General features: G+C 41.4%; 2 protein-coding genes across 5 annotated transcripts; both read right to left on the bottom strand.

Annotated features, from left to right (window-relative positions):
• Positions 1-5,000: 5,000 nt before the first annotated feature.
• LOC119661569 (putative gustatory receptor 28b) lies at positions 5,001-31,538 on the bottom strand. Of its 4 annotated transcripts, none has more exons than XM_038070967.1 (5): positions 31,404-31,538; positions 23,905-24,725; positions 5,417-5,485; positions 5,264-5,353; positions 5,001-5,200 (listed from the first exon to the last, which is right to left on the bottom strand). In XM_038070967.1, exons 1-5 carry the CDS (start codon positions 31,408-31,410, stop codon positions 5,087-5,089), a joined length of 1,101 nt encoding a protein of 366 aa, XP_037926895.1. In that variant the 5' UTR covers positions 31,411-31,538; the 3' UTR covers positions 5,001-5,086. The 4 variants fall into 4 exon arrangements, with proteins under 4 accessions (XP_037926895.1, XP_037926893.1, XP_037926896.1 ...); XM_038070965.1 differs by having other exon boundaries at positions 31,261-31,507; XM_038070966.1 differs by having other exon boundaries at positions 5,062-5,200; positions 5,264-5,367; positions 31,261-31,507.
• A 6,183-nt stretch (positions 31,539-37,721) lies between these two features.
• On the bottom strand, positions 37,722-182,826 carry LOC119661715 (TPR-containing protein DDB_G0280363). The gene is made up of 4 exons (XM_038071169.1): positions 181,996-182,826; positions 48,245-48,485; positions 44,780-48,179; positions 37,722-38,487 (listed from the first exon to the last, which is right to left on the bottom strand). The coding sequence occupies exons 1-4, from the start codon at positions 182,032-182,034 to the stop codon at positions 38,172-38,174; spliced, it is 3,996 nt and encodes a 1,331-aa protein (XP_037927097.1). The 5' UTR covers positions 182,035-182,826; the 3' UTR covers positions 37,722-38,171.
• Positions 182,827-230,196: the final 47,370 nt, after the last annotated feature.

Below are 230,196 nucleotides of genomic sequence, written 5' to 3'. Positions count from 1 at the left end.
ACGTGTATGTAGATGAATGTGCAATAAAGCCTGCGTGCTTTTATGCAGGGAGTAAAGTGGAAATGCCTGAAGATGGGTTAGACCAATTTATCAATGCGGTGTTAGACAATGTTTGTTTATTTAGGAAATGTCCTAAATGTATTTATGTCGTTGATATGTATGTACCAATATGTATCTTGGAGTTTGGCAAAATATGTCGGAATATTTTGTATTCTTAGCTATGGACGAATGACAAATCGTGCATAGACAGTTCCTCCATCCGAAAGATCCCCAGCCCAGACCAAAAAGCCGGTAGCAACTTGACGCAAGGGCATATGGAGGCTGCACGATAGTTTAAATGGCTGAGCATAGTTCTTACACTCGAAGATCCAGTGTTCGTTAATTTCTCTAACCATGCAAATGTTACATTTATCCGGATCTATGTTTCCAAACCTTTTGAGAAAAACTTTGTTATATGTGGGGTTGGTTTGAAGGCGACCCAGTAATCTTTCTTCGGAAGTTGTAAGCGTACGCAAAATCTGCGGTTGATTTATTGGAAAAGCAGCGTAAATGTTAGAGGAAAAGGGTTCGACCAAACTTATGGGACTAGAGGCCAGAGGCTTACGAGCCCCTACATGGGCGAGTTCATTTATTGGGTGCCCCGCGTACGTCAGGCACCATGGAACTTTTAAAGACTTAAAAAAAGGGTCAGAAGCAAGGGCATGTATTTGCCAACTAGGTGATGCGATGGCGTAGCTTGTTTGAGTAATTTACAAGTATGGAGAGAGTCTGTAATGATAGAAACCCTGGGAGGGTGCGCGACTAACCTTGAAAAGGGTCTCTGAGCTTCCATCGACCAAAAAGTGCTTTCTCTGGCTTCCAGAAGAAGATCGAAATGGTGTTGGAGATCTGGAACAACTTGGTGTACAGAACAACCTTAACACTTCCACCTGGTTGCTGTTAGGCAGCAAAACAGGAGAGAGAACCGATAGGCCGGGAACTTTTCTCACTATCGGTGTTCCCGAACCTGATGTTAAGAAGGTTCGGGAAAAATCGGGTTGCCACGTTACAAGTGTCGGCTCCTAAAACCATTGAAGGGGACATGCAGTCCCCGGCATCTACACCTGAAACGTAGATGAGGTGCCACATTTCCCAAGTAAATTTGCAGCATTGTAAAGCGGCGACTGCACTTATCTGTCGTCGGATCAATAGCTGCAAGACATTTATATACCTCATACAAGAACCGGGGGTTGTTGGTGGGGCAGTCAGGGGCCTAAACTTCCAACATGTACCTATTGTACGCCAATGGAAGCGATCGACCCCGCACCTGCATGGTAGTCTCCAAACACTTCCAGGCTAATCTGGTTAACGACCTATGTGATGGCGACACCACATCGGCTAAGCTAACCGTAAAAAGTCAACAGGGAGATAAAGAGATACTATGGTGCTCTGCATATTTCCCCTACAACGCAGAAGACGTTCCCAGTGGGACATTCATCAGAGCTATCCAATATACCAAAAGTAGAGGCATGGGGGTAATAGCAGGATGTGATGTCAACGCTCACCACATATGCTGGGGAAGTTCGAACATCAATGCAAGAGGATCGAGACTACTGGAGTATCTAGTAGGAACCGATTTGCAGATCCTAAATGTGGGTAATGAACCCACTTTCTTCAACGTGGTCAGGCGAGAGGTCATCGACATCCTGGTGGCATTTCCTGACATCGCGGCTCTGATCGGAGAGTGGAGAGTATCAAACGATATCACACTCTCGGATCACAGATGCATTGATTTCGTTATGGGCGTGGTTCCACCTCCACCCGCTCCATTTCGGAATCCGAGGAAGACAGATTGGGTAATGTATCAAACAGGATTGAGCGCCCGAATCACGATCCCTGGGAAGCGCATCAAATCCATTACTGGAATTGAGAAGACAACCCAGATGATCACAACTAGCATGAGAGAAGCTTTCGAAGAAAGCTGTCTACTCAAGATGCCAAAGAAGGGTAAAACACCATGGTGGAACTCGGATTTGGCAAAACAGAGGAGAACGAGAAGGATGCTCCTCAATCGTGCTCTGAAGGGTGAATCAAGCACTAGCTGGAATCGCTATAACGAGGCACAGAAGGCTCTAAAGAAGAGCATAAGATCGGCCAAACGATCATCTTGGAGACGCTTTTGCGAAGAGACTAACTCTCTTAAGGCAACCTCAAAGCTGAAGCGGATTCTGGTTAAAGAACGTAGCCAGAAACTGGGTTATTTACGTTTACAGAATGGGAAGTAGACAGAAAACGATGAAGAAATGGCAAATCATTTGCTTGAAGTACACTTCCCAGGCAGCATCCAAAATCTAATCTCGGGGCCAAGAGGTGCATACAGCCCTCAACCGAGAGACTGGAATCTGGCATGCAAAGTAGTATCACTGGAGCGAGTGAAATGGGCATTTAACTCGTTCCATAGATACAAGTCTGCAGGTCCGGATGAGAAGACTAATAGATCGGTTCATAAGGGACACACACATTCCTAAGTGGCCACTTCACCATAGGCAACACGCCTACCAGAAAGGCAAATCCACGGAGACAGCACTCCATGAACTTACGGCAAAAATTGAAAAGGCGATGTCCGAAAAAGAATACGCCTTAGGCGCATTCATGGACATCGAAGGTGCCTTCAATTATGCCTCATTCGCGGCAATTTGTGATGCGGCAAGACAGCATGGAATCGAACCGCTGCTAATCAGTTGGATCCTTCACATGCTAGAGTGGAGAAAAATCCACATATCGGTCGGCCAGAAGTCTATTGAAGCAGGATGCTCAGGGGCTGCCCACAGGGAGGGGTTCTCTCTCTACTGTTATGGCTCTTGGTAATGGATACCCTGCTGTGGCTCCTGGAGGACAAAAAAGTCTTCGCGCAAGCATTTACGGACGACCTAGCCGTAATAATTACCGGCAAGTTTGCGGACACAGTATGTGACTTTGAACTTGCTAACAGCAGGAAGCTGCTAACGCAGATTCAGAGACTTGGTTGCCTAAGTATTACTGGAGCAATGAGTACTACGCCGACTGCGGCACTTGAAGCTATCCTAAATTTACACCCAATTCACTTGGAGGTGAAACGGAAAGCGGCCAACGACGCATATAGGCTCGATACCATTGGGGCGTGGAAAGGCGGCCAATCCAACGGGCATGCGTCTATCTAGAAATTCCTTGAAAAACATCCGGTAGCCCTGATGCCGACCGATCATATGGTTTCCAGATTTGTCTTTGAAAAGACATATACTGTCGTAATCACCGAAAGAGAAGAATGGTCTACAAGTGGCCATGAGTCTTTTCAGATTACAAACCTAATAATCTTCACCGACGGGTCAGTCATGGAGGATGGATCAGGTGCAGGGGTGTTCTCGGAGAATCCGATTATAGAACTGGCCCGACCTCTCGGAAAAATGACGACCATATTCCAGGCGGAGATATATGACATTTCATTGGCAGCAGAAGAATGTCTGCGACAGAAATGGAGGGGTCGCACCATTCGAATCTGTTCCGACAGTCGGGCGGCATTATCAGCGCTAAATGGCAATAACATATCAAGCAAGTTGGTGTGGAGTTGTCATCAGGTGCTGCTGAAACTTGACCGACTGAACGAAACATTCCTGATGTGGGTGCCGGGGCACTCTAACATCGCCGACAATGAGGAGGCTGACAGACTAGCTCGCCGAGGGTCTGGATCCACAATGGTGGGGCCAGAACCAGCTTTTGGAATCCTACCATCTACTGTCAAGTCTACTCTGAAGGGTGAAATTGCAAGGATTTACGCAACCGAGTGGAAACATTTTTGGACTCTTACCGGCAAGCGAAAATCCTTGTGAAGGAGCCTAGAGCCACTAGAGCGGCATTTTTGTTGTCTCTTAAGAAGTCGGACATGAAAACCCTAGTAGGGCTTTTGACGGGTCACTGCTGCCAATGTGAGGAGGAGGAGGAGACGGCCCTGCACTTTTTATGCAGCTGCCCGGCATCCTCAGATCTCAGACGAAGACACCTTGGCAAGGTTTTCTTCAATGAAGAATCTGCACACTCTCTGCCTCTGGAGAATGTTCTCAGATTCGCTAAAGCCTGCGAACACCGTAGGCAACTACGGGGATAGTACAATGGGCCTAATAATGGCCTGAGTGCTCGGGGCTGCGGCTCCCCCCAGTTAACTAAACTAACTAACTAACTAGCAGCCTTCTCACCCATTCTGAAAACTCCCTTGATGGCTTGAAAGAACGCAGCATCAGCCGCCAGGACCAGAAAACCCTTTGATTTTAGGCCCTCCACCGCCCTGAGATACGCAGTCTCCACCTGAGCTCTCCCACAGGTGGCCCACAAATCATCTGATAGGATAACCTGAATCTTATTAGAGGTTGCGGGAATAACATTGGGAATTACAGTATCAACCAAGCTGCGGAACGACTTATAGATCGAGAAAAGGCCATTTTCAGCATCCGGGTTCTGAACCACTAAATGATAGGTTTTTGGATTTCTTTCTTTCAACTTAAGAAGTTCTTTGGCCGCCATGCCTATTCTGAAATGGGGAGGCGGTTCGTTGACCAAAGCAATAATCGGGTGCAATGGGGTGGTTGTGGTCAGCCCCAAGCATCTTCCTAGGGTACAAGCAGATATTGAGTTGAGCTTGTTTTCAAAATATTTTGGCGGATTCATAGTGTACGTAGTGGTATACTCTATAATGGGCCTTATCATAGATCCATAGAAATGGATGGCTTTAAGGGGTGTTAGATCCCAAGAAAAACAAGTTGAAAAATTAACCAATCCACCTACCTTTACGGTTTTAGGAATAATGGAGTTCAAGTGATGTCTGACCGAATTCGTCCTTGTTATCTCCCTGTCTATAGATGATGGATTTGACATCATCTTTAATTTCTAGCTAAAAGGCTACCTTCTACTAAGTCGTTATTAAAAACTCATTGAAAACCTCTAAAACGTTAATAAAAAATTTACTACAGCACAGCATATTGACTTGAAACCATTGCACAATAATGTTTTCACCTTCCAACATATTAAAAAGCTTAAAATCTACAAAATTTTCCAGCTGCCTGGATAGCTGCAGTTCTCAATTCGAAGTTAAGTTGAGCCTGCTTCCGGCCGCGGCCAAGTTCAAACTCTGTTGGTTTGCTAGATGAAATTGTATAATAATAACCAGGTAAGTAGTCACCGCTGCTACAATCTACGATAAATAAAAGATAAAAGATGTAATGTTTTGAATACCTAAGATAAAAAGTTCACATACCGATGTTATAAGTTTGTAGTCCAAGTTGAAGAATCCTGCAGCCGTGAAACTGATATTGCGATGTAGAATTTGTAAGGAGAACATCTGGGCCTGAAAATGAAATCCTGTTCGTAAATGTGAAAATAATCCTTATAAAGTGGAGGAGGTACTCACAGTTTGGAATACCGATCGATTATCGGATAGAGATTGTATGTTATGCAAAAGAGGTCCGGTATTCGCCATCTGTTGAATAAAATTAAGTAATTTATTTCAGAAAGGATATAAGGTTGCAAAGGTAAATGAGCAATGCCTTCATGGTTGAGATTTTAAACGAAAATGTTTTGAGACTCTTTCAACTCTTCTAAGAACGTATTTCTTTTAAGTAGTGAAAAATCTATTGAGTTCGCAGAACAAGTGGTTCCCGAAATATCGGTATTTGCAAGCTTAATAAATATCACTAGCGAATAGAAAAAAGCATTTCAAATAATCTAATCGCAAGAAACACCACGAAATTACACTTAGATAAAAATGGTGGAGTCTCCCATTAAATTGATGTGGACTCAGTACTGATTCAATCCTCAAATAAAAATAGTTATTTATATTTAGGTCAGCTTAAGCCAGCTTAGGAAAGCAGATAGTTGACTTTTTTTTGTTTGGGAATTGAGAGTCCTGATTCCGCCACTCACTTGATGGAGGACCAATTGGGGAAAAACTCTCTCCAATTGTTCTCGTTTAGCACCCAATTCGCAGGTTCGTATAGCGCAGTGGCTATTCATCAGAAGCTGCTTCACTGTGATTCAGAGGCATTTCATATTTATGAACCAAAAAAAGAGGGGGCAAATAACGTCTGGAACCGTCTGGATGGCTCCTGGTTTCAAAGCAAAGCTGAAGGCCAAATTTTGTAAAAGCAAATTATAGATTGCAAAAGGAAAGCAAATAGGTTGCATACGAATTGAATTAAACCAACAAAATCAGACAATACGATACCGAAGTTTCATTGCTTTTCGGTTTCTTAAGGGAGGATCTTCTGTACCACATTGCTATGCCACTCAGAAATGTTATAACTCACGAGTTAACCCAAGTAACCATCAGCATCCAATCCAAAGCGTAGCATCCATGAAGTCAAAGTTTTGTGTTGTGTCTCTTGGGAAATGAATTGGATGCTATACTAAGACCTTCTGTAACCTAGCGAAATTTGAAATAATTAAGACTTCTTTTCACTTTTCGCTAGTTACCTGCGGATACCGATATTCCGGGAACCACTGGCTCCCTTTATCAGTGCTACAAGGAATTGTATTATTCTTGTAGCACTGATGAAGAGAATAAGTGGTTCCCGAAAAATCGGGGCAACAAGGATTGCTCAAATCAAGAGATGTGATTCGAGGTAAATACCGTAACTTGTACGGGTAACTGGAACCTGAAAATTGATTCTGCTTTATGATGCTTCGTTCCCCTTCAAGCAGATGCAGTAGTGACATGAAGGATAATTGATCGCAATATACTCGATCTGATTAGATGTTTGTTATTGGTCAGTTTTAACCCGGTTGAACTCGTAGTAGGTACTGTGCTGAAATAGTGTACTGCCAATAACCAGATGTAAGCTGCAGAAAGTCACAAAAAATTCGTCATTTTTGGTACGGTTACCAAGACCATGACTCTCCATCGCGCGCCTGAGCGTTGTCAGTCCCTACTGTGGCATACAGTTTACTCACCACGGTCATAATGTCACCTTGAGTAAGCCTCTCTTGAACCGCGAGCAGTTACTCATAGAAAGCAGGGTTCTCTTCTATATCGGTCATAAATTTTTCCTGCTTGAATCTCACAGAGAAGATAATCTCAAATACCAGCTGGCAGGTTATGATCACCCGCTTTGCGGAAGCCATAAACAACAGTCCAACACCTGATTCAATGCGCTCCTGAATTCCATTCTATTCCATCTCACTTTGCTTGGGTCCTTAGTATCCTACTTAAATCGCCGGAAGCGAAGTTTGGGAAAGCGAGGGAAGGAGCCCCTGGAGTAAAAATAGACAACGACATAACCGACTCTATACGAAACGTCACAACGATTTAAATTTGGCTCAAATAGGCAAATTCATATATTAAGATGATAATTATGAAGGGTCCAATTGTCACGGATAATATGTAATGACATTATGATATGAGCGATGGCCATCCTGAGTGGCAGGAGACGGCCAAGAAGGGAGAGCCATTACCTTAAACCTAAAAATATGGCGAAATTGACCATAAAGGTCCGTCCGGAAATATTGAAGCTTCATCAAAGTGCTCCGTCGACGCGTGCTTGCATGGCTCTCTGCTATACAGGTTCAGGAAACTGAGGGGGTCCTCTGAGCTATTCGATCCCTCACGTGTCATTATACAAAAAAGTGACGTGTTCATTCCGATGAGTTGGTCTGCACCGGATTCTGAAAAATAAACAAACAAAGGGAGTCGCGTGCACCGATCCAAATACCATCACGCGAACTAAACTGAAAATTCAAAAATAAAAACAAATAACGGCTCGACCGCGCTCGTTGAGTCGAAATGAAGGATCCATTATGGATCACATTCTCTATCAATGTTCCACCCGCCTCAGATGTATGGTGAGACGCGGGCTTAAAGGTTCCCTTCCTGCTTTGACATCCTCAGGCCAAAGAGGAATACGGGAAAAGAAAGTCCTCAAATTATAAATAATTAGTTAGTATTAGCTGTAATATACCTTTTTCTATCTAAAGAAAATTTAAATTTTAGAAGAATTGCAAAAAACAAAATGACCAAATAATAAAAGGATAAAATGTATATATAAATATATAAAATAATCGAAAAAAGAAACAAAAGTGAAACTAAAAGAACATGAAATCAAAATAAATGCATAAAACTCTCTCTTATAAAAAACAGCCGCAATCGAAAATTTTTTCAATTTGATTTTCTCTCTGTCCGGGTTCCCGAAAGATTGTTGTGACAAGTCCACAAGTATTTTAAGAATTCCCCAGCAAATGTCAAAAAAGACTGTTCAAAGATGCCTAGAGAATTTGAGTATCATCGCAAGAAAGCCTGCAGAGAAACCACTTCTGGCAAAGAAAATAAAAATAAAGCATATAAATTGGGTTCCGAGTCAAAGGTCAAAGGGTAAATTAGGTCCCAGAGCGAAACGTGGACGTACTCAAGATGGAGCATAAAACCTGGGAAACGCCTACTCAACCAACACTAGCAGCTCTACTACCAAACCCTATCGTAGCGATCGTGAGCTCTTTCTTAAGGAAAAGCTGCAGACGGAGAAGGATGAAGGCGAGTCTCCCACCCCTAAAAACGCGACAAATAGTATCAACTGGTTCTACAGGTTGGGTGTTGAGTAGGGCTGACAACCCTACATGGGAAACCAATCTTACGAAACCACGGAAGGAGCCTCGGACAGGATGGATTTTACAACGACGAACCCGGCAACGACAACGGAATAACGATTTGCGCATTTGCTCATAGAACGTGCGCTTCCTGTATAGAGATGGAGCTGCCAAGCAACTAGCCGATACCCTATCCCAATATAGGGCGGATGTAATAGCGTTACAGGAAATGCGTTGGAAAAGGACCGGTTTCCTGGAGAAGAGTCACTACACCATATATTATAGTGGCCTTCCAGTAAACCATGTGTTCGGAGTAGATTTCTTAGTCAACCAAAAAATGAAACCTGCTGTTATTGGCTTTGAAAATATAAGCGGAAGATTATGCACCCTGCGTTTGAGAGGCAAATTTAGAAATATAAGCCTCATAAACGTTCACGTCCCTACAGAGGAGACTGCAGAGTCGGAGAATGATACCTTGTATGAGGCAGGGGCGCGGAAGTTTTACCAACAAGTCAACAGGATAAAGCCTTATACACCTCGATGCTCACCCTGCCGAGACAAAGAGGGAAATCTAATTTCCGACAGAATGGGCATATTGGAGCGATGGGTTGAGTATTTTGATGAACTCAACAACCAAAATATCGGCGAGTTGGAAGTTCCGCCAATTGAATACGACGGACAAATACTACCATCACCAAGTATAGAAGAAATAGTCCGTGCAATCAAGGGGCTTAAAAACCATAAATCGTCAGAAGCCGATGGAGTTACAGACGAATAGGTTAAATATGGGGCGACCAACTACACCAAGTGGTTCATCAACTTATGCTCAAGGTGTGGGACAGTGAATCAATGCCTGACGACTGGCAACGAGGCATTATCTGTCCCAAGCATACCGTGCAGCAATTATAGAGGTATCACGTTGCTGAGTACAATCTATAAGATATTCTCCACTATCTTACTAAGTCGGTTAGCCCCATACGTTCAGAACATATTAGACCCGTGCCAAACAAGATCCACACCAAGCAAATCAGCAACAGATCAGATTTTCTCTCTGCGGCACGGGATGGAAAAACTGTTAGAATATGACCATCAGTTGCACCATCTTTTCATCGACTTTAAGACCGCCTATGACAGCATAGCTTGGGTTAAACTGTATACGGCCATGAGAGCTGGCTCTGACCAATGTGCGAGGCCAGATAAAAGCAGCAGGATCACTCTTGAGACCATTCAACATCAACAACGGTCTAAGACAAGGGAATGACCTATTATACGTCCTCTTCAACCTGGCCCTGGAGAAAGTGATTTGCGATGCAGAGGTAAATGTGAGAAATACCATCCTCTTCCAGTCAACGCCACTACTAGTCTACGCTGATAATATTGACATTACGAGAAGTCTACCTTCATCCAAATTGAGCAGGTGGCGCGAGATCTTGGGCTGCACATCAATGAAGACAAGACAAAGTATACGGTGGCAACGTCAGCACCGAAACCAACCAACCAACAACATCAAACCGCGCTGGTCAAATGGGAAGAATAAAGACAGGAGAATATAACTTTGAGACCGTTGAACATTTCTCCTGTCTAGGGTAGGAAATCACAACTGATAAGAGCTACGGCGATGAAATCCGCGTGCGGTTGTTGGCAGCCAACAGAGTCTATTTCAGCTTATAACAATTGCTCCGCGCTTACTATACAAGGCAATGATATTGCCAGTCCTCATGTATTCCCCGGAGACTTTGGGTTCTTAGCAAGAAAAATTGCCGCGTTCGAGAGAAGAATCCTCCGAAGAATTTTTGGCCCCCTACATGATGGACGATTCCGTAGCCTACATAACGACGAAATCTATGAGCGATACCATGATCGTCCGGTTGTGGATAAAATCCGGCTCAATAGGTTACGGTGGGCGGGTCACTTAATCCGTATGGAGGAGGATGATCCCACCCGGAAAGTCTATAAGGGCAATATCTATGGTAGAAAACGAAGACGAGGCAGACCCTGCCAAAGATGGAACGATGGCGTAGGTCAGAATGGCAGACAGCTTTTAGGGATATCGAATTGGTGGACCTCGGGGCAAACCTGGGATGTCTGGAGTTTCTTATTAATTCAGGCCTAGACCGGATACCGGTTGTTGCGCCGTTGATGTTGGTGATGATGATATATTGCACAATTATTTTCCTTTCGCTACTTTTCCGTTTAGCGTCCCATTCTTATAAAGCCAGACAGCCTGGTAGCTTGACTGAGTATATCGAACTTCATATAAAATTCTAGGACAGGTAAATAAGAAAGGAAGACCATTCATCAAAAATGAAAACTGAAATGAGTCGAGAATGGAGCCCTGACGTACCCTCAACGAGGGAAAAGTGGTGACCAGATATGACTATTGAAGGAGACAATGATGTATATATTCTACCATCTAAGGAAGGTCTTAATCAGGAGTGAAAAGATTGGATTTTAGTGAGTAGGAAGGAATTGTCATCAGAAGCTTTGGAGGAGTTTGAATAGATTGCATGAACGCCTTTGCTAATATTCAGAGACTACGGAACGTAATTCGTGAGTTCTAGCCAATTTGTGACATTCATGTGGTCTTGCAGTTTCCTTTATAATGAAGTGGAACTATACAGGAGTAGTATATAGAAATTTATCCCCACTTTATTCCCCAAGCTTTCATTTATGCATCGTGTCATCGGGGTATTTGGGCCTGAGATAGTAGGGGGGCCCAAGCAGATGCCCGTGTGTGTGTTGAAAAAGGACTGACGTATTAAGAAAGGGTGGCAACTTCGTTACATATTATACCCTGCAGAGACTATCCCAGGATGTCAATGAGTGGCCTTAGAATTATAGGGCGTAGGTCGGAAAATCATATGATGAGTTTACAGCACATTGCCTGGAACCAGGGACGATGGAATGCATGTGTGGTTGATATTCTTTGTCATAACAGGGGTTTATGGCAGTCGTACATTTACATACGTTGTTGTTTCCCTGGGGGGTTCGAAAGATGTATTTTTGAAGGTGGACAACGTGAATCTTTAGGTGTTACACACTGTGGAGAGACTGCAGTGACTATCAGACTCAGATATGAGTAGCTAGTTCCAAACTAGAAATAATTAACTAGATTGGGCGATTCTGGTGGTGGAAGGGTTCTCCTCTGTAATTTTTGTCAATTTCGAGGAAAGAGCCATAACTTACATTGGATAGTGATTGCATCGTTGCGAAGGCATTTAAATGAAGCTTTGTAAAAAATCAATTGATACAACATACTGCTATGGTAGCCATTTCGGTAAAGCGAAAGGGGTTGGAGCACATTTTCCTTTCAATGTCGACATCCAGAAGTTCACGTGTTTTATTCGATTGTTACCGAAATTCGAAATTAGTTACCGGAGCTATAGCGTGCGTGTCCTTAGACAATTCGTCGCCTGATATGTATCGACATCCTTCAAACTTACAAATATTTGCTGACGAAAGTAACGCCGCAATTTACGTAAATTTTCATACTTTTCGATAGGTGCGATATTTGTAAATTATGTGGAAATTTTCAATCTACATATTTGGATACTTAATCATTCGTATTCAGTAAATTAACTTAGACCCAAGGTGAAGACAGTTCCTTTCGAGCCTTGGGTTAAAACTCATACAGGATTCGTCAAGCCGCCTCCCCCCTTTTTATTCGTTAGCCTGGTACAATTAGTAACAATTTGTTCCGAAATTAACATATACCTATCTCGATGGTCGATTCGAACAAATTACAACTGCTTTTCCTACCAACAAGCTTGGTTGGAAAAGCATTTGCAATAATTGCATACTCGATGATCGCAAAGTTCCATGGTAGGCGCAGTGTCTAATTTTGGTAGGCAAATTGGGCTGATTTTAAGTAGTAGAACATGAAGTTGAAGAGGTTTGAAGATTTTTGTTGGGGTTAAAACTGAAATAAATAAAGATGAAAGTTTAAGATCAAAATGGAAACTAATCGGAAGACAGACCGGCGAGTGGCAGACAGGCAGCAAATGCATTGGAGGAAGTGTGTCTGTATTCTGCAGAATTTGAGCCGAAGCAAGCTTCGCTGGTATAATGACTCGTTTTACCAAAAATAAAAATACAATGGTAACAAACAATGGGAATTTTACAAGAATATTCATAACAGTTTAAAACAATAACACTTGGGAGAGAACTGGCCTTGAAGGGATAAATTTCTTGATACTCACCGCCTTTGATGCCTTTGAGCAAACGTGAATATTCATTACAATTGCGAAACTTTGCACCAACATCCATGAAAGCGAAGAGAAGATGCGAAATGGGCTCATTTCAATAATTTTCATAATAAGAGAGAAAAGAATGTAGGTTTGTATTGTGAGCACCATAAACGACGTTGATATAATCAAGAGAAGATGTAATCCAAAGATATCCTGAATCTTCCTTCCTGCATCGATTAGATCCGTATAAATTCCAGACAATTTTTTCAGCTCGCACACTGTATCCCTGCAAGTTTGATCGTATTTTGTGACGCTAAATGCCACGCCCTGCGGGAATGCTTTCACTATCGGCGTCGCCATCCGCCTTAGATGCCTGTTAACTTCCTCAAGGTTCTTTTCCACAAAAAGGATGAGGTTGTAATATTGAAATTCCTTTAAGCAAATGATAAGCATTGGGAAGAAACATATGAAGATGTAGCAGAGAACAAATGCGTCGTAGTTGGAATTGATGACTCCGCAGTTCACCATAGAAAACACCAAAGGCATTGACGAGAAAGCCGCCATTGCATATAAGAGATTTCGCCTGGAATTTTTGTAGTTTACGATACTTCCAAGTTCTACTAAGCGTTTGTCGATTGACCTTAAGACTCGGTACACCTCCACTTTTTGATGTCGTTTGATGTTTGCACTGATGATTCCCAGAAACGCGACCGTGTAAAGGGCATATACTTGGCCCCAGGCTGTGAATACTGATATGAAGTTGTGCTCATATTTGGAGTAGGAATGGACTGTCTCCAGTGATATCACGGCCACGATAAACCCAACTAAGGACAAATACTGTTAGTGAAACTGCACTTCATATTATTATACTAAGATAATACAGCGATGTGAAAATCAGAAAATATGGGTTCAATCTTAACGAGTAAGTATGGTCTGGCGTTAAAAGGGAACACTAGTCACTTTCTTCCTTTCACATCACTGTATAATCCTTGCATTACTTGTCATTAAAACCAAAACCATCATAGATTGCAGAACTGCGTTAGTTGTTAACTTGAATACGGCGGTATGATTACTTTGAAATTTCAGCTCCAACGGGCAAACACCACACAACCTACAAATTCTATACAAAGGATACATCGCGTATAGTAAATCGTCCTTAGGGAAATCCGCGAGGAGATTAAACTGTCTCAGAAAATTGGAGCTCATTGTTTCGTTGCTGTTTCAACGTTCGTGTGGAGCAAACGCAACTGACCTAGCAAAAGGACGAAACTGTGCGATATATGCTTCCAAGTAATGAGCTTAAATTAGCACTTCGACGCGATGAAGCTAAAATAATAATTAAATGAATTATTAGGGCTCATTAGTGAACTTCTGCTTGCCTTGTCATAGATACCACGACTTTACGGTAAACAAGAACAAATTAATAAGTAAGAACTGGACGCAACAAATAGTTTACTATTGAGTTATCACGCGAATACAATTGACACGTTCGATAAATTTCATTTAAAGTGTGTTTTTGGGTAGTAACCCCCAAAAGGGATGTGGCATCGAATTGTTCTATTTATTCGGCGAAATGTAGGAGGTCAAACGGTGATCGTACTTATTAGTTTTTATGAATGGATAATTTATTTTGACGCGGAAGATGGTAACAGTTACTATGCTTCTAGTATTGTTGGTTGTGAAATTTCGGAGGTAATCAAGGTGTGGTTGATGTACACGTGGGAATAGCGGGTGTAGAAACCTTATTAAATGTGTATGAGGGATTGATTCGGTTACAATAACATTATTGAGCTTGCTTAGAAGTTCCTGCGATGGTGAAATTATATAGTTCTCTGGCGGATTTCATCAACCTTAATAAAAAATTATCAGCTGAGAAATTCTTTAATATCATTCTCATCTAGATTTCGCCTATTCAGCAATTTCTTAAGATTACGTAATTCCTTGCAAACCAATTACAAAATGGAAATTACAGGGCGGTCAACGGGTAGTATAGGTCCCAGGGCGAAACGTGGATTGGTACCCACTATGGAGCCTAAAACCTGGGAAACGCCTGCTGAACCAACAACTTACCAACCCTATCTCCACCTCCATGTGGTGATCGCTGGAAGATGAAGGCGAGGCTCCCGAGCCTAAAAATGGAACCAAATGTACCAACTGGTCCTCCAGGTTGGGGGTTGGGTAGGGCTGACAACCCTACACGGAAAACCGATGTTACAAGGCCATGGAGGGAGCATCGGACAGGGTAGATTTTCCAACAATGAACAAACGAGCTGCTAGTTGATACCCTGCCCCAATATAAGGCCGATGTAACAGCATTGCTACACCATATATTCTAGTGGCCATCCAGTAAACCAGGTGCTCGGAATAGGTTCCTCAGTCAGCCAAAAAACGGAACCTGTTGTTACCCGCTTTGAAAATATAAGCGAAGCGCTATGCACTCTGCGTTTGCGAGGCAAGTTTAAAAGTATAAGCCTCATAAACGTTCACACCCCTACAGAGGAGACTGCAGAGTTGGAGAAGGGTACCTTCTACTCTCTTATATACCTAGATGCTCATACTGCCGAAACAAAAAGGGAAATCTGATTTCCGACAGAATGGGTATATTGGAGCGATGGATTGAGTTAATGTTCGCGAGTTGGAAGTCCCGACAACTGAAGACGACGGACAAATATTGCCACTACCAAGCATAGAAGAAACAGTCCATGCAATTCATCGGCTTAAACACCATAAGTCGCCAGGAGCCGATGGAATTACAGCCGAATTGGTTAAATATGGATATTCTACGCTATCTTGCTAGGCCAGATAGCGCCATACCCCGGTACGGTAGGATTCGCGGCATCCGATATTTATTTCGGAATGTTGCGAATGCGAGCGGTCGGATGACGCCACCGGCGCTCTTCACTCAGTTTGGAACTCGCCAAAGGAGTGGAGAGCAGAGTGCCATGAGTTGGCGAGAAAATTAATGGACGACGATTTTGATACCATCGGAAGAACAAACCGAGATGGCCAGTCTACCTTCATCCAGATCGAGCAGGCGGCGCGAGATCTTGGGTTGCACATTAATTAAGGCAAGCCGAAGTACATGATGGCAACGTCAACGCCAAAACCAAAAGAATGAACATCAAATCGCACTGGCCAAACGGAAACAATGAAGATAGCAGACTACAACTTTGAGAGCGCTGAAAATTTCTCCTATCTAGGGTCGAAAATCACAACCGATAATAGCTATGACGATGAAATCCACGCACGGTTGTTGGCAGCTAACAGAACCTATTTCAGCTTACAATAACTGTTTCGCTCGAAACGTCTCACCGTAGGGTCAAAACTCTTACTGTACAAGATTATGATCTTGCCAATCCTTATGTATTCCTCGGAGATTTGGGTTCTTGGCAAAGAAAACTACGAACTCTTGGCCCATGTTCGAGAGAAGAATCCTTCGAAGAATTTTTGGCCCCCTATATGAGGATGGACGATTCCGTAGGCTGTATAACGACGAAATCTATGAGCGGTACCACGACCGTCTGGTTGTGGATAAAACCCGGCTGAACAGGTTGCGGTGGGCGGATTACTTTATCCGTATGGATGAGGATGATTCAGCCCGGAAAGTCTATAAGGATAATATCTATGGTAGAAAAAGAGGACGAGGCGGACCCTGCCTTAGATGGCGCGATGGCGTAGACCAGGACGTCAGACAGCTTTTGGGGCATCGAATTGGTAGACCTCGGCGGGAAACCGGGGTATCTGGAGTTGCTTATTTGGGCAGTCGTAGACAGGATACCGGTTACTGCGCCGTTGATGATGATGATAAATTACAGGATTAGAATGTCAATCATATTATTGCAAGTTTGCAACCTGGAGTGGCTATTTCAGATAATAAAAGAATGACAGCCCGTCTCGCTTTTGAGCAGTTAGAACGAGTAACGTAGGCTAGAAGAAGTGGCGTTTCACAACTGGCCTTTTTTGTGATCGACGTATCAACGAACAAACGAAACGAAAATTGCGAAAGAACCATCTTCGATGGCATGAACATGTAATTCGCTCTGATGGAAACTCACTTTGTCAAGATTGGTCTGAACAACGGAGTCGATAAGAAATTCACAAAAAGGTCATCCGTAACAACGTTGGTAGAAGCTGATTGTTATTCAAAAATTAGAAGAGCGGGTTCGTTAGGGAATCATTACCACATTACGATGCAAGTTGTACTATAAGTTGGATTTTGATTTGGAATAATTCAAATCTACCGAGAGGAAAGGCAAAAATTTCCTTTCCTCCTTTACCTCATGACGACTCCAACGAAAAATGAAAAACGTCGAATCCGTTTTTCTAATCGCTTTTTAATGCCAAAGTATTGTGGGCGAAATCAGAAGTCAAGCCGCTTATGGTGGCTCCGGTATAAAGCAGTCACCCAAGACTGTTACATTCGCATAAGGACGGATATCATAGCTGGGGCGACTTGTGAGTACGATAGAGAAGTAGAGACGATGGTTTCGCATTATTTGCTGCCAATAATGATTTAGACGAAGGGTTGATGACTAAGGTTTCTGCGTCATCGCCTTTGCTACTCAGAAAATTCATTCTCTGTCCACTTGGTATTGTTGTAGTCTCGCATGCAACGGCCTATTAACCGAAAGCATCGCTTTCCTAGAAATAAAAGTAGTGGGATCAAATCCGTGTATGTCATATTCAAATAAAATTAAAATCGGCGCAGTCACGTGCGTCGAATGCAGGAACGCTCTGATGACTGGGGCAGGGCCATGGAACTCAACATTTTGGGCACAAGGGTTTACACGCGTTCGGTAGTCCACAACCGCAGCAGAAGACTTTGGGATCTTCCCAGCAGACCAACTCAGAACCACGACCTTGATTCTCAAGCAGAGGATTTCCGGAGATGCGATAGTTTGCAACTAGTTAAGGAGCATGCTTAAGAGAGACTCCTCTAAATTTTCGCTCTGTTGCACCAGCTTGGGCAGCTCGCTAACCATGCTAGCCAGAAAGAAATGAAGCTGCCTCTGAGTGTCGGGTCTCAGCCCACGACGTAGTAACTCTATCATTTAATCTTCCGTTAAGGAATTTTTTAGCCTATAGGCTACCGAAAACACAGCTTTACAGTAACAATCGAAATCCTCGCATGGACCTTCGATACGGTCTTGAATCACTACAAGGATATCCCAATCATCTAAGGAATCTTTAGACTCCTGACGAAGAGCCTCATCAAAAAGAGGTCCACCCAATTCGTCCGACAGACACGTAGCCCCTGTACAAACACAGCAAAGAAATCTTTCGGTTGGGTTGAGTGTGCTAGCGCTTCCACGTGAAAGAGGAACTGGTTGATTAGCAAACATGTTGGTGTGCCATTGAATACCAGTTGCCAGGATGTGCGATAATTGTGTAGACACGATCCGCTGACATAATGTTAAGTGATGCTGTCCGACATCCAAAAGGTGAATCGTCATCACCCGAGTTACATATATAGTCGAGCCCGAATCTGTTGTTATGTCTGTAATAAGATCCAAATGCAGACATGGTGTTAATTCCGAAAAAATTCAAGTTACGTCTGTTGTCATCATTATCATCATCAACGGCTCAACTACCGGTATCCGGACTAGGCCTGCCTTAATAAGGAACTCCAGACATTCCGGTTTTGCGCTGATCTCCACCAATTTGATATCCCTCAAAGCAGTGTGGCGATTTCATCTGTTCTCTGTTGTGATTTCGGCCCTAGACAGGAGAAATAATCAACGGTCTCAAAGTTGTAGTCTCCTATCTTTCTTCTTCGCGTTTGAGCAGTGCGGTTTGATGTTGTTGGTTGGTTGGTTTTTAGTGCTGACGTTGCCACCATATATTTTGTCTTGCCTTCCTTGATGTGCAGCCCAAGATCTCGCGCGCCAGCTCGATCTGAATGAAGGCAGTTTGTACGACCCCGGTTGTTCTTCTCATGATGTCGTTCATCGTTAGCATAGGCCAGTATTTGGGTGGACTTAAAGAGGAAGTTGCTATGCCCATAATGTATATGAATGGAGCATGTCAGACCACTCACTTTATTTGAAATAATAAAAAATTTGTTTTTTCTTATTCGCTGCTGTTGATGTTTTATTTTTGCAAATACCGATATTTCGGGAACCATTTGTTCAGCATTGCGCACGCCTGATAACCTTGTGCTCTAACCACTCAGCTATCCGGACACTATCTTCTTAGTTTGGAACCCAAAAACAAAGTGAGGATGAATCATTGAGGATGTAACAGCACAACATTTAACCGATTGCTTGCGTATTCCATCAAAGAACCATCTCATCCGTCACTTCAACCCAACGAAGAAGAAAGAATATTCAATTGTTCAACTAAAAGAACGCAGAGATTGTCATTTCACATAAAGGTATGGAAAGCTTTGACGACAATACTGTTCAGCATATAAACACAGAGGCCCCTAGATCCAGAGACTCCTAGAAAGCAATCACCTACGGGACACTATATCCCTACGATAAATACAAGAACTCCAATGATGAATAAGATGATAGTGTGATTGAATGTGTCCGCCATGAGCGAAATGAGAATGCACCTAATATTTGGTTCTCTGAAAACGTGGAAATGTTGTCACTTTTACCAACTATTTTCTATTGATTCTGAGATAAAGCTTTGAATTTTGTTTTCTATTAAATAACATCACAAACAGCAACATATTCACTGTGTTATATCAAAAATTAACATTCCCAGAATGAAAATGGTAATTATGTCCCTTCAATAAGTATCACGGTTTCTAAGAAACTGAGTGTGACAGATAGACAGCAGACAAACAGTGGGTTGTCAGACAGAAATTCAGTGAATTATTTTATACAGGTTTTGTTTTTCACAGAACCTCAGAAATGTCCAACTAAAGAAAATAAAAGGTCTATTGATCAGGTGTGTGGTGAAGTACCAGTCAAAGCCGAATATCTGGAAATTGTGGTCGACGAGCGTCGTAATCAGTTGTAATCACCCGGTCGACCTTGAAGCCTGGGCACTTCTCTACATTGATCAACCATGTAATGTCCAATTTGTTCTCTCATCTATAAACCAGACCACAAAATCCCTAATTACCCCGTAAACCCTAAGCCGTACTCAACTCTGTACTTCCGCTTTACCCCTTCCAACTGATTTCTTTTTGCTCGATAACGGTTTGAAGGGTTTTCTCCTGAATCTTAGATTCTATTAATAAAATGCAAGTCCAGACATAAAATTATTAGATAAATATCTTGCTTTTTTATCTTGGATTAAAGTCGTTGGAGCTTCACACTTTTCTTATTTGGCGAAAAGGATATTGGGCGCATGCAATAATTTGTCTTGTTACGTTGTCTGTACGTGTCCTGGCTAAAAGAATGATTTATATCGCCTTTCGCTCGTAAATAAATTAGCACGCAAAACAATAAGAGAGGAGATGAATCATAGCGCGGCTTGAAGCACGATATCAAAAACAGATTGCCACGACATATAGCCCAAATCTTGGAGTGCAATTACTAATTACTTCTATAAATAAAACTATGAATTATGCTAAAAAGAATTTCAATCTAAACTAATGGAAGGAGGCTTTAACTTCGGACACCAACTAAGAATGAAATTTGCAATTTTTTTTGGTCCCTGAATTCACCCCGAGCTGATCGAATGCCAAGGCTAGAAACAGGCATTTTTCTCATAAGAACCCAGCGCTACCTCAAGCTGGCTTAAATGCAAAGGACCGCTCTATGAAAAAAGTCACATTTTCGAGAATGGAGCTTAGTTTTTTTTTTTGTTTAATGAAAGGCAGTTTAACGGATTCGTCTAGGGCAGAGACATCACGTGCTGACTCACCCTTGCCATGGAAACAGCGTCTCCAAAAGCGGTTGTCATGTGCAGGTTGCTTCTTAATACAGATTCATGAAGAGCCCATGGGTGCGTATCATATTAAACACGAGAACGGCCCATTTCAGGTTTAAGCAGGACAGAAGCAAATTTTTTTTGTGTAAGGCTAGGGAGGTCTTGAGTCTGCACCCACTTGATAGCGGACCTCTTATTAACCGGATGAGGACTAGTTCAATGAGCGGGCACCATCATGATTTGTTATATTCCAAGCGCAATGTATCATACATCATAAAACTTTGGACATGTGAAGAGTCGATTGTTGACCGCTCAAATAGGAACCATCCCTGGAACTCTCCAATTATTTTGTCGCCATACACACTCATCCTACTTTCTAATATTTTTGTTTAAATTTTATAACGCATCTTATAACACATACACCGCAGTGATTTACTCCTGTAATCCTCGCACTGCACCTTGCTCTTGCCCCCCAGAACACAGTCCTTGACCACTAGGCAGACTTCGTTGATCCTGCATACCAGATTGTATATGACACTTCTGGTCCACTGATCCTCATATTTAATAAGTTCTTCTGACTTGATAAAAAAAACGAGTTTTCTGAACATCAAACCATTTTGCACGGTGACAGTCCACAAGCAAGGGGTGCTGATTCCAATTACACATGCTCTCTGCGTCGAATCCATCTTATTCTTTTCTGGCTACCCTTATGATTGTGTTGTCTTACGTATCTTCCGAACAACTCCGTTCCGTTCATTGTTTCATATGTGTACTTTGCCCGTGCTTGCTCCTTCCATCTATCTGAAGAATTATTTGGCAGTTTTTCACAACTTCTTACGGTTCCATTCCTTTCTTTTTCTCTTTATTCCTTTAACCCTTCCCTTTCCCAGGATAAACTGACATAATCATGCTATTTAACTCCATTAAAAACTTAAAAACTCCTTAGGCCGCACTTCCGACCTCTTTGCCATCCCAAGCATTATCACTGCATATTTCAATCAACGATTGAAAAAGTTCATAATCGACAATAGATGAACGTCGAGAGCGCTCTAACAGGCCATAAGTTGAAGCCATTTTGGTCCTGCACTAACAATTCAATTTTAATGTCTACTACTAAATACTACTGACAATTACACAAAACAGTTCTATGATTTATTTGGGTTTCACTTCTCTCTCTCTCTCACAGAAATTCTGTAAGAAACCCATGCTCGAATTGGCAATCTGAACGATGCCATGATATCCCAATTACTGTGTTGTGTGTGGTGCCGAAATATTATTTCTCGGGAAACAATAAAATGAACGCACTAAAAGTATTCGCTATCCCTTCACTGGCATATGCATTCGAAACATTGCTGTGAACGGGGACCGGTTTGAGATCAGCTCAACTCTGGCTGCACTGCTATGCATGGTTATGGCGGCTACGCAGTATAAGGCAGGCATACGGCTGTACGTAAGAACCTTCACCCCCTTTACCGCCTATTTCGTCAAAGAAGGTTAACTATGAGTTATTGGCTCGGGAGATCAAAGAGTTTTGGCTTCTCGAGAGGATGGTTGCAGTTCCGGTAATATTATTAACGGCAGGTGTTGCACCTAAATCTCTGTCGCTTTTCCTGGATGTCCTGGAACTCTCACACGGCCAGGCTTAAACCACGGGAAAGTGTGAAATTCTGCAAATGCACTCATTCCAGAGCGCTCTCTACGACATTCCCCTTGACCTACTACCGACCACCGCCACCAAAGCCCCTCTTTTCTGCTAAGTTTCTTAAAATATCTCCGGTTGGGCCCATTACGATTCTAAATCAAATCGTTTGAAGTTACTCAAAACGAAGCTTAGTGGTTCGATAGCGCGGAATGCCGAAGACGACCTTGCTGAAACGGGGGTGGACAGCGAGGTGAAGTGAGTATGTCGGAGGGTAGTATACTGGGGTGTAGATTCTGTGTGACAACCACATCCATATAGAGTCTAGGAACCGCGTCTGTGTTCCTTGTGATCGAACCAAATTTATTTCACTCATCATTTTCTGAGCGAACTTCTCTTAATTCCCATTATTTCTTACACTTAATAACTTTTCTTTTAGAATACTTGCGCGAGTTGTATGATCTGAGATAAACTTCCACGTTGCCAAATATTGGTTCTTCTTTATTCGCTTGCCAAAACTGCACTCCCTCAAACTGTACTGTGTCCGATTTGATTACCAATCCCCATATGAGTTTCTTAAGTTGGAATTTGAACCTTCTGCACTCTATCACCTCAAACACTGTCCTCCTCCACAAGAACAAAGCAATAAGCCCCCCAAACTTCACTCGACGAAGAACAATGAAAAATCTCCAGCGCTTCTTCTTGCGAACTCGCCAACATTCACACACAGTATTTATGAGAAAACAACAATAAAAAAGGTTAATGATAATTTTCGTCAACTTGAAAATGTCTCTATTATAAATGAAAATATTTAAATGAGTTTTATAATTTCGGGCAATCTAAAAAGTGAAAGGGGTTTGTGATTAAAATTTTTAAAAGATAATCAAAGGGATTTGTAAGTTGATATTTTAAAGTATGTTCATATTTTGGGTGTAATATAATGTAGGGATTGGAAGTACTATTTCTAATGGAAAATAATAGATGTGATGAAGAATTCGGAGCCTTCAAGTCGGGGAATTCCTTTCACTAAGGGGACGGGAGAGGAGGAAGGGGGTTTTCAGTTCAGGGAACGCCTTGCCGTCCGATCTCTCCGCCGGTCGAGTTCAATCTTCTTCGCAATAAGAAGAGCCCGGACATAATGCGCAACACGATTCCAACTTCCGGCGCTCTTCAGCATCTGTCTGACAATGTTGTCTGGAGCGAACTCCCCTGTGTTTGTATTAAGCCGCTGACGAAAGCCATCCCACCTCTCGCAAGTGAAAAAGTGTTCAGCGTCGTCCGCCACTCCATTACAGAAAACACAATCAGAAGATCGCGCCTTCCCAATCCTATGCAAGTAAGACTGAAAACCTCCATGCCCGCTTAAAAATTGAGTAAGGAAGGGATTTACATTGTTTCTTCGGTAATTGGCTACCAAAGGTCTCTGTATAAATTCATATCTTTAGTGGAATTTCAAAGTCGTAATTGTAAAAAATTACTCCACCTATTTTCAAAATGCTGCGCAAACTAATCAACGTCACACACACATCACAATATTCACTGTGTTTATTTTAAAGGAGACATTAAGTAATTACTGTTCAGACTTCTCATATTACCTAATATGGTTGCTATAAAGTTTTGTAGCGTGCCTTCTCTCATATTATAAACTAAATTATCATTAAATTTACTCACTTCGTTGGCGACCATACTGCAAACAGCTACATTCAACAGGACTACAGCAAATTGCAAACATATCCATGTCACCGTGGCAAATATTGAAAATATATCCAAGTAGAGGTAATCGATGAGGAAGGCGTAGAAATTGTAAATTTGCACAGTGATGACGCCCAGCGCCGTCGACGTTACCAGAAATAAATGAAGAGAGAACAATTCCAATACAGCTTTCGTCGCGGTTGTTATCTCATCACTAATCCTGGCTATATCCTTCAATTTTGCCCTTAACCGCTCTTCGCTATTTTCTAGTCTTGTCAAACATTCCTTGTCACTTTCAATACTCGTTGCAGACTCAAGCTTGACGAATCGTTTCCTACCGGAGACATCCAGTTCTTTGTTCAATATCGTAAACTTCGATTTGAGCAAAAGCATAAAATTGTAGAATTGAAACTCCTTCAAAGTTATCACCAGGATCGGCGCGAAACAGATGAACCAGAAACAGGCGTTGAGTTTGAAGTTTCGTTCGTTCAAAATTATGCAGTTAACCATGGATAGGCAGAACGGGACGATGGATAATCCCACGACTTGTAAGTATAAAATCCGTAAATGTCGATTATAGGACGTAGTGGTTGCAAGCTTGCTGGTAATTGACTTGTCAATGTGCTGAATCCGCTCGACTAGTTCTACGAGTTTGGGGAGGGTAGCCCATGACCATACGACGTCAAGCGCAGCTATGAAAAACAGGGAGTAGATCTGAGCCCACCCGGAAAAATGGGAGATAATTGTTGGCGCTCTAACTGGTTGTTCGTGGAGCATTTTCGCTCCAGCGATAAATCCAACTGAAAGAGATAAGAAAGGATAATAAGTGAATAGTTGCAATCAAAGACCATGCTTGACTTTGAAGGATATACTGAGTGAATTTAAACGCGAAAAGCAGAATGGGATCATTAGAAATGTTTTTTGAGGGTTATGTGACTCCATTGCCCATGACCCGCTTTTATTAAAAAGTGAAACATAATCATGTTATCATGTCTAGAAAAATGGATTGAATATTTGAACTTGAATCCTTGCATACAAACCTTCTAATTCATATAATGTGATTATTTTTACGAAGGTCCTTGTAAGATACTTGCTTCAAGTATTAATTAATTCTAATAAATCACTACACCCCATAGATACATGAATTTACGCATTTCTTGGCCTTTTTTCTACTATTTCAACAAAGTAAGTCAAATCACGGAAATGCTAATTCCATTTCGTCATAAAACTGCATAATTTGCATGTCAGGGTAAAATATTACTTTGGCTTGTGATATTATAAACTGGGTTGAGTATCATCCGAAGCGATGGGGTAGAAAACATTGCGTCAAGAGAGTATACAATTACTTTCATTGCTCATGCAATACTTCCCTTGAAAGGGGTGTTTTTTATGGCTTTGGGAATACCACAACCCCATTAAAATTGATTCTAAGCCCCGTGTGCCCATCTGTCACAAGCGATTCTATTCGACTCGTCTAAATTTCATCACGAAGTTTGACAGGAATATGAAAAGTAATGGCCAAATTGCCGGACACATAGATACACATGGGAATATGAAAATTATAAATGGTTTTTTAGGTGCGTAAATTCAAATAGAGCTTGAAGTGAAGGGCTCTAGGAAATATGAGCGTATCTACGGTGAACTTCTCCGATAATACCTTTGCAGATTAGCTTGATTCTACCAGTGACCCATGTATATACATACATTTATAGTCATAATGATTTTTGGAATGATTTTAGGAAGGGTTTCTTCCTTAGCATTTATACCTTCTAGTAACATAAACTTATCATGAACTCCGTCGAGCGGAGAAGTGACTTCACAGACGGAAAGAGGAAACTTGGAAGAACCAACAGGTCTGTGAACTCGAAAAATACAGGGAGTAACCGCACCAGGCACGGAAGTTTTACCAACAAGTCAGCAGGATGAAGCCTTACACACCTCGATGCTCATCCTGTCAAGACGAAGAGGGAAATCTGATTTCCAAAAGAATGGGCATATTGGAGCGACGGGTTGAGTACTTTAATGAATTGCTGAGCAACCAGAATATCGGCGAGTTGGAGGTTCCGCCAAGTGACGACGACGGACAAATACTGTCACCACCAAGTATAGAAGAAACAGTCCGTGCAATTCATCGGCTTAAAAACTATAAGTCGCTAGGAGCTGATGAAATTACAGTCGAATTGGTTAAATATGGAGAACCAAGCGACATATCAACTGTAATAAACCTAGGGGAAATAGGAGGATCAGACGATCATTCTGAGTGGCCGAAAACAACCTAGAGGTAGGAGCCAGAAACCTAAAAAGTTGGTGAAATTGACCGTGGAGGTCCGCCCGCAAAGACTGAAGCTACATCAAAGTGTTCGGTTGACATTTTCTTGCGCGCCTCTGTGTTGGCCAGGCTCGGGAATGTGGGGTCCTTTGAGCACTTTGATCCCTCACGTGTCATTAATACAAAATTAACGTGTCTATACCGATCCGTGGGTCCGCACCGGATCTAAAAATAGACAACAAACAAAGGAATTCGCGATGCTATCCCCCATAATAGCATCATTGAACGGAAATACGTCGAGAAAAAGGTGAACTATGAGCCATTGGCTCGGGAAATCAAAGAAATTTGGCGTCTCGAGCGGGTGGTTGTAGTTCCCATAATATTGTCAGCTACAGGTATTGTACCTAAATCCCTCACGGCTTCCCTTGATGTCCTGGGACTTTCGCACAGTCTGGTTCAAACCATGCAGAAGTACACCATTCTGCATACGTGCTCGATGTTGCGGGGAGTACTGGACGGATTCTCCCACTGACCTACCACCGGCCACCACCACCAGTGCCCCTTTAGTTTTTAAGTAGGTAGGATCGTCCGAGCCTAAATGCTTGGCACTTAGTGCTAGTATTAGGTAAAATCCGGCATCCGCCGAGATTGTGATAACTCAGAAAATTAAAGCAGAAAAACTTACAAGATAACATTAGGGTAATTGCACATTATGGAATGCATTATTTGAGCAAATTAATTCAGAAAAAGGCGAAAAAGATTCCGCTCCCGTCGCGAAGCCGTGGTCGCTACAAGCTTATACTCAAAGTGTTGGACAGCGAATCAATGCCTGACGACTGGCAAAGAGTATTATCTGTCCCATACATAAAAAGGAGATATCACGCAGTGCAGCAATGATAGGGATATCACGCAGCTGAGTACCATCTATAAGATATTCTCCTCTATCTTGCTAGATCGGCTAGCCCCATACGCCCAGAACATCATTGGCCCATACCAAAGAGGCTTCACTCTAGAAAAATCAGCAACATATCAGATTTTTTCTCTACGGCAAGCGATGGAAAAACTCTTGTTGGCGCACCATCTTTTCATCAACTTTAACGCCGCCTAAGACAGCATAGCCAGGGTAAAACTGTACACGGCTATGACTGAATAGGCTGACCCTGACCAACGTCCGAGGCCAGACAAAATTAGCAGGATCACTCTCAAGACCATTCGACATCAACAACGGCCTAAGACAAGGGTATGCCCTGTCATGCGTCCTCTTTAACCTGGCCCTCGAGAAAGTGATCCGTGATGATGAGGTAAATGCGAGAAGTATGATCCTCTTTAAGTCCACCCAACTACTGGCCTATGTTGACGATATCGACATCATGGGAAGAACGACCCGAGACGTACAAACTACCATTATCTAGATCGCGGAGGCAGCGCAAGATCTGGGGCTGTATATCAATGAAGGCAAGACAAAATATATGGTCGCAACGTCAGCACCAAAAATCAGCCAACCAACAACATCAAACTGCACTGGTCAAACGGGAAGAATAAAAATAGAAGAATACAACTTTGAGACAGTTTATCATTTCTCCTATCTAGGGTCGAAAATCACAAACGAGAACAGTTATGACGATGAAATCCACGCACTGTTGTTGGTAGCTTCAGACTGTGATCAGTCATTATATATTCCTCGGAGAAAATTGCGAACTCTTAGCCGCGTTCGAGAGAAGAATCCTCCGAAGAATTTTTGGCCCCCTACATGACGATGGACGATTCCGTAGCCTACATAGCGACGAAATCTATGAGCGATACCATGACCACCAGGTTGTGGATAAAATCCGGCTCAATAGGTTACGGTGGGCGGGTCACTTAACCCGTATGGGTGAGGGTAATCCAGCCCGAAAAGTCTTTAAGGGCAACATCTATGGTAGAAAAAGATGATGAGGTAGACCCTGCCTAAGATGGAACGATGGCTTAGGTCAGGATCCGAGATAGCTTTAAGGGATATCGAATTGGTGGACCTCGGCGCTAAACTGGGATGTCCTGAGTTCCTTATTAAGACAGGTCTAGACCGGATACCGGTTATTGCGCCGTAGATGATGAAGGCGATTGCGTTTCGTGCCGTGAATGAGAAATAATAAAAGCGCCAGTTTTGGATGTAATTCTCCATATAAGAAGGGAAGTTTCCATTGAAAAAAAAGTGGGAGCATTTAGCAGCATCATCAGAGGAAGAAGTATTTCTGAAGGCGTTGAAAAATCAGCTGTTTGTGTTTATTCCTAGGGAGACAAATCTCACGGTGAACTATTCTCGTAGAGTTCAGTATGCTCACTCAGCACGTCAGGAAAGTTAGTGGAGGGAGGAATTTATTATCAGCCTGGAAGTGTAGGCGATCTGTAAAAAATAAGTATGGGTTCAGGGTAGTGCTGTCCTCCTTCGATGTAATCAACCCACTCGTGGATCTTCCTGGAAATATCATAGAAGGAGTACTAGGGAATAAGATTGTACGAGTTTAGAGTGGCGTAGTCGAAGGTCGATGCAATCAACATGGTTATGGATCGCCCCAGAAATATCATGGAATGAGCACTAGGTAGTGAGGCTCCCTATAAGGTTTTGCGTATTCGTCACCTTTGTTGTAAAAAGTGCCTTTACTTTGTTAGTCAGGATAACATAATTGGCTCGCAGAATAAGATAAACCTACCTCCCTATTTTTTGGTAAGGAATTATACTTCTCCACAAATTTGAGCACTTCGGAATAGAGCATACCCACTGAACGCGATTGCCATGTGATGATCGCTTACGTTCGGTTGCGTATTGCGTCCGCCACTTCCCGCAGGGTTGAAGAGCTGCGACCCCTTAAGTTCGACATCGAGCCAAACGTCGCTCGGCAGTGGGAGACTTATCTTGCTAATTAAACGGCAGTTATACTCAGTTACTCGTCTGAGAATATCGATGAGCATTGAAAGTGTATTCCGGAGAAACTAAAAGCTATAATCAGAACTACAAAATTTCACCTGTTGCGCCGAGGTAAAATCTCCGAGGATTGTGAGGTGCAAAGTCGATTCCGCCAGGGTTGCATCCTGTCACCGATATTATTGCTTGTCTGACGGTTTCGTTCAGGGCAGAGGCCACTCATCATCACTGCCTCACCCTTACTCTGGGGAAAGCGTGACCAAAAGTAACGATAGTTGGTAATCGCTCCATTTAAATAAAATCGCGAACACGTACGAAAGGGGTACTCCTCTTTTTTGGCTTCCGTGTACTACAAAAGTGGAAGTAAGTTGCTTCTCAAGTAGTACGGTCTGTAATCAAGTGAGTGTAGATCCACGGACTCCATGGACTTAGGACGGATTTCATTTGAATATAATTCATACCCACTACGTGTGTGCGATTATATTTAAATAGAGCGATTACCATCTGTCAGATAGGTCATTGCATTCTCCGTATCCGCATTAATGGGCAGAGCATAGAAAACACTAGATCCGCTTTCGATGCCCTGTCTAAAATCTGGAAATGCAGTTATCTCAACCCTAAGACCAAGTTGTGATTGTGCTGTGCTGGTGTTCTTTCTCTGTTGTTATATGGGGGTAAAATATGGAAAGTGAACTTCACTGTTACCCACAAGCTGCCAGTTTTCGTCAATACCTGGCTGCGTCGTGTCATCGGAGTACACTGGCCAAATACTATCTTAAACAAAGAACTTGGTCGGCGCATAGATCTGGCATTCGTGCGTACTGTGATCGGAAGAGAGAAGCGGTAGTTCACACATTAAGGAGGGGCGGCAATTGCATTCCTAGCTACCCCATGCAGAAGAATCCACTCTCAAAAGATGACTGATGAGTGGATTGCGCCAAGGACACTTGGCAGAGAACGGTAGAGGATGACTGCTAGCATCTCGGTAAGTCGTGGGGTTGTTGAAGGGCATTTACGGTAATGGCAAACGATGGCGCGTAGGTGTGCTTGACGCGTTATACCCCACTAAGGGGTATTCTGCGCTTTCCAGAAAGAATAAGGAAAGTGTACCGCGGGTAGCTACCGAATCTACCTTTATTTTCAAAGGAGGCAAGCTGCTTGGAACTATCGGAGAAGGTGAAGAAAGTCCTTGAAATCTAAACAAATCCATTTACTGGCAGTAAACAACAAAGCAGCAGAGGCTAGCGCCACACTATGGCGCATCAGGAGGATAATGTTGTGCTAAGGCAATAAAGAACGTTACCGCTATCTATAGTGGTTATAGACAGCATCATTTTGGCCAGAAACGGTAAATAGGTCTCTCACAGAAGATTCTTGGCAACGTTTTACTTCCTGCCTGTTGTAGGGGCTGTTCAAATCGCATTGGACTTGACAATAGTTCTTGTGAAACATGAGCAGATCCATGGATACATCCAAACCATATCATGGTACTTCGCTGGAGTTTTATGGCAAAGGGCGAAGAACAGCTCACAGCGTTGATCGGGTATCGAGAGTCTAAATATAAATCCTAGAAATGTCAGATTCAGAAGAAATACGGAATGTAGTAAATAAAACCATTAAATGTATATAAAGTGTACCAAGGGACAGTTTGTAAACTAAACCTCAAAAATAAACACAAATTAGCTTATTGGTGCTGAGGACATCACTGGTTTATACCAATTTGGTTCCGAGACATAGCGCTTTAATGGACTTAATTGTATCATTTTTTTTCAGTTAGCTTTTTAGATTTTCTATTTGTGAATTTGAAACTACTTTCTTGGTTTGATTCGCTCTCCCATGCTAATAAGACTAATCGCATGAAGTTTTATATAACCCACTCATTTATGGAACTGGTTTTTTAAGGCATATCCTTATACTGCCTACCTGAATTAATACACTCATTTTTTTATAAAATCTGAAGTCTCCTTAAGGTTTACTTCTGCAATTACTTTTGGCAAAATAATTATTGTGGGGTCAGATTTTAAGCTGAAATATCCTTGGCTTGTAACCGGTGAACATGGAACAAAATGTATTAACCACATTAACTAGATTATTTAGTTTCACTGTAACCACATAAATATAAATATAACATTTTATTAAAAACATATTTTACACACCAACTCACCAACATAAACAAACAACAGCCCGAGGGAGTAGAAGAACATTTTTATGGATAAATCAAAATGAGTTTTTCCATTTGAATTTCGCACTGATAACGGGCACAAAGCACAAAATTTGCACAATTGATAAAACGGGTAGATTGCATACAAAACATTTTCTTTTTCGAATACCATCGGTGGGTCCTTTCTCCATATAACCAACAGCCTACGCATATAGGACATTCTCAATGCAAAGCGTCACATCCGAACTGTTGCGAGGATTCAACTTGAATGAAGAAACTGGAAAAGTTTAAATTATTTGATATTCTATGTTGCTGTGGGTGGGCTCCAACGCTTATCCAACCTCATGCGCTGTATAGACAATCTATGGGAACTATTTCACCAAGGGGAAAAGGGACACAATTGGAACCTGATTCGTAGTAAAATTGCACACTAATATCATGGATCTTATTAATTTTGAGTTGTTATCAGTTATACTTTAATAAAAATCTGCAGCTATTTCACCTATTCTGGGAAAACTTAATTAAAACCACATGTCAAGTGCTTACTCACTCGAAATATCATACATATGTGGCTACATATGTGAAAACTTTATTAGAATTATGTGCAGGGTAAACAATAGAAAGAGATATCCTTTCCATATTTCCGAGTGGTCTTATTTATGCATTCTGATGAGCGTCAGCTTAGGTTTATTTGGAAACGAGTCCACGGGCAATCATGGCATTTCAAATATACTTTGTCTGGCTACTCAATCTTCTTAATGACTTCTTTGGTATCAAATTATACTTTTAAAATATGAACCCTGATTATAATTGAGGCCATTGAAAGAACACGTGTTGGGGACACCTTTCCTTGCAAACATGGGCCTCTGAGAAAGAATCTAATCGGCCCAAAAAAATAAATTAGGATACTTTAAATAGAGAAACATTTATGACAGAAGAAAATTAGGTCTTGCAAGAGTATGGTATGGTGACACCAGTGATGAATTTAAAATGCCTATTAAAATGTTGACAATAAATTTCACGAGATTAAAAAAAATTATTGGCCTTACTCCTCTTTATAAACAACAGTAGACAGTAGAAATGGGAAATAATTTGAAGGATGTGGTGACAAGTAGGTCAGATTTTAGTTTGCAATTATACGAAGATGATGTGTGTTTACATTTTGGAAATCTTTTGGGGGAAGTCACTTATAGTGGGATTGGATAAATAGCAGTGTGGGCGTCAGGTGTTTTTGGTTAATATGAAATGTATCCCTTTGCATAATGTACGGACAATAAAGTTTTCAATTCCTTTTCAAAAGTCTATAATTATCAACTTAATTAATTTCGGTAAGGCTTTCAAAATCTTAGATTGGTTCTCTTATGACAGCCAATAAGAAATAGCTGGTTGAGTGTCGATTTATAAGATTGTTGGGATACGGATGAATGATATCAATTACTACCCTTAAGAATTGTATGAGCAACCGCTAAATATTATCAGATTACACGAGTCTGAAATGAAATCTTCCTTCAAACAGAAATATTGTGGACGTGTGCTAGTACTTTAATCTATTTATATATCCTGCTGGGACTGACAAAAGGTAAGTGGGTACCAGCGGCCACTGAGATGAGCCTAATTAACTTTGAGGTACGCCGTTTTGATGTCACAAACTCCTGACTCGGGAGAGAAGGAAAGGGGGAAGGGAAAAGAATCTAGCCGGCTCAGATCCTTTACCTCTAGCTAAAGATGGAGAGAGAGAGGAGCGGATGGAGAGAGGAAGTATCTGAGGGTGCCAACTTCGCTTCACAATTAGGAAAATGCGAATTGCCCTACAGGTTAGTGCCCCGTGGAAACCGCCGTAATCCTATATAAGTTGGTACGTCTCTGGCCCAAAAACTCTCGCAATCGGATCTTGTTATAGGGGGGCCAAATATTCCTGCGCATGTAATGAGCCTTCTCTATCTGAAGTCAGCGGATTTTGAATAGTGCGAGTAGAGTAAATCATTCACAGTAGCCAGCGGGACTCTGACTTCGGCCGCCGAAGGACTGTCAATAGCCGACTCCGTTTGCCATTTCGTCTATGTGCTCATTCCACTCTATATTTATATGACTTCCCCAGAGAAGGGTGATTTTACTTGTGCCACAAACACTGTTCACGGCCCTGCCTACTTGGGGAATGTCGCCATTGAATTCAAAGTCTTAAGGGAGGGGGAGTAATGTTTTTAAACTTTTTCTTTGCTTTTTTTGTATTTGACTTTCAGAAAGGAGAACCTCATACATACATGGCACACCGTGGACTCATGATGCGCATACTAAAAAGCTGCAATTGCGAATGCATTGGATTCATTCAAACAAACGTATGGCGTTCTTCTCAAGGATATGTTGGATGCCATCAAGCCTGTCTATCAAGATCTGAACAAGGATGCTGTAAAGACTAATATGAGGTTGCGATGGAATAAAAACCATCCTAAATGGCCGGAGACGACCAAGAGCGGAGAGCTATCCTTAAACTTAAAAAGATGTCGAAATTGACTGTCAAGGTCGCCGCAAATATTGAAGTTCCATCGCTCCGTCGATATATGCATGCAGGTCTCTGTGCTAACCAAGCTCGGAAATACAGAGGGAGGGTCCTTTGAGTACATGGACCCCTCACATATCATTTCACAAAAATTCATGTGTCCTTTCCGATGTGTGGGTCTGCACCGGATCTTGGAAAATTAACAAAAAAAGGACATGCGCGAGCTAATCGAAAGGTAACAGGCTAGTTAAAATTAAAATTTCAAAAATAAAAAAATATCAGCTTGACTGCGTTCGTAAAACTCCGAACGCAGGTGCGCGATCGAAAAGTTGTATCATTAGACGCGGCCTTCGAGGTTTCCTTCCTGGCTTAGTATCCCAAGGCCATTTTATTGGAAGATACCCATTATGTGGCGGTCAAAGTGTAGTATAGGTTCCAGGGCGAAATGTGGATTAGAACCCATGATGGACCATAAATCCTGGGAAACGCGTATTGAACCAACACCAGCAGCTCCACTACTAAACTCTATCTCCACCTCCACGTGGTGACCACTGGGAGTCCTTTCTTAATGAAAAATTGCAGACGGGGAAGGATGAAGGCGAGTCTCCCGCGCCTAAAAACGGGACAAATTGTACCAACTGGTCCTTCAAGTTGGAAATTGGATAGGGATGACAATCCTACACGAGAAACAAGTTTTTAAGAAGCCACAAACGGAGCCTCGGACAGAATGGACTTTAAAACGAATTAAAAACCGAATAACGATTTGCGCATTTTCTCATGGAACGTGCACTCCCTGTACAGACCAAATGTTGTTCAGCAACTAGCCGATACCCTTCCCCAAAATAAGGGTGATGAGATGCGCTGGACAGGGAACGGTCCCCATAGAAGAGCGACTTCACCATATATTATATCAGCCATCCAGTAAATCATGTTCTCGGAGTAGATCCCTTAGTGAGCCAAAAACTAAAAACTGCTCTTACCCGTTTTGAAAATATAAGCGGGCGGCTATGCACTCTGCGTTTACGAGGAAAATTTACAAATATAAGCCCCGTGAACATTCACGCCCCTACAGAGGAGACAGCAGAGTTGGAGAAGGATACCTTCTACGAGGCAGTTGAGCAGACCTTCGAAGCTCAAGTAACACCTATAAGGAGGAAATGGATTCCGCAATAACCGCAGCTAACAGATTACTTACCACTTGAAGAACGTTATCATTGATGCAGCCACAAACTAATAGCCTGTGTAAAACTGTACACGGCCATGAGAGAATCACGACTGACTAGTCTGACCCTGACCAATGTACGAGGCCAGATAAAAGCAAGAGGATCACTATCGAGACCATTTAACATCAACAACGCTATCATGCGTCCTCTGCAACCTGACCCTGGAGAAAGTAATTCGCGATGCTAATGTCAATGCGAGAGGCACCATTCCCATCAAGTTCACCCAACTACTGGCCTACGCTGACGATATTGACATCATGGGAAAAACAAGCGGTAGGCTTTAGGCTACATAGCAACGGAATCTATGAACCATACCACGACCGTCAGGTTGTGGATAAAATCCGGTTCATCAGGTTCCGGTGTGCAGGCGACCTAATCCGTATAGACGAGGATGGTCCATCCCTGAAAGCCTATAAGGGCAATATCTATGGTGGAAAAAGAAGCTTTTACAGATATCGAATTGGTAGACCTCGGCGCAAAACCGGGGTGTCTGAAGTTGCTTAATAAAGCAGGCCTAGAGCAGATACCAGTTGTTGCGTCTTTGACTAAGATGATAATAAATCATTATTTAAAGCAAGAAGTCCTAGTTGGCAGTCAATCCGATCACACTGCGGGGTAATCATTTCTGAAGCATAAGGATTTCAAAAATTGCAGTTTGCTGGCCCATAAGTCCCTACCTGTTTCAGTCGCTTTTTGCCTTTTACCTTTTTTACGCCTGGTTGCCTTTTACCCCTTGATGAAGTATAGCGCGTCAACAATACCCACGTGCCATTATTCGTGGTTACCCGTAATGCGCTTTAGCAGACAGCCTCCTCCGAGATTTTACTTCGATTCGGCACGTGACATTTTCCCCCATCATATGTCACTCTGAAATGGCTATTATTTTTTCTGGAATGCTCCTGCGTAGAGCACTCCAGATACATTCCCTGTTAACGCTTTCGAAAGCTTTATTGAATGCAAGGAAGATGTAAACTCTGAGCCTTGTTCCAAAGTGATCTGCAGAGTACTGATGTGGTCAATGCAGGAAGATCCCGAGCGGAAACCAACCTGGTCTCTGTCGGTCAAGTTTTCAACATGTTCTTCGATCCGTTCCAGGAAGTGTTGAGCCATTATCTTTGCGACAGCAGGCAGCATGAAGATACCCTTGCAATTGTCACACTCAAGACGGCTCCCCTCTCTAGGATCTCGATGATCATCTCCTTTTTTACTCTCTGTGAAAGGTCTGGGATGCTCGAGATTTCCGTGCGAGTGTGAGGCAACCCGACAACCGATTCACATGTGCTACCACTTGGCTTTTCACAATACAAAAGCGCATTACCATTAGTGTGGCGAAAGTGCGAGGAGTACTCTCCAGAGTCCCACCACCCCCAAAAATTTCGTTAGCGTTTGGAATTCTCACTCAATTTGGTGGAAGCGAGCATTCTAAGGATCCTCGCTACCGTTGTCGAGGAGCGTGTGCACATTCCGCAAATCAATCATAGTCCTCTTTCGATAGCCAAAAGTCTTCGGCGTGGGGGAAATCTCTATCCGAGGCATTGTCGACTTTTTAGAAGCAGTAAATTTTCGGAATTTACAGGTTGCTAGTCCATAAGCTCTAAATCGCACCACAAGGGAGTCGTTACGGGAATCAACTTTCCATCGTAATAGTTAATGGAGTTAGTCTAGGTGGAGTTTACCCCATCTACCTTGTCAGAAGTCAAGATGTGACACACCATTCAGGCTAGAGTGAATCTTCCCTTCTTCTCTTTCAAACGGGATTCTGACCTTCTTTAGCGGAGTTGATTCGATATGTTGAATATCATTGCGGGCGCTACCTCCGGGAATAACGTCAGAACCCGGGTAGGTCAATCTGGAGCTACGCAATCACAACAAGCAAAATTTGGCCTCCTTGGCCACAACAGGCTAACCTTCGTTAGTATCGGGAAGCAGCTTACTCTCCTTCGAAAAAGGAATATGAGGACCCTACGACCCTAAAGGGACACCGTTGTTAAATTATCAACTTGAAATCGAAGTATACATTTGTTCAACTTCCTCAGGACTAAGAAAAAGGTGCATTAATATGTTTCTTTTAATAAAGAGTGGGAGTGGTGCAGGGCCGATATGTTTTAGGGAGGCGCACTATTGTAAATTAACTTAACCTAAGGTTTCGGCATTAATCCTTTATTTATAGCGGGACTTTTGTTCAAATGCGGTGGTGGTTAGTTTGCACTTTTCATGAAGAAGAATATTTAATATATTTAATAACAATTTAAAATTATCTATCTAATTATCGTTTCGAAAAGCCAGATTAGGGAAGCAGCCGTTTTCAGCCGTTTACTCATCAATCGATAGATATTAAACTATTTCCAAAATATTTTCCCAACTCCAAGGACAACAATGAACAGTTTTATAAGTCGTCGCACTATATTCCATAATTGATTAGAAGTAGAACTTTCAATTTAGTACGGTAGCAATCTCCGGCAGTAAAGAATTGTTGTAGCTTCATTAATGGAATGAAAATCCCTTGAATCCGTAAATTGAATGAATTTCACCGTCGTTATTGTTTGCAATTCATTCAACAGTGCGACGTGTTCTTAAAGGTGATGGATTGTTTCGTAAGGTCAAGGAAACAGCCCGTTAAAATTAAGCCTGCATTAAACGCTTAAAGTGAGATCGGTTTGTTATTGTAAAATGCCAATTTTTGGGTAGAATGCAAGGAGGTAAGATACACAAATGCTAATACAAAACATTTTCCATAATTTTGTTTGAAAGATACATTTATTTAGAAAATACTTCCATTCATGTTCATTACAACTAACTATACAAAGACATGTCCTTCGGATTACATTCCGACATACTCCAAAGGACACGAGCTTTCAACAATATGTTGAACGCATTTACACGATATCATTATTCACATAAATATATATAATTTAATTTGTGCTGAATTCTCATGCAATTTTGTGTGTTTCCACGAACGCAAGACACTACGCGCGTACAACTGAAAACCATTCAATTATCTACGAATGAATTAAATTTAAAATTTACGTAGGTAAGATTACTATACAAGTTAGCCATTTTCGGGGCTGCATTTATGTTTTTTTACACATTTTTCCATAAGAAGTAGGTTTGACTGCCCCAAATTAAAATTTCAATAAATTCTAGTCATATACAGAACACAAATACTAGTTGGTAGAGGATAATAATGTTTTCCTTTATTTCCTAATGACACTGTAACCGGAGTTAATATACACGGGCTTGTGTTCGTCGTCCCGCCTTGACTGGATCTTGGAGCTGAATTTAACCACTGTTTCCTGCTTCTTTGATGCCTCAGCAACGTAGTCGTCCTTTCGTGCTGGAGTCATCCTTTCAACGATGCCACTGTCAGTGATCGAAGCGTTGTCTATGTCCTGGGAGCTGGCGTTCTCTTCTGCGACATTCACGAATGCAGACGATAGGGCTCCGTTCAGTTTATTGATTTCCTTAGTGCTGATATCATACATGAAGATTTCCTGTTCGTTGTAGTTGTTCCTGGAAATACCACAAATTATTACATGCTTAATTGACATTCATACGGGTATCACTGCCATCGTATTTTATAAATTCAATTATAACATATTGTTAAGGATAATATATCAAACTAAATGAAATTTGAACTAAATTGTTAAAATCTGTAGATAATTCGCCTTTGTTGACTGGGGGTGTCCTGTTTCCGTTTTCATTTATGGCGAATCACACTAATGGAGGTAAAGTGCTTTCTACATGGATGCAAAAGTCGAAATACGGGTTCCTGTTTGAGTTTTAGAGTTGTCATTTAGATATATGAAAAAGTCAACTTCGTGGTTTGAAGAAAATATAAATATATCAAAGTTTAATTGCCCTACCGAAGGGCGGGATACGATTTAACCATTAGAGACGGTAAGGAACTTCTTTGTAAGGTTTTGAGTAGAGCAAAAAGTTTTTCCTGTTTTCGAAATCTTCAAAAGGTATTGGTACATACATATATTCTAGAGTGTGAGTTTTGTACGCAATAAAACCACCCCCTAACAATTGCTTTCTTCCGAGCGGAAACACCGCAAAGTACAACATCGTGGGGGTGTCCATGTCTTTTGTGTCTCTCTCCGCCCATCGACTGCAGTCGCAGTCGCTCCTTTTCCGTCTCCTGCACTGAATCCACCCCACCATGTGGTTAACTGCATTCCAGTTTACGTAAGCATTTCCTCAATTGGATTTGTTGGTCCTCCCCAATGCGTCCTTTGGACTCTTTCTTTACTCTGACAACCTAGCACGATGGAAGAAGACATGATCCAGGTATTCGACAATACTATTGCAGCTGGAAAAGTTGTATGAGCTGGCCAGTTTTAGCCTGTGCAAGCTTTTGCGGTATCTTGGATGTCAAATCATAGTTTATTTCGCTCTTCTTCTTTTTCTTCAGCCTTTGTCCCGTTCACAGGCGTGGTCGGCTCGTTGTGTTCGGTTTCGCCATTTCGCCCTATCGAATGCCTGATCTGGGTGCAATCTCGAGGCTTTCAAATACCTATCTAGTGTATCAAGCCACCCTTATTTAGGTCTGCCTTTTGGTCGTTTATCATCGTGTACGATGTTCAGACCCATCTTGGCAAGTGAATTCTCGTTAGCACATTGCGGTAAATTTTCGATTTGAGACGTTCGTTGATAGGTCGATCACAAAGAACACCCGTTGTGGAACGCCACTTCATCCAGGTTGCGTTAATGCGTGAAGCAACTTCATAACGCAGATCTCCATTGGCTGATAGCGTTGATCCCGACGTATTTAAATCGCTCAGTTCTAGGCAGATCACTGCGCTGACAGTAATTGTGCCTGTTTCATGGGGATCGGTCGTCAAAAATTCAGTTTTGTTTAGATTCAATCTGAAACCGCGTTGCATGAGGCGATCATTCCATTTTTGAACAAGTTGCTCGAGATCATTTTTGCTATCAGATGCTAGGAAAACATCATCTGCATAAAGTAGTGTATAGGGCGCTGGACGCTGATATCCGGTGTGACGGTGTCCATAACAAGAACAAAGAGGAGTGGTGAGAGAGTGCTTCTTTTTTGGTTTTGATACAACCGCCATACTTCGAACTTTACTTTTCGGATCGTGGTAGAGCAATTGAACCCAGCGCACGAGTTCTTCTGGTACTAAGTGTTGTCGTAAAGCATACCAGATGAGTTCGTGTGGAGAAATGCAATGTAAAGAGGGCCATGCTTCTCATGGTGTTTCTTCATGAGTAAACGCGCAGCGTGTATCGCGTCAGTAGTTCCGCAGTTTTTGACAAATCCCGCTTGATTCACGGTTATTTCAACGAGTTCGCGAATACGGTTGTCGAGAATGCATTGAAAAATCTTCATGGTATGGGAAAGTAATCGGATCGGACGGTAATTTAAACATTCTGCTGCACAACCTTTCCTTTTCCATATTGAAACAGTGGTACTTTCTTGCCAGTCAGATGGTGGTGTTCTTCCTTCCTGAATAACCCGATTAAAGAATTCACTGAGCCACATTGTTAGGTGCCAGCTTTTCGCTTTCCAGAGCTCAGATGCGATGTCGTCAGGTCCTGTTGCTTTCCCCGATTTCATTCGTTTTATTGCCTCCTCGACTTCAGTTGCGCTGACAGGTGGAACTGGTCCAAATGTCGGCAATGATTGTGGAAGTGGAGGATGAGGAAATTCTTCAGTTGAAATCTGCTCGAAGTATTCTCGCTACCTATCCGTTGCGGCTCGACGGTTGGTAACCACTATGTCTTCCTTATATCCACAAATTGATGCTAAGAATCAATCTATGGGTAAGTCGCCCTTTTTAGCCCGTTGTCATCGTTGTTGCCACTGGCTCAACGGTCGTTCTCTTTCGGCGTTTTCTACGTACCGATCAGAGGAAGAACCGGCTCTATCAAAGATAAGAAAATGTTGATTGGCATCATTCCCCATAGCCTGCTTCGTTTGAGACAGTTCTAAACCCACTGGACACTGGGCAGTGGTTTTCCTACAAATCGCACCCATTTTAATGGTTTTGTATAAAAGAAAACCTTATTAAAATCGATTCCATGTCTGTTCGTCCGTCTGTTTGTCTGCCTGGCACAACCGATTTATTTCGAAACGGCTAAGAATGTGGTCTGTAAATCCACAAGTAAGTGCGCCATTTTGTGCTGAGTTTAAGAGGGGTTCCATATACATGTGGAAGGGTGGTGTTATTTTTTTCACAGAGTATGGTCATGTCGGGTATCAAATGAAAGGGCTCGGTTAATACTGATCCCTTTTCTGATATTGGGTGAAACATAGGGGCGTGTCGGCTAAAAATGTATGCCCCGAAAAGTGTAACATGTTTCATTTTCTGAATAGATTATCCAACCGAAAAATATAGGCCTCAAAACGCATCCCATTCTAATACCTACTGAAATACAGTCAATATTGTATATTACTACTACTATATTTTATCAATTAACCCGAGAACCACCTTATGTTCATCTTCGAAGTGCGGTTATAAGTAATAACATAATGCGTAATTTTGAAAAAAACTGACAATTGACAATTGACTATTATTAACAAAGCTACGCGGGTCAAAATTGTGTATTTCACGTGAATTTATTGCACTTTAAGGCAGATATGACGTCTTCATTATACAATATGAAGTGAATTCATATGAAGGGCGGGGTTGGAGTTTGTAAACAGATATGTATATCAAGGAATATTTTGGATTGGTAGCGTACACGAATGGGATAAGGTGAACAGGGAATTTATCACACCAGATGAACACAAAACCTTTATAGCCGAAACGTGCAGCTTTCGCAATTCCGACTTGTTTTGAATAAGAAAATAATTCACGATTGTTCTGAAATTTTAATACGATTTTGATAGAAACTTAAAATATAAAACAATATCGTTTTTAACTTTCTCTTGTATTAATCTATGTATGACTTCTATGACCAAAGTAGACTTTTTGAAGAAAAAGATAGCCTCACATAGCCTTCGACAGCAGACGACTTCTCATTCATGGTGATGAACGACTGAAGAGTTGCAAAGAGCACTTCATCACGGTTCTTAACTGTATCACATCCGGTGAATAGGATGAAATGGCTATTCATCGAGATAGAGAGAGATCATTTCCGCCATCAATGCACTTAGACGGAGTAAAACCGCGGGACATGATCATCCCCCGAAGAGTTAACATATTTATCGCTACACCGGCAGTTACTGCAGATCTCTTACCTCCACTCGTAAGAAAACCTTGGGATTCCGAGACTTTTCCCAGGGAGTGCGAATGATCGTCAAGATCCTAAAGAAGAGGACCCGTTTTGAGTGTGACAATTGGAGGGGTATCTGTGTGTTCGCTACCGTTGCAACGATGGTAGCTACAATAATTCTGGAACACATCAAATAACATCTCGAAAGCTTGACCGACAGAGAGTAGGCATGTCACGTGCTGCACCGATGCAAAATGTCAGGGAATTTTAAGGTCGCAAGCGGAGTCCACCATGATTGCATCCTGTCACTGATATTATTTCTTCTGGTTAGCGATGCCGTTTGCTCTTTCACCGGGTCATAGACCTTGGCTTAATGGTGTTGTATTCAGAAAGAGAGGCAAGTAGAATTGGACTGGAGATAAACTGAAACAGAACCAAGATTGTCAGTCTGATGCGTCATCGTAGGAAGAGTGGTTTCTGCCGACGGTGCCGAACTGGATGTTGTCCGATGCTTTAGCCCCTGTTCTGTGCTAATGTCTTTCTGTGTTGCTATATTAGAGTGGGCTGTTACCCAAAAGCTCCAAGCTTTCGTCAATACCTGTCTGTGTCGTGTAATTAAAGTACGCCGATCTGACACTACCTCAAACGAAGAACTTGGTCGGTACACGGGCCTGCCACTCATACGCACTGTGATTGGAAGACGAAAGGCAGTGAATAGGTCACACTTTATGGAGGGGCGACAATTGCATTGCGGTCTATGCGATGCAGTGGAATCCACTCTACCAAGATAGCCGACGAGTGGGTTACCCTAAGGCATTTGGCGCTAAACAGTAGAGGAGGAGTGCGACCGTCTCAAGAAAAGGGAGGAGGGGGAGGCTGAAGCGAATTTCAAGTAACCGCGAGCGATGGGGCGTAGGTGTGTTTGACGCGCTATACCCCTGTATTCATGGCAACCACACGTAAGTCCTGAGAATGCTGGCAGAACACAATTGACGATAGTGTTGACCCTTTAATCCATAAAATTGGTAGTGATGTATCAGTGGAGTCTGGCTCTTAATTGGCCTATCGCGTCATTGCAACTAAGGGAGTAAGTGTGCATCTCGTATAGGGACTATCGCTTTCAGCAAATCCTGTGGGGTGGTAGCGCTGGATAGTCAAATTGTCCTCAATTCCGCCAATGGAAATTAGATTAGCAGAATTTTGGCTAAATTGATTGAATTGCAAAGTAGCCTATGGGCCCGTTATTTGAGGATTACACTTCATAAAGACTCTCATGGCAGAAGATAAATGAATGTCGATTCAAAAGAGGGCGTTGCTACCAGTGATTTTGGGTCATGTATATGGACCATGATGTACAATGGAATGTTTAGGCCGCTTATACTGGAAGAAGCAACAGTTATCAGTTGGGCACCAAACATTGGCCAACAAAATAGTGGTAGTTGTAGTCTCAATATACACTATACCATCAAATTACGTTGTTAGTGGCTATTACAAACTATTGGCAAAACAATATGGATTACTACGAAACCGCCCCGAAATTGAACTTCCTCAGGTTGAGGATCGATGCTGAATTTCAAGGGGCACTTGCCGCAGTGTTACAAATATACCCCTATACTCGTAGCACCATGTTCCTTTGTTGAAGTTCATGAAGGTGAGGAGAATATTAAATGTGATCAGAAGCGCGGTGGACGAGTGTGTTCTAAAAATAATAGTATCTACACGTTTGAAGTTCGACAGTAAGAAGTGAAATTCAAGAACAAAGTAAGAGGTCATAGCAAATTATTAAGTTCCAGGAAAGACAAGCAATAATAGAGGACCCATGTCTAAAATCTCAATTGCGGCTACAAGTTTGTGAAAACTTCAAGTAAAATCCAAACAATCATTTCAGATAATAAAATAGTTCCAAATGGAAAAGGACCCATCATTAGTATAGCGCAGTCCACTTTCAAATGTGCAAATGAGCTGTAGACGACAGGTGCGAGGCAGGGGATGAGGCTAGCGGCACATCCGTTAGATTACGGGAAAATCTCTCCGAAAAAGTGCCATGATTCAGCCTTAACACAATTCGAGGTTTGAAACCCAAAACGTGACTGGCGCTTCCTGCCTAGACTCACAGAGTGCAAGCCGTTACAAACGCGTTTGTCCGTTCTACGGGTTATTCCTCCGCCAACTATTCGCCAAGTTTCCAGTTTCAGACAAAAAGCGTAGACCTGAACCTGTCAGGTCAATTTATAATTTAACAGACCATTCTCCATTTCCCAGCGGTGACCGTATACGAACTGAGGGGACTCGTGCACCATCAAGACACTTTAGAAGGACGCTTGTCATTTTTACACTTCTACTGGAAGTCCTTGACGTCGTTTGAAGAAACTGGACTGAGGTTCACGTTGACGAGAAGCTGTAATGAAGCGGGCCATCGGTTGCAAGATGAGGGGATCACCATCGTTTTTGCTATGGATGTAATACACTTGTCAACCTTGGGTCCCAATACGTACGATGCGGACTGCCAAAAATATCAAAAAGCAAGGACACGGGGGCTCAGAAATCGCAGGTTTGAAAGGCTCCATCGCAAAAATTAGTAATATCATTCACAAACATAATAAAATAAATTCAGTTAACATACTTAGTTACGAGAAGAACAACGCTCTGGAAATCAATATCCGTCCTTGATTCCTTCTCTAACCACCTCTTGAAGTTTTCCCTCGTAGGTTTTTTCAGCAATGTCTTCAGAGTATCGCCAGCGATGAATTTGATACGCTTCGATTCAGCCAGACCTCTTTCCTGCCTGCTTTCAAAACTGTCCGCAGATGGGGTTTCTTCAATGTCCTGCAAAGGATCAACTGGAGCCAAAACAACGACGCTTGAAACTCGCTTGCCTTTAAGTTCCTGAACATCTGGCAATGGGAATTGAGCGCCGTTGACCTTCAGGGGTAAGTATCGATTGTACTTTGGATTGTTGATGTCTACAGCAGGAAGGACAGTGGCGTCAGGTCGGATGTATTTATCTGTTATGCTCTTCTGGTTGGTCGAGTCGAAACGGACAACTTTCAAATCGATGTTTTCACGTTTGGGTAATGGCTGACGATCCTTGTACTTCTGCTTCTCACTGATGCTAACTTTCTCACCGTTAGGTTTCACCACCGAAAGGACTTTGTTGGAACTTGAAATTTGGGATGCTCCGCCTGCTCCGTAGAAGTGGGCCAAATGCTCTGGAGGTAAGTTTTCAATTGCTGTGTCTCCGAGTTTGTCGTAATCTAAAACACTGATGTCTGCATTGTCTAAAATTCCTGAAGTCAGAAGTTGTTGCCTTAAATCGTCTGGGACTTCGTCAGGAAGATTAATGTTTGGTTTCGGTTTTGGTTTCTCCGTGCTTGTGGTAGTTGTTGCTTCGGTTGTAGTAGTCGAAGGAGTTGTTGAGGGTGGCGTAGGTGTTGGCTGGTAACGATGATTTTGGGCAAATGGCGTACTGCCCTGATGAGCCGTAAACTGGTTACGTCCCGAAATTGAGACAATTTGCTGTTGACGTTGGTCAAATTGCTGACCAAATCCCGAGTGTGGTTGCACTCCAGCGTGGGTTTGCTGATTAAATCCATGGTTGGACTGCTGGTTAAATTCATGGCTGGACTGTTGGTTAAATCCGTTGCTTGACGGTTGACTGAACCCATTATTCGAGTCAGAATCGAATAGTTGACTAAATCCACTATTCAGTTGCGAATCGAATTGTTGATTTTGGGAGTAGTAGTTATTCTTCAGTCGCTCTAGTTCCTTCAAAGCTTCCGTGTGAATGGTCGAAACACTTTGTCCTGGTGGAGGCAATTTTTGTGGAAGAGGTTGAGAGTTAGGAATGATCTGTGGCTGCACATTATTCTGATTGAATCCATCGAATGTCTGATGATGATTGTACTGACTGTGATGCGTTGGAGTTGGCGTGACGATTTGCAAATGCTCCTTGTGTTGTTGAGTGTATTGTGGAGCGGATGTCGAGGAAACTGTCGAGAATATTGAGTTCGATGTCGAGCCCCCGAAGCTGTGCTGATGTGTGACAAAATTATTCAAATGCTGACTTGGTGTTGAGCTGAAACCGATACCGGGAGTTGAAGAGTGATATTGCACGTTTGGTGAGGGGGTAGTTGGTCCCAAGTTGGGCGATGGCACAGTTTGAATGACGTTATTCTGGTTGCTTTGTGACGTAAATTCATTGTAGTTTTGCTGCTGATGCTTTTGTTCATTAAAGTTTTGCCCAAACTGGGTCTGACTTCCTCCAACTGTTTCAGTGATATGTTGCTCGAACCTTGGTACTGATGCTACCAATTCGGACTTGACATTTCCTAGGAATGGCACGTTGATATTTTGTAATGGACGCTCCTGATGTTGATTTTGATGTTGGTGATGTTGTTGATGTTGTTGATGTTGTTGATGTTGCTGATGTTGTTGATGTTGCTGATGTTGTTGATATTGTTGCTGGTGTGGTTGTTGACGTTGGTCGAAGCCCCCATTTCCGGCATCACCAACTGGTGCTGGCGGGAAAAATTTATTATGTTGGAATTGTGGCGATAATGAGGCTGTGGGAGATGGAGGTGGAGGAGGAGGGTTATGGGTTATTTGAGGGATGTTGTTCAATTGAGGACTAGAGCTAACAGCCGAATGATGGAATTGCTGTGAAGGTCTTGGTCGGAAGTGAGGTGGTGGCGGTGGTGGTGGTGGATTGTTTTCTGGCTGCGGTTGGATGAAATGTGGTGGCGGAGCCTGAGAAGGAGGGCCGAAAGGTATTTGGCGGTTGAATGATTGCTGTTGGTTTTCCGACTGAATACTATGAAGTGGGATAGGAATAGGTTTATGTGGATTGGATGGTTGTTGACGGTACTTAAGCGGTTGATAGTTAACGTGCGACTTTATATGGGTTTTTGTACTGTCATTAGGAAATTGAATTGATTGTTTCTGGGGTGGCTGCTGTGATGGTCCTGCTGGTGGAGGTGGTGGCGGTGGCCGGTTGAATTGAGGTGCAGGATTTTGATGAGGCAACTGGAAGCGAGGGGTTGTATGTTCGGGAATGAACGGCGGGCTTCTAGGAGTCAAATGAGTGACTTGCTGCTGATTGTGGAAAGAATTTTGCCTAAAATTGTTTTGTCCGTTTTGTTGCGACGAGAAACTGGTGAAACTGCTTTGTTGCGGTTGCTGCTGCTGTTGCTGATGAACGGGCTGTGATGGTTGTTGAAAGTGGTTTGGCAATGGATGGAGATGCGTTGCTTGATTTTGATAGTTTTGGGAACGGAAGTTTGAATGGAAATTTTGTTGCGACCTTGAGTAATCACTACGATAATGATTTTGGAAGCGCTGATTGTATTGGTGATTCTGGGGTATAGGCGGTTGGAAGTTTTGATGACTTTGCTGACTTTGATGCGTTTGATGATTCTGATAATTTTGAGGCCTTTGATGATTCTGTTGATTGGAGTGATTATCTTGGTTTTGGTGGCTCTGATAGTTTGGGCGATGATTAGGAGGAAATTGACCATTCGGTAGAGCTACCACCGACTGAATTTCACTGCCCTCATCATGCTCTTGCAATTGGTGGCCATTCTGATATTTATCTTCAATGTTGAAGGAAACATGAATGCCACTATTGCTATGGAATTTTTCAGACTCTGGATGAATGATCGTTCTGAGAGTGGTTGTTTTCAGCTTAGGGAGTGGTGTTACTGGGTGAATGACTTCTTGCTCCTCCTCTTCTTCTTCGTGATGTTCATTGTTGAAGCCGAGTGGTGTAAGTGCGGGAATTGGATTTTCCAACTGCAACTTATTGTTATGACCTTTTTTGTAGTTGACATAAAAGACTTGAACTTGCTCCTTTTTCTTCTTTTTAATGAAGTGTGGCTGTGGTGGGGGTTCAGGAAGAGTTTCATTACTTTCTTTGATGATGATTTCAATAATTGGCTCTGGTGGTTCCACATAGTGTGGCTGATAATACGGCGCCGGTTGATCTACGAGGTGATTACTGGCGTCAGGCACATAAGAATTTGGAGGACCTAAAAATATATATGTTTTAGTGATTACACTTATCGGAGAATTAGTGCCAAATATTAAAAATTACCACTAAATTGTCCAGAGTACGGATCTTGCTGATAGAAGTCATGATTATAGTTTGATATTCGTCTTTGAGCATGTGGGTTATTACGTGGAAATGGTTCTGGGTTGTAGCCAAAGTTTCCAAAGTTGTAAAGCGTTCTCCTTTCACGATTTTCACCGGGCTTTCCTGTTTTTGAAGCTGGGAATAGTTTTGTGACAGTTTTATTTTTTTCAGCTGCTATACATGCCACGACTGCGGCAAATATCTGAAAGAGGAAAAAAGTTTATAAGAAAAAGGGCTCCACCTGACAAAAATATCGAAATTGAAAATAAAATAAAACCATGAATATTTTGAGGCAATTATATGAAAGAAATTTACTTCAAGTTCATTTTCTTCAATATAATTCAGTCCAGTATGAAACTCAAATTTTAACGGATATTTATCCTAATTCTTTATAATGAATGTATGAGTTAAGGGTAAGAATCCTGTAGTAGGCCTTTTGTCCGATTTCCGAGTGTACCCTTACACCCGTTACCAATTGGCGATGATTGATGCGGTTCATAAAACTGAGTTTGAAGTGGTAATCTGGCCAAGATGGCAGAAAAGTTTCGATACGAAATCGGAAAAGGAAATTTCTGGAACAGAAAGTGTACACGCTGTAGTCAATAGAATTTGATTTCAAGAATTCTCCACGAGTTACATATCGAACCTGAGATTGAAAGAACACAGGCTCAACATGACGGTTTGTTTGAAAACTGGCATTTCGCAGTTTTTGCAATGAAGAGAGAGAAGATAACTTGTTGGTTTCGACATGAGAACGTCAAACTAATGATTTTACAATGATTGTGCAGGGCAGGAAACTGCGTTACGCCTTTCCGCAAGCGACGTTATTAGCATGTTTTCCTGTAGGCTACACGGTTTCCATCGACGCCTTGCAAATATTATATTATTCCGAGTTTCTCCTCTTGAACTAGAGATAACCCGGCGTACTATGGCATACAGGATCAGAAGAGTGCACCTTCGCTGCAAATAGATCTAGTTAGAAGTGATCAGGTGTAGTAATTAGGTCTTCCTTTCAGATGAGAGTAACAGAGTAACATCTAAGTAACAGATTAAATGGAACGGAAATGGGAAGTTCACATATGAGTACGTAAAACGTGTGTCTGCACAGGGAGCTCTCATGGACTTCGGGCTCGAGGTGGGCTTCTTTCAGACGGGGCACGGAAGTTTAAATGAGATTCTCTTCTCGGGCAACCTTGATTCCATTCAGGGTTGTAAATGCTTTTTCTAGTGGTTGCAGCTCTGCCCATATTGCGGGTATATTGACGCTTGGCTTCCGCAGCAGATAGCGATTCAAGTGTCCTCCAATTGCTCGTTAATTATCACCTGAAAGACCGTTGTATATTGCCCCGAGGATAAGCCCATCTCTTATTTTTATCAGACCGGTAGATTCCTATTCCAGATCCCTTCCCCTTTTCAAGCAACCAGTGCAGAAAACCTCAGTATATCCTGCCATGGATTTTCTGGTATGTTCCAGTTTCTCTGCGACTAATTTCAAATCTTCTACCAAACAAATGTATGGGAATTCGAGAATCAGAAGACATTGCAAGAACTGGATTCAGTTTTTCTAATGTTAATTCTTGTGTTCGATGAAAGCCATATTCGTCGCTTGCCCTTAGAACTAAGAGTTGCTTTGAATATATTTATCCAAGGGTGCAAACTATGCGTATACATACATTATCGTAGGAGACCTCAGTCCCCGTGTCAAAATAAACGGGGAACAACTAACAGCCAACAGAGCCTATTTCAGCTTACAAAAACTGTTCCGCTCGAAACGTCTCACCATCAAGTTTTTGAAAAGACGCGCAGTCAAAAGTCCCTTCAATATGTACGAAAACCGCCATCGGGAATACACCTTGTAAAATTGAGTTTTCTTTCTTTCCAACCAATATGCAATAATGCGCAGAATCCCAACAGTTTCCACTCTGGTGAGCATTTTGGTTGGTGATACCAGTTGAAGCGATGGTATCAAGCAGCCTCTCCCCTCTTGGATTGCATTTGCCATTTCCCCGACCAATAAGTTCGCATCATATCAAGAGTTCAGGACCATTTGATTCTCATCTCACTCACCCCAGGATTAGGACCCTTGTGGAGGAGCGGGCACCTTGGTTCTCGAACACACGCAAGTGCGAATCACGATGGCCATGAAATCGAAAAACAATTTTCCCTGTCCAAAAATTGTTTTTCCATGTCATGGTCAACGGGATTCGCACTACAGACGTCTAAATACTCAGACGGTTTCAGACTCATTCATGCAGGCATTCGAACAACGAATTGGTAAATCACCGCAAAGTATTTTGAGCCGTCCATTAACAAGGACATTAAGTCTGGGGCCAGACAATGCATGGAATGTCAGAAATGGAAAATTACAAAACATTGAGAAAAGAGGTACGCTTGTTTCTTCGGTCCACCAAGCGTTTCCACACAGACAACACTTCTTAGTCGCAAGTTTAGCCACTCGTTCTACTTGGCCTCCGGGCAGCTAGTCGCGCAGAATTTGCTGCAAGTCCCACGGAGCTGGTATACGGAGAGCACCTGACACTCCCCAGCAACGCTTTACTCGACATCAGGTCAGAACCCAACACTACCAGTTTGTTGCGTCTGCTGAATCCGCTAGCCGGTGAATACAGTCGGTGTTTCGCTTCCCGCTGTTAGGGGCGGAGTCTACCCGTACTATCTAGCAGCCGCGGGCTTTAGATGGCGAGTCGGGATCGGGAGAGCTCCTGTACCACACGCGTGCAAATGCATTCAAGATTACGGCAGTCTACACGGGACCATACCGCCAGGCTCGGCATACCCTACAATTCGCATTGCCGAAGCTGCAGAGAAGGAAGGCAAACCATCATGCATTTTTTCTGCGATTACCCAGATCTAGATAGAGTCAGGTTACGGACATTGGGTAAATCATTCTTCGGGGATCTCAGAGAGATTTCTAGTTACATAACAGCAGTTACGATCTTAGGAGTTTGTGGCACCAAAACGGCGTACTACACCGCTAATTGGCTCCCCGGACCGGGCACTGATACGTACCTATCCTACCCGCATTGAAAAGTACTATACGAGGTATTTTATTTCAGACTCCACACGACTATATCCACAACATTTTTCCACTGAATTTACCTACAGACTGTGAGTTGGGACTTAAAAATACAGCTGCCTTCCCTACTTGTCATAAGAGCTGACTAAAAAGGATAGAAATTTGCAAATAATCTTGGAACGCATCAAAGAACATCTCCAAAGTGGTGTGCGCCAGGGTTGCAAAACCATTTCTACTTGTTAATGGTGACGATCTTCATGCTGCTGAAGCACGTGGAGGAATTGAATGGACAATTACACCTTTCCTCAAACATCCAAACTACGCTTATGACATCTGTTTGCTCTCTCACCTGATCATGGACCTTAGCTAAATGGCTCAGGATTAGGAAGGAGAGGCTGGTACAATTGGACTGAAGATGAATACTAATAAAACCAAGGTTCTCAGTTTCACGGGTCGTCACATTCTGCCCTTTTGGATTAATATGCGGAGCATCGAATATGTTTGTAGCAAGCGTGATGTCAGTCGACGATGCCAGCAAACTGGATGCTACCCGCAATAACAATGCTAGATGCGCTTGCGTTTCCTTATTCGAAATCTGGAAATGCAGTTATCTCAACGCCAATCAAGTTGAGACTGTTCTGTCGACTGTCAGTCGAAGGCTCTAAACATTTGTCAGCACCTGTCTGTGTCATATTAACCGAGTACATTGGATTGATACGATCATAAACAAAGAACTCGGTCGCCGCAAGGGCTGCCATCCGTGCGCAGTGTGATGTGACTGTAGCTAGATCACACACTAAGGAGGGGCGACAATTGCATTGCCAGCTACTCACTCCCCCAAGATTATCGACGGGTGGGTCGCCTCAATGACACTTGCACAGCGCAGTAGAGAAGTGCAGGCTTCTCAGGAAGCCGAGGGAGGGGGGATTTGAAGCGTATTTCCGATTGCTTTTCTAGTTCCAGAAAACACAAATCATCACTTTTTCGGCAAATGCAAATTTTGATTTTCTTCTTTTTACTTTTTTCTGCCTCAAATTCGAATATTTCTGCGGTTGTAAATATTCTATGTGATCCACCACAGAAGACCAGGTGCTAAGCAGAACGGTAAACATTTTTTTTTGTTGAAAAACACACCTTATTGACTTCGTTTCACGGTCTGTCTGTCAGTCTGTCGCACTCTTTTTTTTCAGAAACGACTATGCTTATTTACAAGAAATATGATTGAAAGATTGGAACTGGATGGAATGACCACACACATACAGTGAATTACGTTGTCCCTCGTTGAACTTAAGGGGGTCCCCATATACCCCATTTCACCCAATATGGCAATGTAGGATATGAAATGAAAGGTTTCAGCTAGTCGTTTTTAATTTTCAAAGCAGATAATTAAGACATTGTTTGCGAAGGGTACGAGTGCGGGGATCCGAAAAAGGTCAATTACTTCGAGTACCCAATCTCAGAAACTATCCAACAAAAATTGTCCCTCCATTTCAACTGAGACAGAAAGGAATATCAAGAAAGGGGCAAACAGTAGTTTATATATATATTCTAGCGGTTTAACTGTCAATAGTTCTAGCCTAGGTTTTGATTGATTTTGGGTTTAAACACCCATCCCAGTCCAACCTCAAATTAATCGAGCATAGAGCACCTGAATTTTTGCAAAAAGACATGTAAGCGATAAAATTGATAAGGACGATAAATAGCCCTTAAAATTGCTAAATTTCTTAATTAATTTGCAAAAGCTGGTTCCTTGATAACCCCCAAACCCAAACCTTTACCTAAGCTATTCTATAATTGTATACAAGTCGGTTTTAGATAAATGCTCGTTATAGGTCAGCCTTCGAGTTCACATATGCGTTTTTGCTAAACTACCGTAGTATCTACTCCATTAAAGATATGTAGTTTTAGGTATTACTTAGGTTTACAGTCCATAGAAAAGGATGCATCTAAACCATTTAAAATTGGAATCCGTCTTAGTAACATATATATCTGGGATGGAAAAAATCATGAAGCTTTTACAGAAGATTGGTGTCAACATTCTTGACCTGTGTGCCTCAGCTCATCTTTTTCGTGCAATTCGGTCAAGTTGATTGGGCAAGTGCAGGGAAACTTCCTCAAATACTTGTTAAAAGATTTCATAAATGTTTCCAGGAAGATTCCATAAAACAAAAGATGTTTTAATGGCTTTCTACGCATTTGTTTGGAAATTTTCGCATACTTGTGGTTTCGTGGGTTCATATCTAAACCGCAACCATCTGCTAGCTTGCGTAACATCATCCCATTCAAAAATTACACTTTAAACAATTTCTTTTCAGTGAATATTCTGAGATAATCGGTACCCACGCTTCTAAAGTCCGCGAGAAAACTATTACTTTTACAATCCGCCTTTTCATTGCAGACGCCATTGTCTCTAATTCACCGGCCGCCGATAAAAGCGGAAGAAACGAAAAAATTAAAATTGAAGTAATGACGGAGCGAGTACTTTGCCGCAGTAGCAAACATGATTCGAGTATTAATTGCGGATGATCGGCTCTTTTGTGAAATCTACACCTCTTTCCGATATTCCGAAGATTATTAGATAATTTTTTTCATCGTGATGACCATTATGATTCAATTGTGCAAGTAGGCATGCTCCGAAAGTGAAAGTAATTATCGAGACAGGCGATACCCGGTGGTGCTAGTACACCTTCTTGACAAAGTTCGAGGTAGGCGTAATTTGTATTCATTATATGCGTAAAAGTGATCCAAAAAAGAAAAGCAACTTATTAATAAATTATTGTGACGTTATCGAGGGCCCAAAACTTATGCAGTCCAATTTGCAGGTAAATAAAAGTAACAATTGATGTCATTCGTTAATGGATACTGTGAGTGTTCCGGATGAAAGTCTTAGTCAACCGCACATGCTCTTGGACGAGAATGGGCAACGCGATCCATGGTTATTAAATTTTTGTCAAGTGTAATCGAAAGTGACCAGCACATTTGTCTGTTTGCTGTGGAGACAGTTGCTTAAGGTGAAAACCGGACACCCACGGTTTTTTGACATCACTTTATGGTGGGATAATTCTATGCCGGTCATGCGTTTCGATCAGTCCCACTCATATGTGAGTATATTCAGAGGCGTAATGTTTGTATACCTATGGTTGTCAGGCGCGAAAACAAGACATCCAGCAGAAAGAAAATAGGAAAGCTATGACTTTGAATTCCATCCATCCATTTTGAATTTCCTCGATCGCATTCCAAATTATATGACCGTAAGGCATTAATTAATGTTGTTTGTTATTAATTAGAGAAAAAATTTGGTTCCCATCAGGTGAGAATACATGCGTCCAACTAGTATATGGCATTCGCATCCATATCTTGAAGGAGCTATTCACCTATTCAATGATTTAGCTGGGAAAAGGACAATTGAAGGATAAACTACGGTAGGGGGTAAAAACCGAATAGGGCTGTGGCAGGGCCGACTAATTGGTGCACAGAGAAGAGAAAAGGTGGAAAAATCAACCAAAAGTCGATTTCAAAATTTGTAAAAAAATCTTAAGTGAACTTTGAGTCAAAGGCAAAGGCCTTTCCTTTGCCCGAAACAGCATTCGGAATTCCAAATGCCTTTTGAAGTTTGTTTAAAGTGGAAATTTGAAACGCTCGAACTTTGTGTGTATTAGAAAATGGAATTTTCATTTTTTGTATTATACTTTATAACGCAACAAGCGAGGTTGTTTTTTTCGGGAATTCTACACTTAAAAATGTCTTTATATATAAGGTAAGCCTGATTAAACTATGATTTTGTGCCTGTCGTAAAAATGTTCCGTTTGTATCCGCCATGTTTCAGTTCAAATTTTGACTACACATTATTGAATGAAGGTTTTAAAAAAAGAAAATTGAGGACAAATTCGTCTTTTTAAAAACCCACCTTAAAAATATTACCAAATGTCCTACAGGCGAAGAAACTTCACTAAAGCATTCCTTAAAGACGTTTGAATTTCAATTTCAGCAAAAATGGGCAGCCGCTAGCTACAAGGAATAACACGCCTCAAACACACGGTAGTACCGAAATCGCAGTTTCCATTAAGACAGGATTCCTCAAGAGAAATACCGACAAACATACTATAATACTCGAAAGAAGCCTCATCAAAGAGAGTATTAAATCAAAGGTCTCAAAATTGGATAGGATCACTCCCTCGGCATATCATACCCATCTAAAATTAACGCATGAGATGTCAGCGCAACGTATTCCAATAGACACTATACTCTTCAAACTTCACCGAGCATACGAATGCGAGCAAGATCTAAAGAAGAAGATACTTTCGCAGAAACTAATGTCCCTGAAAAACGCGACCGGAGACTTTCTGTAAGTCAACAGAATTCATAGCAGACTTTCTAGTTGACAAATCGTCGGAAGTTTTTACGAATGACAAATTGAGTTTATTGAATAAAGGATTGAACTGTGCGACATCAGATTTGAAAATGGACGTGGAAGATACGATGATAGATCTCTAGGGAGCTATTAGGTTTCTGGAAAAGGATGAAGGCACGGACTCTCGCTAAAAATATTATTCACCAATACAGCAAAGGGACAAATAAACAATACAATAAGGAAGAGCGGTTCATTAACTAAAAAACTAAACCAGAAACCATTTTTTTTTATCTAAGAGCAGATTACGGTAACAAACTGGTAATACGAAGACTTGGCACTCCAGAAACTAAATAACGGTAATTTCTTCAAACTAAGAATAAATCCTCTACCAAAGTTTATCAAAAGAGTAGAGAAAACCCCAAAGATTCCTAGAAAAAATTAATCAGCTCCATAAAAATATTATATTCATCATGGAGACTGAACAAACGGGAGAAATACCATTCGTGGACATCAAAATGATTAGAAACGGGAGAGACCTCGAGTTCAATATATTTAGCATCCAACGAGTCATTCCAAACAGCTCTTTCCATTCATACAAGCATAAATTCGCGGTTATCCACAGCATGGTACATATGATGCTACACATCCCCCAAACCAGATCGAGATATATCAAAGAATTGGCTTATATCAAAGACACCGCGAAAAGAAACAGGCGGTCAATAACAGGAAATAATTGACGGCGTTGCCAGGCATCTATGATAAGACAACAGTGAGATTGAGCATTACATACGCCTCGCTGTGGCCTAGGATAAGAAATGCGTTTAAAGGATTTAAAATAGGAGCTGTTCCAGCAAGCAGACATGAACAACTTAAAATGCGACTAAGGAGCGTAAAGAACCCGAAATTCAAGGAGGAAGAGAGCGGGATCTATAAAATCACATGTCCGGAATGCACCTGTATATATAGGTCAGACTAAGTGATTGGTAAAACACGATTCGAGGAACATACCGAAGAAGCGGAACTAGCGGCAAAAAACACCATTTCTGCATGTTAAGTCTGCAGTCACAAAGCGCATAGTAGACAGCGGCCATAACATTTCATGGGAGAATGTGGATATTATACAAAAAATACGTAAAGTCCACAAACTAGATGTCGCAGAAAGTCTGGAAATGTTTAACCAAAGTAATGCCAGGTTGCTGAACACGGATATGGGCAATTGTTCATCCAGCTTATTCCAGGAAATTAATATAATCGTTTGCGCAACAATCCATATTGGATCAGGGCCTTGAAGTGTGTTAGAGCACTTCATTCAAGACCATAACGGTGCACCAAGTAGACTGTAGGAGGCAATGTGGTCAGCATTGCGCTCGCTCCTGGTAATTAGGGTAAGTAATTAAGGGGGTATTATAATTTTAATTTGATTAAAAATTAATTAATTATTAGTTATTACGTTAATTGGTGTAATAGGAAGGGGTATATAACGCTTAGCCTACTTAGATAATAAAAATACCCGACCGACCGTCGAAAATTCACCAACAAAGAGGGGCAACGTAGTAAATAGATATATAAGTTTTGCAGGTCTGATTAGGAATTTTTCCAAATTGGGAGTTTTCCAACCAATTTCAGATTTTCCGAACTGACTTCAGACTTCTCCAAGTAAGTTTCAAAGTTTTCCATTGTAAATTCAGATTTTTCCATTTCAAAATTAGAATTTACCATTTCAAATTCAGAATTTTTTCAATGTTCTGTTTTATACCAACATTTGATTACTAGATACGGATGGAATTTATTTAATGAGGAAAATGTGAGCTGCCCATCCATTCGCAATTGTTTATTTTTGTGATTTGGGAAAAATATAATCTCCTCAATCTTTGCTGTTTTCCAGGACTTCCTGATACAAAATCGTATACTTTTCACTGCTATTTATTACGTCGTTCCGTATAGAACCTCATTAATATACATTGACAAACAGGAGGACCAAGTGTTAAGAAGTTTAAATTGTGAGGTTGCTAATTACTTCCGAATACTTACTCGTAGTAAGTGAGATGTAAGCAACCACCTGAACTGCTAAAGGACGAGATTCTAAGATAGAGGTCTGTACAGCCTCTACTTTTTTCATAATTTTCATTTTTTCGTAAGTAGGTAATCACTTGCATTCACATTTATCTTCTATCTTTTATAATGCATATGTGAAATTAAAATTTTACTTCAATAACTTAATTTATTTCTTTATCTAGTTACAAAAAAAAAAAACTAAAATTATCAACGAAATTATGGGCTGTGCAGACCACTCTCATACAATCTCCATCCTATTCAGTGATAAAATGTTGGTATAAAACCTTATAATGGAACATTGAAAAAAATTCTGAATTTGAAATGAAAAATTCTGATTTTGTAATGAAAAAGTCTGAATTTGAAATGGAAAATTCTGAACCTGACTTGGAAAACTCAGATCACTTGTTTCCCTGCCGTCAATATTGGTGGTCAAAAGAACATGATTCGGCCGAACTCAGTAGCATATATAAGATATTATCGGCCAACACGAATCCGGTTTATCCAAGAAACTGAAGGAACCGGCTATATAGAAGATCAAATAAGCAAATTAAGAAAAACTGAAATACTGAAATTTTCTGGCATATGCTTGAAATAAAGCGCACATTGACATTTACGAAGAATAACGCAAAAGTTTTCGATGATGCAACGAAAACAGGGTCAACGATGGGTGCTATATATACGACCAAACGTCAAAAGATTTCAATAAATTCTTTTTGCTTTTATATGGGGATTATGGATACTATAGACAAGGATCTGATTCTTTGATTCTTTACGTGATTTATCACATAAAATGTCGATAAAGAAATGACAGACGAAGACGGAAGAAGCTAAAAAACTCATTTCAAGAGGACATGGAAGCTGCTGGCAGAGTTTTCCAAGCCTGGCTTGAGGAATTCCAATGACTCCGAAAATGCATGAAATTTTGAGACATGGTACCACAATAATTCACTACGCAATATTCTTTAATTGCAAACTATCGGAAGAGGCTGTTCAGCCGGAATAAAACTATCGTGTTGAAGGCAACATTTTGCAATAAAGTTTTCTTGGGAAAGCTGCAACAGGGACATATTAAACCCACTTTTGCCTAGTTCTGATCCCTTGTTGAGCAGTATAAGAAGGAAAGTCCAAAAAAAGGGAAACCTCTCCCCAACGACACCCTAGATCAATTGCTACTGGAAACATTCGATGTAATTCGAAACAATAGTGAAGATGAGGAAACAACCAGTGAAAGTGAATCTGACTGATTATGACTATACGTTTGTTTTCAATAATTATATTTTGTGTGATCTATTGTCTAAATACAATATAACGAGTCTAAACTATTTTTATTATGTCCTCTGTGCGACGATTGCTGCATTAAACTCATCACTGGAATCTAGAAAGTAATTGAACCTTTCTAGAAGGAACTCAACGTGTTTAAGGATCAATCCAATAAAAAATCAATGAATTATCTAAACGCAGCCTAGAGAAACATGCCACCAAGCAATTTTAAAGAAGCAATATTTTTCAAGAACGTTATGTTAACATAACTCCGCCGTTCATATGAGTTTAGTTTATATGAGTGCCACAAATTCGCGACAAATACACAATTTTGACTTTCTACAACTTTGTTCATAATAGTTGGGTTTTCGTCAAACTTTCCAAAATTATCCATTATGTTATTAATTATAACCTGAATTTCGTTTTTCTAGGATGAACTTAAGGGAAGTGCGGGTAAATTTCTAATATATGCTAATATACTGTAATTAACTTTTTTTTAAGCAGATATCAGAATGGAGTGTATTTCAAGGCCTATATTTCTAATGGATGCACCATTGTGACTTTTGAGATTTTCCGGTGAGACGCATTACAGCTATGACTTATTTGGAATGTCTCCCCTAATTTTGAAAATTTTCAGGGAATTACTAAAAGGCGGGGAAAAGATGCTAGCTACTTCTAGCTATAGTATATAATATAATAAAATAATCGAAGTAATCCATACGAAAATAATAATAATAATAATCGTTGGCGCAACAATCCATGTTGGATCAGGGCCTTGAAGTGTGTTAGAGCACTTCATTCAAGACCGTAACGGTACACTAGGAGGCAATGTGGTCAGCATTGCGCTCGCCCGAGATTATTACCCTGATTTGACTCAGGTACTCATTCACAGCTGAGTCGACTGGTGTCCGACGTCAAATCACGATACAAATTCCACTGCCACCAGTGAGATTTGAACCGCGACCTTCCGTACGACAGCCTCGCGGATGGTAATTACCATGTTCTTCATTTGATAAATTTTCAATGGGTTCCTTGGAAGGTGTTTTTTCTATAATATGTGTAAAAATATGCCTTATTATTTCAAAACGAGTGGAGAACTCGGCGACCCAAGTATGAAAGACTTTGTGTATTTTTATCAAGACTTGCCAGACTATGGTTTTATTTGTACATATCTTGGGATTTGGGAAAATTCACTTCAAGATGATACTGACAAGATTGTTTGTCTTGGGGTGCAGAATTTTCACTCGGAAAAGACAACTTCGACATATTTGATAGGTCTGGGCGAAACACACGAACGGTGGGGGGGGGGAGGGATGAGTTGTATTTAAGTTCCAAAGTATAATAGTATACCATTCTTAACATTATTTGAGCAAATGGAGGGGTGTATGGTAGTTTAAGGCCCAGATATCGAACAAATCCCACTGCCACCAGTGAGGTTTGAACCGTGACCTTCCGTATGACAGCCACACACTAACCACTGTTATCCGGAAAAATATCATTAAGATCGCCTGTAATGACGATATGGTCATCGGCAAGCGCGTTACAGGACTTTGTGCCAAATTGTTGCCAAAGGGTATCTTTCTTGGCATCGGGTTGCTCTTTCTGCGGAGCGTATGCGGCGAAGAAGTTAATCAAGCTATCAGCTGATATAATGGTGAGTTTCATCAACCGGTTATCAAATCGTTGTATATTAATGCGCTTGTTCCGAAGGGCTCTTGCGAGTGCCTCTATTTTTCAAGTAAGGATAACAATATTGAGCCTGTATTACCTAATTTACTTACGTCCTGACGCCGCTCATGCGTCAAGAACGCTTCCTGATTTTCCGACAGAGGCCCGTCCTGAAGTGAAACCCTTAACATTTCTCCTAGGCTTTGTAAACGATGGCGCAATTATTTTGTTTAACAACATCGAACTGCCATCCACGGTCAGATCGGTCTGTCAATTACGATTGAAAAATCTGCATTTGACTGGCGGCTGTAACGTGAATGGAGTGCAGCTGGTCTGTCAGCTTTTACTGTTCAGGTGGCCCGTGATCGAATGACAAATGATTTAGCTAACCGGCCAGACATGTTTATTTAGGCTGTAAGCGAAGTTTTCATGTCTGTTTTGAAGTTGCGAAGGAAAATTTTATGGGCATTTTTTTTCGCTGTGTCTTACAGGTAAGTGGATGGTGCATTCAGTTAAACTGGTGGCTGAGTGCATTACGGACTCTTCTGGTGTAAACGACAGGTGAACTGAACGTGGACGGCGGGCCTTAATAAGCCTGTCGCGGGACGTGTTACCAAAATAAATTAGGTAGGTTTTAGCATGGTGGAGCAACTCCAACTCTTTCCCTGATTTATTATTTGTGGTTTATTAAGGATAATACAAAGTACGTTGTCTCAAACCCACCTTCCATATCTGGGCTTCTGATGAATAGCGTGCTATATAAATAACATGGAGCGTAACAAATCACATATTTTTAATTCGATCAGTTTTTAACAGACTTCAATGTGTCTTATTTACAAAGAAAAGAGACGAGACAGTGCCTCAAGCTAATTGCTATTTGCAGAAATGAAAACTATTGGATCTTTATAGGAAAATACTATAAAAATCCTTTCTCATTTTTTCAGGGTGAAGTGTGAATGGGCGATTTGGGAAAAAGAACTGTCTTTGAGGTAGAGCGTGATATGCGGCTCCCCCTCTTGAATCCCACCATTATTAACACCAAAAGGTCTGTAAAATTCTACGTACTTAGAAAGTTTACACACTCTAGGAGAATTATCCCAAATAACTTTTATGTTACACAGCATCTAAATAGTCCCAGCTTTAAATGAGACTATATGTCAGTTTCATTATGATCATGCTTAATGCTGTGCAGGTGATAATCTTACAGGAGCTGGACAGCACAAATAGACGACAAACACCTATGACACCGGAATTCGAACCCGGGGTAATAATTCCTAAACAAAATTTAAGATCAGGAGATTGGCAATTAATCATCTTTTGCCGCGATATTACTCCGTGGGGCAACATATTCACTCCTTTCCACTGAGAAAGCAACGATGCAATCGCTAGCTGAACTGCGTACATATGTGGAGTCCATGCTGAGAAGCAAAAAGAATGTTATTGAAATTAATCGGTAATCACCCTTCATGAGAACAGAAAAAAATATTGAATGAAGAATGGAGCTACTAAGGGACTCCGCCAGGTAATGTAAATATCATATTGGTCTCAAGCCCAGGTAAAGGAGGAGGGCTCGAAGCACTGTTTTTAGTACAGTCCTCAGTAAAAGGGCCAGCGATCGAGAAAGTAATAAAGGTAGATAGGAGGTAACTAGCTTAGGTGGGATAACTTCACCATCCTGCATCCTACTGGATCACACCTTTTTATCAGGGCGGTCTAATGCAATTAACATGGCCCTCTAGGTTGGAGGTTCGAAGCGAAAAAAATGTCATGTACAGAAATACGATGAACAGCCTCGGACAGAATTAATACCACGAGTGAATGAGTGAATAACTATGCTCTTTTACACTGGAATCTTAGATTACTAAACAAATCTGGTGCTGTCTAGTCTGGTAATCTTACGAGCCAGCAAGTTTAAGGTTTTAGCAGTCCAGGAAATGAATTGGAATGGTTGCGAGACAACCGACATGAGGTCGCACACAATCGTCAAAAGGGGGAAATAATCTGCAGAAATTGAGGTTGGAGTTGCTTTCATCGTGGATAGGATAGTTTAAATATCAACCCACTTCGAAAATTTGAGGTGGGAAACCTAAAAATGATTTTATAGGAGGAGAGTACAAGGCAAGACTAGAAAAGCGATTATGCCTCATTCTTCAGAATCTCACAGAAGTCTGCAGATGACATAACTTAAAACGCGCGATAAAAACAACAGCGGAAAAAGTAGTTGGATCCAAATCCTGGTGCCGGAGAAATGTTTGGTTTGACGATGAGTGCCAGGAAGTGTTTGACAAGAAAAACGAGGCATGCGGGCAACATATACAACTAAACAAAGGCCGAAAAAATTACGAAATCAAGTCAGGAAATCGGATGCTCTGCTTCAGTTATGACAGGTTTTGTTTGTTTCTTATGTAAGTATATTTGTACGTAGCCCTTAAAGTATAAACTACTCACGTTAATGTGATATTGATATAGAATTATGGGTTGCAGTAAATTTACATGGAAAAAACAATTCAGAGCTACTGTAACTTTATCAGTAATAATACGACTTTGATCAAACTGACGATATCATAGTTTAAACTATAGCCTATACTACTGCCAATTTATAACTTATAACAATTTCTCCCAAAATATAATAATACGCTATTATTAATTTAAGTTGTTTATATTTCGGTAGTTTCGTAGTTCATAGTTCCTACCTTCTCACCAAATCTCATGACAATCGGTTTAGCCGTTTCCGAGAAAAGTGCGTGTAACAGACAAACAGACATTGAAGCGATTTAAATAAAGTTTTGTTTAGCCAACAAAACCTTAAAAACGAGGAGTGTGCCGGGCATTCCTTCTGATCTCATCAAATCACGCGGTCTATGGATCATTAAAACAATCCATAATTTGGTTCTCTCCATCTGGTACCACGTGTTCCCAGAAGAGTGGTCAAAAAGTGAGATTTGCCCTATCCAAAAAAAATGTGGCAAGCTGATATGTGACAAGAGGCATCTCGTTATTTTGTACATCTCATAAAATCTTTACAAAAATTATGGAGAAGAGACATTTTGTGAATACCAAGGAAGTTTTCGGAATTGCGCTTAAATAGGTGCTGTAGAGTTAACGTCGATGACCAATAAATGTTCGTGGACTTCAGGAAGGCATAGGAGAGTATTGACAGAAATGTACCGTAGAAACAAATGCTTGGTTTGGGAATTCCAGCAAAACTTGAATGGCAACGGCGCAGGTCAGAGTTAATAATAGTCTAAAGATGTGTTTGAAATAGACGCTGGATTAACACAAGGAGAGGGGGTGGCTCTGTTGTTCAACCTGGTACTGGAGCAGTTTATATGAAAGTTGCAAACTTCCGAAAAGCGGGTTAATACCTTTGAGAAGAGGGTCCTGAGGAGAATAATAGAAAATAAACGAGAGAACCACCATCAAATACATGTCGACCATGGAGGATCCAAATTAATAAAATTTTGAAAGTTGCACTGGGCTAGTCCCGTTCAATGTATGGGCGAGACTCGAATACCTTAAGGGGTATTCAAAGGGAGAATAGAAGGATGAAGACCAGTTAGAAAACTACGAAAGCGTAGGGTAAATTTGGTCAACGATAACAACGCAGAGCTGCTTGGATTTCAAAATTGGAGGACGCGATCGGTTTATCGAGATTGTTGGAGGAAGGACATCCTGAAGGCCAAACAGAATGAAAACGCAACTCAAGAAAAGACTGGGTCGATCAGAAACGGAGCTTATGAGCGTTTATTAAGTAAAAAAGCTTCAATTCTTTTGTACAAACTTTGAAACTTTTGCAGTTCTGCTCTAGGTCAAAATCAAAACACAAAAGAAGCCTGCTGAAAATTGTGTCTTATAGCATACCTAGACCATATGATGTAGCTCACTGCTGGTTAGGGAACGGTATTCATGGGGTGCACTATGTGAGTATTTGCCTAGACTGCAGACTGAATACATCATTTTATTAATTCTCAAAAGCTCATCCAAAAACCGTACAGAAAAGATGAACTTTTGCATTAAGATAAATACGCAAACATGTAATACATTATAGAGGCGAAAGGCGGAAGCCCCCCCTCCGAAATATTTGATGCCTTAGATCAGGAGGTTTTAAGATAAATTCTTCTACCGTTGAAATGGGTGAATGAAATGGAAAGAATAGGCATATCGAGAATACTGAGTAGAGCTTATTAACAGCTCTAGGAGTAAAGAATTGCAACCACGTGACTGCTACACGAAAAAGAGTCGGGACTTGCAAGAACTTGACTTTCTAATTGGCCCAAAAGTATGAAATATGGTATAGGCCTTGATAATAATGGCTTGTAAAATTACAAGTTTGAAGGTCGTATTCACAGGAACGTAGCAATTATACAGTGGAATCCTGACTTGCAAAAATTTTCCATTGTTATGCGAGCTTTATCCAATGCAAGCAAAGTTTACAAGTGTTCTGCAGTAATCTTCTTTGAGTACATCATTTTTAAATTTCTGTAGAATTTTACTGAAGTAGACGAATCGCATATTCTATTAATAGGGGTGGAATTAAACTACTGCTAGAAATTATAGCGATTCAAACTTGATGACTCCAGCAATATTAGAGCCGCTGAACAAGTGGCCAAGTTTCATTCAGTCGTTTTGCAAAATATTTTGACTGTTTTGGATAGTTTGGAAGACGTTTAATCAAAAACTAATGAAAGGAAAGTAAAAGTTATGAGTCAATTAAAAGACGATCCATGACCTATAGTTAATGGAACTACTGGCTTTGGCCGTTTAGGGCTTTAACACAAAAAAACCTCCAGAAATTGCGGTCAACCTTTCGAAAAGGAAAGAATTAGTGATAAACAAGTTTTTAATTAGTTTACTATCACTACATATTACACCTTAGCATTGTTTCAACTCTTTGAGCCTTTCCATTTTTTTTGTTTCCAAATAACTGCCATTCACACACACCTACTGTTACGAATGTATAAATTATAACCTAATGTGATCCGCACCATCCAACTGAGAATTTCTTCTTTCACTTTCGTGAAAAGTAAAAGTTTTCCCTACACTTCCATATACATATCCAGAAGAATTTTCTCGCTATCGGATCATCTTCACTTCCACGATGATCATCGATCACACAAAATGCTGCGGTGTAAAGTTCATGGACCACATTCGCATCACACCTGAGAAAGGTAGTGGCTACCGATGATGCTGGACCGGCGAAAGTAATTGACTTCGCTGAAGAGATTGTCGCATCTAACATGAGATACATATGTATATGCATACAGTCACGATGTCATGGAATACTGAAGACTTTTCTTCATATTGTGATAACCTCGCGGTTTGCATGGACCAATACTTGAAATAAGAAGCAAATAAGCGCTAAAGATCGCTTTCATTTTAATGGTCTTTGTTGGTCGCCTCCGTTATTCCAATTATCACTCATAGTGAATTTCGCGGTCATTATTCGAAGAGGCTATCAATATTGGGCACTTGCTTTGATGGAGTGAATGACATTGTTTCAGGAAAACAAGCGAGTGACATGTTAATCGCTGTTGCAAAGATAATGTAAATTTCACATTATCGATTTGGACCAGTGTGAAGTGAAATTGTGTATTAAAGCAATGGTGTTACCGTTAGGTGTGAACTTTTACTTTTTACAAATAGATACTGCTTTTAACAAATAGATACTGCTTTCTTGGGCTGTGGGGTGACAGGTACACTTGCCCGGGTCTTGGATCGACAACGTAAATAGTAACAAGGGCACAGATCCAGTAACGCATTTTATTCTGTCTTCGAAGGCTGTAGATCATTTATAGAATGCGCAGGCAACGTGCATATTAAGAATTTCGACCAAAAAAAGTCCATCAAGGTTTGAAGCCAGCAGAAGTAGGACTGAGCATCAACGAGTTAACAACTGAAAATATGACCCCAACGTGAAAAACCATGCCCCAAGGCGTAATATCACGATGGTCAAATATGTTTCTGGAAAGGTATTCCAGTTCGCCTACCTAGAGGCGATAGATTAATTTGTCTTTCTAGGGAATTCAGCATTCAATTATAGCGGCTTATCAAGAATTTACGCAATACTCCCCATAATGAAGTCAAGAAAGATTCAAAGAAAAACAAATTAGACGTATAACGAACGTTGATGCAGAGATCCGGGGAGTATCTGTCCATCGAATTATGAACGATGAACTTTGTTGAAAAAATCTACTTTATCATTGGGTTTTTCATTGTGAGGAAAAATCAAAATATGTTGTAAGGTGGGATATTATAATATAATGAAACTAGAACCATTATTTGCTTACCAGTCGCCTTATTCTGTCGAAAGTTGCATTTGAAGACGGTCGATTTTTCAATATTGATGTGCTTTTTTTCGGGAAAATTAAGTTCAGAATGGCTTTTGGTACGCGTGAGTAAAAGCATTGATTTATCCTTGCATATATCCCTCAATTTTTTAATAACGGTAAATTGACAGGAAATGAGTAAAAAAGGGGATATTAAGGTAAAGTAGAAAATGCAAGTTGTACCCTTTTCGAAAGAAGGAAGACCAAAGTATGTAGCGATTGCCGATTGTCGACAATCGATCATGCAGGATGGCTAGGTCTACTGCTTTGGCCCTGTAATTCTCCGGATTTAAACCGGATAGAACACTGTACATAAGGTATATCAGCACAGAACTACTACGCTTAAAATTTTTAAAGAAAACGTTAAGGATATATGATATAATAACATTAACTCAAAACCAATTATTAGAAATTGTATTCGCTGTAAATACAAGCCTCATTAACGTTCACGCCCCTACAGAGGAGACTGCAGAGTCGGAGAAGGATACCTTCTACGAGGCAGTAGAACGAACCCTCGAAGCCTGTCCAAGATATGATACCAAAATCACACTTGAGGATTTTAACAGCCAAGTAGGGAAGGAGCCCGTATTCAGGCGATACGTTGGCTCCCATAGCTTACACGAAAATACAAATGATAACGGATTGCGGATTATTCAATTAGCAGGGTCAATTAGCGGGGTACCTGGTTTGCCCGGAAAGCGGTCCACAAACATACGTGGGTCTCTCCAGACGGGATCACTTTCAATCAAATTGACCACGTGTTGATCGAACGCCGCCACCTCTCAGCCTTGATGAATGTCAGAACATATAGGGGGGCCAATATAGACTCGGATTACTATCTTGTTGGCATGGTGCTCTGAGCTCGAATAACACCACTACCTAGAATCGCCTCTGACAATCAGGTGGGAGTTAACCCTGAAGCCATCCATAACACAGCCCTCCACGACACCTATAAGAGGGAAATGGATGCCGTAATAACCGCAGTCATCAGAGGACCTGGAGATGAAGCATCAACAAATGACCTTCACAACCACCTGAAGAACGTTATCATGGATACGGCCACAAATATACTTGGCCCCAGCCGTAAAAGGAGTCGGAACGGCTGGTTTGACGATGAATGTAATCTAGCAATGGAACGGAAGAATGCCGCATACTGAGTAATTTTGCATTCTCAAAGAACGCGGGCACGCGCAGAGACTCATCATGAACTCCGGCAAACGGAGAAGCGACTTCACAGACGGAAAAAGGAAGCCTGGGAGAACCAACAAGTCTGTGAACTAAAAAACTACAGGGAGCAACCGCACCAGGCGCGGAAGTTTCACCAACAAGTCAGCAGGATAAAGTCTTATACACCTCGATGCTCATCCTGCCGAGACAAAGAAGGAAATCTGATTTCCGAAAGAATGGGCATATTAGAGCGATGGGTTGAGTACTCTGATGAACTACTGAACAACCAGAACATCGGCGAGTTGGAGGTCCCGTCAACTGAACACGACGGACAAATACTGCCACCATAAAGTTTGGAGAAACAGGCCGTGCAATTCATCGGCTAAGAAATCATAAGTTGCCAGGAGCCGATGGAATTACAGCCGAATTGGTTAAATATGGAGGCGACCAGTTACACCAAGTGGGTATGGGACAGCGAATTAATGCCTGATGATTGGCAACAAGACATTATCTGTCTCATTTATAAAAAGGGAGATATCACACAGTGCCGCAATTATAGAGGTATCACGTTGCTGAGTACCATCTATAAGATATTCTCCACTATCTTGCTAGGCCGGATAGCCCCATACGCCCAGAACATAATTGGCCCATACCAAAGAGGCTTCACTCCAGGCAAATCAGCAACAGATCAGATTTTCTCTCTGCGGCAATCGATGGAAAAACTGTTGGAATATGAACAACAGTTGCACCATCTGTTCATCGACTTTAAAGCCACCTATGATAGCATAGCCAGGGTAAAACTGTACACGGCCATGAGCGAATTCGGTATGCCGACGAAATTAATAAGACTGACTAGGCTGACTCTGACCAATGTGCGAGGCCAGATAAAAGCAGCAGAATCACTCTCAAGACCATTCGACATCAACAACGGTCTACGACAAGGGGATGCGCTATTATGCGTCCTCTTTAACCTGGCCCTGCTGAGGTGAATGCAAGAGGTACGATCCTCTTCAAGTCCACCCAACTACTGGCCTATGGTGACGATATCGACATCATGGGAAGAACCACCCGAGACGTACAAACTGCCTTCATCCAGATCGAGCAGGCGGTGATTGGCGCGAGATCTTGGGCTGCACATCAATGAAGGCAAGACAAAATATATGGTGGCAACGTCAGCACCGAAGACGAATCAACCAACAACATCAAACCGCACTGGTCAAACACGAAGAAGAATAAGGATAGGAGAATACAACTTTGAGACCGTTGACAAGCTGCCCTTTTTCTTAAAGTTAAAAATGAGTTTCTGCAATGACTGCATTTTCGGCAATGGATACATCATCAGCGCAGCAAAGTTGAACATCCAATACCACAGGACTATTCATCATACGTGTCAAATCACATGATTTAGCTGCAGAAATCTCAATCCCATTGCGATAAGTTAAGTGGTCACTAAAAAAGCACTGCATTTGTTGCATATTGACAAGAGTAGTGTGGCATTTTGCACTGTCCTTTCAGTCACAGTGCAGACCACACAATCACTTTTTGCGGGTGCAACATTTGTTCTTAATATTCACGTCGATTCTTGGTAAAATGATAACTAGTCTGGGTATGGAAGTCTCGGCATCCAAGTAAAAATATGTAACATGTTGCTTCAAGTCATAAATTAATATTATTCTTTTTTTTGTCTTTGTTAAATGAGGGCCGGCAACTAGTTTATCATGGAGTCCGTCAAGTGCAAATAACTCACCATCCCTCCCCTCTCGTGCATATTTTTGGTACATTGACTACTCTTTTTGGTAAAGGTGTTGAAACTTATCATGGGGTAGGGTTTTGTCTAGAAATAGGGTTTTGTCTTTGAGAGTAGTTGTCTCATTTTTGCCGTATGATTCAAATCCCAATTTTCCCAATTGTATAATAGGGAAAAATCATTGCACATGTTTGACCGTCGAAGGTATATGCGCTAGAAAAATGTTGCGTATTTGGTCTGGTGTTAGTGTGCTGCTACGTAGTTGCGAGTACACCTGATGACATTCCGTGCCCTCTAGTCACTTGATTTGCTGGTCCTGTATTCAGTCTTCTTGTTACAAGCACACGGGTTGCGAATTATAACGAAGGAAGTCACTTGGTACGAAAAATCGCGTGCAGTGTCTAATACTGTAAGTTACCTCTACCCTGGGCAAAATTGTCGTTAACATTTTTTAAAACTAGACCCTTATTGTTGATTATAAATTTTCGATGCTACTCTTCACTCGAAACTTGCTATTTTTACAAACACTTGAGCAACAACAGTTTTGCTTCTGCCCCCAATATAACTCTAAATAATTTTCCTGTTGGGGCAAAAAAAGGAAAAGAATATAAAAAGAGTAATTGTAGTTCGCTTAAATTTCTAACTATTAGTCATTGCAATCCTGCACCCTGTATCGATATTGACGATGATATAGGGTCAATGGATCATCATTATTAATAGTGCGACAAGGTTTCCAGGCTGGGCATTGCAGTTCTTGATGCTGATGCCACCACGGTCAATTTTATTTTGTTTTGATTGATGTGTACTCCTAGATATTGCGCCGCCCATTCGACGTGATCCAGAATTTCCTCTAGGGCTTATTGGTATCTACATTTGTTATCAGTGTTATCGATTTAGAACAGAGATTGGGCTGTTTAAATTAGGATATTATCTCTGGTGTTCATTAGTCAATCTGAGAGAACTTTTTCCAATTGTAACAAGGACACTGGATAGCAGGCCTGTTTTTCTCAGCTCGTTGAAGATATTGAACGGCGTCTGAGTTCGTGCATCATTGAGACAGGAAATTAAAATATTTTTGTGAATAAGCGTCCATAAGGAAATACGAAAATTGTTACAATTTTCAAAAAAGAAAATTATTGAACAGTCTATGCATCTGATATGTACAGCTACAAAAAAAAAAATAATAGCAGTCAGTGTTAGACGGCAATTCAATTGATTGTCAGTACGATTTGGCATTCAACTTTTATTACTTTTTTATTTTCAAGTAACAGAAAAACTATCCAGTAATGGTACTCAGAAGAAAAATGAACACAATTTTTTTTTTGTTTAAAAAAATCGAGCAAAGTGTCTGCAGTACGAAAAACGAGGGCTCAAGAGTAATAGGAGTCGAAATTTTGAAAAAAAAATAAACATTATTATGTTTAAATAAAAAAAAACATAAATTATGCTTAATACGTAGTTTCATGAGCTTCGTTTTTAACAACGGCTTTACACCGATCGGTCATTGAGTCAACAAGTCGTTGACATCGGTCCACGAGGATGGCACACCACGATCCTTGTACGGCGCGTTAAAGCCCGTTATTGTTGTAAGGTTTTACAATACTAACGGCTTTCTTGACATCAGCCCATAAATTCTCAACAGGGTTGAGGTCTGGGGGTCACGTTCACCCTATTGTCCTGGATCACTTCTTTGCTTTTTTACACGTATGTTTCGGGCCATTGTCTCCTGAAAGACCCATTATATCGGCATTATTTCATCAGTGGCGTAATGCAGAATGATGTTTTCCAGTATATCGACATAAACATTTTGCTCCATCGTTGATTTTATCCAATGTATTGGGTCAATACCATATAATGAAAAGCAAGCCCACACCATAATGCTTGAACCGCCGTGCTTAACTGTTTTTACAGTATACTTGGAGTCAAAGGCGGAATGACATGGGCGTCTTACGTAGCTCAGGGACCACAAAACAATCTTGGACTCATTAAACTATAAAATATTTCTCCATTTCTCGGTGTCCCAACTTAAATGGGTTTTGGCGAACTGTAAGCATGCGTAACATGCATTTTACTGATCAGAGGAATTTTTCTTGGACTTCGAACTTTCAAATTGTTCTCTTTTAATCTCCGGCGAACAATTTGAACCGTAGCTGCCACGTCACGTTCGCCTGTTAGCTGGGTTGTCGTCATGAAAGAGTTCCTCTTGCTGCAAAGGACTAACCACCACACTAACCACGGGAACATTGCTCGCTTTCTACCTCCAGTTTCAGGCTTACTTTTGGATTTGAGTACATTTGCAATCAATTTCGCCGAACACTGTAAAGGACATTGGATTTCCTGGTGCTTTTTCCCTTCCTTAATCATGTTTTTTTTATTTCCTTTTTCTGCGGGGCGCAGTGCTTTGATTTAACATTAGTCAAACTAAATATGACATTTTTACTTTTTCAATAAAAATATATCTTGCGGAGGAAATATAAATCTAAACCACAGAAAGCAACCCATTATTTTCCTTGCCCGGAAAATTAAACGTAAGCATTTAAAATGTAATTTCCTAGAAACCGTTTGATTAATTGCTTACACGTTACAGCTATGTATAAAGTGGACATTCAATATACATCCCGTACAATTGGAACCAAAAATAAATACTTAGTAGTAAAAACATTACACTTAAAATTAACGTCAAGCCTGCACTGCTACTTTGTCAAATCCAAATCCTCTGAACACTCGAACCCTAGTGGTCCATTGTACTCGATTTCTCCGTCCAACACAATATCGCGAATTCGTTTATAAATCGCAGGATTGCCGTTAGTAGATGTGCTGATACCTGCTTGTGTCTAATTTAGCCATACGCGGAACGCTCACGTAGAAAATGTTTCCTGGATTCTGCTTCCTCATTACAGGGTGCCCACCTATTATCTTGCAGAATTCCTATTCTGAACATATATTCAGCTAGTGAACTATCGTCAATCAGAATACCTACAATACTTCTGCAAATCTTCCTGCTTTAGACAGGATAAACTTTGAACTTTGTTTGTTTGGTTCTGATAGCAAAAGTTTGGTGTGTCTAGCAGAAATAACACTCAGCCATCTGTTATTATTATGGGAAGAACACTCCATAATAACAGAAAATCTTGGCCCGCGCAAAGGAGAAATGGAATGCTAAGGCATCCGAGATTACATTTGCCTCTACTTCGCAGTGACTAGGTAGTAGTGACCGCGGCTGCGCGACAGGAGCGGAATCTCATTCGGCTCTTTCTTAATTAATTTGCTTAAACAATGCATTTAATAGTGTGCAATTGCCTTAATATTCGCCGCAGATTGCACATTATTGAATGCATTCGAGCGAATTGATCTTGACAAGAGGCGAATGATTTGCCGCATCCGCAGGCGCATGCGCATGTTGCCGCAACATTGCCTAGCGAGTGAGAAAGGCTATGTAGCGGGAATAGAAGCGGTGCACAAAGAGAGAACGAGGAGAGTGTTGCTTGGTGAGGGAAACGGTGCGCGGAAAAATAACTGGGAGTTTTCGATTTGGCGTTGGAGGAGGTGGACAGGTTGAAGGAGCAAGAAGAGGAAAGACTTGGAGAGGTTGGAGAAAAGAAAGAGAGTAGGTGAACAGGTTCAAGGCGCAAGAAGGTGAAAGACGTGGAGAAGTTGGGGAAAAGAAAAAGAGGAAATGGAAAGATTGGAGGAGCAACGGAGGAAGAGCAAGAAGGGAGTCTTTTCTTTTGGAGTGTAGGAGACGAAGCGACAAAGGAAGTGAAGTTTTGTACACGAAAAGTGGAGTGCTTTGTTTCGATAAATAATATAATATATTAAAAATTAATTAAATTATAAACAGAAAATAAGAAAGTGAGTGAAAGAAACCTAGGTTTATGCTTAATTTGAAGTTGCATTAAGGTGGAAGTAGAAAACTAATAGAATTAATATTTAAGTGGATTTTACTCTTTCGTTAGTGCTCTAACGGGAAATATTTGTAATATAAATTAGAATAAATCTAAAATTACACAAGCACATTACACAAGAGTAAAAATTAGGGCGTTAGATATTGATGATGTCCTGTGACATAAATAGCGATCAGATTTTTCTGCATTCAATATTTCGTGTATATTATCACTAGTAACGTCAAAGGACACAGAGCATGCACAACGGCCAAAGCTGCTACTTGCATAACTTGCACTAAGTGTTATTGATATATGCATATAAATAGTTTAATCATATTCCTGATAAAATTTTGGTTTTTTAGACTTTGTACACGAGCCGCCAACCGAGCTCGGCGTGATGACCTGGGTGAGTCATTGTTTTGATTTTCTTTTCTTTATTTTCTTTCTATTTTTATTTATTTTTCATTTTTTTATTATTTTCTTCTTTGAATTTGACCAATTGTTTATTTTTATTTTCATTTTTGTTTGTTATGATTAATGTTATAGAATTTGATAAACAATGAAATGTGAATAGAGTGATGGTGGTTTGAGGACTTCCTCCCCTTAGTTCCTCCTTACTCCCGCAGAATTCCTATTGAAGGGACATCCTCTAAACGAATAACTGGCCGGAGGATGTCGAGAAAGGGCGGGAACCTCAGAGGCCGCGCCTCGTACAAGATCTGAGGCGGAAGAGACGGCAATTGAGACGGTGATCTGTCGTGGATCTTCCCCTCCTTGATCGCGGCACTCGGGTCCGGAGACTTACGGCTCCACGCGCGCGGTCGAGCCGGTTTTTTTTTTCTATTTTCCAATTTAGCTCGCGTTCTGTTTGTCCATCGATAGGCCGTCGCGAAATTGCTTGTAAAATCGAATTTAAAAATCCGGTGCGGATCCACGCATCGGAAAAGGCACGTTGTTTTAAGTAATGAAGCGTGAGGGATCAAAGCGCTCAAAGGACCCCCCCACATTCCCGAGCCTGGCTAGCACAGAGGCGTGCAAGAACGTGTCGACCGAGCACTTTGATAGAGCTTCAATCTTTGTGGGCAGACCTTCACGGTCAATTTTGCCAATTTGTTTAGCTTTTTGGGATAGCTCTGCCCTCTAGGTCGTTATCGGCCACTCAGGATGATCGGCCTGATCTCCTATTGCCACTCGTATCATTACAAGGTACCCAGAGTAGTTCAACGGTGTTGAATCTAGAAATAGAGTTCAGTTAATTCCTATATTGCTGAGCTAGTTGACCAAAAGACAGACAGATCCTCAGTGGATCTGCCCTTTAACCGCTCATCAATTGCCATCATTTGAGGTAGATATGGATTAATTTATGTATAATACTTCATGCATTATTTATTTCTGATGTTTTGGATTTTGGAGTTTATAGTCATAATTTAGTAAATAATTTCCTAACATTTAAGTTGCAACATGACTTTTATACCATATTTTTGTCAGTTCTGTCAGCATCAATATGCTCGCAAGGAATTTAGTTAAAAATTATCATGAATTCAGGTAAATAATCAAGATTAAGATTGATTTTCAAACCAAATGTATTTTGCCTTTAATTCTCTCTTTATGCACTTAACCCAGCCGGCAGCTCTCAGACCCATTCATCTTCAACTCGAAATCCAATCCAAGACCGCAAGATTTTCGAATTATCAGTCACATGCTAATCAACGAACAGGTTATAAACATTGAACGTACAAATCATGCATTTGCATACACACTAACAAAGATACCTCAACCTAGGTAAGTAGCGCACGCGAAGGTATCACTTTTACTTCTGCAAAGTGTTTTTTTTTATTTACCGCACGAAACTCCATCAAGTGCGTGCCCCGAGGAAAATATACGATGGCAGGGGGTCCACTTTGCTGGCCACTGCCTTCTGAAAATTCCTCCTATTTTCTTTTTTAGTTCAGGTGACGGAACTTCTCAGAAAAAGTTTAAAAAGTTTTTATAAAACAGAAACAACAAATTTATTGGTTGGGCGTATAAACAGAATTGTTTACGCTCTTTTACCGCTCGCTGGTTTCGTATTTTTTACCTAATTTTTCCCATAGTGATCATAGTTGTAAAGTTTTTTTTTCCTCGGTAATTCTACCATTTAATGGGCATTGAATCCAATGACTTAGTATTTTATCGGAAGTAGTGATACTTTTATTCATTCATGGAGACTTTGATTTTAGGATTTTATTAGGTTGTTTGAACTCATCAATAATTGGGAGAAAATGAACATTTTTGGGCGGTCATTGATCTGCGGAATTTAAAAAAATGCGAGCTAAGTGACGATTGACTTTATGATGATACAATTCAGTGAAAGTTGATGTAATCTAGCGTAGCCAAAATCGAATGCTTGTTTCTAGACTTTTATGTAACCATCCGTAGCGATCGTCACTTATGTACGTTTCAATTTCGCCAGGACCACCTGGGGGTATCTTCTCCAATAAAACCGAAAACTGAAACGCGTCGTATAATTTTCAATAATTTTGTACTTGTACTTGTACTTTTACAGATTTTTGGCGTTGTCTGTAAATATTTTACTTCTTTCATGATGTAAAATTTAAAAGCCTTTGAAGATCCACTTTAGATAATCAGCGCCCAATGTGGGCTTTATTTTTCTTGCTGAGATGTTTAAAGAAATATTTGTGTTTATAAAAATTAATTTCATTAAGTTTGACTGGGCACACATTTTACGAGGCTTTAAATTCAGGATTAACTTTCTGAATTTATACACAGTGATTTCTAGAACTGTAGTAACTTATTGTTCCAGGCCATACTTGCAGTACGTTTTAATGGAATCAGGATCCATGTTATCCCTCTCCCCGCTCCAATCAGACACACAAGGGAGTGATTTTTTTAAAATTTAACCGAAATACTGCTTTTTAACGCTTTCCTGAAAAAGAATTATCGCCGGTAATACCAGCTCCTGAAGCAAAACACCATTTTTAAGCAACTGGTTATACATAACCAATCCAGGATTGTTCAAAAGCTGGTCGGTATGTACAGTATCTAGCCCTACCTTCTTGGAATCGGAACTTATATAAACCCATTCCCTCAGTTCTGGTCAAAAGAGCCATTTATTATATATTCTCGTAGCGTAGTAAATGTTGTTGGTGGCGCATTATTCGCCAAACAGTCAATTGCGACATTCCCAAATTCATAGAAGGTCCTTTACTATGAAAGCCCATTTTATTCTCAACGATTCACTGGGGGAGTAGAAACTGAATTTTTCAATACATATTTGGATAATCAGAGTATTCACTATAATGTAAGATTAGTACGGCTCTTTAAAAGACTAATTCACACTAAATTCACTGCGCTCCAAAGACGTGAGCAATGAACCCGGTGATTTCGAAGTAAAGATCGAGCTTCACCAAGTAGGACGAATTAAACCAAATTAATCGCGTCCTAATTAAGAAATGAACTGCATCTAGCATCGGCGACCCTACCTCGCCAGAATACGATGTGGATGCCGGGTAGTGAATAAATAATGGATGCAGCATGCTCACCTCGACTACAAAGAGGAATAAATGGCATCGAAATATGTGGAGCGTTTGAATGACAAATACTGTAGAACCGATGGCAGCAAGCCGATAACATTGACATGAAGTAAGGTCAACTAAAAGATATAATCAAGATAATTACAAAGAATACCGTTGGACACAAACCTCGTACAAAGCTGTTCTTCCGTAGATCGCACTCAGGGATTACCTACAGCAACACCCTGACTACGAGCATCCTACAAGTACACCGCGACCTCCCCACGTTGATAAAGGATGATCGTGGTGGATGCTTTTTAGCAAGTACTCGTATGCTCTATGTGCTGCTTAAATATGAGTTTTCCATCAATCATCACTCCCAAGTATTTGATGGCCGGCTTGGAAGTTATGATATGATTCCCAATTTTAATGGAGGTGTAATTTCTCTTGCGGTGCTTAGTGATGAGGATCGTTTTGGTCTTTCCCTCCGCAAGTGCCAGTTCGGCACTCTCTAACCAAGCTTTAACAGCACTGACTGCTTCGCTTGAGTACAACTCAATATTTTCGAGATACTTTGCGACGACAACCAGTTAAGTGTAACCCACCACAGTGGTCTCTCCCGAGATCGAAAGGTTAAGTACATCATTATACATGATGTACTGTAGTCAGTATGCAGCCCTGGGGAACACTCGCTGAGATGACGTACTCCTTGGGTCCATCAGCGGTATTATACCAGGGCGTCTGCTTTCGCAAGTAGCTATGGACAATAGCAGCTAAATAGATGGAAACACCAATCGTCGCCAGAGACTTTCATATAAGGTTCCCATTGGTCGAGCTGAATGCATTCCTCACGTTCAGGGTCACTACCACGCCATATTTGCTGGTACAATCCCTTCCTTGGGTTACAATTTTAGCTGCCACGCTATATTGTATGGCTTGAAGACAGCGCGCCAATATCGTCGCACCAGTTAAATCTGTGATCCACAAACTACTGTAGAGGTTTCTGTACTGTTCACTTCCATCAAGGACTCGTAAGTAGTCTGCGTCAGCAAATCCTGTGCGACCCTGCAATGATTGAAGTCTATTTGTATTAACCTCATTGTAACTAACACCTTCCTAAATTCCGGGCGTTTATCAATTCCGGCAGTATGCCGGTTATTCCCTCCTTTCCTTCGCGCAAATGCATTTGGGGTCCCTACTACACTCCTTGGCAATATGTTCTTTCTCCCACCCCTTCGACGTCAATTGGACTGATCGCTGGTAGGGCATGCCTTCGCATCTGTCAGTCAGTCCGTCACACCCGATTTATTTGGAAACATGTGGGAGCATGTGGACTGTGAATCCTTTTATACACAACGAGTGTCATCATTTTTTACTGGGTTTAAGAGGGGGCTGCTCGTACATGCGAAAGGGGGTTGTATTTTTTTTACATTATATTGTCAAGTAGGGTATCAAATGAAAAGGCTTAAATAATACTTTTCGAAACTGTTTCTTGGTTATGACATTGGATGAAACATGGAGGAGTGAGGACAGGGTCATGTTCTCAGAACCTATCAAAACGAAAAATCTGGAAAAAAAATGCAATTATACACCTATAGAAAATCTAGGTCTCAAAATCATCCTATTTCGATAATTGCCAAAATAGAGTTGAGGCCGCAAAATACCATATTTTAGAAATTTACCTTGAAACCCCTTTTAAATTCATCGTAGAAGTGCAAAGTAGTACCATTATAGTAATAATGTAATTTTGGAACAATATAAAATTTAGATGCCTTAAATTAGAAGAAATCTGTATGTTTTATCTTCTTTGAAAAATCGTTTCTTTACAAATAATTGTCCAAGGAGCGGAACAAGCAAAAATCTTAAGGGACAAGATCAAGGTAATATGGGGGTTTGGCCTACTGCTGCCAACCTAACTCAGCAATCTTTCTCTGAGGGAGTGCAACAGTATGAGAACGCTAAGGATGGACGTTTTTCTTCAATTCTGCGTTCTAGCTGGGTAGAGTATAATTCCGCTCTTAGGATTTGGTTGCGTGCTAATAGTTCCTATAGAATAATCCCTCGAATGTCCCAACAAACACAGTAAGACCTTACGAGGTTGAAATAATGATTAAATAGTAATGAAAACTTCCCGATTCAGTCTATTCAAATATGAGAAGCAACTGTTCAGAAGACAGTCTTCCTTGTTTCTGAGAAATAACCCATGGGGAACACTGGGATGGAATTTCATAACATAACTGTATTTTGGAATTGGAAGATGCTATTCAAATCCTAATATAATCAACTAAGTTGTAATAGGTTGTGCTTCTCATATGAATCCCTGCCCTTTACGACGCCATAAATTGCCATCATTTCAATTAAAGTGGAACAGTATTCTACTCATCGTTTCTTAGATAAGAAAACCGCCAAAATTGACATACCTGAGGTAGGTGCAGTTTCCAATTTTTGGCTTTTTTACTTTTAAAGTAGGCCTATAATTGAGACTAGGTTTTGGTCCTGGCGATTGAATCTAACAATAATTTTGACCTCTGAACTTTCTAATCCGTGCTATTTGGTTCTTGAACGGTGCTGCACAAACAACTGGGCTTCAGGTATGAACGGTCTTGTTGCTTTTTTCTGATAGAATATTTAGGTACTCGATGGTTCTATCTGTAAACAGTTCGCGGTGTAAGTATATAGGTTAAATATACACGACATTCAATTCAATGTGGCACTGGCATTTTATCTCTTAGGGAGTAGTAGATTAACCTAAAAGAAGCAACTTTGGCCTACAATAACTTTGTTAATAATACTAAGATTTCCACCAAACTTTTCGATATGAAGCTACCTATCTAACTTTTAATTAAAGCAAGATTTTGGGATGCACTCTGTAAATTTTTAAAACATAATATTATAATATTATTAACTTTATTTGAGCAGATATCGTAACAGCGAATATTTCGAGTTCTGAATGTGACGGATCACCATAATTTTTTTCAGATTTTTCGGTTGAGTAGTTTCTTAGAATGGGTCTACATTAACTACATAACCACCTTTTATGCATAGTTTTTGTTCTTATATTACGTAATAATTTGATTCTGTAATTAATTTGACAAAATATTAATTGCATTTCGTGAACTTCATTTGGCAAAATGTTAATTTCATTTGGAAAGTCGGGAATAATTTCATCTGAAATGTCGTTAATTTCAGGTGGAAATGTGAATTTGAAGAAGAAGGCGATCTCAGATTTTTCTGCGAGGATCGCAACCTGGAAGCTGTCTAAATGGATGTACAGTAGGTCTTATACAAAAAAATTTAATTATGAGAGCTGGGAACCCCTTGTTTCTTTAACTTAACTTAACGTTAGTGCAGTACGATTAAAATTGAGAGAAGTGCTTTCTGTAAGTCATGTTCCTGAGGAGTTTAGTCTGCAATAAATATCACTTCAACTTGTGGTTGAAAGTAAATATATCGTGCACAGCATCCTAAATTATCACTGAACTGGCTTGAAAATAAAATTTCGTAGGCCTCGCAACTGGAGTTCATTAAGGTTGAAACCAGCAACCATAATGCGTTTATATCATTAAGATCATGAACTGAAACAGAGAAACGTTCACTTCTTGTGTTCTACTGGTTTCCTAGTAACTAATCATCACCGAATATTAAACCAATCAATTTCGGAATAGTTATAATACCTAACAATGGAAATCGATTTTGAAGTTGCTACTTACAAACTTTTGAGACATTTACCGTCTGTCTTCACAGGATCATTGCATATGCAGTAAATGACATCGTTCTACGATAAGCTACGCCCATGTAAAATAGGGATGTAACTTTTTTCCCAAATGTGGCCATATGCGGTATCAAAAAAAAGGCCTTGATTAGTATTACCGGAAGCAGATCTTAATCTGATGTAACATACACATAAAAAAGGGAGTGTGGGGGCTAGAAAGTTGTTTCGTATTTGAAGAACTCATTCCTAGAAACTACTCATCCGAGCAAGTTGAAAAAATATACAGTGGTCATGAAAAGTTTGTCAACACGCCCAATAAAATGAATACGAGGAGAATTGTAGGAAAACAATTCGTTTAGTATGTCAGAATAGTTTCTAACATACAAAAGAAACATTGTTCAATACACGTGAAAAAAAAATGGAGAAAAGTGAATCAAATTAGCACAGCCGTAGGAAAATGGAAGAAAATCCAAATTCACAGTCAAAAAAAGTATGTCAACACTACAAATAATAAGGTTGATCGCCCTCAAAAAACAGGATCAAATCAGTTTTTAATACTTCGTGTATTCACCGTTGACTTTAATTACGGCTAGCAACCACCCCCAGGGTTCGACAATAATGTGTGGAAAGATCATTCCATTCTACAAGGAGTGGCTTTCTGATTTTTGCTTTATTTGTGACGGGTAGGTTTTCAATGGGATTGAGATCTGGTAATTGGGTAGTCGTGTCTAATACTTTAAGACAGAAAGTGTTTCGGATTGTTATCCTGGTAAAGCTGGAACGAGTCTAAAATGCCTAGCTCTTCAGCACTCTGGCGCAGATATTATTTTAAAATTTTGACAGTCATCTTTCCTTCAATAAACTCCAGTGCGTCTACTCCTGACGCCGCGAAACAACCCCAAACCATAACATTTCTGCACCATTGTGGTTGTTGACATTCACATTTTTCTTATTAAATTCAGTGTTTGATTTTCGCTAGACTCCTACCTTTCCAGCATTACAGAATAAATTAAATTTGGACTCCTCACAGAAGATAACCGCTCTCCAAAAAGTTTCGCCCTTCGAGATATGCTTTTCTGCAAACTGGAGGTGCTTTTTCTTATTCACTGAGGAGATGTACGGTTTATTGCGTGCGATTTGGGGATTAAAACCGGTACTTTTCCACTGGTTTCTAGTTGTTTGACCCGAAATTTGTTTACAGCAGGTTGCGGTGAACTCTCAACTAACCTGTTCAGCACTTAGTTTAGGATTACACTGAACTTTTTGAAGGATAACTAGCTTGTTTTTCAGATCGACCAGAGCGCGATTTCTTGTCAACCCTATCCTCGTTTTTATAAGCCTGGAGTATTTTATAAACAGTGCATGGTCTCATATGCAATGATTCCGCAATTTTGTAATTCGATAAACCTTTTTCCAAATTAAAAATCACCCACTGGTGATTTTCAAATGAAGTATCACGAGATTTACGCCGCATCTCTCACCTATTGTTATTTTACGCGGCCACTTGGGTAACTTTAATGAGCTACTGAACAACCAGAACCAGAACCGAGTTGGAGGTCCCGCCAACTGAAGACGACGGACAAATACTGCCACCACCAAGTTTAGGAGAAACAGTCCGTGCAATTCATCGGCTAAAAAATCATAAGTCGCCAGGAGCCGATGGAATTACAGCCGAATTGGTTAAATATGGAGGCGACCAGTTACACCAAGTGGTTCATCAACTTGTGCTCAAGGTATGGGACAGCGAATCAATGCCTGACGATTGGCAACGAGGCATTATCTGTCTCATACATAAAAAGGGAGATATCACACAGTGCAGCATCTATAAGATATTCTCCACTGTCTTGCTAGGCCGGCTAGCCCCATACGTCCAGAACATCATTGGCCCATACCAAAGAGGCTTCACTCCAGGCAAATCAGCAACAGATCAGATTTTCTCTCTGCGGCAAGCGATGGAAAAACTGTTGGAATATGGACAACAGTTGCATCACCTGTTCATCGACTTTAAAGCCGCCTATGATAGCATAGCCACGGTAAAACTGTACACGGCCATGGGAGAATTCGGTATCCCGACGAAATTAATAAGACTGACTAGGCTGACCCTGACCAATGTGCGAGGCCAGATAAAAGCAGCAGGATCACTCTCAAGACCATTCGACATCAACAACGGTCCACGACAAGGGGATGCGCTATCATGCGTCCTCTTTAACCTGGCCCTCGAGAAAGTGATGCGTGATGCTGAGGTGAATGCAAGAGGTACGATCCTCTTCAAGTCCACCCAACTACTGGCCTATGCTGACGATATCGACATCATGGGAAGAACCACCCGAGACGTACAAACTGCCTTCATCCAGATCGAGCAGGCGGCGCGAGATCTTGGGCTGCACATCAATGAAGGCAAGACAAAATATATGGTGGCAACGTCAGCACCGAAGACGAATCAACCAACAACATCAAACCGCACTGGTCAAACACAAACACGAAGAAGAATAAGGATAGGAGAATACAACTTTGAGGCCGTTGACAATTTCTCCTATCTAGGGTCGATAATCACAACCGATAACAACTACGATGATGAAATCCGCGCACGGTTGTTGTCAGCCAACAGAGCCTATTTCAGCTTACAAAGACTGTTCCGCTCGAAACGTCTCACCATAGGGTCAAAGCTCTTCCTGTACAATACTATGATCTTGCCAGTCCTCATGTATTCCTCGGAAACTTGGGTTCTTAGCAAGAAAAATTGCGAACTCTTTGCCGCGTTCGAGAGAAGAATCCTCCGAAGAATTTTTGGCCCCTACATGAGGATGGACGATTCCGTAGCCTACACAATGACGAAATCTATGAGCGATACCATTACCGTCCGGTTGTGGATAAAATCCGGCTCAATAGGTTACGGTGGGCGAGTCACTTAATCCGTATGGATGAGGATGATCCCACCAGGAAAGTCTATAAGGGCAATATCTATGGTAGAAAGAAGACGAGGCAGACCCTGCCTAAGATGGAGCGATGGCGTAGGTCAGGACGCCAGACAGCTTTTGGGGATATCGAATTGGTGGACTTCGTCGCAAAACCGGGATGTCTGGAGTTCCTTATTAAGGCAGGCCTAGACCGGATACCGGTTGTTGCGCCGTTGATGATGATGGTGACTTGGGTAACAATTTCATATTAACTGCATCAATTATCTCACGCAACGTTACTCTGTTTTGTTGTAGCGTTATCGGTATTACCCATCGATTGGAAAACCTCATCAGCAACATAGCGTACTAAAAATTTAGAACTTGTGAATTTAGACTTTGTTTTCATTTTCCTATTGCTGTGTCATTTTGCTTTTGATTTTTTTCTTTTTTCCTGTGCCCGTGTATTCAGTTATGTTTCTTTAGTATATTACCAAAAATGTGCGCATACTCAACCTATTTTTCTCATACTTTTACCCCCTCTTCATTTTTTTCACCGTTGTTAACAAACTTTTTTTGAGCACTGTATACAAATATGTACGCAGGATTATAGACCATAATATGCAGGACAATACTGGAACGTTAGGTGGAAATGCTATAATTGCTGGAAATGACTGCATCCTTGCATACGAGTAAAGTTTTACCTACGATCTAGCAGGTAAAGTGCCCAGTACTGCACGTGTCAGACACAACCGAATCATTTCATAAATTTACTATGAGAGATATTCATACGATCCAGCAGCAGGCGTTCCGGATCCATATAGAATATTTTTCCCCGTATTGGACGGAAATTGAAGCGAAAAAGCGTGGACATGCCTATGTTTTTGTTTCTTGGAATTGTTCCGTCGGAGGCCAATTTATATCAAAATGTATCTCTCAAAAATTCAGGCATAATTTTGGCAAATATAAAGTGGTTCCATGTGTAGAACGTAATACGAACATCTATTTGATCTGTAATTTCACGAAAATAGCAGTTTGGTGCCAAATTCGTTCCTTTTTCAGCTGTAAATCAATCATCAGCTTGGATAAATTAAGCAGTGATTACAGAAAGAATGGTAGTTGGATTTGTCGATACCAATCTTAGATGCATTCATTTTTCATTAGTTTGGATTGATAAAATCATTGATACAAGAACTAAATAATTGCTGTTAAGTCCTACTGGGATGCACGAAACGCACACATTAACTTTCTTCCGTAATAAAATTCAAGGTGGGTGACGAGCGTTTTTGGCTTCTATGATGCCGTGTCTGGCACTCTCCGTGCTGGATCGGGAACGCATGCTGCTGGACCGTATCAATACTTTCGTCTGTGCTGTGCAGTGTTGGACATGGTAGCTATTGTATCGCCACTACTTGAAACGTCATTACTATATTGAAGTAAATAGATATATTTATCACTACAAGTTACTTATAAAAGAAACCATCGTCCACCCAAATATTTGGCTGAAGTATTCAAGCACGCAGTTAGTGAGCGTTTAAAAAGCCCATTTCAGAGAGAGATCATTACCATAGACGACGCAACAACCAGTGTCCGATCTAAGCTCTGCCTTAATAAGGAACGCCAAGCATCCTGATTTAGGCCGAGGTCCACCACTTTGTAGGAAGATAGTTTTATGAAATCTACAGCAAAAATTTACATCAAATGAAAAGCTAACTCCCACAAAAAAACCATTGGATCTACTAAATCAAGCAAGACAAGAGCTTTGGAAAATACTGATTCGCTGAATGCACAGTTCACTGTAGTCGTATTTTGGATTAAATGCAGTCCGCCAGAATTGTAGAAACAACCTCAAGTCGAGCCACCTAACATTTTTTTCGGATACATATCCATCACTGCAACACGCATGATGAATGATGACCAATGTCCAACAATATAACGTTTCACAGAAGAATAGATTGCGAAATATTCGCAAATGCCATTCATAACCTGCGAATCACTCTTTAAACCGCGGAATTTCAATCGCTTTTATTTTCATTTTTCCCTGTGCGCTCAGTTATTCATGCATGGAATTTTTGATAGATTGTTTTAATTCTGGAATTCCGAAAACCGGCTCTCGAGATGACTTTCACTTCTTTCCGGCAATCGTACTGAGCAGGTTCATCATTCGTGAAGACACCAGTTTTCCACAAATACGGCAGATGTCCACCTCTTTTAATCTGATCACTGGCAACCGTCTCCGCATTGCATCATTCGGCACAGGTACAGCTCGAGCATGGTGGTATCTATTAGCTTCCAAACGCGAGAAATGGTACCTGTTTATTACCATCCAAGTAATTGGCTCCATTCCCTTATGCCGCGATCCCCAACATTCGAAGCCGAGAAAAAGGTAAGTAGGCAGTTGCCGGTTTTAGTTTTGATCATCTGCATGCCGGAGTATCTTGAGTTTGAGGAAGCTTAGGTTTATGACCACCTCATCGTTCCATTGTCTCTCCGTTGGACTTCACACATCTCCGTAGGCTTTTCCCGCAAACTTGTTGGCACACATTCGATCCACTTCATCACTTTCATCTTCTTCGAAGGTATTTCCGCGATCAGAGATCATCGGTCCAGCAACGGAAGATGGAGTCAAGTGCAAGGAGAAGGTGCTTATTAACGATGTTATCGTAGTTGCACGGAGAGCTCTTTCGACGCATTATTGGTTTCGTGCGTAAAGAAAAAAGATGATGAAAAGCGAAAGAGTAATTATTTTTACTATTATCGAAGTTGCTTTAATTTAATCGGTTATGTCCGTGGGTATTTACAATCCCGCAGAGTATGTGCTTGATAGGCATTTATCGGGGTTCAATACGTTCGGGATGAGTAATTTATTTCTATTTGGCCACGCATTATTATGGGCTTTTAGCATTATTAGCTTTTGCGTGAACGATCGGCAAATTGTAGATGATGAGATGAATTGGAATTTTCGAAGAGTTTGTGGCGGACCGAGGTAATTCTCCGATACACTTGCAAGCACACTGCGTTTGTTTTATTACACGGTATTATGGTTCAATCTTAGTTGCATCATAATATCTTAAGTAGCGCATTAAGATCTATTAATATCGAAAATGAAAGTAAATGGTTGGACATGGTGTTGTTTTGCAAGAAAGGAGAAAATTGGCCTTACATGTTCGGCTGGCTTGGAAGCACATATCCCACTGTGAACCTTTTTTGTTTTGAAGTAATAACCGGCGCTAGCATGTTATCGTTAACGACACCTCATTGCGGGGGATATATTTTGAAAAACTATGATTATGGTGTCCAGTTTTCGGTTCGTGTTGATCGTAGTACTCACCTGGAAAAGAAAAAAAATGATATTAGAATTGATTGAAGAAAGCGAGGCAATAACAAAGAATTCATTTTTTCCTACAAAGATTCAACACCAATTATCTTTAATTTTCACAATCATTACTTTAGGTGAAGCCCTTTTTGAAGAAATTAGTAAAGTTTCGTTAAGGGTAAAGCCATAAATGCTCTTAAAAGGGCAAAGGAAGTTTAATCGGATAGATAATAGGTCCCAATTAAGACTCGTAATAAAATAACATTATCTTTCAGATCCAGTCTATAAAACCCAGCAATGTGATTGAATCAGCAAGGTTCTTCTCCTTGATAACATTAGCGTGTTCAACATCAGTGCATGAGCTACTTTCTCAATATTCAATATGATTAAAAAGACTAGTCTCTAAGATGAAAGTTATCTGAAAGTTAATAGTCAATCGAAGGTTTGTAGGACTCAGTGACTTGAACATCTGAGTTGACTGTTGTCAGTTGTCTTACTACGATCAATTATTATATGATCATTCATCTGTACTAGTGATAGATAACTCACTAGATAAAATTCTTTTGAACATCTTATTCGATAGGGGCGTAAAAGCCGAGCTGCGACGAGTTGGCGCATTAGAGGAGGACTTCTCCATTCAACCCGGGCCAAACTTATAGCCTTGAGAAGTGGTGAATTCAATTTAGGCAAGTCGACCTCCCTAAAGACTAAAGATTAAACAAGTCGGGAAACCGGAAGCTTGACGCTTCAGGTATAAAAGGTTTTGTGTTTTCCTATGTGAGGAGCATAACGTTCTCCATTGGCTTATAGCATTGACCCGAGATATTAAAATAGCTCAGTTCTGGGCAGGTTACTGCCATTGCCAGAACTGAGCGATTTAAAGATCTCGAGTCAATGCTATCAGCCAATGGAGAACTGAAATTGTTTCACGCATTAATGCAACCTGGATAATGTGGCATTCCCCAACTGGTGTTCTTTGTGATCGACGTATCAGCGCACGTCGCATATCTAAAATTTACTGCAATGTCGTCCGTCTGCCGCTCTCTTTAGTTCTGAGTGTTGGCCGACTATAAAGGACAATGAACGGGACTTGCGGTAATGGGGACGAAGATGTTGCATTGCACTGGTGGCGTGACACGTTTGGATTACGTCTGGAATGAGAATATCCGCGATCGATATAGGTTTGCACCGATCGTGGGAAAACTGCAAGAGACGTATTTTCGATGGGTGGTCACGTAATTCGCACTAACGAGAATTCAACAACCAGTATTGGCCAGAACATCGAAAGCAATGGTAAGCAACCAAAAAGCCGGCCAAAACAATGGTGGCTTGATACGCTCGATGGGGATTTAAAGGTCTCGAGATTACATCCTGATCAGGCATTTGGTAAAATAAAATGATGAAACCGATCACCACGAGCCGACCCCGCTTGTGAACTGAAAGCTGAAGAAAAAGAAACAGATGTGAGGAGCGACGAGTGTACGACAGCTCCGTGTAATATAGCTAAAGATTCCATTGCCCTCTATTTTCTAGAAAGCGATTTAAATAAACCATTTGGGGGAAAGTCCTGTGTTGATAATGGTCAACCTCATACGCTTCACGCCCTCAGGTTAATATTATTAGCAAATGCCAACAATTTAACCAACATCAAATATAAAAAAGGGCTAGGGAGAATTAGATTCTTCTTGAATGGAATTTTAACATTTCACTCGAATTTCAATTATTCTCGTTAATTATGACGTCAGCATCTTATTTGTATCGCTTAGAATGCTGTTAATTAGCACGAAATTGATAAGTTTGAACTGCTATAACTTTCCCACTAATAGTTGGATTTTCATGAAACTTGGCATGTGTATGCACGAGGCTGTCCTCTATGTCGTTGCAAAATTTAGTACACTTAGGATGAACTTAAGGGGAGTTTTTTAGTCAATTTCTAAAAGTTGATAATATACTATTAGTAAATTTTTTTGGGCAGATACCGGAATGGGACATGTCTCGAAGATTAGATTTCACATAAGTGTTTTACACAAAACCTTAAAAAGGGCTGCAGATAAATAGATTCTTCATAAATGTGACTTTAATATTCCACGCGAATGTCAATTATTCCGGGTAATTATGGCGCTAGCATCCGATTTGCATGGCTTTGGAAGCAGTAAACTCGCGCGAAAGTGCTAAGTTTGACCTGCTATAACTTTGGCGTTAATTGCCAGATTTCCACGAAATTTAGCACATATATACGAAATATTGTCCTCTATGCTGGTACAAAATTCGGAAGTCCTAAGATGAATTTAAGGGGGGTTGTTCAGTAAATTTCTAAAAAGTAGTAATATACTATTAGTAAGTTTATTTGAGCAGCTATCGGAATGGGACATATTTTGAGGCCTAGATTTCATCTAGTCCACCAAATTTCGTTCGGATCGGTTTAGCCGTTTTCGAGAAAAATGCGTGTCACAGACAGACAGACAGACAGACAGACAGACAGACAGACATTGAATCGGTTTTAATAAGGTTTTGTTTTACACAAAACCTTAAAAAAGAAGAAGCATTTATAATAAGCTGGGGTTGGGTTACATATTGGATTGAATAGTATCGGTTTGTAGCAACGTAATTATTTTGGTCACCCCTCTTAATGTAGCAATGCGTCCTTTGCAATGTTCGGGCGCATAAGACAATATGGCGACTCGTCATGCCCAAATAGATAGAGTTATACCCGTGTCCGCTCGAAACTTGTGCTAGGTCGAAACCTACTTCGCCGTGATGTTGCTCCACCCATCTCCGAATATCCAATATTATTTCGTACGTCCACGAACTTTCTTTGAGTCATTCCACTTCTCTTGCCACTCGACGGGAGTTTTACTCCGCGCAGATTGGCAGTAACGGGCAGAAGATTCTCCGTTCAGATACGTTCAATCATAAAGTTGTTGCCTTTTTCTCGCCAGAATGTCAATTGGCACATTCCTGCTATCACGCAGGCCGCTTCATAAAATATTCTTCGATAGGCGCAACATTTTCGGTGTGCAGTTAGGCGGAATGTAGCTCCCATTTTCCTTCTGTCCACTGTCTTTCCTTTCCTTTTTGTGTCCGTATAGCTGAGTGGTTAGAGCACAAGGTTGCCATATGGAAGGTGGCGGTTCAAATCTCAGCTGTTAATTATTACCTGAGTCACATCAGGGTAATATTCTCGAGCGAACGCAATGCTGACCACATTGCCTCTTACAGTGTACTGTAGTGTACAGCTATGGTCTTGAATGAAGTGTTCTAACACACTTGAAGGCCCTGATCCACTATAAATTGTTGATCAGACATTATGCCAAAGTACTTGAGCGTAAGCTTTGAATTTATTTTCTGTATTCCATTTATGATTTTTATGGAGGTGCATTTTCTTCGCTTTGGCTTATGTTTTGCGTGCAATAGATCAGCATTCTCCAACCTGGACTTAAGGTCATAGATTACTTCATTCGCATCAAAAGGAGGCGTGCAACAACCATCACCTCAATGTCGCCCGCGAAACCAATGTAGGCCCCACCATTAGGAAGGTCTAGCGTCAGTACGCCATTATACATAATAATCCACAAGAGTGGACCTAGGGTGGATCTTGGTGGGAGTTCGCGTGTCGTTCGATTTGCTGCAGAAAAGCTGATCATTTAATAAGTTGCCAACGGTACCCATCAAGTAATTCGGCCCGCCCAAGTTGATAAGGGACTCAAGTGTCTTGCGCTCCATCTCGCGGAACTTAAGGCATCTCTCATATGCACAGCGTTTATCCTCGTCAAGTGCGGCCTTGGCTGTTTTTGCTACCAGGTTAACTGCATCAGCCGCAGACCTCCCCTTTCAAAAGTCGAGCTGATTTGTAGAGAGACCGCCTTGCTTTTCGGCATTTGGAAGTAATCTGTTAAAGATTATTCGTTCGAATAATTTGCCAGGGTTATTTAGAATGAGCCTGTTGAATGAAGATTTATCCAAAGTTATTAGTTTCTGCTTCTTCCATTGTTTAGGAGATGCTCCTTCTTTAAGACATTTGGTAAATGACCCGACGGTACTTTGACTGTTGCCCTGAAAGCTTTGTTAGGGATATTACCCAGCCGGGCGCTTTATTCCCAACTATTTTTTTAGTTGCTCCTTAGATCTCCTCCTCACTTACCAAATAAACTTAAGTGGTATCTATGTCGTCAGTGGGAGGATTAGCGGTATTCATATTTTCTGGAAAAAGATCGATTAGTATTTCATTAAGGAGGTTAGGGTAAGAAATCTGTGGAGAGCGTTCGCCTTTGACTTTCGGCATTAATTTCTTGTAGGCGTCCGTGTCAACTTCCTCACGCAGCCGCTTAAAGTGTTCACTATATATTTTTCAGTAGCTGCTTGTCTCCAAATCGGTTACTGTTTTGCTGGCTGCGACTTCTGGCCTTAAGGCAGGCCTTGCGGAATTCTCCGATTTCAGAGTTCCAGCAAAATTTCACAACTCGCTTCTGGGATACCATACCCCTTGTTGAGGTCGTGTCACATGTTAGCAGTAACTTTTCGTCGATCTGTAAGGCTTTATCGCCTGCGATTCCTTCGAGCGCTGTGTTCTGCTGTAAAACTTCTGTGAAAATCTCTTCGTCAAACTTATTAGCTGTCCAATTCTTAGCTGCCTTACGGGACCGACTCGTTCTTGTATGCTATATTGTTTCAAAAATGATGGTCTGGCGGTCGCTGTGAATATATTCTTCGCTGACATACTACTGGACATCCGTAGCTGAATTACTAACAAATGTGACACCTGTCACGGACCTAATTTCTCACTTTCGAAAAGTGTTGACCTATCCGGTGCTTGCAAGTACAAGATGCAGACGGGAAAGAGCTTCGCATAGCATACGTCCTCTTGTGTTTGTTTCTCGGCTGCCTCATTCTGCAGCTCACGTGTGGCAATCACAAGCTATTGTCTTAGGGTAATGGTGATTTGCATCCACCACTAGCTTCTCCACCATAAATTGGAAGTGCTCCCTCGCAAGGCTTGGTGTCGCATACGAATTGTAGGTGGATATTCCACCTATTTTTGTTCGCGTGAAGCCACTGTCGAGGATATTCATGGTTCCTTCTATGGTGCGACTTCCGCTTTTCCACTCTTCTACGCCACCTGAATTCCACTATCTAGATCTTTGTCTGTCTATCTATCCGTCGGTCCATCTGTCTGTCTATTTTTCTCAGAAACGGTTATACCATTTGATTTGGTAATGAAACTGAAGTGCAGTTGAAAATCGAGGCTACGTGAAATACACTATTCGAAGGAGCGAATAGGAAAAATTTAATTCTTGTTTATCAAGAGAGTGGACGATCTTTGAGAGCTTCAGAATGGGTTTCATACAGCCCATGATAAGCTCGATATTATAAGGTCAGTGATAGTACAAGACCACGGTAAGGCTGAAGAAGACAATTATGTCATGGGTTTCTCAAGATTAGGGTTTGAAATATTTTCATAAAGTTAATATATAATGGATTGCTCGACCTTCACCTGCTAAAGCAAGTAGGTTTAAGACGACTAGATCGTGTCGAAACCGATAATTAAATGCCTTGGAATGATGATTTTTATCAAGCCAAGTTCAATTTTGCATTTTCAATTATAATAATTTCGCGCTTAATCGAACAAGTTTGCACGATATTTCATGGTCCTTCTCTTCATTAAATTTCGCGGAAAATTTCCGTCTTCTAGAAACTGATTTACCTAATTCTTTGTTTTCATTTGTTTGTTTTCATACTCAGCCAAAGACGGTCCCAAGCAAGTTTAAGTAAGGAGGAGTGGCGGGCCACCATAGTCTGAATGGTAGTGTAACTTGCAGGCATCGCAGGGAATAAGTGGGGATCTCAAAAGTAGCCATTGTTAATTTATTGAGTCTTTACCTGTCAGATGGGGTGTAATAGTTTTTAAGCAAGGACCTCGCAGTTGAGTTTCTACTGCCCAATACCCTACGAGTATCCAGATTGATCACTTTGCGATCAGCAGTAGATTTACCTCGTAATAAGAGAAGCACTGACGTCGGTCTCGAAAGGTAGCTTGCCTTTGTTAGCGTGTTGCCTCCGCTGATTCTCGTGGCGACTGTAACCCCCAAATCAATATCGACCGTTTGTCGCTCGATTGTGCGAAAACTATCTTGTTCGCAGCAGATACCTTGAATAATCTGCCTGGGGATATTTATGAGCCCTGGAAATCAAGTCATCGACCACGTGCCGAAATAATGCCACAAGATCTATCTGATCTATCTGAAGTTTAACATAGTGTGCGCAGTGACAAAAGAGAGTTTCTTATGGTGCAGGTTAGAGAAATGGAAGCTGACACAGATAGTAGTGAGTGCTGAACCGTACACTGCATCATGAAAGAACTTGCATGCGGTCGGAAAGTTTTCGATGTTAATGTAAAGCATGTTAACGTTCGATTATTCATTCACTATAACAAACTGCTTAAGAGATCTGTTACTAATCACCGGGACAGGCGGATACGGCCATCAGTACACTCAAATGAAACCCGTGGGCTTGACCCCATAAGTCTATTCACCGCTGCCTCTGCAACGTAAGTTAGAATCTTACGAAATATAATTAAATGTCGAATTATACTGAATGCGTTGTAAGTTGCTCAACACCGTGGACCAGAAAACTTAACGCCCTCTGAAAACCATTCTTACTACGGCTCATTCAAACAAGGCTATCCTTCCTTCGGTAATTTTTATAATAATAATCGTTGGCGCAACAATCCATGTTGGATCAGGGCCTTGAAGTGTGTTAGAGCACTTCATTCAAGACCGTAACGGTACGCTACAGTACACTGTAGGAGGCAATGTGGTCAGCATTGCGCTCGCCCGAGATTATTACCCTGATTTGACTCAGGTACTCATTCACAGCTGAGTCGACTGGTATCCGACGTCAAATCACGATACAAATTCCACTGCCACCAGTGAGATTTGAACCGCGACCTTCCGTATGACAGCCTAGTGCTCTAACCACTGAGCTATCCGGATAATTTTTACTTTCTACTAAAGAAGAATTTCATTACGACTTCGCAGCCTTTTCCACTATACCGAAGTTCTAAAGTTCTCAAGCATCAAATGCTTCCCATTCGCATCAGCCATTTTAATTGAACTCATTGCATTTTTCAATCAGGTTCATGGTTGCTATTCTTAACTATGTCTTATGATAGCTTTGTCTTTTCGAAGCTTTTGTTAGCCAGTCAGAAATATACGGGGTAATGGACTGAATCAATAAGCCGTATAAAATAAAAAATGAGTGCAATTGAAAACTTCTTCTGCATTTTGTAGGTCACTCAATAGCTACGAAAATTCTTACTTTCCTTGCATGTAAGCTAGAGCAAATGCGCCTTAGCATTCCAGATAGTCCTAAGTTCGCTTTAATTTAATGACGAACCGGACCAATTGCAGACACTATCTCCCATTTTCTGATCCACGGCCCACCGTTTTTGAGCGACGCACCCAACTTTCTTCTAAAATGAGGACTAACAGTTCGATGCAAGACAGAGGCAATTCATTAGATCCTGCCTCACCTCTGCCCTTAGAGCTTCGTGACGAAAACCATACCTAAACGAAATCTGGGAGAGTGGTTGGGTTTGACGGTATATACGCTGAATTTATCAGGAATTTCTATAAATTTGATCAAATTTGAGAGATCAAGAATTATAATCGACTCAAATGGTATCACCTGCTACAAATCTTGAAGCTAATTTATAAGAAGATTCGTGATGTTATAGATTCTAATACCCATTGAGCTAGTCGAGTCATACTTGAAGTACAGTTGCACAGATAAAGTAGATGGGGTAATTTTAAACTTATTGAGTTTTCCAGTATAGAAGGGTTTCCAAATAAACCAAAATCAATAATTGTACTTTCGGATTCACTTTAAATGACAGGTTGGGTAGATACCGAAAACTGAATAATGATCTGCCACCGGAATCAGTATAAGCTCCGCATTTCTTCAATGTATATGCATATTTACCGTATGCCACAAACTTAGTCCATTTCAATATGCCGATGACTTAGTTCTGTTCTCTTTTAAAGCAGTTCTTACATCAGAATACTCTAAGGAATGGAGACTATTGCCTACCATGTTCCAAATAGTGGTAGCATGTCTCCATCTCGGTAAACGATTGACAAATATTTCTCCAAAGAAGAATATTTTATAAAACAGAACCGGACTGCCAAATGTTTGGCAATCATAGCCAGGGTAAAACTGTACATGGCCATCGGAAAATTCGGTATCCCGACGAAATCAATAAGACTGACTAGGCTGACCCTGACCAATGTGCGAGGCCAGATAAAAGCAGCAGGATCACTCTCAAGACCATTCGACATCAACAACGGTCTACGACAAGGGGATGCCCTATCATGTGCCCTCTTTAAACTGGCCCTCGGAAAAGTGATCCGTGATGCTGATGTAAATGCAAGAGGTACGATCCTCGTTAAGTCTACCCAACTAGTGGCCTATGCTAACAATATCGACATCATGGGAAGAACCATCCGAGACGTACAAACTGCCTTCATCCAGATCGAGCAGGCGGTAATGGGCGTGAGATCTTGGGTTGCACTTCAATGAAGGCAAGACAAAATATATGGTGGCAACGTCAGCACCGAAAACCAACCAAGCAACATCATCAAACCGCACAGGTCAAACGGGAAGAATAAGGATAGGAGAATACAACTTTGAGACCGTTGACAATTTCTCCTATCTAGGGTCGAAAATCACAACCGATAACAGCTACGATGATGAAATCCGCGCACGGTTGCTGGCATGTTGGCAGCCAACAGAGCCTATTTCAGCTTACAAAAACTGTTCAGCTCGAAACGTCTCACCATAGGGTCAAAGCTCTTACTGTACAAGACTATGATCTTGCCAGTCTTCATGTATTCCTCGGAAACTTGGGTTCTTAGCAAGAAAAATTGCGGACTCTTGGCCCCCTACATGAAGATGGACGATTCCGTAGACTATGCAATGACGGAATCTATGAGCGATACCATGACCGTTCGGTTGTGGATAAAATCCGGCTCAATAGGCTACGGTGGACGGGTCACTTAATCCGTATGGATGAGGATGATCCCACCCGGAAAGTCTATAAGGGCAATATGTATGGTAGAAAAAGAAAACGAGGCAGACCCTGCCTAAGATGGAGCGATGGCGTAGGCCAGAACACCAGACAGCTTTTAGGGATATTGAATTGGTGGACCTCCGCGCAAAACCGGGATGTCTGGAGTTCCTTACTAAGGCAGGCCTAGACTGGATACAGGTTGTTGCGCCGTTGATGATGATGATTAATCATATTGGACTGTATTGTCACATTTAAACGAAAAATAATCTACTTTGCAAATTTTGGTTCATGTTCTTAGGAATTCTACCCTAGCACACATAAGTTGTTCGCAAGCACCGGCCCAACCCGGAGCGCGCTCATATAATTTTCCGTTAAAAAACTCCGCTGCAGAGATCCAAATTGTTCAGTTCAATGTTAAGAACAAATAAAAGTCATTTTGGGGTAGTTAAAGACCAAAAAGAACTTAACGACAATCGATCCTACAATTTTTGTTGCTGGATTTCCTATATGACGTCTTCGTTATCAAAGCTATCGATTCCGAAGGAGCCGCGGACGCTTTCGAAATTCTCTTCTCCCACAGAAAGGAACTTTATGAATTGCGCCTCAGGTTCAACAAACATCTGTCTCCATTACAATTGCTACTGGCGTTCGAAGGAAGTAGGAGCTAATATTCACAAATTAACTCCATAGGCTTTAAACCATTTACATTATTTAGATATTACATGGTATCTTTTGCTATATCTAAATTTAAACTGTTATTTGTATAAATTTTTATTATTATTAATAATTCGTACAATAAATAAACAAAAGGAAGTGACAGGATATTTGGTTTTCCCCCGACTGAGATTCGTTACTAGCAATGAGCCCTATCAATTACAATGCCATAGTTGTTAAGGGGGCTTTACACGCAACGATAACTCGTAACAATTCATTGAACGATTTATCGCTCCAACAAATCGAAAGAGTAGAGCACTGTTTACACGTTACGCTAAATTGTAACGATTTCTTGTCAAATGTCACCCTACATCGACCCCCCAGTCTTTATAAAAGCTTTAACCATGGAGGAAGTAGTGTTGCTGTCGCTGTACATCGGTTGTTTGGTGAGAAAGGTGAAGAATCGTTACGATTCCCAGAAATTGATGTCGGCCGGCATCAACCATCCACTCCAACTCCAATCCCAATAAATCGCTACAATCTCCCGTTTACACACAACGATAAATTGTAACAATCTGATCGTTACGATAAATTGCTACAACGTATCGTTGCGTGTAAAGCCCCCTTTAGGATGAAGCAACTGGGTTTTTCGTTGAAATTTGACTAAACAAGAAAATTTCAAGAAGTTATACACAATGGTATACGACAAGTATAATTGAACTATTCATTTATTGCTCCATCGTGTGGCGTAAATTTGCATTGGCAACTTTGGAATCACTCTAATCTAAGATCCGCTTTTTTAAGTACACTTGAACTACTACAAGTTTGGTTTTTCCCAGCTAGGCATGATCTGCGCTTCACTACTTAAGCTGTGTAATTTAGACATTGCTACATTAATGACACACATATAACATTAATTTTCACTAGATTTCATAATTTTTCGTCAGCTCTACACTGATGATCAGGCATGAGTAAAGCCAATAGACAGCTTATTCATATTTAAGCCACTCTCTCAAAATTCAGGTCCTTTAGTCAATCAATTACTTCACATACTAAGCCTCTCGGTCCATAGTTTGTAGAATAGTAGTCTTGTTGCACGGGTTACCTGTTCGTGTTGTCCTGATTGAATTGAAGTACAAATAGTTTCAAAAATAGTATCGGAACCCTACATGCTGTCTGATGATTTAGAAACCTTATTTGCGTGATATTGTTCTCAACAAGCCAAAAAGTCAATAATGTTAAAAACTGTCATCATGAGTGGTCTCATATAGTCCTTAATCTATCTAGGCTTTTTGGTCTTTGTTTTGACTATTTTTAGTATCATTTCACTTCAAATTTAATTAAGTTTAAGTGGTAATTTCTTATCATTATGACGACATTTGTTGCTTCTAAAACACCTCAATTTAAAATCTCTTTTTGGTAGGTATTGACTTAATAGTTACTTAACTCAAATACAGTTCACCATGCATAATAAGCACAATTAAACTATCCCCTCTGAATAAACACATCCACAATCTGATCCCTCATCATTTCCTACTGCTTTCAACGTCGTTTTCCAGAAGAGCAAAAGTGAAAGTGATGATTCCTCTAAACTCGTCGCAAACATTGTCATGATTAGATCTCCTGTAATAAAACCCCATCGAGACAATTCACGTGCGGATGGAGTGTCAATAAAGTCAGACCACTTTCAGATGCGATCACACTATTCAAAATGTTGATCAAATATTGGTCTCATTGTATTTCCTTAAAAGCCAAACCAAGTACCGTCGGTACATCTTGAAGATGGCAGGATGATGCCCATGCTTGGATTTTTGGATGAGGGTCTCGGAAGAAAGTCCACAATGCAATTATATTAACACGCGATTGAAGCAGGTTTTCGATGTTGATGTCGGTTTCGAGTCTTTAACGAAATTGATCGTTTTAACAACTTTCTTCTGTACATAGATGCAGCACATACAATGAATAAGGAACTTGAAGAATGGTCTTTTCGGCACAAGTTGTTACGGCGTACTCGAATACTTGAAAGGGAGCAATCTTACTTCATGAAGACATCGTTTAACTTACGGGCGTGCGGTATGCATAGCATCTAAATAAACGATTAATGCAATGCCGCTTCGGAATCTTCCTGATTGTTAGTAGATAGCAATCTTCCTGTATTTGATTTATGTCTTTAGATTGAAAAAAAGCTTTTATAATGTCATAGAAAAAATGCATTGTCACCCAACTCTTTTGAATTGTAGCTGAAATTGGATGATATATTTTGGATTTGACGAAAACACAAAACCTTATCCAAATCATTTCAGTGCCTATTTGTCTGTCCGTTTGCTTATCTGGCTGTCTATCTTATAACGTTAAATTTGTCTTAATTTTTTGTCACGGGATTTTTTATAGGAAGCAAGATTGAGCTACAAGTATGCTGCATCGGTAGCACCGCTCGTCTAGAAAATGGCCACTCTATCTTTTATAACTTTGTTAATATAATAATAGTGCGATTTCTACTAAATGCTAAGATCATTCTAAGGGGAGTTTTGCAGCCAATTACTGAAAATTATAGTAATATACTATTTTTAACTTATTTCGGAGCCCAGGCACAATATAGTGGCAGCTTCCCGATTTTTCGGTTGGGTAGTTTCTGAGAATGAATCCGTTAAACACTTCCCGCACTCCCCACCTTTCCAACAAATTTCAAAACTTCAGCTTCGGAAACTACTAATTGAGACCTTTCATTTGATACTCCATATGACTACATTTGGTAAAAAAAATTTTCCTGCCCTTAAATTGGACGTAAAAGGATGTAACCCACTGTACGTGTGAGCGTTCATAGTTCCCACCCTTTCCATCAAATTTGGTGTCAATCGCTGCAACAATCTCCGAGAAAAATGCGTGTGACCGACAGACAGAGAGGCGGACAGATAGACGGATTGACAGACAGTAAACCAATTTTAACAAGGTTTTATTTTACACAAGACCTTAAAAATTAGATTCGCGATGGTCAGAAAATCATCCTGAGGGGCCAGAGACGACTAAGAGGGGAGAGCTATCCAATAAAAGGTGATGAAATTGACCATGAAGGTCCGCTCCCGAATATTGAAGCTCCAGGGAAGTGCACCGTCGACACGTGCTTGCACACCTCTGTGCTAGCCAGTCTCGCTGGGGAGGGGGGGGGGGGTTCCTTTTAGCGCTTCGGTCCCCCACGTGTCATTCTATCAAAATTTACGTATCCTTCCGATGGGTATTCACCGTATAGGTCTTCATGCTGAAAAATTGACTTAAATAAATAATAAATAAAATGGAAAAGTTTGATTGGTCCCATTCTAAGACCACGCTTTAACTCATTTAATATACATAACTTTTCGTTGGGTTTCATGAATATAGGGCACTTTAGGTGGATTCTATGGCACATACTCCTCTGGTCAAGTAAATTGTAATGAAAGTTTTTGGGGTTTTAGTAAAACTGGTCGACAACGAACTGTCAAAGTACCAAAGCGGAATGCTTTACCAGGAAAGCTCACCGTGTACAAATGCGTTCAATAGCACATGCGTCTATGGTACAATATTGTCATTCAGCACAGGGCGAAACGGACTCGGATGGAAAGGGTAAAGCTGGAGGATGGCAACGATTCTTGTTATTTCCGAACCAAGTCGACTCATACTTCCCAGTTGGTAGCTACGGATAGTTATCCATGGCTACCAACTGGGAAGTGTCAACTAGTCAACTTGGTAATGAACTAACGTGATTTATGATTTGGAAAACGGGTTGAAATAGGCTACACATGAATTATTGCAGCTGCCTCCGTTCCGATAATAACCATGGCTGTACGTTCAAAGCTACAACACCATTAACTCGCAGGCTCGGTGGAAATGGGTTCCTGACCAGCGTCTGATCCTGGCTCTGAACACAAACTCCCGTGAGGATTTATGTCAACTCCCGCGTCTTCTCGCTCGCAAAGACAATCATATGGATCATTTCAGGCGACTGACATTTCTAGGAGAGATAGTGGCTTGCAGCTGGAATTTAAACTTAAATAACAACACTAACAACATGACCACACAACCACCAGAACGGAAGCAATAATACACCACGCTCGACGCTTCTGGCAGCTAAAATGGGAGATTCTACGTTAAATCTCTTTGGAAGAAACATGAAGTTACGACGATCATCCGCTGAAAAAGTAGTAGTACGGTCCCAACGGCGAAGGAAGTGGAAAAAGGAGTGACATCGTAGAGGCTAAGAGCCCTGGAGGCTAAAAAGCAGAGACTCCATCGAATGCGCTTTTGGAAAAGGTACCACGAGAAAAGACGGTAAACCAGAGTTGCGCGAGTCTTCTTTTTCGAGAAAAGGGGGGTGACGAGCTACCCAAACAGGTGGACGGACGGGTGGATTATTTACAGAATAAAAGTTCCAATTCACTGTTTTAGGTGCTGGCCATACGAGCATATAGCAGGTGTTTGCAAAGGGGAGCACAGAAGTATTTTATGCTGCAATTGTGGCGAAACCCAGGCACAAAACGAGGACTTGTTGTTTGGGTTCGTTACGAGGAAGCGACATTTTTCGGCATGTGTCCACGCACGCACGATTAAGCCGTCTCAGCGTACACTGGGAATGGCGATGCGACGAGTAAGCAGATGGACGAACATAGATTCTCCCTAGCGCTGGAAAAAGTGATTGTGTTGACCAAGGAGAGGGTTCAAGCAGCTCTCTCTGCTAAGCTTGCAAAAACCATTGTCTTGTCAAAGCCGGCGGTGAAACACCTCGGCCTCCTGATAAACATTGAATCTGAAGCCACTGCGTTACCTATAACATCTGATAAGGTTCTACCTTGTGCGGATACGATCGTCAATGAGCGCAGGTTATTCAAGGCTCCTGTACTTGACAGTCGCTTTGTAAAATTATTTCTTAGGGTCCTGCACTCTTTATAGAGCTGCTTTTTCATTCACCGGCAAAACTTGGGAATCGGACATTTTTCCAAATGAATGGAAGTAGGGAATTATCACTACGATTCTGGAAAAGGGCAGTGGCTTCGAGTGGTGAAAGGGTACTTGAGTATTACATGCCGTCGCGAAGGCAATACCTAAAATTATCCTGGAATGCAGCCATTGAACACTTGCAAAGTTTGAACGCCAGAGAATAGGCTGATTTCCAGATCCTCGTGCACTCACTATATCACGCCTTATGGATCATTATGAAGTTATGTGTGGCGTTCGCATCATGAATTTCAAGGATGCTTTCAATAGCGTCTAAAGACAGTTCTTTTAAAGCACTTTACGCAAAGGTGGCGAACCGGGTCGTGTTCAAAATAAAGTTCCGAGTCTGAACGGATTTTGAGAACTTCCTATTTGTATTAATGGACAAGGCTGCAATGGGGTTGAATAATCTGTCTGCTTTAGAAGTGCTGTCTCTGGTGACAGTGGGATAGAACTGAATGTGACTCCTACGCTGGTTTCTCTAAAATTTAGAAATATAAAGATCTCAACACCAAAACCAAGTTCAGGTTGTTCTGCGCCAATGGTCTTTTTCTACTGTTATATGGAAGCATTCCATGAAAATTGACAGCCCTTGTGACTCGAAAGTTGCATGCCTTCGTTTATAATTATCTCCGCGATGTCATTGGTGCACTCTGACCTATCACTATCTTGAAAGAACTACGTATGCGTAAAGGCCAGGTATCGGCAGACGTCTTGGTTAAAAATCAGACTTTAAGTATGGGCCAAATTCCATTGATGGCTATGCCCTGCACTATCCCAGAGTGGCCGTTAAGTGGGTCGTCAGGAGTATCGGCTTCTCATAAAGACCGAACCGCGATTGAAAGGCGCCTCAAGCGAATAACAATTTGTGAGCATGCAAACTACAGATTTTGAATTGATTCTGCAATTTATCTGCCTATCACGTCTTAGATAAGGAATGCCTTAACAGCCATGTGCTTCGACAATTGCTTCTAGGTGGGAACTCGAGATCCCCAGAATACTCGCTTTCTCCCATAACCAGAATTTCGGTTATATCCGCTGGTCACTCTTGGCACAAAGAATTCCCAAAAGTAATATTCTCATCGGAATGGGCGATGTGAATAGATGATGGAAAAGCATGGTGTTGGTTACTACAATAACAGAGATGCCTTATCAGCATCTACATATTCCCTGAATTCGCAAACTGCCATAAGACCAGTTGAGCTTCCACTATCAGGCAAAGGACATCTAATCAATCAATTCATAAGTTATTTTCTGAATATTAAATCGGTCTGGAAAGGACCATCATCTGTTGATTGCTAACGTTCATTTGGTTGCTGACGATGCGTTGATTGAGGGGTTAGAGCGTCAGCGTCCCAAGCTTGCTGCTCTGTATTCGAATCCCAGTCGTCATGGGTGTTTGTGTTCATCTTATCTTTGTCTCGCTGGTGTGAGCTGATTTCCTGTACAGCGTTAAGTGTGATCATAATAAAACTGAAACACAATCTGTGTGGATGCACTATGCTCCACCAAGGAGTGAACAGGAATAACCATTTGCGTGTTACTGTTGCTCGCAGCGAAATATAGCGTCCTATATTCCTATGTTGATGAGCAGTGGGGAAACTTTCTTATTGTACTGACGACCACTGGACTTCTATTAGAAGTGTTTTTATATTTGGGTAAAGTGGAGTTGTCAACGACTACCCAGAAGTGCATTACAAGAAATGTCTCATTGCGGAAATGTGGCGATAGATCGATAAATATAAGAAACGGATAGTTTCGTTGATCGCTGTGGGAGAGGGTGAACAGGCGCGCTAGAGCTCTATTACTGTGGGGAATACGAAAAGTGGTGATTTTTCATAGATAGGGAGGAGTGAGGATGATCATTAAAATGTTGCAGAAAGCGATTCGTCTTCAGTGCGAAAACATTAACTTAAATAATCCTAGAACACTTCAAATAATGCTTCTTAACCTTCATAGAGGGAAATTCAAATAGTTTCCGTTCTGAATCTTTGCTCACTGCAGGTGATTGTGAAACGTATGTTGACCTTGTTCTTCACTGATTTTGGGAAGACTTTCGATAGCGTCGAAGAGAGCGCATTTGAAATGTTTAAACAATGGGGCCGTACCGAAAAAAACAATAACTATTATAAGAGTGGCCTACAATGGATTCAAGTATCCCATGTCCAAAGCGGAGCCCTCCAGGATCGCATTCTACCACCGATACATTTTTTCTTGCCACAGGCAATATCGTTCATACTGCCTTGTCTGGAGGGCGAATCCTCAAATGCCTAGACTATGCTAACGCTGGACAGTGACCAACCTTGATATTCGGGCTTTCGTCAGCCCATGTTTGTGCTTAGGGTAGTGAGAAAATATCAAATGAAGAACTACGTCGACGTACATGTCAGATGGCCTTGGATATATTGAGTAGAAAGTGGAAGTGCAGTGGATAGATCTGACATTTAGATAAAGTGTTTGGGTCTCTAGATCCTACATAGAATTTTACAGCTTGCTGTTCAGATAGATAATGAGATAACCAAAAATATTTGGCTGAAGGTTGCCAACCAAGTTATCTTCACATCCGTTTTGCCTTTTCATTTAAATATTAGTAATATTTAATGTCCGGATAGCTATGTGGTTAGAGCACAAGGTTATCGTGTGGAAGGTCGCGGTTCAAATCTCACTGGTGGCAGTGCAATTTGCATCATGGTTTGACGTCAGATACCAGTCGACTCAGCTGTGAATGAGTTCCTGAGTCAAATCAGGGTAATAATCTCGGGCCAGCGCAATGCTGACCACATTGCCTCCTATAGGGTACTGTAATCCCGTACTGTACCGTTACGGTCTTGAATTATTGTGCTCTAACACACTTCAAGGCCCTGATTCAATATGGATTGTTGGGCCAACGATTATTATTAATATTTAGTGTCATAAGCTGAGGAGGAAGTGTGGAACTTCATTTTATTCTGAGCTTAGCACAGAAAATCAATCACTCTAACCGCAGTAAGGATTGTTCTCTTCTAAACATCAACTAATCACCCCGCAAGAGGCGCTGACATTCATGGGGTGATTCTAGCAAAGATTAGTCAGTCAAACTCATGACCATGATCTATAGTGGCCTAAAAAGTCTGCGCCTAATATGGGACGCTACAACGAAACGCCATGAGAACGTTCGTCGAAGTCCCAGACTTACGTCTACTTGCCTGTAGCCATAAGTGTATATGGTTGAAGAATTTGCCACCGCTAGTTGATGCGGAATCAGTTTCTGATTCGCGACACCGCCTGTGTCGAATGTAATGTAATGGCGCGTACACAAGGATTGTGAAACAGCGTGGAGTTACGTTCTGGGTAGTCACCGCGGGAGTTCCAAACGAGTACAATGCAGTGGTGAGCGTGCATGGGCTAACACATTTCTTGGCTTTGTCGGCAAAGATACGGTGCTAATTGCACTCTGTGTTTACTGTTCGACGCCCAATGCTTTTGAGGCGAACCCCTCATCGGCCATCTAAAGAAGTGGGTTCCACTGCGAGGCGCAGCCAGTAGCCAGTTAATGTGTGATCTGTCTCCTGCCACTTCCGCCTTCTGATCACTTTCCATATGTTACTTCCATATAACAACATAGAAAGAACACTAGCACAGAACAGTTTCAAAATGATTTTAGTGTTAAGATAACTGCATTTGCAGATTTTATGCAAGGCAATGAAGGTGAATCTAGCGTTATTAATGCCTCGAGGACTATCCAGTCCAGTATCAAGTGACCGATGCCTACGATGCTTTGCCCATTAATGTAGATAGAGATAGACTAATAACCCGTCACACAGAGAACCTTGGTTTTCTTGATGTTTATCTACAGGCCGACTCTTTCCCTTCTTTTGAATCTCGCGGATCCGTCTTCCACTTTCTGAGAAGGTCGGGTGTCGGGTTCCCAAGATTTCCTTATGAAAGGAAGTATCAGATTGCAGAGCGCAATAACAGCTTCCTGGGACTTCCTTCGATATCTAAGTTCGTACGCGTCACGTCGGCCATCATTCGTTCATCAATCTGCTTCCATGATTCTACAGTCAACCAGATTTTGTGACGCTCCTTCGGGAGGTGGCCGACCACCTGCATAGCTTCCAAGAAAAGAGCATTTTAGCGGGTTACTCAGCGTATTTGTCGTCCGATCAGCAGAATAGCTCTTCCACTGTTGAGCGACAGCATTGTACAATTATGATGCTCGCTATCCTATCCCGGAATCTAGGTGTCAAAATCTCTAGTGAAAAAGGAGTCGCCTCTTCCACTAATTTTTTTTTACGGGAGAGTATTACTCTTCAGAGTCCCACCCTCTTACTCCGCTCATCGCTTATATCGTTGGAATTCTCGCTCGAGTCGAAGAAAGTGAGCATGCTGAGGACCTTCGCTACCTTTGTCGAGGCATTTCAGAAACCAATTATAGTTCATTTTCGATAGGTCGATATTTAGGTAGCAGTTATTTCGAAATTTACAGATTGCTAGTCAACAAATTTCTATCCCTTTTAGTTGCCTCTTACAACAAGCAGCAATTTAGCCTAGCTAACAATAAAAGTGGCGCTATATCCTGATGTATGAGCAAGTCATTGTCACTTCCACCGCCAATGCCTGCATATGCATCCGACCCGTAAGTGTAGGTACTAAAGTCGAGATTGCCAGGGTCTCCGAGGATGCAACCAATCTACATAAAGCACAACTGATACACTTGGTTGGTTTCTGCGTCCCCATATAATGCATAGCTGAAAAACAAATTGTAAATCTGCAGTTGATCGCAATTTTATCGCTCTGATGGAGTGAGATACTGTCAGTTCCTTTAAGTCCACTGACTTCATTGCATACTGTGTGCTGTGCTGCCAATGATAAGCCATTAAAAGTTGTGGAAATCGATGATCCGACATCCTTCCAGGTTGGCGCATTAGATAACAGCAGTACAATACCACCGGAGAGAGGTGCCCAGAATCCAGATGCCTCTAATCTTGAAGCGGCATGACTAACTCCGCCTATATGTTCAATGAATTTTAGTAATTTTTTCCTTAGCTAGTTTGGGGCTGGTTGATTGAGATTTCTATTAAAATTCAACTAGTTATTGCTAGTTTTTTTCCAGAACACAGCAAAGATTTAGTTAAAATGGGAATTGGTCATATGTTTGTTTTTATGGTCACTTTTGCCTTAGTTTCTATAATAGTGCGATATATCTGTCAAGTCAAGCCTGGTCACGACACATAAATTTTTACATATTATTGAGAAAATATGTACGCGGTTCCCAAGTACACAATTATTCATACTCAAGCTGCATTGTAGCATCGGAAGGCGATTTAGATGAAAACATTACTAAATGCAACCCACTGATGTCGATTGAATATACTGAAACCAGTTTTTCCACTCGTTCTCTTCTCGGTACGTACCCATGATGTACTCTGTAAATATAGGAATATTGACAACAACACCGCAATTAGGGTTTACATAAAAACTTTCTCGTGGCACAACTTTGCATCTAAACACTAACCGCCTCCACTATCTTCCCAGCAAATAAAGCGTTGCCTAGCAAATCCCACAGCAACAATAGATACCACAAATCGTAATTTGAATTACACAACCTGCACTGTTCCGTCAATATTTACGAGATATTAGCGAATATGTCGACTATCAATATGAGAAACTGCAAAGGTTTGTTACCCCCTGGCCCAACGGTGCCACAATCGAATTAATCAACGTAAAAGGGATACGAATAATTGTAAAGCCTAGAGACGCATTTGACACATTTTATATCAAATTAATTCCACTTAAGGTAATTTGGTTTGCTTGTAGCGGTATTAATTTCAAATATTGCCTGGGAGTGTAAAGTCTGAGACAACCTATTTGTGTGATTACATCCACAATTGTGAGAGTTCCTTGAACTCGATGATGAGGTTTGTCCTATAGGAAAGGTGAAAAAATTAAATTATTTTTGTGAACTGGGTCAACGAATATTTATTCTGATATTTGCGAACTATTCGGAGGAGTAAATACATTGATCCCTCGAGGTAGGTGAAGTATTTACAATGAAAAGTGGGTTGGGCGTATTAAGTATAGCATAGCGGGGGGAATTCTTCAAATTGGTAGTGATACACTGAGTGAGGTTACTCTCCATGCTACCTGCCCCTCGTCACGTAGTTTTAGGCGATTATAGAAGTCCAAATGGCTGAAAATATCCTCGTATCTCAAGAAATTGGAGGAAGACCGCTGAATTGTTTAAAAAGGCAATTAAAGTTGGAGGAATTAAATCTTAAGATTTCTTCCAAGGCCACGTCTTCTGGGAAAGGCCCGAGAGGGTATTGACAGGAAAGGCTATATTCCCAGCTAAGCTTCAAAAATTTAAATAATTAGCTGACAAACATAGAAGGCAACCTTCACCATAGAAAAAAAATATATGTATATGGTTGCCATTTATCCCTTGGTGGTTAGGAGTTACCTGGCATGCGCTCCAACTTCCCCACGACTACCTGAAACACCCGCATGCAGACTCTTCTGTTCGGCACCAAGTACTCTTGGGATCGACTCACTCCACTGTATATCGTAGTCAGTAATGCAATTGCCACGCATCCTTAATATTGGACCTACCACCACTTCCGTCTTCTCATCATATTGCGTATCGGTACCCGGCCTGTATGCCGACCAAGCTCTTCGTTTGTATAGTATCAGGCCAGCGTACTCTGATGATACGACGCAGACAGACGTTGACGAAGGCTTGAAACGTTCCATTGACAATGCAGATCACTTTCTATGTGCTACTACCATATAACAACACAGAAAGAATACTAGCATGGAACAGTCTCAAATTGATTTTAGTGTTGAAATAACTGTTTCAAGATTTTAGACAATGCAGTGAAAGCAGATCTAGCGCCGTTAATGCTTCGGACAACATCCATGCTTCGGCAGAAATCAGGCTTCCTAGATGGTCCCTGGGTGAGAGAGCAAACAGGAGAATAAAGGAAGGAAAATAAAGATGCCATGGTCCATTTAACTCCCCTAGGTTTTCCGGACAAGCAGCAGCCGATAACAAAAACAAATAACATCTGTGACAAAATGCAACCCTGGTGGCCTCCGCTTTAGACCTCTAGATACTCTAAGATTTTACTTCGATGCAGGACGTGGCATTGTACCATAATATATCGCTCTGATTATAGCTGTTAATTTCTCCGGAATGTCCCTCCTGTAGAGCAAGTCAGATATACTCCTTGTTCACACTATCGACACTTTTCTCAAAGCTGATGTAGAACAGGTGAAGTGAACATTTAAACTTCACGCAGGACAACAGGTGCAAACGGGAATGTGCAAGACTACTTAGTGGCAACCGTATATTTCCAGTATGGCCTACAGGTCGCACATTGGAGGACTAGCTCGATTACTATGAGGCACACAACCTCTATGTAATTATTGACGCAAACCCAAAGATATGCCATGAAGCTGGGGGACGACACCAAAAACAAGGCACTGAACCGATCTTTATATCAAAAGAAGTTCATGCTACCTTCTCCTTTAAAATCACTAATGCTGAAAATACACATCCAGATAACACAAATTGTCAGCGCTACAAGTGAAATCTGCTAGTTGATATGAGGGACACAAAGAGGATGGTGAAAGCCAAATCTAACAACGAAGTCACTATAGATAAACTAAACAGGGCGTCACCACCTCTTACAGCAGTAGGCTGACAAAGCAACGCTTGCACAGAAACTGTAGTTGATGAAATCAAAATCTAGCAGACGGAAGACGCTTCGTCTATTTAATAAGGCAAAAGTGCGATGAATTTACATGATTGTACCCACCTCCTTATCCAGTGTTTTAAGGTGATCTACAGAACTGGCGGAGACTCATGCAGGGGATTCTGCGAATAGAAATCTAACTAAAGATCCGGCTAATCCCATTGTTACAATGAAAAGATTCGACGTAGGACACACAAAAACTGGAAAAAATCCTAGAAGTTAGTCTAGAAACGTATTCTCAATTTAACGAAATAAGAACGATTATCAAAATCCAATTGGACGAAACAGTTGTTAACAACAGGGTCAGTAGACGCAACTGGAAACTCGCGAACTCTTTCGTGACAGTGACTAAGGCCAAATGGTTGATGAATTGAAGAGAATTGAACCGTTTAATTCACTTGGACTGGCATCTTTCCCTTGCATCGAAACCAGAATGCTTATCAATCGAGAAAACCTTATGAAAAAGGACTACATCAGCCGGTACTGAAGAATGAGGCTGCAACGAGAGACAAACCGACGGCGATTGTAATTTTGATCGGAGATCCAGAGGAAGGAGCAACATGTAGACGTCTCGTTCGACTGAACGCAGACTGGCTTAAGTACATCTAAATGAGAAACTCTACCCATCGTCACATCCTGGAGTGAGTCCTACTGTAGACGAATAGCTAGTCTTACTAATTGGAGCGGGATATCATTCATGCCATGTGGAAAAGTCCAGCTCTAAGTTTAGCAAAAGGGTCGTGAAAACAGGGGATGAAGGCATAAACTCAAACTCCCATCAGTTTCAACTATCAAATTAGGCAAAATATCTCGGATTGACTTTAAATACGAAGCTAAATTGTAAAGTAGAAACGTTTTGCCACGAAAAAGGCTGTAGGTAAAGCATCGGGATTGAAACCAAACACGGTGTACTGGTTATATCAAGTGGTGGTGAAGCCGGTGCTTACATATCGAGTAGAGGTAAACTATTAAAAAATTGTTGTAGTTCTAAAAACTAAACTGCCTTACTCTGGCTATACTACCGCAATTGCACCCTTGGATCTTATGGTAGCATCACATGGGCATAGTAGAATCACGAATCACTATGGAATCACAACCCCCAACAAAGGAGAAGGATAATGGTTCGATTATTGGGTTACTGGTTCGATAGAAAATACGAGACCACAATGATTAAGAAGAACTGGAATGTCGACCGCCAATCTGGTCAAGAAAGGAGGAGGGATGAGTCAAAATCTGAACTTTGCAGGGAGTAGGCGAGGCTTTATTAGAATAATAATAAATATAATATTTAATATATATTATGTCAGTGAGATGGTTGATCCCGTATTTGCTGCTTGTCGAAAGCGTTTAAAAAGGGATAGAAATTTGTGAGCTAGCAACCTGGAAGCTTTAAAGCTTTGTTTTGTAGCTGAACCTGATCCACGGAATCACTAAAATGGCAACCATTTAAGGAACCGGTATAAATAAAAAAATTCTTCAGTTGATCTATTTCTAAAAACGGAATATACTTTTTATTCGTATTTAGGTATTTCGGGCACCAGTTGTACAGTTCAGTACCCTTTTGGGATAAAAGCATACTGAAAAAAGTGAAAACGTGCCTAGAATCGACAAAATTGAAATTTATGTATACTGTGGTATATAAACCAATCTAAAAGACGGCGAGGCTGGGACTGTGATACCTGAAGTAAATCTGACATATGTCACAAAATGGGTGCTGATAACCATTGTAAATTAACAATCATCCGACGAAACTCTGGAAATAAAAACAACTGGAAACGAGGACTCTGGTAGGCCTAATAACTGGTCACTGTTCTCTCAGAAAACATATGCACATGATGGGGATCTGTAACAACGACTCAATCCGATCCGATCATTTTTGTAGCATGTACTTAAAGATCCAAACCATTCGGAAGTCGTGTCTTGATTCACAACATAATATTGTCAATCATACTGGCGCCAGACTGATGAAATATTGATTGTCTAAGGTTAGTCATAGGGTTCGGTCAATGAAAATTCTCTTTAAGTTAGATTGAATCTGGGACAGTGTTACAGGTGATGCTCCATTTTTGAAGAAGTTGTGCGAGATCAGCTTTGCTATGAGAGGCTGGGCAAACAACATCTGCATAAAGTAGTGTATATGGCGCGGGACATTTGATATCTCGTGTGACAGTGCCTTTAATAAGAACAAAGAGAAGTGGTGAGAGGGTGTTTTTATGATGAACACCGACGGAGACACGAAACGCATTTGATAAACCCGCCACACTTCGAACTTTATTTTTGGGGTCATGGTAGAGTAGTTGAACCCATTGTACGAGCTCTTCTGGGACTAGGTGTTGCCGTAGAGCATACCAGACGAGTTCATGTGGCACATGGTTAAACGCCATTATAACCCTTTAATAAGGTACATCCTACTTTATGAATGAGGATCATTGAGAAAAACGTCTGGAAAGCACGGTGATCCGTTCATGCAATATATGTACATTGCGGAAAATATCTAGGTCCTTGAAAAGGAGATGCGCGATTTCTTAATGAGCAGCTAGAATCAACTTATTACTCAAAAGAGTATTTGTTTATCAAAATTATATAGACCGCCTACCCAGGAAATCATTGAAACAATGGAAGGCGAATATTGAAGTATATAACCATCCGGCCATCCTCTGGTTGAACTGCATGATCGAGTTTCGAAATGAGGACTAGTGGCGGTTGAGATGCCAAATGGGGTAAAAACTTAAAGACCGCATCTCGTTCTCAGCTGAGTCAAGATGCAGTCCGCCGTGGTTTTCTCTAATCCTGAGTTCGTACTTTAAACCAATTAATTTTTCTTCCTTTTCGTGTTTCTCTCTTTAAGAAGTACTTTGGTGAAGCTACACTTTGGTTGCGGGAAACCTGAACAGCCACTAGTTTTGAAAATGGGATGAAATTTTGCTATCGTCGTTGGTGGTCCATCTCACAATGGATGGATTGGATTACTCTCAAGTATAAGACTGCAGAAGGAGGAGTGAAAACCCGCAAGGGACCGACGCTATCGAAGAGCGGCCCTAAACCAAAACTACCCTTTTGATGTTCCGGAATCTTATATAGTTTAATTGATGTAGATTAGTATATTATTTCTTCTAATTTATAATAATATAAGCCATTTTTCAGAAATCCTTCCTCGGCTCTCCTTGCGTGACTGTCAGTTTCGTTGCGGCATGAACTCACATAATTCGACCGGAAATCGACCAGCTTCACCTTGTCAAATTGATAGTTTTTTTACTTACGCGACCGCCTGGCTAATAAAAAGAAAATCTCCAACTCACCTGAAAGAAATCAAAGAGAAAAACATTAATTATAATTTAATAGGCAAAAAAAGTAATAATAAATTCATACAAGGTAATAAAATGGCAAAATCGCCTCCTTTTGGTGCCTTCCACTCTCGTGACTAGGAACGTTTTACCGTCACGTGTTAGAGAAAAGGTAATAATCCATTTTGACTTCAAAAATGAACATCGATGAAGGTACTGGAACATTCTATGTTGACCTTGACCATTAATAACTCACACAAAGCAGATCACTACATGAATTAAACATTAAACATTTAAATTAGAAAGCATCTTGTAGTGACTGCAAAAGTTTGGTGGCATCTGGGCAGCTATCTACCCCGGAAACTTGAGGCCCAGAGAATGCAAAGTACTCAATCGTCATGACTTTTGAGAATAATTGTGTCGTCAATATATTTTGGAACAACATTGGCGACTCTTTTCAGCTTATCAGAATACATCCTCCAAAATCCTCCAGTGAAACCTCAGACTTGGTAAGAATAAACTCTGGTAAAGCATAATCGATGCTCGAGTAAATCGAATTTTCACGAGTCTCAGGTTGTCATGAGTACTTATTCTGAACTTTAAGTCTAGAATGAGCTAGAAATGAAAAGGCAACTCTGCTGAGAAAGCTATGTCCTTACATAATCAGTTCACATGAAGATTTCAATCGGAACAAAGTCAGTACGAAGAAAATAGTGCAATCAATTAAAGGCGCCTTTTTCATAAGACCAATTTGGTCTACATTTGATAAGCAAAGCAACAAATTCCGTTGAAAGTAGTCGTTGACAAAAGACGATACGTTAAAGGAAGATAAATCTGAGGGTTCTCTTAACATAATTTTCAACTTTAAAGAAAAGGTGCTACCCTTTGCGTTTATTACCCTCATTACAAAGAAACCAGCAATAATGAAAAGCTCCTTTATATATCCGTCTCTGGTCTCTAGTTTCTGATAGGAGCATGACAATGTACTGTCACTGCAGCATATTAACTGCTGTCAATCTAACAACTCCACAGAAAGCAATACGCATTACAGCCATTGTAGTCAATATATTTGCGTCTAAGGAAAGTAAGATAGAAAGACCATTCACTGATGCATAATTGTACCCCTTTGAACTATTGGCAAGTAAGCTTCAGTATTTTGAATACAGTATTATAACACCTTTTTATCACTTAGGAGTTTGTTTCAGATTGTTGTCTAGTGGCCAATTAATTCAAGAGTGAGGGTCTACAATGAACCTGAATATACGTGGGAGAGGCTAGATAACAGCTGTTAATTACGTCTGGAATTATGCGAACAGCGGTTGTGCAAGTTCACCTGCATGAGGGTAGAGGTCCGCAGAAACGTTTATCGAAACAAGCTATTTCGAGAATGCAAGCAAAGTGCTTGACACTTTTGCTCGCGAAAGTTGTTACATTGGTTTCAAACAAGATTTGTATTTGTTTACATAAAGATCCGGAGGCTTTAACGTCGGTTCCTGTCGTGTAGACATAATCATACGGTCCTCTTCGGATAATACGGATTAATTTGTAGACCGCAATCAGAGCGCCGCCATGACTGGCATCGCAGTACTGGTTTATACTGAGTTCAGGCTCATTATTGATACCAGTAGCTGTAAAGTTTATCTAACTCCTCTGCCGCAACTAAGGGGTATGCCCGAGTTGTACAGCGCAATTCCAAGCTTGACCCCACATAGAGTTCTGCTCGTGAAATGAGCACAACCACTAGGAAGCTCCCACAAACGGGCCAATCGAAAATGACTGGGTCGAAAGTGCAACTCCCAGGAATGCTCTTGGAGGATATGCTCTTAGAGGCCCATCCCAGTTTCCATAGTAATAGATAACCTTCACGATTCCGTGCCAAAAGCCATTTCAGATGATGCCATTGTAGCCTCGAGTCGTGTTGCACTACAGATATACTTTCTCTGTATGACCCATGTGATGCAGAATCTGGAGTGTTTTGGATCAGACGGCAATGATCTGTATTGCCACTGTTTTGATCGCAATTAAGGCATCGAGGCTGCCAACGCAGGTAATGGTAGTGGGATTGTTGAGAAACTTTCACCAGACCATATGTTTGTATGCAGATGTAGTTGGGATAACGACATTGGTAATATATAAAAGTGGAAAAATATCAATTATCTTTGTGATATATTAGTTTTCCAGGGACCCTAAAACTTACTCTAGTCGAGGAGGCACAGGTGGTACCTCTGGCACTGCACAGGCAGGTGACTCCTGCATACATGGAGACACGGCTTTAAACCACGAACTTATACAATACAATGCAGGGCCATCTTCTTATAAAAAGACTACATGAGCTAATCTCATCTGATTTCGTCAGGACTCGTAGAGACTGATTTCCACATAAGAACAACTTCTTCATCAGAATGATTTTTCAGACACATTGTGATTTAAATATAGCCTAATGCAATTGTAATGAACGTTAAGTTTAACATCGGAAAAGGCGGTGCAAAATGATTTTTCCCGATTGTAGCCATGTCGGGTATCAAATGAAACATTTCAATTAATATTTTAAGATGCAAAGTTGTAAAGCAGGTAATAAAAGAGGGTGAAGCTGTGAGGGATTGGAAAATTGAGGTGTGAGGGATTAGAAAATTGAAATTGACAATACATTTGTATACATATACGTTCAAATAAAATTAATGGGTGTTAAGCGCCTGTATGCGACCGCTTCTATTCTTGTTCGGTGCGCGGTAAACCTGGGGCAATCAAATATGACATGCTCTCTCCTGAACTGCGAGTAATTGCTTCTAGGAAGCATTTTTCTCCATTAAATCGGAGGTCTGCACAATTGTGTTCTTTAATCTGGAACGGGAATCGGTTTCCAAGTCAAGAGAGCGCCCTTTGCGGTTGCTGTCAGAGACAATCCGACACTAGACTAACTTTTGCTACTACTCAGCTTTCTAGAGTGCAAAAGTACATTGGCCACAGGGTGCAAAAAGGAGAGGAGTACTCTCCAGTACTCGCCTGTTTGCAAATGATGCTATGGCGCTTGTTGTTGTACGTACTGTCGAACAGGCGCAAAGCAGAGTCGGCATATTGAGTCATCCTGACTAAAAGGAGAATTCAGACTCTGCGTCCCATATCGTTCGGCGAGTCGATAATCGAGTCAAAACCAGCGGTAAACTACCTAGAACTGACTCTTGACTCAAAGATGAGCTTTTTTGAGCAAATCAAAGCGGCAGCGAACAAGGCTGTAGTTGAAGTTTCGGCGTTAAGTACGGTAATGCAAATATTGGGGGTCCTACGTCTAGTAGTTCAACGCAGTCAGTCCTGCTCTACGGTGCGGAGGAATGGGTGACGCTCTTCGCAAGGAGGTATATTGTAAGCGTCCCACGCAAGGACAGAGACCGAACTGACCGTGATGGTGGTGGTGGTGAAAAAAGACAAGATGGTGGTTACTTGTGAACAACGGCACTCTAGACGAGTGGCAACTCTTGGCTGAATGAACCTAGACGCAGATGGGCTGCGCGGCTCATCGGCAACTTAGATGCGTGGCTGAATCAGAAGCATTGTGGAACTGGCTGTTTTCTCACCCAGTTCTTAAGTGGACATGGAGGTTTTCGTGCACTCGATTGGAAAGGTACGATCTCCAGATCGTGTGTTTTGCAATAGAGTTGTGGACGACGTCCATCACACTTTTTTTCTTATGGAAGGTGGTATGGATTCGTCAGCAACTCTATTTAAACACAAGGGATCCCTCTCCAGACATCATTGTTGAGGAGATGCTGAGCAGTACCGACAGGTGGAGCCGTGTTGCCCATTACGTTAGGGTCGTTCTCGTGCTCGACCAGTAGAAGAACTAGATGGCAGGGGGTTCCTTGAACTGACAGTTTGCTTCCCCCTCTCCCCTCCCATTGATGAAAGGAATTTCTTGATTTAAAGGCTCTGCAAGGTGGGAGAGTTTGGGAACTAGCCGGCAGTAATGTGACACCATTTTATTTCACTCGGGCGGAGAATATGTCTCTTATAACGCTGGAATTCTTGGTCGAGTTGGTAATAGCCAGCATTCTGAGAACTCTCGCTACCGTAGTCGAGGATCATGCGCACATTCTGGAAACCATTCATTGAAATTAAACATCGTAGTAGTGAGGCCGGTCCTATCCAAAGCGCTGTTGACATTTCAGGAGCAGTAAAGTTTCGAAATTTACAGGTTGCTAGCCCACAAATTTCTATCTCTTTTAGTTAGTTTACAACAAGCAGAGAAGACGTTAAGTGTATTGTTAAGCCCTAACTAACAGGACATTTTGAACAATGTGAAGCTAAGTCACTAATTTTTCACTTTGAAAAACTATAAAAATCCTTTTAGAGCAAGACCCCAAGAATTGATGAATAGGATATTTGTTAGGTAAGAAAGTAGTTGTGATTACCGTAAAATTTCGAGAGTCTCCAAATGATCACGATTAAGATACATGAATATGAAACAGGAATCAAAAGGTGATCAAAAAGAAAATGAACTAAGGAGTTTATCATCGCCTCGAAGTGCACTATAAAGACATCTAAAAAGGTATGAAAGTCCTGGGGGTTTAACGTGAGTACCTGCCGTGTAGGCATAATCCCACGGTCCTCTTCGGACACGGATTAAATTTGTGACCACAATCAGAGCCCCACCATGCAAGCACAGCGGTCCTGGTTTATACTGAGTGCAGGCTCAGCATTCATACCAGTGGATGTGAGGCCTATCTAACACTTCTACCGCAACTAAGAGGTACGGCACCCGAGTTGTACAGCGGGACTCCACGCTTGAGCTCCGAGGAGCTCTGCCCGTGATGTAGGCATAACCACAACCACCATGAAACTCCCACTAGGGGGCCAACCGCAAATAACCGGGCCGAGAATACATCCTCCAGGAATTCTCCTGGAGCAAATGCTCTCAGAGGGCCGTCCCGGTTCCCATGGTACCAGATAACCTCCGGTGAGGCTTCGTGGCCGAAGCCACTTCAGATGAGTTCCTTGCAGACTCGGGTCTGGTCGCCCTCCTCGAGTACGTGGGGACGGAACTATCTAAAAAGGTATTGAAAATATTGTGTTACACAAATCATGCAGCCGAAAAGGGCTCAGCTCACAATAACGATGCTCCATAATTAAGATTAAATAACTCGCCAGCTTATTGTTGAGCTGAAACCGGTGAAGGAAATTTAATCACCCAAGACTCGAAGGGTTTGTCAAACAACAATAAACGAATAATTTCTGAATGGAGAATCCATTAATGATTATTACAACTTTTATGCATTTAGTAGCAGAATCTCATAATATTTTCTCTATTCTAACGAGTTCAGAAGGGGTACAAAGACATTGTTGAATAAATTTACATTCAAGATTCAATCATAAAACTTTAATATTGTGAGTACTTTCCTTCTGGACAAGACAATTAATCGTAAGGAGTTTAATAATAATCAAACTTCTCTTACATAACTTAAACGATATCTATCAAAATATGCTGTACACGTTTACTAAATTTAGAAGCAATGATTTTCCCAGCTCAATCATTTTGATACCCTTCAAAAAAATCAATGTCGGGATTTTTTTGCCAACATTCCCATTTTAAGTACATCATGGATACCATCATAGGTATGTATGTGCCCACATGTTAAAAGCACTGCATCATGTTTCAATTATCTCCTTGAAAAGCGTCAATAATAATCACAGTTTAAATTGCAGCCACTACAATCGGAGAAAGAAGACGATCATGACCAGCTCAAGATACCAAATGTGATATGCTCTTCACATGTGGACCTTCCCAGGTGCTATCAAAGTCCATAAATCAAGATAAAGTCTAATCGGTGTTCAGTAATGATACACGAAAAGTCAAGTCATCGGAAGACCACTCAACGTCTCCTCGTTCGAAAACCTTTCAATGCACTCTAAAATAATTATTAAAATCTATTCACATTTCACTTAACGATTGAGGCGATCCATGCTATCTCATAGACACTAAACTGTATTAAACCCATTTGCTGGGTTCGCACAAGATGCCATCGTGAGCCATGTGCAAGGGGCCAGCTCAAGCAGAGATTAATCACAGGCTTAATGGTCAGTTGAATTGAGGATCATCTTTAAAGATGATTATTTGATATTTGTATTCTTTTTGGTCACTGTTATATCATTTCGGGTATTGTCTGGTGCGGCTAGAAGTCAAGCCGGTTGGATATGGCCGCACAATAACTCATACAGCGATTGGATAGTGCATTTCACTTTCATTCGATTAATGGATTGATTATCCGAATGAGAGTTTTGGAGAAGTCACTGAAAGAAATTAACCCTTTCCCATCGAGGTTTGTTGATATCTTTCCATGCCTGTGTAACCAAGTCTGGATTGATTTATTGCTTCAATATTACACATAACGAGCCTTTTATTGGTCGAATTAACAAAAGGGCAATCAGCAATTAAACGATTAGGACCAGCTTTTGCATAATGTTGATGGTTGAGTTGATTGTTGTTGAGCTCATTGTGGAAAGTACAAAACAGATCAGTAATGCAGCCTTTGATACCCTCACAATAAGGTCTCTGCTAACGCAATATGCATATATATAATTGTCCAAAGGGTTAACAATCGGCAATCAAATTTGTAATAAAAGCCCAAGTAAAAGCAGCTTCACTTACTTCATCTCGTTGACCCAATCACTTAAGACGGCTTATTTGAGTCAAATAATTGCACATGAGTGAAAGGAATCTATGAGCGATAGTGCAAAAGTTGCGAATGGATCTACGTATCTAAAGATTTATTGATCTTACATATGCCACGGATGCTTTGAACGACCTCGGATTGTGTTGCGCAATCATTTCGCATATTCTGAGCCGTTTTGGCTGCAAGGCGCAGTTGAATCGCCGCAAATAAGGTAAAGCACTTCACTTTTTCTTCGTGATTGTAACACAACCGTTTACCCGATGTGTCGCAATGCCTTTCACTAGCCAAAGGAGGAAGCAATAATAAATTTCTGGTATGGTATCGTGTAAAAAGTTTCTGAGTAGTTTCCATACTCGTCCCGGGTAAATACTCGTTGTGCAATTGATAGTACGTGCTGTAGTTGTCTATGGAGTCTGATAGAGCTTACCCCCTTGAGCATTTGATTAGAAGCAATGTCTTGACATCTGCCTAATCTTACAAAACCGAAACTTTGATGAAGTGATTGGAAAACTGTTGCGCGCAAGATTTGCTATAGTAGTTGCATCACTTGGTTCAATTACTGTTATGCATTTCTTCGTAAATGTTTCATATCTCTAGATATTCTAACTTCATAGCTGCAACCACAAGCTACAACTACTAGTGTTCAGATTTTTAGAAATATTTCCAATGGGTAGGAAAGATACACTTTTACGAACCTTAGTGCTATTACAAGAAATTATCTTTTTCACATTTGATACGTGACATTTTTATTAAATATTGTCAGTACCTTTCAGTTCCGAAATGCCTAACTAAGCCCGGGCCAATTTAATAACAATTTACCTCAAGTAGATTTAGATAGACTAATCGAGAGAAAGTTTCCTTGAAACCTATTTTTATGTAGCCAGTTTTCCCTAAATGGGGCAAAGCGCGGTGCCTAGCCCCATGCGCCATCCTTCCCGGTTTGCCCAAATTTACTTCAACTTTCTTTAGATCTTTCAGAAAGCATACAGTTTTAAATCGGTTATTAAAATCGGTTTAATGTCTGTCTGTCCGTATGTCTGGCTGTCTGTCTGTCTATCTGTCACAGGCACTTTTCTCAGAAGCGGCTATACCGATTGACACGAAATTTGGTGAGAAGGTGGGAACTGTGGACCCCCAGTTATGCAGTGAGTAATATCCTCCTACGTTGAGATTTAGGGGGGGGGGGGGGGTCCCCATAAATGTAAAAGGGGGGGTGTACAATTTTTTTTCACCAAATATAGTCATGTTTGGTATCAGATGAAAGGTCCCGATTAGTACTTTTCGAAGCCGGTCTTAGTTTTGAGATTTGTTAAAAAAGCGGGGAGTGGGAGGGGTGCAAAGTGATGATTTCTTTAACGGAGCCATTCTCAGAAACTATTCAACCGAAAAATCTGAAAAAAATCATGAAGCTGGCTCTATACGGTACCCAGGCCTCAAAATACTCTCCATATCGATATCTGTTCAAATTAAGTTAATAATAGTATATTACCGTATTTTTGGGAAAATTGAGTAAAACCCCCCTTAAGTTTATGTCAGAGTTATAAAAGGTATAGGAGTTATAGTGGTAGTAGTATAAAATATAATATGAGGCATATTATCTCCAAGTTTGATTAAAATCATACTATTAGTAACAAAGTTGCAGTAGCACAAAGTTGCAGTAGCACAAAGTTGCAGTAGCACAAAGTTGCCTTACCGTGTAAATTTACAACCCGAAGTACTGAATCTGATATGCTAAATGCATATTCTTAACGGGCTACGTAGAAATGGGATAGTTCTACACTCAAATATATTCACAAAAGAAACAAACAAAACCTTTCATACCTGAAGCGCCCAGCTTTCGGTTTCCCGACTTGTTCTGTACTGTTTTGCGCCATGTTTTCTAAGGGCATAGCGGATTTCATTGCGTGTCATAGAACGCAATGGACATGTCGCCTTTTCTTAAAATGTTAACTATCCGCCCTTATTAACATCTTCTCATCTCAACGCCAACGTTGCAATGTTTAGCCAACGTTACTGATAAGATATTGTCACTGCCCAGAGGACCCCAAAGGCATAAAAAGACACGAATTAATGAAAGCTTACAGCTATCGAGTAACAGTGCAGCAACACAGAAAGAATGTTGGCACGGAGCAACCTCTGCGTGATGTTGACGTTTCTGCATTTCTAGATTTCAGACAAAACAGCGGGGCGGAACACCAAGTTCGATGCCGAACGAACTGATCAACGCCATCATTGTACTCGTTAATACAGATGAGTGCGAAGGCAAGTCAAATTGAAAATCTTAGCTTTGTTGGCTTTTATTTTCGAGCCAACTTTGATCGCTTATCGATATTCAAACCCATTTTGTCAAGGTTAATTGCAGGGTGAGAATGAAAGCAAATATTTTAAGATGTCGTGGTCCATTAAGGACTTCCACATTCTCCGGAGAAGCCGTCATGGAGCACCGATTACGAGAAGAAATAATAATTTTGAAAAAATGCATCTCCACCGGACTTCGTTTTTAACTTCAAATTCCTCAGAGATTTTAGCGCCCTCATATGTCACCCTGGTAATAGTCTTCGGAATGCCCCTCATGCGTATAGATTCTAGATACACTCCCTTTTCGGGTTATAGAAAGCGTTCTCGGAATAGATGGAGGTGGAGCAGTGATCTAAACTCCATCCAGAAGGTGTTAATGAGGTCGCTGCAGGAGGATCCATAGCTAAAACCAGATTGCTGTTTACCTATAGAAGTGTTGACTTCCATGATGCTGAGTCAAAATTATTGACAAATTGCCAATTTTTCGATCTACGTATTGCATGCTTAGTCCCTCAGATGCAGATTCTGAGCATCTATAGATGTCTTAATCACTAAAGTTAGGTAGTTGAAAGAGGCTCCTTGATGGATATTGCTCCATCCATAAAATGTTTGGCAACTGAAGTACTCAAATTACGACTTTTCACTCACTGCGAAATACGGAGTGCTTTTGAAGCATACAAATATTCTGCCTACTTCACTACAAATTTACCTATCTGACGTGGAACTTCTAAGGCGATCGATTGATTGTTAGACACCTCACCCAGCGAAATTTGAAAAAGCGCATACTTTGATTCCAACCTTTCAAAAAATTAGTCTTGGAGGAATTTTTAAAAATTCCAATCATCGATGCGAAGAGTGTTGTCAGAAACGGAAAATTTTTCATCATCATCAACGGGGAGACGAGGTCCACCAATTCTATATCCATAAAACCTGTCTGGCGTCCTGACCTACGCCATCGCTCCATTTCAGGCAGGGTCTGTTTGATTTTTTTTTTCTACCATTGAAATTGCCCTTATAAACTTTTCGAGCTGGATCATCCTCATCAATACGGATTAAGTAACCCGTCGACCGCAACTAACTGAGCCGCATTTTATCCACAACTAGCCGGTCGTGGTACCGCTCACAGATTTCGTCATTATGTAGGCTACGGAATCGTAGGGTTGCCAATTCTTCGAAAGATTCTTCTCTCGAACGCAATTTTTCTTGCTAAGAACCCAGGTCGCCGAGGAATACATGAGAACTGGTATGATCATTGTCTTGGAAAGTAGGTGCTTTAACCCTATGGTAAGACGTTTGAAGCGGAACAGGTTTTGTAAGCTAAAATGCTCTGTTGGCTGACAAAAACCGTGCGCGGATTTCATCATCGTAGCTGTCATCGGTTGTGATTTTCGACCCTAGATAGGAGAAATTATCAACGATCTCAAAGTTGTAGTTTCCTATCTTTATTCTTCCCGTTTGACCAGTGTTGTTTGATGTTGTTGGTTGGTTGGTTTTCGGTGCTGACGTTGCCACCATATATGTTGTCTTGCCTTCATTGATGTGCAGCCCAAGATCTCGCGTTGCCTGGATGGAGGTAGACTGTATATATCGGGTTGTTCTTCCAGCAATGTCAATATCGTCAGCATAGGCAGTAGTTTAGTAGACTCTCCTATCGCCTCTCGTATGTAATTCAGCATCACGGATAACTTTTTCCAGGGCCTGGTTAGAGAGGACGCATGATAGGGCATCCCTTTGTCTTTGACTGTTGTTTATGTCGAATAGTCTTGAGGGTGAGTGAGTGAGTGCTTTTATCTGGTCTCGCACATTGGTCAGGGTCAGCCTAGTCAGTCTTATGAATTTCGTCGGAATGCCGAATTCTCTCATGGCCGAGTACACTTTTACCCTGGCTATGTTCTCATAGCCGGCTTTAAAGTCGATGAAAAGATGGTGCAACTGATGTCCATATTTCAACAGTTTTTCCATCGCTTGGCGCAGAGGCAAAATCTGATTTATTGCTGATTTGACTGGAGTGAAGCCTCTTTGATATGGGCCAATGATGTTCTGGGCGTATGGGGCTATCCGACATAGGAAGGTAGCGGAGAATATCTTATAGATGGTACTCAGCGTGATACCTGTATAATTGCTATACTGGGTGATATTTCCCTTTTCATGTATGGAACAGGTAGTGCCTCGTTGCTAGTCGTCAGGTATTGATTCGCTGTCCCACACCTTGAACATAAGTTGATGAACCGCTTGGTATAATTGGTCGTCTCCATATTTAACCAATTCGGCTAAGCCGATAAATTGCACGGACTATTTCTTCTATACTTAGTGGTGGCATTATTTGGCCATCATCTTCAGGTGGCGGCACCTATAACTGGCCGATATATTGGTTGTTAAGCAGTTCATCAAAGTACTCAACCCATCGCTCCAATATGCCCATTCTTTTGGAAATCAGATTTCTCTTTTTGTTTCAGCAGGATAAGCGTCGAGGTGTGTAAAGCTTCATTCTGCAGGTTTGTTCGTAAAACTTGCGCGCCTGGTGCGGTTGTTCTCTTTAGTTTTCATGTTCACAGGCCTATTTGTTGCTGTTGTATTTTTGTCATGCCTATAGATATCACGTAATGTGACAATATTGTAGGTACACTGTGAAATCTAAACACATATCAGACGATACAATGTAAAAACCAAAACAACAACGCTAAAGTTGGCAACGAACTGTTCCATAGCAGAGCCTGCATAATAAACAACATTGGCCAAGGGCTTATCGTCTTCGGTAGCAGTAAAAATTTAGTCGGAACTTCCACTTGCTTCCACCATAAGGACATACAGCAAATGACGTGGGCATTCCGGACATTCAATCAAATCTACCACGTCCTCATCGAAAACAGAGCTGCTTCAAACATATTGAGCTTGTAGGCGCTACGACGTACTAACTGTGACTTGGACCATTTCCTAGCCTGACCGCAATACCGCTACCGAATTGCTAAAAACAGTCAAAGGAGCTGGTCTCCTAATATCAATCTGGAAATGTTGAAAGACGACACGGTCAAAATTGCTTACATGTCCACAATCAAATCACATTTCGAGACATTAGGTCATGCTAGTTCTGAGGAAAGTAGTGAAGAAATGTGGAGGAAAATGCGGGATGGTATCCAGAGTGCAGCTAATAACACCCTTGGGCATGTAGAACGGATCAGCCATAACGAATTGTTCAACGATGCCTGGTTGGAAGCGATTAAGAAGAAAAAGGAACTTACTGAATACTAATGGAAAGAAGAGCCCCAGCTAGAGAAGATAAGTATTACGATCTAATGCGATACGTTAAGAAGATTTGCAGACGAGAACAATGAAAGTACAATAAAAACAACATTTTAACACTTGACGACAGCTTGGATGAGTATAGGTTTTAACCGGAAATTATCCGCTGTAGGGATCAGAATGGCAATATCATAATCAACGCGACTTAAATAAAGGATGACCCAAACGGAGGACAAGTGTCCACACTCCTGACTTTGGAAGAAGTAGAGGCAGCTTTGTTTAAATTAAAATCACATAAGGCTCCTGAAGTCGATGGCATCCCAGCTGAGCTCATAATGTCGACTGCGTTGTGAAAACTGCAGGGGGATCTCATTGCTATACTGCAAGGTGCTGATGAATCTAGCAGAACGACAACTGAGGGAGTATATAGACAACATCATCGGGGAATACCAAGGTGGTTTCAGATCCGGACAATCGACAACGGACCAGATATTTGCAGTTAAGCAGTTGCTAGGAATATGATATCGATATGCACTAACTGTTCGTTAAATTCTGTCAGGCGTACGATAGTATAAACTGTAATGCTCTGTACAGAATGATGATCGGGCTAAAAGCTAGCGAAGCTAGTCTATTTAGTTAGAGCCATAATGATGAACAAAGGGGGAAAGGTAATATTCCAACATGAACCGGCAGAAAGCTTTCCGATTGTGTCAGGACATAAGCAAGGGAATGGTCTGGTTCCCACCCTCCAACACATCGTGAGGAAAATAGCCTCAGTTGATATTAGAGATATGTTACTGCTAAAATTCGCGCAACTGGTGGCGTACGCAGAAAACGTTTATATTGTACGCCGATTTTCATGCAAAGAAAGTGTTGGAGCAGTTCGAGCCAGCAGCGAGTGAAGTGGAGTTCAGGGTCAAGGAATCTAAAATGAAATACATGGCCCAAACTCGAAAGGCGGCTACTAGTATGCAGATCCTTGCAATGAGCGAGCGTAATGTTGAACAGATGGAGCCAGACTCTCGAAGGACAGAAAAGATAAATACGAAATCCAAAGGCAGATTACTACTGCTCATAAATATTTTATGCGGTCCTCTCCGTAATGAGATCGGAAAAAGTACACAGACCCAATAAACTACGCATCTACAAGATATTAATTCGTCCCGAGCTGCTATATGGATGCGAAACGTGGACTTTGATGTAAATGTCGGCAAAGCAGGTCGATATCTTTGAAAGAAGAATTCTCCGAAAGATTTTCGGATCCGTAAGGGAAGGACATGCCCAGCGAATCAGATACAATTATGAATTTTATGAATTGCTTAATGAGCCAGCAGCATCGCCACTAGTTAAAATCTGAAAATTGCAATTGACTAACCACAACGAACGAATGTAAGAGGGAAGGATTCCAAAATGACCACTGAAAGGCACAGTCGATGGTAGCCGACCAAAAGGAAAGCGAAGGAAACGTTCCAAGGGCTCAGTGGTCGCAGATTGCAGATCAATTCTAAGATTTTGTAACTGAGAAAATAACTTAAATACCTTAAAAAACCATATTCATCGTTAGTTTAAAAGGCTGCACTTTGTGATGGTCCGCCGGAGTTCGTAGTCAAAATTCAACTCCGTGGTCATGACAGGGTAATGAAACTTTCTTTCCATCATGTATATATTTTGTCAAACAGGCCATTACCACTGTTCTATGGAATGAGGATTTGTGGGAGTTCATATCAGCGAAACCAATTTTTCTCTCTGATCTCAATACATACATATTTGGCAAGGAGTTGGTATCCGATTTCACCTTCACTACATTTCTGACTACGTCGGAATGAAGGCACAGAATTACATGTATATGGGGAGAAATGAACCTAATATCTTCGACAAATTTGAATTTGGCGGTACAGGGGGAACAGTTCTGCCTTTTCCTAAGGCGGAATCGTTCCAACTATCAGGAAAAGAGATCGGTCCAGATGATGAAGCCGATCTGATCTGATTGTTGTTCGACTAGGTTGATTGTAGCGGAGAAAGAGATAAAATCATTTGAAGATGCTATTTACAGGGTTTCTTTCCTTGTTGATGGGAGGAATGTTGGATAAATTTGACTTTATTTGATTCCAAAGTCGCACAGCAATGCGCCCTCATAGCTATATGGAATTGAAAGCTATGATTTACGAGAAAACACCGCACCTGGGTAAAGGTTGCGGAACTTCTTTTCAGGATAATTACCGAGACCGGCAGACTTTATTTTTACCTAACTTAAGGGAGAAAGTCCCGGTAGGTACATAAAAAAATTGTGTTGCTTTTTATTATTTAATCCAGGTATATCAACTTAGAATATTGTCTCAAAGTTTCGAAAGCTAATTCTCAAAATTGAGGAGCATATGCTGCCTGGAAGCAGCTCGCGCCTTGCAGGCTACGCGTGAGTAACCTCTGCTGCATGGGGGGTATGGTGGATTATGTCGCTTTCTGCGAATTTAGAATAATAAGTACGACTCTGTCAAAAAGGGTTCGTGAATGTGTTGGTCATGTACAAAAGACAATGGGCACGCGACTGCGAAACATAAACAAGTCGGGAAACCGGAAACTGCACGCTTCAGGTATGAAAGGTTTTGTGTATTTCTTTTATAAAGCGATTTGAGTGTGCATTTGTTGCATTAGAATCTAGCTCATAATATATGCATATATTATGTGAGGATATCCACTTTCGTTATAACTTTGTTAGTAAGAGTGCGATTACCACCAAACTCCTAACTATAGCCTACAATGCTGTATTTCGTGATTCAAGGATGAACTTGAGGAGGGTTTTCCTGCCAATTACTAAAGATTATAGTAATATACTATAATTAACTTTATTTGGACAGGTATATAGTTGGGTTGTTTCTGATAATGGGTCCATTAAAGAAATGATCACTTTCGACCTCCGTACTCCCACCTTTACAACAAATGTCAAAACTGTGACCGACTTGGAAAGTACTAATCAAGACCTTTCATTTGGTACCCCACGTGACTATATTTGATGAAAAAAACATTTACATTCCCCTTTTGCATGTATGGGGACCCCCGTTTAAATGCGACGTAGAAGGAAGTAAATTACTGTATGCGCTAGCGTTCACAGTTTCCACCTTTCCACCGAATTTGGTGTTAATCGCTATTGACAGACAGACAAACATACAGACAGTAACCGGATTTTAATAAGGTTTTATTTTACACAAAACCTTAAAAAGGGAGAAAAACTCGGTGGCAAGGGCCTATTATCAAGGAATTGACGATTTATTAAGGTTTGCCGATAAGGAGAAATTTGAGTTCGGTGAAGGACATGAGAAGCGCTATAATATTAACATTGGGCCATTATTGTTCCCCAGATAAGCCAAGACACGAAAATTGCCGTGCTGGTGCCGACTCTTGGGGCGAGTGCCATAAGGCCGAGGCCACTAATACCTCAAAATCTTTTAACCATCCACCATGTCTCATTCCATTCGATATCGAGTCTCCATCTACAAAGATTTTCCTACAGACAATCTCCTGACAAAGTGTTTCGGTGGAAATACCCAAAACGCCAATGTATCCTTTAACGCCATGATGTTGCGCATGGCCCAAAACACTGGACCTACACTGCTGTCGGGCTATGCAATGAAGGCTACGGACACTGATGGGATTGCTGAACTTAACCATTGGACATCAATGCAAGGGATTAGCCGACCACATGGACGGCCTCCGATTAGAGCGCGAGTTATGTATAATCGGACATATGCACCAATTAATTCCCTTGACATCGAAATCCTTTCCTATCAGGTTAATATCCACATGTCGGTAATGCAATCCGAGCATAATTGTAAGGTTAGAGAGTTAATAGAGAGTACGGCCGTTTTGGGTTTGATGATGTTAATTTCTTGGGTAGAACCAGTGATCTGGTTATAAGAAGAAACTGGTGGAAAATTGTAGCTTACAGCAACCTTACTGTCGGTTTGTACGAAAGTAATTGATGCATTGGTAAACGAAATTTGGTTACAGATTCAACTATTATCATAAACGCACTTTCGTACGGCCTAAAATTTGCTGATTCCACATTGGGCACTGTTTGTAATAAAATTGGCTAATGGATGCTTCGATGGTCAATACTGGCGATTATTGGTATCGACGATTGAATAACGATGATCTTAACTAAAGAAATGAAAATTGCAGCTGAAATGGAGGGGGAAATGTTTAAGGGCTGCATTGTACCGAATCCTACGAAAAAGTGTAAGTGAAGTGCAATACAGATGATTCGGAAAGAAGGCATCTGTCCAAGCTGTTTGGAAGAAAAAAGGAGAAAAGATTTCCGTATCATGCAAATGTTGATGCAAAACGAACTTTCTTGATAACTCCAAATTAAGTGGAATGCCGGTGCTCAATTTGAGAACTGGCTCCAAACGCAGCGTCGAAAGCTTAATGTTCTGCATATGATAATATCAGTTTGATGTGACTGATATTATGAAGAACTGTAGTCTAATTCGAAGTTCTACTCCATTTCTTCCTCAAGACACTCATATCAGGTAATGATTCGCAAGCTGCGCCAACATGAGCTATATGACCAGATAGCCAAATACGTGAGAAAGTTGTGTCCTAAGATGTTTATATAATAGAAACTCAAAACTTTGTCGAAAGGAATTAAATAAGTAGAATACTTTTAACAACCAATACGGGCACGAACTAGTCCCCTGAAACCAAATAATCCAACAAAAGTTCTATGGCCACCAAGCAATAATCGTTTTTGCCTGAAACCATAAACACCTTTCACCTGAACTCAAAACATCAATTGTTGTCCAAAATATTACTCAATAATTATTTCATAGTCGCAAGATGATTGGCAACAATTTCGCTGAGTACAAGTTCTTCATTTCCAGCGTATCCTGCTTTTTGCTTTTCTTTCATGTTCGAGCCACTCTATTCAGAATTTCCTGCTCTTGAGCGCATGAAAGTGAAAGCAACTGCAGTCAGAATGGCCGCCAGCCGTTTCCATTTCTTTGCTTTGAAGTAGTTAAAAGACGATTATGAAATGATAGAAATGCACAAAAACCGTTCAGTGTTCGTTTCGTGAAGTATTTGGTTGCGGATAGAAACTTTAAGAATGAAATATTATTTTTTTGTCATTTTTGGGAAAGCCTTTCTTACAACGAACTTTGAAAACTATACAATCTGAATACATGGAAGTGCACAAACCATGTCAGATTCGTCCTAAATTGAATATATGTATATTGCACCTAATCTGTGATTTCCATTTGATGTGCTAATCAACATCAAGAACAGTAATTACTTCACGTGCTATAAACTTGACAACTATAAAATTGTAACCACCTCCTTTTGCCGTGTGGGCCCATTGTATATGAATGCAACCTCAAGCAATCTCCATTGTTCGCACATCTTTCGAGCCAAGATTGTACATATTAACCTATTTGCCTCATTAGATAATTAAATTTTATTAACTTTGGGCTTCCGTTGTGGCAAGGATGCTATAAATGCATTATTTTTCCAAATCATCATCATTGAATCTATGCAAGTACGAATATGTAACTAGGGAAATGCTCAATTGCGGTTTCCATATGTGCCTTTACTTCATGTTGAAAGCAACTAATTAGCCCCACTAAGCCACTTAAATTATTGATGACTTTTCTACCCACAAACTTAGGATAATGGAGGACTGTACAGATATTTTTCGGTTGTAAAGTGCATTGTGAGTCTCATAAATTTTCCAGTTATATCTTACCGCATTACATACATTTGTCGGTTATAGCTTTTTTCTTTGGTGCATGCAATATCAACCTAACACCTTGGAATATTGCACCTAACTAAGTGATTGTTTCGAAACTAAGTTTGAACTTTTCGGAGTAAATATTATGAACTTTGCGCCCAATTAAGACCAAAATTAAGTAGTATTAACCATATTCCAATTCTGTAAGTAGTAATTAAGGAAAAAGCAGTGAATGTTGGCTTCTTAACCTCATATCGTATAACACCTTTCGAAGGAGAGAAAAAGGGGTCAGTGATAGATGTTATATTTAGTAGAGACTCTTTAAAAAAGGATCTCCAGTAAAGACTACAATAAAGACTACACATCTCATCGGGCCATAATATTTGTAACAGACAATGTACAAAGACAGCTGTTGGGTTATCAGCAAGTTCAACGAGGAGGCTATCAAAGAGGTTGAGAAATGAAGAGGAATGCAAAGAACAAGATCGGCAAGCATGTGACGCGCCTATGCTAGAGTGCACTGTCTTTAAGGAGCGTCTACTGTATTTTGCATGGAACTTTATAATCGAGAGATGCCGCAAGGCCTGCCTTAATGCCGGAAGACGCAATCAAAGAAACAAAAGCCAGTTTGGATTCAAGCAGCTATAAGAGTATTGCAAGGAGGGGCGTAAAAAATTGCATGCGGCTTTCATAAAAAATATAATAGAAGCCAACACTTTAAGTGGCTGTATAGCAAAGTTAGCTTTTGCCCACCAAATATGATTACTGCTAACCTTCCCACTGCTGAGGCAACACTTAGATTCTAGTGGTCCATTGTACTCGATTCCCCTGTCTAACGGAATCTCCCGCATATATCGCAGGATTTCCGTTAGTAGATGCTGGAGCACATTTGCACCAAAAACTTCATGGCTCATTCGTCCACAGGAACTCCCAAAGAAAAGGTTCCCTGGATTCCACTTCCTAATTAGGGGATGGTCACGTATCATTTTGAAGAATTGCTATTCTAAACATTTGCTCAGAATGCCCAAAATACATCCGCTTTTCAACACGATAAGCTTTCCAGTTTGTTTGTTTGTTTCTGACAGGAAAAGTTTTATGCCCCTGACACCCCAATTGCTGGTTCGGATGGGAATTGAACCCTTTCTTGTTAAAGCATCCGTGATTTCATTTTCCTCTACACCACAATGACCGAGTACCCAGAGTAGTTTCAACGTATCGAATCTAGGAAGTGTGTTTAATCGATTTTGACATTCCTGAACGATTTTTGAAGTGATCAAAGGATTGCGCAACGCCCTCAATGTAGCTTGACTAGCGCTACAGATTGCGATGCGCCTGCCCTCCAACCGTAAATGAAAGGCATTGCGAAAACTGTTTCAGTGCTCTGCGTCCTACGTTCATTGTTTTGTTGCAGCTTGGCTAGTTCACAACGAAAAGTCTTTTGTTTCACTTTAACCCACCGCAATACGGATGCATAAGCGAACTTCGACCTAATGGCAGCTACATTTATACACATTTCTACCTGAGGGTTAAGTCCCCATGTCGAGACTCGTTTCATTTGTACCTCTAAATGTTGGTTTCAAAGAAGCTCTTTGTCTAGAATAACTCTCAGATATTTCACTTCTTTGAAGAGTTGAAGGGTTGTACCCCTCATCTCTGGAAGACAAAGACTATCAACTTTTCTTCCTTTTGTAAATAATGCCATTGTAGATGTCTTCGGATTTACTGAAAGTCGGTGCGTGAGGAACCAACCGTCAATCAAATAAACCGCACGTTGTGTTTTTCTGCACACCGTTCCAAGATCCCGAACAACAGCGAGCACAGCCACGTCATCAGCATAAGCCTGAGTAGTATTGGCAATTTTTGCAGTTTGCATAGTAGTGAGTCGATCGGGATACTCCACAGAAGTGACAATAGCACACCATTTTGGGCGCCGCCTTTGGTTGCTTCTGCTGTTAGGTAGCGATCGACACCCAGTTCAGCACACAGTAATTTCTGCATTAGCATAGCATAGATCCACTTAGTTAAAGTATCATCGACACCGAGTTTTTGAAAAAAACGTACAGTCAACCGCCCCTTCATTGTCCACGAACACTCCCATCGCGTACTCGCCTTTCAGAGTTGCGCCCTCTATCTTTGAAACCAGAAAAAGGACAGCAGACTCACAGGACTTTCGACGATGGTAAACATGTTTGTTTTCATTTAGTGGGTGCAACCTTAGCGCGTTCTCACGAATGTCACGCTCAACCAGTTTCTCTAGACATTTCAGTGAAAATGAAGTGAAGCTGGTTTGCCTTAAGTTCTTTGGATTTGAATAGTCATCTTTCCCAGGCTTAAGTATGAAGATTAGCTTAACCTTCTGCGCAGACCAAGACATCCTAGAAGAATATCTCCTAAAAGTTGTTCTGAGTGCTCTATACCCTCCATTGTCATCGCTGGATAGACGCCATCCATGCCAGGTGCTTTGAAGTCCTCAAAGGATGGTATAGCAACTCTCACTTTTACATGGGTAGCAACCATTCTCGCAGTGTCCCAATTTCCCTGGCAACACCTTCGTGTTGAAAGGTTTACAGAAATCGCTAATTCTTTCGCTCCCACTTCCGAGACTTATTCCCCCCGGTGGCGTACTTCCAAGAGAGTCTGTATAGACTCAACTCAGGAGTTCGTGAAAATTCCATCTGGTTTCCTAACAGAGTTCAACTTGATGGACTCATCCTCATCCCTTTCACCATCCATTTCCTCACAGTATGCTCTAAAAGAGTGTCGTTTCGAACGTTTCACAAGCCTCTTATATTCATGCAGTGAGTTCCGGAAGTTTAGCCAGTCTTCATTCTTATTGCTTTTGCAAGCAGAATTTAGAAGTCGTCTAGTTGATTTCCTCAGTCTTTGTAGTTCTCGGTTCCACCATGGAACCGTTCTACCGCGTTGACCTCCGAAAATAGGATAAGCCTTTTCAAAGCACTCTAAAAATGTGCGATACAGAGTTTCCAATTGATCTTCTATCGCCAAAGGAATCATCAGTCACCTAGGGAACTCCCCTTTGTTGCCAAGAAGTATATTAAACTTTTGTTCAATCCGTTTTCCTGGTACTCCGTCTTTGTATTACAGACTGTTCGCCAGCAACAATCAGACTAAATTCTGAGTAACGCTCATCTAACAGTGAAACTTCATCTAGCACTCACCAGTCTCTATTCATTTCTAACAACTTGGAAGTGCAGTTTGGTAGGTCCATTAGTTCAATTCTTCTTGGCCCCACGAACGTAGGCCCCACCCTACGCTCACACTCATCAGGCGAGATGAAGTAATAAAATTAAAGACCTTTTCTTCTCAAAGATTGCATTTGCTATTGCCCCAACAAACATGCTGAGCGTTCGTATCGCAACATATTAAGCATTCAAGACCATTTAGTTCTTGCGTCTACAGAGGACTCAGAGAATCACAGGGTAAGTAAGCACAGGAAACTATGACGTTCCTTCTCTTGCCATTAACCTGGTATTATAAGCTGACCGCAACTAGGTCCTGGGAATAGAATTGTCTCAGTTTGGTTGCCTCTAACAAATTTAACATCAGGACGCAGGCACTTAATTTCGAAGATATTTCAGAAAAGGAGGTCCTAGTCTTCTTTACTGATCCATTGAATAACCTTTATGTTTGTAGACAAAAGTATGGTCTAATATGAAAACCGTCGTTGATAAATCTGCCGCGTCCAGCGTGGGCCTCACCATGGTAATCTGCTTATCTTTCCTCCGAAAGTGCCGCTTTCTTGCGTCCAATTTCCATGGATGTTGCCACACCTGCAGAAATGCTCATGCCCTCACTTTCAAGAAATTTCGTCTTCTTTCGCAATGCCTTTCCTTGTCGTCGGCTCGGATCTCTCTCTCTCTCTCTCAGGTGTCCTGGCTGGGTTGGTCGGTTTTTATATACAGGAATTAGATTAGTTGTGTCCACATCTCCAGCTCCCCTTTCTTCCACTTTTCCTGGTAAAAGCGGAGGGTAAGGTTCTGACAAGCAACCCTTGTAGTCCTTTCTCCCTTGTTGCTGAAGTTTCCTCCTGTCAAGCCTTTCTCTCCCTCTGCCAAGGCCCTGCTACCAATAAAGTTCCTGACTCGGATAGCATCCTCAAGATCGAAGAGCCTGGTGCACACAATTACCGACTTTTTAATCGGTTTCTGTATTGCGATTTTGATGAAGGACCGAAAGCATTCACATCAACAACACGCGGCGTCCCAAACAGTTCCTTCTGGGTCTATTTTTGTGGATAATTATGTATGCGAAGTATTGAAACTAGATCTCCCTATCTCGTGGTCACCGTTGGTTTCGCTGACGGTATTGGGCTGATAGTTGATGCACGCCTTCTTGAAGAGGTCGATTTGTGCGAACAAAGGAGTTTACGACATTAAGTCCTGATTGAGGAAAGACGGTCTATCGCTGATAGAACCTAAGTGGGAAGTAGTTCCTATAACTGAGTAGCGCTCAAGCGCTGATCTTCTGCTGCAATGATTGCTGAATGGCATGACGATTCGCCATATTGGTCAAAAACCGCTAACATGGCCGAGGATGCAGAACACATTAGAAGCTACAACGGGAAAGTATTTGCCATCCGAAAATATCATGGAGCATAGATTGTATTTGGATGGAATATGGACTGAAGTCGAAAAAGCGTGATAACAACCATCCATAGGCAGGAAGTAGTCAAGCGAAACAAAGGGCAAGAAAGAAATACGAATGTGAACAAGAGCAATAGATATTCTAATCCACCCGGAATGTAATACCATGTAGCAGTCCCGCGGCCAGACTAGAAGGGAAAGGAGGTGGTTTTATTGAGTAAAAGTCCCACAAAACGGTCTGGCATACACCAGCGGTAGGTTTCGAAGGTCTCCACCTTCCAATTACAAAAGGACAAGCAGACGTCTCTGCTGGTGTCCCTAAGTCCGTATACGTTATATAAACTGATGTACTTATTCTTCGGGTTTCGAATGAGGCCACGCTAATGAATTACGGTTTGATTTGTGGTCGCCAAGCTTGCTTTTCATGTGAAATGATCGGTGCTGTTAAGGGTTGGTTTAAGACTGCCAGACTGACATTTGTGATGTCAAAACAGAAAGAGACAGCTCTTATGTTTTTTCACTGTTTGAGATTCATGGAAAACCATGTACGTAGAATGCTATCGTAATAGGAGAATTGGAATCCGATCAATTTTGGGATAAATTGTGAAAAGCGAAATAGATCAGAAAAGCCCGGTAATGTTCGCGGCTTAAAGAAGAAAAACGACGATGGGGCAGGGGGATGCCGAGATGGTTTTAGCAGGTAAAAATACCATAACCCGGGGCCAGGGTAGTGTTTTTTGAAGACTTCTACCTCACTAACAAACAAAAACCAACAGACAGGCAGGCATTGAGTCAACTTTAATAAGATGTTGTTGCACACAAAAAATCATATTATTAATATACAAGTCTTTTTTGTCACTAACAAAGTTATTATGTGCCCATATCAGACAATTGGTGCACTGACCTAAATTACAAATCCGATGTCTTGGAAAAAGAGGCCTTGAAAAAATATACATTCGACATCGTGATTACTTTGTCGGATTCTATAAAGCATTATAAATTCAGAGTCATTAGCATTACCTAAGATTGGGTAAATTACTTCATTTTCTTAATTTGAACCAATAATTTTAGCCTAATGCGGCCACTGTGGTTTACTGCAATGGATGCTGCCAATTTTCTTTCTGTGAGCTATCTTCCTCTTAAGATCTGTAGGTTTCTCAGTATGAAGAAGAGTTCTCCAAAGAAGGGACAATTTCATTTTTCCTTAGAAAATTGGTCATAATCACGATATTTTAATGCCTTTTGACCATAATTGCTTAGATGGCAATAAGGTGATTGCCACTGAAGTGGACGGCATTGTTGCAACTAATATGCATGCCTTGTTCGCCTACATTTCTGATCCTTTCATTCTCTTTGCACTGAGGACACAACGTTTGAAAAGACATGGGTCCCAGCCTAATCTTCACATCGCCATCCATATTTAACGCAGTTTCTTTTGCTTCTTCAAGCGGCCTCTTGGCTATGTGTTTCCTCACAGTCGCTACTACCGGATTTTCCTCTACGGTTAACTTAATTGCAATTTCATTGCTCTATCAATAGTAGTTGAATTGTGCATTGAAAATCAACCGCTTTCTGGGCTTAATGACATCGCATGCTTCCGACATCCACTGCGTATCCGACATCCAATGGTAATCTTTGCTATTTTTTTTCCTTTCGCTATATCGTTCAGGGATGTATTGGTCTAGAACACCGTGAAAAACGCGTTTTCCTCAAAAGCCAACATGGCATTTCGAAAGACCTCTCTTTATTCTTCACGTTAATTGCGTGGTTGTCACTGCGGGTGGAGCCATCATTAACATATCAAACTAATTTTCTGGTTAATCTGGTACCCACACTCCTAAGGTCCAATGTAGACCCCAGGTCTCCTCCTCGGCATGTTAATAATTTAGTAATATTTGTAAGTTATGCAACAAATGCTTCGGGCAAAACAGATCCTGTCTTTTGGAAGATTTTCGAATTTTTACCGTTTATTTATGAAGTCTGACGAGGTGAAATTGCTTTTCTAAAGACTCGCACATCTCCTCCTTCACGGTGATTTTGATGTCTTTACAGTCTATAATGGTCTGCTGCCTGTTAGCCTCTATGTTTCCCTCCTATCCTAATGACCATTTAATTTGATTCAAAAATTTGTCAGCTTATATCCTTTCTACTTACATTTAATATTAATTACTCAAAATATATTGAATTTTTTATTATACTAACAGCTCCTTACTTTATCTAAAGACGGGAGCGGGCCCCAATTCCCATATCCAACGTAGGCTTTCATGTATGCCTGATTGATTGTTCTGTCCATGTTAAGAATCTACAAGTTCAATTCTATGGGTATCCCTCCTCTATTATGCTATTTTGTAGCCTTTCTATTAACTTTGTTGGTTGTCTTCCTTCCTTTAAATGTTCTGTGAGACATGACTAACCCCTTTATTTGTCCGATATACTTATATTTTTGAAAACTCCAGGCAAGACACTTTGCAGTTTCTTTTTCGTATGCTGGAGTGGTTTTCAGCTGGAACGGTCTGCTAAATCCTATGGAAAGTATATTAAACTTTCCAAATATCCTCGGCCATTTATAAGTCGGGTTGGAATGGGTTATGCCAATGCCCTTAGGTAAATCTAGTGTTACTTCCTGGTTCCTTTTTATTTTACGTGTTTTCTCTAAGCAAAATTTGATCATATCACTATCATAATCGTTTTTAGTTGCTGCCTTTCTTGCATTTTTTTGGTGAGAAGACAAAAGTCAATAATCGGCAGCTGCCGCACCCTGTAACTAGGGATCTTTTGAAGTCCCCAAAGAAATAATTTTCTACTGACCAGAGCCTGGCTCTGGATAGAGTTGGGCTATCGCAAAAAAAGTGCCTGAGGGTTTGTCCCGCCTCTAGAAAGTCTGGCGTTATGATTCTTGATAGATTAACGCTCTGTGCAAACCACTGTAGTCCACTCGCGATCAGGTCTTATGACAGGGAGGCTAAATTCTCCTCGACTTGGCAACTTGACCATCTGAACGATTTTTAAGTAGTGTGAGTAGACTCCCCTCTTGTAAATCGCCAGCAGGACGCCAAATGTAAGTGAACTACCAAGAGCATAGCCGTCAACCTGTTCATTTCTCTCTATGTTCCAATCACCGGGAACGCGCGTTTCTGCATTGGCCCACCAGTCTGAAAGATGCCTTTACTGAGTACAAAACTTTGATGGGCAATTGACATTCGGTCAGAATGACTGTGTTACGCTTGGGCATGCCAGTATCGCCAGTAAGTCCACCTGGAATACCCTGGCGATCGTACGACTACGATACAATCTGTATCCAAGAAAAACCCTACACCGACCCCAAAGACTATCTTTCATCCAACGGTAGAAAATATTTGGCCATAACCTTGTGACATGTCCCTGGTCCTTCATTCTTCCCTGGTTTGAAAGTCCATGGTAAAGTTTTCCTTGAAGCTGTTCCGCAGTCCGTTGGCAATGTGCCTCCAGATGGAACATTGGCGTGGAGCAGCCTGAACGTGATGTTTTTGCTAAGAAGGCATGGTTCCCATCGAACTTGAAGTTCGACGCATTATCATTTTCTGCAGCTTTAATTCGAGGATAATTCCAACACTGAGAGAGCATTTTTTTACTCCCAACAAGGGAGCTTGCTCCCCGCTTGAAAACTTAATCTTTACTTGCAGTGGCTGAAAATGAAGCTTTTCTTTGGAATTTTGCATGTAAAAATCGTCGCCCGTATTTGACGACTAAGTGAAATAATGGTTGAATAATGAAGGGTCTGGTAGGGCGCTGGTATAACTTACGCATACAACAATTTTCATTTTTGCTGACTGACGACATCAGTATTTAGAGATGACAGAGCTTATAGACCTTGTATTCATTGCACACACTTACACACTTATTTGCAGATATGCATATAAAAGGTGGACCTCAATCCCTTCTTATTTTTAGAGTTTTCACGGGCGATGAAGTAAGACCCCTCGGGCAAGTAATAACCAAAATTTCCTCGTCTGTCAAGATTTCTAAGGAAGTAAAGATCCCACTTTTGTGACTACCTTCGTATTATTAGATTTATGATCAGTTTTATGGAGCCACCCCCATTTTCTGATATTTGCATCTTGGTAAAACCCAAAAACTGGTGTATCACGATAACTTACCAAAGAATTATTGCAAATTTTTTTGCCAAAGTGGAACTCACCTGGAAAGAAAAAGAAATTATTAAACATTTTTGCTTAAATAAGAATGAAAATATAAAGGTTTCGGTTAAATCACCATCGTTAGTCAAAATTGTCATGTCTGATTCTATAGACAAACATGCAGTGAGTGAGAGAAATTATTCCAAAAAGCAAGTGTATATCAAAATAACTGAAAAACGAGCTACAACAGATTTGTGTTAGTGAAGAGCGCAATTTGAGCTAAAAATCTGCGAAGGAAATGCTTCTACAACCAACCCGGAACACAGGACGGCCAAACAGGACTTTATTCTCATCCCAGAAGTTTATGCGATTCTGCGTAGCAGAAGACTAATTTTCTTTGAAAATAACATGAGGGAAAAAATCAATAAAATCAACACCGATTACTTTGAATTTCCATTGATGTAGGTTAGGTTTCGTAAATGGTATTTCCCTCTTTTGGGGTCACAAAGGCAATGATTAAAGGTCTAGATCACTCATCATGGTGAATTATGCTGGGCAGGCATCGTTATTCGGACCAGTCGCCTCCTAGGTTTTCGAGAATGGGTTCATGGCTAATTTAATATCCCGACCAAATTGAGTGGCTAGGTTGGCCCTTGCCAATGTTCAAAACAAAAGCACCAAGGTTATTTTCTAAGACAAGAGATGTCTAGTCATTCATCATCTTCAACCTGGCCCTGGAAAAAATGCAATTCTATTTTCGACAGAAACATTCAAAAGTACCCAGCATTTTAAGCATAGATAAGCATAATATACATAATATGTAGTAGTCTGTCAGTTGTTTCTTATTGTTTTGATATCTGTCAAAAATAAATAACACACACCCTAAGAAGTTTGAAGAAAACTTCTGCTGAAGAACATCATTTGTTGGTGCAGACAGTGAGACAGTGAGCATGCTCTATCCCAAACAGTGCAAAGAGTGGTTCAGACGATTTAAAAGTGGCAATTTCGATTTGAGAAGTTAAGAACGTGGAAGACCACTGAAAAAGTTTGAAGACGCCGAAGCAGCTCGATGAGGATGAAACTCAAAAGAAACTCGCAGCACACTTGAATGAGACACAAGCGGGCATCTCCTTACGTTTGGAAGCCATGAGAAAGGTTCAAAAGTGCGGGAAATGGGTGCCACATGAATTGAACGAAAGACAGCAAGAATACCGAAAAACCACTTGTGAAATTCTTCTCGAAAGTACGATAGAAAACGTTTTTGTCATCGAATCGTGATCAGAGATGAACAAGTCGGAATACCGGAAGCTCGCGCTTCGGGTATAAAGGTTTTGTGTTCATCTTATGTGAGAAACTTCAACGTATATAGCTACAAATCCAGCATAATCCTTCATATTTTTCCAAACTACGAGACATACGTACATATTACAGCCATAGATATCACGCTCACCCTAAACAAACAAACTGCCTATTACCGAATACTGTACACATAACATATATGCACGTATATAAATTGATCGTACCCATATTTCCGATTTACTTCTTATATCTATCTGAATTAGGCACTACCCGCAAAGTTCATTAGCACGCATCTATTATATACCTACATACACACATGTCTGGCTGACAGATATCTAGAAAACTAAAACAAAATAATTCTCTGCGACCGAATTCATAAGAACTCATTTCGTTGTGGTATTGACGAATTGATATGTGATGATGACGTCATGCATGTTGTAGAATGCAGGAAATTCACAAAAAATTGTAAAGTTTCACCCCCCATAACTTTGTTAATAATAGTTGGATTTTCTTCAAACTTGACCGAGTTGTGCATCATGTTCTTCATTATATGCATGCCAAATTTTGTACTCCTGGGATGAACATAAGGGGGGGTGCCGGGTAAATTTCTAAAATGTGGAAATATACTATTATTAACTTTATTTGTGCAGATATCGGAACCGGATATATTTTGAGGCCTAGATTTCGTAGAGATGCACCACTGTGATTTTTTTCAGATTTTTCGGTTGGATAGGTTCTGAGAACGAGACCTGTTACACTTTTTGTGGGTCATATTTTGAACCCTCACTCCCCTATGTTTCATCTAATATCAAATATTGAACCAGATTCGAAAAGTACTAATTGAGACCTTTCATTTGATACCCTACATGGCTACATTCTGTGAAAAAAAAATTTGCACCCTCCATTCACATGTATGGGGAGCCCCCCCTTAAACTTAACACAAGATGGCGCCACTTACTGCATGTAAAGGGATCACCAGATTACATACTCTCACCAATTTTTGTGACAATTGGTCCAGTCGTTTCCGAATAAATCGGGTGTGACAGACAGACAGACAGACAGACGGACAGACAGACAGACAGACAGACGGACAGACGGACAGACGGACAGACAGACACCGTCTCGATTCTAATAAGGTTTTGTTTCACACAAAACCTTAAAAATGGATCCACTTCGTGGATAATAAATGGAAAAAACCATGAGTCGTTCTAGGCAACCCATTAACATCGACTACAAGGCCAGAACGTTTTGGAAAGAAGACAATGCTTTGTGTTTAGTAGGATCACAAGGGTTTGATCTGTTTTGAGCTCCTCAAACCGGATGAAATTGTTGATATGCAACGGTAACGACAGCAAATCATCAATTCAAATAATCCATTCCTTGAAAAGTCACGGAAGAGCAATTTTTCAGCTCGATAACACCCCGGCACACACTTCCAAACCAATCAGAGACATCATTACTGCACTTCGCTGGGATGTTCTACTCCACCCCCTACTTGAGGGCTTGGCGCTTTCTGGCTTCCACTGGCTTCCACTTGTTTGCATCTCATGAGACACACGCGCTTGCTGAGCCGCACTTGGGTTCTTACAAAGAAGTCAAAAAAAGCTCGTTGCAGCTTTAGCATGTAATCTTGACTATCTGACAAAGATTCCCACTGTAACTTCCTAGTTGGTGCTCAGAGGTAGCGGTGAGGAAGATGGGGCGGCAACCCTGTCGTCTGAACCAAAACCAAGTAGCCGAGGAGAACCTCCATACTAGTGACACCGGGACACGCTGTATCGCATTGGCTTGCCGGCCGGGATGCAGTAGGCGAATGCTCCAAAGGCCTAATTAGGGCGATCAGACCCGAGTCTGCACGGGGACTCATCTGAAGTGGCAATTGGTCACGAAACCTTACCAGCGGTATACTGGTACCATGGGATCCGGGATAGCCCCTGGACTCACATATTTCAGGAAAATTCCTGTTGTATGTGCGTACAGCTCGGTTGTTGCGGTTGGGCCCCTAGTGGGAGTTTCATGGGGGTTGTGGTTGCGTTCAAGCGAGCAGAGACCTTCAGGTTTCAGCGTGGTGCTGCGTTTAAACACGGGTGCCGTACTCTTTAGTTCGGTAGATATTTAGGTAGATCTTGCATCCACCAGTGTAAATGCTGAGCCATGCACTTGGTATAGACTGGTACCGTTGTTGCTTGTCACAGTGGGGCTCTGATTGTCCGTCAATCCGTGTCTTAAAAAGACCGTGGAATTAAGTCTCCATGACAGCTGCTCACGTTAAATCCCTAGGAGCTTTATTTTGGAAATTTTCAAGCTGAAAAAGAAATGTATTACAGGCGGTCAAAGGGTAGTATAGGTCCCGGGGCGAAACGTGGATTGGTACCCACGATGGAGCATAAAACCTGGGAAATGCCTGCTGAACCAACACCAACAGCTCTACTACCAAACCCTATCTCCACCTCCACGTGGTGACCGCTGGGAGCTCTTTCTTGACGCAAAGCTGCAGACGGAGAAGGATGAAGGCGAGTCTCCCGCGCCTAAAAACGGGACAAATTGTACCAACTGGTCCTCCAGGTTGGGGGTTGGGTAGGGCTGACAACCCTACACGGAAAACAACCGTTACGAAGCCACAACAGGAGCCTCGGATAGGACGGATATTAAAACGACGGACCCGGCAACGACAAAGGAACAACGATTTGCGCATTTTCTCATGGAACGTGCGCTCCCTGTACAGAGATGAAGCTGATAAGCAGCTAGCCGATACCCTGTCCCAATATAGGGCTGATGTAACTGCGTTGCAAGAGATGCGATGGACAGGGACCGGTTTCCTGGAGAAGAGCCACTACACCATATATTATAGCGGCCATCCAGTAAACCATGTGCTCGGAGTAGGTTTCTTAGTCAGCCAAAAAATGAAACCTGCTGTTATCGGCTTTGAAAGTATAAGCGAACGGCTATGCACTCTGCGCTTGCGAGGCAAGTTTAGAAATATAAGCCTCATAAACGTTCACGCCCCTACAGAGGAGACTGCAGAGTCGGAGAAGGATACCTTCTACGAGGCAGTAGAACGAACCCTCGAAGCCTGTCCCAGATATGATATCAAAATCATACTAGGGGATTTTAACAGCCAAGTAGGGAAGGAGCCCGTATTCAGGAGATACGTTGGCTCCCATAGCTTACACGAAAAAACAAATGATAACGGACTGCGGACTATTCAATTAGCAGGGTCACACGAAATGGTTGTTGAAAGTACCTGGTTTGCGCGGAAAGCGGTCCACAAACATACGTGGGCCTCTCCAGACGGGACCACTTTCAACCAAATTGACCACGTGTTGATCGAACGCCGCCACCTCTCAGCCTTGATGAATGTCAGAACCTATAGGGGGGCCAATATAGACTCGGATCACTATCTCGTTGGCATGATGCTCCGAGCTCGAATAACAATACCACTTAGAATCCCCTCTGACAATCAGGTGAGAGTGAACACTAAAGCCATCCACAACACAACCCTCCGCGACACCTATAAGAGGGAAATGGATGCCGCAATAACCGCAGTCAATAGAGGACCTGGAGATGAAGCATCAACTAATGATCTTCACAACCACCTGAAGAACGTTATCATGGATACGGCCCCAAATAAACTTGGCCCCAGCCGCAAAAGGAGTCGGAACGGCTGGTTTGACGATGAATGTAAGCTAGCAACGGAACGGAAGAATGCCGCATACCGAGTAATGTTGCATTCTCAAAGAACGCGGGCACGCGCAGAGACTTATCACGAACTCCGTCGAGCGGAGAAGCGACTTCACAGACGGAAAAAGGAAGCCTGGGAGAACCAACAAGTCTGTGAACTAGAAAAGTACAGGGAGCAACCGCACCAGGCGCGGAAGTTTTACCAACAAGTCAGCAGGATGAAGCCTTATACACCTCGATGCTCATCCTGCCGAGACAAAGAGGGAAATCTGATTTCCGACAGAATGGGCATATTAGAGCGATGGGTTGAGTACTTTGATGAGCTACTGAACAGCCAGAACATCGGCGAGTTGGAGGTCCCGCCAACTGAAGACGACGGACAAATACTGCCACCACCAAGTTTAGGAGAAACAGTCCGTGCAATTGATCGGCTAAAAAAATCATAAGTCGCCAGGAGCCGATGGAATTACAGCCGAATTGGTTAAATATGGAGGCGACCAGTTACACCAAGTGGTTCATCAATTTGTGCTCAAGGTATGGGACAGCGAATCAATGCCTGACGATTGGCAGCGAGGCATAATCTGTCTCATACATAAAAAGGGAGATATCACACAGTGCAGCAATTATAGAGGTATCACGTTGCTGAGTACCATCTATAAGATATTCTCCACTATCTTGCTAGGCCGGATAGCTCCATACGCCCAGAACATCATTGGCCCATACCAAAGAGGCTTCACTCCAGGGAAATCAGCAACAGATCAGATTTTCTCTCTGCGGCAGGCGATGGAAAAACTGTTGGAATATGGACAACAGTTGCACCATCTGTTCATCGACTTTAAAGCCGCCTATGATAGCATAGCCAGGGTAAAACTGTACACGGCCATGAGGGAATTCGGTATCCCGACGAAATTAATAAGACTGACTAGGCTGACCCTGACCAATGTGCGAGGCCAGATAAAAGCAGCAGGATCACTCTCAAGACCATTCGACATCAACAACGGTCTACGACAAGGGGATGCGCTATCATGCGTCCTCTTTAACCTGGCACTCGAGAAGGTGATCCGTGATGCTGAGGTGAATGCAAGAGGTACGATCCTCTTCAAGTCCACCCAACTACTGGCCTATGCTGACGATATCGACATCATGGGAAGAACCACCCGAGACGTTCAAACTGCCTTCATCCAGATCGAGCAGGCGGCGCGAGATCTTGGGCTGCAAATCAATGAAGGCAAGACAAAATACATGGTGGCAACGTCAGCACCGAAGACGAATCAACCAACAACATCAAACCGCACTGGTCAAACACAAACACGAACAAGAATAAGGATAGGGGAATACAACTTTGAGACCGTTGACAATTTCTCCTATCTAGGGTCGAAAATCACAACCGATAACAACTACGATGATGAAATCCGCGCACGGTTGTTGTCAGCCAACAGAGCCTACTTCAGCTTACAAAGACTGTTCCGCTCGAAACGTCTCACCATAGGGTCAAAGCTCTTACTGTACAAGACAATGATCTTGCCAGTCCTCATGTATTCCTCGGAAACTTGGGTTCTTAGCAAGAAAAATTGCGAACTCTTGGCCACGTTCGAGAGAAGAATCCTCCGAAGAATTTTTGGCCCCCTACATGAGGATGGACGATTCCGTAGCCTACACAATGACGAAATCTATGAGCGATACCATGACCGTCCGGTTGTGGATAAAATCCGGCTGAATAGGTTACGGTGGGCGGGTCACTTAATCCGTATGGATGAAGATGATCCCACCCGGAAAGTCTATAAGGGCAATATCTATGGTAGGAAAAGAAGATGAGGCAGACCCTGCCTAAGATGGAGCGATGGCGTGGGCCAGGACGCCAGACAGCTTTTAGGGATATCGAATTGGTGGACCTCGGCGCAAAACCGGGATGTCTGGAGTTCCTTATTAAGGCAGGCCTAGACCGGATACCGGTTGTTGCGCCGTTGATGATGATGATTACAGTTTAACGCACTTCGGATTCCAATAATGTAAACATGTCCCGGGTGGGATACTATTTTTGATATTACTTTACTTTGTTTCTGACCACTTGACTAACTCACCCGCATTTTAAATTGCTACATATAAGACACCGAAAATTGGAATGCCAGATATTGAAAGTCCTCCATGACAATAGTATCTTGGCAATATCTGACAACTAAGTAAACTGCAGATAGTTCTGACTACAGCAGTAAACAAAATTTTAATGAAGACTTCGCCGTTCAATTCTCCGCTGAAAGGTCGACGTGATTATTGTGCTAATTGATTCAAGCGGATCTAGAATGAAATTTATGGGCAAGTCGTAGTTATCTTCTCTATTATTGTCAGTAACTGGTTAAGTGTGAAAAGTGCTTAGACTACTCCTTTTCTAACGCTTTAATTTACCATAAAATTGATTTCTTACGGAAAAACATTTGTGAAACATCACATGAGCACGGTATCTGGAAAATACACAACCCATGAAATCTGCAATCAAAGTGCCTTTACGAATCTATTTCGGTTACTGATTCATTGGAAAATACGGCGATTATGAATCAAAAGTGGCAGCAACTTGACTGCAACCTAATTTAACTAGTTTTATTTCTCAGGCAATTATTGCTTCTAATACCTTACATTACGAATAATCAATAGCTGAAAGCTACTAAATTACACCATGCAACAATAATTAGGGGAATAACTGAAAATTAATCACATGCCCCAACGTTTACGAGAAAGTAAGCGATGTTCAAATTCATATTGGGTTTGGACTGATTTAGGAGCTGTGAAATAACGTAGATTTTGCGCAAAACGAAACCTTACTAAAACCACCGGTTCCGGCTGATTTGCAGTTTGTCTGTCAGACGCGATTTTTGAAACGATTTTTTTACACGAAATTTGATTGGGACACTGTAATACAAACCTCTAGAAGAAAGTGAGAGAATTCTTTTCGTACAAAAATCTGGCTAAGAAAATATTTTCCGCTATGTCAGACTTAGGGGTGAACCAGGCGGTTTTCGAGCTGTCACACATGTACTGGTTTTTTATGTAACCAATATCCCGTACCGCTTACCCCTACCCTAGCTTTTAAGAAGAGCAAGATTCACTTTCCCCAATAACTTATGAACTCAAAATTGATTGACGTCTCTTCAAATTCTTCACTAACCTATTTTAGGAATGACAATTATTTTTAAACTAAAGGATCAACGCAATAATTGCTGCTTTCTGTATATATCACTATAGGGGTTAAATGGTAGTGCGTGTCTAAGGGGAGGATTGTCCTAATTCAGGCCTGCAATCCTCAATAAATAACGCAGGGCGATTTAACACACCCTGGTAAACCAGCGCAGACGAGAAAAAATTACTGAAAGAATCAGTGCGCGCTTCGAGTGAAAACTCCAGCGGAAAACAAGAACTCCTCAGTAAAAGCCGAATTTTATTGTCGTCTTGAGCCAGTTGATTGCCTTCGGATGACTTGAAGATGGCACTTGACGCATTCAACATAAATAATAACACCTGGTCTATTATGAAACTGCTGGGGCCCATAGTCTCCACAATATAGCTATGAGAGCAGAAGCAGGCTCATAGAATTCGCTTGTTGCAGAAATATGGCAATCGCATGAACTTGCCTCAGTCATCACATCATCCGCAAAAAATCGTGGGCCTCACCAGATAGAACGACGTTTAGCCAAAGCCTTCAGAACAAAAAAGTCGCATTCAAATATGTCAAAACGTTAGAAAAACGAATTCTACGGACGTTCAATTGACACCAAGGAGCCAATAGCATGGAGGTGAAGTGCAGTAGTTGAAACACGTAATCAAGATGGCCTCAAGAAGGCCGGGGAACAAATAATTCATGCTTTCGAACGGCGAGTTCTCAAGGGAATCTCAGGCTAAGTGATAGTGGACGGTGGATGACTATTAACATACAACAGTGAGTTTCCATTATTAAACAATAAACCAGAAGCCACTATGGATGCGTATGGATGGCAACAGAATTTCGAGGCGCTTATTGAAAGTTGAGCTAGAAGGACCTAATGTACAGTGGAATTTACAGGCCACTCGCTTTCCGAAATTGAAAGACACGGTTGATCGACCAGAGAGGGTTGAGACAAAGGTTTCGGAACATTAAGCCTTCGCTAGTACAAGTACTAACCGCTATTTTTTTTCTCACATGTTCTGACTCAGGCTTATCAGAATGAGCCGGTGTCTTATCACAATTTTCTGTTCCGTCAGCACAACCGTCAGTAAATCTTCAAATTTTCGATCATAGAAAATAGTTTTTAGAATGCCATTGGAAAAGTAACTACTTTATCGGTAAATAGCCTGCTCTATTTTTCCCTTATTGCAGAATGTTTCCTTCTATTAAAAGAGGGCAATCAAGACTATGACTTTCCAGCATTTGTCTTTATTGAAGCAACGTTTATACTCGGCTTTGGGAAGGTAAGTTTAAGTTCTTCCTTTGCAAGAGCTTATGATGTAGCAACGGAAATTGGCGGATCATGCACAGTTCGAGTGAAGGAGATAAATTTACTGTGGTTGCGGTTGCACTTAGATGCGAGAAAACGACCAGACCCTCGGACAGTCCTTTTAGGTTTGACAACAAAACTCTCCTCTACGTTTAACCTAACAATCCATATTTTTCTGTATTTTTCTTTTATAAATACTATATGATAACAACCTCAGTTCGAAGTTATGGCAACGTTTGTATATTGCCAAATATGAGGGCCTCTGCGCACGGTTGTGGAGAGTATTTAAAAGCAAAGCTGAGAGCGGAGGATAACTCCTCATGACCAATGGGGACGACTGGGCACTTGCCTACAAAAACCGAAGAATACTTCGGAAGACACATCGACAACAATTTTCCGAGATCTGTAAAGGAATCGTTTAGACTGTGGGGACTGAAATGACGGAAGCGGGGTTAAATGAATATAGATTTGGATCTCCTAAGGCTCAGAGTGGACAGCGTGTCACAGGCATGCACTGCGTGGTAGGAGGAGGACAATACTCTTTCTTTACAAAAGCAGAAGTATTAATGGTATCAATCTGCAGCACTAAGATAGCCCAGCTAAACCCCTAACTTGCAAAAGTAGCATTTGCACTAATCGCGTGTGTGTCCGGGGGTAGATTCGTGGTCTGTAGAGAAAATGCAAAAAATGTAAATTAAAATATTAATGCTTTTAAGAGTTTCTGACCGGTGAGTTTGTGGTTGTCAATCGGTCTATATATATCGGTCTATTTTCCAGGAAACGAAACCCGGGTCCCACCGGAACAAGCTATTAAGTTGGTGAAGCATTGCGATTCTCATTGGCTGCGATACTAACACTGCTATCGAGATCTGGGTAAGAAGAGACACTAACCGAAGAAGTGAGTACTTTTTTGAATTAGCAACGCGGGGTGATGACATTGGCGACGAACTTGAATTAGTCGCCGGTGAGAGATGTAACAGATAACTTCAAAAAATTCTATAGAAGATTGGAACAAACCAGAAAGGTGCCTATGCTATATAAGAAAGTAGTAGCCAAGGGCAAAACTATTTCGCTGTATACCTAAAAAAGGAAGCTGGAACATCAATCGAGTATAAGGAAGAAAGGGTACGTTTACTTCTCAAAACAGTTTTGCTGTGTCCCATCCCAGCGAAGAAAATATTAGCATTTTGTATAATACCCCAATAATAAACAAAGGGCGGAAAAAAGAGAATTAGAACTAGGGGAAGATAGCCAGTGGGCAATTTGAAAATACTGAAATCACCCGAAGTGAATTGTTTTTTTTCAACGTTACTTTAAAAAGGACTCAAAATCATTTTAAGTTCCCTCACAAGGTTGGTTAGCGGCAGTGTAGCCTAGAGTACACATCAATGGCATAGAGGCGGGTAAAGGTAGTTTTTATTTCCAAAGCGGTTAAAATGAATCCTTTCCTTCAAACAATTTGACCTGAAAACAATGTAGAGGTCCTTAACAACTGCATCAGTATTAAATGATTGACCCAAACTGCTCTGTACCAGCTGATGAATGTATTAAGCGATGGACCACCACACCAAAGAAATATGTAGCTCGGTGTGTGCTCTGGATATTGAAGATACAAAATATCACTTAAAGTATTTTCAATTTGTCTTACGAGACGACTATTGGCCAGCATCCGGCAACGTTCGGAATTGATTTTCTTTCGAAAACGGCTACTACCTCTCAGAATTAGAGTGACCTTACGCTTTGGTCAACCGTCTATAATTGGAATCTCGGTCTTCGCCCGCTCTTCAAAGATTTCGAGAAAACTTTCAAAAGTGTATATCTGGAATGCTCTACGCAGGAAGGGCATTCCGGAGAAACCAACCGCTATTATCATAGCAATATATGATAGTGCAAGATGTCGAATGTTTCATCGATATGAAATTCCTAAGGAATTTGGAATTCAAAGCGGAATCCGGTTTGCTAATATTATTTCTTTCTGTTATCGGTAACGTTATACATGTTGCCTTGTTTGGAGGACGTGGAAGACTTCAGTGGACCATGACATTTTTCTTGAAATACCTTGACTGATATCATCTTTTTGCTTCAACATGGAGACATGGACTTTGACCAAATAGCGCTTCATGTGGAAAGAGACGCAAGGAGAGTCGAACTGAAGATAGACATCAGCAAAAGCAAGATTCAATATTCACCTGGACTGAAGGGAACATTATCCCTGTAGATGCAGGCAACGGGGGCAAATTTTCAGATTGTCCAGAGGAATCAGCAAGGCAGTATCCTGAATTACTGACACCGAGGGATAGTATGAGAATGAATTTTCATTTCGGCAAGAAATTTGAAAGCCTGCGAAGTAGCAGGCCGGCTTGGGAGATCAGGGCCATGAGGGTGTTATAGCACATCACTGAAGACCGTAACCGTACAGGATAGCCTTTAGGCGGCAATGTGGTCAGTATTGCGTTCGGCCGAGATTATTACCCTGATTTGACTCAGGTTCTCATTCAAAGCTGAGTCGACTGTTATCCGACGTCAAATCATGATGCAAATTCCACTCCCAAAAATGATATTTGGACCGCGACCTTCCGTACGACAACCTTGTGCTCTAACCACTCACCAATCCGGACCACCTGACAAACAGCGAACGATGTAAGCATACGAAGCGTGGGAGATAGTCAATCTGTAAAAGCACACAATGCAACAAGAACTTCGAATGAAATCTGTGAGGAGCATTTCTGATCAACACACTGAAGGAAATGTGGAAAATAGATTACAGCAGTCAAAGCCGAAAAAGTTAACTAAACTTTTCCAAATGGAGAAGAAGCTCGGCAAAAATGTATCCGAGAGAACGAAGAACAATCTTTCTCTAAAGGAATACTTAGACTTAGTGCACATGATATAAGTTGAACCATATGCAGAGGACAAGTAGAATGTATTCTATTTAAGACGTAAGACGTAAGACGTAAGGATAACACCACCACTAAAATATGAGTGGTTTTTTAAGGTTTATGAAAGACTGACTTTGGATAATGTCTAATGAACTCCTGCGATCTGGACGGAGGACACAACTTAATTTACGGCAAATTCTCCTCCTCTGGAGAAAATATCATTCTACGTTCACGGCGGACATGAAAAGAAATGTTCAGGCAAGTATACGTTGTTGAAAATCATGAGGGCTTTAAACGTATCCTCCCCAGCAAGTCAAGGAATTCCAACTAACCACAGTATCAACTCGCCGATGATGAAGCCTCACTCCTCGCAAAGACTGTGCTGCAGCAGAACTTTTATGCCGACGACATGTTAGCTAGAGCAGACACCAGAGTAGACGCTTTGGCATTGCAAACACAACTAATGGGCAAAGGGTGCCTCAAACTCAGTAAATGGGTGATGATGGGTCTCTCCTGATACAGCTTCCAAATGACTTGGAAAAAGAGCAACTCGTGGATATTTCTGATGACGACCAAATTAACGCCTTGGGCATGGGTTAGGGTCCAGCGACTGACAGTTTTAAATTTAGCCTTAAGCCCAAATTCCAAAATCCAATTAGTTCCGCGTTGTTTTTTGCAGGGCTTACTCGATTCTTTATGTCCGCATCAAAGCTAAAACAGAGATTGCGTTGCTAAAACTGAAACCGACGCTTCCAGGACACAAACTGTGTGTTTTCTTGCCCAATTAATACGCTCCTGCACAGAAACATTAAATATTCCAAATACTCTGCTGTTCGCATAGTGCGATTCGGAAAACACATTAGCCGGGACTGCCAAAGATCCAAAAGTTTGGAATCTCTACGTTACCGGCAGAGTAGCTAAGATTCACAAACTCGCTTAAAAGACAATTTGGAAGCACCATCCCTCACGAGTAAAATTGATATCGTATAACCTTCGATGGAAACGGTTAACGTACAATGATAATAGGTCACCCAATAACCAATGTGCAGCAGCACCCAAAGGGGCACAAATCTTCTATCTACGTTTCTCCAGCTTTGCAAGGCAGCTAACTCTATTGATTTACTGATTGGGCTTCGAAGTAGCCTGTACACTTTCTGCTTCTCAAAGGGTTTATTCATCGCCTACTCCACAAGAATTGCGACGGTCCCGAAATTGCACCATAAAGCTAGTGCAACAAGGAGTCCTTGCATAGGAAATGGACTCTTCAAATAAAAAGAAAGTGCTGCCATCCGACTCAACTTTCTCCATCCATTCTTTGACTAGAATGGTATTCTAAGGAGGGAGATTGTGAAATACAACAAATAGTTCTTTCTTGAAGTCATCATGTAACGAATCTCTTAATCAACTGGGCTCACAGGTAAACACATCACGGAGCCAAAAAAGAAAACAATATACGAATTGAGTTTTGGATAGTAACTCGAGACAGTATCGCACTGTCACGAATAAGGAAATGGAAAAAATACTTCAACCATAATCCGATTTCTCATCACCGATTGGTGAGAAATCTTCCAATTGCCCAGTACTACCCTCCCCAGCCCTTACGCACTGCGGCTTGGACTATGCTTGGTTATTTTACACTAAGATATCCAAAGGAAGCGGAGCAGGAACTCTCAAAGCAACGTGGCTCCTTTCATCTGCTAAGCAGCATAGGCTGTTCATTTTGAGCTCATAAGCGATCTAGGAGATTTATAACTCGCTGAGGAAAGAGCGGGGACATCAACACCGACAATGGAACAAACTTCGTCGGATTAAAGAATTGGATGCAAAAAATCTTTTGGAAGCTGTAGTGCAGTCATATACCATAAACATGATGCAGAAATGACAGCAAGGGATGGTATGAGCTGGAGATTTATTCCCCCCGGGAGCCTCAATATCACAGGGATCAATTTGAAATAATTAAAATTTGACTTTTCTTTTCGCTAGTAATATTTATTAACGTAATCGTATGGGATGGTAACGTCGGCGCGGAGAGCGCAGAGAACTGTCCACTTTTCTCTAAATAAGAGTTGGAACAGACAGTCCTCTCTATGAAAAATAAGAAGGCGCCAGGACCCGATGGTATTCCAGTAGAGGTATACAAACTGGTATTCCAACACCGGCCAGACCTACTGCTCGGCCCATTCAACGCTTGCCTGAAAGAGGGCATTTTCCCTGCTCGTTGGAAGGTTGCGAGGCTTGCGCTGATCCATAAAGGGAAAGACGACCCCGAATTGCCGTCTTCATACCGCCCACTATGTATGCTTGACACTGCTGGGAAAGTGCTCGAAAAGCTTATCAGAAGTAGACTTGCTGAAGCGATACGCGCTGCTGGAGATTTATCTCCCCGTCAGTTTGGTTTTAGGGCAGGGAGATGGACAATTGATTGTGTCATGCAAGTCGTGGGTCGACGGGTGGTGCTCTTCGTAACACTTGACGTCAGAAACGCCTTTAATTCCGTAAGATGGAAAGACATTCTAGGCACACTAGACAATACTTTCAACGTGCAGAACTATCTCTTACGGATTTTAAGGGACTATCTGAGGAACCGCTCCCTGCTCTATGAAACACTAGAGGGTCAAAGGACACGTCGGGTAGCGCAGCGATCCATCCTAGGGCCGGACCTCTGGAACGCTACCTATGACAGTCTGCTTAAACTCGACATGCCAGAAGAGTCGCGCCTGGTCGTCTATGCAAACGATGTCCCAGCGCTTGTTGTTGGACGCACTGTCGAACAGGCGCAAAACAGACTCGGCATATTGATGCGACGGGTAAGCGGATGGATGACTCATGGTTTCAACCTGGCACTGGGAAAAACCGAAGTAGTCATTTTGACTAAAAAGAGAATTCCGACCCTGCCGTGTCCCATATCGTTCGGCGAGTCGATGATCGAGTCAAAATCAGCGGTGAAGTACCTCGGGTTGACTCTTGACTCAAAGATGAGCTTTTCTGAGCAAATGAAAACAGCAGCGAACAAGGCTGCGGCTGGAGTTTCAGCGTTAAGTAGGCTAACGGCAAACATTGGGGGCTACGGCGCAGAGGTATGGGCTGGCGCTCTCAACACGGAGATATATCATAAACGCTTCGCGTAAGTACAGAGACGGGGAGCTTTACGGGTGGCGTTTGCGTACCGCATTGTCTCTGAGCCGGCCGTGATGGTGATCGCGGGAGTGATCCCCGTTGCCCTTCTTGCTAAGGAGCGTCAGGCCATATACAAGCGCAAGGGAGATGAGCCAAGGGAGGTGGTTGCTCGTGAAGAACGGCAACACACTTTAGACGAGTGGCAGCTCTCTTGGCAAAATGAAACTAGAGGCAGATGGACTGCGCGGCTCATCGGCAACTTAGGTGCGTGGCTGAATCGGAAGCATGGTGAGACTAACTATTTCCTTACCCAATTTTTAAGTGAGCATGGAAGTTTTCAGTTTTACCTGCACAAGATTGGAAAGGCGCGTTCTCTGGATTGTGTGTTTTGCAATGGAGTTGTGGACGACGCCCACCACACTTTTTTTTCTTATGGAAGGAGGGATGGGGTTCGTCAGCATCTCCTTTTAAACGCAAGGGATCTCTCCCCAGACAACATTGTCGAAGAGATGCTGAGGACTGCTGACAGGTGGAACCGTGTTGCCCATTACGTTCGGGCCCTTCTCGTTGCTAAAAAAATTGAACTCGACCGGCAGAGGAGCCGGATGGCAGGGGGTTCCTTGAACTGGCAGTTCCCTTCCTTCTCTCCCCTCCCGTTGGTGAAAGGAATTCCCTGATTTGAAGGCTTCCCAAGGCGGGAGAGTTCGGGCACTAACCCGAAGTAATGTGACAAACGGTTCCAGGCTAGGTCTCTGACGATGGGGAGGTGTTTAGTTGGTAGTCCGACGACGTACCGAATCGGGAGTCCAACACTGTGTGCGTAAATGCATTCACCTATCCTACCCCGAAAGAAAAAACAAAAAAGCGACCAAAAGCCCGGCCGAGACAACGGTGGCTTGATACGCTTTAATGGGGGTTTGAAAGTCTCACGACTGCATCCAGATCAGGCATTCGATAGAGCCAAATGGCGAAACGAATCACGACGAGCCGAGCCCGCTTGTGAACGGGACAAAAGCAGAAGAAAAAAAGAAAAAGAAGATTTATTAACCTTGCAAATACCAATATTTCGGGAACCACATGTTCCCTTCATCACTGCTACAAGTCCCCGATTTGCAAAGTTATAAATATTACTAGCGAAAAGAAACGTCAAGTCTTAATTATTTCAAATAATTTAATCGCTAGAAACACCGCGAGATCACAATTAGATGGGGGTCTAAGAAGCAGGGATTAAAGCAGCGAAAGGGTATTCTTAGCTAATAAAAGAAGGCACTATTTGCGCAGGGTAGGAGGACGTAACGCGTTCTGAGGAAGGAAGATTTTTGCGTTGGGCTGAAGATTTATCCCAATAATCATCAATTAGGCTTAGTAATTAATAATTGAATTTTTGATGCCTCATTCTGTGCAAAGGAATGAAGACAGTATGGCACAAATTCAACCCAGTGACTTCGATAACCACAATTCCTCGTCACTTTCTTCTGAAAATTTCGCAATGACATGGACATTGCAGTGACGAATGACTTACTGCAGGGATTTTCTCCACAGCAATAATCTTTATTCACCGCAAAACATTAACAAACATTCGCATGCATATCGTGAAGCTGGTCAACTTATCGCCAAATCAGAAACGCACAAAAAACGTACAAACCTCAACATCTTCACGGAGTCATGTAGCATCACATAAAGGCCACCAGTGGGTTGCAGTACGCCAGGCAATGCAGTAATTACCAGGGTGAAAAGCGAGAGTAAAGTGAGGCGAACACAGCAATCCCAGCCACACAATGTAAATCCGCGAAATCAAGTGTACAGAGGAGGCATGGAATTTACTTAATAATATGCAATTATTTTTTTCTGGCCGCTGAATGCCCAAGACGTGAAGATGAATTGCAGCAACAAGCAATTGGCGTCGAAAAATGTTCGAAAAAGGCGAAAAAAACCCACAAAAAACGACTCGAATGAAAGTTATGCATGGGCCAGTGTGTAATTCAATAATTTTTAATATCTGGTTTTGCCTCTTCCCTCGGACGGTTGTTTTCTTGGAATGTTGCATAATCCGACCACGTATGGAAATCGTAGAAATGTTATTATTGGAAAAATTCAAGTGCAGCCGTTGTTGTTTTTGTTCTTTCAGATACAATAGCCTGGACGGTGCTTGAGCGCAGACAGTCATCATTACGTCTGTGATTTGTCGACCATGAAGTGCTCATCCAAGTACCACCTTCCCCCGACTTTTGCCTTATTAGGAGGTAAATGCCAATTAGTGACTAATTTGAAGAGGAAATGATTTTTTCTTTTCTAATTCAAAGCAGATAGTGTAGATTTAATTGCAATTAAAGTTTGGCTTTGAAATTGTTGACAAATGATGAGCAGTAAAAGTCGAGGGGATGCCTCACTTAGCGCCATTTGTGGATGATGAAAAGGAGAATTTGTATTATAATGACGTTATCTAGTGGAGTTCTCTGATCAATTGCTTCATTCTGTTTAATCACGTAAGGGCGAGCTTAAAGGTCGAGAGATAATTTCTTATTTCTAAATGCAAGTTGGAGGTCAAATATGATATGCAACGAATACCGCAACAATTCGATCCTCAGTTGAGATGTGATGTAAAAGAGGAATTTTGCTCAGGAGGCCTTCGCAAAAATGTTTCTTTCATTGGTTAATTGTATAATTGCTTAAATTGGAATAATGGGCTCTTTTCTTTGAAATATCAAAACAAATTAAATTTGTTGCCAATAGTTAAGCAAGATACAAGATGTGCAACAAAGTCAATGGCATACATACATATGTGTTTCTATTGATTCATTTCCCAGTAATTTGATTAGTGGACTTTGAGAGCACTGTCCTTCATAACTACTTTTTTATATCTTCACTTTTGCCTCCCCGATATTTCCCACAGAATAACTCTCCTCGCTAAGACCATTTAATTGACAATTGACATTGGAGTAACTTCGAGGAAGACACTTTTAGTTGGTTGCAAATTAAGCCCTTGTTTGATTTTAATCAACAAACAGATTCAAGATACTATCTGTCTGATGTAAACCACATACTAATACAGTTATTTCTTATAATTACTATTAGAAATGTTAAATTGCGTTGAATTGTTTTCTGGAAGTACTTCTATAGATAATGCATATATTTTTAAGGTTTTTTGTAAACACAATCGATACAATGCCTGGCTATCTGTCTGTGTATCACACCCGATTTACTCGAAAACGTCTGTAGTCTGTGTTTCCCTGGCACAACGCTGGGCGTTGGATATCCCGTGTGACAGTATCCATAACAAGAACAAAGAGGAATAATAAGAGGGCGTTTCCTTGATGAACACCAACAGAGACACGAAGCGATATTGATATACCCGCCACACTTCGGGCTTTATTTTTCCGATCGTGGTAGAGCAATTGAACCCAGCGCACGGGTTCTTCTGGCACTAAGTGTTGTCGTAAAGCATACCAGATGAGTTTGAATGGCACACGGTTAAACGCTTTCCCCAGATCCAGAAATGCAATGTAAAGAGGGCGATGTTTCTCACGGTGTTTCTCCATGAGTAACCGCGGAGCGTGTATTGCATCAGTAGTTCTTGACAAACCCGGCTGAATTCACGGTTATTTCAACGATTTCGCGAATCCGGTAATCAAAATACATTCAAAAATCTCCATGGTATTGGAAGGTAACCGGATCGGAGGGTTATCGAGGATTCTGCTGGATTACCTTTCTTTTTTCATATTGGAACTGTGGTACTTTCTTGCCAGTCAGATGGTGTTCTACCTTCCTGAATAACCCAATTAAAGAATTCACTGAGCCACAGTGTTGGACCCCAATTCTTTGATTTCCAGAGCGCAGATACGATGTGGTCAGGTCCTGTGGTTTTCCCCGATTCCATTCGGTTTATCCTCGATTTCAGTTGCGCCGACAGGTGGAGCTGTTCCTATTGTCGGCAGTGATTGTGGAAGTGGAGGATGAACAAATTCTTCGGTCAGTAAGCAAATTATCGTTCTTGCCATTAACGCAACAGTAGTGGTCGCAATCATGTGTGCGTTCGAGTCGTTCGAGTTTTGGCATACATATCTTTCTCGCCATGTCGAATGTCCACCTTATCGTAAAAATTTTTGTAATGGACCGCTCGGGTGACAGCGATCGCTTTTTGTGCTTCCCGGTCAGCATTCTTATAGATTGGCGAGCGTTTTGTCGTCGAGAAACATTTCTTTTCACGGACCTTCATTTCAACATCGTCATTCCGAAATCAAGTATCTCGGTTGATGTACCGCTTACCTCGCTTGGTGACCTCGTTCCACGACTCTTCCACATTCGTCATGGTTGATAAGAGATAATTTCTTCTTTCTTCTCAAGAAATCGCCTCCGGTTTTTTCAGTGGTTTGATTCCCAGGAGGAAACCAACGGCTGATGATGAAATGCGATTGTTTCATAAGGAATCGCTTTCTAATCAATGACGATGGTAAAATGTCGGCGTCTTATGAGAATATATTCGATTTGCGTTTTGCTGTTCTCACTATAAGATGTAGGAGTATGAGACAATTGTTTGGTGGACCATGTACTCGCAACGACAAGGTCAGGGTTGTCCGCAAAATTGACTACACCCTCGCCACTCGCACTGCGCACTCCAAAGCCCTTTCTCCCATGGCATCTGTTACTGTCTGCCTTTTCAACCCAAATCTTGGTTCGAAAATTTCATAAACGGCCAAAAACAACTAAAATTTTCGTGCGGTCATTTTTATGAACGAATGAAAAAATGGACAATTCGAAACAAATGAATGGTCTAGGTGATACAATTAACGGATTTAAAAAAAATCGGGATAACTGACTTATCTTTGCAAGTACTTCCAGAAAAAAAAATTAAGGTAATTGAGAGTTTCTCACACTTGCTATAAGAAATATTCCAAAAAGAATGCAGAATTTATGAACTGACTATATACCCGAAGTGAGAAGTAATGCCCATTCCCATTCACGAGTCCTTAACGCCCCTGTGATAGCCAGTACGGAGAAGTTGCGCGGTTTGTTTTGGACACTTAAGTTCCTTTTGCTCCACTCGAAATGGGAAATAAAAGAAAATACTGCGTCAATGTGCAAATGGAGCCAGAAAACTTGAGAAACGAATGCCACGAGCAAATCCTATCCGCAATCGATATTTGGTCTTCCCCAAAATTTCTTAAGAAGCGCGGCTCTAAAACGAAACCTTATTAAAACCGGTTTACTGTTTGTGTGTCTGTCCATCTGTTCGTCTGTCACACGCATTTTTCTGGGAAACAGTTATAGCAATTGACACCAAGTTTGGGGGAAAGTGGGAAGTGTAAAGGCTCACGCATACAGTGAGTTACGTCATTCCATTTCGAATTTGAGGGTGGTCCCTATACAGAAGACATGGCTAGGCTCTGGGCCTATGGATACCAGCTGTCACTGGGTTATAGAGGCAATTTGCCCTTTGTATATGTGGTAGTTTTGTGTCTGTCTGTTTTGTGTCCACTTATTTGTTTCGAGTATTTTGTTATGCAGGACAATTCATTATGGTTCGTTTTGGGAATAGTGGGGGAAAACAACAAATTAGATTGGTATTTGTATGGTCAGAGGGTTTATGAGGGATGAATGTGCAGTGTGGGTTACGTTGGTGGACACTAGTGACATATGTAATGTGCATATATAATAAAGAATGGTGTATAGTAATGTAAACGTTAAAGCAGTGCGAACATACTCGTTAAAGCAGTGAGAATATAACTGTTTTTACAGTTTGACTTTTGATTTATTAATAAATTTCTTAATAAAAATTCCTCAATGTGGTTCTTGCTTCCATTTCTAAACAGCATGTTTACAGAGTTGCTCTGCTCTGCTCCAACTGTAATTTTTCCTAAAAGCGGCAAAGATCTGATATGAGAAGAATATGTGATCAACTGTCTCTGGAACTCGGCAAAAGTCGTCGCTTAATCTAACAATTCTAAAGAGAAAAGACTTTGAGTATACATGACCCGAATAGAGTCTGTTGGGGGTCTTGTTTCATAGGCAGTGTGGGAAATATGCTAGCAAAAGCCCTGCCTTTTCTTTTGGAGATTTATTGATACTCTAACCGAAAGTCCTCGTTGTTCCTGTTTTGAACGTGTCATATTATATAATTCTCCGCAAGTGCGGTTGTTAGTTGGGACCCACTGTAGATGGCCCCTTTAGCAACATGGTACGCCATTCTATTTAGGTGGATTCCACTTTTTGCCGGAATCCGTATGATGACAATTTCGCTGATGATCTTCCATATGATTGAATGGTTGGACTTTTGGTTTTTGAGCAGTGTACAGCCTTTTTGAGAGTCTTTTATAATAACTACTTTCTCCTGAACTATATCTTTGGCCAGCAGTGTAGTCTGCTTGAGACCCATGAGTTCCGCAGAGGGAACCGTAAACGCTCTCATTCTATTGCCTACCTTTATACAAGGGATGCTGATACCACAGCTGGCGTCTTTTATTATTGCTACATCGGTGGCTTCAAACGTGAAACCATTTCTCCCGGACCAGTTTAGTTTGTTTTAGACTTTTACGATCCATTATTGTTTGGTTTTTCCAACTGTTCTCTTCGACCCATTCCACGCTTCCAGCTTTCTAGTTGAGCAATGACCCTTATGAGATACCATCAGGTCAAAAACTTCCCTGAAGCATTTATAAACTTCCGAGAGGCCATTGTTGGCAGACGGGTTCTGTCACTAGCTTATAAGAGGATGGGGAGTTCTTTTAAGCCAAATCAACTCTTTGGCTGCTACGAGGTTTTTCTAAATGTGTGTGGGGGTTCATTAGCAAGGGTATGGGCAACGTGGAAAGGTGTTGATTTGGTTAGCCGGAGACACCTTTTGAGGTGAGTGGCAACTACAGAATCAACTTTATTGTCTAGATATTTGGATGAGCAACCAGTAGAAGTGGTAGCGTAATCGAAAACCGGTCTAACCACCGCTTGAAACAGTTTAACCACTTTTTTTGATTTGAGGCCCCAGGAGAAGCCCGTAGAGAAGTTCACGACTCTTGCCACTCTTATTGCCTTTCCAAACATATTGGTCGTGTGATTTTTAATTGATATAGAAACAGTTATTGTCCTAAACAGAAAAGTGATTTCCTTACTTTGCCTAAGCAGGGTTTGATTGACCAAAATGTGGTGCGAATCTGCGTTTTTCGAAAGCGATTTCGCTGGACTTGTCCAGATTAACCGGTAAGCTAAGCACACTACATTCGTTAAGGAAGATGTTGACTTGGTTTTGTAGAAATTTGTCGACGCAGTGATTATTATTACGTGCTGCTAGTGACAGAAAGTCATCAGCATATTTAGTCATGCATTTTGTTGTAGAGAGTGCTTGTGTATAAATTGAAGAGTATTGGGCTCAGAACGCGTTCCTTGGGTAAGCCACCTCTAACTGTTTCAGACCATTCGTCCAGCATCAGGTGCCAAAATTCAAGAAACCTCAACACCCACACACATGTAGATGTCAGCTGGGATTTTATTCGTTCTCATAATATTGGCCAAGGTTCAGAAGTCAACTTTCTCATAGGTCTTGCCGATGCAGTATCACAAGTGGATATTCTCATCTAATATATGTATATACATTGCGTGCTAGGTACTAAGGGGACAAACGTCAAATGCTTTTATAAAATAACACAAAACACAAAACCTTTAATAGCTGAAGAGTCCAGCTCCCGGTTTGCTAACTTGTTTTAAATTTCGCTGATTTCTGAATTGCGTGTTGTACATATAAATCCACGTCCTGTTTTCAGTAATAACTCATGTCGACTGAGAAACTGTGGCAAACCCTTTATTCGAAAACGACTTCCAAATACCTAAGAATCATGATGACTAGATTTCAAGTCACATCTTCAGATTTTAGTAACAAAAGCGTTTGGAATTATTATATTGTTGGCGAATGTTTCAAAATTTTGGTGATACGTTCAGATATATTGCGAACAACGCATTTTATTTAATCCTTTCTATGAACTTTCACGTAAACCCAATTTTGCGGAGTTAATATTAATTGAATCTCACACGATATACTATGGAATCGCGATCCTTCGCGACTATTTGGCAATCTGCTTGAGCCCCATTTTGCTGTTGAAGAACAGATACGTGGATTGGATTCAAAATTCATAGCTGGCAAAGTAAACGAAACCCCAGGGGGAAAAGATAACAAGTGCGCTTATGAAACGGTGAGTCCCTTCAACTTTAGTATTCTTTTTACTTTAGTAGATTCAAAAAACGATGGAAGGATAACTCGATAAAAATGCATTAGCAAGTGATATACTTTGAAAGATTTACTTCATCGCTAGAAACGAGGCAATTATTGTAGGTTTTTAAAAATTTGATAAGAAACCAGAAAAAGATAAAGTTAGTGCTTTTTTTATCGAAATACCGTTGAAAAGATCAAAATGTTTTGCCCTTTTCATACTAGAGCGTCCAGGACTAGAGCTAGGTTTACAGTTACCGTGATTAGAAAAGTAATGAAGGAAAGCTTTTAGTGTGATATTACCGACACGGACTATGTTATTATCCGCTTTTTATTGGATTATTTCGTGCGAAAGATCTTACCAGAGACACAAATCTTCCAATACTAAGAAATTTTTATGTTTGAAATACAGCAATACCTCGAATTCCTTATTAGAATCGCATTTAATTGCTATTGAAAGTTCATTCAATATCAGAGACCGAGAAAAAAGAATGTTGTAGCTGTAATCGCAGTTTTTTTGGGCCGGTTCAATATTCTTGAATGAAATTATTCATGTCTGGCCTCAATACAATTTTTCTTCAATTGACTAGCAGAGAGAATAGGTAGTGAGAGATTCTAAAGTTATTCTTTAATTTCATAAAGCAGAAATATGGAACGAGGTAATTCTTCGTGGTACCAAAGAGGTCCCCATTATCACCTTTGCTGTTCGCTATCTATTATCAGAGGAAGCCATGCAAAAAACTACTTTTATCATCAAGACCATTCCAAAATACTTTTTAAATTAGAGTTTCTTGGAACGAACACATAATGACAATCATTAGTTTCATGACTACGAAAAGGCCATAGCTCATTGGGAGGAAATTCTTATTCTTAAAATACCGAAACATTCAATGGTGCTCACGAATAGAGTGAGGTCTTGGAAGTTATTCTACAGAACAGAATATTGTTAAGAATTCAATTCAATTTTTTTTAAAGCAAGCGAGGAAAAAAGCGCGAAATGAAGGTTCAATCTGAAAATAGAAAGCAAGAATTGTTAGAACCATCCGTGCAATGACGAGTGTATAACAATCCAACTGTGATTGGTTTTAGGGCAATGTTTGATGTATGAACTATATCTGCGCTGAAAAGATTAGATATTCAACAATTTATATCTCAAAATTTCAACATTTCGGATTGCTTGATTCAATAGTTCATGGTGGAATCTAGAATGCATGTATGTAATAGTGGTAAAAGTGTTTCGTGGTCTTTTCGTTCAAGTCTTTCACTCTCTTTGTATTCCTTAAGGGCATCATCCCACGTGTCGGGGCCGAGAAATCGATTTTGTTGGCGTCAATTGTATCCAGATGTAGTGCAGAATATTTGGGAAAAGTGATTTCTCAAGTCATTTGGAAATTACAGCGTTAATAATGTCAAGTTTATATCGATTGCGCGAGTGATTTCCCCAAAAGGGCGAGAATTGAAGCCAAGAAGCAACAATTGGCTTTACATGGCTTTTTTGAAGAAAATAAAGATTTATGGACCAGCTATAACATAGCAGACTAATTGTCAGTTAAAATGTTCTTGTTAATGATCACATTTTAATTTTCCACCATACCTCAAAGTCTATTCAATGAAATTCTGATGACATATTTTTACAGTTCGTAAACTACCTTAAAGAAGCTTTGGAAAAATTCCAAATTAGCAAAAAACAAATTTAACGAGGTGCCAAAAAATTACCTTTCGTTTTTAAGGTTTTGCTGGGAACAAAATTGAATTAAAATCGGTTTACTTACTGTCGGTCACATGCACTTTTCTCAGAAACGGTTATACCGATTGATATGGGGCCATACCGATTGTGGAAAAGTTACGAGAGAGGCGAGCTTAATGATGTGGACATATAATTTGCGTTGACGAGAACTGATTTGCCAAGATTGGAGTTGAGGGGCTAAGAAACGATTAAAAGGCTGGAAGAAACAACGTTGGCTAGAGTAGGCGTGTTGCGTTTGGCGTGTTTGCATTTACTGAATTCATGCAAAAAAAAAAAAAATAAACAAAGAAATGGCAATTTCCATTTAAGTCAATGAGGTTCTTATAATATACGAATACGTATTTCGGCAGCCACTTGTTGCCTTCTGCAACGGAATAAACCCAGAAATGTCCTTAATCTAAATATATCCAAACTATTTTAATCTAATTATCTTAAGGATTACGCCATAATTACATCCTACATATCCCCTCTATGATATCAGTGAATACAAATATGAGCGCGCGTTACCCATATCTGTATTCTTACCGTGCTCTTGAGGCTCGTTTTTCAATGAAGAAACTCTCACACGGGTCTAGTTAGTTGCGTTTGTCATCTTTGAGCACCGTTACCTTCTCGTCCTCTTTTTCCTTCTAGACTTTCCACGCTGGATTATCCTCATCCATACGGATTTGGTAGCCCGGCCACCGCCACTTGTTGAGCCGGATTTTATCTACAACCAAACAGTCATCGTGTAGGGAGCCAGCAATTTTCCGGAGAATTCTTCTCTTGAACGCGGCTAAGAGTTCGCAATTCTTGTTGCTAAGAACCCAAGTCTCCGAGGAATACATGAGGACTGGTAAGATCATTGTCTTGTACAGTAAGAGCTTTGACCCTTGGTGAGACGTTTCGAGCAAAAGAGTTTCGGTAAACTGAAATAGGCTCTGCTGACAGCCAACAACCATGCGCGGATTGCATCGTCATAGCTGTTATCGGTTGTGATTTTCAACCCTAGATAGGAGAAATTTTCAACGATCTCAAAATTGTATTCTCCTATCTTAGTTGTTTTCGTTTGACCAGTGCGATTTGATATTGTTCGTTCTTTGATTTTATTAGCTTAGCTTCCTTTAAATGTTCCTTGACCTGAGTGTTGACTAGCCGTTTGGCTTGCCCCAAGTAGGTAGGTAGGCTTTCGCTTAACAGGTTTTGTTTTCAGTAAAGTATTGAAAACTAGTCACTGAAAAATTGTTATCCGACATAGAAACGAGCAGCATTGAGAAGTGCTCGCGTCGAAGCGTGTGGCGTCGAATCACAATGAGCTGCGTCGAAACATATACCCATAATAAAAACCGGAAATGAACGAAACTAAACAAAAAGCAAAATGTTTGTTCATTATAACATTAAACACTGAATATTGTTCCATCATTTTACAGGATACACTCAGTTTTGTTCATTCCATACTAAGGTGCTTAACCGAAAATCTTAATAGCGGTTCACTATCATTTTAGCTCTAAATAGATAGCGGTAGAAAATGAAGAAAAAATAAGATTGAAAAATTATTTTCTTATTTTTTTTTTTTTTGAGAATTGTATTTTCCTAAGTCCCCATCAACTTAATGCCGGACCGGATCAAATGGAGAGCAACTTACTATCTTTTTTTTGGTCCACGGACCCCTCGTTTAGGACTTAGCACCCAAACTTTAGAAAAATGTTAGGTGATGACGGCTTTGCGGTTTGGGTGTGACTGAAGCGGTTCGCAGATATTAAGTGCTCCTTTATATAATTCGCAGAACGCAACATGACTATATTGAGTATATGAGTATATTGAGCGCAAATCCGTCCTATTGACCAGAGCGTGGTCAGAGCTGAAAATATTTTTTTTGAGAATTGTAGGGTCCTAAGTCCGCATCAACTTAATGCCGGACCTCCATTTGGACCGGTCCGGCATTAAGTTGCATTAACTGAAAACTAAACTACTGACTTCGAAAAAGCCAAAATAGTGTGTTTGAAGGAAAATGGAGTCAGTATGAGAGAAATTTCACGGCAAATTGAGCGTAGTCTGTCCGTTGTTCAAAACTTTTTGAAAAGTCCTAGTGGATATGGTATAACAAAGTGCTCTGGACGTAAAAGACATCTTGATGAGCGAATCGAATGGCAAATTGTGCGTAATGCCAGCAATTCAACACGCTTGTGTTGCTTAGCAGATGTGAATGTTTCACAAAACCGGGATGTCTGGAGTTCCTTATTAAGGCAGGCCTAGACCGGATACCGGTTGTTGCGCAACAAAGATTTTTCAGGTCATATTCTCCGATGAAAAAAATGCAATCTGGATGGGCCCGACAGTTTTCGTGGCTACTGGCATGACGCCAGAAAGGAACAGCTTTGTTTTACGAAGCGAAACTTCGGCGGTGGTAGCGTGATGGGGTGCATTTTATGCAAATGGATGCCCTTCACTGCAAGTCGTTACATCTCGAATGAAAAGTAACGATTACATTCAGGTCCAAAAACAACCTAGTGTCATTTTTAGATGAAAATGGTTACCCACTATGGACTTTTCAACAGGAAAACGCACGAATTTATGTCAGCCGCGAAACAAAAGTTTGGTTTTTGTCAAAATCAAACAAAATTATGGAGTGGCCAGCATGCTCTCCGGATTTGAATTCAATTGAGAACCTTTAGATTATAATTAGACAGCGGGTTTATAAAGATAATTGGCAATACGGTTAAAGAGCTCATAAGGGCGCTACAGGATGAATGGCAGAAAATTGACGAAAATTTGATTTAAAACCTTCTAAGAAGTATGAGAAACCGCATCGAAAGGGTGTGTAGCTCTCAAGGTGATGTAATTCTGTAATTATTTTTAGTTTTCTTTTTTCAACTCTTGTTACTACATAGTTAAGTTAATAATAAAGAAATGTATGTGATCTTACAAATTTGAAACAAGGGTGAAGTAAGTAAAATTGAATTAAAAAAGTAGCCTTAATTTACAAACTTTATCAAGAATATATTTCTTTCATTTCTTCCTCGTAATCATCTTTGTTGAATATTATATTACCCTACAGTTTTCCATTTTAGAAAAAAAATGATTTTTAAAGTGACCATATAATTATGAAACGCACCTTATAATATGGTATATGTGACAACCAACATAACCCTTCCACTTAAATATCAATTGTAAAAACCTAGGCTTAACTTCAGCAGATACGACACAACTGCAACTATTCCCATCGTAGTAAAAGAAAACTCCCGGAAACTTTCTAAAAATAACTGATAGACCCATAATCGAGAACGGCTCAATTGCCAATAACTGTCCAAAGAACTCATTGAATAATACAAAAACTATTTTTTTACCACTGATACTGTGTCCCACCCTGCAAACAAAAACATAAATTCAATTTATGTTAATGAGTTTGAAAAAGACTATTTTACTCATTTGTCTATCGCGTTTTAATTGTGAACCAGAGGCTGAGAGCACTTGAGAAGATTTGAACGGAACCGGTACCTGCAAGTCAGATTACTGTATTTCTTCTCCAAGTTTTAGGCTAAAAATTTACTTAAGTATATTATCTATGGTTAGAATAAAAACGATTTTTTTGGGTATGAATTGGTGCTACCTTCCCAACAATGGAGAGTTGGATCGCTAGAAAGTTCATGTCATCTCTTACCCATTAGTTGGGAATTTGAAGGAAGCACGAACCACATTATACACCACGACCTTCCGACTGAAGGTCAATCATATGCCCATGCCAATTTACGACCTTGATCTTAAAGGGTCTTTTGGCCCCATGGGGGAGTAATTTTTATATTCTGAATACATTGCTGTTCAACCGACCATAAATTAGCATTTGATCTCCCAGTGTGAAGCTATTTTTGATCTACAATCAATACACTAACTTAGGGTACAGGCATGAAAAGGTAATCTACGACAAGCATCTATGCAAGTAACATAATCAAAACATACCATCAAAACTAGAATATGAATGTTTTGTGGAAGGCCTGCATATGGCAATGACTAAAAATATCTTATCTGCTTAGAAAAATACAGTAGCCCTAATTGTCATGCTAAGCCAGCTAGTCCTTCCTAAAACCAGCAACTTTAGAAAGAGTCGTTGATACTGCGCAGAAAGACAGTCATGTGTAGCTAAAACATTCAAAGATATTGTTACGTTTATGCATGTTTACGCGAAATACGACTTATACCAGTAAAAAGATATAGATGAGTACATACTCCGCCTTACTCTTTATGCTAATTATCGTTCATTGTTGTTACATTTGAAATAAGCTTGTGCTTTTTGCCGATGAAACGTTTCCATCTTTTCTACTCAACCGATCTTGTCTTTTCAGAAAGATTGTCTTACGTTTGTCTCTTTACAATACTCAAGATCACGTTCACGGAATTGACTTAGAAAACTTTCACATAAATTTCTGTTTAGATCGTTAATGGTGTTCCGGGCGCGAATTGGACCTGAGAAGCATTTTGACAGAAAAAGTTGGAGACAATATTGAAAATGAAATAAATGGCCAAATTCATGTTAACCATGATGTCAACCGAAAGACTACTTTCTATCAGTGTAAGCATGGAAAGAATACTAATAAATATGCTAAATATGTAATAGTTTTTGTTTACTAGCCGATATGGCACCTTCAGGAAATTTTTAGGCTCCAACTGGTTCTAAAAATAGGTGACTGTTTTCAAATGTAGATGATGAAATCTTACAACCGAGGTTAAGGCATCCAAGATGATGGCGAACTATGCAAAATTCTTTTGGAATGTTTGCTGAATGAAATTAACGAAAGACCATTCTGGGTTTACTCATAAAGATATATTTGGGTGAAACCAATAAAGTCGGTCAACGATTCAATAGAACAAATTTCCAAAACTCTTAAAAGAATAATAATCCATAACACTAAAAAATAATTTCGATTGTTAGCCCCGATAGAGAAAAGCAATGAGCTATAGGCAACGACCATCTAATTCCTGCACGATACCTCCAGGAACGCACCTTGCATTAAGACGTTGACCTTATCCGCATACAATCCCAGTTTACTTATAGCAATACTAACGCGCAGGAATCCAATCTTGATAGATCTCAAAAGGTATACCGAAAGGTGAAAAAAGAAGTGCAACTGGCTTTTTGGAAAGATCGAAAATGTTGTGCCATAAAATACTAGCTGACATTGATTTTCATCAAGTTCTCTTATTTGTTATTTTCTTCCAACAAAAGTTGGTATTTCTATTTTCCTTTAGAAGATTCTGGAAATATTAACTCTTTACCGTTTTAAACGTACCACGGAGCTAGAGGGGCAGCACCGAACAGAACCGAATCTTCCTAGTCCCTGAACTACGAATCTATTTAGTGGTAGAATTGAAGCTTGGAGCCTTTTAAGGCACTCTAAAAGTATACATATCCAAGCAAGTCAATGATGCAATAAACATCAGAATATCCCTTAGGAGAGCGAGGACGCGTCATCCAATTTACACTAGCTTCCTTTTTCTGAGTAAAGGAGCCTTTAAAAGCTTTTCATCATTTATCCATAGATTGGGGATTCGCTCCTTATCTTCTTTAAAAATTTAAATATTTGACATCTACTAGGGAAAGGACGGTTAGGTTACACTTTACGAAGAAAGCAATTCGGCTCAGAGTTAAATTATTTATACTAAGTTTTGTCTCATAGTCGAGTCTTTTCACTAAGGACACTTGCACCTTACCAACTATTTCAGGACCCTTAGATAGTAGTATAATCTGGCATTGTAAGTGTGGGGCCATTTTCTGGATCTCTCGATAATATTCATAAAGGCGTCGGTCCTTTTGAATCCGACTTCTAAATTATTCCTTTAAGTCAGAATTTATTTAACAATGATTCTCCAGCCTCCTAGATCCAACCATTTTCAGCCTTTTAGAGTTCTTAAAACCAATCAACTGTAGTGCTATTGAAAAGCATATGAACGTGCTCCGTCAAAAGATAGGAAGAGCCCTGAAAGGCGGATTTGAACAGTGTTTTATCTTATAATTTCATGCTTAAGAATACATTCAAAGTCTTCCCCTGCTTATCGTAAAAGGTGACTAAAAGAGATAGATAGTTAGTAGACTGACCACCTAAAAATTTCCAAAATTTACTGCTATTGAAACGTCCACAACTTTTCGGGTAGAGACTGACCTCACGCCCAAGACTTTTGGCCATCGAAAGAGAACTATGGAATATACACAAGCCCTTCGACAATGACATCGAGGTCTTCGCTTTCGCCACTTCGACCGGAAATTCCAGCAATAGCATTGAAACATTCTGGGATTAACCGAAGTGATGAAACTCCTCTCCCTTTTGCCACACTAACGGCAACGTGCTTTTGTACTCTGGAAAGACCAGGAATAGCAGACGCGAATCCGTTGTCGGGTTGTTTCCGATATCACAATTGTACAGTGCGGTAAACCAACGGGGACTTCCGATATAATGGAGGAGGCTTTCTACGAGCAATTCAGCAGAGGCTCTCTAAAGGTGACATTGCAATCATTTCTTCGAGTATTATCCCGCTTTTGCTCGACAATGGGAGAGCTACCTTGCTGATTGGACGGCACACATTGAGCTGCTCGCCTGAGAATATTGATGAGTAAATCCCGAGAAGTTCAATGTAGTGTGCGTCGTGTCAAAAGGAAATTTATTACTGCGCAGAATGTTATGATTTCATAAGTACACACCGCATAACGAAAGAACTTGCATGTGATCGCATAAAGTTTCAATGGCCCTGTGAAAGACGCTAACGGTCAAATTCACATCAGCGAACATCAGTAGATGTAGAGTGGGAGGAAACGTTTTATCACTATTCTTCTCCAAAGAGGAGGATCCATTTTGGGTGTAGTAATTGGAGGGTATCTACTTGCTTCCCGTCTAAAGCAATACCAAAAGAAAAGCCGCATCAAAGAACATCTCGTGAGCTTAATCGACTGAGAGCAGGTTGGTTTCACCTCTGTATTCGGTTGCATTGACTAGATTAACATCTTACGGATCATTCCGGGACAGTGTGTGCACTTCATATTTTTGCTTCACCTGCTCTTTATAGATTTCGAGAGGGCTTTCAATAGGAGGAGTGCTCTACGCAGGAGAAAAAACTAATATTTATTTACTATCAGAGCGACTTATGATGGTGCTAAATGTCGCACGCTTTACTGAGATAAAATCTTAGAGTAACTTGAGGCCGAAAGTGGTTCTCTCCAGGGTTGCATCTTGCCATCGATATTATTTTTTCTTCTTATTGGTGGCAATCTCCATGTTGCTCTGTGCAGAGAACGTAGAGGAGTTCAATGGGTGAAGACCTCCTTCTTGAAACACCCTGATTGCACTCATAACATTTGTTGCTCTCTTACCAGGTCATGAACCTGGGCCAAATGGAAAAAGAGGCCAGTAGAGTTGGACTAAATATAAATACCAATAAAACCAAAGTCTTCAGTTTGATGCAGTCGCATTCTCCCTTTTGCATCAATGGCCAGAGCATCAAAGTCGTCGACAAATTGGTATATCTGGAAAGCGTAGTTTCTTCCGACGGTGGCACCGAACAGAATGTCGCCTGATGCACTGACAGCGCTAGATTCGCTTTCACTGCCCTGTCTAAAATCTGAAAATGCAGTGATCTTACCGCGAAGATCAAGTTGAGACTGTTTCCTATTGGTGTTCCTGTATGTATGGCTCCTGCTGTATGGCTCTATGAGATAGAACATAGAAAATGACCCCCACTGTCACTCGAAGACTCCAACATTTCGAATAAAGAACTTGGTCGGTGCACAGGCCTGACACTCGTACGCATTGTGATGGGGAGGCGAAAGTGACAGTGGATAGGTCACATTTCAGGTAACCGAGGACGATGTTGCGTAGATGTGGTTGACGCGCTATACCCCAAGGGGTAAATAACAACCATATTATATATAGAATTTTAACAACAGGGAGTGATCCTTCTGCCTTAGTGAGTTTTAATTCAAAAGAGTAAGATTGCCACAACTGGATCAGACGTATGGAGGATTAGTTGATAAGGGCAGAATAGAAAGATAGAATGTTATAATATTACGGTACCACGTAAGCCTTTATAGACAGGATAAGTAGATGATTTCTGTTCCTATCCAATAGGTCCCCAAACAGCAAGCTTACGCTTCGGAAGAATTGTGCTTCTGACAAGGAATATTTCGTAAGTCGGCACCAAGGTGGACATTTGGAGGAATAGTGGGAGATCATGGGTCCCGTCTCCGTTTGAATAATTCGAGTTTGCGATATGGTGCCTAGGAATGACGTTCGACGTCATGTTCGCAGCTTGTTTATTGTTGGTGGAAACGACTCCAAGATTTTCATTGCTACTTCTCTTCCAACCGAGATTTCCCCTGCCGGTTACAGTGTCTTAGCAAATCATGCGAATTAAAAACTAATTTACTCTCTTTGATTTTCAATATTTAACGTTCGTTCCAGTCCTAAGACTGGAGAGATTAGAAAATTGGCAAACCTGAGAATCAATCATAGATGCAAAAGCAAATTTAATAAGGATGATTCAAAAATAATTATCATTTAATTTCAACATATAATGTAGTAGAGATGTTAAAAAAAGGGACGAAATGATTAGCGTTAAAGTCAAGAAAATGGCGGGGACAAATTTGGGGCTGTTGCTTTTTCTATCCAGCCTCCCCAAAACGAAGTTTATTGTTAGCACCGAATACTTTTCATAGTTTCACCCATGTGAATCTTCTGACAGACAAACTTAATTTCGTATTCCAATTGTAGTAGTACACTGTATGCAGGATGATCATGAGGACTAAGTAGAACTAGTCACGGGAATCAGAGTTATCTCAAAATATCAAAAAGCCTCGAGATTGCACCCAGATCAGGCATTCGATAGAGCCAAATGGCGAAGCCGATCACGACGAGCCGACCCCGCTTGTGAACGGGACAAAGGCTGAAGAAAAAGAAGAAGATCAGCTTTTGCAACATGAGTCGGGGTTTTTAAATACTTGACCTCCTCTAGCTTTATTTACATTAATGACTCCTGTCTAAACTTATATCCCAATTAGGATATGCAAAAGTCTTAATAAAACTGATAATAATAATCGTTAGCGCAAGAATCCAAGTAGGATCTAGGCCTAGTATGTAAGAATACTTCATTCAAGATCACAACAGTAAACTACAACTGTGCCACACAGCGCTCGCCTGTAATTTCTAGCCTAATTGAAGTACTAACCAGTACTAAAGATTGGTCACCAGTCCTTCCGTTTGTAACACACGGGTGATTCCTAGGGAACGGTACAAATCAGTGTATGTGTATCAAAAAAAAATCCGCGCACTGACTCCGCACTATGTCATCACTTTGAAACACCTCTGCGGGCCTCCACTCTGCCCTAGTTGGAAAATCCGCAGCAAAATTCCTGGTAAAGCTCGGTTCGCGTGTGATGTGGTTCATTGGGAGCATCCAGAGTTCCCGGGGTACTTCCTCTAGGATGTTACAGTGGCCTAAGGATTCGAGGTCCAACATCTGCACTCACGTAGTCTGGCAGCACTGTACACTACATTGTATTTAATGTGGAGCTTCCGGAAGAGAAGATGAAGGAGTACATTGAGGACATTGGCCCGCCAGGGCTGCAGAGCCCCGGTAGCACCCACACACACGATTCTTTTAATCTCTGCTATGCTTGGTTCTACTGTACTTTTTTCAGTGCTTGCCATAATATAATAGAACCATACGTTACCACAGTCGTGTCCATCCAGAGCACCATCGTCAGCCGAAGATCCCATTCCTTTAATGGGCCTTTTGCAGTTGTAGAAGGCTACACAGGCCTTCTTAACCCTCAATTCTATGTTGAGTCTCCATTTCAACTTAGGATTCAGGATCACACCCAGATACTTTACATTCCAGGAAAGTGCCAATCTTTGTTGATTTAGTCGCGGTAGGTGGAATTCGGGTATCCTCTTCCTCGCCTTGGTGGTGAATCGCATCAGCTCCATTTTGGTTAGATTTATGTCGAGACCGCATCTTACAGTCCACAGGACTACCTTTCCTATGAGTTCACTTTTATCGGGGGAAACGTGTCTGACACTCATACGTATGTATGAAGTAGTTTTCTGCCGGAGCTTATAGCCCGTGAGCCCTGTAAGCCGAGGCGATATAAACCTTCACCTTCAAACCCATTGAAACCTGCTCCAGATGCTGCAGATTACTGGAACTCAAGTCCGGATGCAAATTTTTCCCAGGCGAGAATTCATGCTCTAAGTAATAGAGAATAATATTGAATTGAATAAATTGTAATATTTGCTTTGGAATGCTTTGATGGTTCGTCCTCCTTCGATCCACAGCTCCGACATTGATGTCTTCTTTTAATCTCTAACAAGAAGACGAGCAGATTAGTTGTGTCGCACTATGAGTACTGTTGATTTCTCTGCGCTACCGCCGGGATGGTCAACTTGCATAGGGGTTGGTCAGTCCTCGTTGGACAGTTGATCTTCATCTCCTCCTGGTGGAGTTGACAGGAAACAGGTCGCCTAGGAGTCTTGTCGTAGGAGATGACGTATTATGCCCTCCCAGGCGTGGATGATCCTGACGGCGCATGAATCAATAATCTCAAGCGATGCATCCTCCCTCCCCCCCCCCTGCTCCTAAAATTCGCAAATAACAATAGAATATTAGGCAATTTTTATGTAAAGTGCAACCCACTTTGTCGCAATCTCCCTACTTCCGTGTTATTAGCATTAAACATGCAAAGGGTGGCAATTTTTGCCCAGCAAGAAAATCCAAAGTTCCAAGGTGAAGTACATAGCTCCGGACGAGTAATTCTTGTATTTTATGCGAATCGTTTGAAGCTGCGGAGGGTCCTCGCACTTCTTTTGGGATTCTTTCTCACCCACCTATGTGGTGTAACTCCTGCACATGCCCGGTGCAATAATAGTATGCCTGTTTTGCATACTGCCAAGATAACTTTTGAAGAGGAGTCGTGCTGCGTCATTACACATTTCCTCGTAAGTTTTGCGTGGTTACGTGCTGTGCTTATACACAATTATCAAATTATCAGATACTTTCTCTTCTTAAGTTAAAAATAGATGAGGCTCACAATTCACAATTAATATTCAGTAAATATGTTTAAGTTATTGTACACCTAGATAGTAGAAACTATAAGTTTTTTACCTTTTTTATAATTGTTCGATTGTTTATTTATGTACATATATCAGATATATGTATCTGCAAACTTTTGAACACCACTCGTGTAACATATCTGTGCTAAAATATTTTCACTGGTACGAATAAAGTTAATGTTCATATCCAAAAGAGTTAAAGATGAATGATACCAATAATTATGGAAAATAAAAGATGCAGTAATGATTTAATATTCAATGCGCTTTTGTTATGCAAATATTTGAGGCAAAAACATGCCATGATAATATCGATAAAAGAAATTTTAATATGCATTAGATGGAATATTGTTTTAAGATATTAAAAGTTTCGCGAAATATTAACTTAGATTATCTCTTTTTCTGCCTTATTTGCAAAAATAAAAATGTGGTTCGAAATGTATTTTCTTATCGCGATAGTTTAGTTTCGACTTTTTCTCATTTGAATCTGAGATATCACGTTTTCAGCACTTCGTGAGTTGGAATTTTCGTTTCGTTTCGTTTAAGTGGTTCGCGATATTTAGTTCCGTTTATATAAATATAGGATGAGGTAAAGAGTGTAGCATATTTATTTATGCAGGTATAATTGCATCTGAAAAGTTTTGAAGTGAATAATAGCAAAGACTATAAGAATTGGGAAAATGTGAGTATAAAATATAATATGTAGAGCAAGCCGCTAATTGATATCGGAGTTTTGAATAGATTAAATTATTTCTAATTTTACTTTATGCGAATCTAGCTATCCAACTCCTCTACCTATTCCAATGGGATTCTATCTCTTTGGAATTACCCGTGCCTTTTAAAGATATTCATAGCATCGAAGTTTGACAAGTTTTCGAGGGGGACAAATTTTCTTGAGCTATTTTTGATGTTCCATCTTATCTATATTCTGTAATTGAATAATAGATAATTCCTTGAAGGCAATTGTCCATTTCGTGACCGTTGAAAAGACGTCTTAAGTTATGTATCACCCTCTGTGGTTCTGAGTGCTGGCCGAATATCACAGAAAATAAAGGATGCCCTACGATCATGGAAATGAAGATGTTGTTTTGGATCAAAATAAGTATAACCGTGTTCGATATGGGGTTGCACCTAGAAAACTACATAGAGAAGAAACAAATCGAGTTTCTAGATAGCACAGAATGTAATAGCATACATACAGATTAGGTACGGGATAGTTAACTGGCTCGTGTATCGATTACGCCTAGATGGTTTTGTATGTTTGTACATCCCATGACGCATACACTACACCAAGAATGTTGAACATGTGCAATGCTTATTGTCCACCATACAAATTAAAACTTCCATAACAAGAAATATTGCAAATAACCGAGTTGAAAGCGGGTCTCTAAAAAACTAATGGGATAGTGAAATGAGACCAAGCGTGAATTACTGGACTACTGGACTTTGGATGAAGGAAAGTTGAATTATTCTACTTTGATTGGAGTTTATGTTGGTGCTTCCAGAGAGGTAGGGTGAGTTGTAAGATTGTTGATTAGACTATTGAACAAGGTGAGAGGGAGTGGGTTGCAACAAGTTGGATATAGGAGAAAAGAAGGTGGTAGGACCCTAACAGTCAAGCTACAGTCTACTTAGAATACAGCTACAGTATGGTGTGGACTAGTAAAAATATCGCTGAAAAAAACCTAAAATGTTATGCATAATAAAGTGTGAAAATATCGGTGACCATGGGCTATGTGCGCCCCATTCGTTGACGGGGGTTTCTGTTTCCCTTAACCCTAGTTTTTCGCACACTCTTCTCAAGTGTAATACCTTTATTTGCTTCCTTGCTTCAATCAGTTACACTAATTTCCTTTGAGATAGTAAACATTTATATTCTTTACTGTCACTTTCACGCTGTTGCCGATGTGCAATTGCTTTGTGGTAGAGGAGCAGCTGTAACCTTTGAGCACTCTTTGCTTAAAATTGGCTGATGTATAATGCACATTGGTGACGCATGCAACCGATGATTACACAGTACAGCTGGTGACAGTCTAAAGATAAGACAGCCAGTTTGGCCAGCAAAATTCGATAATAGGTGCAGCTGAACGGAATATTTGCTCTGTGAGCCGTATATTATAGACATCTATAGCATGTCTATTAAACTACTACTGCAAGAACAACTGCAAACGAAATTTTCAGATTTGAGGACATACCCTAACTCCTCGTAGCCTGATAGGAAGGGTTTATTTCAGGCATCTCAAATGTTCAACCACAAATTTCCAAACTGGGTGAACATCCTAGAGCAGGAGTGACTATCCAGCTCAATGATAGGGCTGATACTATTATTTTTAATTCTGACACATTTGCAATTTTGGCCGTCCCGCGCGTGAGACTCATTTCATGCCATTTTCCAAAGCCGCGGGCACTACACATGTCTCCTGTTTACTTTTTCAAGTAGTGGAAGGCATCCACAAAGTGCTTCTTTTCGTATGTTGCCTTAATACACGTAAATCGTTGCGGTTACTCATAGTTTATATGATACTTTACTACATTATTATTATATTAAACCATAGTTAAGTTTCGTTACGTGGGGCTAGCCGCAGCTTCAAGCACTCAGACCTGTGTTAAGCTTATTGCACTATCCCTGGAGATCGCCTAGTCAACGGTCTCTCGCCTATAGCGTTCGCAGGCTTTCTCCAGAAACAGCGAATACGCAGACTCTTCGTTGAAGAAAACCTTACCGACGATGCATGCATCAAAATTGGTTCTATTGTGGATATATACAGAAAATAAATTCGTTTTGGTGAAAGTCGCCAGGTCTTACCTATCACAGTCATGCAACACCAGAGCAATCTGCAGGATTGGAGTTGGTATTGTCCTTGGATATGGTACTTCCATGTTAGCTTGGAGTGAGAATATATTACTAAATATTTGAAGGTTTATACCAGCTGGATTTCCGCTCCTGCTAGTTAGCTTTTAGTTGCCCCACATGACATTCCTAATGACATAACTAGTCAGATCCTCCTAGCGTTCGCCGTGCGTTTGTTATGGAGGTAGCAACTGTGGATTACATATTGTTCAAGTGGTCACATACAGTGCCAGAAAACTTGCGAATAATTATTACAGCTAGATCATCCTCAAATGCTTGTGCAAAGACGTTTGCGTCCTCGAGGAGTCATAGCAAGGTGTCCATTATCAGGAGCCATAACAGAGGAAAGAGAATCCCTCCCTGTGGGCAATGCCAAAGGCATACTGCCTCAGTAGACTTGTGTCCGACAAATTTGTATATCTTTTTCCACTCTAGCATGTGAAGAATCCAACTGATTCAATCCTGTTTTATAGCGTTAAAAATCGCCGGAAATGGGGCCTTCGACGTCCATGAATGCGCATATTCTTTATCGGATATCGCGTTTCTGATAGGCATGTTACCTACAGTAAAGTGACTACCTAGGGATATGTGTATCCCTTATGAACCGATCTAAAAGTCCAGAAGTGTGGCAGAAAGAAAGTTAGACTGATAGGTCGGAAATTTTGCGTCTGTGTTTGTGAATAAATATTACCTTCACATCAGATCAGTTAGTTGGAATATAAGCGTTTGCTAGGGAAACACGGTATATATCCCGGATGTGTAGAGCCAGAGCCTCCATTGTTTCTATTACTAGAAAAGGAATAATGCTGTGGCGCAGCGGGGTTAATAACAATCGAAATTTATTTCGAATGTTGTTGATTCGATTCAAGCCATGATAAAATCATAAATTTCAAAAAAAAAAAAAATTGTTTTTTAAAAGTCAGTGCAGAATTGGAGTTGTACAGATAGACATATATTCTTATTATTCGTTATTTTAGCCATGAAGAGACTCACAGACTTGTATCTATGGAATGAGTTAAATGCCCATTTCATTCGTTCCAGTGATAGTATTTTGTATGTCAGAATCCAATCTTCAAATCCCCCAAGATGAGATTTGATGCTGCCTGGCGAGTGCACTTCAGGCAAATGATTTGCAATTTTTTCATCGCTTTCTGTGCATCTCCCCCTCTGTAAACGTACATAGGCCAGCTGATGGTTACGTGCTTTGGAAAGGATCCACTTTTGCTTTGAGGTTGCCTCAAAAGAGTTCATTTTTTTCCAAAGCGTCTCCATGGTGATCGTTTAGCCGACCTTATGCTTTAGATCTTTAGATCTTTTTGTATCAATTCCAGCCAGCGCCTGAATCAGACTTAAGAGCTCGGCTGAGGGGCGCCCTTGTCGTTCTCCTCTCATTTGCCAAATCCGACTTACACGATGATGTTTTACACTTTTTTGGCTACTTACGTGGACAGCTCTTTTCGAAAGCTCCCATTCAACCGTGGTGTGTAACGAGAATATTTGGCAATGACTTTATCTGTACCGGAGATCAAAGGGACATGCTCATCCAATCCACGTAAGAAGTCCTTTTTGTGCAAGAATTTTGCATGATTTTCAAGCATATTGACTCTTCAAATACTGACGTTGAAATCAGATGTGACAAAAGTATGGTCCGTTTTTTTACCTGATTAGCAAAGCGGTATACAAGTACCTAGATGGTTCGAATCAATTATAGGAGATTGACTCTCCAACAACATATCATACCAGCAATGTGGTTCCCCAGTTTATTATTAACATCCTATTAGAAGAACTATATCATGTTTATGTTTCTAAATTCCCAACGGTGTATATTAGGCTTTATTCCTTGTAATTTAAAGTATTTCACCCCCAACCATCGCTGGCAAACAACTTAATTTGATTTGGACCTTCATTGGGGTAACCGACAAAAATATATTTTGCCGAGAGATAGGATTTTATGAAAGTCTATTAAATGGCTGTCAAGAGCGAATATATTACTTCTGTAGTAATGCATGAAGTAGTACGTATGCTAGGTTGAAAAAATGCCAATGTAGGAACTAATATTTTAGTAGATGCTTCCCTTACTCAGCTAACTAAAAGGGGCCAAAATACTCTCCTTTGAAATCATCAGTTTAAATTTGGGTATCTATCCCTTTTGTGAACAACCAGCACACTTCTTCTTCTTCTCGTAAATGCTAAATATTGTACCTTATTACGAAAAAAACGTTTTTCAGGTGGCAGAAGAGACGGACAATAAAAGCAGTAGTAGTAGTAACCCTTAACCTCATCCCTTCACGTTAGAAATTCCACCATTAAGGAGGGATGGAGCAGTCCAGGGGGCTTATTGGGGGATACGAACCCATGCGAACAAACGATTGCTTAAACCTCACCAAAAAGAACCTCCGAATCATAGTGGGAATTCTCACTGGTCATTGTCGGCTGAACTATCACCTAGGGAAGCTAGGGATATCTACGGACACTGCCTGCAGGTTTTGTGAGGAGGAGGACGAAACCTCTATACACGTCCTGGGACAGTGTGGGGCACTTGTGCAAAGTAGGTCAAGACATCTAGGAGAACACTTAATACCAGATGCAAAGTTGAAAGATCTGGAAGTCGGGAACATACTAAAGTTCCTAACGGTTACAGGCCTGCTTGAGATACTATAATCAATAGGTACACTATAACCACTAAAAGGGGTACAATAGTTCTTCAAGGACGCGGTGCGACTTTCCCTTAACAGAATAATAATAAGCTAATCTAGAAAGTAGTACTACCGTACAAAAATCAAAATGAAAATACTATAATGAGTGTGTTCTAGCACAATATATACCCTCAAAATTGTCGCCGAAAAGTCTACTACTACTCCTTATTTAAAAACGGATATGGGAAGGAAGCCTTGACACTATCATTTCAGTGATGAGAGAGTGAGAAATTAAAAACCTGCCGTTTATCTATCTAGACTATCTCCCTTATCCCAATAATGGGCAGTCTATTTAGTCTGGTGCCAAGGGTAGTTTCATTTTATTCACCAATAGTTGCTGAGTTTCTTCAAAGGATAAACAGTCTTTAAAAGTGATACGCAACGTTATTCACCTCGGAGCAGAAATTAAACATTCTAAAATTTTCTGGCTGGCAAACTGTACTTACCATTATTGATATCCTCATCTTGAATATTCCAATCGACATCCACCGGTCGCAACGAAGAGGTACAAAATAATTTCAAATTGATTTGAGTTTCTTGCGAAACTAACTCCAACAGAAAATTCTCACAAAACCACTCGAAATAATGCCAACCAGGAAACAATAATATTAAACACCGATAACAATTTCCGATGTCGTTAAAACAATCTTCTTTTCTTCTATCTTTTGATGACAATAAAGTTTCACTTAATCATAAATAGATGAAGAAAAAATCCGCACTTTAAATGTATGTCACAGTGAAAATTGTGTCCACTGTAGCCCGAAACATTAACCAAGACAATTTCCTCAAATAGACGAACAGATGTAAAAACAAAACTTCCGATATTCATTCACGAGAAAATGACAAAAATATGTCCGCTAGTGATTAGATGTCGAAGACGTTGAAGACACAAAAACCAAAAGTGCCATTGAACACTGCGAAAACTTTCTTGATAGTCAAACTTCCGCGCAGATCATTAGCGACGGCAAACAGCACAGATGAGACCACTTCTTCCTTAATTTCACTCTTGAGTATCCCATATGAGTAGGCTAATGAGTACCAGAGGCAACCAGACGTTTCATTTCGAGATGATCTCGTTTCGATGCTCCTTTTGCATCCTCACGCTCCTTACGCGGAGCACCAAATCCTCTGACCGTTTTCACTCACTAAAGTTTATAAGCAGTGCTTGCCGCACGAAGCAAGTCTTGGGCGCTTTGAGAATTCCGAAAACGCGTGTTACTAATAGACTAGCCTGTGGTCTACTGATTTCTTTGACGATGGGCATCCGCTAACAGACTTTACCATCTTCCTCAAAATACTTTGGCACACCACAAACCCTGCCACCGTACTCAGACTCCACAATCGTGGATCGTGCATGTACCTCATAACTTGCAAGAAGTTACAAGGTAGAGGCTAAGACGAAGAAATGCCACTTCATTTGGGCTGGTGGGCTCCCTCTTTGCATTCACTTTCTTAGCGGTCTTGCGGCAGTCAGCGGGCACCGCTGGAGACCTAGCCAATATGTATCTTATCTTGAGATGGTACACTCGTGGTCTTGGAAGTCGATTCAACATGGAGAACTCAACGCTACTTGGAAAGTTGAATTATTTGCATATAAACTATTTTCCATGGGTTGACATGCAGATAAACAGATCGACTTTCAAGACCTTATAAGATGGGATTATTTCTGATATTTGCACTATTTTGTCTGTCGTTTGTTAGATATTTGCAGGAAATAGAACAAAAATGAACTAACCAGCGCAAACCAAATCTGCCAAACTATTAATTCTTTCAATTTACATATAAGAAGATTTTTATGAGATGATATGGAGAAATTAAAGTTTGCCACTTACTTCAGCAAATATTTGCTGATATAGGCTTTAGGTTAATGAAAGAAGACAATTACTGGTGGGTTTCATTATTTGTCAGTCGGAGGTAGTCCTGTACCATGAAAAGTTGTGAATTTTGGTAAGTATCTTCCCAAGGGGCGAAAATAGAGACATCCGTTAGCCTTTTCTTCGTACTTACGCCCGAAGTATCAATCTACACAAATTGAACGCTGGATAATCTTTCTCGCGTAAACAAGGCTCATCTGATATCTTGACCGTTTGAGCGTGCTGACAGCCGCTTGGAAGAGGAACTGCTGAGCTCGAAAAACGAATTATTAAACTAACTGATGGTATGCCAGAGCTATGACAATATTCAAAAAGAAAAGTAGACGAGTGATAAGGACAGTCTCGAAAAGGTGTGCTCCCCGCTTACCGTGCTCCCAGACCTACCTTCTGGTCAGATACTCATTAAGTTTCATATGACTTGTAATTGAAACATTCTCATCGGTACAAGGACTAGGAACCCCACTAAGGACAAATTATAAGAGGATGTGAAAAGCTGGAAGAGAATATTTCCTGATACATATCGGTCACTAGACGGTTACCTTAGCTTGGGTTGGAAAATGTTTTGGGGAACTACGTGAGAAACCTGAAGCTATTACTACTTAGCTTAGCAAATATCAAACCCAGGTATAACTACGTGTCAAGTCTGGGTGGTCTCTGGGGGTAAGATACATACGCGAAAGTTGAAATCTGAGTACCATCTGTCATCCAGTTTAAGCTATCCTTGTCTTAACAAAAGGGAACTTTGTTAAGACCCACTCACTCATCTGAAGCTAAGTGCGAAAAGAAGCGGCAGCCATCCTCTGACAAACTCAACTCATTAACCCAAGCGAAAACAAAGAAGACTTGGTTAATAACGGCTAAGAATTCATTTTTGAGGTCCCTTTACACCGACCTTTGAACCCTGCTAGACTCCAGAGCAGTGCAGAGAGCTGAGTAGCCGAGAACTCTCCTTGCTATCGGTGATCTTGAACTAAATATTAACAAGATCCTGCAACACCAAGGCGGCCAATTCTACCACGGGTTTGTTAACGTTATGTTACATTTTCTGCTTCCTAAGCCCAGTTAAGGAGGGCGGAAGGTGCAGCCCACGATACTTTCATCTAAAGCCCAGATAAGGGCCGCTATTCTCCAAATGAATTGTAAAACGGTTACTGTATAATCAGTAAATAGTTGAAATACAATAGCCGTGAGTTGTTGGTGAAGAACATGTACATCTACTATATGCTAATCTCTACCCCTGCGTGGAGGTTTCGAAAGTCCTTTAGGTTATCGCGATTAACGAACTATGTGGCAACGGTACCATAACGGTCAAACTGACCATAAAAATGAACAGCGGGCGGGGGGGAAGGGGGGGGGGGGGTAGTGACTGAACTACAGGTATTCACCTTGGGTAATGCAACCCCTTCCTTGAACGTAGTCAGATGGCAGGTCAGCAGTTACATTTGGCGCTTGCTGGAGAGTAGGGTGTATCGAAAAATATTACACTCTCAGATCATAGGCGTATTGATTACGCTATGAACATGGATGGACGTCCAAGCACTTCGCTCGGTCGGATGAAGTCTTAATTAGATCTTGACACACATTGGTCAGGGTCAACCTAGTCAGTCCCGTTAATTTGTGTAGTTTTACCCTGTCTTTGCTATCATAGAGGGCGTTCAAGTCAGTGCAACTGATTGCCATATCCCAACAGTTTTTCCATCGCTTACCGCATAGAGAAAATCAGATCTGTTGCTGATTTGCCTAGAGTGAAACCTCTTTCGTATGAGCCGATGATGGAATATAGGGATATATGGCCTAGCAAGATAGCGGAGAATATTTTGTAGATAGTACCCATCAATGTGATACCTCTATGTATAACTGTTGCACTGCGTTATATTTCCCTTTTTATGCCTTTATGTATGGGACGGATAATGCCACGCTGCCAGTCGTCATGCATTGATTCGCTGTAATTCCACCGAACCCCAGTTACTTATGATTTTTAAGCCAATAAATCGCACAGACTGTTTCCTTAATTCTTGGTGGTGGTAGCATCTGTCCGTCGTCTTCAGTTGGTGGGACTTCCAACTCGGCGATATTTTGGTTATTGGGTAGTACATCAAAGTACTCAATTTATCGCTCCAAAATGCCTTTACGGTCGAAAATCAGATTGGTTGGATATGCATCAAAGTGTATAAGGCCTGCTGGCTTGTGTATAAAACTTCCACACCTGGTGCGGTTGTTACCAATACTTTTTAAGTTGACTGACCTGTTGGTTTCCCCAGGCTTTCTTTTTCTATATGTGCAGTCACATCTCCACCCGACGAAGTTCGTCTCTGCCCGTGCCCACGTTCTTTGAGAGTACAGCCTTGCCCGGTATGCCGCATTCTTCCATTCCGTTGCTAACTTGCATTCATCGTCGCACCAGTCGCTTCGACTGAGGCCAAGTATGTTTATGACTGCACCAATGATAACGTTCTTCAGGTGGTTGTGAAGATCGTTATCGATACTTTATCTCCAGGACCTCTGTTAGCTGCGATTATTGCGACATGCATCCTTCTTCGGCGGATAGCTATTAGCAATTAGGCAAGTTTGTTGACACATTATGCTAACAGGGAAAAAACTTTATGAAGAAACCCTGGGTCTTTAGGGAAACATTTTCATTGTCCTTTAAGAAGTGGGATCTGAAAACCCTGATAAGGTTTTTAACGGGACAACACTCTCTAAAGGGACACATGGAGAAAATTGCTGTGGCGATCTCGGCTATATTTTGCTAATATGAGGAAAGGGAGGAGACGGACTTAGACAAGATACCTCGAAAAGTTTTCTTCGACGAAGAGACCGGAAGATATTTTCAGATTCGCAAACGCCCGCCGTAAATATATTTTTCTGACCGTTTTCTTTGCCGTGGGCATTCTTTATTTGGATGGATGGCTTTCATGTTATCGGCATCGGCATCTTACCTATCAGGATGTTAATTCACACCATTTCAGAGAAGAGGAATACTGCACCATCTATGATGGGCCCTCAACATGGAACATACCAGGTTAATACCGCTGTTAATAATGCATTGCTTTTCGGGGAAAAGGGAAAAGTACTGTTGAAACCACGAATTGGCAAACCGTTGAGAAGTGGTTTACTAAGTTTAATCGAGATCAAATGGGCACCGAGCACGCAGTGGCGCCCTAAAGTGTCTGTTACCAACGAAAACAAAAAAAAAGTCAACAAAATCATGTTGAATGACCGCAAAGTATAGTTGATCGAGATAGCAGAGGCTCTAAAAATATCAAAGGAACGTGAGGAACATATCGCGTTGAATGTTCAGGTATGCAAAGATCTGTTCAAAGTGGATGCGCGTGAGCTCACAATCTACCAAATGCTACCCGAATTTGTGCATCAATATGTGACAATGGACGAAATATGGTTCCACCATTTCAAACCAAAATCAAAACTATCGTCATCTGAGTGGGCTTCACGTGGTGAACCGACTACAAAGCACGCAAAGGTGCAGCAGTCAGCTGACAAGGCAATAGTGTCAGTATTTTGAGATGCATATGGCATAATATTCTTCGACTATCTTGAGAAAGGCAAAACAACAACATCAAAAACCCCCTCCATTTGAAGAAAAAAAAGTGCTGTTGCATCACCATGCCACAAATCAATAAAAACGATGGCAAAATTGCATGAATTAAGCTTCAAATTGCTTCTGCATCCATCTGCCACATCTGCAATAACGATTTTTTCTTGTTCTCAGACTTCAAGAGAGGCAATCGCCGAAACTGAACCCTACTTTGAGGCTAAAGATAAATCATACTATAAAAATGGTATCGAAAAATTGTAGAGGTATCACGTTGCTGAGTACCCTCTCTAAGATATTCTCCACTATCTTGCTAGACCGGATAGCCCCATACGCCCAGAACATCATTGGCCCATACCAAAGAGGCTTCGCTCCATGAAAATCAGCAACAGATCAGATTTTCTCTCTGCGGCAAGCGATGGAAAAACTGTTGAAATATGGACAACAGTTGCACTCTCTATTCATCGACTTTAAAGCCGCCTATGATAGCATAGCCAGGGTGAAAGTGTACATGGCCATCAGAGAATTCGGTATCTCGACAAAATTGATAAGACTGACTAGGCTGACCCCGACCAATGTGCGAAGCCAGATAAAAGCAGCAGGATCACTTTCAAGACCATTCGACATCAACAACGGTCTACGACAAGTGGATTCCCTATCATGCGTCCTCTTTAACTTGGCCCTCGAGAAAGTGATCCGTGATGTTGAGGTACATGCAAGAGGTACGATTCTCTTTAAGTTCACCCAACTACTGGCATATGCTGACGATATCGACATCATGAAAAGAACGACCCGAGACGTACAAACTGCCTTCATCCAGATCGAGCAGGCGGTAATGGGCGCGAGATCTTAGGCTCCACATCAATGAAGGCAGGGCAAAGTATATGGTAGCAACGTCAGCACCGAAAACCAACCAACCAACAACATCAAACCGCACTGGTTAAACCGGAAGAATAAAGATAAGAGAATACAACTTTGAGACCGTTGAAAAGTTCTCCTATCTAGGGTCGAAAATCACAACCGATAACAGCTACAATGATGAAATCTGCGCACGGTTGTTGGCAGCCAAAAGAGCCTATTTTAGCTTACAAAAACTGTTCCGCTCGCAACGTCTCACAATTGGGTCAATGCTCTTACTGTACAAGACTATGACCTTGCCAGTCCTCATATATTCCTCGGAGACTTGGGTTCTTAGCAAGAAGAATTGGAAACTGTTAGCCGCGTTCGAGAGAAGAATCCTCTGAAGAATTCTTAGCCCGCATAGATGAGGATTATTATTATTATTATACATGAGGATGGACGATTCCGTAGCCTACATAACGACGAAATCTTGGAGCGATATCATGACCGTCCGGTTGTGAGTAAAATCCGGTTCAATAGGTTACGGTGGGCGAGATGTCTGGAGTTCCTTATTAAGGCAGGTCTAGACCGGATACCGGTTGTTACGCCGTTGATGATGATGATCGAACAATTATATGACCGCTATTATCGTTTTATCGCCCTCAAAGGTAACTGTATTGAATAATAAAATCAAATTTTATCAAAGAATTTTGTTTTCCGCGTTACTCCTTAAAGATGTTTGTTTGTTTTCGTTACATGACATGTGATACCCTTTTCCAAATTAGGACTGCATAGAGCTAAATGAAGTTCAACAGCATGATTATAAGTAACTTACAGATTATCACAGCCTTCCTATTTTCAGCATCATAATAGCTAGAGGTATATCTGTTCTGAATGCTGCACCAATGGTATAAAGCGGTTGTCATTCCTCCCAAGTATTTGATGCCGCATTTGGAAGTAATGACATCACTCCGAGTTCCAAAGCGAGTCTAACTTCTCTCAAAGCGCTTAATGATGAGAAACGGATCGGTTTCCGCAAACGTCAGTCCGAAGCGGTCTAATCAAGCCTGAATAGCTATGATTGCTTAATATGAGCATAACACAACATTTCTGAGTAGTTTTACAACAACAGCTCGCGCAATGTGTCTGCCGGATTCAATACCGTGACTTCCTCGGCAACTAGCTACACATCATACATGATGTCACACAGCAGTGTGCCCAGAATGAAGTTTTGCATGACCTTCAGAAAGACAACAGACTGCTTAGCTCAGTCATCAACGGCGCATCAGAACCTATCAGTCTCATGTTCAGGGATACCACCATGGAATACTTGTTAGTACTGCTTTGCTGTGAACTGGAGTATCGACCAGTCTCGCAAACAATGATGCCATTATCAGTGGTCGATGGGGCTTTATGCAATCCACACCTTTGTTCTTCAAAATTGCATTAATTCTTAATAATTGAAAGTAATCTATTGTAGATTAATGGCTCTAACATTTTCGCCACAGTATGCAGAGATATCTCGGCTGGAAGTAGATCAAATATAGATGGCAGCATCAACCTCCACGCAGAGCCAGACCGGAAACCGGTTGTTGTGCTCTTGATAATTAGGTGCCTGTTACCACCGCAAAAACTTTTGTCACCCATCTACATATGTAAGCCATCAGTAAACATCTCTTATATATATATAGAAAACCGTTAATCGGCTGACTCGGTCAAATATACGGCTTAGCTGTGGCATATCCATATCACAGCTCAAATAGTTGAATCTGCGGCTTCTTTATTCGTGTCAATACGTCTGTAGGGCTCACTTAAAATGGCAAGGATTTGGAAGTGCTTTGTACAAACAAATCGTGAATGATCAGTAGAATAAACTTTGATATGACAAAAATGAGTTGGAGTTGAAGCATAATGGTAGAAAAAAGGAAAGTTTCTATTACCTGGCAAGCAAAGGGTAGTTTAGGTGCTAGAGCGAAACATCGATTGGTATCCACGACGGAGTATAAAACCTGACAAACGCCTGGTGAACCAATACCAACAGCATTAAAACCAAACCTTATCTTTACCTCCACGTGGTGATCGTTGGGAGTTCTTTCCTAATGAAAAACTGCAGACGGAAATCGATGAAGGCGGGTGACCCGCGCCAAAAAGCGGGACAAATTATACCAACTGGTCCTCCGAATTGGGGGGTTGGGTACTGCTGACAACGCTACACTGAAAACCTGCTGCTCAGCAGCTAGTCGTTACCCTGATGTAAGGGTAGGCTGATATAAAAGCGTCGCCAGAGATGCCTTGGACAAAAAACGGTTTCCTGGGGAAGAGCCATTACACCATATATTACAGTGGCCACCCAGTAAACCACGTTCTCGGAATAGGTTTCTTAGTCAGCCAAAAAATAAAACCTGTTGTTCTCGATTTTGAAAACATAAACAAAAGGTTATAGTAGTGTAGTCCGGATAGCTGAGTGGTTAGAGCACAAGGCTGTCGTACGGAAGGTCGCGGTTCAAATCTCGCTGGCGGCAGTGGGATTTGTATCGTGATTTGATGTCGGATACCAGTCGACTCAGCTGTGAATGAGTACCTGAGTCAAATCAGGGTAATAATCTCGGGCGAGCGCAATGCTGACCACATTGCCTCCTACAGTCTACTGTAGTGTACCGTTACGGTCTTGAATGAAGTGCTCTAACACACTTCAAGGCCCTGATCCAATATGGATTGTTGTGCCAACGATTATTATTATTATTAAACAAAAGGTTATGCACTTAGAAATATACATGTATATACACGCCCCTATAGAGGTGACTGCAGAGTCTGAGAAGGATACTTACTACTACGAGACAGTTGAGCGGACCCTAAAAGCCTGTCCCACGTATTATTGGAGATTTTAACAGTCAAGTAGGGAAGGAGCCCGTATTCAGGCGATACGCCAACTTATACAGCTTCCGTAAAGGTACCGATGATAACGGAGTATGGATTATTCAATTAGCAATATCGCACACAATGATCGTTGGAAGTACCTAGTTTGTACGGAAAGCGGTCCACAAACACACATGGGCCTCTTCAGACGGGACCACTTTCAACCAAATTGATCACGTGTTGATTGAACCCCGCCGTCTCTAAGCGTTGATGAATGTTAAAACATAAGGGGGCCAACATAGACTCAAATCGCTACCACGTTGGCGTTGTGCTCCGGGTTCAAATAATAACACTGCCCAGAATTCCGTTTGGCAATCAGGACAGAGTGAATACTGAAGGTATTCACAACGAAGCCCTCCGTGATACCTATATGGGGGAAATGGATGCCGCAATAAGCGCAGCTAACAAATGTCCTTGAGAAGAAGCATCAACAAGTGATCTTCACAACTACCTGAAAAACGACATCATTGATACGGCAACAAAACATACTTGACCCCAGCCGCAAAAAAGTCGGACTGGCTGGTTTAACGATGAATGTACGTTAGAAATGGAACGGAAGAATGCTGCACTCCGGGCAATACTGTTGGAATCTGATCATCAGTTGCACCGCCTTTTCATTGATTTAAAGGCCGTATATGATGGCATAGACAGGGCAAAATTTTACCACGTCTTGGGAGAATTCGGTATCCCGTGAAATTGATAAGACTGACTAAGCTCACCCTGACCAATGTGCAATGCTACATAAAAGCAGAATGTTCACCCTTGAGACCATTCAACATCAATAACGGTCTAAGGCAAGAGGATGCCCTATAATGCGTCCTCTTTAACCTGACCCTGGAAACAGTGATTCGCGATGCAGAGGTTAATGCAAGAGGTAGCATCTTCTTCAAGTCCACTCAACTACTGGTCCATGCTGACGATATTGGCATGACGAGCAGGCGATAACTGGCGTGAGATCGTGGGCTGTACATTAATGAAGACAAGATGAAAATGTGCCAGGATATCTAAGTCGCTATAGTACGGAAGATCACGGTTCAAACCTCACTTGGTGGCAGTAGAATTTGTATCGTGATTTGACGTCGCACACCAGTCGATTCATTGAATAATTGCCTGAGTCAAATGCGGCCTGACCAAATGCTCATCTCATTGACTTCTACAGTGTACTTTAGTATATGATTACGGTCTTGAATGAAGTGCTTCAACACACTTCAAGTTCCTGATCCAACTGGATTGTCGCCAATGAAGAAGTACATGGTGGAAACTAGATCACCGAGAATCATGGTTCAATGAGCGCCAAATACCAAAGAACCAACAACATCGAATCGCAGTGATCAAACGAGATAGGAAACTACAACTTTGAGACCGTAGATCATTTCTCGATAATAGCTATGATGATGAAATCTGTACACGGTTATTGGCTGCCAACAGGGCCTATTTCACTTTGCAAACACTGTTTCGCTCGAAACGTCTCACCATAGGGTCAAAGCTCTTACTGCATAAGATAATGATCTTGCCAGTCCTTCTGTATTCCTCGGAGACATGGATTCTTAGGCAAAATAAATGTGAACTCTTGGCCGCGTCCGAGAGAAGAAGCCTCTGAAAAATGTTGGGCCCCCTTAATGAGGATGGATGATTCCGCAGTCAATTTAACGATGAAATTTATGGGCAATTCCGAGCGTTTGGTCTTGGATGCAATCCGGTTCAACAGTTTGCGGTGGGCGGGTCACTTAATCCGTATGGATGAGGATAATCCAGTCCGAAAAATCTATAACGGCAATATCTATGGTTGAAGAGACGTTGCAGACCCTGCCTCAGATGGGGCGATGGCGTAGGCAAGGGCACCAGACAGTTTTTAGAGATATCGAATTGGTGGACCTCGGCGTAAAACCAGGGTTTTTTTTAAGGTAAGACGAATACCGTTTGTTGCTGCGTTGATGATAGTGACTGTTACCTACTCAACCATAATTCACAACCTGAAAAGCCTGTTTTATGGACAGACAATGAAAATGGTTTCTAGCAGTGCCAAAAATCAACTAAAGAACAGATAAGCTGTAGAGAGGAAAGAACTCTGGGCAAGCAGTGCGATCCACCAGAGATTTTGTTCAGTTTGCTATATGCACAGCAGAGAACAGACGAAAAGACATCTGGTAACGAAATTGTATGCTACTTTCCTCGTTCCTTCTTTCATTCGCGCAAAATGCGTTTGGAGTCCTTGTTCGCTCCTTGGCATTATGCCTTTTCTAATCATACCTACTGCAACAAACTGTCCGCCAATGCTGCTGGTGCATTCCTTCGTAAAGTTTTCTACTAGGAGGCATTTGAAGTATTTCTTTATTGACGTGTGTTCCCTTGGACGACAATAAACTCACTTAAAAACAAACTTTTCTGGCGGCAAACCACTTCCGTTCAGCCTCCACAAATACTCATGTTGTGGTGCTTTGCGTACCTGGGTTTTTTCAAATTCGTAATAGTCTTTCTTTTAAAGTCCGACATCTTGAATGATTGCTTCAGAGCAGCATGTATTTCTACTCTGTTACTTCATGGAGATCCTTACACCCTATATAGATTTCACGTTTATGCGCATGCACGACCACACTCCCTTCAAGTGAATTTTTAGTTATTAGCTCTTCAACATGAGCTCTTTTTTCTAGATTCTTCGGATTCTGCTGATATTTTCGCTCAGGTTTCCAAGATCGAGCCTTCTCCAGAATCTCTGCATACGACAAATTGTATTAACTTCGCTTGCCGGTGCTCCCACTTCGAACACCCGCTTTCCCCCTTCCGAACAATTTTGTGACATACTCAATGGCATTCATTGAGCTTCTCTGAAGTTTTGACATTTTGGCGCCTTTGATCTTGCCATTGGCATAGTTAGACTTCATTTGAATATTTCGTTTTCGCAACCATTTGCAACAGAAGACGCCACGGCGCCGACTAGCTGGCGAAAGCCAATGTTGCTGGGGTTCCGAGGTTCAGCACCATAATTTGTCTACTTGCGGGTTTTGTGCTTTGAGTATCTGTCCCATTTAGCGAATTTTTATCCACTGGGTGGAGGATCCCTTCATAGGAAATCTAGCCAGCTATCAGGTTCTTAGTCTTTCAATCTGTTTTCTGTTTATCTTTGGAAGCTGAAAAGATTTAAAAAAAATCCTTCTCCCAATGTCTAACCGTTAAAAGGGGGATAGACTCTCTGCTTTCATATATTTGATCGAAGAGACCCCGGTCTTCGTGCGCCAAGCTGTCTGTGTAAAGCACGTATGCTGCTCCTGTTGATGTTGCGACCTAAATATACCATACCAAAGAGACTTCATTTTAGACAGATTAGATTAGATTTTCTCACCGCAGCAGTATATAAAAAAACTTTTAGAATTTGGCTATGAATTGTACCACTGCGGCGGTGGGTGGGTAACCTAAGGCGAATGGGTGAAGAAGATCTAACGCAGACAATCTAAGAATATATGGCACACCCTATCTAAGACGAGGCAATGGCATATGCCAGGATAAAAAGTGATCCTCGCCGTAAAATCAGGATCTGTGCAATTCCTCCCAAAGGCAAATTTAGACTGAATACCATTGATGATGACGAATAAAATTACAAAATAAAGCTTTGCTTTCCTGATTAATAAAACGACGCTTCTGGGAATCTTCGAATGGACAAGGTAGTTACAGCTCGAAGGTCGAATTACTTGGTTTATCACCCGATACATGCATAGAATTACCGACATTCCCGACTATTTGCAAGCAGTCTTTTTTCGAAAAGGTGCTTTTTCCTTTTTGGCAATTTATCCACAGTCCATCCTTAACATATTTTTTGAGTTGCCGTTAATTTTTTGAAAGCATCTTGTCGCTATTTCCTCTGGAACAATGCTCAAGCATTTTCCTCTTTTGCCATCTGGGCCATAATTTAAAGTCCCTACATATGTTATACACTTAGAGATCCTGTATCTCTAGTCCCACATTTTTATCATATAAAGCGTACGTAGCTGCACATGTTTTTATCTCCGCGATAAAATGAAATATATCAAATCTATCCCATCTGTAAGTTCAGCATAATTCATTTAATGCCAAAGATTTTGCCTTGAGGTGTTGAAAAGATCCTCCAGTTGTGCATGTATGGATGAGAAAAATATCAGATGCACCTTCAAAATCAAAAATAAATTTATTGTTTGCTATTATCTGCATCCGATACCATATTAATACCTCTGGCTGTGACTTCCATGGACCATGTCTTCAGTGCGCAGCACACGCTGCTTCTTGGAACTGCGCACTTACCTGTTGCACGGCACCACTTGCACTTAAGTAGTCCCAAGTATATCCACAATGCAGGGTTCACGCTTAATATCCGTGCAGTATTGAAAAGTGCATCTCACCATCACCATCGTGAGGTACTGAATTTTCGCTTAAACCCCGAATGCAGGGAAAGAGGAAAAACGTACCGAGGAAAATGTAAGTGTACGAGTTTGATCATTGGAGAAAGGCGAATTCGACGTCGAAGCAGAGACTTTCGATACCGCGGGAAACGAAATTTTTCGGTGACAACGCAATGTGTAAGCACAATCTGTAGATACTTACAGATTCGCTGTAGTTTGGAATTTTACTTGTACCCTCACACACATGGCGGCTAAAGATGCGAATTGTCTTCTTAAGACGCTTGGAAAAGTGGGCTAGACAGAACAGGTGGGTTTGCTGGTAAATCATTTGGTGTCAGGTGAATCGATTGGCATTTGTGATAAAACCCGATAAATTATGGTGAATCTGATAGTCAAGTTGCAGATTTGAGGAATGTACTTGTTTCGATTAACAATTACTAATCCATTTTGCGATGACAAGAGGGAACAAAAGGTTAGACAATGGAAGATATAAGCTTTGATCGCGTTTACGTATGGGAAAATACGCTTTTGTAAGGTTATAGTTTATACACTATCTATAAAAAGGTACTTTCATATTATTACAAAATAAAATATTGTACAAATGCGTAATCCAAAGTTGTGGAAAGAAGCACTCACTACAAAAAAATGTAAGCTTGCCAAAGAAAGTTGGTAATTTTATCCACATTTGAATTGACTACCGCAAATGAAAATAAAATCGACAGGGGCAGAAAATCATTTTTTTGGTAACCTACCCTTCAACATAAGCTTTTCGAAGGGTACAGTCCGATATAATATAAACTATTAATATGATCGTAGGTTTCAACCATTGAAAAACCAAATAGCCAGATCGAAGCATTTAGAGACCATGCGAGAATTAGTTCTTCATCATCATCATCAACGGCGCAAAAAACGATATCCGGTCTAGGCCTGCCTTAATAAGGAACTTCAGACATCCCGGTTCTGCGCCGAGGTCCACCAATTCGATATCCATAAAAACTGTCTGGCGTCCTGACCAACGCCATCGCTCCATCTCAGGGTCTGCTTCATCTCCTTTTTCAACCATAGATACTGGATCATCCCCATCCATACGGATTAAGTGACCCGCCCACCGTAACCTATTGAGCCGGATTTTATCCACGATATGATGGTCATGGTATCGCTCATTGATTTCCTCGTTATGTAGGCTACGGAATAGTCCACCCTCATGTAGGGGGCCAAAAATTGTTCGGAGGATTTTTCGCTCGATCGTGGCTAAGACTTCGCAATTTTTCTTCCTAAGAACCCAAGTCTCCGAGATGATAAAAAAACTTGTTTTTTCTTATTCGCTGGTGTTGATATTTCTGTTTTGGCAGAGAGTGACATTTCGGGAACCACTTGTTCCCTCCATCAGTGCTAACAGTGGGACTTGCTCGCACTGATGAAGGGAACAAGTGGTTCCCGAAATTATCGGTATTTGCCAAAATAAAAACTCCCGAAAACTAGCGAATAAGAAAAACATTCTTTTTAAGGTTTTGTATAAACACAAAACCTTATTAAAATCGGTTTACTGTCTGTCTGTCTGTCCGTCTGTCTTTTTTTTTTTTTTTTCGGCTTTGGAAGGTGGAAAGGTTCAAAACCTACTGCTGGTTCCTGCCACGCAGTTATGTGAGACTTCTACTCACTAAAACCACCTCCTTCTCATTCCACTCTCCCCACGGAACTCCTATCAAGTATTGCATCGCGGGGCTGGATCAGCTTTTAGCTGCGGCTCATTATGGTTCTCTCCCTTCCTTGTTTTCCTCGTAGTTCTTCCTGCCTAAGCTGTTGGTGAATAGCTTGCAGTTCCCTTACAACCTGGTTCCAGGCATCCGTTGACTCCAGCATAAACTCCACAATGTTTTCGGGTGTTAAACGCCTGTCTGCGACCGCTTCCATTCTTGTTCGGTGCGCGGTGAACCTGGGGCAATCAAATATGACATGCTCCGCATTCTCAGCCACGTTACCACATCTTGGGCAGCATGGTGATTCGTCGTGACCAAATCGATGTAAATAAGCACGATAACCTCCATGTCCACTCAAGAATTGTGTTAGCTCGTGGCTTAATTCCCCATGGTTTCGTTCAAACCATCTCCGAATATCTGGAATGATGCGGTATGTCCAACGACCAGTTTGGGACTCGTCCCATCGCTGTTGCCACCGTTCGATAGATTCCCACCGTGCCAGCTGCCGTCGAAATGCGCTAGACTCTCCAGCTGCATACGTTTTGTCGTAGAGTCGCCGACTTTCCTTCGCCAAGATGTCTATGGGGAGCATCCCTGCTAGTACATATGCCGCTTCTCCTGATGTTGTCCGATATGCACTGCATACCCGGAGTGCACTTAACCGATACGCCATTCCCAATTTTCGGCAGTTCACTTTGTTATTCAGAGCAGTTGCCCAAACTGGAGCTGCGTAGAGTAGTACGGAGCTGACTACCCTGGAGAGCAGAAGACGTCGACTTTGTCTTGGCCCACCAATGTTCGGTAGTATCCTCGAGATCGTTGTAGCGATGGAAGACGCTTTAGTTGCGGCGTACTCAATGTGTCTTTTGAAGTTGAGTCTTCTGTCAATAATTACTCCCAAGTATTTGAGCGATGGTTGGGAGTAAATTGTTTTTCCGCCAACTTTGATTTTCACAGTTGTGTTCTTTCTTCTCTTGCTAATGAGAACTACTTCTGTTTTATGCTCGGCAAGTGAAAGGCCAGAATTTCTCAACCAGGAATTGATCTCCCATATCGCTTCATTTGCATAGATCTCGACCTCGTCTTGGTGCTTTGCGACCACCGTCATTCCGATATCATCGGCGAAGCCAATAGTTGTCACGTTGTCCGGTAGGCGTAGCGTCAACACTCCATCGTACATAACTAGCCACAGCAAGGGACCCAGGACAGAACCCTGTGGCACTCCGCAAGTTGTCGGGAATATTTTTAGCCCATCGTCCGAGTCGCAGTAAAGTCTTCTCCCAAGGAGAAACTCGACTACAATGCGTACAATGTACTGCGGGGCTTGTATCTTGTCGAGTGCCCGATGATTTTATTCCATTTTGCACTATTGAACGCATTTTTTACGTCGAGGGTTATTACTGCGCAGCTTTTTCCTTCTTCTATTGCAGCCTGAGCCAAACCAGTCAGCATGCTGATTGCGTCGACAGTTGATTTTGCCTTACGAAATCCGAATTGTTTGTCGGAAAGGCCTCCTTCCTTTTCCGCAACAGCGAGCAGTCTGTTATATATTACTCGTTCAAAAAGTTTGCCAATGGTATTGACCAGGCATATCGGCCTATATGAGGAGGGGTCACCCAATGGTTTACCTGCCTTCGGAATGAGTATTAGCTTTTGTACCTTCCATTGCTCGGGGAATTCTCCTTCCCTAAGGCATGCCGTGAAAACTTGGGCAAACATACCTGGTGCTGTCCTGGCGGCTACCTTCAGGGCAATGTTAGGGATTCCATCCGGTCCTGGAGTCTTTTTTTCAATCAATCTTTTTGCTGCGTCTAGAACCTCCTCATTTTCCACTATCGGAACTTCGTCGGGATTTAACTGTACTGCAGGCAAACTTGTACCATTCAGATCCACTGGGAATAGAGTGTTCACTATATTCTGCAACAACTCTGGGCAAGTAATCGGTGGGGAGCGCTCGCCTTTTAGTGATGACATCACTGACCTATATGCGCCACCCCATGGGTCGGAATCAGCTTCAGTACACATCCGCTTGAAATGTTCGGATTTGCTCCTTGCGATAGCTACTTGCAATTTTTTCCTCGCATCTTTATATTGCACGTGTAGCTCCTCGAACTCAGGTCGGTTTCTTCTGCGCTGGGAGCGTCTCCTAGCTTTGAGACACTTTTTCCGGCATTCCTCAATTTCGGAATTCCACCAAAAATTAGGATTTCGTCTTCGGAAAGTGCTACGTCGAGGCATAGCGGCATCGCATGCCCGCTGCAATTTTTCCACGACCTGTGAAACTTTGTTTTGTGCGCTTCCCGATAGCAATGTATCTTCCAGAAGTACCTCCTTGAACATTTCTGCGTCGAATTTCTTAGTTACCCAGCTCATCGTTATTCGTGTTAATGGCTTCAAATTATTCCTTTGCGAGGTTTGAAAGATGATAGCCTGATGATCGCTGTGTGTGTACTCCTCGCTGACACGCCACTCCAAGTCTCTGATTAAGGTATGACTGACGAAGGTGAGGTCTACCACCGATTGCAATTTTCCCCTTCGGAATGTGTTGGCTCCCCCAGAGTTGGCAAGTACCACGTTCAAGCGCGAGAATGTCTCCAGCAATATTCGTCCTCTTGCGTTGGTTTCTCTGCTACCCCATTCTTCTGCCCATGCGTTGAAGTCGCCAGCTATTACTTTGGGGTTGTAGCGACTTGCATTGAAGGATAGTTTCTCCAGCAATGACGTGAATTCCTCTATTGTGAGGCTCGGTGCTGCGTAGCAGCTATAGATATATATCCCTCCAATCTTGGCACGGGTGAACCCGTCTTCTGGATGTCTTTTCGCATCTACTATAGCTTGGCTTCCGCAGCTCCATATCGCCGCCTTACTGGTTTTGTCTGCTATCCATACTCCGCTATGCAGATTTTCGTATTGTTCAGATACAATCGCAACGTCGACGTTGTTCTCGAATACGCTTTGGGAAAGTAGGTCTTGGGCCGCTCGACAGTGATTCAGATTGAGTTGCATAAACTTCATTTGGCTTTATTTATGAACGCCTTTCTGAACACTGGGCATTTACTGCTTCCTGCAATGTGGGCGCTGTCATTACTTTTTGCTTCCACACAGAATACGCACTTGGGCATTCCGTTGCAGTCCTTTGCCAAATGGCCTTGTTCTCCACATTTGCGGCACAGATTTGATCTGTCTTGGGAGCTAGTGCAAGCTTTCGCTATATGACCACTGTCTGTCTGTCTGTCTGTCTGTCTGTCTGTCTGTCCGTCACACGCATTTTTCTCGGAGACGGTTATAGCGATTGACACCAAATTTGGTAGAAAGGTGGGAACTGTGAACGCTCACGCATACAGTGAATTACATCCTTTTACGTCGAATTTAAGGGGGGGGGGGTCCCCATACATGCAAAAGGGGGGTGTAAAATTTTTTTTCATCAAATATAGTCATGTGGGGTATCAAATTAAAGGTCTCGATTAGTACTTTCAAACCCGGTCTTAGTTTTGACATTCGTTGGAAGGGTGGGGAGCGCGGGGGGTTGAAAGTCATCACTTCTTCAAGGGGGCCATTCTCAGAAACTACCAAACCGAAAAATCTGAAAAAAATCAGGAGGCTGCCACTATATGGTGCCTGGGCTCCGAAATACCTTCCATGCCGATATCTGTTTAAATAAAGTTAATAATAGTATATTACTACAATTTTCTGTAATTGGTTAGACACCCCCCTTAAGTTCATCCTAGTACCATGAAATTTTGCAGTGATATAGGCTATAATATAGAGCATAACCTTACCAAGTTTGGTGGAAATCGCGCTTTTACTAACAAAGTTATAATACCTCAAATTTGTTGCTTCTTTGAAAATTGAAGACTGTGAATGTCAGTATCACCCGAAAGTGGATACACTCACATAATATATGGATATATTACGTGCTACGTACTAAGAAATACACAAAACCTTTCGTACCTGAAGCGTCCAGCTTCCGATTTCCCGACTTGTTTATTATTGCAAATATTTAATCGCTGGAAACACCGCTCCTCAGACAAGTCTCCAAGGAATACATAAGGACTGGCAAGCTTTGAACCTATGGTGAGACGTTTCGAGCGAAAGCTGAAACTGAAATAGGCTCTGTTGACTGCCAACAGCCGTGTGCGCATTTCATCGTCAAAGCTATTTTCGGTCGTGATTTTTTACCCTAGATAGGAGAAATTATCAACGGTTTCAAAGTTGTAATTTCTTATCTTTATTCTTCCCGTTTGACCAGGTGCTAACGCTGCCACCATATATTTTGTCCTGCCTTCATTGATGTGCAGCCCACGATCTCGCACCATTCGCGCCTGCTCGATCTGGATGAAGGCAGTTTGTACGTCTCGGGTCGTTCTTCCCATGATATCGATATCGTCAGCATAGGCCAGTAGTTGGGTGGACTTAAGGAGGATCGTGCCTCTTGCATTTACCTCAGCATCACGGATCACTTTCTCGAGGGCCAGGTTAAAGAGGACGTATGATAGGGCTTCCCCTTGCCGTAGACCGTTGTTGAAGTCGAATGGTATTGAGAGTGATCCTGCTGCTTTTATCTGGCTTCGCACATTGGTCAGGGTAGGCCTAGCCAGTCTTATTAATTTCGCCGGGATACCGAATTCTATACTATCATAGGCGGCTTTAAAGTCGATGAATAGATGGTGCAACTGTTGTCCATATTCCAATAGTCTTTCCATCGCTTGCCGCGCAGAGAAAATCTGATCTGTTGCTGATTTGCCTGGAGTAAAGCCTCTTTGGTATGGGCCAATGATGTTCTGGGCGTAGGGGGCCTAGCATGATAGCCGAGAATATCTCATAGATGGTACTCAGCAACGTATGATTGCTGCACTGTGATATCTCCCTTTTTATGTATGAGACAGAGAATGCCTCGTTGCCAATCCTCAGGCATTGATTCGCTGTCCCATACCTTGAGCACAAGTTGATGAACCACTTGGTGTAACTGGCCGCCTCCATGTTTAACCAATTCGGCTGTAATTCCATCGGCTCCTGGCGATTTATGATTTTGTAGCCGATGAATTGCACGGACTGTTTCTGAAGTCCGATGGGGCTCCAATATTTGCGGACGTACCTTTACGCTCAATTTTGCTATCTTTTTCGGTCTCTATATATCTTGTAGTATATACGTATATAACTTTGGCAGTATTTCAGTGCGAATGTATCGCGGCCAAATAACTTATTTCATCCTTGCTGATGGAATACCCGAGTTATTCGATCAGCAGTCTCTTGATCTCCTTACTCCAAGTTCGGATTCTTGTCCGTCATAGGAGCCTACGCGCGTTATTGTGTTGGTCCCCATACTTTAGGTTTTGAAACGAGGAAAGATAGATTGTTTCAGTTTGCATGGCTGTAGGCACAGCGTCTAAATCTGCAGGTGAGAAAAGTTCAGGAACTGTTTTTGTCTTGCAGACTACTCACTGAGCAAGCTACCACGACACCATTTTTTATTATCATTATCATATCATATTAGCAAATTAATTTTGAGAAAACGAAATTTTAGTTCCCGTAAAGATAAAGATTGGGAGTCGTCTGACTTGGTGACAGGGTCAAGCCTCTGTAATGGGCAATGCGACTGTTTCGCCACAATCTATGGTAACCACTTCAGCGGGTTTGCGTAGGCAGCAGTGAAGTGGAGTGAGAAAGTGAACCCCTTTATCATCCGCTCATAATACAAGATAACAAAGAGGGCAGGTACAGCATCCTACCAACCGGAGTTGCACTAAAGTTTCGTCGAGCATTTCCCGCAATATGCACACGTGACCATACAGCGGCTTGCAGAATAGATCCACTTTATTACTCGCAGCGACACAATCCTATCGAATTGGTGAACCTCGGTGCAAAACCGAGGTGTGCGAAGTTCCTTACTAATGCAGGCCTAGACCGAATATTAGTTGTTGCATCGTTGATAATGATGATGACGCAATCCTGGCGTGATTAGCGAACTTGTTTGATTTAAGATCATCACAGAAACAGGTGACCCAGAATCTATATGACACTGGTGGCGGTATCAAGAACATCGCGCCTTAGTGAATCAGCACGATTCATTAAGGCAGGACATTGTTAGGCTGACTCAAATCAGCACTGCAACGCCAACGTACAGGTAAAGAATGAAGCACAGAGAATTTATCAGAACTATACTATCCTCAGTGAGACACCTGTAGTTTAACTTCTGGACATACCCAAGCAGCAACTTTCTGTTGAATGCAGTCAGTTGCGACGGTGACTATGTGATTTCTAAGACGGCCATCAGTACCAGCATACAATTTGATGTCATCTATCCAAGGATCCTAGGATAGATGACATCAAATTGTATGCTGTATTGTACTGACGGCCGTCTTAGAAATCACATAGTAGATTTAGACAAATGTCGTATCCAAGCCATCTGTAAAGGTCATCACTAGCCGCATGCCGGATATAGTATTGGTGACCTCCCCATCTAAGCTACGAGCGGGTTAAAAAGGGCCAGTACAGATGTCTGATTCAATCCAATTTATGTTTGCATTGTAATGGTACCGGTGTAGCATATAAACGGACGTAATGCTGTATGTAGAGTGCATGCATCTGCCTATTTGATGATTATAAGGTTGTAGTATGTCAATCAATCCTGTGATCGATAGGAATTTTAGGATATTTCTAGGTGTTTTGGCTTAGTTTTTAGCGTTAAACATACTCCCAAGGCCAAGTAAGATAATAATCTCACTTCGCACGTGTGCCGAACATTGTTGAAGAATATATGTCAGGGTTTCATCATTCTTTCCACAAAATCTGCAAACAATGTCCACAGACATCTTTAACTTCTTGAAGGAGGTTCAGGTATTCCTACGATCGCTTTGGTTGATATTTTCTACGAATGATTTGTCCATTCCTAATAAATTCGCCAAGGATAGTTCCATTAACCGCTCCTCGTCCTATCATGTTGATATGGTCATGAACTGCTTCCTGATTCTACAGAAGGGATCTGATCTACTTAGCGGAATTTCTATTCACTACTTTGCGAGCTCATCTGTTACCTTCTTAATTTCAAATCGAGTATGGCCTGAAGATCAAAGTACCCAGACCTTATTATACGAGCCAACCGTATTCTATTAATGAAGGTATTCTTATACCACCCTAAACTTCACTTGGTTGGACCTGAGTGCCTGGTTATCGGAGGATCGCACGCAATCTTCTACCCACTATACTTCCACTGGAGGTTAAGTAGACGCAACTGTCTGTGGAGTATACTTTTCTTCAAAATATACTGGTATACTCTTCCAATGGTTTGCAGTACTTTCTGCTTGGACCAATGGCTTTTGCGCTCTCTCTCTCCCTTTTTCCAGTAAGGGATGCACGAGTATACAAGGTAATCAGTTCGTCTTGTGATTATATCAAGTTCCAAGTTTCGAAACGGAACTTTATTGTCATGTTACCCTTCTTTTGATTTAGGCAGTTCACCGTTTCGCTGATATCTGCGGACGTTCTAATGATTACCCTCCTTGCCTGCATCTGCATATTTTCGGGGTGCCCAGCAACATATATTCCAAATCTGTGTCTTCTGAAGTGGTGTTTAGTCTAATTTAATTTCTAAATGCTTAAACTCTATTTCGTGTTTGATGTCATGGCCATGCAGTCTTATGGCTCTCAAGTGATCAAGTTTGCGCTTCATGGTGAAAGAGACTAGGCGGTCTTGGGTGGGTTTGTACGCAGAATCTCCTTCTGAACCAAGTGCTAGCAATTCTCAATATCGGTTGAATTCTGTCACAAAAGTGTCTCATACTTACCCCTGAAGAGAAAGATCAACATATTGTTCGGACGGAAAGCAGGATTTCTTAGGAGCCGCCCAGGGGTTGTCTGTTATGTTATGACTCCTGGTAATTGACACGTTATTGTAGCTCCTGGAAAATACAAATGTTCTTGTTAAAGTATTTGCGGACGCTCTATTCGTAATAACTATCGGAAATTTACGAACATGGAATGTGGCTGTTTGATAGCAATTCTGCCGATAATCCCCAATTGGTATCTTCGTAATGGGGTTAAGATGAACGCTAGGAAGACTGGACGAAGTTGGTTGATTGAAAAGTAAATGAGGGCAGCTACATGCTATCCACCTTATCTGAGGTGAAAACCCAACTGGTATAAACAGCCAAATATTTAGGGGTGGAGCTCGGCCTCAAGATAACTTGGAACCATCAAAACCAAGAACAATATCAGAAATGCTGCTGACCTCTCTGGTACGGTAGGATTGTAATACATAAGGTCTTGGGCTGGACACATTGACTATTAAGGTTATTTTGATATGTGCATCCATCGTCTGGTGGCCTAGACGGACCTTTGCTAATAGCAGGAACTGTTGACGCAGACGTGGTTAGTATTGCTAAGTAAGAGTACTACGCCGACCGCGATACTCAAAGCTATCCTGAGAGTACCTCTATTAATTTGGAGATGGAACAGATAGCAGCTAACGACGCGTATATACTTGATACCATTGGTCAACGACCATCAATCATATGGTCAAGCGTCCAGCGGGAAATCTTTTGGCAAACATCAGGTAGATTTTGTATTTGAGAAGACATAATAGGAGAAAAATAGTCGGCAAATAAATAGGATAATATACTTATACTCTTCACCAATGACCCAATTATTGAAAGTGGATTGGACTCAGGGGTGTTTTCGGAAATCCAAATTATGGAACTGTTCCGACTGCTATATTACAGGCGCACTGTGCTCCAATAGTCAAGCAGCATTGTCAACACTAACTATTATAGTACCGCATATCAAACCCGTTGGAATTGAATTGCCACCGGTTGCTGTCGAAACTTCACCAACTGAACGAAACACTTCTTATGTGGGTGCTAGGGCACTCGGCAGGCAGACTAGTCTGCCAAAGATTTGGAGCCGCAATGGTGGGACCATGGTAAGCACATCCACTACCAAGTCTGCTGCAAAGAGTGAAAATGCTGCCAGTCAAAAAGCTTTGTAAAAAATGCGTTGTTGCTAGAGGATAATTTTTATTATCCGTTGAGAAGTGCAACATGAAAACCCTGATAGGGCTTTGAATGAAATACTGTTCCTTGAACTACCATATCAAAGAAACTGGGGTGGGGTCTCAGATGTATATAGTCAACGCGAGAAAGAGAACGAGAAGGCCCTGCACTTCATGAGCAGCTGCCCAGACTCCTAACAACGTCAACTAGTACACTCCATATTAGCAATGAAAGTGCTCCATCCAATGAACACCCGTTCATGATAATAAAATTGCTGCACGATAGTAGTTGTAGTCGCCTATTTTCTTACCCAGAAAGTTCAAGTTTTTCCGATTCCATTGTCGATTAGATGTCCTAATCTGTCCTTCTGCATGTGATATTTTATCAACACCATGTTTGATATTTAAAAACGGCCGCAGAGCTATTTCGTTGGTATTCATTACTACGCGTAATACATGCGTCATGTAATACGGGCCGTTTTCTGCTGATGGTATTGCCCAGTAAGCAGGATGATATGAATATAAGGTATTGAGAATGTATTTATCTAAGATCTTCTCAACTGTTTTCAACACTAACGATATCAGGTAAATTGGTCTGAAAGATTTAAGGCGAAACGGATCAATATTTGTTTTCGAAATCCAGACCACTTTTGTCTTTCTACATGCCCTTGTATCACAAGGCTATACTGCTGCCTACCACCCTTAAGAATGATCTTAAAATAAATTCTAGGTTCCTCTGGAATAGTGCTTGAAAGATGTCGTCCACTTCGGATGGTCTCGGTACTTCAAAGCTTCCTCCTGGCTATTTTATTCTAGCTGCCTAGCATACCTCTTTTGCTAGTACACAAGCTGTTTTTGTAAACCAACAAGTCCCCGGTTCGTCTAGGCTGGTGAGTGAATTTTTAGCCCTCCGTTCTTATTCGTACTGCATTCTTGATCCACTGGAGAACGCTCCTGGATGAGATGGCTCTCTAATATGGGCATATGCCTCAATTATGATTCTGTTCAGGCCTTTCGGTTCACTTTGATTCTGAAGACTCTCCATAACTATATATAAGGACCTCCTTTATCTTCCACGCTACGGTTTCGAGCAGGTAGGCTTTCACCTGTTAGTACATTACACAATCCAGTAATGTCGATCGATTGAAATAGTGCGTGCAAATCATATAAATGCTAAGAATTACGTGCAAGGATTTCGATTACGGAAGTTTCAATGTTTCGCATAAAAAAAGCTTGTTTCAAACTTTATCACTTAGCTTCCCTTTTCCACATCATCATCAACGGCGCAACAACCGGTATCCGGTTTAGGTCTGCCTTAATAAGGAACTCCAAACATCGCCGTTTTGCGCCGAAGTCCACCAATTCGATATCCCTAAAAGCTCTCTGGCGTCCTGACCTACGCCATTGTTCCATGTCACGCAGGGTCTGCCTCGTCTTCTTTTTCTACCATAGATATTGCCCTTATAGACTTTCCGGGCTGGATCTTTCTCATCCATACGGATTAAGTGACCCGCTCACCGTAACCTATTGAGCCGGATTTTACCCACAAACAGACGGTTGTGGTATCGTTCATGGATTTCGCCGTTATGTAGGCTACGAAATCGTCCATCGTAATGGTGGGGGCCAAAACTCTTCGGCGGATTCTTCTCTCGAACGCGAACAAAATTTCGCAATTTTTCTTGCTAAGAACCCAAGTTTCCGAGGAATATATGAGGACTAGCAAGATCATTGTCTTGTACAGTACGAGCTTTGACCCTATGGTGAGACATTTCGACCGGAACAGTTTTTGTAAGCTGAAATAGGGTCTGTTGGCTGCCAACAACCGTTTGCGGATTTCACCGTCGTAACTGTAATCGGTTGTGATTTCCGACCCTAGATAGGAGAAATTATCAACGGTTTCAAAGTTGTAGTCTCGGATCTTTATTTTTCCCGTTTGACCAGTGCGGTTTGATGTTGTGGCTTGGTTGGTTTTTGGTGCTGACGTTGCCACCATATATTTTGTCTTGCCTTTATTGAAATGCAGCCCAAGATCTCGGGTCACTCTCCAACAGCTCGATCTAGATGAAGGCAGTTTGTACGCCTCGGGTGGTTCTTCCCATGATATCAATATCGTCAGCGTAGGGCAGTAGTTGCTTAAAAAGAATCGTACCCCTCGCATTTACCTCAGCATCACGGAGCACGCATGCAACCTTTGTGGTATTATTAATATGTCTTGAAACTCTCGCGCTGAAGAATATATATGATTACTATTCAGTCTATTGGTGAGATAAGCGAATCAACTACACTTACGCCCCATCGCTAACAGTCCACAGAAATTCATTTCAACTCGTTCCATAACTTTCCGAGACGCCCGCGCTTCGCCTCTACTGTTCTGCGCCAAGTGATTTTGGGGCGACCCACTTGTCGCCTATCTTGGGAAAGTGGGTTCCATTCTATGACGTAGCCAGGAATGCAATTATCGTCCTTCTTTAATGTGTAACCTATCCACTGCCACATCTGCCTCTCGATCACATCGTCCATGGGTACCTGGTATGTGTGCGTACTTGGAGCTTTGGAGTAACGGTGGAATTCACTTTCCTTGTGCTACTTCCATATAACAACACAGAAAAAACTCTAGCCCAGTGTTAACTTGATTTAGTATTGAGATAACTGTATTTGTAGATTTTAGACAAGGCAGCGAAAGTGGATCTAGCGCTGTCAATGTCTTGAGCAACATCCAGGTCGGTACCAAGATAGGTAGAAATATTACGTTTGCTATATATGCAAATTGATCGACACCTTCGATGATCTGCCCATTAATGCAAATAAAAATAGGTCGCTTGCCCGTCAGACTGGGAGTCCTGGTTTTGTTGGTGTTTATCTTCAGTCCAAGTCTACATACCAAATCTAAAACCGCAGACGTCATCAGCGTAGTATGAGCTACTGAAAAAATGAACAACTGCTTTTCAAAATATGCCAAAAATCAAAGAAAGCACATTTGTTCCGAAAAGTAGTGACCCTCTCCTTCATATACTCAAAGTTTGAACGTAACCATTTCTTTTATGGAAAAATTATTCCTCAAGTTTCAGGAGTCCTGATCATAAATATTTCTTTTTCGACAACTTTAGCCAATTTTCTAATCTGTTTCGTTTTCTTGGAAGGAGAAGCCTTTTGTTGATTGATCATATCTTATACAACCATTTTCGCTCCCTTTCTTTGATTTCCGTAGTTCCACTTCCATCTTTACTATTCACCTCCACCTAACTTCTAGTCGGACTCGCATATTAAAAGAGATATCTCAATTTTTGTAAGCGACAAGATGCCAAGATACTGTATACGGCGGAACTCAGTAGCTCGATGTGGATTTCCTTTCATCAATTCTGGTATAAGGGCTAGCGAATTATTTGGCCCACGCGCGTTGTATGGCGAATTTTATATCGGTCGGTTAAGATTCGGATTACTTTCTTACGCCCACCCTATCTCAAGCTCCAAATGAGAGGGGTTTAAAACACATGATGTCTGTCAAATAAGGGACCGCAGTACCAATGAACTTACCTCTCGAATGGACCAGCAAGGCGGGAAGTAACCGTGTGCCACTGGATACTCCGTGCTTAGAGCTGGTGGACTTGAACGGTTCTAGAATCTGTACCTTTTTTATATAGTGAAGGTTTCAGATAGTGAACCTCTTGTAGTTGACAAAAGTCAACTTGAATGTTTACTTTGGCTATCCTCACTGCTGAATTCATTACAGTTGGTAGTCTATGAAGCAGATGCCAGATATCATGTATATATGACGAATCACCAGAAAGCTTCTGAAACTAAGCATTTGGAATCAAGTTCTCAAAAAATATGTCAGATTGGTCGAATAGCAAAAAACATACTATCAAAGGGCATTGTCTACCTACAGACAGCGACATCCAAGCCGCCTAAATAGCGAATCAAATAATATCAAATTATCCTCACTCTTCCTTCTAAACGTCAGATTAAAATATCTTAAAAATAGTTGGTAATAGCTACAATTACAATAGTCTCCAACATTTCACTGGCACAGAAAGTAATTTAGAGAATGCGAATTTCTATCCGTAAATCGTTCCGCGACTGAATGATGCCGGTGGCACGGTGAGATATGCAAATTACGTGTCACCCGTCAAATCTTAGGCAGAAACGTACATAAAAAAAGCCACCAAGCTCAGCACAAGATAATTTCAAAGAAATCGAAATGCGGCGACGCCTTTCTTCTGGGCCCAGCTCCACTTTCTGAAGAGTATGGACAGGTTACCGGCGTGTACAAAAGGTGCATAATAATGAGGAAACAAACGTCTCAGTAAGTAAAGTTTCTTGCTGGCAAGTGGCCCTGGATTTTAATAGTTATTGTTGTTTACCAAGCTACTGTCGACCTTTCTTTCGATGTCAAATCGATTTATGACTGTTTCGAAGTTGCTTGAGGAGTATGTTCATTTGCAGGTGATTTGTGTTATGAATTCGTGCGTTCATGCCTAAATTATTTAATACCAAGTTGATTACAAGAATTTATTAGTGCGAGAAATGGGCACGGATTTTACATGCAGAGTGCAAACTTTGCAGTAATCCACCATGGCGTGCTCCTCTTTTCGACAACAAAAAATTACAATTTGGGTATATTCAAAAGGTGCTAAGGAGAGATGAGGTGGATGAAAGAAACTGCCCATGTTTGGCGTACTACTATAATTAAATAAATTCCATTCGTTTAATTTTGAGATTCCCAGATAGTTACAAACTTGGGATCAAAAATTGCTCTTCTTCTCTGTCCCTCGGTTCGGCAGTTTTCATCTACCAATTTGCCTCCTGAGTACAAAAGGACTCTACTAAGATCAACAAGACAATTACTTCACACCTCAGATGCAGTAAACCGGGCTAGATAATACCAGGAGTTATTATACATTGCTTGATTAGATGAAAAGTTCATTTGATGTACTACATACAATTTATTATCTAGCTCCACCCGGGGGGAAACCAATAATAACAGCTTGTCAGCTTTGAAAACTATCTTATCATCTGAGCGCAACGTCGGTACATAGTGCAAATTCCTGACTGTGATGGATACTTTGGGAAGGCTTTCAACATAACGTGCGTATGTCTTCCACCCCTTTTCATAACATTCGCGTAGTTTTCGTGGAATATCACCTACCTCTGCAACGCATGCTGTAGCACTATGCACTCAACTCACTCTGACGTTCGCGGCGATCTGACAGTCAGTTGGCATGGTTCCTTCCATTTTGCCACCATTAGGAGCCTCCTTCCCTGCACACCTCCACCTGCACATCATCGGCCGATCGTGTTTTTTTAAGCCAATGAGGCCCTTTCGCTCTTCATGTATCGTTGAAAATTGCTGTTAATACCTGCCAATCGGGCCTGTTAAATGCTGTGACGATAAGACAGTCAAGACAACAAATCGTGATGTCAATTCATGCAAACTAATTTTCATCAACCATCCATATTTCATTAAAAAGCAACGAGCGTCACACAAGGATAATAACGTAAGCAAACCAAAATTTCGTCTCCTATTCTCACTGATGATTGCCACCGCAACATTTCAAGCTGCACTTGCCACCATTCCAGGGTCCACTATTTCTTAATCCAGTCGCTGATACAAGTGGATTGGCAACCGGAGAAACTCTACACATTATACTAGAATATACTTTCGGCAACATTCTCGATTACATCAGGAGCAAACCAAGCTCAGCTCTTGTGAAGCTGTCGAAGGATGGCCTCAATGACCGCGTCAAAGCTTACCTATCTTCATGACCACAATATCTTCGCTTAACATTTGTTTTGGCTATAGAGGGTATTTCATGAAACGTTACCAAATGAAGAAATCAGGAGGAAATTCTTGTGCCTTATCACTACATCGTCGAACAACATAAATGAATGGTTTGTCAGTTTAGGACCTTTTACCCAAAGCTTCCTGTCCTTTGTCACGATTTTCCAGCATCACATGATCCATATTCATGAAATTTGGCTTGCTGATAAAATTTTGGATTCTGCGTTCCGAGAACGGCACGCTGTCTTTCGTTTTGACAGGGACCGTCCGTTTTTGGAGAGGGCAACTAGCGAACGTATTTCAATCTTCGATATATCCTTTTTGCGTGTTTATGCTATTCGGCCCCCTCTTTTTATTTATGTAATTTCATAAGCACTTGTGTCGCTTTTGTTGAAATTCACCATAATCACACTCTTAATTTTATCCTCCTGAACCCGCCTGTGTGGTGTATTTTTGTCAATTTTGGGACACTCCCCATTACGTCACACCTGATCCTCATCATCCCGCTGTTAAATTCGCACAACTCTTTGGTGACAACTCCCCTATTGCACACAATTCCACTAAGTTTAACATCCGAAAAGCCACAGCTTCGAATTTGAGTTCGGCACTTACTATATACTGAAATCTCCTCCTCATTCCTTCAACATGCAACCAAGTCTTTGACTCCTTTTACACCATTCTACCCAACCTGTTTCCTTGTTAGGTTGCTTCTCTTGCCAGGTTCGTGTGGTCTTACTCATTCTGTTTCAGCAAGGAAAAAATATAAGAATTTTGGAAATCACGTTGATTTCAGTTACTTGAAAACTCAACGAAGTAACGAAGTTCGTTATTTGATCACATTAGCCCGCGGAAAGTGCAAGTGCTAAAATCTCAAGTTCCGCAACACTCGCAACCCCGCCCAGGCTTCTCCACTTTCATCAAATTCAAATGTTTGTCTGTAGACTTCTCACAATTATCGTGTGACTTACTTTATAATTACATTTTGCTCTCCCCCCCTGAACGCAGCCCGATACCCTACTTTTGGAATAGTTCTCCTCACCTCTTCCTTCGTGAATTCGTTTTGCTAAAAAGGTTATAAGTTTTTGATTAAATTGTGTAGCCATTCGCCCCAACGAAGGTTTCTAATCTAGAGAACAATAATACTTTCTGTGAACAATTGCTCCTAGTTCAGGGGAGGTTTTCCAAAGTTGACATTGTAGTAATGTCGGATGATCTGATTGCCAAAGGATCTTTCTGACAACATCTTGCTCGGACATGTGATGGGGAGGCATGACCTTATTGACCGTAACAACAGTGGACGGTTAGTAAACTTTTGGAACTTGACAATCTTTTCATCGAGTCATTGATGCCATGCTGTTCGAGTACAGATTGGCCTCGAAAATGACCATCATCCGATAGTCTGACGATTACTTACCTTCGCTTGCGTGTTGCTACTCCGTCTCCTCGCAGAGCGTCGCCACGTCCACTCATTAGTAGCCTTTATTAGTAAATACTGAGATCTTTCCCAATGAGGGGAAAAAGGAAATGAGTGTCGAAATTTGGAAGAACGCCCGTCTTAAGTAGCATAACTAAAGTAGTATATCCGCTTCCTATTGCAGTGTAGATTTTAGAACACTGCAACGCATCAAAGAACACCAGATAAATGTAACCGACAGAAAGCATCATCCTAGATGGTCCGGAAGGCAGAACAAACCTTCAGGACTGTTCCTCTGTGAACCCCATTCAGTTTATGTGCGCTAGATAAGATATGCAGCGTAGATTACCAAAATGGAACTGCATCCAGCAAGACGAAACTCACCATCCTGGCGACAAGCAGCCTGCAAATATGCTACGGACCTCATCGGGCATCATTCTTGCCAGGGTCATCCTACGGTCGATGCTTAAAACTGAGCTTTCCACCTGTCAGCACTCAGGATTAGAAATGATGATATGATTCTCAATTCTAATGCGAGCGAAATTTCTCTTCTGGCGGTTGGTGATGAGGACCGCTTCCGTTTCTTCATCCGCCAGTGTCAGGCCAGCGCATGCCAACCAAGCCTTAACACCACGGACTGCTTCACATGAGAACAACTTAGCATCTTCAAGATGCTTTGCAACTACCAGCGCAATGTCGTCTGCGAAACAAACCACCGTGGCCTCCTACATCGCCTCACCCGTAACCGGGGGATTAAGCAACTTCCAGTGCATCGTCCCATCACAACTCTATAGGCGCTCCTCACGGGTTAACATCCGCATCAGATTAGAACTAATTGGAACATTCCCGCTGGATGGTAAATTTTACAATTTTACGAGCTTTCTTCGGCCTTCATCCCCTTGCGTCTTGGACAAGTTTGCCCAACATATCTTCAAACTCAGACAATGTAAGACTGGGTGGGGCGTAGCAGCTGTACACGCCCACGTGGCTAATTTTTGCCCGCACAAGGCCACTCATGCTGCATTATATAGCTTATCTACCGCAAGCCCATATCGCCATTCCACCAGTCGAATCTGCATCAATCACGAAGAAAATTTCCATCTCAGACTCGTGGATAGTCTGCTCAAGTAAATCCTTTGCGATCCTGCGATGATTGAAGTTTATTTGAGTGAACTTGTTTTCGTCATTGCAGTCAACGCCTTCCTGAATTCCGGGCATTTACTACTTTCGATAATATGCTGATTATCCCATCCGTTCTTTTATTCACACAATAGGCAATTGGGGTCCCTATTGCATTCTTTGGTAATATGGCCTTTCTCCCCGCACCTTCTGTAGATCGGTTCGATCGATGCCATCGGTGCAAAGCTACGTGAAGTATCCAAAGACGAGACACTTGAAGCACGTCTTTAATAAAATGTTCTGTCTCAGACAGCAGACAACCCATTCGATTCAAACTTTTCCTGCCACAAATAACGCTAGTTGCATAGGTAGTCGCATTATTACCGTGGATTTTTATCCTTGCACAGTATATGGATCTGATGATACCGGGACATTCTTTCCAAATGAGTTCTTAACTTGATTATGAAAGCCATCAGTATTGCCCAAGCTAGATTTTTTTCAGTTCAAACATGAGATCGCCTTTCTCGGTCCTTCGGATTTTTCTGAGATTTCTATCTAGATCTTTTAGATCGCGGTTAGCTTTTACCTTTTTACTAACCCTGCGTTCGACAAATTCCCTGGCTGGAGATAAGAATTACATCTGGGCGAAGTGGGCCTTTCGATTTCTTCTTCTTTTTTTGTGAGTAACCTTGATCCTTTCACCATTAATGGTTCGCTTCGGCTGCCCACGATCATATTAAGGGCCGGGGCTTCCTCCATTCGGTAATTTTAGCTCCGTTCTTCGGAACTGCTAGTGCTCTTTCTAGCCTCTTAGGTACTTGATGAATTCCTAGTGGATCACCATCTTTCTCCCAGATTATTTTATTTGATGGAGTCGACGACGCACTGCGGTTAGATATCAATTGCGTCACCTGTGACACTGTCTGGATGGCCGCTTTCAGCTTTTGCTTGGGTGCTCTTTCCTTCTCCTGTGATCTATTACAGAGGACCCTAATGGCTGTCACCATGTTTTAAATAGCTTGGTGCACGTTGTGCTAGTCCTTTTTGAACTCGGACTGGTCAACTATTTCTGCTCGAAGTTGTATGAAGGGCAGTTTTTCCATGTCAGAGCGCTGTTCTGTCAAACACTGCCTCACCCTTAGCCTTTAATGTGCTTTGCAGACTTTTTGCCGTCTTTGGCATTAGTTAAGATTGGAGAATTAAAGGGGCCCTCCTGAATGGGTGAATTCTTTGATTTTCCTGCGGTCATTGTTCTTGAACAGTTGTGGTGCGTGTTAAAACCGCTTTCGTGGGCCAGCGATTTCCACTCAGTCCATCATTATTAGTGTTCTTGGCAAGGTCTTGCTTCACTTGTACACCTCTTTTTCCAAATATAAATCATTTGTACGATTTGATACCACGGTTGCCACTGAGTCTTTGTAGTCGAGAGATATCTACGGCCGAGGGCCGCTTGCTCACCGCCAAAAATCGCTGGTTCTGGATTTCCGAGTCCCTGTAACGTAACTCTACTCCTTCTCACTTTGTCCATGTTTTTTTTATTTTCTGGGTATCCTTGCCATAGCCATTTTGTTCCACGCACCAGAGAAGAGCAAATACTGACATACGCAGAATAAGAGAGGAAAAATACATGAAGGTATATTTACACATCAATAGGTATGCCCTTAGCCGCCACTTGTGGAGGGAGCGGGAGATCTGGCAGCTCGTTACAGGTCTGTATGCCTGTGTAATTTGGTACAGCTCTAGTAGGGTGACTTTTTTCATCTGTTTACCGCAGTTCAAAAATGCATGCAAATACTTTCTAGTCGTTGAGAATACTTTTCTTGATCTCATTCCAACTTGGATTATTTAAACGAAATTTTCATTTCATTTGTTCTTTTTCAACTTCTGTTGTCGTCAACCACTTACTAATTTCGAGGTGAAGTTTTGCATCATTTACTGTACACAATATAGAGCGCTTGAAGAAAAACAAGGATTGAAATTTCCCTTTTTAAACATTCTCAGAAAAGTTTTACCAACAATTCTACAAAAATTCAATCTATTTCAATGCAACTTTTACTTATATAATAGATATTCAAAGCAATAATATCTAACATTTTTTCTAAAATTCTGAAAGTTTGATTTGCTTAGGTGCTGACAATGGTGATTAACTGGAATCATTTGTGTTGTTATTTTTTGTGAAGTGAATAAATCACCATTCCAAAATCTACCACTAACAAGCAAAAACGAATGATTTTTTTTTCAACAATCTACTTTGTTAATTGGAACAAGATCGAACAGAAAAGGCGGAATAATTAGATGAGTTACTTCGGAACAATTCCGTATAAATCAATTAAATTGTCCATAAATTATTTCTAAAGTAGAATGTTTTGCAAATCCATATCTGGCTTGAATACCTATTAATTGAAGCTGAGGTTGTGCTTATGATTTATTAGTATGAAATATTTTCAAAGTTTCTTTGGACACACGTCGTAAAATAGTTTTTACTTTTAAATATTTTTAGTTGTAAAAACACAAGCAGCGATCACTAGAAAGGCTACAGAAAGTAACTTTCATATTTAGATTAAATTATATAAAATTTTTAAAAGAGATGTTTAGTTAGGATTGAGTTTTCCTAAAAATCCGTTATGAAATTAATCTTATTAGAAGAAGAAGAGGAAATAAAAAAAAACGTTGCATACCATAACTTCGTCAAAATTTTCGGAATTCTCTACAAATGATATTCCCAACACCTTTTTCCTCTTTCTAAAGACTGGTATACGTAAGAGGCCTTTTTGTCGCCAATAAGTTATATTAAATAAAATTGGAAGGTATATTGCCTACTACATGGTATAGCTTAATGAACGTGCCCGAAGGCGCAAAACTATCTATGAACACCCATCATCTTCGCCATTTATAAAAGTCACTATAATCACTCGTAAAATATGTACATGCTACCAGCGAAATGAATGCGGCAAGTTTATATGTTATGCCGAGATACAATCAGTGAATAATTTTTAAATCCCAGACAAGTGAATTAAATTTATTTGTACATTGATTCTTGAAGGATCAAAGTGAGAGCCTTCAATTAGTATTTGTCAAAACTTAAGATTTCTCCCTTCAGCCATCGGTAAAATGTGAGCTGTAATCTTTCGTTTCGACAGCTTAGTACTCTAAAGAGCTGGTCCTACCTACTAAAAAGATAAACAATAGCCTATAGGGAGATATTAAATAAAATTAATTAAGATTCTCTGAAGAAAAGACCGGTTATGAAAGGTCATTGATATCAAAATTTCCAGTACTGTTTTTATGAGGGTAGTCTCTTGCATTCACCGGGACCCTCTTTTACAAAGACAACCTTCCACGGATTGATTATCCGTCACGACTCCACGCCCTCAATCTCCCCTCCCTACAGCAACGCCGTATCTTCCTTGATATGTGTACTCTTTTCAAACCTGCAATTGTCTGATGGACTGCTCTGCCAAGTCGGATATTACTTTCCGTATGGCCTCGTCCCACAAGTAGTGTGGACATTTTTTATGTACCCTTCGAGATTTACTTCCACTCTCCGATTCCGAGGGTATGCCGGTCCTACAACGCCCTACAGCTTTTTTAGTTTTAAGCGTAAACTAAGCATTCACTTGCTCCTCCCTCTCAGGACAATATGTAATAACGAATTTTTTCTGTGTATGGTCCTCATTAAATAAATAAAATAAATAAATAAATTAACAGTACTATCTTCAATTTATTGTATTATAGTATAAAGCAACGTTTATTTTCTGTTATGTATGTATTATCTTTTTTTCTTTAAACCTAGTCTCTCTCAATCGATTTTTGAAAAAGCAAATTTTATCTGGCCATGTCGTATCTTCTTTTTATTCGTAGATCTACGGCCTATTCCGAGCGTCGGTTTTCGGAATGTAGTGCCTCTAGTTCTTATGGTTCAATGATAACGTTCGCAAGTGCGATATGCCTAATAATTAAGTACTCTAAACATCTGGTGACTCCTCCGATCGTTTTCTCGACTTAAGACCCGGTTTAAGTTAAAAGTTTTCCCTTTGAATACTCTTTTGATTACTCTCAGATGGTTCATTCGTTAAAAGTGGCTAGTTCATTGCTCATCAAAGCTCAATTTCTTGCAGCTGGTATCTCACCTTCGGTGCATCGTCGATTTTCACAATGGTTTCTTTGGAGCCGAGGAGTGATCGCGATAGGATATTGATGCTATCGGCATGCACCTTTACTTGCGTTGAGCAGCGGACTTTTGGTATGAACAGGGAGTTTTCTGATTGTGCATTGAAGGGCCAAGTTGGAAACATGAGACTGTTGCATGTTCAAAATAAATCAGTCACACATTTTGAAAGCGAAACCCAAAGTGCTCTTTGATTATTTATATTTCGAGATGTTCGTTATGCGTTCTATAATAGGATGATTTTGACTATTAACTTTGGGACGACAGGAAGTACGCAAATACCCCTCTAATTGTTGCGGTCTAATTTGATCGTTCGTTAGGGGACAACCGAAAAGCTCGCGACCGCCTACACGTTTTTCCTTGATGGCTATTTGCTATTTGCCGCAAATCCTCTTTGACTCAACAACGCACTAGTAGAATATCTTTGCTGAGATGGCACTTCTCGTACTTCTTCACGGTAGCTGAACTCCAGCGCATTGTGTTCACACCCATTCGCAACCGTCTACAAAATTCTCAGCTCCTGAAATTCATCAATTCACCTTCACGTTGGACTTGTGGCATCCTTTTGGGATCTGGCCAAGGGCTTCATTCACACTAAAGGGAAAGATACTTTTGGTGGGGATTCCGGGTACATAAATATTCCCGGGGCGGATTGTGTAGAGCTTCTGTCGCCTTTTGTTATGAAAATTCAGAGGATAACTTTTAAATCAACTGGAGATGACGATATGGGCCATCTAGTTACATATTTAAAATTTTACAAGGACAGCAGGAGCCTTATGTTCAGCTAATCAATAAATTTGTGGTAAACCAATCCTCGCACAGAGCAACAGTTGTAACTTCTAAACAAGTCGGGTAACCGGAAGCTTGACACTTCAGGTATAAAAGGTTTTGTGTTTTCCTATGTGAGGGGCATAACGCAGTTCTCGATTGGCTGATGGCATTGACTCGAGACATTTAAATCGCTCAGATCTGTCAGCGCCAGTGACCTGACCAGAACTGAGCGATTTAAATGTCCCGGGTCAATGCTATCAGCCAATGGAGAATTGCGCTATGAAATTGCTTCACGCATTAACGCAACGTGGATGAAGTGAGATTCCACAACTGGTGTTCTTTGAGATTGACATATCAACGAACGTCTCAAATCTAAAATTTACCACAATGGCGTCCTTCCTGATCCTCTCTATGGTTTTGAGTGCTGGCCGACTATAAGAGACAACGAACGGCGTCTTGCGGTAATGGAGACGAAGATGTTGCGTTAGACTTGTGGTGTGACACGTTTGGATCACATCCGAAATGAGGATATCAGCGATCGATATCGGGTTGCACCGATCGTGAAAAAACTGCGAGAGAGGCATCTTCGATGATATTGTCACGTAATTCGCGCTAAGAAGAATTTACCAATATTGGTCTGAACACGAAATTTCAGGTATATTTTATACCGCAATGTGGTCCGTCCTGTCGCTTTCTATGGTTCTGGGTGTTAGCCGACTATAAAAGACGATGAACGGCATCTTGCGGTAATGGGGACTCAGATGTTGCATTGGACTAGTAGCGTGACATGATGACATTTGAAATGAGGATATCCGCGATCGATATGGGGTGGCACTGATCGTAGAAAAACTGCGAGTAAACCGTCTTCGATGGTACGGTCATGAACATCGGTGGATTGTAAGCGACCAAAAAGCCGACCGAAACAATGGTGGCTTGATACGCTGGGTGGGGTTTAAAAGCCTCGTGATTACATCCAGATCAGGCATTTGATGAAATAAAATGGCGAAACCGATCACGACGAACTGACCCCGCTTGTGAACGGGACAAAGGTTGAAGAAAAAGAGGAAGGTGTGAGGAGCGACACTGTGTATGGCAACTCCGTCTCACATAGCTAAAAATTCCATTGCCCTCTATTTTTTAGAAAGCGATTTAAATAAATCGGAAAATTTTTAGGATCTTTTAACGTCTTTTCCCGTATGTCCCGAGTGTCCCGGTCTTCTAGTAGCCAGTATGTAGGAAGCCTACTTTCCTTCTATGGGAAAGTATTATAAACAGTTAAAACCAGCTCCAATTTGGAATCCCCTCTCTCCGCTGATCAGCGAAATTTTCATGACCAAAGCTACCGGGTAGTTTAAGTACTGAGGAAGAGGGTAAGTAGCTCTCGAAATACGTATATACAAACTATTGAAATATATTGTAGTAGGACTCCGCATGGTGGAGAGAAATCATTGAGGCACTTTCCAGACTGGGTGCTGCAATATATCGTGTTCGCGAGTTTTCGATAGAAGGACGGCTTGGTTGTCATACAGATGTGACCCCGAAGAATACCTAACCGTCTGTAGTCTACCTCAAGGAACAAACCTCGGCCCTTTATTGTGGAGAATAATGTATAAAGAAGTGCTATCCTGACGGTGTTACCTCCACTGGATTAGTAGATGACATCGGAATTGCAAGCAAGTCACGTTGACGCCAACAAATTAATATGACAGATAAAGTCATTTTTGAAAAATATTGGACTATCACCAGCAGAGCACAAATTAGAATTAGTACTGATCATCAGCTCGTAAATCGCTAGAATACTACCGAATATAGAGAGGCCAAGACAAAGCCGTTGACAACTCATTTCAAGAGTAATTTCGCAGCAACTGTTGGGGAACTGTGCTAAGTAATATCAACAAGAGAAGAAAAATAACAGTGGCTTATCGAATGAGTGTCCTCCGAATATGCTGCACTTACCGAACGACATCCGACGATGCAATATATATAACAGTTGGGATGATACCTATCAACATCATGGCGATTGAACCCCTACGGATTTAGGAAACTGATGAGCCTAATGCGGCTCAACGATAGTGGGCAAGAGATCTATCACTGGTAGAATGGCACAAACGATCTGACGAGAACAAAAAAGACTCTTAACTGATAGGTTGATAACGAACATCGAAATCTGGACTAAACACAGGCGTGGTAACGTGAGCCATGGCTTGACACAGTTTCTAGGCGGACATGGTGGTTACCGAGGATACCTTTACCAATTTAGTCATGATGATTCCCCGAACTGCCCGATTTGCGAGTATGTAACAGAGGATGCAGAGCTTGTACTCTTCCACTGCCCAAGGTTCATATCATACAGAACGGAAATGGAAGCGGTAGCCAATACCCACTTATCAGCGGAAAACCTAGTGGAGAATATATTGAGTCGTGGAAAACGGTGGAAAAAGGAATGAAGACTATCCACAGAAAACTGCGCCAAGAGGAGTATAGAAGGAGGAGAGACAGAGAGAGAGGATCACCACCACGCCTGAAAGTTAAATAATGATCCGACCCCGAGACGTGTAATATCGTATGGCAGTCCCGTGGGATAATGGGTGAAGAAGGAAGTAGCGTTGGTGGGGAAAAGTGTCACATAACCGTTCAGGATCTATTACTAAATTGGTAGTTTTCGATATGAGATCCTCGGCTTGTTTACAACTAGAGTGATAGCTATGATTAAAAACACATCGCAGATAAGGAAGCTAGGAAAAAAAAGTATGTTTAAAGGCTAGGTATATCTTGATTAAGTATTTCAACATCTTGTGATTAATCACGCATATAATGATCACCACTTTAATATCCGCAATATGTTTGCATAATTTTGAATTGGATCAAGTGGACAATTTCGCTGCGATGTACATACTGCCACTGTCACTGCATATATTTGCTTACATGCATGAAAGCACCTCCGCAAATTGATAGCCAGGAAGGTATTATATGCACCCGCTAATGACGATAACTCGGCCAGCCCCCGTGTTGGTGTCTATAATTTGAAATTTAATATTTCACCTGCATTAGCGTCTTGCATAACAGCGGAGCTGCTAAAGAGCCTCGCGAGTGACTTTTTCCGCTAACGAGGTGTTGCTCGGGACGGGCTCTCAGGCTAGCCATTCACCGAAATCCTCAATTAGATGATTGCACTCAGCACCTGAATGCATACCGTTTACTATTGCAGAAGCAACAATTAAGTACACAAACAGGACAAGCCAGTTTTTACCATTCTCCCCTGATACGTGAACACTGACTTATGCAACCATCCATATGGCGAGTTAGTTCAATATTGTGTTTTCATTGATAGCCAATATCTTCCAGCGAGCGTGGTAATTATTTATCAGGCAGGTGATTGATTTCACATTTATTCATTTACCTGTCGATATATTTTCCACGGTAATATCAATTCTGCATGAACATGGGCATCCGATAGGCAGATGATCAATCATCTTTGCTTCTGGCCTTTCTAAACAGATTGCGCAAGGATAGCAACAAAGGTGTGCGGCTAACAATGCTCTAATGAATGTGCGCGAACATGTGTTTATAATGTTGCGAATTTACAATCGTACAATCGCATAGAAGTGGAATGTTTCGTAGGAAATGGACAATAGAATATATTGCAATTCTGCCGTTTACAATAATGTATGATCCTAACTTCGCACGCAGCCCATCGCTTCGTTGGAGGCGTTTGATTAGTAAAGTTTCACAATTTAAATTTGGATTTTTTTAAAAATAAATTTCTGATTATGCAAACCAGATAAAACTCACATGAAGCGCGAATGGAATGCATTAATAAAAGATTCAAATTGGTTGAAATATGACCATGTAATCATCTAATAGATTTCAAATAGGATTCGAGCATTTGAAAAAATATTAGATGGACTGACTATTAGTGTATCTCTGGCTTAAAAAGTTTATTAGAAGGAGGAGGTGATAATATATAGGTCACACGTTAGGAAGAGGAGAAAGCCTTATCGCTGGCTGACCATATTATGTAAAAGAACCTCTAATCCCAGTATGGTTGGCGAACTGGTTGTTCGTAGTTATTGAAACGCGTGGCATAGAATATATATAAATAAACAAAATGTAACATTTTTTTAAGCCGTGAAATACTTAAAAGCCTAATCCCAATGTTGACGTGCCCCAGAGCTCTATGACGAGCATTCATATGAACTTAAAATCTGCTTCTAAATTAGCAAATTGTTTTCGTCGATGAGCCGAGAATTCCTTCCCAACGCCAGTACATCAATCTGTTTTTGAAATTTAATTCTTCCTTCTTTTGTTGAATGAGTTTGCTCCAGCTAAGTTTAGCTTCGAATATCATACCTCAATATTTAACCTCACTCGTTTGTGGTAGAACTTGTCCATTGACAATGACTTTAACATGATTCTCTTTTCAATGTTTTGTGTAAAACAAAACCTTATTAAAATCGGTTCACTGTCTGTCTGCCTATCCGCCTGTTTTTAAGGTTTTGTGTGAAACAAAACCTTATTAGAATGGTGACGGTGTCTGTCTGTCCGTCTGTCCGTCTGTCTGTCTGTCTGTCTGTCTGTCACACCCGATTTATTCGGAAACGGCTAGACCGATTGTCACGAAAATCGGTGAGAGTATGTAATCTGGTGATCCCTTTACATGCAGTAAGTGGCGCCATCTTGCGTTAAGTTTAAGGGGGGGCTCTCCGTACATGTGAATGGAGGGTGCAAATTTTTTTTTCACAGAATGTAGCCAAGTAGGGTATCAAAAGAAAGGTCTCAATTAGTACTTTTCGAATCTGGTTCAATATTTGATATTAGATGAAACATAGGGGAGTCAGGGTTGAAAATATGACCCACAAAAAGTGTAACAGGTCTCGTTCTCAGAACCTATCCAACCGAAAAATCTGGAAAAAATCACAGTGGTGCATCTCTACGAAATCTAGGCCTCAAAATATATCCGGTTCCGATATCTGCACAAATAAAGTTAATAATAGTATATTTCCACATTTTAGAAATTTACCCGGCACCCCCCCTTATGTTCATCCCAGGAGCACAAAATTTGGCATAGGTATAACGAAGAATATGGTGCACAGTTTGGTCAAGTTTGAAGAAAATCCAACTATTATTAACAAAGTTATTGGGGGTGAAACTTTACAATTTTTTGTGAATTTCGTGCACTCTACAACCCGCATGACGTCATCATCACATATCAATTCGTCAATACCACAACGAAATGAATTTTTATGAATTGGGTCGCAGACAATTATTTTGTTTTAGTTTTTTAGTTATTTGTCAACCAGACATGTGTATATGTTGGTATATAATATATGCGTGCTAATGAACTTTGCGGCTAGTGCCTAATTCAGATAGATATAAGACGTAAATCGGAAATATGGGTACGATAAATTTAGATATGTGCATATATGTGTACAGCAGGTAATAGGCAGTTTGTTTGTTTAGGGTGAGCATGATATCTATGGCTCTAATATGTACGTATGTCTCCTAGTTTGGAAAAATATGAAGGATTATGTTGGATTTGTAGCTATATACGGACAGAGAAATGTGCATCTCTTACATAAGATGAACACAAAACCTTTATACCCGAAGCGCGAGCTTCCGGTATTCCGACTTGTTTTTATAAGCAACAGTGCGAGACTTCAACCCGCGAAAACCACCTTTCCTCACCCGCTTTGCCCCACGGAACTATTTAGAGATATTATACCGTGGGGCGGGTTAAAGCCCTACCGGCTTACTAATATTTTTTGTTTTGTTTTCTTTCCTTTCTATCGCTTTTTCGAGAGCGCTCTAACCTTCGAAGCTTCTCCTAAATACAGCTCATGGTGCTACTAACTGCATTCCACCCTTCTTGGGATTCGAGCATTAGCGAAATGGTCGTCTCCACTTCTTGGGGTCTTGTCAAGAGAAGTTGAAGGTGTTCCCTCTCATTTGCAAATCTCGGACATACAAAGAGTATGTAGTCCGGGTCCTCGTTTTTGTTTATACCCACAAGACAGAAGGGAGCATCGTCATGTCCAAAACGGTGCAAATACCTACGGTATCCACCATGATCAGTTAGAAACTGGGTGAAATGGCCCGGCAAAATATCAATGGGCACCATTCTCGCGACTACGAAAGCTGCTTCGTCGCCTATACACCTTTTGTACAAACAGGGCTGCACACAGTAAAATGGATGAACACACTCTGGCCAACAACAGTCCCCTTGGTAGTTTTGGTCCTCCAATATTGGGCAATATGCTAGTTAACGCAGGTACAACTTTCCCTGCTTTCTCGCCCGCGTAGCTCAAGTGATCCTTAAAGGCCAATCGATAAAACAGCATAACGCCAAGGTATTTGATGAAAGGCTTAGACTCTCTCATGCTGTCCCGCACGGAACAGTACAATTTTTTTTCAGTTTACGGCTGCTGGCCAATACAGCCTCAGTTTTATATACCGCCAACTCTAACCAATCCTTGAGCAGCCTAACCGATAACCCATGTGCCCAGATAAAATCCTCCAGGTGTTTGTCTACTACAACAATTGCGATGGCGTGTGTATAGCCGATAAGGGTAGCTTGCCGCGGGAGTTTGATGCGCAGCACATGGAGCAGCCTGTTGCATATAATGCGCTCTAATAACTTTTCCATACTGTTCAGCAAACAGATGGGACGATACAATGATGGCTCTCCAGGTGGTTTACCACTCTTTGGTAGCAGCTTCAGCATTTCCCTTTCTAAAAACTGGAAATGAACCACTCCGATCTTGCTTTTATCGCCGCCTTCAAAGCCACGTTGGGAATTCCGTGTAGCCAGAGTGCTTTTTTAGTCCCTACCTTTTCGCAGGCAATGATAAACTCATCCGCGGTTATATTTGAGATATTCATTGTGGGATGCTCCCTTTCGACTGCAATAGTGCATTTGGTTTGCTATGGGAATAGAGTGGCCAATCTTCTTCGTAATAAAACTAAGAACTTTATCTGCGGGCCCTGCTTCTTTTCAACTTAGCCATTACCGCTTTATAGGCTCCTCCCCACGGGTTGACGTTGACCTCTTCGCAGAGTTCTTTAAAGGAATTCTTTTTGCCTTCACGGATCGCCTTCGCAGCTCATTTTGACTAATTTTATACCTCGCCTTTCTCTGTGCAATTTCCTGTTCATCATTTGCAGGCATATGGCACGCAGTCGTCTGATTTCGACATTATACCACGGTTTCGGTAATCTGTGAGCATTAATTCTTCACCTTGGCATGAAGGCACCACAGGCTGCGGCCTGCTCTTGATAATTTGCTTAGATTTTTCACTCGCTGTACCTGTTGGTGTGGAACTATTCTTAAATATCTCAGTGAAGATTTGAACTCCACTGCTTCGTCCGGCATGACTTTATGTCTTTCGGGTGCCCCATTCTTCTATTCTCCATTACACAAAAAAATATAGCTTGATGGGCTATGCGTGTAGTGTTCACTAACTCGCCAGGTAATGCCTCTCATCAACGCACTGCTCACGAACGTAATATTTACCACTGAACTTATCCTCCCTTTCCGGAAGGTATAGCTACTTCCGATATTAGCAAGAACAATGTCCAGCGAAGAAAAAGCTTCCTGCAATATGTGCCTGCTGTTGTTAGAAACCTTGCTTCCCCATTCGGTAGACCATGCGTCCTTAGTTTTGACATTTATTGGAAAGGTGGGGAGTGCAGAGGGTCGAAAATCATCATTTCTTTAACCGACACATTCTCAGAAACTACCTAGGTTCCGAAATTCCCTCCATTCCGATATTTGTTCAAATAAAGTTAATAATAGTATATTACGATAATTTTTAATAATTGGCTGCAAACCCCCCTTTAAGTTCATCCTAGAATCACTAGATTTTCCACCAAGTTTGGTGAAAATCGTGCTATTATTAACGAAGTTATAAAAGGTCAAATTTGTCGTTTCAGTGCAAATTCACAACCACCCCTCCGCCCCCTCACATAAAATATGCATACATATATATTCCGTACTAGGCACTAATGGGGTAAATGTCCACTGAAATGTTTTTATAAAAGAATACACAAAGCCTTTCATACCTGAAGCATTCAGCTTTCGGTTTCCCGTCTTGTTTGTCAGTGAAGCGAATGTAGATGGATTTGGTTCTTCTTTATTCAATGTACATATGTTTGTAGCTTTATTTTGGCTTTATCATGACGGGGTATATCATTCGTATACAGAAGAAACAATGTTGCGCCCAAAACAATGCGATGCGATTAGCTGCTGGTGGATCCGTTTCACCATTGTAACTACCGTGTCCCATGGTGTATTTGATTGCATCGTGTACCTTATCAGATTTTCCACCGTTAAACTGGTATTTAGCTCTGTTTCAAGCTTTCTCCTTGAGCTTTTAAATCTTGGGCAGGCGAAGCAAACATGTTCTGCATTTTCGCCTTTAACTTCACATGTAGGACAATCGGGCGATTCATTTAGACCGAACCTATAGAGGTAATTTCTTCATTCACCGTGTCCGGTTAAGAACTCGTCTCACCGTGATTCCGCATAGTCCACCGGCTATTCTCCGCCTGGTCCCATGCTGTTTGTCATGCAACCAATGTCCACATACGCTCATTTTGCTTGTTTAGGCTCGCTTCCTGATTCTCGTATAGACAACTTGCATCATCGATTAGAATATCTACCGGGATCATCCCCACAATCACGCATGCTGCCTCATAAGATGTTGTTCGGTAGGCTCAACATATTCGGAGAGTGCGTAATCAATATGCAGCTTGAAGCTGTGTGCGATTTTCTCCAATTTTTATCGCCGACGCCAATATGACGCGTTTAAAGTACAAAGCTGACGACTCGCGATAAGAGTAATCGTCGACTGTACTTTGGGTCACCTACATTTGGAAGCATCCTTGCCAGTGTAGAGCTGATAGTCGCCACTTTCTGCCCAGCAACCTTTAAGTGGGGTTTAAAGCTCAGCTTGGAGCCGAATGTTACTTCCAGGCATTTCAGCGATGGCTGAAAACTAACAATACACGGCCCGATGCAAATTTTAACAGTTTTCTGTTTCTACCACTTTGTAAAGAGCATCAACTCCCTCTTGTGTTCGGTGAGATGCAGCTCGTGGTCTTTAAACCAAGCCTTGATCATCCATATAGTCTTGTTCGCATGTATAAGTACTTCTTTGGGGTGATTGGATATTATGACCACTCCAACGTCATCTCCGAATCCGATGACAACGGCTTGTTTAGCTGCCGGAAGCTGTAAACCGCCATTATACATTGAGTTGCATAACGGAGGGCCCAGAACAGACCCCTGCGGAACTCCTGATGTTAGTACATACATCTTACACCTTTCGTCCCCCTTGTCATCTGGTCTCTCCGCCGATTGACCTCAATCTTCTTCGCAATAAGAAGAAACCGGGCATGATGCGCAACACGACTTCATCCAATAGTGCTCCTTAACAGAGCTGGAGAAAGCTTCGCTGTGTCTACATAAAGCTCCTGGGAGAAAAAGGTGTGATCAGCATCATCTACAATCAGGAGGTCGCGTTTTCCCAATGTTGTGCAGGTAAGACTGAACACCTCCATGTCCAATTCTACTTTCAATAAGAAAGTAATCAATCTCACCATGCGTTCGGTTCAGCAACGGATCTAAATTGTCGATGATCTCTTTCGCCCATGCGGTTGTAGATAGCTTTGCGCTTTGCAAGGAGGGCAACGGGGATCACTCCCGCGATCACGATCACGAACGCTTCTAAGACAGTGCGATAAGCAGACGCCACTCTGAAAGCTCCCCAACTTTGCACTTGAGCAAGGCTCTGACGATGCACCTACTTGTCAAGGGCATCCGCCCATACCTCCGTGTCATGGAGCAGAACGGACTGCGTTGCCTCCATAATGAGACGTCTCCTAGTAGATATAGGACACCCAATATTCGAGATTGACGACTCAAGGCCGAGACCATAGCTGCTGCCTTGTCTGTTGCTGAGCAGTCATCCTTCCGCTTACCCGGCTCTAAGAGGGATCCCTGTGCTACTCGTGAAGTGATCTTTACCCTTCCTGGCCCTTTAGCGACTCAAACTGCAGGAATCGGTCTTTCAAATACTCCTTGAATATCCGTAAGAAATAGCTTGACACGTGGAATGAGTTTCCTAATGTGCCTAGCATATTTGTCCATTTTACGAAATCAAAGCATTTGCGTTATGAGGAGCACTATCTCAGATCGGTTGCTGTGTGTCTCGGTTCGATTAACCGCATCTATGATCTCCATAATACCATCCACTGTGGATCTCCCTGTTCTGAACCTGAACTGCCTTGGGGATAAATCCCTGGCTGCACGCATCACTTCAGCGAGTCTACTCCTGATGAGTTTTTCGTGCACTTTCCCGGTCGTGTTAAGCATACGTAGCGGTTAGTATGCAGATGGCAGTTCCTTTTCCCTTCCTGATCCCTTGCTTTCCCTTCCATTCCCTTGCTTTCCAGCCACAAAGAAAAATGCCTTCCCTCGGGCAAGCGTTGAGCGTCCCGAGCAGCAGGTCTAGTTTCCGCACTATCAACAACTCTGGGTATGTATGTATGTCTGGGGGATATGGCCCATACAATGCGATCTATCCAGTCGGTATTTATTTCACAAGGCTTCCACAGACCCTGAATTTTCCAGGTGACAAGTTTACAGCCAAGTCCCCACCGGCCCTCATTGACCTCGTTAACCAGGTTATGCCACCCGCGAGCTTTCCTTTTATTTTTCGCACTGCGAGAGGTTCGATGAATTTCCCGGTATTCACCCTCGCGACACTCCATACGCAAGGAGAGCGCCGGGTTGGTGCACGCTGACAAGTAGCGTCAACCACTTTGAACGCGATGTACTAATGATCACTTGCGCGAAGTCTTCTATGACTCCCCACCCGTTCACTGATGATGCTCGAGATTTTTACCCAAATAAATGGAGATATTGGGGATATCGGCCAACCCGCACAGCTATATTTAGTGAATCCTGGATTTATTGCATTCTTGTTGGCAAGCAATAACGAAATTCATTAGGGCTCTATAGTTTTCTCCCACGACGGGGTTCATTCTGTGAACACACATTACAAACCATGTTTAGTTAACAAGTAGCGTTGACTAAATTCATTTTGTAAATGCAACATCAAGCCCACCTCAGTCTATCATTTCCAGCTTCTCGATGAC

Source organism: Hermetia illucens, chromosome 1 (assembly GCF_905115235.1).
Source record: "Hermetia illucens chromosome 1, iHerIll2.2.curated.20191125, whole genome shotgun sequence".
Classification (NCBI taxonomy): Eukaryota; Metazoa; Arthropoda; class Insecta; order Diptera; family Stratiomyidae; genus Hermetia; species Hermetia illucens.
The sequence above is the reverse complement of the archived record's forward strand: the minus strand, read 5'-3'. Positions and strand labels throughout refer to the sequence as shown.

Coding starts and splice junctions, on each gene's coding strand:
- LOC119661569 (XM_038070965.1), bottom strand. CDS start 31,477: ATGTCCTATATGCGTAGGCTGTTGGTTATATGGAGAAAGGACCCACCG. Junction 24,726..31,260: donor GCTGTTGTTTGTTTATGTTG/GTGAGTTGGTGT, acceptor TATCTCTTTCAG/TTGGATTTATCGCTGGAGCG. Junction 5,201..5,263: donor ACTACAAACTTATAACATCG/GTATGTGAACTT, acceptor TATTTATCGTAG/ATTGTAGCAGCGGTGACTAC.
- LOC119661715 (XM_038071169.1), bottom strand. CDS start 182,034: ATGTCGATTGGAATATTCAAGATGAGGATATCAATAATG. Junction 48,486..181,995: donor AGATGAGGATATCAATAATG/GTAAGTACAGTT, acceptor TTCCTCTTTCAG/ATATTTGCCGCAGTCGTGGC. Junction 48,180..48,244: donor GTACTCTGGACAATTTAGTG/GTAATTTTTAAT, acceptor ATATATTTTTAG/GTCCTCCAAATTCTTATGTG.